The 288,358-nt window shown below is 41.7% G+C and overlaps 2 protein-coding genes and 2 long non-coding RNA genes across 4 annotated transcripts; 1 reads left to right on the forward strand and 3 right to left on the reverse strand.

Annotated features, from left to right (window-relative positions):
- Nucleotides 1–3,061: 3,061 nt before the first annotated feature.
- Nucleotides 3,062–125,843, reverse strand: Su(tpl) (Suppressor of Triplolethal). Its single transcript, XM_076375323.1, has 10 exons — nucleotides 125,702–125,843; nucleotides 78,242–78,289; nucleotides 9,694–9,818; nucleotides 8,738–8,854; nucleotides 6,544–6,780; nucleotides 6,073–6,143; nucleotides 5,786–5,995; nucleotides 4,118–5,066; nucleotides 3,597–3,774; nucleotides 3,062–3,301 (listed from the first exon to the last, which is right to left on the reverse strand). The coding sequence occupies exons 1-10, from the start codon at nucleotides 125,831–125,833 to the stop codon at nucleotides 3,077–3,079; spliced, it is 2,292 nt and encodes a 763-aa protein (XP_076231438.1). The 5' UTR covers nucleotides 125,834–125,843; the 3' UTR covers nucleotides 3,062–3,076.
- A 5,690-nt stretch (nucleotides 125,844–131,533) lies between these two features.
- Nucleotides 131,534–132,366, forward strand: LOC143177109 (uncharacterized). Its single transcript, XR_013001535.1, has 2 exons — nucleotides 131,534–131,815; nucleotides 132,115–132,366. It is a non-coding gene; the product is annotated as an uncharacterized LOC143177109 (long non-coding RNA).
- An 8,374-nt stretch (nucleotides 132,367–140,740) lies between these two features.
- LOC143177110 (uncharacterized) lies at nucleotides 140,741–141,194 on the reverse strand. Its single transcript, XR_013001536.1, has 2 exons — nucleotides 141,060–141,194; nucleotides 140,741–140,976 (listed from the first exon to the last, which is right to left on the reverse strand). It is a non-coding gene; the product is annotated as an uncharacterized LOC143177110 (long non-coding RNA).
- Nucleotides 141,195–141,701: 507 nt separating this feature from the next.
- Nucleotides 141,702–229,582, reverse strand: Unc-13 (unc-13). The gene is made up of 20 exons (XM_076374896.1): nucleotides 224,204–229,582; nucleotides 203,734–203,777; nucleotides 199,440–199,530; nucleotides 192,844–192,852; nucleotides 189,376–189,456; nucleotides 183,441–183,660; nucleotides 179,762–179,882; nucleotides 165,129–165,235; nucleotides 150,315–150,456; nucleotides 149,418–149,864; nucleotides 148,632–148,782; nucleotides 146,107–146,841; nucleotides 145,772–145,993; nucleotides 145,215–145,664; nucleotides 144,862–144,993; nucleotides 144,551–144,776; nucleotides 143,920–144,075; nucleotides 142,637–142,738; nucleotides 142,404–142,566; nucleotides 141,702–142,013 (listed from the first exon to the last, which is right to left on the reverse strand). The coding sequence occupies exons 1-20, from the start codon at nucleotides 229,580–229,582 to the stop codon at nucleotides 141,725–141,727; spliced, it is 9,267 nt and encodes a 3,088-aa protein (XP_076231011.1). The 3' UTR covers nucleotides 141,702–141,724.
- Between the last annotated feature and the right edge of the window lie 58,776 nt (nucleotides 229,583–288,358).

Consider the following 288,358-nt stretch of genomic DNA (forward strand, 5'->3'; position numbering starts at 1 on the left):
CGACATCCGTATCGCAAGAGTGTAAAATCTTATCGTTATGATCGTCTGATTAACAGAAACTCGCCCAGAAATCAACATCTCTCAAGCTCGAAGCAATATTTGCTCTTCCATCTCGATCAATGCACACCGAGTTCCTTCCTTTATCGTCCCCTCACTTCTGTTCATCCTAACACCTCAAGCACACTGTCGACCGAATGCAAATATTTATCAAATTCTCGAGGGAAAGGCGTTTGCGTGTCGTAGCACGAATTGAAAAGCCGATCGTGTGTGATCGATTGTAGAAACGAGAAGAAACGCAGTCGTGTGGAACGGCATCAATAAAAACTCTCGTAAAGCTTTCATCGAAAATCCCGCCTACGCGTCCATTTACAAAAGAGAAAGATCAGAAATCAATCGCTACAGAACGATTCAAACGATAGCGAAAACATCAACGCGATAAACTCTTCGTTATACGTTCAATGGAAAACATCGGCTCAATACAACCTAAATATCTCGTCTCATCTTTCATTCCACTAGGTTCTAACGCAGCTTTCGCGTATGCCTATTTACTTAGCCTATCCGAACAATAATGTAATAGATTTGATAATAGTGTTAACACGTTCACAGTCTGGTGGTGCGTCCGCTGAGAAGAGATACACTCCTCGATAGCGAGCGAACATAGTTCTTTTCCTAGATATTATGCATTGTCATATATGATAATAGAGTTCGTTATATAATATCTAATTATGTTAACAGAATTCGGTATGTATTATCATATATAACTGTATATTGCATATGGTAATACATAAAGAACTCTATTCGTACAAGAAAACAACAATCAGTCTCAAGAGGGAACAATAAGACGTGGAAGAATATTACGTCATTCTATAAGTACTGTCGCTCATATTTAGGTGCTAAAAAGTAGCAATCTTTTTAAGATAAATTTTCAAATGTTATCAAAAATTGGAAGGTAATCGTATAAAGTAGAGAAGAGCATTCCAGTGATTAAATAAAGTAATAAATATTAAGTGACATTACTTATGGGATGACTCAATAAAGAGAATATTAACTTGTGGAATACAGAACAAGCTTAATTAAATGGTAGTACAAAACAATGTAGCGTTCGTTACAAAATTAAAGTAAAAACCGAATTAAAAATGTGTAACAAAACGCCTCGTATAAAATATGTAGCAAAGTACCAATCTTAAACACAAAAAAACCTTCATTCCAAAGAAAAAATCATTCTCCTTGAAAACAGTAACATCAATTTCTCAGTTAAAAATAGTTAAAAGTATCCATGCTGACAGTTCAACATTAACACTAACGAAAAAACATCAACATCGATGAATTCAAAAGAGTTAGAAAGTTCTATAATCTCAATCGCACAATGACCTATACACAAGGTCGGAGGACTGTGAACGTGTCAATATTCATGTTAATAATATTCGTAAGAAGAATCATACACGAAGAAGATATTCTTGCGCGATAAGTGGCGCACCTGTACACATTGTACACTACTACGCGTTATCGCAGACAATTAATAATTACCTACGAAACCTGTCCGCCTTAATATCTCGATACTTCCATATAATTGTATTTTTTTTTTCTCTTTTATTCGTTTCTGTACGTTCGCGTTGCGAAACCGTTCTCAGAGTGTCGATGATGACGATGGCGCTGAGCATTCTTCCTTTCAATGACTAACATACGTTCGAAACACGGTAAAAAATGTGTCTAGCCTAGCGTACGATATACACAACCGGAATCACCGCGAGCGATCGCGTGAATCGACTTAAAGGGAATCGATGGGGCCCCTTAAAAACTTTAACAACAAGTCCCGCTATCGTTCGCGCATTCTTCGAAGTGTGCAGTTGAACGGAGCGCGATCGTTCGATCCGCTCGGTTCCCTTATATCACTTTTATGGCAGGTAATTACGAAGAAGAGTACTTAACAAACACGTTCGTCAGTTCGTTCGTTACGTTGCTCTCTCTTTCGCGTGATATTCGCCGTGTTTTGTGCCACATTGTTAGCAGTCGATGGCGGCCCGCGGCCGCGTCGGTGAAGAGGAAAAAAAGAACGAAGAAATAAGAAACGGATCTCCTTTCCTACGCATAAGCGCCAGACGCATAATGGTCTCTCTCTCTTGCGGAAAAATTGATCCAACTGAACTCTTTCTCGAAGAAGAAGGAAGAGGAAGAAAAATAATAAGGAAAGAAACGGAGAGAAGAAGAATATAAGAAAAGAAAATGGCGAGCACCGCGCGCGGCGGCTCGTGGACAGTCTGTGTATGCTAGTCTCCCCTCTTTTTTCCTTCCGGCGGAAAAAAGAAGCGGTAGTGTCTCCTCCGGACGTGGCACGTGATTAAGCCCTTACTACCTCTTTTTTTTGGACCCTCTTCTCGCATTCGCATTTGTTTTTTGTTTTCATTAAATTCTACGTACTCTTAAACTGGACGACACACTTGGACGTGCGCACGGTAAGTAACTTATTGTAGTAGAGTTTAATTACTGCTTTCTTTTTCTCTCATTGCCTTCCTTCTTCTCGCACAACTTTCCCCGTAAATCATCTTCCCCTCTCTATCGTCGGAGTGCAGACTCAACGCGGTAGACTCTCGGCTCGCGTTTATCTGACGCTCCGCGAATGCCCGTTTTTTTAAATCTTGTTTTCTCTTTTCGGATGGACTGTTTTCTTATTCGTTTCCCTTTTTGTTTTGTTTTTTTTTCTTTTTTTTTTTCAAACGTACCGATTGTCGTAAAGCCTTCATCAGTGGTTAACCATTGGTCAAAAGTAGACGCGCGGAGGCGTGACGCGGCGCGAGTCGAAGAAATCACAGTAGTCTCGTGCCTATGTCGAACGAGGAAATCTTCGACCCCCGCGGGCTTCGCTACTGCGTGAAGGTTTCTTCTTCCCCCATTGCGATGCGATGCGAGCAACCATCTCTCACCTTCGGCGATGGAACCCAGGAACCATGTAGGACCGTGACGATCAGCCTTGGAACAACAGCATGCCGAGAAAATGCAAATTCCGCGACAACGGAGACAGCAGCGTACCGACAATCGAGAAAAGGTGGAGGACAAGAGGCGGCCCTTTCAGTTTGTGTCAGTAGTGCAAAATGTCCATCTCCTTCATCTCGTTGCTACCATCGGCGCTGTTGCTGGACGTGGTCATCATGTTTCCGCCACAGTTCTGCGTGTCGTACTCGAGTACCAGCCGCTTGATGTGGCTCAGCTTCTCATGCAGATAGTGAAACCGGCGTTTTGTCTCTATATGTACAGGATCCCGTTTCGTTTCGTTATACTCGTGGAGAATTTGCCGCCTTATTTCCTGTGGAGAATAAAACGAACAGAGTTAATAGAATTTGAAAATAAATTATGGAACAAAGTAAAGCTAAATTTAATATTAGGCTTCATTTAATATAGAATAATATACAGTTCTCACTATTTTGAGGCTTTCGGGAGTAAGCCCTGTCTTTCTGGAAGTGTTCCCACCGATTCGCCAACATTGCAGTTAGCTTCATAAGAGGGTCAAATGATAACTTACTCTCGAAAGCCACGACAGTGAGAATTATATGTTGCCAAGTCGTGGAAGCCATAAATCTCTGATCAGAATAACATAGTACCTGATATTCTGTCCAGTTTCCAGAGGCCTCTTCTTGTTTCAATCGGTCCTGGAGCTGCGTGAATCGTCTGGATACCTTTGCAACTTGAGCATGCAGCCTTCGATATTCTTCATAGTCCGAGTTAAACTCTGCTTTGTAACGTCTTCTCTGTTCCGCGCTGCTTATTGTCGTGTAGAACCTGTAATCAATTTACCAAAATAAATATTGCATCCCAACTTTCTGTATTATAAATAAACTGTGAACCTTTATGTATTTATGCCAATTATAGAATCCACTTAATATAGAAAAAGGTAGAAATTATCGAAAGACAAATATTGTTCATAGCTCAGAACATATTCCCTGGAACCAATCAGATCCACATTATTTCCAGGAACCATTTTCTGCGTTATGAGCAGTACATTTTATAGTATTTGAAGGAGAAAACAAGTCTTTCATTAAGTTCCATTTCTCTAATTTTGTGTATAAAGATAGGAATCTTGTATAAACATCCGCAGTCTAGTAATAAAATGCAAGATACTCACGTGAGGTAGTCCGGGTACTCCGACGATTTAGGACTCTCCGGTAAGTCCAAGTTACAGGTTGACGTGGTAACAGTGTTATCTTCGTTACCAGTGTAATCAGAACTAGCCAAGTCGTTGTAAGAGTTGCTGCTAGTCCCGTTGCTTCTCTTCTTAGAGTCCCTATCCCTGTCTCCTCCTCGTCCCCTGTCGTTCCTGTCGCTCCTATCTCTCCTGTCGGCGAGTATCCCGTTCGAACTACTAGCACTGTAACTACCTGCACTACCACCGTCAGTCACCACGACACTGGGCACCGACGAACGCACCACCGTGTGATCCCCGTTGCCGCTGGCATCAGCACCGATCAAGGTCGACGATTTGCTGGCGGGATGGTGACGGTTCCCGCCGAACGAATTACTATGGCCTACACTACTATGAGAATTATGGCTGCTGATCGTGTTGATGCTGGCGTTGCTCCCGGATGGTGGGCCGGCGATCGCGACGTCGCGATGAACCGTCTGGCTGGTCTCCTCACTGTCACTGGTGGGTGTCAAGCACGGTTTGCTGCTCCCATAGCTGCCACCACCTCGTAGCACATCACTGTTCGCTGTTCTTTCCGGCCGATAATCGCCACGGCGGTCACGCTGATGCTGCCTCTGGTCCCAGCTGTCAACCACACCGCTGCCACCACCACTGCCACTAGCACTACTACCACCGGCTCCAACACTGGGAACACTGACACTACTACTGCCACCACCACTACCAGCCGTCCTTCCGTTCTTCACGCCGATCGACGAGCCAGACATCGGCTCCGACCTGTTGATGCGGGATATCCGTTGTCTCTTCGTTGGTAGGCCATCGTTACCCTGGATGTAGTTCGGAGCTGGTCGTTTGGAGCTCAGCAACGAGGGGGGTGGCGCCGTGATGGCGGGCGGGGAACCTGGGTGAGTGGAATTCGGCGACTGTCCGCTACCTGGAAAGTGTAGACACGTGTGTGAAGAACTAAATTGAGTAGTACGGACAGTTTCATTTTAATACATTTGGAACCAGGAATCATTAGTGGAGAATTCAGTGTTGTATTTTCAGTATTACAGTATTTTCTTATTATAAGATTCTTGGAGTTTCTCCTATTTCTAGGAATTATTTCCTCAGCTTATTTTGCTTTTGACTTTGGTCAGATTAAATGACTCATGAACGTATTAGATTATTTTCCTGGTACGGAGTCAAGAACGAGTGAATAGTATATACAATTTTATTTGTAGCGAATATGAGGATAATCAGTAATTTGATATAGCTTCAATGAATATAAAAAAATATCTTTACTCGCGTCCACTGTCATTCACAGGTATGATAAGGTCAAAGTGGACTATCCTGAACAAAAGCTGATTCCAAGACTGTCTCTTACTACATGCGCCACTGTGCTGTGAATCTATAATAAGGAAACACTGTGCATTATAGGCCAAAAGCATGGAATCACTTGCTTAATTCTTCTTAAACTTATACTGTATTGGAAAGTATTTTTTGACTTGAAATTAAATTAGTGCTTTCAATAATATTTCTAGAATTCTTCATTTCATCACACTGAAAAAATCCATAAATCATGTGTAGCCCCTTCGTTTTTCTTAATTTAGGAATGATTCCAAACCTTCACCAGTAGCATATATTTCAAATGCATATAACTGGTATAATTACCGCTGGATCCACCATCGCTGGAGCCAGGAGGAGTAAGGTTCTGAGGTTTCCTCCTCTTCAGCATCGCTTTCTCCTGTTCAGTGTAGTAAGGCCAGTCTTCTTGCACGTCGTTCCAGACGTACCTGTGCAATTGATACGTGTTGTCCCTCATATAAGCTACCTGCTTCAGAATCGTCGTCATGATGCTACGTTCCCGTTCTTTGATACCCTCTGAAAACGAATCACCATTAAGTAACCTAACTCAAACACTCCTTGCAGTATCACTGAGCGTCTCAGTTGTCCCTTACCTCTGTTTATGCGGTCGTACAGTTCAGGCTTTTTGTATGGCCTCAAAGCAAGGAGATGTATGAGCCTCTCCCTGTGAAAAGAAATAAGGACTCGTTAATTATCACTGTAATCAACCTTCAACATCTTTATACTTAATTAGAATTTTTAAATGAGCTCTTCAACTTCAAATGAGTCTACTCTAATGAAATTGCTACACTTCCAAGGGAATCTTCAGGAGAAGCTAAATGTTATATCCATTTTCTTTTTCGATCTTCCGTGAAACGGTAATTTCTCATGGTTAATGGCAAATTCTTTCATAATCCGCGTGGGACTGATCAAAATTACAATTCTCAGCGGTCGCCTTGTCTCGTGGTACCGTTACACGTTTCGCGCATCTTTCATTTGGCCGTTAGCAAGTTCGTGACGCGTCAAGGAGACTGTTTGTACGTCGGTACACGACATCTAGCATTATTATCGGCGTGGAAGCTTACTTCAGCGGCCTACGCATCACGTCGGAGACCTTTTTCTCCGGCTGATTCCTGGCTGCTGGCGGATTGCTGCTAACAGCTGGCTTGTAGGAGGAAGACAGTCTGGGCTGACTGCCGGAAGTTGGAATGCTCGTCGACTCCCGATGCCTCGAGTTCGATGGAGACGGTATGGGCCTTCCGGACGTTTTCACCTTCACCTTGCGACCGATATCCGGCCCGTTTGCCTTGATAACCCTCGTGCTGAAAATAATTCACAGCTCGATTAAAAAACACGTTGTAAACATTTACTTGTATCTTGAGAAAAGTAGAGGAAAGCAAATTCTGGGGCATTAATTAATGATCATCTTGCCTACATGGAAGTACTGCATTTTCTAAGGTAAGTATTCGTGGAAGGGTTGAATCTAGTTGCCTTAAGTTTAAGAGTGTTTGAAAATATTATTTTGATTTTTTAAAATGCTGATAGAGGATTGAATCCAATTATTATACTCCAAATCAATTTTTTTTAAGACCACTGAGAAACCCAATAACTGGTAATACTGACTGTTTGGGTACTTCCTCATCTTAATAGTACCTATAACCTTACTACAAAACCCAAGATCTGATTAAACGGATCAATTCACTTGAGAGCGTTGTTACACAAGTAATGAATATAGCTTCTATGGTGTAATATTCGTAAGGTAATGAAATATGTAAATAAGGTTCCAGTTTGTGAAGAGTAAATTGAGTATGAGTGTGTTATTATAGTAGTCGAATAATACTCTCTCATCATTCACTAGAATAATAAGATCTTTCTGTTAAATTTCCCCTAGACGAGTGAGTAGTTTCTCTAGCGACCATAGAATAAGTTCCTCAGCTCCTCTTCTAAATAAAGACAGATCCTTAATTACAGCACTCTTTCCAAATCTTCGTTAAGCCCACAAACTAACTCCTCCCCTTTTTCTATATCCTCATCGTACCTCCAACCCTTCCTTCAGACACCCTCGAAGATGTCTAAAATATCTAATTCTAATTTCTAAAAGTAACAGACCTAACGCCCATTTCCCAACTTCTCCTGGTATCCTTCCAAAAAACCATATCCCATGCCATGAAATAATGTTCAAAACCCCATTCAATCTCCACAAGCAAACCTTCCCCTCCCACAAGCTCATTATACTCCAACCCATCAGACACCATCAAGGGTGCTCGTCTCTGGTTCCTTCCCAATTGCGTCAGCCTGTAATCCATCGAATCATGTTTCCACGGCAAAAGTGATTAATCGATCCCCCTTTGACGCAAGAGCACCACCGAACGACGAAGCCCATTATCGCTTTTGTTGTGGTTACACGCGCTGTTACGTAACCGACGTGCTGGTGGCTAGATAATACTGTCATCCGACGACGGTTCAAGCCTGGTCGACGGCGCTCACCTAGTGCAATGCTCCCACAGAGACGCCAATAGAATTTACAGAATTATCGGCTCTTTTTTTCTCTCGCTCAGTCGCTCTCCTTCTCTGTCTTCGACCAGTGGAAATCCGCTCGTCCCCGTTATGTAATTCAAGCTCGCGTGAACCATGCCACGCTGGTAAGTCTCTGGTTCCGTGGCGCAAAAGCGAGAAGGGTTGGAGGTTCGTGACGAAGTTGCACTTGTGAGGCGCTCTTGACCTTGACCGTGACACGATGTTAAACAAATTAGTCGACCTCCCTAGTACACCCCGATCGACTTCCCCCGTATCGCTGTGTTCTACGAGTCTCTGGGTTCTACCGACAACGCTTGAGAGAAATTGGGGCGATCGTTCAGGTTCGAGGGGATAATGGATGTTTTTGGTGAACTTCAACCTTGCTGGACTTCGTACGAGAAGCTCGAAAGTGAAGAAGTGGTAGAGTAAATAGTGAGCCAGAAGAGAAATTATAAAAGAGGAAGAGTTGAAGCTGGCTAGATATTAATACTGTGGTTTATGTTTGATTTTAAGTATTTGGGAGAAATTCTTTTCTCTATTTAGCACTTGTAATTGGCTGGTATGTATACTGATAAATGGAGAGGTAATAAATAGCACAGGAGTGTCTATTTCTTTATGGAGTAGGGATGCGTCTGAATATGACACAGGAGTAGCCTCGAAATAGCACGTGTCTGAAGGAAGGGTCTCTAACGAGCAGGTTTGAAAGAAAAATGGTTCTCTCCTAGGGATCGATGAGGGCAAGCGTTCGAAAGGGTGACTTACCATTTGTTCTTGTTATTCTCCTCGGCGACGGCCATTCGATGCCTGGTTGTCTCGTACACGTCGTCGTTCGCCTGTATCCGCATTTTGCACGGCAATGCGCCAAGGCTTTCCAGGCTCCTGGACAGAGAAAAGTATGATAAAAAAATCGATAAATTGGGAATTGATCTTTAGACGATTCTGCTTCTGTGAGCTTTCAGGGGTTTCAGAACTTTAACCTATTAATTTTTAAAAACTAGATTAACCTGTTAATACTGCTAGAGATTTATAAAAAAATGTATCAAATTTTTAAATATGAAAATCTTTGAATTTTTAATTTTCTAAACCCTCAAATATTCATATATTTAAATTTCCAAATTCTCAAATATTCAAATTTTTTGAATTTTTGAATTTTTGAATTTTTGAATTTTTAAATTTTTGAATTTTTGAATTCTTGAATTTTTAAATTTCCAAATATTTAAATTTTTAGACCCTCAAACTGTCAGACTTTGAAACAATTAAATTTTCAAATTTTCAGGTATCCAAATTTTAAAAATATCCAATGTCTACAATAAATCACAATTATAACACTAGTCCTTTTTCACAAGGAACCAAAAATGAATCTACCTCCACTCGACCCTCTCCTCACAATCCCCCTCGCGAGGGTGTCCACCACAAAAAGGTGTTCAATATAACACTCTCATACTCCGTTTCAGGCAATGTTTACCGAACCAGCCTCGCTCAGAACGCGTTAAAGCGATCGTTCAGACATCCGCCGAAAAAGAAACGCAACGAGTGTAAGACCTGTTCTCCTCGAGCTTGGCTCGAGGATGCTTTCAAGTTCGCGTCTAAACTCGTTGAACGAGGGAAAAAGGAGGGCTGGAGCGTCCGCTTGCGATAACATCGGGCACGCAAGTTCTGCACGCGTCGAGAGGAGGCGTTGAAGGAGACGAACCGAAAAAAAATTGTAACACACTCACTTAGGGCCGGTCTGTTGGATGCACTCGAAGCCACCCTGAGGACCCTCGATGTCCTGGTTACCGGAAAGGCTGAACGTGAAGCCCGCCGCTCCATGGCTGGATTGCGTGGATGGAAAGGAGAGTTGCTGGAATCAGAACAGCCGTCGGTTATTCGTGCGCCTTCGGCCCGCTAATAAGGTCGCATTAAATTACGAAACAGCTTATGGTGTACCTGCCGTGTCTGTACGTGACACGGCCGCCTGGCATATACCCCGTTCTCCATGTACCCGTAGCCACGGCTACCGAGCCCTCGGGCGGGTACATGAAGACATAGACGCGTATATATCTCCGCCTGTCCATCTAATCTATCTGTCTGCCTGAGTCGCTTTAAGTAGGATATGTAAGCAGGATCTAATGCCTCTCAGGCTGACGTTTCGGTTGGGGCTTTTGCTGGTTCATTATGATTGAATCCTGACTTCGCTGGGGAGGGAGGTTCTGCTATTTTATTTGAGAAGAGATGGGAAGGGATATTGGGAAAAGTGTGGAGGACTGGGGTGTGGGGATTTAGGCGGGTTGTTGCGAATTTTGTGTGTAATTTAATGTAATGATTTCCTTGGTATTAGACTTTGTTTGTGGGGCAATGTAAATTAATAAATATGTACAGTGTCTGGGTAATGTAAGTTTCGAGAGCTAGCTTCTGACGCAACGAGTGGGCCATTGGTCTCCAATGTGTTAATATTTTTAATGGATAAAGAGCCTATTAACCCTCGTTCTTCGGTCTATTTGGACTCATCTACCGTTTTCCGAGGGTAATATCATTTCCAAGCGAGACAATAAAGAACTGGAAGACCTCATAACGAGAAAATATTTCTCTTTATACACGTTCACCTGAAAGACAACGAACTAACGCAGCCATGAATAGCCAAAACGGGCGTCATAATTGAAATCCTCCCAAACAGCATTTAACGCGCGCGCAAGAGTGACACATAACCTCAAACGAGTTCCATCCGAATTACAATACATTCAATTAACGATCCTGGGAACGCAATTACGGTGCACAGAGGACGATTAAAATTGCGCCCAAAGCCCGCCGAGCGAAATGCAGGGAAACAACGGTAATTGGAAGTAGCTATGTGTCGAATTACAGCGAGGCCCAATTTAATTTCGCGCCTTCCCCCACCCTATTCTGTTTGTCGATCCCTGGCCCGACCATAATTTTGTTGGATAACAAAGGCGAGCCTCGACTGTTATCGGGGAGCGTTAGATAATCTCGTGGGCAGCCTTGCTCTGTGTGATCGCGCGTGCGGATGCATTTATTCGCTGACCGCCCGCGAAATTGGTCCCGATAAACGCGGCGAAATTGGAGCGGGCACGAGCGTGTAAATGGGCCGTTCTTCTGGAGAATTAGCGTGTAACGCGTGTTAGGGAAGCTTCGTTGGCGGATGACGATTCGTTTCATGAAGAATTGTGGAGAGCTTATACATGTTTAGTGTGATTATTTTTGTGTGGTTTCCTGACAGGGGGCGCCACATTCGGGGGGCGTAGCTATTCTAGAGGGCGTCACGCTAGGCGATTTTTAATTCTAGGAATAGTAGGTGTATGGCGGTACCCTAAGCCTACACCTCGAGTGGTTTTAAATACGAGTTATTTTCTTTGTATAAAAAATTCTCAATAAACTGAATTCTCCACTAAGACAATCCTTTCAGGATAAATATTGTCTAAGAAGTGTGAGTATAAGGAACTATTCAAGCAGGAAAGCAAATGCTTCCTCAATTAAGGAAAGATACTGCTTTACGTGATTCAGTTTCTGCGTGATAGAAGGTTGTTCCTTCATGAAAAATTCCATACATCCCATAGTAGTCGCGCCGTGATTTCCCACGTGTCGCGAGGCAATCACGCAGTCTCATTAATTAACAATTAGCCGTTACACGGTCGATCGATCGCCGCGACGCCTTGCATGAAAACACTCCTTGACCTCCAAATCGTCGAAACATATAATAGAAAGGTAAACATCGTTGAAGCATACGATGCAAACGTCTTGTTGCATAAATGACGTAATTTTCATTTAAGATAGTGAGTCCTTGACTACTCAAAATAAAACAGAACTCTAAAAAAAGAAGAATCCTAAATTAAAAAATGATGCATTAACGCAAAAAGAAAATACAAATATTTGTATACATAAGAAACATCTATTTTCTTTCTCTAAATGCTTCCCAAAACGTAAACCACCCCAAAATTGGTCAGCAAACACCTCCCATTATTTCCGCGCGAAAAATCAATCCCAAGGAAGTGTCCCCGCTTACTTTCCAACGCCCCCGTGTTTCGTGACAACTCAGAATAATATTTTGCGTGGCGCGAAAATAACGACCGCCTCCGCGATCCTCGGCGCAAAAATAAATCTTTCAGAGCTGCGGGCTGTGATTAAGGCCCGCGAAAGCGGGTTATAAAAGCGTGGCTCGAGTGGCCGCGCGTGCAGCGAAGGTCACTGCAGTAAAATCTCGTTTGGATGCACCGAGGGATGCAGTGGGCATTACCGTGTCTGACGTTTTTGTGCACTGGACGAGGCGAAACGGCAAATGGCCCAGGATGAAACCCGTTCGCGGAAACTTTTCAACGTTCCTCTCCAGGTCGTAATGGAAATCCCTCCTGGGAGCAGAGGTGAAATACCCAGCCGCCAGACGCCGCGCCGCGTCTTCGGCGTCGCGACGGAGATTTATTTGTACTGCGACCTCAATGTAAAGGGACGTTGTTTGTGGAGGAAGTTGGATTAATGGCGCGAAGATAATATTGATATTTTGTGGAGACATAGGATTCTTTAATGGGAGTTTTTGGTACTTATTATTTGATAGGTTTGAGAGATTACTTTTGCAAATAGAAGTTTATAATAGATTTTATGTGCAGAAGTTCTCTGCGAAACACCTTGCAGAGGGGTGTAAAAATGATGAGACTGGAAAGCTTGGATCTATGTTTAATAATTTTGAGTAGAAATTGAGATTTTCAAAATTTTAGAACTCCTAAAATCTTGATCACATCCTACTTATCTGAAGAATTCAAAGATTAAATAAGATATGAGTAAGCAACTATCCCAAGTACTCAGACCTATATTTCTCGACTCTTAAATAACAACCTCTTCGACCGAAATTTTTCCCAAGATTCACGGGTAAGTCGACAAGAAACCCGGTTTCCATGCTTTCGAGAATTAACTTCAGCCAGGACAGGTAGCTTTTTCGCCGATTGAGTTTCATCGAAAGTCAGCCGACCACGACCAGATATTTCGCAACGTCGAGAGCGTGCACCTCTGCCCCCTGGTGCACACGCTCCCCCTCTTCCTTTCTCTTCGATTCCTGCGAAATCCTTTCTTTTTCCCCACGCAACGCCTCCTGACATTTCGGAACCCATCGGTGAAACGGCTGTTTTTTGGACGACGCGTCACAACCGACAATTAGATCGATCATGATGCACCATCATCGTCGTCAGCGTTGAAGATGGCGATGACCGCGTGACCTTCGCGGTAGCGAGCGCAACCGAGGGAACGATGGACACGCTTAAGGTTAATCTCCACCGACGTTCAGAGTACACGACATTTGAGCGCCGTTTACGATCGATAAAAAATTGTTGCAGTATTTTCAATGTTATTATCCTTCTATTTATTGGGGGTTTTCTAAGAGGGAAATAAAAATGTGGCTACTTGTAAGTGGTTTCGAGAATCCACTTTCCATTCTCTCCATAAGGTTCGTACAGTTGTCTTGAGTCACAAGTCTAAGTTGATTCAACACTTATATTTTCTTTGAAATACTACATTATTTTAGGTATTGTAGCAAGATGGACTTGCCTATATTCTGCTAGTATCCTTCACTGCACCTTATTGATTTTCCTTGCAGTTAGAAGGTATAAATGATGACCAATATTGAACATAGAAAATAAAAGAGCAATGGGGAATAGAAACGAAATAGTTCCAAATTGTGTCTTATTTTCTCAAGCAGGTGATAGAATGTAGACAACTGTTCCTGTAGTTAAGCGCTGACAGTTCTCCAGTAACGTCAATCGAGTATCACCTATCCCAAGTGTCAATGAGAATCATCGTCAATGCAAAGCCACCATATGAATCGTTTCATGTAGCGATCGTTCCGCGATAATCGCGGCGAAACGAACGGTTCGCGCGATAACTCGACTCGAAAATCGAAGCGGGTGGCGGTTGCGAAACGTTTATCCGCATGACGGTGCAGCGAGTTCAACTTGCACCGGGTAAAGGATATCGTCGGCCCCCCCTCGATGTTTCAACACCGCCACGGCTTTCTCGAGATACTTATTCGCTTTTTCTTTATTTTTCGCGCAGGACGAAACCGGTCCCCCGCCTCTGCCGCGATACCAGTGACGAAACGACAAATGCGCGAGTCGATCGGCGATCGAGAAATTACGACAGGCAATTCGAGGGCTATTGTTCTCCCAACAATAGTTCTCCTTAAATATTTAAAATTGTAATTTTTTAATTAGCGTATGTTTATAAAAGAAATGATTATGAAATTTAAAAATGTGGAAAAGAGGATAAAAAATTGAGAGGCACTCTGGACTCGAGTAATAGTGTTTTAAAAGTGGAACAAATCTGTTGAAAAAGTGAAATGAATAAAATAGTAAGCTAGCGGATTATACTCTTGTAAAATTACCAATCTAACGCTGAAGAATTCAAAATCAGTATATTATAAAAGGTAATGCAATAATGAAGCCGCGGTGGCTAAGGAGGCAGAGCTACGATGAATATGTGATTGACGATCGATCAGAAGGGAAGGTGTATTGAAAGAACGATGACAAGAGACAAGCGATCGTAATTATCGAGGAGGAAGGGAGACTCTTCTCTCACGGACGTTCCACGTATCGAGGACACGGTGGATCCCCTTCCCTTCTCTTGTAGTCGTTCAAACGAAAGGTTGAACCGCGCGAGAATGCGATATGAAAGTTTCGTGAAGGGAACAACAGCCGTTCGCTAAAATTTCACGCCGCGCGGGAGGACCACCGTGCCTTCTCACGCATCCCAGGATATTTTCTGCCACGATGAATTAATGCTGTTTATAAGTTCTCATACAGCTTTGTGATTATTTTTTTAAAAAAAGAAGCAGCTTTGCTTTTTTCAATTTTTACCTTTTTCTTGTTTGAAATGGTAAACTATTTTGAAGTAGGTACTCAATTTTTGGGGCAAGCTACAGAATCTAGATAGTTGCAAAAAAATTTAGACTCAAATTAGAAGCATTGAGAGCGCTATTTTTAAAAACTATTATAGTGAAAACAAAATGCAAATTTTAATTCATTCAAATGATTTAGTTTTACCTATGAAGCTGTAAGGACCTTGATATATGCACTTTTTTTGGTCCCCTTTTCTTGCAGTAATCGAGGTTCTACTCTATGAGTGCGCAACGAGCAGATAAAAGATAAGAGACTTTTTAAAGTGGTCTGAAACATCTGTTGAGTGAACCAGACGAACACAAACTAGACTAGCAAGCGTGAAAACAGATCACGTGGATTGTTCGCGCGAAATTGCGAGCTCGAATTAGGTTGAGCCAAGGTGGAGGCAAGATTCCTTGGAATTTGGAATTGAAATGACCCGTACTACATTTATCGAGGTCTAGGTCGAAAGCCAGACGTAGAGGCTAGAGTATGCTGAAGAGACACGTCATGACAATGTGAAATGTAAAACATGCTAAAGCGATAAAAAGAATAAACGAAGAATGTGTGAAAATCATAAAAGCTTTATCAGCAAGGCCAAATGGGAAAACCTTGCCAAACTCAAGGTCTACTAAATGTAAAGCATTTCTTTTTTTTTATAAAAAGAATGGTAAATATTGGAAAGTAAACCAATTATATTAACTCGTAATTTACACGAAATTGATTAAATTTGAAACGATCCAAGAATTTCAAAACTAGATGAGACAAAATCATTACGATATAACAGACATTTTGATCGAAAAAAATGAACGTCTAGAGAAAGTATGTCTCATGGATTCTTGCATTTAGAAGATGAAACCCTTTTCGTTTGCATAAATCCCTTGATGCGCGCAGATGACTGTCGCACTCGATGCAGCTGACAAAGGAGCCGCGAGCAGCCTGAAGATCCACCGACTCAAGTGGTCTGCGCTATCAGAATCTCGATAAAATCGCGATAACAGCGACAGCATTTCAAGCCCATGAAAGGAAAAATAGAAATCGCTGTAATACAAACGTAATCCTTTTCCAAGCAAATCTATGAAGGCGATGGAAAACTTTGTTCCAATCTAAAGTGATGCTCGAGACTTCACGCTAATCCTAAGTTAAGCTAACAATAAAGTTCCATTAGAAATTGTTTCAATTTTCTACAATAATATTACTCGTCAAGATATTAAGGAGATTATTACAAAATGTTTGTATAATAATTCCAAATTTCGTTAAAACAGATTTTGCAATATCTCCTGGAAAATTTTAGAAAATTGTATTCCCTGTGGTGAAAGTTAAACCCTAAAACCACGAGTTTTAAAAGTAAGATTACGTTCAGGATTTCAGCGTAAGCTGTGCGATATAAAAATAATTGTACCAAGACATTCACTCGAAACACATGAACAAACATTATGTAAAAGTATTACATATTACACCTACGCGGTGTTACTTTGTTAAGAGTGTATACATAGCACGACGCAGATGTGTTTCAACATTATGCAACACGTACAAGAAGTGTCTGCTAGGCAGACGCGTCGAAGTTGCACCACGAAATTGCATAAAATGACTGCAAAAGCATGTGAAGTACTCAGTAATCAAGTCTAATCATCGAACACCATAACAGCAATGCTTTCAAATTTCAACACTTCAATTTTCAAACCGAGAATATTTAACCCGTAAAATTAGTGTCATGTGGCAATATTCTATATTTTGAGTACCCTTAAGCTGCGTTCCCACATGCGCAACTTATGCCACCTGTATTCAAGAATTCAATATAATTTAATTTTCGAACACTTACGTAACAAAAAAGAAGAAAGTCAACTGATGCAAATTCTCTCTCTATTTCAATCTGTAATTCCATATGAAACTTTCCTCAATTACCAGCGTCACCCAATTGCAAAGCATTTCCAATCTCCTTTACTGTATTATTAAATTTTCATTATTCTACACTATGTCGTCAAAATCGTCCAATTTAACTAGTTCCAGATGGAAACGTCGTTGATAACGAGGCGTGGGAGGTTTCCTAGCGCCTTTGGTCGTTAAACCGTACGATTTTAACGATGCCGATTATGCTCTCGCGATCACGATTCGATCGTTCGTGCGCCAGGCTCGCCCACCTATTCGCGGTGCCAGCTTGAAATTATTTTGGTGCTTAAGGCCGCAACAACTGAGAGACGATCGCTCGGCCGTCGCATACGCGGAATTCCCGTCTCTTCGGTGCTGTCCGCGCGGCGTATGAACGTGGTTTCAGAAAACGCGTGGCTCGCGGACAGGCGCCCATCTGTAATCGATACCTGGAATCCAATCGGGACTCGAAATAGTACAGTGGGGCCTCCTCTGCGTGGAATCTTTTATTTTTTCTCTGATGTTTGGGTCGCCTATATCCACTACAGATTTTTTTGTATATTCTAGGCTTTTAAAAAATCTATAAGAATTCTGCTACTTCTTAGTATCTCTAGAATATCTCTAAGACTACTAAGTTGTCATTCTTAACATAAATAATACACCCTGTCGTTTATAGATTCTTTTTTTTATTTTCCACGAAGAACTTCAAGAAAGTTTTCAAACTCAACAAATCTCGTGTCATGGAATACCTATACTGGTGACAAAGGGTTAATCAATACCCTGAAAACTGAAGAAACAGAGCAGACGAAACTATGTACTCAAGCCTAACCACTAAGCCTAACTAAACTCCTTCCACCCACTCTCAATCATTCGTACTGTCTCGTCACCTCGTCAGAGAGGAGAAAGACCAAAGCAGTGCAGTGATCCGCGTCGCGACGAAAGTCGTAGGTGGCCGCGTCATCCGTTCATTTATAGAGAGGCGTCGATCGACGGGAATGTACATACATTACGAAGATTGCATCACATCGAGAAAAATCGGAGGGGGGCAGGCGAGCCTGATTTAGAGAATGACTCTTTAAAGTACTCTCTCGAGTTTCGAGGCTGCGCGGGAGCGACGCTCGAGCGAATGAATGACGATGAACCTCGCGTGGACGCAGCGACGCGTTCGCTGAGGGTCTCCTCAAATTTCTTTGACTCTCTGAAGATTGAGCGCAGAGAGACATGAAAGCGAACGCCGATCGGAGCCTTCCTTTGTTCTTGGACCAAGGGTACGCTTCCAGCGTCTCGTTAGGGCTTGATGACGCTGTTAATGACCGTGCACAGGTACATTGAGGAGAGGATTGCTAGATGAGAAGCGGTGGACGCGGGTGAAGACTGGAGGCGAGTTTTGGGGGATATTAAAGCGGTTTTGGGGACGTTGATGACAGTCTTTGTGGGTGGATTTTGCTGTCGTAGGTGTGGTTGTCTGTATTTGGGAATAGTAGAGAGTTTGTAGAAAATATATTTTGACTTTCAGGTGGGGTTAATGTTGTAAATGTGAACTAAAGAAGGGTCAGTAAAAGTGTTAAGTACGACAATTTTATTCTGAAGCAGGAGGAATAATCTCTTTTCGACGACTCTAACAAGCTAGCAGTTCCTCAACCCCAGTGCCCAGGAAAATCGCATTTAATTAGCCTAACTCTCGTACCACGATCCCGAACTTTAGAACGAAACTTCTTCCTCGAGTTCCCTGTAGTAGTATCGTAGTTTAAACTGCTTTTATTAACCATCTGAGCCGTGAATAAAATAGCTACTGCAGCTAGACCGGCAAGGATTATTATAGTGAAGCTAGAGAGTCTCTCAGAGAAGAAGAGAAGAAGTCGAGGAAAAATAAGGTTTCCTTGAAGGTTCAGTCCACGTCTGACCCGAATAACGCAATTTGGAAGCAGGACCGATGACAAGGGTCGGCTGACAATAGCCAGGATCTTCAGGGTAGCACAGTTACTCTCTTGCTCTCGAGTCAGGTGCGTGTAACTACGATAAGAGGGCGAAAGGAAGAGGCGAAAAAACGAGGGAAAAAGAGGGCTAAAGGGGAGTGGTGTTCGTGTTGCTCGAGTGACACGAGTACCGCTGGGCGCACATGGGCGAATTTATAACGTGTCAGAAACCGCGGGCTCGTAACGCGAGGGAACACGCTCGCAGTTTGCGCGTCGCTAGGTGAACACGTACGCGACCTCGCGTGAGATAAAAGCGCGGCTCTGAAGACTTACGGCCCGCCGTGGCTTCATATTTCATCGGTCTTTCGTTATTCAATTACGTCACGTGCCGCCCATGGGACCTTTGACTCGGTTCCTCTTTCGCGGCCCTCCATCGGTGGAACGGAACTTTCCTCGCGTGCTTTTACCGCGGCGAGAGGGATTAGAGGACTATGTCGGATGCTGGGCAGAAGACGGGATCAGAGATGACAGGGTCCTTGGGGTTATTAGGAGAATTGAATTATGCGGGGGAGGAACAGTTGGAGGTGGACCACTTTGGAGTGGCTACTTTAATGGCTCTGGAAACTGACAGATTGACTGGTAACTTTTACTATGGAACTAGTATTTTTTAAGCTGCTTTCGTTTTTGAGCTGGGAACTAGGAACGAAGAACTAAAGACTAAGAGCTAAGAAGTAGTAGTTTACAAATTAGGAGCAGATCCAGAACTAGGAAGTAATACCTCTGAAACTAGGAGGTAGAGAATAGCGTTATACCAATTGGAGCAAGGATTAGGAACTGAGAACTATGGTGCTATAAACTAGGTACTAGGTACTAGGTACTAGGTACTAGGTACTAGGTACTAGGTACTAGGTACTAGGTACTAGGTACTAGGTACTAGGTACTAGGTACTAGGTACTAGGTACTAGGTACTAGGTACTAGGTGCTAGGTACTAGGTGCTAGGTACTAGGTAGTAGATACTAGGTACTAGCAATTAAGTAATATAATAGAGTAGAAACTAGATACTAGGGATTAGGATTCTAGAAATAGCAACTGAGGTCCCCAGAAATTGGGCTAAACCTTACCACCAGAGCCTCCTATTCTGACCCCACGATATCCACATATCTCGAAATAAATACAAGATCTGTGCTCCCGCAATCTCACCCAACAACCGACTAAGAAAATAAAAAAGAAGAAGGAGCAAAGAAACACGAGTGGACGATCGTATGTCCCTGGCTGAGGATGAAGGCGGCATTTGGCACAAGGTCGGCAGCCTATAGGTGCACCTTCGTTTTTCGCCGATGCGATGCGCTCGCTGCACGCGCCGCGCGAAATAAAGAACGCTCTCGCGGCCGTCGACGTCGGCTGACCTCATCGCGGCCCGTATTTTCGCGCCCCCTTTCCTGCGACGCGCCGTCCTCTCGAGAAACCCCCGCCGCGAATGAAACACGCGCGTCACGTCGTCAATTAACGTTTCACGTTCGATTCGCGTTCGCGCATCCACTGTGCGTACCGCAGAAAATAAATCGCGCCAAGTGAAAGTAACGATGCGACGCGAAATGACTCGCCACCGCGTGACACGTTGGCCCATTAACCTCTCTTCGATGAAACCATCGCTGGGAAATATTTTTAATATGCGTTATGTGCTACTGCTTCGGGGGTTGCGGTTTTTTGTTAGCATTGGGGAGGGATGGGAAGGAGCTGGGTGTGATGAAAGCAACAGATATCAGGAATGTATGTGTGAGAATGATCCGAAGTAACCGATGTACTTTTTTGTTATTTTTTAAGAGAGCAGACAAACAAATTTGATCATCCATTTGTTAAAATAGGTAATACCTGAAGTAGCTTATATTGTTAAATACTTTTAACTCAGAGGTTCAGAGGTGATGCACAGATTTATAGGAATTGAAACTTGAAACAAAATTTGAATATTCGAAAATTTGAAAATTCAAAAATTCAAAAATTTGAAAATTCGAATATTTGAAAATTCGAAATTTCCTCAGTTTTAAAAAATAACGATTTCTGTAACAAAAAAACCCAAACCACGATCTCTTTTTCCAAGTTTTTCAGACTGTAAGTATCTCTGTATTTATCTCTAAATTTATTATTATATTGATTGATTCTGACAGGGTGTCCTCTGCACACGTCCTGACAGCCCGCGAGGAGGAATAAATCTGAACGGTTGCGCAACGGGAGCACAATGAACAATTATTTTAGTCACGAGCTTTCCTAGCGTCGCGTAATAATCTCGTTCGAATCGGTTCGGCTTATCGCGAGGATAGTATATCGCGGACGGGCGCGTAATCGAGCGATTACGGTAACGCGTGAAAAATGATACAATTGCGAGCGCGTGCACGCTCGCGCGGCGTGGAGAACGGCTCTCGAAAGTTCACGAATTAAATTGCATTAAGTGAAAGCGAGCGTGTTGCGACACGCGACATATAAAATTCGCAACGAGGATCGGGATTTAAGGAAGTAGCCGACTAACGCGTCTGCTTTCTCGACTAATTTATAAATATCACGTCCTCGAGGCGAACCAATCGCATTACCGTGCCTCTTCTTTCGCGTATTTTTTTTCTCTCCTCTCTTCTATTATTCCCTCCCCGAATCGATTCGCATGCTGGCCGATGCATCGCTATAACGTCGTGGCCGACGCGACGAAATCGAAACGAGTCCTGGAAATTGTGTCGACTCGAGACTCGGTTGTCCAAGATTTGCGACGAGTCGTGACTATCTATTTCAATATGTTGTCTGTCATGGTGGATCTTCAATGCTCACAATATTCCTCTGTTTAACATTTATCAATTTTTGTGCAGCATTAATATCATGCTGTTAAAAATGGCGTGAGGCAATATCTGTGAAATATTCTTATTTTGAATATCTGTATGTGCGTGCAAGACAGAAGGATTCGAAAAGGCGAAAAAGCTGCGTGGGTGGCAACTTGTTAATGCGGTCATTGAGGACATTGATTTGTAGCAACCTGGGGGAGTTTGAAGTACATGTAGCGAGGGATATTTGTATGAAGTCAATTTATCTACTGGTAACTCACTTTGTCTTGTCAGAGATATAAGCGAGAGTCCAGATTCCACAGCAACGAAGTTATTTTAAATTACGATGAAGATAAAGTAATGAGCTTCCAAAGGAGGAAATACTATATTTCAATACAAGCGAAGATAAATTGCTTTCTGAAGAAAATTTTTTGAAGATGTATTACTAACAGTTCGTTGGTAGTTTGTGTTATATGTAATCTAAAGTGCTACATTCTGTCTCTCATTGTTGATCTCATCAAGATCGGCTGAATTAGCGGAAGTCGAGGTGTTATTCTCGGTAAGGAATTCGACACGTTACAGAATCTCAAATTTCGTACACCGTCCTTGGGGATACCCCAAACACCTGCTACCATTCCTCAAGAGTAAGCGAAAATTTTACCCAATGACATTCGCGTTGCGACATTTTAACCTACATTTTAATCTCACATCTGATGAAATATGATCCCCTGCACAGCCTTAATAGTTTATTTTCACATATTATATAATCCGCGAGACTTTTACCTCTATCTAATCGAGACCATCTTGCTATAAAACTCTAGCAAATCAGAAAAAACGCACAGCCATAAGAATGAACTTCAGGCAACAATAGACAATTCATAAAAAAAATTCATTAATAGATTCCATTTTCCACACCCTCACTCGACTAAAACCTCTCCTTTTACCCTGAACCAAAAAATAAATAAATAAATAAGAAACAGCAAAAGAAATGAGATAAGAACCTCAAAATTAATCTCTCGCAGAGGATCCACCGCAAGACACGAACCCTTCCACAGATTCGAGTGTTGGCGCCGCTGTAACTATTAATTTGATGGAATTACGAAGCCCCAGCGAGGCGGTTTACACGAACGATGGTCTGTGCGAATTGATCGCGAGGCAACTACTCGCCGCGGATGATCCTGTCGTTCAGCGAATCGTGTTAGATGTAAAAGCTCGTTTCTATGGCTGCAGCGAGGGGTATCGGTGCCAGGGAGGGTTTTTCGAAAATTCAATCGCATATAGTGATATGATGTAACCGCCTGAGCAATCCACTTGCGTAACTGTGCGATCGCGGCGCGATTAATCGAAACGTATTGCCGTGAGCTGCTCTGCCTCGTGTTACGCGATTTTAAATGCCTGCGGAGAGCGTCTCTCCTCGTGCTGTCGATGATTATGCAACTGATAGTGGAAAAAAATGAGTAAGAACATCGGGACGAGGGTGCCAGTGGAAATCGACTTCGAAGTAGGATTTTTGTTCGGTTCTTCTTGTGAGATGGTTGGATTGATAAAGTTATGAAGAAGTTTAGAGAGTGTCAAAAATTCTTGTGCACTGGAGTATACCTTACTATGCGATTTCTTTTTCTTCAGAGTTACATATTTATTTTATACTCACTTTTAGGCCTACAGGGTGTAGTGACAATATAGTTAAATACTGTGCTAAAGTGGAGCCTGGTAGTGTTGGTCAATGTAAATTGAAAATGAGCAAGGAAGTATACAAATTTGGATTGCAAGACCAAAGTGTATTAAGTGAAATGGAAAAACAGTGGTCTTAGTATACTTTGGTTCTCGGGTTTAGAAATATAAAAAAGAAAGGCTGCTCGCCATGACACTATACACTTTCTAATATTGATCAAGCTAGATCATAAATGAATAGAAAGAAAATAAAGTAGAAAAATTGTGAAATGAAAATTTTTGAACGCCTATTGAGGAGTGACCCATCATACATTCGCCCCTTAGAAAGGCAACCACCCTGAGCTCCTAATACAAATTCCCTTTTTTTCAAGCTTTTACCACTAAATTACATACATCCTTCTCATTTGACATTTAATAATAATTACCAATATCAATTACAGTATCCCAATAACTACATAATAATATCCTGTAATACTAATCTGAATCACCCTGTATCACACCTCGCTCAACCCAACGAACTCTATCACCCTACGCGACTCTAATTTCAAATATCCTCTTTCCACTCGATAAACCAAGGTCTAATCTTCTTGAATTTCAAGCACTCGGCTCCGCCCAATAAGGCAAGCCTTATTCCGCTACAATTTCGAGCGCTCCAACACTTTACCATCCCAAATACCTCGACTAACACGCCTATAGACTGGACTCGTCACAGAGGCGCAATTTCGCGAGCACCATGACGTAGAGTGCAATCCGTGGCCCGTTTTCATCGGCTCCTGGTTGGAATTCCTCGTCGCGCATCGTCGACCGCTCTTCCAACGTAGAATCGCTCGGTAGGATCAAGAAGGGAGGGTTCCGCGTGTTGCAACCGCACTGCACGAGCTGTTGCGAAACACGACCGCGGGGGAACGTCGAAATTTTCTAACTACGGCTTAATAAACCGATAATCGCCGATGAATAGCGAGGAGTTTCTAATTGCTCGCGGCTGGATCTGGGGCTACCGTTGCGTAATCCGGGGCTCGAGCACACGGCCGCGGGCTGTTGCGAAATTTTCGAGATAAAAGTTAGCGCGAGCGCTGGAATGCGCCATCGTTAAGGGATTCGTTCGATTTGCCATGCCTGTGGTCCAATTTTTGTGGGAGGAGTGAAGCGGATTGTTTGGTATGCATGGTTGTTCTCTTGGATCATCGTTCAATGCTGACTTTATAGCGAGGGATCTGTTTTTCAGGTAGACTTATATGAGAGATTGTTCTATTCTGTTTCAAGTAGGTTCAAGTTGTACTAAATATAGTAGCACCATGATTAATCGACTGAACATCAGATTCAGAATTGAGACACTCAATTAGTGGCTAATATTTGTACTCTCTATCCTATCCTGACTACTCTCAGGGTCGGTCTGAAATTCATCCAAGGCTCTGCTGTACTTGTTCTGATTGTTATTAGACTGAATACTTGAGACCTGGGATACCAAAAATTATGGTCAAGTATGATTCGATTAATCGAGATCCTATGCATAGTAACAAGCTTCTATTTTTGTGAATATACGTACTGTCATTCAAGTATGATACAGCCAGGAAAGATATTTTACTGTAGCTAGTACCCAGTAATATATAGGAAAATTTGAAAAAATGCAAGATACACATCAAAATACAGGACGAAATAAGGATTCGCGACTCCTCGAGTCCCCACAGCTTCAAATGTGTTCCTCGAAAACCTTCTTCCTAAAGTTTCTCCGTGATTTCGGGAGACACAGTCGGTGCACGCTTTGTTTTTCAAGAGGCCTAGCCGCAGAGAATTAGTATTCCTCGGGTGGAAAGGACCTAGACCCAGTATCGGCCGTGGAATTGCCTAATACATCGTCGTGTGGCAAGTAATGCGGGGAATTGGGTTAGAAAGTTAGCGGCCGGCGTTCGCAATGAAAATACAGCCGTCGAAAGGGAATCAGGTGAGCCGAAGAAACGGTCGCAGGCAAATGGAACGAGAAGCGACGCGATTATTACGTGGAAAACGACGACCGATTCTTCCTCCGTTTCTCCTTTCGATACCTTCCGATGGAACGGCCACACGACGCTCGCTGGTTACGAAATCGATGCTATCGAACTGGGGAGAGTGGTCATCGGTGAACGAGTGGAATCGAACGCAAATTAGATGCACGATACTCTATCGTTGTATCGTTTCGCATAGATATAAAATAGAGGGTGGAATTTTTTATTGATAGTGAGTGAGAAAATTTTCGCTTGTGACAAAATTGAAAAGAAGAACTGTTGTATTAGAATCTTCGATGCTAGTTGTAAGGAATGTTTGACAAGTAGGATTGCCATTCCTTGATAGTAGAAAGTACTGAGAGTAGAGTTACTTGGAGAGAAAAGTGGAAGATGACTTTGTAGAAAATAATGAACAGTAAATTGCCCATTAATGAGAGGTTGCATGGACCCGTCAATATTTATAGACTTCGTTATATGGAATGAAAAAAGGTAGTTGTCCTTTTAAAAAGGTTCCATCTTCTCCCTAATACTGCAGGCCATCGATTTTAAAATAGGCCAAGACAGGATTACCCAGTGAACCGCTCTCTCAAGAGTTTGCCAATACTCTTGACTTAACGCTTGAAAAAATTTACTCAGAAAGGATTTGCTCTCAACGAAGTAACTCAGGAAATAAATTAAAGGTTCGTTAATGACAGAAAAGAGTTCCTTCAATCTAAACTGAATCTGAACTTTGAAATTTTAAAATATCAGTTTAACTTTGCAAACGAACTTACGAGTCACAGCAAAATCCATACTTTTCAATTCTGATTGAAAAAAAAAGGGAATAAAAAATTTGGCCCAGTTCAAACGATCATCATGATATGAATTTTTCTGTTTCGAAATAATGTGTGGGATAAATTCATGAATTTCTATGGACTTTCGTGGCGAGCACATGGGAACAGGTTTAATGTGGAGCAACACGAGACGCTAGAGCACGAGGTGTTTCGTCGATGGTCTCGATAATCGCGTGGCTCGCTCGGTTGCATGCGGAATGAAGTTGATTCGGGTACGTGGCACAATTTAGAAGCGGTGCGGACAGGGACGCGCACGCACTGCGACACGTGATCCACGGTGCATAATCGTTCGAGCTTGATAAAGATCTGAATGTTAATTGACCCTTATCACGGTCGCAGGGAGTCGATGTGGTTTTGTTATTTCGATACAAGGGGACTGATTTTTAGAAGCGATTTAGTTGTTTACAGGACGACCGACTCGAATTACTGGTAAACCAAAAAACAATCCATGGTAATCGCGAGAATGATGATAACGATGTTCTGTTTCGTAGTGCCATTAACATAAAACGTACAATGACAGGGAATTAAGCTTTCAAATAAGATACAACGACGAAAAATTACGTTTTTAAATTAAACGACACTTTAAAAAGGGGCATCTGAGAGGCCATACTTGCGAACATGATTCCGCGAAATGCGCGAAATTCGTTGCATCAAGGCTGTGTCAGGCAATCATGCCATGCGACACGACGCACACGATGATTTGTACTGTAATATCTCAAGCATATCGGATCATTGTTGGTAAATTTGGGTGGGCTTTTCTCTGGATTATTTGTGGGAAGGGGGACCAACAAATAATAAGGTTACAGCGTGTAAGGTCATGGCCTGTTCGCATTAATAAACACGTTTGTTTGTACGCGATAAGGCAGCTTTACATGCATCTCGCTGGATACCTCGGACAAATCGCTATACAAATATTGATTTTACTCTGCGAGGTACTCGCACATTACGCATTTCATATTTTATATGCAGCTTTCCCTGTTCTTCCTTATACTCATTTCTTCTTTTTTTATGCATTCTGAAGTTATAAGAAATTGAAAATTTTTAGTTATTAAGTAGTGTGTAGACATCGTTCGAAATATTCGAACTTTTGAATATTTGAAATTTTGAATATTTGAATATTTAAAAATTTGAATATTTAAAAATTTGAATATTTGAAATTTTGAATATTTAAAAATTTGAATATTTGAAAATTTTGAACCGTTGTTTTCTAGCATTTAAATAGTATAAAATCCGAAAATTCAGAACTCTAATAGCTTTACACCTCCGTATATATCTATATGCTTAAGTCAAAAAGTGACACAATTTTCTCATGGTAAAAATGGAAGCCTCTCACAGCACATACTTACAAAAATTTTCAGTTGCAAAAACACTCACAAAATACTATCAAGCTCAACTCGATATTTTCCCAGTATGCACTAAAATGGATTGCGGTTACTCATCAAGCCTCATCTTATTCCACAATGGCATTCCACATAGGTAGGCACACTCCCACACCCAATGCCTCCATTACTTCAACCAATCAACCCATACATTCTTTCCCACCAAAATTACCATCAATCATTCCACCATCCTAAACCACAAAACCACCAAAAAGGAGATCGTCTAAACGCAAATCTTCCTCCAGCGCGACCTACACTAAATCGGGACGCACAAAAGCGTCACCAGAACCAAATTCGTAAGGAGGAAGGCATCCAGGGACCGGAAGCGACCTTTCTCGTGCAAGAGGAACCTTGGCGCTGCGCGAAGCCCCACGCAGTTGCTGCGCGCGGTCCTATTCGCGCGTGGCGCGCGTCTGATTCACCTCGTCGTGCGCGGCCGAAAGAGAGAAGAGCGCGAGACTATAAATAATGCGTTTTCTGACTCATCGGCCGAGCGATGTGCCATCGGGCTGCTGAATGGCCTCTAAACCACCGCGGCGGCCTTTCCGCGCGAGAACGCACACGCGCCACCGCCGCAGGACGAGCCGATCGCCGATTACAGCGATCATCAAGCTTCCGCGAGTTTTTCGATCTCGGTTCCATGCGATCGCGCAGGAATCTGACCGAGATAAGGACTCAGACCAGCTGAGTTTCCCTTTCGGGATCGCTCGATCCTTGAGTCGGGATCGAGGTCGTTTTTGCGAGGGGTGAGATTCTCTCCCGTCACTGTTGACACAGATCTGGAGGAGGAAAAAGGTTACTCGGTGTTGGGACGCGAGGCTTGAGGTAGTCTGAGGTTAGGTGAATCGCTGGGATTGAGGTTAGGTTGTTAAAGAAGTTTCTGGAGCCTGTCCATGTGCAAAAAGGTGGAGATAATGACGGATTTTTATTTAAGGAGAAACTAGTCGAAATTGGGATACACACTATTTCTCTCAATTATTCAGAGTTTACTGTTATTATTAAAATAGGGTTCCAGTGAAGTCATGTCTAAGAGAAACAAAAATCCTCCTTATTGCTTCTATTTATGGCAAAAGACTAGAAGACTCGAGTCCTCCAGTAGCTCATCATAATTCAAGCTCCAGTACCCTAGAGGTTCCCTCTATATTCCATCATGCAAATCTTCTCGGTACAATGTTGCCTTCATACAAGCTCGCTAGGTCATTCATATCTCTATAGAAGCTACTTACTGCTGTATATCTTACTGTCTCGATGTAAGTTCACGACCTCGAATCAATTAAGAATTTATTATACCAAAGTATCACAGAAGCTTAAATTTGCCTTCTGAAAGACGTGGGACGTGAAGCAACTAACTTAACAGAGTACTTCCAAGAAAACATGAGTGTACCATCGATCTTCCATCAAGACAACACTGTATTCTCATTCCCAGCAGTACACCGACGCGCGTCTGTGACTTCGATATCACCGTCTCACGAGATCCTGCAGAGCCTACGCGGGTCAGGTTCGATTCGAGCCGATCTCAGTACCTGTTCCTTCCAGCGTCGATCGCGATTGCAACACGGAACGCAATTAGTCCGATGGAGAAGTATCGAATTGCGTCATCGCGCATGGCTCGGAGCTCGGGTACAAGTAATTTTGCACGGTCGCCTGGTCTACGAAGCGAGGGAACGAGAGGATGATACTTCGTGACACGACGGTGGCCGATGCGCCGCCGATTAGTGTGTCAGTAGGTTGCCGATTCCAATTGCGAGGCGGCCGAATTTGGCCATGGCTCGAGGTCGGGGCGCCGCGTGCTCGCGTCACGGCACTGCGTTTGGCGAAACACGACAACCTGGTCGTTTTCGGATGATGCCCACTGATTGGAATGAAATCGTTTCAAAGGAAATGCTTTGCTACTTCTTTCTATTCAAATTCTTTTCTATTTCAATTTCTGTTGGCTTTCGTTTATAAAACTGATTACAAATTTCTGAATTCATTCTTTACTGTCTGGGGCGAAATCTAGGAGACTCAGAGTCTCATTATTATTATAAGTCTTGTAATAATTTCTATCACTGTTTAACGTAATTGCATATTTTTTAAAAATAAATACCACGGTATTAATAAAGAAAATAGAATCAGTGGACTTTCTGAGACTTTACTTTACCAGTACAGGGTTAAAAAAACGAAGATTACATCGTTAAACACACTACTTAAGTACCAACTAGTACTTCCATAAATTTTCCCATTAGACGACTATCTAATTTGCAAATAAATCCTCCAATCACCCAGAAATCTCCAAACCAAATATCTTCCCGTTTTTTCTACGATTCAACACTTTCGAGACTCCTCATTTGGATATGCATGTCCGAGTGATCAATAGATGCATATTACACTGTTGCATTTATAAATGTAACATGGCCGCTCGCGCTTCCGCCCCGTCGTACCTAATAAATATTTCGTCGTGAAGTGAATTGTTCCTAGGAGGGGAAACGAATAGCTAACAGTCGCGGTGCGAATAAAAGGCGATTTTCTGGCGAGAAGCGATCAAGGTGTCAACGTAATTACGAGTTCGCGAAAAATGAATTGGCCCATGGTCGAGTGTGAATTACGCGGGCTTTTCGTGACACACTTTCGTACTTTTCTGTGCTTCCTCGCCGTTTCCATTTCCATTTTATCAGCGTTACGCGATAACCTCCGACGGTCTGTTTAAACGGAAAATAATTACCACGTGCCACGGCGAATGTGTAACGATAAGGGGATACATGTACAAATAAGAAGCTTGACAGTTTCTAGGCGAGCCTATGAAACAGACGTTAAACACTTCCTGCGAAATTTAAGACATGGAGTTAGCGTCGTATGGTTAGATGGTAATGACTGATTCATGCTAATGACGCCTACAGTGTAAGCTTTATTATAGTGGATACTGTTTTATTCTTAGCGGAAGAATTCTCGAGTAGAAAATATGAGAAAATACTATCCAATTTTTTTTTTAACATTAAAACCAGTAAAAGGGTTAAAAAAGACCTGTAAGATTATTTCTAACACAGATTTATTTTTTAGAAACATTCAGACTATCTTTTCTTCGTTAGAGTTAAATAGAACAAATCAAATTAATGAGGGTTCATTAATCCCCTCAATTATATACCTTTTCAAGAATCTATAATCCTAACATTTCAATGAAAGGAGACATGCGTTAGTCTCCATAATTTCAGCGTTCATAATAATATAAGTACAATTAGTGAGACATGTTCTAACAACTGAACAATTGTCAAGATATCGACTAAGTTTTAAAAAGATAGCTGTAATCTTGTTTCCACAAATGGATTCAAATTTGTTAAAACTCCATATTGTGTCTCTTATCGCCACAGTGTCTCTGGCGACCAACTGTGATAGCTTTAAAAGATCATCGACTGAAATATTAATCAGTAGACAGCGTTGAATACTACCGAGCACTGGGATCGCTCAGGAATCAGATAAGATACGAGACACTTTGACGAAAATAACTTATCGATGATATCCATCTTTGCGTTGACGCTCTGACGGATGAAAAACTGTCGAACAAAGGCGTTGAAAGGAAACAATTATATTGCACGTTTCACAATTCACAGAACTATTATACGAACAGTGACGACTGTCAGGTTTTCCTTGTTCTGTGTGTAGTGTGAACATGTAAATTATCTTGGGAAAAACCTCAATGTTAAATACCTAACATTATAGTTGATATTCAATTACAAGTAGATAGAAGTAAGACTGAAGTTTTAGTATGAAAATTTTCTACTGTTAAATAATTTAATATTAAGCTAATTTAGAAGGCCACAGAAAATAATTAACTCCATATCTTACATTTCCCACTTTCCATCATCTCAGATCTACGCAATCAGTAGCATTAAGCCGAAAATAAAATGTTTACTTCGAACACGAGATAAACACATTTATCTTGAACCACTTAATCCGTTTAGATACCCTGGAATTAATAGCGCCATTTATAATACATGAACAGCGCTAACGATGTAATTACACAGATACATAATTGCCTATTGAATCGTAAATAACTAATAATAACGATTACCTAGTGATAAATAACCAGATCAATGACTCAGGAGGTATCACCCACCATAGCTAATTCAACAACTCATTGTCCTTACAATTTTCAACAAACTCTAAGTTTATTGTTTTTTGATCGTCGAACGATCGACCATAAAATTGTCTTTAAATGGGACAATGGAAGAATCGAAACAGTGGAAGTGTGTTGAGGGTCCATCTAAAGGGAGCCTTACATAAATTGAACGAATTAATGAAATTAAAGGAGTGCCATCGGTAACGAGAAAGAGAATCGACCGACGGCGCGTACCGTCGTCGTGGGAAATAATAAGAAAAAAGATTCTCGATGACCCGGCGAAGGGTTAAAAGGATTCAACGCGTCAAGACTGCCCGAGAGCTCTTTGCAATTCAATTCGTGTCGGTTGGCCACGGTGCGCGCCTTTTATATTTCGTCGTCGGCCACACGACTGCGTGACGTAAGCCACGAGGCCTCTTCTTTCATCCCATGGATCTCGAAGGGGCGCCCCCGGAACAAAATATGTATACGTTCTCGCGCGAAAATCTAAACAAGACCCGACCTATGACCCGAGATTCGCGGGTGTCCCTGATATAAGAACGCCGTAAACATTTCCTTGATAAATTCTGCTCGTAGGATTCTGTTTGCGCGGGGAATATATTGATTACGCCAAGCTGGTGCGACAGAGAAAGGGATCGAAATTTGCGTCTAGACGTCCCAAGATGTCGCATCAGTCTCAATATAGGGGCCATCTTTATTCACTGTACTCTGCTGCAATACTTTGGTATGTTTGATACTGCTGATATTTTGATATTATTGAGTAGTATATTTTTTGGCTCATCTGCGAGGGTGGTTTTAAGCTTTCGCTTTTTGAAATATTCAAACTTTAAAGTCTATTCAAATTTCTGGATTTTCTAACTTCGAAATATTCAAACTTTTGAATTGTTTAACTTTGACATGTTCATATTCTTCAATTTTACAACTCTTAGAGCAATCACATTTCTCAACTTGTCAACTCTGAAACATTCAATTTTCAAAATTTCAGATATTCAAATTGCAGCATTTTATGTCTGTCCTCAACTCCTCAGCAAATGTTCAAATTTTCCCAAGTAAAACTAAAACACAATCATTACCTAAAACCTCCATACACCCCTCAATCTCAATTCCTCTATAATATAGTGGAAACAAGCTAAAAGCGCAAAGGTCATTTTTACCGTCCTCTGTCCAACAGAAGATTCCTCGATTTACCAACATACGGTAACGCAGCCAGGGTCAATGCTCCTCGAAACGAAACCCCATCCAACGAGTCGAAGCTCGCAGGGTACGCGAAGTCGAGGTTTTTTCAGCGTGCTGCCTCTCAGCAGCTTTGACGCCACGGGGGATGGGTACGATAACGAAACACGCGCAAGAGGAGATGAAAAAATAAAGCAAAGTTCTCTGGTACACCTGCTGCGATCGTTTGAGGGATCGCGAGAACAATGGCGGCGGCACGTTTCGTCCGAGTGAATTGGCGCCGCTTTGAATCGCGCGTCTTTGGGCGTAAAGGACAGGTTGATTCGGTCGGACGTTCCGCGACATCGAATTATTCCTATCTCCGCGTTATCGATCTGTTTGGCACCCCGTGCCGTCCTCGTGCTCGTGATTCGTGCGCAGGAGCGCGTGCCGAACTGCAAGCTGCACTTCGACTCGCGCGTGTGCGTGAACGGATCGCAGCGTGCTGCAGCAGAGTGTGTGTACTGTATGCATACGTGAAATCGTAACGAGAAGGTACGTTATCGCGGCTTAACTAAATACACTTGTTTTTGTGGAGACAGATAGCAGGATTTGTTGCTGGACTCGGAGTTTGTCTTTTTTTATTTAGACCCTTCTTTGATTTATCCACGATAATGATCGATGGGAACCTGCACTTGGTTCTACGATGCTTTATGGGATACTTGTTTATGGATTTCTGAGGCAAAAATATCAATCAATGTTTGCTGACGTTCAGCGTTGTTAAGACTCGAGTCACGTACGACGATTTGTTTCAATATTCCTAAGTTTTTAGGTTTGTTAGTATTAAAGGAAGCTCGCTAGTTTGGTTACAATGGGTAATCACAACAGGAAGTTTGACTAAGCTGGTCTTTTTCCTCGTACTAGCGTCACAATTTCTGTGCATATGTACGTGACAAAACATACAGTCGTAATTCCAGGAATCGACGCCTGATTCGCGGTGTTGCGAAAAACCGCGAAACGTCACTCAGAAGGAAACGTCTCATCTACCTCGTATTAGCGTCTGGGAGAGGAATAAAGACAATAAATGCGTAACAACGAAAACAAGTTACCATCGAACTCAAGAAATCACGGCCGAATTTAGAACTCAAGGCTGCCGACTAGCTCCCAGAATCCAGAATCATCGCAAAAAATGAGGGAACACGTTCGAATTTCACGCGAGAATCTTTCACTTTTCGAACCTGAATTTCGAGCAGCCATAGCTCGGAGCGATCCTACCCTCTCTTATTGTATCCCTTCGCTGCTAACTGCCATATTGTTCGTGGAAGCGATCTTCGTCGATCTTCAAATCAAACTCAATTGATTTTCATTCGCTGAATGCTGTCACGTACCAGGAAAAATCTAGATCTCACAGCTAGAATGTACAAAGTCATGCTTTTGGAGTTACAACATTTATCAAAGCTGTGAAACCTTCGTTTCCATTTGATAGATAACAGGTGTCAGAAATTTTAAAGAGTGATTCTACATGCTAAAATACACGTAGAATAGAATTTAAGAATGACAAATTATTTGAAGCGTTTTCATAAAAATCAATTCTTGAATTTTTCTAATTTTGGCATACAGAGTCGCTTATTAAAATTCCTGACACCTGTTATCGAACACTCTGAACCTGTATATAATTTTGTTATTCCAGATAAAAAATGTGTTATTCCATGAACTGAAAGTGAAATAATAGTGTACTGGATATCGTCGTTTCCAAACAATGAAATTAGACATTCTTTAAAAATCCTCTGACTCTGTGATCCAGAAATAGAGAACAACCTACTAAACAGTCGAACGATACGTCCGATCCGAAGCATTCGATGAAAACGATCGCCGAGAGTCGAGAACGGTTGCACTACCTGTCTCCTTCTATCCACGCACTTAGAGCGAGCAAGTAGAACAAGCCCGACAGAGACAGCCCCGTCGAATGGTCGAATAAGAAAGAGGGAGAGAGAGTTAACGTACGTTCAACGGCTTTTGAAGCAGCGAAGAGAGTTGTGTGAGTGGCGTGCTATGGATGTGGAGTCGAATCTATGTAGCCTGCGTCCTTCGTACGCCCGTGCCTGTCGCTGTTTGCCAAGCCGAGCGTAATGTTGACAAGAAAAGGAGGGAAGAGCGAGGGGAGGGGCGAGGCAGCGACGAAGAACGAGACAGAGAGAGGGAGGGAAAAGGACGGGGCGCGAGTTTTACGTACCCGCGTTCCACTTGGTTACAAAAGACCATTTTCTGTCGCTCGAACGTGAAACGACATTAAAGTTATTTAATAAGAACCAGCGGCGGCTTTTTTCTCCGCCCCGAGCTCGGTCACCGCGAGACGGCTCGATAACGCAACACACGGGGGACAAGAGCTGCACTTTCACGCGTTGCATCGTCCAGAATGAAACGACGTTAACTTCGTCCCCAGAAGAGTGCCAGCCAAAAGCGCTGCCAACTCGAGGAGCCGAGGCGCGGGATCGTGTTTGAAACCGGGCACGCGAAATTCGCGATAAACCGAGTCAACTGACGGCTTTAAATACACGATGTAAAACACATAGATACGTGTTTATCTGCTCACTTTTACCGCGAATGTTTGCGTCACGAAGTAATTGACTGCGCTTGGTTAGGCTGATCGTGAATGTTGCGGCTAGGTTAAATATTAATTTGCTTTTTTTGCGGGCTCGGTGTGTTGCAAAGGTAGACCAGAGGTTTTTCGTGTCTTCAGAGGTGGAGCATTTATTTGTGGTTATGAAAGTATGTACGTAGTTGTTGAAACTGTGCTCGTTAAATAGGCGATGTGGTGGAGGATGGGGAACAGATGGCGCTGATTTGTCAGCCATATTTTTTTCCAAGCAGAATTTTAAGCTCTCTTTTATACACGATTGTTTCCATATTATCATTGAATATATTTTCGAAAGAAATGAATCCTTCTACTTACGTAAGTTAACATTATACACCCTCACCTAAAAGTCGTCACCTACATACGTATACAGCAATCAAAGTGCTAATCTCATAATGATATTCCTCAGCTTCATATTGACCAAATCTTATGCTAAATATTGAACATATAACATCTCTGTCAATACGAGAACCAAATAAAGAAACCAAACCAAGACCCATACAACCGTATCCCCGAAGAAGGTAAATAAGACATTGTGAATCCTCTTGTAGCCGGCTCATCCCACACGAGTCTGTCCACCACGATTGCCTCGACGAAGTAATTAATCACTGAGTGATAGTGATTATTTGCTCGATCGCGCGTCTGCGGTTAGGAAAGCCAACAGAACACACAATGCTCGGGTGCAGGTGTCCCGTGTTCGCTACGTATGTCGACCCTGAACACGCTTCGTGAAACTCAACCGTCGTCGGCGTTGCGCGCGCGCTCACCTCGCTCGAAGGGGGAGCCAGAGATGAGGGGAACGAGAAAGAGAGAAAGAGACGGGAGAAAAGGAGACAGAGACACGCGGACGGTGCCAAGGTAAAGAAAGTGAATTTCCGTTTTCTCGGCGTTCCCTAGAAGGCCTCGGCGAGCCGGAAGTAATTACGATTGGATTTCTCGCGGCGAAGAGACTCCTTTGCCAGACGAACCAGAGCTTCGCGGCTGACGCTAGAGAAACGTATACATATACAGGTCACCATCCATCACAGCTAACGACTGCCGGGAAGTCGTTCCCTTCGCTATGCCTGCGCCTCCTCCTCGTCTGTATCTCCGTCTCATCTGTCTCTCCGACTGCGACCTTTCCTTTCTATGCTGGTAAAATCGAAGCGAGCGCGAGAAAGGCAGACCACGGACGAGAGAGTACACCGTGGTAAGAGGTCTCCGATCGGTATGCTCCGAGGCACACGTTTCGCGCTCGAAACGACTCCTCGAACGAGAATGCTAGCGGGAGTACACCTACGAGCCGATGGAATCCGAGGGGAAGTTCGTAGGCCAATTATATTGCCGCCATATGTTTTGGCGACAGCTTCTTGATACTTTAAGTGGTATGTTGCTTGGTTGGGGATGACTGGGACTGCTGAGGGCCGCATATGGTCGACCAGGTTCACTTTGAGGTGGGGTGTGTAAGAGAGGCGAATTTATGGCGATGATAACTGAAATGTGGGAGCTTTCGGGGAGATTATGGGTTAGGGTTATCACTTGGTAAGTAAAAGTGTGTATACAGGGTGTACTCTAGAAAGACTACAACTAGTGGCAACTTTGTACTGAATTTTAAATGGTGCAGTTTATGCCTTCACCTATTTTCCTTAAAATTAATTTGTGGATTTATAGTATTATTATACTGTTACTACGGGGAAGTATATTACAAATCGTCAAATTAATCTTGAAGATAAATATAGAATGTAGACAAAACATTCATTTCAAGTTCAATTTTTGTAACTTAAAGAGAGGCCTAGGCCTAGACCCTCAAGGAAGACAGTCTTCACAAATCCTTTTCCAATTTCCTTTTCTACATAAAAAATGATCGTGATAACATTTTGGAGACGATTATCTACCGACTCTTATCTCTCAGACTACCAGGAAGCCCAGTCACTGAGCAGCCTATCGCGATGGAAGTTTTGCGTCTCAATTACGCCATGACAACACGTTTTGCTTTCATAGAAAGGGAACGTGACGAAACCCTGTTCGCGAACCTGACGATAACTCGAAACCGAAAGCACCGATAAAGCGAGATAAGCAAACACTTTTGATCAGAGAAGGGGGAACTATGGAGAAGCAGCGGGGAGCAGACGGTGCAGTTTTCCAAAGGCAGACTTCTGCGGCCCACTAACTCGTTTCTCGCGTAGAACCCCGTAAATAGCGCGGGCTAGAGAGTTTCTCTTCGATTTCGTTGCACCGATGCACCGATGCATAGCGGCCAATGCGACTCGCGACAACTCATGCGCGACAAATTATTACGTTTGCGCATTCGTCTGTGCACACACCGATTCCCCGACGATATCGAGACCCCTCTGTATACTGTCCTCCCTCCCCAGCACCCTTCCCTTCCCCCTCTGCCCCTGACTCATCCCCCACCGCCGTTACTCCTGCACGTTCTTATTATTATCCGCGGCGCAACACCAACAACCACGATTGCGCAACGTCTTTTATTAGCAGACTCGCGCCAGGGCGGTCGCGAAATCGCCCGATCGTTTCTTCGTTTCACGCGTTCCACCCCGTTCGTCCGCAGAAACGCGGATACGATTCGCCCGTCGGTAAATTTAGCCATCTCGAGCGCGGCGCTGATGTCTAGGTCGCGATTAACTCCTCTGCATTACTCGCCTTTGATAGATCTCGAGCGCGACGCGAGATCTCTCGCTCTACGCGCCATTTGAAGAAATTCTGATGTCGTTTTTGGATCCCAGGAAGCTCTAGCACGTCTCGAGGCATATTCGAAGCGAAAGCAGTAGACAGATAAATATAGTTCGTCCGGGTAGATTTACGTTTGCGTTAAGTTATTCGATTCCATTCTGTTTGTCTTCTCAGATTCCTTCTGTCGCTTTTGGCTTGAGATACGGACTAACTTTGAAACGATTCAAACTGGGGATAATCTTGTGAATGTTCCTTGAATTGGGAAGTTTAAGTATAAGTGGATCGATGACGCCTGTGGCCACTGTTAATAGTGATTGCATAGGCAAATGCCGGAAATCCCCGTGAGTCAGTGGGTCAATAGATTTTCCGTGCGCTTCAGTGTCTCTCTGTGTTCAGAGAGACGCGGGAATTTTTTTCTACGCCGCACGGGTTCACCTTGAACGACGGCAAAAAGAAGTTGAAATCCTCGAGAGGCAGTGCTCGCAGGGCCTTGGAACCGATGCACGGTCTGCCGCTGGCTGACACGCGCGTGAGCGCGCGCGCGCTGGGAGGACGCGCCTGTGTTGGGACGAGACGCGACAAATGTATGCGCATAAGGCGAGATCCCGATCGTGGCAGATTTTTCCGCTTCGAGAGACACGCGGCGCGACTCTAGCGTCCTGTTCTATATATCGGCGTCCCGCCGGGTCTCGATCTAATTACGAGACCTCCGAACACCCCTTTAAAAGAGCCACCTTGGTCCGTGGGCGTGGGTTAGTCGACAATCCGCCAGGCAGTGTGCATTCGTCGACGTTATCCTGAATTATGTTTCAGTGATCTATAGAGGCAGATAGACGGAGCCATGCGCGCGAATCCGCGACACGCGTATATGTGGCTCCTCTGTTCTCTGTCTTCGTTCTCGGGGGCAACGTTCTGCGCGTGCGCGCTGCTCATTTCTCTGTGACGCTGCTCTGACTACGTCATTTCTCTATAATGGCCCTCCCTCTTTCATCGAAGAATCGATGACCTACCGTAAACAATTCGCACGAGAGCCTTTTCCGGAGTTTCTTATCTCTGCGCACGTGCGCGGGCTCCTTTTTCACTTTTCTCTGGGCCAATTTTCTTCCGCGATCGGGTCAGTTTCAGGCAGAGCCATTTTCCCGAGCGCTTCCTCGTCTCGGGGGCCACAATTGCACCGATGCAGGCGTCCTAGCCCTCGCTTGGTGTCGAAGCCGCGCTAGAACGCGCACCTCGGAGCCAGTCCGCGAGTGGCTGATTCTACTCGCTCTCGGTCCTCTTTATATACCCGCCAGCCTGGGTCACGTGACACCACCACCCAGGCGGTCCTCGGTGCGCGCAGAATGGTGTGCAACGGTGCACGCGGCGCCTATACTCGCCGAGCCGCACGACCGCCGAGAAGAAGCCTCGACGCAGCTAACGGCGCAGCTAACGACGTCGACTAAGCGCATCGGGAGCAGCCACGAGGCCTCCGGCGCGCGCGTGCGCCACCGCTGGATACCAGGAACCCGTGCACGGGAGCGTTATGCGGTTACAATGCGACGGCCTATATCTGCGGTTTCATGGCAAAACGATACGAGTTGTATTGCCAGAAATATTGAGTTCAGGTCTTGATGTATTGAAAATGAAATTGTGACGTACTAACTAGGTGGTCGACAACAGGTGTCGGAATTTTTGAGAGGCGATTCTACGTGTCAAAGTAGACGACAGAATGTCGTCTCAAAAAAGTCTCAAAGTCAGGTACATTAGTTGTTGTCAGATTGTCTAAAATTCACATTAAATAGTAGGTGAAAACGGACCAATGGGCTACATTGAGTAGAAAAGCGGCTAGAGGGGGTGGGGGTACTGGTTTAAGTTGAAGAGCTTGGGAAATACTGGACTGTGTCGAGTTAAAGAATTTAATGGTCTGTAGAATACCTACTTAATGGTGGAGAGCATTAGAATTTGAGGTTAAGTAGTAGTTTCGTCTGTTTAGAAAACTTCCTACTTATCAGAAGAATAGTTATTAATTACAGAAAATCACTCTCTACAATGGAACTAATATAGTAGCTTTTACATATTTAAGACCTACACTGTTTCCATTAATATTTCACAGATATGAAGCCTGTAAAAATTTTGTTAAATTATCTCATGTTGAATTTTTAACACCCAATATGTCTTCATAAAATCTCCGTAAATTATCATGAAAATTCTAGAAAATTGGGGACTAGAGGCTTGCGCATGCGTCATATTATATCGTCTCCCATATACGATGTATATTTATGGTTTCGTTTACGCCAACTCTCATTCTAGTGCACCACGCAACGTTCGGCACAATATTTTGCAAATTTAACGCGGCATCGAAACTCGAAACTGATCCGTGGAGATTTTTCAGCGAATTCCAAGGCGTGCGCGATCTAATTTTACGTATACGAATGCACGTAGAGATGCACGCTGTCACGTGACAAGCTTATCGTTAAACGTACGATTCATAGCCTGTTTGGCGTCAATATTTGTGCGAGTTCCAGAAACTGACGTAAACCCGTCTTTTATCCCCACTTTTTTTTCAACTAGCCAATGATAATACATTGAATAAACGGAGAACGTGTGACAGCAGGCACTTTGGTCTTCTTTGAAAATATCTAGTGTTTTTAAACACGGTAAAAAGTTAACAAATAATTACACAACCTGTAATTGCTCGTTATTAACTGCTAAAGTATTTACCTTTTTTTCAACTACCATTAACATGACGAGTACTAATTAAACTAGAAGAAACATTACTGTGATTGTACGTTGAAGGAAATACCTATCGGAAATCCCCGATTGAGTAATCGTGGCTAGTTCTTTTTTAGGAACGACGCAACTCGAATGGTAACATTAGAATTCTCACGTCAAGAAAAGTAACAAAGAAAGAACGACTCCCCTTTGAAGATATCTTCGTCGCGTTAGTGGGGACGAGGCGTCTATTTTCACCGCGAAGCAGTCATTTCGAAAGGATTACGAGAAACGGTAAAACAGTGAAAAAAGGAGGCGAAGGAAGAAGATGACGGGAGGAAGAAGTGGGTTCGGGTTACGCTGTAAACGACCTTAAAGGCGGGTCGAGGAGGCGCAGACCGTTGCGATAGTAACCTACATAGCGCCGGCAGGCACACTGGACTGCTTAGGCTTGTTTACAACAAGACGATAGCACAGTGAAGACGTCGAGTCGAGTTACGGTTATGAATCCACCGAGCTCTGATTCTCACATCCACGCGTGACTGATGCACTGTCTGTTTGCGCCTGACACGACTGTCATTGATACCTCTGATACTCACTGTACTTAAAGGGAGACAGTAGACAAATGAATTAAAATAAAAAAATGATTTCTAAATTTCTGGAGTTCTGAAAAGCCCGCCAGTTCTGCTAAATCAATTTACTATCCTTCTCCCCATACACGAGGAACTAATAAGCTATCGTATCTCATAACACGTTGAAAATTAAAATTCAGTATGAGGAATAAATTTGTTAGATTTCAATAATAACTACTACTTTAAAATACGCGAGACTCTTAAACAACCAAAGCAGTTTTAAAAGAAATAAATTTTTCGCCGGCGATAATGCAACGTCGAGCGTAACGTGAATTCTCGATGTAAATGTCTTGCAAACCGAATACCGCGATTAGGCGGTGCACGTGTTCGAAAGTGGAACGAAAATTGCAGCGCGTTAACAAGATTCGACTCTGCGCATATGCATTCGCAGCGATTATGCAATTAGCTCATTTTGCATACATAGGACAGGTTGTTTTCCTACTCGATCTGATATCTCGAGCGCACTCCATGTATCGCAGTTCACGCTGTTCCACGAAAGAAAACACGCTGTACTGCATGTTAAAATGCGACTACGTTGTTGCTGGTAATCCCCGCAGATTACTATGAAGGGGAAACCGGAAATCCTCAGGATGCCACGACTTCCTTTTTTCGAACGAGGAAAGAGACTTCGGCGTGCTCGCGTCGCGTCATGTCGATGCTATCGAAGCCTCTCACCGTGAAGTGAGGTTAGGTTCTTTGAAACAACTTGCACCATACGTATGTCGCGTGCTACACACATCCTGTGGTTCGTTGTACTTTTTTCAAGGTTAAACCTTCTAGTTTATTAACACGTGCACATCCTGTGCTTTATAGATTATACATCTCTTGTCCAATAGAACAGCCATGTAAAAAATATTTACTCGTTTCACGAAGCGATTACAATCGACGTATTTTGGTTACGTACGACATAATATGGAACAATGATTTTCTCGTCTACAAGAGATAATGGATAAAAGTTCACCAAACTCACCGCCTGAACTCCGTTTATCCCCTCAAGGAGTACTGACTCATCGCAATTCAATGTTACGTTGCGTCAATGATGACGAACAACACGGTAAATATTGATAAGACGCGCATATTAAGTTGCATGGTAGATCGAAGGGATATCGAGAAACAGTAGCCTGTATTATCGACCGACGACAACGTCGGCTCTTAAAGATACTTAGGATAAACAGGAACGTGTACTTTGCACGCTGTCACGCGATTTCTTCGATCGCTGCTCATACAGCAACAGCTGTGTCGCTTTGTACTGTTTTCTTCGTTCTTTATCGCGATATGACTTTTATCGCCGCGGCCCGATAAACGGGACGATTTATCTTCGCCTCGTGTGGAGCGCCTTTTAATAGATAGTTAAAGAACGCCCGTGAACTCGGCGTTTTAACGCCGCGCTAATAATAAAAATACGAGCTCGCTTAACCCTGAATATATTTACTAAATTTTCGGCGATTCCGTGGTAATTATAGTTGGAGTGGAGGAAAACCTGATATGATGTGGCTTTCGAAATAGCCAGTGAGTTAATTATTATTTCACTGTCTGGCAATTATGAAAGCGATCTAAATGGAAAATACGAAAGGAGTTGAATTTATCACTTATTTTGTAATGCAACTTGATGGAACTCGAACTAAACCATAATCTCGATTTTTTCAAATTTTTAGCTTATACTTAGTCCACTTTCATAATTATCGTTTCATAAGTATATCATCCATTGGCCAGAAAATTGAGTAGATTTAAAAACTCTACAGTATCCAAAAAATATCAAAGCAAATCTTACCTAAATCTCCAACTAAACCCTATAAATGAATACAAAGCTGCTGCTACTACGATCCAAATTAATTTTAACCCATAATCCCTATCACAAGAGAAACCTCCATAAAGCTCCAAAACAATATCCCTTCCAGCCCAATTAAAAAGAAGAGACCTTTAAGCAAAGCGTGTCCAACGAGTCATCACGATGCAGGAAAAGCGACGTTCGAGGGCGTAGCGGCCACAAAATTATCCTCCCCTGTTGTAATTCGATTACGGATTGGCGCGCGAAAATAAACTTTAATCATCTCGTCGGAGGGTAAGTGCAATATTTAGCGCGACACGGGCAACATTAAAATGCGCGTGGGCGTCTGGGCGGACGTGCCAAGAGGGAAGGGATGCCGTTGCTGGCTGCTGTGCGTGTAATCCGACAACGGGGCGCCGCGTGACGTCACGGCCCGTCAATATTACACCCTTCGTAGGAGCAGCCTCACCCTCCCAGCCCGCGTCGAGGGGCCAACCCCGTTGCAGCGTGCGCCGACGCGCGTGTCGGCTCGTCTCCCGTGACGTCAGCGCATCGTAACAGGTCCGCCGAGGGAGCCCCTCGATTCGAATGTACCCGATCGATCGGTGACGTCACCGTCGCCGACTTATTTGCAACTTTCTCCGCTTTTTCGGAAAGTGTAACTCAACAGACCTCGACGTTAATTGACAGGGCCCGCGCGATATTGAATTCATTTCTCTTCACCGACCGAACCTCGCATTTTTTCGCACGACGAGCGAGCACACGCTCACGGAGCACGTAACGAGCCTCTTGCGAAATGCCCAGACACACCGATTACCATAGGCGTCGAAACGTCGCGGTTCGGGCCCTCGTGAGCGACGACGCGTCGTCTCGCCACCTGACTATTAGGGATAATGAAAAAAAGAGGGGATGAGTGCGAGGCGTGGATCATGGAGCCACGCTTGATTTGGGTCGGGAATTAATTCGTTTGCCCACGATGGCTTTTATGGACTTATTTGCGATATTAATTTTTATGATCCTGGTTGATGTATAATAATTCGTAATTAAGGGTACTAAAAGAGGTTGGGCTGGTGGAGAGGCAGTCACTGTAATTCAGATTAAGGCTGTAATTGAGTCGTTCAGAGGATAAAGTGATTGATTCTACTTTTTCAATTTTTTCACATTTTTGTGCGAATGCACTTTTTCTATGCTTCAGTTTTTGTGTTTAAAGTAAGTGTAAATATTTCTGTTTTGTAGATGTAACTGAATCACAACGCGAGTACAGACACTTCAATAATGCATTATCACGACGCATACACTAGTATCAATGTCTCATTTGACTTTCTAATAAACCTACCTGCTCTACTACCTCTACGTTAGGAAATGTCTTCTAAAAGAACGCATTACTTCCATCCAAAAGCCTCAACCAAATGCCCACCCCGAGAACCACGACGAGACCTCGAACTCGACCACGAAGCAATCACCCAGAGAAACTGACAGTGTTTCCAGGAATCCACGAAAACGTGATCCACATTCGGCCCTAATAACCCAGGGAAAGTTTCTCTGTCAGACTATGCCACAGTTACAGGTACTCGATCAAAGTCACCGATCCTCTCCTTTCAAGATGACATACGATCAGGGATCACGGACTTTCACGGAGGTCGTCCAAGAAATTTCGTGGGCAAGCGAAGACGCGAGGCGTCTTCCGCGTGATCGTTAATTAGAGGCCTCCGTCTGACAAAGGGAGCCGTCGGTGCAGAAGAGTAGCTAGGCCTGTCAAACGATTTGCCGGTAATTTCGCGACGATACAGCTGCGAGTCATGAAGGGTAGAGCGAAGACGGAACGAAGTGTCGAGAGGGAGTAAACGAGGAGAAAGAGAGGATCCTTTGTCGACACGGTTGCGACGTGCGTTTATTTCAGTCGGGGCGTAGCTATTTCTAGAGGAACCAGATCGAATATGCTTTTTCGTTCTGGTGCGACACGAGAAACTCTCTCTTCCTCGCTCCCTCTCCTCGCGTTCAAGCATCCCTGCGAGACGGTCTCTCTCTGTCGCTCTCGGCTCGCCGCACAAAAATACAGGCGAAGAGAAAAGGTAGGAGGACGCGCGGAGATCAGCTGTGTCGACCAACGTATAAATAATTCTCGGCCCACTTCTACGGGTGCAACGCAAAGGCTCGCGCTAAGTCCGTAGTGACGACGACATACCATGACGCGTCTCGTCGACGCGGCACGCTTGGTAAAACGTGGACACGATGGGGTGGTCATTTGATGCTCCGTCAAACCGTGCTTTCTGTGTTCCAATGCTTCCTCTTTTTATCGACCTTCTCCTTTGTAGACTAATGGATACACTCTGGAGTACCTACGTTGCTGTCGAAGAGGCATGGAGATGATGCCAAATAACGATGAAGATGGCGTAGGCTTACGCGAAACCGTAATCGTGTGTTAATTACAGTCACAAGGATAACGTGGGGATTGGTAGCCTGGTCTGCTGTGATGAATGATTTTTACATTCTTCAGTTTCTGTAGAGTTTGCCTTTGGTCTGGGTAAGCTTGGGAAATTCCGTTCTTTGGATCTGGGGGAATTGCTGTGTTCGAGGAGTTGGTTTATTGCAGTGATCGAGTTTAATTAGGTATGCGACTTTGAGACGGATGGTCTTTTATGTCGCTGTGAGTCATTTAGCTGCGATGTTGGAACTTGTTGTCTAGGATGGTTTGAATGTAGTATCGTGAATTTCAAATCTTCAATGATTTGAAGTAAATTTTTGAATTACAAATTTTTAAAGTCTCTCTATATTTATTTGAATTTTTTGAATTGTAATTTTTGAAAATCTATAGTCGAGCTCTGAGTCCTAACTTGATATGGTATTCTATAATATTTGAAGCCTTCTGTTAAAATTTCTTGTCTACTATTGTCAGCTTATAGAACATGTTTACTCACTCGCTGAAAGTTCCTCTTCGAACAAATGTCACGCAACACAGAACGTATTAACCCCTTAATGCACATGTCCATAACACATACGGACACGGCTGACTGTGCATGCTCGTGTCAGCCACGTGATATCTTATATACCACCCCACTAACAACAAAAAAACGAAAAGCCTATAATTTTCCTCCACAGAAACGCTTGCCACTTCAAGGTGAAGAATATTCATCAGTCATAACCTATAATCAACTAGAATACGCAAACAGATAAACAGTTAACACCCCTGTTTTGTTAGAAAGGTAGATATCTATGGAAGCTAAGGGGAGACTTCTGAATAGACAACTGAAAATTTAAAGAACTGGAAGCCCATAATTTTGCACCAAAGAAATACTCGCCACTTTAATATAAAGAATATTTATCAAAGCGTTCCATCCACAATCGAGTATACACTGCAAGTAGATAAATAATTAACGCCACTGCGTCGCTAGAAAATCGTCTATGGAAGCGAGGGGGAGACCTCTGGATGGAATCGCGAGAAGAAAGCCCATTGGCAATGAGATTTCTCATTGCTAAATAAGGGCAGAGCCGAGGCCGCGTTGCGGGTCGAGAATTCGGAAATCAGTGGCGGTGGAATGTCGCTTGCTCGCAGGTGTCATACTGCTCGCTTTGTAAACAAGCCTGAAAACGCGAGCGATCATGCGCGGCCGAGAAACTTGGAAAACAAGGGGATCGGGCGTTCTATTAGGATGTTCGGTTAATAGCGAGGAGCACCGAGAGCAACGTGCGTTTTCTGGTTTACCGCTGCTTTACTTTCAACGACACCATTAGCGTCGTCGATTTGCATTCGCACGGCCTTTAGAAGGCACCGGATGGAGCTCTAGATAAACAGTCGGCGTAGAATTGTAAAAAAAGAAATGAGGAGCGGTACACGCTAACACAAAATGTTTACCAACGTTACGTCAATCATCGCTTATTAATTCCGTCTTTGTGCTCATATTTAAAACAATATCGGATCAATGAAGACGGAGTAACATGCACTTGAGATTATAATCGAGCTGATGCATATGCAATGACCGCTTCGCTCATTTTTTCTAATCCAATGTCATTTGCTGTTACTAATTATCGATCATTAGGCAGTCAAACAGTTTCTTTCATTCTATTTTTTATTCTATTTGTTTTAAGATTAGATTCAATGAAAAGCGGTTGTTTTTGTGGAAATTTAAGGAGAAAGAATAAATTTTGTTGGAGAAATTTGATAGTAGAGATATTGAGTATTAATGAATGGAAAATTTTGTTTCTGTTATTTTTGAATAATAAAATTGCTGTTAATATATACGTTTCCGCTTTGCGTTAAACTTGCAATCTCGCCTACAAACACGCCTTTCACGTCTAAAATTCGCGAGAAAGTTGCCTGTGATAAAAATTGCTCATTAGAAGTACGCTATAAGCTTGCAGGACGTAAACAATGGTAAAAGAAGCTCGAAGATAAAAAAAGGTGCAGTGAAACTCTCTCATCGAGTGTGTTTTACTACCAACGTGCATTCTAGCACTGCGTCTCTCACAGCAGGTAGCGCTGGGAATCCCAAGTAAAAGCAAATTGTATCGAAAAAGCGTAGATAACTTTACAGAAATTCCTCTAAAGAATGTTGACATTTATTTAATATTAGAATATTTGTAAAAATATAAAAAAATACCAAAGACTATTTCTTCTTACGAAAACCAAAGGAAATCCATGATCCCTTTTTTTGTTCACCGATCTGCCCTATTCACTCGTACCCCATAAATCAAGGCAAAAGAAGCCATTCCCTTCTCGTAAACTTTTTATCCTCAACTCCACGAATCCATCGAGTGAATCGAAGCCAGTGGATCGCGAAAATAAAAAAGGAGCGATTCCGATAAGCTTAGTCAGCGGCAAGAAGCGCAGGGGGGCCCGATAGTAACGAAGCCAAAGGAAATTCGTGTATGGGGAACAACGGTATGGCGAGCTCCATTGAGTGTAAAGAGCCAGCAAGGTAACGGTTTCCGGGCAAGGATGTGGCACAGCCTACATACCTTCGGCCGCGATGTAGGAGAAGGAGGCAGAGGAAGAGAGGAAGGGAGACGCGTAGCAGGCGGAGAAGAGAAGAGTAAAAGAAAGAGGGAGAGGACAGCCACCGACGGCGGTGGAGAAAGATACGACACGCCGCGGAGGAAAGAAAGGAATAGGGGCAAAAGAAGACGGTCGAGCTACTGGCTAACAGCGTTGCGCCAGCGAACAGATCTCAGCTTTCGTACATCTTTCGTGTAGATCAGGGAATGGGGTGGCAAGAGATTCAATTCAGGTATGTGAGGGGTAAGGCTAGGTTCATGTCAGAGAAGAGGAGAGAGTGAAGTTTTCTGGATAGAAACGGGCGAAAATGGTTGTATAGTCTGTTTTGAAGGAAAACGGGGAAATATTTGAGATAATTTATGTAGTGGATTACTTCGTCGATGGTCTATTCAGTGTAAGATGACGTTAGGAAATTCCTCAGAGAAAACCAGTAATACCAACAAACTAGTAATTTAGTATTGGTACTGGTACTCCTTGACTTTGCAACTATGTAAGAAACTCCTACCATTGCATAAGGAATGCATTCTCACATTTCTCCTGCTTCGTCACACATGTCTACTTCGAATGAACTTAAATCTCAGACCCACATAAAATAACCAATTCCTACTACTAAATTTAAATATTCCCAAATTCTGAGCTCTCGCCACTTATCAACTTAGTAGCCTCTTATCTACGCATACTTAACGCAGTCACGGTCCATTAAAAGCTTATCTATTGATTTACTTCTGTACTTTAAAACACCGATACAAGCTTCACAAAGTAGCTAAAAATGTAAAACAAAAAAGAAAGCAATAATCCACGTACAATCTACAATAAGAACTACACTTTTTTTAATTCCAACGTAAATAAAAATCTGACGAAAATCTGACCCTGTACCCTGGCCCACGTATAGATCCATAAAACACTGTGAATGAATCCCCATTAATGAATCCTCTCATCAATTTTTCTGGAAGGCAATTCCAAGTTATCCCCAGCCGAGGAATCGCGCCTCGAGTTCCGCCGCGCCCCGTGTAATTACACGCGCGAGAGAATTCGAGTGTCGGCGCGGCGGTCACGCACGAATTTTGTCTCGGAGCGGCGCGTGGTCACGCAACAACCACGAAGGAAAGAACGTGGCCGCTGCGACCGCGAGGGGAGAGGGAGAAAGAGAACGACGGCCACGGTGTGCCGGCTGACATGTTTCTTATGCGCGCGGGGTTCTGCAGTGAAAGGAAGTATAACGCGCGCGGCCGGTACATAGTTACTTAATCTCCGTTTGACAGAAACGAGGTCATTTTTATCGAGGCCCTCGCGGAGCCGACGCGGCGCGTTCCCGTAAAACGATTCTGATCGCGTCGCGAGCGCCACCATCGACGCCGTAAATTACGTCCACGCACCATGCATCTTTCTTCCTAGCGGCGAACCGGGAATTGTCGATTTGATTCGACGTTATTTATGTCGACGTCACGCGTAATTACGCGAGAAGTCCTTTCCTGGCACGCTGCGATAACTATGCTCCCCTGTGAGTGATTTTACGTGCGGAGGAACGAAAAACTGAGGAAAAGCGTACGGTTCAGGATTGGCGTGCGTTTGGCGTGTCTCTTGATGTACCTTAATGGAGAGGAAGACTGGGATGGCTGCTAGAGTCTGAATGACTCATATTTAGGTTTCTCAGAACCAGATTTTGGTCGTGGATGAAGAATGTTATGGTACAATAGACACTGCTAACAAAAGTAGAATAAATCTTAAATTCTAGGAATAAAAGTTCTTCAAAGTATCAAATGTATAACTTTCAGATATAAAAATGTTTAGGTTCACAGATTTTCGGAGTCTTCTTTTGTATTACTCCTATTTCTGGTTTCCTATTACTGCATCTCTGTATTTGAGGTCTGAGAGTTTAATTAGGGTGATTCCAACTTATGATAAGAGTTAACACTTGTGCACTATTCATTGTCTAAATCTGACTTACACTTACTTCTAATCTTCACTACTTCTTTAATAAGAATTGAGTTTCTGTAAAATATTCTCCAGTATTTATATAAAAATCTATTTCTCTATAATAATTATTTAAACAGTGTAGCAGAGTCAGAATGACTAAGGATAAATGGAAGCATTGATTCTAATATTCGTCTCGTTACAAGAAACACTCGAAGAGGTTGGAATTTGATGCACGCCATCCTCGAGAAAGAACTCTATTATAATAACGATTGCGGTAGATTCTCTCCTCTTTTTTCGCGGCCGCCATTAAATTTGCTCGTTGCTGGAGGTAAGGGCCGACGAGTGCAATACACAAGAACACTTTCGCCGACGTGCTTGCTTTTCCCTCCTGCCGATCTATAAGTGCGTGGATCCCCCTCCCCCCAGCAGCTCTTTAACCGAATAGGAGTATACCCCCACCCTCGCGATCTTTCTCCCTCTCTCCTTTCCACCGTCTCCGTTTCCCTACGAATCTCTCTGTCACCGTTCCTCCCTCTTTCCCTCCCTCTTTCCCTCCCTCTTTCCCTCCCATTCACGCTCACTCTGTCTCTCTGCTTCCGTCTCTGTCTGCTCGACGGCTCTCCTTTTCCCGTCGCTCCTCAAGAATCCGGATCTAGTCTCAAGGTTTACATAAAGGAGCTTGGACGAGAAGCCCCCCGTCTTTTCTCAGCGCGCTATGATTAGCTTCGTTCTCCTCCGAAGGATTTTCTATTATGTTTCGTTCGAAGACCCGCGCTAACGATCCTCCGGGGTTTCCCCGCGAGACCGCAGGGAGAGCTGAGGGTGGCGCTGCCCTCGAGCTCGATGGAAGACAACTCCGAGCATATGCTAAGCGATTTCGTGAAGAGGAAGCTGAATTCGGGGCCAGCTCGGCTGGGGAGTGAAATGCAAATCGAGGGGGATGATGGACTGTTGAAGATGAACACGATATGGGCTCAGGATGAAGTCTAAGCTGTGGAATATTCTTGGTATTCTAAGCTCTGTAGTGACCTTAGCGAAGTCTTCGTTTGAATCAGCAGAGAATTTAGATCGATGGCGACCATTTTGATTATCTGATTTCTGAGTAACTGTACGTACCTATTCTAGAACAGCTGTACGAATTTTTGATTTCTTGAAATTTTAGCTGATCTTATATTTAAAATTCGGTTCACGTCATATTTAAAATTCGTTTGAAGTACTGATGAAGAACGCTGCTGACGTAATAGGCTCGAAAGGACTGGGGCCACACCGGAAGTCTTCCGGTTCCCTGGATCGGTAACGAAGCTACTGAACGACTCGCTAAATGTTACGTCGTCGCTTTTTTACTGGGTGTTTCACAACGAGCCAGGTATATACGAAAGAAGCAACCAAGACGCGAACCGTTAACCGAACGAAGGAAAACGAGCTCGCCTGGCCTCTGGCATTGCAACACAATAGCCAACCACTGAATATATACGTACGTATATTTAAGTATATACGCATATATAGAGAGATTACTTTCTCCACGGTGCAATCGCGATACTGAGGGGCCATGTAAACGTTGGTATGTGCTCCAAAAGCAACTCGATTTTAATTGAGTCTGAGGAAGAAACCTGGGCAACCTGAATGTTATAACTTCGCTTCTTTTTGTGACTCACAGATGCATAAAAATGCATAAGATATTCTTGGTAAGTTTGAGGATTATTCAGATGAATAATTTTAATTTTAAATCACTTTTTTAATGCACTTTACGCAGGTCTGTCAATATTTGTCTCGATAAATAAATGTATGATAAGTAAAGTAACTTATATTGAAAAGCAGTTAATAATAATGGATATCAGGTTCGCGACAATAGCAGCAATTGGAGCAATTCGTTATCTAAGGTGTTACTGATTACTTTTAATACTTGAATAACAGAGTTCCAGTTCAATGCAAACAATTAGATAAGTGGGACACTTATCGAATAATTTCAAACAATTTAAACACTGATACCAATTGTGCAAGAAACTTTTGATTAAACTAAATTATTCTAGCTTTTTTACTGTAGGCAGTTTTACAGACAAATGAAGTTACATTTAAAGTATAATTGACACAACATTTTAGAGTATTTTCAAAAGTATACGTATAGTAGAAAGTTCTCAGCTGGACATAACCTCTTAAAACCCACAATTTTTCATTTTTCTCCGCCCTGTATCGCTAACATTGAATTAAACCGATTGTGAGCCATCGAGTGGCTCGCTTTCGCATGTTTTGTGCAAATGACGTTATTAATAACACTTTTGTACGAACAGGTCTGTCCGACATTAACAGTAGCTGGCGATTATCTACGCGGTATCAGGTTACCGTGGATGCCTTTTTCATTCCCTCGAATTATTAATTCGCGAAAAAGAAGCAATCACGACTAATGCATTTCACGGTAGATATGTGGCACACGAATGGCCATTTATCGACTGGTTCGACAGTGTTTATCGCGCGGGTCGTCGTCGAAGGCTGACCTCTTTGAAAACGAAAGGAATGTATCCAGTGGTCAAAAGCGACAGATAAAACTCCTTAATTTCGTGGTTATAAATAGCTTGATAATCAGTGTTCCCCGAAAACACTAAATCCGATGTAAACAATGGATTCACCTCGTTTTCGTTATGCATTCCGTCTTTTTAAGACGTTATTTCTCTGTCAATTCTTTCCTCTGAGTTAATGGCATAGAATTATAATTTTCGCTCTTCTTTCTTTCACGAGAAATCGAGAACGGAAGCAGCGACTCTGCAGATGCATAATGATGCAACTAAGCCACTGATTATGGTCTAATAGCAACGCGGATGAGAGATTCAAGGGATCGCTAGTGTGACACGAGTTGGCGCACGATTTCATCATCCTATGCAATTGCTCTTTGGTTTCATCGAGTCAGCTGCTTTAACTCAATCAGAACTGATCTTTGCAACGCTTCGAGGAATTGCTGTATGGATAGTGATAGTATTACCTTCACCCAGCGATCCACACATTCTCCAAATTTTGCGTCGAGTACATATAGATGAATTAGCAACGAGTCAGAAACTCAGGCTCAACTCAGAAACAGTCTATACGAAGTCATCAATGCTTTTAACCCTGTGATTATATGAAAAAGTGACCTAAAGTCTGATTTTCAACAAAAATAAGTGTATCCCTTAATTAAAGTCTACAAAATATAACTTGTATTTTCAGTAAAAAGGGATTTAACTAAAGAAATTGTTCACTTTGAAAAGGAGAATTAATTAAACTCATATCTATAAGACAGAAAGTATTAGTATTTGTTAATTAACCATGGACGAAGTCACCTAGAAACGAATTGCAATGGCTAGCTAGGTAAGTTGCGAGATCAATTCGTGGTCGTCCAACAACCGTGCGTTTACGATGGTCGGTTATTCTGGCACGTCGACGGCCAGTTCAGCGTTGCACAATTAAGCTGCTCGATGCATGATCGTTAAATCAACTGAGAACACTACAGCCCACGTTTCTTCCTCAGGGGTCCAAGCTTATTGCCTTTTGGGAGGCTGTTTTTACGGATTACTCCCTGTGGCCTCAATTGCGTTCGACTTGCCAGCTTACAGTACCTACTGTTTATGTACTCCAAACGGACGCAGACTCCAGTTTCGTTTTATCCTCTTAGCCATTATATGAAAGTCAAATTAATCTCGACTGGTTCGGAATTTTTCTTCGGAATGGGGGAAAAGCAAATGGTTGACTCTTGAGCTTCGAGTTTATCTCAATGTTTAGTACAGTGAATAATGGAGAAGTTGGGTACCACAGATCATGGCTAGTTATAAATTATTTAGCTCTTAGTGTCTATACCAGAGTAGGATCACTCAGGAACTCCAATATATCCCCAGCATCGAATTCAAGCTCGCAAATATCTTCGAATTTCTCAATCCTCACATTTTCTAATACTGGAACATAGAATTCACAAATTTTAGAAGCTTTTCTATGCACTTCTTTTCAATTTTCTAACAATTCTAATTCTTGGAAATCCCCATTGGAACACTGAGCAATCCTACCTTGGAATGACAAAGGTTAATCGAGGTCTTTCTACAATTCCCTGAAACTTGTATCGACTTCTCTAAAGTGTATGAACTAGCACTTTTCTCATGGGCTGCGAACGTGTTAATTCTCACCATTCAAATTTCCTCATAAAACCAAAGAAACCTAGTATCTTCAAGCTTCCACGATCACGTGAATCACATCAGAAGTGAGAAACCAACCAATCCTCATCACCGCTGAGAAATTCCTCATCAGGCTCCCAGATAAGGAGGCGAGCAATCCAGATAAGACTACACAGAGGTATCGATCGATTCATGTCGAATCGTGTCCGCTCGTCCCCTTGACACGGGCGCATTTTCCGCGGAAAACGCGTCGAGGAACGCCGTTTAACCCACTGACACACTATTTGCCTTCCTGTCACGTCGGATCAAACGCGTCGGATGTCGAACGACAGCGACCAAGCGTCCTCCTCGTCCATAAGCTGTCGATCGTTCATTTTCCTCCCGTTCCCCTTCGCCTAGGGCTGTTCGTCGCGAGAGACAAACCGGAAAAAGGTTATCGTTCGCTGTTTCGTTTACGATGGCAAATTCCAGACCACGCGGACAGAACGCGACGGCTCTCTTTTGTGGCAATCTGCAAGGCTGCCACGGCTTTGGGGACTTCCCTGAGACACCACGATGCAAGTACATGCTCGTGAGTCAGATAAGATAACAAGAGCTGAACGATGAAGACCGCGAGCCTTGCTTTCCGGGTGACGATCGTGTTTCGCGAGCGGCTGGAATTTGTGTAACGCGATGCTGAGTTTTCGCCATCCTCGAAACGCAACGCGATAACGCGGTACATACACTTCCTGGTTTGGGGGATCTGGTTGCGAACAGTGGCTCTCTGATGCTTTTGTAAGGAGATAGGGGAGTTTAATTTTGAATCTGAAATGGGGGCAATTTTGGGGCTGACACCTGCTGAAGGTACTTGCTGATTTCTTAGCTTCAGGACTTTTCTGTTTTGCGAATCAGAATGATGCATCAGATTGAAAAGTCAGAAGGGAGTTCTTTTTATACAGTTCTTTGAGGTAGGCAAGTTGCTATTTGACAATAGCAATCATCTTATTTTAATTAATTAATTATAATACCTAGCAGTACCTAGGTATTAATGATTAATTCATTTCTGTTCGACGAAATGCAAAATAGTTTGAACAAACAGAAGGAAGAACGATAACTTTAGGAATCAGTGAATACAAAATTCATAATCTACAGTACATTTGTTTATCTGTGTCTCTAGAAATAGGACTTAGGTAGTTTGTACGTAACAGAGTGTTCATTAGTTACAGACTCATGGCTATTCTCCACACTACCGAAGCAAAATTCTCACATCTAACTCCATTCCTCTTACCATCAAAACCCAAACAAATCATTAATACGAAAATTATTCTCAAAAGAAGTTCCCCATCTCCAGCAATTCGTTCCCATCATAACTACCAACACCACATCAACTAAAACAAATAAAAACCCTACTTTCTTTATATCTCCCTATCATTTTCCCATCAACCCAGCTCCCGAGCAATAAAACTCAGGCGACAGTAATTCAGAGGTCCCAAGACCACCCAAACAAAGCTTCGTATAGGTCTCTCAAGACGATGCGTCTCAGAAAATCCCATGCTCTAACACACCAAAGACTTCTCTCCAACACGCTTCCTCTCTCGTGTCCAGAATTTCTCCTCGCTCGGGGGACGCTGGTGCTGCAAAAATCGGGCTAATTCGATGCAGTCTCCGTCGAGGGATCACGGGAAGCACGGAGCGAACAATTCCAGCGCGATCGAGCGGCCTCGCACAATACGTGAGAAGCGGCAACGGGTCGCGGCGCGGCGAGTGAAAGTCATTCGTCGGTAATGAATTCGGAATTTCAGTAACTATGCAGGGTTTCGAGCCCGTTCGCTCGCTCGAAGTGGCGAGTAACAGGTTCGAGAGGCGAGATTCGAGGGGCCAGCCAGGTGGCAAAGGGAGGACGAGCAGAAGGAGGAAAACGTCGAGCCATCGGGGAGGAGGAAAAGAATCGAAGAAAAGGAAAGGCCCCGCGCGACAGGAAAGGGAAGAGATAGAGAGAGGGGGTGAGAGGGGGAGGGAGGGAGGGAGGGAGAGAGGATGCAGGTGACAGGGGAGAGAGAAGAGCATATGTAGGATACAGGCGCGCTCGGGCGCGTGCGAACGAGCGTCTCCGCTGCGCTCGCACGATCGCTCGCGGAATTTCCGGCCTAAATCGTTCTCGCGGCGCGCTCGTACGACCTTGCCAGGATTTCACTCGAAGACTCGGAAACAGAGATACGGGCCTGCGCGCGCAACTCGAGCCTGCGAGGAAATTCCATTTCACCATTATAGGGGAACGTTCGCACGATGGGATTGCAGTTTTCTGATCAAACGGTGATGGAATGATGAGTAGGCCAATCGATCTTTTTATGATTTAGAAAGCGCGCTTTTTTTTACTGGAATTCGTTTCAGGTTATGGGAGAAGATTACGCGGAAGATATCTGCAGGTGTATGCGGTGCAGTAGAAGTGTTTCATTTCATTTGATTTTTTGCGTATGGGCGAGGCCCATGGGAATATACTAAATGTACCTACTGAAGATTTATTCATTGAAACTATATAAGTTTTTTAAAATTCCATTCATGTTAAGTGTGTCACTTTTTCTTTTAATCCTTGAGCCTTAATTGAGTATAAACCGCTTTGCTTTGCTCACACTGGATAACTCATATAAGCCATTCATTATAAAAGTAGGTAGCTTTGTTTTATAAAACATTTGATTTAATATCCTTTTGACTTCTATTTAAAAAAAATGAGTTTTTTATTTTCAATTATTCCTTTTAAATTATTTTCTTCTAATCATTCTAACGATTTTAATAATCATTCACCAAGATCCAATTTATTTTCTCCAATACAAAAACTCTTTCTCGCGAGAACTCATTTTCCCTGATCAAGAGCTCAAGCATCGTCTCATAATTTTTCTTCGTATCACTGAATGTCCCAATAACAATGAACAGCTCAAACAGTGTCGTTGGAATACCGAAGTCGTTACTGGGATCCACACAATCACGTTTTTCGAGCTATCAAGTCCACGACCGAGGATTAGAAAGGAAGCTGTTCGAATGGTAATCGACAATTCGTCAGGCTTTTCGATAACTGTATTCGCAGGACTCGAGCACTGATATATCCGAGGTGGAATCTCGAGGCTGGCATTCCGAGGAACGTAACGCGCGGTCGTCAAACTTTCCTCGGGAAGAAGGGACCTCGACTCGCGGCGCCCCGTTGTCGTGCCGCGACTTCCGGTTTTACACTTATACTTCTTTTATTCGTTCGAGACACCGCGCTCTCGCTTGGGTATCGATCGCTTTATTCAACGCGGAAATGCGCCGTGCCTGCACAGGCAGCTCCAAGGATGCGTTTTCTTGATTTGAGATTGAAACTCGTGGGGAGAGAAATCGTTCGATTGAATTCCTTTCGGTTGGTACACTTTCCTGATGAGATAGGTGAAAATTGAAAAAAGTGAGTGAGAGAATATTGTAGCTAGCGATTCGTTTAGTAATTTGTCTTATTTTGTAAGAGGTAAAAGAGAGTTTAGGAAGCATGGAATTTAAGAAGTGTCGAACTTGTGAAATTTTTAAATAAATGGGCACTCAATTGCCACATTCGTGGAGACTTATGACTTATGATTAAGTAGGTATTTTTTTAGTTCTATAATTGTCCTGTTTTATAGAATCTTACTTCAAATCTCATTTTTTGACTTAATAACAAAACTATCAAAACACTTAAAACTAAGAACATACAAAAAAATACAGACATCCAGATGCATGCTTTTTCGTAACCCTATTACCTAGCTCGAATTGATCAAAGTACAGTAAATCCAATATTGAAATAAATTAGTTACATAATTATTACGTTACAGTCGATTTTCAACCGATCCAAGAATAGACGATGACACGCAGATTTTTCGAAGTGATTGTGAAACTGTAAAAGAGTGTCTATAAACGACAAACTAAATTCCGTTTTAGATCCTCCAACTACAACCAAGGCTTAGCAGTAGCTCGCAAATCAGAGAGCGTAGAAAGTTTGGGCTAGACGACAAGCATAAAATACAACGCTTTTAACGGCTGCGCCTTGGCACCGTGAATTATTTTGATCCCACACTTCAGAGGCTAATCGTAACACCAAAGCGACTACGCCTGCAGACTTGAGATTATCACTGGAATCGATTCATGATCGCTCATGCTCAAAATCGCTCCATTTCCTTGAGTTGCAGCCGAGCAACACCTTCTCCGCGAAAAATTTCATGCATGATTGCAGGTGTCGCTTGCACTCCTTTTCCAACATATGTTCCATAAATGTAAGAGATACAAGAATGTGTACCTACACGTTGGAAATGTAATTATGCTTGGAGAATTTAGAGTTTAGTGACAAATAGTGAAAAAAAATTTTGAGTAGAAATTGAGTTAACATAAGTCTGGAACATGAAACAGTGAATTGAATTATTTTTCAAAAATCTCTACGCGAATTCACGCTTATCCTTCTCTGATTCTATGCGAAGAATTCAGGATAAAGTAGTAAGGAGAACCAGGCAAACACCAGTTTATTTGATAAAGGCATTCCAACACTCCGCGAGACATTCGTTTATTTTTAGTGAAAGCATTCAAAGTAGTCATCGCTCAGCAATTACAAGCCTTATACGATTCACAATAATCTGCAAAACAGTGTCTACACATTAGTCATCGCACTTGTACATCCAGACAGCAAGCATTATTTGTTAATGATCGAATAAAATTAATTATATTCGTTCTGTTTGATAGAATATTAATTGGACACGAGGACGAAGAGAACGTATTCTTATGCAACTGTATTTATCCTTTCTATGCAAAAGCCTCTGTGTTATATTACAGGATATCCTGTGCATAAGTCTTGACTACTATCCTGGTTTTCTGACACTATTCCTTTGCACCTCACCAGTAACCACTTTCATCCTTAATTACATGTATTCTTCTGGTATGTGCAGAGTTACACTACAGATTCACTAGTTCGTTTATAGACAGATATATGTATATATAAGCAATGCTGTACTAAAATTAATACGTTCGTTTCCGGGTCAGGAATTAGCACCTTTATGAATCTTTACTCGAAGTGGCACACCAATCAACTGAGATGTTTCTAATGTCCTGAATATATTTAAATTTTTTACACCATTTTTAACATATTCAAAAACTAAACCTAAATGGTCCAACGCTAAACCTGTATGGTCCAGTGTGCCGTGTGGCAGCCCTAGAAAACAGTGTACCACTTCACAGTTAAATTCACCTGAAACTTCACCCGAAGCAAAAACTAAAATTCGACACGACAAAGACGCCCTATCAACAATCCATTAAAACACTCCACAGAATCATTGCAACCCACAAACCCCCCTTCAACGCGCGAACACCAAAAGCTCCACAAATCGAGCATCGAAACGTCACAAAAGAAACGAACAGAACGTGCATATCACAGGAAACCACAGCGCTACCTCCATGACACCAATATCCCAGCGATGTTGACGAGGTAGTCGCCACGGGAGCAACTAATCGGGTCGACGAAAACCACGGGAACGATTGCCTCGTCGCGATCGATCAGCTGGTCCTTCGTGCAGGGCAGAGATAAAACAGGCGGAAAGGAGGATACCGCGATGGGAAAGACGACCTGTTGGGACAGCGTCGTTCGACTGGAGGCGCGATCGATAAGCGTATTTTAAGTCCCCTTCGCGTCCCCTGTCCGCCATAATTAATGACAACGAGGCGTCCGCTGGTCGTCGAAGCGTCGTCGATTATGGAACGCTCCGTCGACGCTGGACGCTCCGCGTTTTTCAAGAACGTTGCTCGAGAGAGGCGCCTCTCGTCGAGGAAGGAAGTTTGTCCTCGATTAATTATACCGACCACTCGAATCGATGGCTCATGCCACGGGTCACCGAGCAGGCTGTCGCTCGCGATACTGTCGACGGCCCTCGTAAAGACAATTTTCTCCCTGGGGACCTCCTTACGCTCCTTTCCTTCTCTCTCGTCTTCCTCTTCGTCCAATAATAGATACCGCTACTTCTGCGCGGGGTATTTGATCATTCTAACGGCACCGTGGGCTAATGATTATCCCAAAATCTGTTTAACGGTATCGAGCTGACGTAAACCTCTTTTAAATGTCTGCTGCTTGGGCGCGATCGGAGGCACCTATTCGTTTATTCATTTCATCTCTAAGCCTAAGGTTTTCGGATCTCTTTTATGACAATGATTGACAGTTGCGATTTGATTTATGTTTTGGAAGGTAGATGATGATGGGGAATTGAAATTGTTGGAGAAAAAAGTACAGAAGTGAGACTCATGAAGCAAGAAAAGCGAATATATTTTGGGTACTGTTGAGAGTTAAAAGGAATATTTTTCTATTTCAATATAGAAGGTGTTTTCCTAGACATGTGTTCTCTATTTCCTAATCCCCTATAACAAAGTCTTACAACTATTACCTACAAGCTCCCAAATCCTTACGTAAGCGCCTCGTAACTCTCGAACTCCCCCTAATCTCAGATCCCTCAACCTCCAACCTCCATCACCTACCCATCAAACCCCGTCATCGATCACTCACTGCATCACCGACCAGCATTCCTCTAAACACCTTTAAAAATCGATGTCGACAGCTTTCGACATCCCCGTCGAGGTTCGCCGAGAAAAACGGCGTGGAAAAGATGACCGAAGGTAAATCGGCCTCGTAGGGTTGAAATATTCATGCGTTCAGGAGGGGTTCGCTGGTGGAGCAGGATGGCAAGGGTTCGCGCAGGCCTCGAGGAGAGCAGTGAAGGGGGGGCCAGAGAAGAGGGAAACGTGGAAAGAAACCCTCGGCCGAAGGAGGTGGTTCAAACCCGCAAAGAGTGGCGAAGTAGGGGGAGCAGGGGGTGTACAAGTGGCGGGGATTAAAACGGGAAGAGGGACAAACGGAGGCCTTTGGCCAGGGACGCGAAACGGGAAAAATCGAGAAAGGGAAGGGGGAGGCAAAAGGGGACGCAAAAGACACAGAGGGATGGGCGAGTGTAAATGAAAGCCAGAAGGGCTTCCAGGGGGCTGGAAAACCTATGGCTATAGAGAAAGCTCTGTCCAGGGCGTAGGGGAGGCCGAGTGGGCGGCGGAAGGGAAAAACGGGAAGAAGCGTGGGCGGCAGACAACGCGAGAGAGAAACAGCCGTGCATATTTCATGCAAAATCGTCCTCACGTTCGGTCGGAGGCTCGCGTGCAGCACGTGCTCTCCGCGCCGATAGCTCCTGTCGGCGTCGTACCGTGGAAAGCACTTGTGCGCGCCTTCAGCGAACTCCATGCCTCGAGAGACTCTACTGTAAGCAAGAGCCCCCCGCTCGGGTGCATCAGAGAAGAGCGAACTTTACGAGACTCTCCACGAGCCGCTCCTTCCCTGGATGGAGCCTGCTGCTACCTGACCTATGTTACCGGTAACGAGGACTGCTAACCAGGGAGGGGAGAAAAATTGTTTTTAAAGCGCAAAGTTCGACAACGTGCTCTAGGAGAACCGAGAAGCTACCTGCGATGGGGAGCTGCCCTTCTAGGGGGGACTCGAGGACTGGATAGTTCCTTTGTAACCGCTGGTGGATGGGAACTGGGTTAGCCAGGAATGTCAATTATTCGAGCTTCTAATCTGTTTCGTTAGTGTAGTATTTTATGTTGATGTACTTGAGTTAGTAGTTTTATCTGGGTTTCATTATGTTATGTAAATTTTGGAAGTGATTGTGATAAATGAGATTTGGGGGATTAGATAGGGTTTGGAGAAGGTGGAGATGGTGGGAGGTGCTTCATTCAAATGTGATATTGATTTCAAAGTATATTTTTTGCTATTTTTTGAAATTAGATTGAATGATAAATTCTTTATATCCTGAATTGACCAGCAATGAGTGGTAATATTATCTTCTTATACAGTACATTAAGATTTTTTTTATTGTAAGCTAAATTTGATGTCCTTGAATGTTGGCAGACTTTACTACTTCTAATTGTAAGTGCCAGTTAGAATTCTCACCATGTTCGGTTTTATATTAGCATTTTAATGTGGGTAGTATCTACTTATAGAAGAATAAGTTATATTGGGTTCTTCGTAATTTCAAATGGTTGTCTATTCAATCGAAGTTCATTTTATATAAGCACATCTGTGATTTACGATGAGCCTACGGTACACAGAATGTATTAATATTAATTCAATGTAGGTATAATAAATAGTGAGCGGACGTCACAGTAACTTCTAATTCCTGTCATCAAAAGGTCTTGTAAAGTTCAGAAATTGCTTCCAAAACTTGAGTCTCAGTAAATAGAATTCACGAGCACCTTTACTCCACTCTAATACCAAAAAAAATCTATAGCACAAGGTATCTTCGTATACCTATTCAAAAAAATGAATTAGTTAAAAAATAATGTTCCTAGGATAATTTCTCCAACAATTAATTAGGCTACCATCAAAAGCTAAAAATAACACGCTTGCGATCATCCAGGTACGTACATCGACACACATGTAACTCGATCAAAGCATCAAATATTAATCAGCTAACAGGATACTCCACCGAACCGGTTAAATCTACCGCTTTAATGAATTCCAGTGCCCCCGACAGGCACCTAGGATGTGTTACACGCAATCCGAAATAGTACACGAGTGATCGATCTCAATTTCCTCTAAAAATACCCATACCATTATCAGTTTTCCCAACGAAAACCTGTTTTTATCGACCATTAACGATTTCAATGATCGAAAGCTCCCTTCTAAATTTAACAATGCCCATTTCCATTCCACTAGTCAGCCCATAAATCTGATTTACCGCCCCGAGTTCCCCGGGATTCTTTCCTGCGCTAGCAATTAGTAGCACTAAATCCCATCACTCGAATGGTTTATTATTCATGAGCCAGTGTCGCGCATACTTAACCAAAGCTTAGAAGTAGCTCCCAAAGAACAAGCAGGGACCGTTACTCCAGTCGCCAGCTATTTATCCTTCCAAAAAGGAAGCTCGCAGAGCTCCCCTCGAGCGAGTAGCCTACACTCGCAATCGCGTTACCTGTAATCGTTATTCCGCGAGAAGACTGATCAGTCAGGGTGTAGATCGCGATCTATGGCGGTCAGTGTAGCCAGCCAGTTGGGTGTCTCGTTACCATTTGAATCCGTCGACGTCTCCGTCAGATAACGACATCCGTCGCGTGCGATCGTATCATCGGGTAATTCCTCGATTCAATCGTAACACTGGAACCTTATTTTCGGTTTCTTGAGACGATAACGCGAGGGGGATGAGCTCGTTTGAACAGAACAGCGAGGCATCGAGTCAGCGAGAGCGAGAATGAAAACGACAAGCAGGGACTCGAGTCCTACTCGAATCTGAGATGATATCGGCCAGTCGACGTGGATAATTTTCTGTGTATATATCACACGAACGAGGGGAATCCAGTTTTACAGGTTTAAGATCGTTCGATGGAACCGTTCCCTCGTTGGGACGAGTCCATGATACACCATGGGGCTAAAGATAGGACTGCCGTTCCAAATTGCCGCGAGACCCGCGACCGATACACGATTTATCGGCGTGAGACACGCTGATAACTGTGTCTAGCGTGGATTTTGTAAGGTGGGACCGCTGGCGGCAGCTCTACGATCGCGACTCCGAAGAGTGAAGACTAGACGGTCAGGTGTTATAAAATTTAACGACAAGCTGATGAGGGAATTAGTAAATATAGGACAAATGAGTCTTTTCGATTGATTATCTTCGCCTGTACAGAGAGAAGCAAATTGTTATTGGTCTTTCTGCTGTGCTATTAATTTACACGATTACTGATAAAGTTGGGAAGCGTTATTTGCTAGGGCTGCGTTTACATGATGAAATCTGGAGGTGATTACCTGGTCCTCTGTGTATCCATGATGTTAATCAATACTGAGAATTTGAGTTAATAGTATACTGTTTTATGATGACATTTCCAGGATTGGAGGATTTGAAAATTTGGAAATCTGAATATTTGAAAATTTGAAAATTTGAAATTTTGTACATTTGAATATTTGAAAACAGGAATATGAATATTTTAATATCTAAGCGTTAAAAAAGTTAAACACGCAAGAGCAGAAAAAACTACTTTTAGCAGTGACGAACGTCTGACAAAGATAATCTCCACTAATGCGTACAAATTACGAGTTCCATACAGTGTGCAAATATGATACTAAAAAAAGTAAGATTAGAATGAATGGACTTAATGTTCACACGACGCTGCGGTGTACAATAGTACATATACGGCTCATCGCCAAAGCCGACGTAAGTAAATACAAAAAAAAATCAGTGTAGACTAGAGTAAGATTACTACGTTACGGAATTATTACGAAACATACTGTCTATTACACCACTTTCTTTTCAGCTCGACATAAATATCCTATAACTGCGTAAGATGATACAATTACCCTCTCTAAAGTGAATAAATAAACAATTTCTGGTCCAGAGGACGAATCCAAATATCAGATTCCAAAAAAGCGGGTAAAATATAAGATTCCACGTCATGAATAAAACATCAGTCGAGCGTGCTCAGCTCCAGCAGAATATTTTTCCATTACTATTAATGCAGCATAATCGTAGGCTATTAATTCAACGTTATCGTGGAGTAACTTTTCAATCGAGCTATTTTCTAAGCACTGTTCCAACTCTATTATTATCTCCCTATCGATAACTAAATAACGGAGCAGAGTGAAACTGATCTCAGACTTTCAACTGCCACGTGAAATCGACTCAATCAATTAATTTCACCCGATCCCAATTTTTCTCTCTATTTATTTTTATTTCGATGATAATTGCTATTTCGTTATCGACCATTCGAGTACAATCGTTTCCTCAGAAACAAGGTACACTGGGGAAATCTTATCAATTATCAAACATCGCGACGCAAATGGAAATAGCGGCGTCGACGATGATTATCATATCGGCGAATCGACGTTGACAAGGCAACACGGGAAGATAAAATACCGAGTAGCAACAGGCTCGAATTGGCCTCAGAGGAGAAAGGTTGCAACGATCGACGAATCCATTTCATGCAAATCTGTCCGCGGTAATTCCATCGCCCACTCCTTTGCGTGACAATTTTGAACGGCCAGCTTTATTTATTATTTCGTGTGCGGCGACAGCAGCTCCGCGGAGCAGGGGCACATTTTTCTGGCGTCCATGGCCTGAGCGAGCTGGTAAGAGGGAACCAACTGGCAAAGGTCTTTAGAACCAGTTTTGCCAGACGTCTCTCGCGCGTCGCGACGACAGAATTTTATTCTGTCTGTTGACCAATTGAGACGGTGCACCGGCTCCTTTTTCTCCCTTTCGCCTCCATCTCTGCGTTAATTTAACATAACAATAAAACTGGACGCGCGGTCTCGTCGATGCCAATTTACGACCGAGGACCGCGGCAAGACGAAAGCTGATCGAGGATGGAAGGTCACCTGACTCGGATCACGATGTAGAACGAGTCTGAATTTGCGAGCAGACGATTTCAGAGAGTCCATGCACGATTCGTTACGTCATCTGGGGTCCACTTTGCTCTGGTTGGTGAGGCTTATGGAGTGAAGTTTCAAAGATAAATAGTTTTTGATTGGATGAAATCTTTTGGAAATATGTGGCCCAAAAATGATGGTAAGTTCACTTTTCTAATAGAATCGTTTCACGTTTTAGTAGGATCACGCCACCCTTTCTTCATTGAATGAGATGATTTTTCTTAGAAGTTTAAGGAGGAATATAAGAAATTAACAGTGTCCAATTTCTTCTTGTACTTTAAAGTTCATCTACTGTATTATGTGTGAACCACAGCAATTTTTCAATTCTGATAAAAATTGTTGCAATTTTACAAGCAACGTTATACGAAGAACCAACATATGAGCGAAAAGGATTCTATAAATGAATTTTATCTGAACTTTGAACCTTTAAAACGGCGATCAGTCGTTTCGAGATTCGACTGCCTTTTTGCGGTTCCTCGCTCGTAAATCATCACTTCGTCCGCGTAACTATGTCCCGACAAAAACTCATCTATTACAAGTAGTCGTTTCTCAATTTATGCATAACTATTTCTATACTCCAAGTAGAAGCTAATTGCAAAACAGGTATCAAAGATTGCTTCCTTTCTATCGTCCAGAACCTGTTCTTTTTCGTGTGTTAAACCAAAGGCGAAAGCAACGATTTAATGTACACAGAGCGAAGAAAAATTACTGGTGTACCGTATGATCGAAGCCATACAATATTATCTGCGACGGTAACTCAGGAATTATACAAGCTATCCTCGCGGAGCATGAGCTGCGGACTAGATACACGCTGTTGCTTTACATAAACGCATTAATGATTACATGTGAAAGCGTCGAGTGGAATAAGAAGGATGCTATCGCTGTACGACTTCCTCTAATCGCTTTGCATACTAGCACGCCCAAATGTTTCTGCTACGATCTTCCTCAAGATAGGAAAACCTGGTTAAGCTTCACGAATTTTTGAAAAGTGAATCGCAGAGATGGCGAAACAATGTGTACTAAAATTGGTAGTCTCGAAGTTTCACTATTCTAGAAATTATTAGGGCGCTAAGTGTAAAACAACTATCTATTACTCATATTCCACGAGAAGACCCCTCAAAGGCGTTAGGAGCAATGCATTCCAGGGACTTCTCATGAGACGCGAACAGTACTAAGCTCCGTTGACAAGATGAACCCCGAAACCAATAGATCTGTATTGTTGCCAGGGCTCATCTTGTCAGCGGAGCGCTATACATAATCATACAGAAAGAAATTTTCATACATATCTTCAAAAAGAGGTTGTTTACTTTACTATCTTCTTCCGAAATAGGAAACACGATACTAAAATTATTATTAGTCTACACTTCATAAGAAATACTAAGTCTCTCCTAAAATCTCTACTATTAGAATTACCAAAGATCCTCAGTCTCCCTTCAAACCATTTAACCCTGAAACCACTAATGCTACCACGCTATCCCCATTTCTATCTCTAACTCCATTTAGATTCCAGTTACAGAAGAAAAACTGTTCGCGTGAAAAAGGTCTGACGATTATTTTCGGTAGAGTAAAGCATGCTCGTGCGGAAGGAGCGCGTAAACGCGCAATATTATCGGTCACGTCAGCAGGCGTAACGCTACGTGAATGAACGGCGAACGAAAAAGGGAGGGAAAATTAATGGCGAGGAGCGCAACACCCGCATATCGCCTACATGCGCGCAAGGCCGCAACGATAAAGATACACCTATACAGCAGAGGCGTCCCGCATTCGGCCGATTGTGGGTCCTCGTCGGTGGGTACGCGGCTCGTTACGGCACGTTTCCATACGGTCATAAAACGAAGTGGAACGATCCTGGGATAGGGCAGTTCTCGGCCTAAATCCTGTCATACGATGTCCGACACCCTTCCAGAGGGCAGACGGACGCCGAAGGGAGAATCGAATGTGTTATCAATGGCACCCTTTCCCTCTTTTTCTCGTATCCTGTTACGCGGCTATCGTAACGTCCACTGTTTTATACATTCGTGCGAGGCCAGGCCTGCGGTTGAACGTGGAATATCGGGAATCGAATATCGTTTCGTGTCTGGCAGTGTTACTGTTTGGGATTGAAACGTTCGCTGTAGTTTACATACGCGGAATAATAATCGATGGGTTGGTTTGGAAACACTGTGGAAGTTTTTTGCTGGAGATTGAGGATCACTTTTTGGTGTTGAATGAAAATAAAGTTAGGGGGAGTAAGTTGGTTTTGATAATAATAAATTGAGTTCCTATTAAATTAATGCACATGAATTTGTAACTTTGAAGGAGTAGGTACCGTTCGAATGTTAAAAGTTTTAGTAGTCATAGTGATATTAAAAAATTTGAATTTATGTACCATTAGGAGTATTCTGTATTTCTATTTAATTCTACTATCTGTTCACTGCTTTTACAGTTCCCCATTTATCTTAGTATAAGAGAATTTCAAAGTTTCCTGTACCACTATCATGTACAGTACAATAATTACTCTAGCTGCAAGAATTTCTAACTTGAAAATTCGTGTGCATTAACGCCCTGTCTTTAATCTCCACCCTCCCTTCGCTACGTTCTGGACTTCCGATGATTTGCATAATAGCTAAAACCGAATGCGAGATGAACTTTCGTGGAAATGCTCCTCCCCTACTGTTCCAGGAGCGAGAATTTAGATGGCTTCCAGTAACTCTGATTTCTGGGACCACTCGAAGCCTCCGAGAGCTCAGGTTTCATCAGATTCGAAAGAAGATAATCGTAACTCGTATTCTGCCCTGAATACTCATCGAAATTCGCGGAATCGACTGACGTGTCCTCGTATGGTTTACGAGCTCTAATTAACCGAACGGAAGCGCGTGAATATTTCCATTTCCCGGTGCAAGATGGCCGCCGAGGCGGAGGACTTCCTCCTGGAAGGGGAAGTGCTCGCGGACGCGAATCAGCCAATTATTTCAGGGTGACCCGCTTTTCATTGTAATGCTTAGATTCGACTGCTAGAACGTAAGTGGGACACGCGTAAAAGTAACTGTTACAGCAGCGATGTTTCGTGTCGGTGGCGGCCGCCCGCTGGAATATCGCCTTAAGCGAAAGAAAACGTCTCGGCAAGTGCGTGCACGCGCGAGGAGGAAGCGACTCAGGGAAGACGACAAAAGGCTGGAGGCTTCCGGTTGCCGCTGGATACAAAGAGGCTTCTACGCGCTAATTATCATGGACGATAATGAGACCAACTTAACAATCGTTCCCATGTGGAAGGTTCATGCTTAAACGTGACGCAAGTCGACGAATTTCTTAATCGTTAGAACGAGAAGTCATTGCTCGAAGGACGAGTAATTGGATCCACGTGTGGCGATCGTTTATATCGTGACCTCGTTAAGTGTCCACTGGGCTGGGCTACTTGGTGATCAGTTAAGGGTTCGCGATCGTATTTGAAATGGTTTTTGACGTTAAATTGGCTCAATTCCTATGAAAATTAGGTATCCTAAATATTAGATACTATTATTAACCCTTTGCACTCCTATATCGAGCAAGACTCGACATTAGTTTTCTTTATAGATACTCCTATCTTGAGTCACTCGATATTTTGAAATTGTCTTAAAATAATGAGGACTTATTGGAAAGAAAATTGAATAAAACTGGAAGTGCAGAGGATTAAAGGTCGACGAACTTTAAATAAATTGAATTCCTATTAAAAAAAGCAATAAGCACTAAAACCTAGCTCTAATATTAAACAAGAGATAAGACTTGTAAAAAGCTACTTTGCAATATTTTATACTTCACTGTATTCCGTAGTACTCTTACTTTGTCCCCACGCATGTGACAAGAGATATTGTTATAGATCTACGCAGAACATACTCAACACCTACACAAGATATTGGAGAAAGGAGACTACATTCGCTACAGAAAGCAACATGCTCCAACGATACAATAAATAGCGTAAAATATTAGATAAACGTTTATGGAACATTTTACATCGATTTCCGGTGTAGTATTCTTCCCCTAATCTTGTAGACAAGAGAACAAGATGAAATCAAGTCGATAGTGTTAGATAGAAGACCTCCCACTCCGCCATCCACTTCTCGTATCTCGTCCAAGAGGTGCTCGAGCGTCGAGTCGATCGTTGAAACGCATTTTCCGATTACGTTCCTCGAGATCATGGTTTCCTGGTCGATTATTCTCTCAGCAGCGCCCCCGCGGCGCGCTCGCGAAAACCGAGAGTCGAGTGTCCCCGGACGGAGCCAATAACGCGCCGTTCCCGAACGAAATATACATACAGACAGATCAAGAAACCGAGTGAAAGGCAACAATGTGAAGGCAAGCGTGAGCACGGTCTACGTATGCTAACTACACGCGCAAAAGGCCGTCGGGCTATCACTGAAATGTACGCTCGAAGCTATCGTTCCCTATTGCCACAGACGCATCGTCGGAGCGACACGAATGGACCGAAACCTATAGGAACGCTCTCCTTTTCCCCTCTGGAATCAATTAAACCGCTACTATCAGCGTGACGCGAAGGAGTGGCTCTTTTCTCTTCTCTGCACTTCGCACAAATGAAATTACATTTGAGAAAAAAAAAAAAAAATCATCAACCTCGAAGTCGAGAAAGTGACGACGGTGATGGACACAGTAATTACACTGAAAAGAGATAAAAGGGTGGTTGAGGAATGCACTGTAACCAGTGCAAAAAGAACACAATATGGTGCACATACGAGTGCTGATTGCAGTGAGCATTATAGCTACACATGAAATCACTGGGACTGGCTTGCATGTGCGCAGGCACGTTTGTATAGGTGTTCACAGCGAGGTAGAAAACGGGCAACGTAGATCGAGCAAGACACGGGTCGGTTCTCCCTGGATACGTCAGTCGCGACAAGGACGTCTGCTAAATGAGCGAATCATACTGGAATAATTGGTCCGCGCTCTTTGTGAAACCAGTAATAAAAAGGACCGAAAAAGGGACAAAAAGGGGGAAAAATGTACGCAGAGTAGAAGGAAAAATTGTTCCAGCATAGGATGCAGTTACGACAGTTACGCTGCTTCCCTTTGTTGGTCTCGAGGTAAAACGACGAAGAGGAACACGATGTTCCCCATGTAATAGTTAACTGAGCGCGATCAGCGAAATTCGAGCTGCGCTTTTTGCCCGCGTCTTAACTCGGCCGTTCATAGAGAACACGACGAACTTCGAATCGGGTTGCTCGCTTTACTTTCCTCCTCTCTAAGTGTAATAATCGAGCGGCCGCGTGAAAGTTTGTGCGGTTAGTCGTTTACATCGTGTAAGACAGATAAAATTTCGCTTTTAAGTTTCCCCTGACGGGATCTAATACTTTCTATGCTCCCGAATTCCGACGCGTGTTACTTCGACGGATGCTTGCGCAACTTTCGACCTCGTTCAACTCTGTCTTGTCAAAGATTGATGGATTTTTTTGTTGCTAGCGATGCTGTATGGGGTCGTCGTTCCGGATAAATCACTGTGGCTCTTCGAATCAGTCTTTTAAGAGAAAGTTCCGAGTGGTCATTCACGGTTCAAGTGGTATCTTAGGTATGGGTAAGTGTTGGTTTTATTGACCGACTGTAGATGAGTTTAAATTGGGCGATCATAAAAGATGTGATCGTAAATTGAGGTGCTCGATTGTAGCTGCGTTTTCCGGGGTCGCGTGTGAAGTTGATGGCGAGGTTAGCGACTCTGTTCTGAGGTTTGAAGTCTGGAAATTGGATCAATAAAAAATTTTAAAAACTCTGAGGGTCTGAGAATTGAACAAAATTGGAAATAGGAATATTAGACCTTTTGAAAGTTTGAAAATTTAAATATATGAATATTTAAAAATTGCAACAAGCTGTTTATTTGAAAATTTCAAATTTTGAAAATTTCAAATATTTGAATATTTGGAAATCGTACTTTTTATGGAAACCAATACGAAGAAGGAAGCCCTCTAATTAAGACAAACACATAAATTCATCCGATTTTTCTTATTGCCAGATTAAATTACCATAACGTTACGTTTAGACTCCAAGGTTATTAACTGTTATAGTCGACAAGATTTACGAACAAGTTCGAAACTTAATAAAATAGTCAATAAAATGATCCGTCCATAGGGGCACAGTGTTTACACACGACGAATTCACCAGAAATATCAAATAATTCTTAATCACCAACCTCGCGAGGACAAGGACAAGAGAATCCCAAAACAAGCAACCAGCTACAGATGGAAAACAGACAATAACCACGGGAGACAGAGAAACAGGTTGTCGAGCATCCTGATCCACGAAAGACACCACACGCTGACGCTTCTGGCGACCCATCGCACAGATCCTTCGACCCAGAGCTTACAACACAAAAACAGACTACAAAACACAAACCCTGCATCTACATCACACTCCATCGTCAACAATATCAGAAGCATATACCCTACACTGTACACAGGTGGTTGGGCCCCAACGATAAACACGATAGAGCCACGTCTCCATGACTCCACAGTAGGGCAACGAACACATCCAAGCAAGAGAGAATCTAACGACCTATAAATAAGCAAAAATCACGACTGGTAATAAAATACCAAGGTGTCACGGCCGACCATGATGGCTGACCATCCATTCCACTGCGCGTTTGGTCAGCCGCGTCGTCGCCGTCTATCGGAGCCGAGGTGGACAAAATTCTGCAGGACCAAAGTGCCCGAGGCGACAAAAGATGAGGACGAGACAGAGAGAGAGAGAGAGAGAGAGAGGTAGAGAGACTAGAGAAAAAGGGAGAAGAGACGGGATTTCCGAAGAGGAAGACCGTCTCCCAGAATAGCCAGGCGATAAACCACTGTGCGGAAAGGGGAACGGTTTGCGTGAAGAGGAGAGGAGACGGAAACGGGGGAGGTACGAGAGGGAGCGTGAGAGGTGGAAAAAAAGCAGAAAGGCGGCTCGGGTGTCGTTTATTGCGGATCGAGAAAATATAGAAGCCGTTAATCCCGCGGAGGCTGCTGTTGGCCCGCGGTGACAACGGATTAAGCTCGCTGGGTGTATACACGCATCAGCCGCGCGGAGAGCTTTAACTGGAATCTCTGGCGTCAGAGGAGCACGGGATACGAGGGCGAGGCGACACTGTTCGGCTTATAGGAGGACCTACAAGTAGAAATTTCCTCGACCGTGTAACAAGAGGTCGTCGAGACGGTTTCGTTGGTTTTTGACGCTTTCTCGGCTAATTCTGCTAGAGTGGAGGACTTAGATATAAAACAGTTTCTTTCCTATGAATTCATCACTGTTCTCTATATCTCGGATAATTAGTTTTCCAATTTTTTTCACTTTCATATTTGGTGATTAACCTCGAGAAGATATTTTCTCAGTTTCTATGTTAAGAAGAGTCAAACTGTGACTTTTCTGAACGCTTATCAGAGCTTTTTGGTTCTCATTGTCAATGTTGTAATAAGGCTATGTATTTTCTGAAGAAGACATTCGTGTATTGTGTACCTTTAACCCTGCAGAGTTTGAATTATATCTTATTACCTAGAGTAATATTTTATGCAGCGTGTTAAGTTGTTTAAGGGACTAGGCATCACTCATATTCATGAAGAAAAAAGCAAACTATGAGTTATTGGTTAACAAAATATTTGAAGCTCATTTTCAGTCTCACAGGGGCGTCTGGAGGTTTGACCTCTCAGCCCTGACCCACATCCCAGGGGTCCTATGTCCCTAGTCTCCTCTCTCATTTCAAGTCCTCTTATCCCTAGTTCATAGTTTTTTCTTCTGGTCTCTATGTTCATCTACCAATCCCCTTGTAAATTCGAAAACCTTATCTTCTTTAGGGTCGCGATATCAGTAACTACATTTCATGATTTTCATTACAAAATGTCTCTAAACCCTGAATGAGTTTCCAACCTCTTGAACTAATTTCAATGAGTTCAATAAAAATATCCCTCGAATCTGTGAAACTAAATGCATTAAATCAAATCTCAAGTGACTATTAAGAAACTAGATTCTGGAACCCTTCGAACCCTTTTCGACTTCTCAATCCCTCATAGATGCAAGCACAATTATAAGAAATCTGCCAACACAATTTCTACCCATTTCGCAGAACACCCGATGCTCAATTTCTCTCTCTGAAAAAAGAAGCAGACATAGAAACAGCGGGCGCGAATAATCTCCAGGTAAAAGTCTTTCCGGTGACTATACGCATTTGATCCGACTATTTTTAGAATCGGACAACTCGACTACTTTCTAGACTGTCGACAGTTGATTTTTCAAGGATCCGAGCACTGACTCAGCCCGCTTCCAGGAACGCGTCCTTAGAATATCATTTTCCAAGCGGCTGGAGGCGAGAGCGGCCCTAAGGCGTTCGCATCTCCCAGCTGCAGAGCGCAGCTACGCGAAAAGGTCACCGAAGGCGCATCAGTCTGATCGAGCAGCTTCCAGAATCAAAGCCAGTCAAAGGTCAGGCTGAAACGCGGTCTACGTAAAACAGTCAACTCTCGTAACGCAACTAATTCGTACCACGTTATAAGAAGCTCAGAATTAGTGTAAATCAGAATAATTCGTATCATATTATACAGAAGAGAGAGGAACAAAAATACTATTGTCACATCAACTAAGCGATCTAAGGTTCAATGCACACGAGCGATACTTTGACGCACGATTTCATTGTGATCGTGTTGTTCTTTGGTGTCCCAATTACAAACAACGAAGACAGACATGACAGCAACGAGATCGTGCGTCAAAATATCGCTCGTGTGCACTGGCCTTTATAGAGACATTGAAATATAAAAGTACCGTGTTGTTATAGGAGGGTTAACTGTACGGTTAAACAGAATCGGCTACGTGAAGGAAGCCCTGATAAAGCAAGGTTCGATTCCTCTCCCCGCAACAGGTGACTCCGGAATAAAACGAAGCCTGGTGAACCAGATAATTACGTTCCATCCGACCGTCTGGGGGAATTTCTTTCTCGTTAGCGCGAGTCGAAGTCGTCGACGGTGTCGCAACCCGCCTCGGCTCAACGACTTTCGCCGTGTACCTGGTCGAAGACCACGGAAACAGAGCGACGTTCGATCGACCAGACACTGAGCCGCTGACCACGCCCGAAAAAAGGGAACACGACAGGAGACACGTACGGGGGTCGATCAACTTTCCTCTGCCCGTCACCAAAACCAGCGACGAGGAGCCATCGGCGACTTGCGTCGACGCGAGCAAGGCCACTTTTTTCGCCACTGAATAAATAATCTAACCCGCTGAGACGAGCGCGAATTTTTCGGGACGACTGGCTTAAAAATACCGTCTGGCTTGAAAACTGCTGGCTCTGTATCGAGCATAGGAATTGGAGTTAGCTCAGGGGGAGTTTGGAGGCACGAGATCAAAGAGCAATTACGAGACAACGGATATGTGTAATTATTGCAGAAGGTCGAGCTGTTTATCTTGCTGGAGGAATCAATATCCTGGGAGATCAAGGCCTGAGTGACGTATTAGGCTTGATGAATCGATTTCCTGTTTCAATTAGGATTATGGTGTACTGAATATGTATCTACGTCTTAGATAAGGCTGAGATAAGTCGTATCGGGAGTGAGAAGCAGCGAGTCTTTTGAAAAATAGCGTTCAGTGTTTAGCTGGATTTCTGCGTAGGTATGAGAAAGACTGATGCTCTGTTATGTGGATCTAAGAACTGAGACTGCTATAAATGAAAACTGACAGTAATAATCGATATGATGATAAGAATCGGTAAACAAGTTACAGGAGCTATTTCGCGAGGTCTTTAAAAAGACTTAAAATTGTTCTATTGTATCAAATTTAAGTGTCAATCAAGCCTTGACATCAGTTATAAAAAATAATTACAACACTACAATATAGTACCTAAAGAATGTACATTTTTTTTAGTCTATAAATCTCTACAACTAGTTCACAAATATTCTGCAAAGCAACTATAAAAAATTGAGTCCCTATAAACGTTTTGACCCTCACCATGTCATTTAAGGGTTCAACAATCTAGCCACTGGCAAATAACCGTCCTTCATCCGTCATTCTTTAACGAATTTTACATACTGCTATCGTCATCGAAAGGATGATGGACAACTGCGAATATCGTCAGCGCGAAACCCATTGGCTATTCAAATTAAAGATACAGGGTACATAAACAAAGTCACATGCTCGTGTGCTCGCAACAAAAGCATACGTTAAATTACTATAAACAATCGATGATACAGACTCATTGTGCCCATTATGGTACAATACTGGTTGAAATGGAGCGCCAAAACGATCTGCGATAAGCGAGCCAATAAGGGTCCGATCACGTGAACGTCACGCAAGTAGTGCGGTTTAAATTCAACACTATCTTTGATATAGTTGAAGCGTATCTTTACGAGGGAATCTTGGAACATTTTCTTCGCACAATTTTACGAGTGCTTTGTTACATCGGAGTCTACTTTTTAGTTGAAGACAGACAAATCGAGGTTGCCATAATACCCCGAGACGAAGAAAACGACCCTTAACTTTGAGGATAGAGGACTTCTAATGTTCTATGCAGAACTCTACTTATTCATGTTTTTAGTGCTAGATAACAGATCAACTACTAGTAAATGTGTTGGTAATAAAGAAGATAGTCCAAGTGCAAAATAAAAAAAATTCACCTTTTAAAATACAAATTTTATAGATTCCTGATTCAGACCTTTTTCATAATTATCGACTACTATATGAATGAGGAACCAATTTAATTACAAAGTAAATTCAAGAAGTCCCAACTGCTTTGAATAGTATTTTCCGTGTCTCTAGATGCTTTCAAGCATCTACAGCGATGCCGGAACTAGCCAAAGACCGACAGCAAGGTCCAGCAACCTCGAAATCCGATCCGTGGCGATGCAACCTTCGAAAAATCGATCACGACTGCCTCTCCATCGCGAGAGTCGCGCCAAGGACCATGGGACAGCGTTTCGCGGCGATTCGAGAAGGGACCGAGCGAGCAACGAACGAATGGTCGCGCGTGCACAACAGGCGAATCGACGAACGCCGCGCAAACGGGAGAAAATGGTGTATAACCTTGCTCGAACGACCTCGATCGCCTTCACCGTAGTAGAAACCTTCGGTGCTCGTCACGTATACGGACACGCGCAGTATCGACTACGATCCAGCGATCCTAAAGCGAAAAGATCTTGCTCTCTTATGGGTAACGCGGGGGGACCCCTCACGATCATGTTCGACATAGCCTTTCTTTCTTTTTTTCGTGACTTTGGAGAAAGAATTGCCTTCGACTTTTTCTTGGAAGTTTCTTTTCATCTTCTAGGAGTTCAAAGTAGGAAACGTAGAATTTTTTATGGATCAGTGATTAATTTCGAAGGATATTGTTTGTAATGTATATCACTCGTTTTTTTGGCCTCGAATTCCACATGATCTCACACTTTCGTATTCAATAAAAAAATAGTGAAAAAAAATCCTACCTACATGTGACCTTACTTCAATTTTCGAAAATTGTCACGCAATGAACAAGCACCCTACTGCATCACACCTCTCCATAAATATTCAACCCGATGTCACTCTTCCCAATAAACAATTCCGCGGATCAAACGACGAAAATTTCCGCGCAGACACGTTCACTCATATATCTGTCGACGCGAAATTTTGCATCGCTGCAGCTCGATGCGTTCACACGTATCGATCCGCATTGCATCACACTCCGGAAGCTCGACAGTTTACACGTCAAGTTACACGAGGGACGAGGTATCCATAACAAATCGTGAAGGCATCCCGCGACCAGTGCAACAAATAATACACCCGAATCTTCCGAGAAGTATGGCTCTGATGTGTATCTTTCTGTTATATCGTCGGCGTGCCATATGTTAAAGGACGGTTCATGGAAGAAGCGAGACTCACGTGTGGCTCAGCTGGCGACGACGAGGTCGATTTTTTATTTGCTAGCTTGCGGGGGTTGATCAGAAACGCGGAGTTTGTTGAGGCTCTGTGGCTTCTTAGAAAGATTGCACAAGAGTTGCGAAAGTTGATGCTCGGGGTCGTAGAAAAGTTTTATGTATCGTGGCGAGTGCTCTGAGTGACTTATTAGGGACTTGAAATGGCTTTTGTGGTGCTATTTATAATGGTTCTTTCGGGAGACGCGGTTTTATAGAAATCTCTTGAGGCGAAGGATTATTTGATTTTTAACATTTTCAAGGCTGGTGGAGAGTTCATGTAGAGTGGACTTGTTTGACTACTCAGGCAGACAGATTTTTACGAACGTAGTTCTAATAATAGATTCGGAAGACATGTTGTGGTATCGTAAAGTGGACTAACAGAGAATATAATAGTTTTATTGTGGGGATTATCGAAGTCCGGTAATTAAATTAGAGTACACAAGGCTTGTAAAAACAGATTGAACTGCCGAGATATGTTTTTATCACTATCACTGGATCATTAATTACGTTTTATCACTGTGCTTATATTGTTACAATAGTAATAGCATAAGAGTATTATTCTAATACCTATTTACACTCGCTTACTTCCTTATAATATTTGCTTACAAAGTAAGAAGAAACTTCTGAACTTTTACGTGAATCATGGCATTCCAATTTACGACACCACAGATTAGACGAATAAACAAGAGATAGCCTCGTTTCTAGATTCTAAGCCATTTGAGACATATTTCGAACTACGTTAAAAATAATATTGTCTTCGATATTTTTAGCCCCTACACGAGAAATGAAGTGATGTAACTCGTTACTGAGAAACACAGGTACATCGAGGCCCAATTCGTGTCATCCATATTACGACCTAATCGGTTATCGCTAGAACTCCTATAATCTTTGGCACATTATCGATTCGCTGCCACAATCGAACGCGGAGAAGTCGAAAGCCTTGTACGGCGACACGAGAGCGTGTCAACAAGAATGTATAAATAATAGAAAGTGGAGACTACTTACCCCTTCGTTTCCTAGGAACTGTATAGTAGGGTTCTGGCTGGTCTTGTTCTGCAACAGAAAATAATTTCAAATTAGATTTGCTCTTCAGGTTGTTGGATATAATGGTGATAAAATATTAACAAATATTTCTATTAGTTAAGGACAGTACATTTTGTGCTCCAATTTGGATCTCCTATCACCTCTTAAAATATCGAAGACTACATTTGTTACACCCTACATATCGCCTATTATAATGTATAAGACGTATACATTTATATTTTCCAATAAATTCACCTTTTCACACTTCGAGTCTCAATGAGTTAAGTCTCGATAAGTTTAACGAGTTCGTCACTCTCGAAAATTGCCAGCAATTGTCACAGCTCTTCTGTCGGCCTGTCGATAATCGCGCGAGTTAACGAGGAAAGCGGACGACACCGAGTTAACGAGAAGAAATCGCGGCGCTCGATGACGCGTATTTGCATAACACGCGTTGGCACTCTCTAAGCGAGCAGAAAATTCAGGTCTCATTCGGCGCCGGGGAAATGGAAACGCTCGCGCTTTCCACGCGCGTGCCTGCGCTGGGATCTTCCTCGTTACGTGCCCTATCAGCACGCCTATCGACACGTGCATATAATTTGACGATAAGGCCCTCGATAACGGGAGCGACGTCGCTTCGAGCGATGATTATGCCGCGACGCGCGGCGAATTTCATGAAATCCTCGGTCGACGAAAAAAGGGGCTGTGGCGAAAGTGAAGTCAGTGGAATGCCACTGTATTATGTACAGGGTGTTCTGAAAGTGAACGATCGAAGTCAGTTCTACTGTTAGTACGCTATTTCGTGATTCGAAATTAAGAGGATGTATTTATGAGACAAGGTTTGAGAAGAGAGCAATTTTGTTTCAAGAGAGTTTGCTTAAGAAACTGTAATGATAATAAGATGGAGATGTCTACTAGCTACAGTGTTGTTGTTTTTTTGAAATTCTTCTACTTCAGCAGGTTTTAGTGTTTTGGAAGAGAAATTTAAGTCGCTGGTGCGTAAACTAATAGATTTTTACATTCTATAAGCTTCTAATTGACTGTAAGTAGGGAGCTTGTATCGGGACAAGACCACATGCGTCTATACCAACATCTTGAAGGCTTTCTAGAGTCGATGAAACATGAAACTTCATCAAAAGGCCAAGTACTCAAAAAATACTTGAATACATAGTGCCAAAGCTTGATCGTTTAATTTCAGGACACCCTGTACATAATACAACGCAGAGTTCCGGTCTTTTAGAAATCGTGAATATTAATTAGGTGATCGATCGATCTTTTTCTTTCCAATTCCTACACAATCACTCGACAACATCAAAGTTTGGTCGCATGTCGTTTCCAATTGAATTCACCATACGTGTGAATGAAAATTCGCTGGCCTGGACAATTCATCGGGTCGAGAGCGCGTTTTCTACGCTGTGTTTCTGCGGTTCGTGAAATCAGACTGCGGCATGATCTTGTAACGTAATATATTTGCCGCGTTACATTACCACCGGTGCATGTACGATGATTTTGCGTGCAGGCGCGCACGCGTGCGAGCTAGCCTTCGCGATCGTTTGAAAAGGGAAAGTTGTTGGTAAGAGCTTCGTGTGCCTTCGATCGCGAAACACGACGAAGACGCTCGTAAAACCGAGAAGCGTTGCTATAATTGATATCCCGCTTACGATTCCACTTGATCCAGGCATTAATTGTAACTCTACTTGAAGGATGACTATGTGCCGCTGATTACCTTTACCGAGGTAATGTAGTTCTTCATTCATCCCAGTGGTTACTATAATGCGAGCTGATGGATTTGTCTCTAATCTTTCGGGGAAAAGGTGAGGCTTCTTTTCTTGCTATTTAGTCATGTACATAAAAGAAACCTATAGTCATTTGTTCTCGTAGAGTCATGTTTCAACGATAGATAGGAGTTCAACACTAAGTGCTATAATTCTTGGGGAGAAATAAAATTCTATAGATATAATAGCACCCTCTTGATGGCTAATTTTATTGTTTCCAGTAGACTAGAATTATGAAGTCGTAGCTCAAGTCTCAAACAAAGTTGGATTATACCCATACTGTTATTAAACCATATAACATTAATTCTAAATGAGAGAAAGTGGGAATAATTGGAACCCAGTTAATCAAGGTTCTATTATACACATAAGTATAGAAGTTATATTAATTTTCTAAAGCCAGGTTAACGTGAAAACTACTGATCTCAAGAATCTATAATAACACCACTTCAATCGTTGCAAAAAAGATCAGAAGGTATGCAACTATCAAGGTCCACAGATCCTCCCTTTCCAGTACCGCACTTCAAATCTCCACAGTTCATAAAAACAGCTATCAAAGCAACAAATAAAAGTTTCACCTAACTCTGCACAACTGTTTCCCGCGAGTAGCAAATATTTTCGCCCGAGGGTCAAGAAGTCATCAACGCAACAACAGTCCCAGTAGTATCCGACAGCGGTCCACGTGTAAAAGCGCAAAAAGTGTCGAGCGCAGAAGAGCATTTTCAACATCTCATCTGACGCTGCGGCGCGAATCGACCTCTTGCAATCTCGATTCCCGTCCTTCAGAACTAATACCAACGCGCCGCTATTAAATCTTACGGCTGATTCCGCCGCTCCTCCGTCGCGCGTCAAAATACATGCGCATGCATTGACGTCTGTGATCCTCGCGTTTGAGCCGCTGTCGCGATTTAACGAGGTTTAAAAGCAGCGGGACACAGGCTGGAGGAGAGCTCGTTCGAGACAGAAAAGCGAGCTGCCGACCGACACCGTCATCACAAAGGAAGAAAGGGAGGGAGAGGGGAGAATGACCAAATAAATTAATGACGCAAAAGGCGATCCGTGGTACGACCATTAAACGCTTCAACGTGAAACATTAACGCCTCGCAGACTGCCTCTGCATACATTATATACCTTGGAATTTTACGAGTTCGAGGGGAATAGCGAAACGAGATTTGAGGATGAAGATACAATGCTAAGGATTTTGGACAAAGATAGTTTATGTCCTTTAGATAATTATTACTTTGTATTTTGGAAAAATTCAATCAATTCACTAAAATTAATATAAGTAGTATTCCTGTATTAGCTAATAGAATTCATTGGTATGGAAAGAAAACGAGGCCACTATTGCAGAATCAGAATCTCCACACTATTCTAGAGCGGAAATCGTAATGGCCTCCTTTACATAAAATTCGGAGTGAAAGTGATGATAGCAGGGTTCCCAGAAAATTGAAGTTCTAGATTTTCTAGTTTCCATTGTTTCGCAAGGGAGAATCTCATTGAACAGTGGGAGGAGTAGCACATGGTTAGGTAGCAACACGAGTTGCTTTCACTGATGTCTGGATAATGATACTTTTTTGGGAAAGGACGATTACGCTCCAATAAGTCGATCCAGCAGGAGGAAGTTCGCGAGAAGGAAGCAAACCGGAAAGATTTGCTGGTTCCAATGCATTCCTTTCTTCTCGCTGTTTCATTTCGGTTACCAACATCAGATTATTAATGGAACGTAATCTCCAATTACTGTCGAATTATTTCCACTGAGTTACACAAATGAACTACGAATGTCTGATTAGTGTTTTCGCTGGATTAATCGGTTAATTATCCTAACAACCGCGCACTGTTTATTTGGTGAATCAGAAACTAGAATGGTTAGTGCACTGTTTGCAGTTTTTTATAGTAGACTATAAACCTAATGCTCTTACTGTGTCTCAGGCAGTCAAGTGAACACTTTGAACCTGGAGAAAATATTATTTTTAAAACTTGAAATATCCAGTCATGCAGTCTGCGATATTTCTGTATTAAAATAGAAGCGCTGGGTTTTCCCGCTATCACCTCGGAAAAGATAGCTCCTCCTTATCAACGTTTCCATTAAAGAACAACAATGGGGCAAGGTTGTGATTCAGTATCTCATGACTCACAAAAGGTGACTTTTTCACTGTCGAAACTCTTGCGACACAACAGTTGCGACAGCAAGGTCGAGCAGCAGGTGTGCAACAAGTACACTCGTCGAAGTTAGTTTAAACAAAAACGATTCGAAACCGTTGTAACGTGGAGCAAACCACGACGCAGTTACCTCTAATCCACTCCCTCAAGTAGAATAACCCATCAACTACAGACTCTAAACCCCCGAAACCCTCTCGAATTACCATAGCCTTCGATGCATAAGGCTCCTCTCCCCAACCTCGCCATTCTTCGGAGAGCCCTCTTCGAATGGCGCCGAACCGCCCATGCAACAATTTCCTTCGAAAGCAGACGAAACAAAAGTTCCATTAACGCAAGGACCGCGGTAAATCTCCTTCGACCACGTATTCGACTGACTGCTTTCATTCGAAAGGGAGGCAAGACGGTTTACCAGCATCCGTAAACTGAATTCGTTTCGGCAGGGTGTGTCTGAAGAGATGCAACAACAATGGCCTCCCATCGCCGGAAGTCTGTGTCGCGTGAACGCCCTCGAAGAGCTTCTCACCCTTTCGCCAGCGAGTGTATCTCATTGGAGGCTCGGTCAATAAGTCTTCTCTTCCCTTTTCTCACGAGCCTCCCTTTCGACCGCCCTCTGTTCCCTCGAAATTGAATCTTCGTCCCTGGGGCAGCGTATTAGCAATAAATTATCGTGTCTCCTCGAGGCGTCCAGCGACTTATCGACAGGGAGACCGTGCTACCGAATGCACACGGTTAATTGATCCCAATAGCAGCGTTGTATAGATTATTCGGGATCGTTGGTGATCCCAGAGAGGGATTCAGGCTCGTCGAGGAAATGGAAGGAAATTGAGTCGATCGAAGGGATGATTCGTCGAGGAGAGGGGTACACCTGTTGAATTTCGTTTTTGAAGCCTGGATTCTGACCGATTAATAAATTATTCCCTGCCACTGGGGGGACGTACGCATAATTTAACAACGGATCGATGTCGAACGGTCCACGATTTACAGCTTCCTCTGCTGATAATGGGGGAGGATGGGAAGAGGGTTGATTCCCTTAAAATGGACCCACGATGTAAAGAGGGGTGAATGAAGATTGTTGGACAGGTTTTTCGGTGATTTTTGTGGGTGTAGTGTTAGGAAGAAGATAGGGATTCTACCTGAATGGTAAATTCTAGAGATATTAGGGGATACTGTTTTGTTTCAGTCCACAATTCTGCAGTTGTGTATACTTCAATTTTTAGAAAACTATATATCTGATAAGTATATAGAGGTGGCTTGTGGCGTTTCTATGCAATTTCACCGACCCTCTTTAATCACAAAAATTGGAACTCTGACAGACTTCTCCAAGATTTCCATAAAAAACTAATTTCTACCTAGCTGAGAAACTGCTTTAATCACTTTCGAAGATGCTACATGCACCTTGTATAATTAGAAAAGAACTGTCTATGAAGAATCTACCAACGAACTCGAACAATAAACACGAGTAACCGTGTTATTCCTCATCCTCGCTCGAAGGGTTAGAAGATCGAGGATCTAGAAAATTCTGGTAGCTCTAGAAACAGAACCACCGACCGAATCGAAGAAACGAGGAGGGAAATGCAGAGGTAATTTATAGGTGACTCGTTCACACGGTTCTCTCGCGAAATCATAAAAGAAACCTGGTTCAGTGTTGGCTCGTCAGCATTCGACGTGTCCGGTTGCATAAGCAGCCACAGTTATGTTCATGCATTTTACATTGCATCCTAGCCTCGCCTCGTAACGCGTGCGTCCCCGAGCGTCGTCCACGAAATTCTAATCGATTACCCTCGCGGCCCGTGGCGCGAAAACCACGATCGATCGACCCGAGGAACGCGCGAAGCAAGCTTTTGCTATTAGAGGTGGGATTCGTCGAATTTCTCTTTGCTCAAATACTCGAAGGTATTAGGCGAATGGAGTTCATAGACTGTTCGAATGGTTGAATAGGCTCGTTACAATTAGGTAAGTAGATAAAATCTTACAATTAAGTAAAAACTGTCTTGTCTTGTTTAAACATGTATATAAATAAAGAAATGAAACTTCATGAAACTTTCAATATAAAGCCTGGAAATTCTATAAATTAAAGAGAAGAAATACACTATTATAATTTTTATAAGTACCTAACCAATGTTGTACACTGTATAAACGAGTACCTGGGAGACTACGAAATAATCCAAGTGAAATATTTAAAATGTGTTCACTTTACACATCAAAGAGCCCTCTTTTCACAATAACCTCACGATGTAGAATGAGCAACAGCATCAGGCGCGTAAGAAAAAGAAAAGTAAACGCACCAGCGGGAGCGCGAACTCGGCTCGTTAACTCCGTTTGCGAGCACGTAACGGATTTGCCCGTTTCCAGTCGGTGTCTAATTCTCGGAAAAGGAACGCGGAATTTATAATGTCGCTAAGCGGCGCTCGCGCAAGAAAGCAGCACGATAATTGAGTAATTAAACGTAGAGCTACGCGCGCACATAGAGGGCCGCGTGCTGCCTCGACAAAGGATGCACCTCGGATCTCGATGAAAGAAAAAAAAGGGGGAGCCTGTGTTAAGTGGACCATCTTGCAATGAGCCTGTAACGCTGCGTCACTCTGTCCGTTTTTTTAATTACGGAAGACGCTGAGGAAAGGGTCGCACTCGAAACAGTCGTTTGATCTCGTTGGACGTATCTTTTTTCTGTAGAGATGATGGTCGGGGGAGAGAAGTGAAAAAGTGAAAAAGGGTGCTGGTGGAAACTGATTGAAAATGACTAAAAGAACTCACAAACAATAAAAAATATCAGTTTCAAACTATCTGAGTTTTGACCGAGTTCTGAGGAGTCTTTGTCTGGAAATGTCGATTAGAACATCCTGCAAACGTAATTTCTTTTTATCATAGACCCGAAAGGGGGTGTAGAATTGTTCATAGGTAACTAGCAAATCTTGGTAAGGTAAATGACTCAGTAGCCAATCATGTCAAGGCACCTCGACACTATCTCTATTTTAATTTGATTGTAAGCTTAATTCTAATGCACCTAATGAAGAACAATAAAACACAAAAAACATTATCATAAAGTACTATATTCAGCTATTAGAATGCAATTCAAGTGTCGACACATGCACGTTTAGGTTATCCATTCCTAGATCATGGATATCTTAAACGTCTGGTTACTGAGTCATTTACCTTACATAACTAAACTTGTCTCTCCAGAGTAACATGACAATAATATTCCCATAAAATACACCCTAACATCATCTTCAAACGCTCCACCAGGATTTACTTGAGGTCCCGGTACAAAAAAAGCCACTCGAAAATCAAGAGGAAAGCGGAACAAAATTAGATCGAGAAAACGTTCCGGTAATGTCCCATTACTCTGCAACCACGCAAACACGGTAGCCATAAATATCAAGCAGCTCCAAATCGCGTGCAATCGTTCCCCTCAGAGTCAGGCAAATGAACAAAATCTGTTTCCCCGGTTCTGGGTTACCCAGTGCCCTCAACTTCCACCACGAGCCCCATTCTACGCAAATCGACTCGCGCGTGCCAGAGACGCATCATCCATCAACTTTCCCACCAACTTCTCCCCTTAATCGAACATCCATCTTCCATCGAATCTCGCCCTCTTCCCCTCCGTCCCAGCGCCGCCCACGCGCCCAGCGAACCCTCGTCCCAAGGATTTGCATGGGTTCGAGCCGAGGCAACAGAGCTCGGCTGTCCAGCGATCGCTGAGGAAAAAGCGGTTCGCCAAAAATCGCCTCTCGGCTCAATTAATCGTTCGAGGGGAGCGTGGTTGCCAGGTCGCAACAGGTAGGCAACGTCACGCCGCGTCGAGAAATTCGGCAACGCCGCCAACTGGTTCACTTTCTCTCGGCCGGCGAACTCGCAAACCGTTCTGGCTCTGTTCTTATGACGAGCGTGTTCTGCGCACGCACGCACCAATACACACACGGCTATGAAGTGTACCAGAAATATGCGAGACAATTTGGAAAATTTATATAGTTTTGACTTCTGAGATCACAGGCTGAGACTGGGTATTACGGGTTTGGAGATGGATACTTTGTTCAAGTGTAAAGATGGGGACGGCGATGATCTCTGGTGAAGGGGAGCTGATCTTTTTGGGAGACAGTAATGTTCGTTTCTCGATGAGGGAAAATGAAATGAATGAGAACACCTGCATAGTAGGTTGTCAATTGTTTTCGTTTGCGATGGAGTCTTGGAGAATAGAGAATTTAGTGAAGGTTGAACCTTCTTTGAGGTGTGTCTAAGTTGTATAATGGAGTATTAATTTTGATTGATCTGATTGTAAATACTATTTAGAGAGTCAGAACTGAGGAATGTATAGAATAATAATAGCTACATTTGTAGAGCGTTTGCTTCATATTTAGTGAAACAGAATATTAATTTGGGTGCCTATTTTTGGGACACCTTGTACATATCGCGCTCGCAAGTTCTTCCCTTCTCTAAGTATGGAGGACTTGCGTGTGCATGCACGTGTCTGTCGCCATTAAACGCCTTCATAGATCCTAGATCGTGACAGACCGATCCATAGATCCGGGAACGAGCATCGGGTCTCGAAAGGATCAAGTCATCTCGAAACGATCGAATTTGATCTGTGTTATTGAACCATACTGGCCTTAAGCCTCTCAAGCGACACTAATGGCTGTCAGCTATTATTCCGAACAAATGACTGTACTGTATGGCTACTGCGTGTCCAAAGACACTGTTATCTTTGTCGTCTCTATATTTATACGAACAGCCATTGAGTCTCGTCTAAAATAGCCTATGAAGCGATGTTCACTAACCTGCTGGCTTAACCTATCCAGTAGTCGAGGATCCCCTCTTCTTCTTTCTACATTCACTCACATCTATGCCTCTCACTCTGACCCCCTTCTAACATCAGATTACTTCCAGATAGCACAGCAGGAAAAGACAATCCGAACGCGACGTCCATGAAAATGCATCACGTAAATACTCGACCGCGGTTGACCACGACATAAAATCACGATTTTACGACAGTCAGGCCGCTGCAAGTCTGCGCATGCGCAGCATCCTAGCCCGTGCTAATTGGACGCGCATCGATTTGTCATTCGATCCTCGACATGAAACGCAGGGTTTGCATGATTGATCAACGATCGATGCTTTATGACCCACGTAATGTCACGCATGTGTTTCAGAAGTAACAAAACTTAAGGCAACCTTTTAATTGCTATCGTGAAACTGTCTAGTAAACAGATTTCAATTCAAAGAACTCGTCGAATATAAACTACAAAATTATTTGAACAATATCGAGGAAATTCTTTATTACGAGTGAAAAGCAATTACTCTTCAGACGAATTATTCAAACAGGATAACTTTCACTAGATAATGAAAGTAGGAAAATTCTATGTAATAATAATTCTTGTCAATATTTCTATAGTACATTATTTACTTCTAACCTTACAAATAGTTTTCTACTTTTTGTATAGAGTATACCTTTCCAGGTGTAAGACTTGAAATACATGTAACAATATGCGTGGAATCGATGAACACCACCAATAGACAACAGGATCCCGAGCAGTGGAGTTAGCAGCGAGAAGAAGACACACGAGCACTTTTCGTAAACAAAACACGCCATTGAGTCTTCGGCGCGACTGCAGCGCCGCCGCGTGGCGTCACTCGCGAGCCTTACACAACAGTTCGACAGGCAAACAGAGCAGTGATCCGTTGTAAATATTTATCTGTTCGATAAGGGAGAATGGTGGTCCCGTTGAGCGATTTCAACACTTACGATTTTGTTTTCATGTTAGCACGCATCGCGAGGCTTTCAGACGAAGATAATGAAGGTTGAATACTGTTTTCAAGTGAAGCCCTCTGGGACGCGGTAGTATTTGTTTTGTTTAGGGTTTCTAGTGTTAAGGGTGTGATTTAGGGATGTTATACAAGCTTGAATGGGTAATAGAATTCTGTGGGAAGAGATAAGGGAAACGTGATGTGTAAAATAAATACATACCATCTTACAGACAACAAGCTGATATAAACCAGAAACACGATATTTTTTAGAAGGAGGAAGAAATATCTGTTTAGTCTTCCAAGCTGCGAATCGTGACTTCGCAGAGGGTTGCTGTTGAAATGTTTTCTAAAGAACTCCCTGGATTACTTTTAGTTGCAATTATTTGTATAGAAAATTTTATAACGAAAATTTCTAGCATACCAATTCGATCACTCAAAGATTCCAACTACAAAGTTGTAACTTTTTTGACAAGGGTGTAATACGTATAGAAAATGTGAAGCTGTGTTTGTACTTCTCTAACATTTCCTGGAGTCAAGAAGCTAGGTACAGAGAATATAATGCCAGTAAGAGGTGGTTCGCTCTACGCGTCTCGTGATGAGACTGCGTATTTCAGAGAAATCGATAACTATTATCTGTGATGCAACGTCGCTCTTTTTGTCCCAGCCGTTATTATCGTGACTTCCTTCAACCGAACCATCTAGAAGCGTATAAATAAATCTGGGGGGATTAAGCTTCGCCTTTCCTGGGGTTCTTGCGCCATTTTTAGCTCCAATTTCATGCCATGTAATACCAACCACTAATTACAAGCAATATTTACGTCAAACTATCTCACCAATATTTACTTTTACAATTCAGTTTACCTATAATCCACCATTAATTACGAACTTACAAGGGGTTTTTACGTACAGTGTCCTTCGAAGGGATTAGGTAGTTCTACCTACTCGCGCGTGTATTTCCAGGAAAGGGGAAGCTTTCAAGGAATTCAATTTCCATCCCTAACGGAAGTCTCGAGTAAACATGTTTATTTTCGAATGCGCAGCGTCGTCACTCGTCCACTCGTCCACTCATCAGTTCCGCGTTCACTGAAAACGGCAGGGAGAGATTGTGAGCGTAGCCTTAAAGGATCCAGGACGCCGACGGTGCCGTAATCAGAACGATTAGGCGTGGCCGCGATAAGCGCACCTTGGTCTTGCGCGGTCGTTGTTTCGCTGCTGCGATAAATCGTTTCTGGGTCTAGACCACCTATAACTACGGTCACTTTCGAACACGGTTCGTAAAATGCAGGAAGAATGACGATGACAATAACTTTTCTACCGGATTAGAAAGTCGAGCTGGAGATATTTAGGGATTTCTGATTGGTTCGAAAGTGCTCGCTAAATAGTATCTTGTATCGAAACGATGACTCAGGAATTAATTAATATGAAAATTGCTACGATTTGAAAATTGCAAGAATGTAACCGAAATAGTTGAAACACAAGAGTAACACAATCTTGATCCCGGATCTTCGATTCGACTCCAATTAAGAGTCAATTCTCACAACCTTTTGCTTCTATCATTATTCAAACGATTCTCGCAGCTATAAACCACGCTGCAAGGTACATTATCATCGTGGCAGTTAACCAACAAGTCAAATCATCAACGAGTAATCAGTGGCTACACAAATGGTGCCCCGATCTGCTGAACTTCGAACATCACTGGAAAAATTGTACTCTCGTATACAACACAGTTCGAACAGTATCGATGCTTTTGATTAATGGACTTAATTGAAGAGCTTGATGTTCGTAAAATCGAATCGTTACATTTGTACGTGTCGGTTGATTTATTCATGAATTTAATAAACCAAAACGACGCGTAAAAGCCTAAGAACATTCGACATGGGTTGATAAGCTTTCACCACCGTTTATAATCCGTTCATTTTGCGCGTTAAGCTGATGAGTTTCCGATTCAATCCCTATTTCGATTACAGTTTCGCTGTTTTCCATCAGATTTATTATGCGATGGCGTGATACGCGCCTTACTGACGCACACTGTTGTATCGATGAATCCATCATAATTCTGGGGGATGAATTAACGATACGTAAATAAATTGAGAGGCATATTTGTTATCCTTCGGTGAACAATATTATCTGCATAATGAAACAGTTGACGAGGGGATGTTTCAAGCTGAACTTTCGGTGGAATAAAACTGGTAGCTTATCGGGGAAACGCGCGTTAGCATATCCTTAGAACACTTTGTTCTAGGGTCGGTTAATTATCAGGCGGTTACCTGTTTTGCATTATCGCTATCCAACGATAAGTGCCTCCACTGGAAGAGGAACTGACGATCTACCCAAGCAGGCTTTGAAAACCAAGGTAACTGTCCACGGGAGAATTCATATGTATGAAGGTAGCAGAATTCTGTATTCTGAATCCCAAAACAGAGAAAAAGCTACAATGTGACTGGATTAACCACATGCACCGGTTGCTCGGTGTATCTTTAGCTTCTGCGTTTCAACAGAATGTAAAATCTACCTTGGTAGTCGGTATCCAAAAATTTAATTAAAAGTCGACCGTGAATCCGTGCATGAATAATCTTTATTAACGCTTAATGTTCATGAATATTCTCACACATAGTTTACGTTCCTAGAAGACTATAATTTAATGCGGAATTTCTTCTAAACGTTTCCTGAATGGAGCGGTTATTAAAAGAAGGGAAATTAAATTCCTGATTTACTGTAACAAAGAACTGTGAAAGGAAAAACTCTTTCCCTGATTTCACGCATTCTATGTAATGCAGATTTTCTGCTTTCTTAACGAGCAATTTCAAGAATGTTACTATGCACAACCTTTGAATTTTAATTCAATTCAAGAGGTTACAGCCTGATCTTTCTAGATCTCGAATCTCTCTTCACACATTCCTCCGACATAAACAAAAACCGATTGCACACACGCGCAGGTCCATAAAATCAAGCTGATGAGTACAAACGACCCTGGACAGGCATATAAAGCGTAGAAAATTTTTCAAATCGTAGCACAATTACGGCGAAGCGACCCGTGAAACACAAGGTGTGTTCCCATCGAAGATACCTCGGATGATCGTCCACAGACACGACAGGGATTATGACAAACTCCGAGGACTCGCAGTGCATCGTAAAGCGGCCGTGTAAAATTCAATTAACGACCACGCACCGTGCGACTAAATGTCAAACGAACTCGTTCGACCGTGTGGAAAAAATGGCGCTCGCGGCTCGATCAATCGGCTTGAATCGATTTCCAGGTCAAACGAAACGCACGGGCGAAAGTATTGTCCCTTCTCCGTGCGCGGTGCACCGCGAGGAATATTTTATTCGCTCCAACAACATGGGTCGTTATTAGAACTGACACTCGCCGAGATGTCTGATTCGATTATGTCGGAGGAACAATATCTGGAAGACCGAATTATACGTAGACCACTCTCGATGCTTATTCAGTGGCGCCTAGACGACGTCAACAACACCATTTTTCCATGAACGAGGTTTTGAAAGGTTCTGGAAGGTAGAAAGGGTGGAAGACACTGGAGGCTCCGGTTACTCTGACATTCTTTCTTTCTCTTTGTTATTTCTATGGTGATGGTAGTTGGTTTATGGAGAAGTAGGTCTAATTTTAGTTTCAGCTGCTTTTTTCTGTTTTTTATTTTTAGTAGCCTGTTGTGTTGGCGATTAAAGGTCAATCGTATGTATATCTATATCGTTAATGGGACTTTTTTTCCTAAACTCTCTTCAGAATCTCGGTTACGTGTTAAGAATTAGATTTCACAAAATCTGTTCAAGCAAAACTCGAGTATTAAATAAAACTCGTTCAAATCTGAAAATATATTTCAATATTCTTTTATGATAATAGCTTCCAAGTACTTTCACCTATATATCTCAATCAAAAAGCTGAACTTATCCACACCCGAGTTGATTCCAAAAAATCGTCTCCCCAGCTCATTACTCACTTATAACAATAACTGTAATTTTTCTTCCTTCACTATCTCTATGATTTCATCAGCACAGTACGCTTTGCTGCATTGCAGAGAATCAATGAAAGCTAAAAAGGAAAACGAAAGCACACTGTATGCCAGAAACGTCTATCCACGACCGCCTTGATGAATTTCATTGTTCGCGACCTTTGGTGAAATCAGCAATGTTGCTCCTACAATTTGGCCACTTGAGCAGCGATTCGAGATTCTATCTAGTTGACTGCTAAAAAGTGAGGCGAAAAGTTTCGTCCCGAGGAACTCGATGAAACGATAACTTAACGACGCGTTTCCTGCGTTCAGGAAATCTCAGGAAAGAAACGCTCCAAGATTGTAGCAGAAAAGGCGGTCGTAAAATTGTTCTGGAAGGCGCCCTGCTTGCACACAAATAACGTCACTGTTGTAAATTGTCCGAGTTAGCGAGCTTGGATCGACCTACCTAGGTTACCTTATGAAACTGTTAATACGTATAATGGACTGTGTCTACTTGGCAAGTTTCCATGCCGCGCGAGCTTCGTCGCTTTCCATGCTCACTTCCGTCTTTGCCGAAGTAAAAGCAGAGGTAAACGAAAAATTGGCGAACGAAGGAAAGTGTACAATGGTCCTGTTTGAATTGCTTCTAGGGTAAGAGTTTTTAGAATCTTTAATGGTTTCTGTGATTAAGCTGAGAGGTTTGTTAAAACAAGATGAAATGGGGAAGAAAATGTGCAGAAGAATGTGAGAGACTAGAGATTGATAAATATGTAAGATAAATGTCCCCAGAGTAGACCATTTACTGGTACTTGGACAGTAACGCTAATTTTAATTAATTTTGAGCTGAAATTCTAATTAAGAAAAACAGGAATACTAGTAAAAAGCTAACAAAATAAAGTATTGGGACATTTACCTTCCTGAAAAGATAAGCCTGACCATGCTTGCACTTAGGTACAATGAGTCACCTACATAAAATTGATCACTAACTTCGACAGTGTCTACATTAAACATCTAATCGAAAAAGATTCTTAAGCCTCCTCGACACGCACGTGAAAAATGGTAAAAAAAGGCTGACCTAAACGACGCTAAAATCTCCAAACCCCCGAGATACAATATGCACCCCAAGACCATTCCCAAACCCCCCTTCGCATCGAAATTCAGTCACCCTCAAGCTCGCCACCGTTTCCAGTCCCAGGTCGAGGTATCCCCGAAAACACGGTCTAATCAAAGCATTAGACAGGCCAAGGGCTCGATCCCCGATACAATAGCGGCGCGTCCTTTTTCCCCTGATCACCTTAAAAGAAAGCAGGAATCCCGAAGGCAGGAAGGGGAGGACGGAGCGCAAAACCGGACAACGGGGATCCATTATTCTTGCGTTACCTTCTCGAGGGTAGCGGCGAAAGGAAGCGAGATAGAGCCGAGGGGAGGGTTGCTGCTCGTAGGCCATTTGGGGTGGGGGGTTAGGTACGAGGGTGTCTCATTTTTCCGAGTCGAGGATTCCGAATCACTCGGGCGCCCTCTCGTCGACTCCGTTAAACCATAAGCTGGATGAAGGGCCTCTATCAACGCACGTCCTCGCACAGAGGACGCGCGAGCGCGCTCGACGCCCCGAAGGTCTACCTGTGTGCAAACACAGCGGCCCAGTGGTGTCTGTTCGTGTGGCGAGTACCACCTGCCCTATACGGGTGTACTATGCTGCGACCCCGACGATTCACATGGGGTGGCGCACACGGCTCGGTGGTGAGCCTCTTTAGAGACGTCATGTGCAGAATGCTCTCGCCCCTTTCCCTCTCGAGCGATCTTCTATCTCGACCCCCGATCGGGAAGTCGCGTACTTGCTGGAAAGGATACGCGCTCGTAAAATCTATCGGGATGCTAAGATCAATGTTTCGAGGGCTGCAAGTGGAGGTCGTCGGTATGTATCTCTTTGGGGGAGTGAAGACTCCGGATCTCATTTGGGGGTTGCACGTTAATGAGTATACATATACAGTTGTGTTCGTGAGTTTTAGGTACTTGAGACTCTTCTGTGAGCTGAGAATTTTGTGGACTCAGTTTAACCTTAATTGTGTGGTTAGATGTAACACCTTATCTTCTCGAAGGATTCGAGTATTTGAAAATTGAGATATTTAAACATTTAGAGACATGAAAATCTAAATATTCAAGTATCTGAGTATTCAATGTATCTGTTGAATATTTAAAAATTTGAACTCTCAAAAATTAGTATCATTTGAATACTCAAAAATTTGAATATTTAAATATTTGAATATTTGAAAATTTGAATATTTGAAAATTTGAATATTTGAAAATTTGAATATTTGAAAATTTAAATATTTGAATATTTGAATATTTGAAAATTTGAATATGTAACTACCTGAAACTGTGAATACTCAAAAATTTGAATATTTAAACATATGAAATTATAACCCCATCCCAGTATACCTATCTGCTCCACCAACTATACATTTATTACACAATCTTGACAAGACTGTCAAGCCCGAGAAAAACGGTGTCAAGACCAGCAAACGCAATCTGGTGTCGCGACTCGCAACATATATCGGATTCTTTAATTGTCGCGACAGCGTGGTGGTCATTGTTCGCGTGAATGCGGGGAAATTCAATCGTTTCTTTGTGGCGGGCTGACTAACGAGAATGTTTACACTCCGGTCTTTAACCGGCCTGACGGGGAATTAATTCGCTGCATACGTTTGCATAAAGTCGCGCGCTCCTCGCTGTGGCGGCTTTGAAAAATCCGCTCGCGAAAGGACGCGCGAAGGACTCCGCGGCGCGAAGGCACGCGCATTTTTGCCACGGGGAACCAGCTCCGGAGGCAGAAACGAAGCCGCTAAAGAGTTAATTAGCACGTTTACTTCCATGCATGCTTTTTCACTCGTATTTCCCCGAGGCCTCGAGAGTGGTTTTACGACTGCTGTTTTTAGGAACGGCGTAGTAGTGACTCAATGTTGTTGCCGTGGATCGGAGGTATCATTCGCATCATTCTGGTTCCTAGATTCAACGAGATGATCTACAGGAGCCACTAGCGGACCTCACAATTTTAGAACCATCAAAATTCCTGTTTCGTTTCGCTTAATGCCTTAGATTTATGACGAGTCGCAGACTATAACTTTTTTTAATGGGATCGTATTACTATTTTTATGGAAGTTCTTCGGCAACAGGTATTCATATGCCATCGATGAGTTCTGCTGGCTAATATAATATGGTTGATCTGTTGTAAACATATTCTTCAAAGCTGTCGGAAGATTCGGTAATAGATAAATACCTACTACTCCTTTTTTATTTCTTTAATACAAATATTCAGATTTTCAAAATTTAAGTATTGAAAGGTTGAAATCTTTAAATATTCAAATATTAAAATCAATAAATACGAATATTGTTACAACTTCTGTATTTTAATTCCTAAGAGAAGTATTTACACTTACTAACCTCCTTTGTTTAACAAAGAAATCTTCGTACTCTTATCTCTTTAATCCACAAAGCGATTCCAATCTCTTGACCAACAACACGTCAATATTCTTCTAACTTCATTTTATTACCCATGTACATAAATTGTTTCATAGGCTTCCATACACGCCTTCAAAACCACAAACCACTTTTTACAAGACCATGTTCATAAACTACTATCTAAATATCGATTTACATGCACCGACCAGTATTTGGCGTTCACCTGCTCTGTAATTTTATTCGCCAGCGTGCAGAACGTTCATACAAGATCCACGAAAACATGGAAAAATGAGGAAAAAAGGAGCAAGCTAACGTACTAGTAACGATAATAAAAATCATCGTCGCGAGAAAACAGTCTTATTGGGAAAGCAATCGGTCAGCGACGAGCCAACAAGGAGAACGATAAACGGTAGCATTAATTCGCGAGATAAGCGCAATCGGAAGGCAAGCAACAAATAAACAGGAGATTGTTGCGGTCGTGCGCGCAGACGGAACGCTTTTGACGCATGCAGCAGCTGAATTGCCCCCTCTCCCTGCCTTATTATCATGGAAAGAGAGTTTATAATAACGTTATTAATGCTACACGGAACACCAGTACCCTCCACATTTTTTGTTCCAACTATTTTCATTCAGAAGTTTCGCCGCGAAATATTTCGGGCTTCGTCGCCGCTCGTGGAATGTTCACTGCGTAGAAACAGGGAGGCACGATAATGAGTGGGCTCCTTGTTGTTTTTTAATTTCCTCGATCGATGGTCGAAGTGGAAACGAGGCTGGAAACGAGGAGACGTGCAATCAGTCGGACGTAAAAGTCATAAAACTTCTTAACGATTCATCGATATCAAGTTATGTAATATTTTTTGCTCATTGTATGGCCGATGCATTTTCACAGCCTTTAAGGAACAATGGCTGGGAGAACTGTGCGAGCTGCGTGTTGCGAAATAATATATTAATTACTGGAGGAAACGCGTGTTTAATTCTTTCTAATATACATATAAGAGACTCGAATGGCTATCTTGAATTATGACGATTTAACTTGGGGGACGATGTTCGAATATATTCATAAGGTTTACCGCGCAATAAGTCATGTGAAGAACTTTATATGAACACTATGGGTCGTAATATCGAGGCCATCAGGATGCACCCCTACGTCTACGAGCCGCAAAAAATTTCGATGAAAGCGACGGGGGAGCCCTCAATACAATACTAACAGTCACTGTCGATTTAACGGCGAAAAGATGCTGGCAAGAGTGGACAAGAAAATAAAAAGTCTTGGGTCGGATATATTACAGTCTGAATGAAATCGATTTGCTGTCTGCTTCCATTGAAATACACTTTGCTTCTTGACTCAACTGGTATGGTGTCGATAGTATGGAACAGTCGCTAGAATTTTTCCTATGAAAGTTTCTCTCTGTTTTATGATTTTCTATACATATTCTCAATTTTCTGATTTTTATTGTAATACATATCTACTTGATTCACTTTGCCTTATTTCTGTATCAGAGACTTCTGTTTCACTATGTCCCAGTTTATGGAGGGAATAGTTCCTTCATGTCTGACTCTTTTCATTTTCTATACTCTGTCGTTCAAACTGCAATCAGTGCACAAACTTAAGTTTCTAAAAAATGTGACTTTTGTCACTTTGCTTCATACAAAGTAACTTAATTATCGTTTGAAAGCTTGCCACGTAAAAAGTAGAAGCTTCTTTCTAGAAAAGCCATCCTTTTCGTGCAAGTTTCAGTTTGAGGATCCCTTCCAATTCCATTATCCTCATCGTCGAAGCAATCACAGAGATTTAAAGGAAGGATTCCAGCAGCAGCCCACTGCCTGCCATTTTCGCCGCAGCTCTGGAACCGAAGCCACAGATGTCCACTCGAACGGAGAGGAATTTCATTAGACGAAATCGTTAACGCTTGTATTACGAAACAGGACATAACGGGATGGCTTACATGAAATAAGCAACGATATCGAGCATTTTGCACGTGACTACAGTTATTCGGTCGTTCTCCGCGCCAACAGGCGTCGATTCCAGCGAGGATTCCCATGGTACCTCGTCCCCGCGTCGTTTCGTTCGAAGCGTGCCCGTTTAAATAATTCGTTGGGAACTCGTGCGAACGAAACTAGTTTCGGGGTGTCTAGCCGCGTGTAATGTCTTTTATTTCTTATGCGTGACCCTCTCCCCTCGAGTACCCCCAACTTTCCAGACTCCAGGCGCGTGTCAACCGTCATAATACGCGAGCAGAATAGAAATCGAGAACTGGCACGATTACTCGCGACTAACCGAGACGACACGGCACTTTCGTCGTTCGTTCGAGTTCAACTATCGTGACGGATATGCTCGCCTTCGAGGACTCGAAGCACTCGTCTGTTATAAAGTTGCACATGTAGCTCGTTTGGTTTGTTCTTTCGAACTTGTTTTTATGCAGCTGGGGCAGTCGCAACGCGAGTAGGTGTCGAAGTACAGTATTTTGTACAGTTGAGTTCTTTGAGCCTAACTGGAAAATTGTTCGTATGTAGTTTGACGACTATGTGTTTCTGGGAATTGGAATACGGGTACTGAAATTAACGAACGAACATTGCAAGATAATAGGATTAAAAAATTGAATAGACAAATATTTTTAAATTTGAATGCGAGGAAAGTTGAATATTCGAAATTTTGAATATTCGAAAATTTGAGTATTTGAAAATTTGAATATTTAAATATTTGAATATTTGAATATTTGAAAACTTGAATATTTGGAATATTTGAATATTTGAGTATTTGGATATTTAAAATTTTGAATGTTATAACAGTTTGAATATTGAAATATTCTGAAAACTGAAACTAAAAATTTGAAATTTCAATCACTACTATCACCGCCAACTCTAGAATAAGTGCTACTAGCAATTACATTTGCACAACTTCAGTCTCTTCTCCATTGTTTCTCCCATGACTTTTTCCATTTCCCGCGCGAAATCGTGGTAACTCCTCCGAACGGTTGTTAATTGGACGGCGTTTCGCGCTGTCAATCTCTCAGGAGATGGGTCGCTCGAAGAGCATAGATAAGCAAAGATTCCATCGGCGCATTCTGCTGCTCGAGTCCACAACTCGAGTCGAATTAAACCGCTCCTCGGTTAATTCGATTTGAACTCAGCCCGATGCATTTGCGTAACTCCTGCTGGCAGTTGAGTCAGGCCCGCGGGGAGACAGCATTGATTACGCCTGAGGTTCGATTAAACCGCGAAAGTTGAAACGTTCGTCAGTTCGGTTACCCCCGTTTCTCCGGGCAATTTCTTCTGCAACCACTCCGTGGATTTTATTGCGCCAGCTTTGTCGTAGCGAGCGTATAATCTTACATAAACTTTGTCTCCTTATTTCAGACGAATGATTCGTGTTTCAATGATGGAGAGCTAGGTTCTTTGGTGATCAATCTGATATGAAGTTTAGTTGAGGCTTAATCATGGATTTGTTTAGAAAATACGATGAAGAAATTAGCAACTTTTTTAATCTGAAAATTACCTCCCTCTAGATAAAGTTATCCGCTCAGTCTTAATCAATTTACTTGAACACCTACAATACTGAGCCACTGAACTAACCATAATTTGAAAATAAAATAGAAAGATATAAATACTCACTCTACAGTATACAGATCCTGTTCAACCAAAAATTCTCAAACTCAGACCACAGAAGTTACTTCTAAATGAAACAGTACCGGACGCTTCATTATCTATTCATCCGCCCACTTCATCCCTCGCCTCAAGTATCCACTATACAGTAATGAAAACAATTCCGGGTTCAACCCCTAAGGTACGCCTACGCTCGCTACCCCAACTATCCGAAACAATCAACATCCACAGTAGGGTGTAATCGGTATCTGCCAAACTGACCAGCGCTTCAACGTAGATCTCTAAAGTCGTCCTTGAACGAAAAAACGAGAACTGAGGAATCGCCAGTGGATATTTTCCAGCTAGCCGCGAGGAATTAATCGCGAAGACACGTGAGTACGATTCGCAGGAGTAAACAAGGTCGAGCGATCTCGTGTAATTGTGTTTATCTCTGGATTCATTGTGACCGCCTACGTGAGGCTGATGTTTTCCTTGCGGCCAGGACGCGAGTGGCATTAACGCAATCCCAAACCGAAAGATAACGAGTCAGAGACGATGATGAAAAGCTGTTGTTATCGATTCGACGATTTGTGATAATTAATTTTCTTGGGGATTAGCATGGTTCTCGTGGAACGATGATATCATGATAGCAGGTATGATCAAGTGTGATCAGGTTTGGAGCAGTGTTATCACTTTGGACTTGGCGTACTTACGGGGTTCAGGTTGGTGGTTCCAGTGGTTCAGAGAAACTGAAACTGATTTTGGTGTTCTTCGGTACACTAAATATACTATTATAGGTGCTGTAGTTTTGGGTTTGTGAGTTCACTGGAATCCATATTTAGTGGATAAAAATTGAATGTAATTCTTTCTTCTTCTAACAATTTTTTAACTCTTTATTTCAGAGGAAGCTAGGTACCTACTATTTTAAATTAAGATATGGGATGAAGAACTGAAGTATGTACTCCAATAACAATTTACCATAAAATCCAATTAACCTTAACAAAAAATCAATCAAAGCATCAAAGAACACACATTCACAAACCTAATAGTAACATACTGCTCTCAAAACATCAGAATTACCACGATATAAAGCTTATTAATCCTACCTTATCCACAGATTCTCAAAGCAAAGTTCTTAGCGACCGTAGCAGCGGCCGATAAGAGAAAAGGGCGGTATGAAAGCTACGTTATACTCAGGGTATCATCAATTAGGACACAGGGGCGCGTGAGAGATGTCTTCTCACATCGAAAGCACACAATGAGACGCTTGATCAATTAGCTTCGACGTGTTCCTCCTACGCAGGGATTAGATATTGATCCCTACGCGAAGCTGGAAAACACATTAGCCCCCAGATTTCAGTATGAGTGGAACTCCCTGTTTTCTCGCAAAATTCTATTATCTCTGCTGGAGATATCGACATCGAGAGCTCGAGTAGCGTATCGAGTGAACAGCAGTAGAAGATAAACCGTGTCGACTCGATGAATTTGATTGTGATGGAAACCAGATATCTCTCCCTGTTTGAGTACCTTTTTTCATGTGTTTGTGAGCACAATGATATATAGAAGACGTGTATGACACAGGTGAGTGGAGGATATGTGATCCTTCGGACGTATTTTAGCGGTGGAGAAAAAATGAACGCACTATAGCAAAAAATACAGACTGCAATTTTGAAATGGAAATAAGATAAAAGAAGAAGCGAAAAATTGAACTTTATCATTAACTGCGTGTAACTTAATTCTTCGACTTCATCTTCATGCAGCTTTCAAATGCCCATTCGAGATCTAAGATTCCACTACGTCGCAGAACATATCAGTCATAAAGTTATCAAGCTTGAGCGCTGAAGATATCGATGTGCTCGCAGCGCCTTCTAGTAAACACTGGAATCCCTGTGTGTCATTCCCAGCGTCGACTTAGACATTATTTATTCGAATAGATAACTGTCAGCCTTATCGCCCTAGTATCGGAAAATTTCTACTTTTCTCATGACGCCAGCGATCCCGCACACTACTATGTCCGAGTGCATGGGGCTAATTGCAACTATCTCCTCGATAAACAGGACCGATAAAGGAAATTTACACGATTGAATCATTCTGACAGAAAAATTGTCCCGAGAAATCAGTGCCGCTATCACGAACGTACCTACACCTCGCCCCGATTATATCACACTTCGATTGTATTATTTATTAAAACCTCGATCAACACAGTGACGACTGGTGACGCAACAAGTGTCACTCTGAATATGAACAGATTGAATAATTTTTTTACTGATACGAGATAATTGGACGTTGTTTGTCACCGGCTGTCACCCTCTGACTCAGTCGTTTGCCAATACTAATCACCCTCAGCCACGACCGCTGGACAATTACCAATTCCAAGCTCCCTGTACGCGGCTGTCCCTCGCCATTGTCCCTGATATCCTCGCACCTGTGAACTCCAATTGCCGTGGACGGAAGATGGGCGAGTCTGACGCTCTTTCGTGGTGATGATACCGCAACTGATCGGGGGAGGATGGATGGGAGCAGAGGAGGATCGCTGGAGAAACGAGTGGGCGAGGGAGCAGAAATGTCACCTCGGCCACGGCTGGCCCGCGATTCGTCATGCCGCGGTTCGATTTCACAACCGCCGTGTTTAACATTTTAACGATTTACCTACGTACTCGCGGCACACGCGTATCTCGCGATCGGTATCGCGGAACCGAGAGCGGCTCGAGAGAGCAGAGTGAAAGGAGCGTTGCAAATTAGATGGAGGAACCGAGGCGGGGGCGGAGGGAGCATGTTCGATGAAACTTGTTCGACATCGATTCGTCCTGAGTTTTGGCTGCTAGGGGATTTTCTGGAGATTCAGATCTGATTCAGTCGGGATCTCGAGCAATGATTGAGATGCTGGCGAGTCTGCGTTTGAGAGACTTTGGGCATAGAGGCTGAGCCGAGTTTACTTGAGTTTAATAAAATTTGGTATTTCAAGTAAACCCTAAGTATTGATTTCAACGATTTTATATCATTCTTTAGTCTAAAAGTCGATAGTTTAAAATCGTAGTAGGATGGGGAAGAAACTTGAAACAGAGTTAGAACTAATTGAAGAATACCGATTTAATTTGTATAGACACTATCTCCAGCAATCTGACAAATAATAGGTAATCTAGCGTTTTATTATAGTTAAGTGATTAGAACTACTTAGATACTATCTAAATCGCTAACATATGAGTAGCCGAGATACTTCTAAACCACCTTCAAAGAGAGTTTCTGAAACAAGTAATTATCATTTTCCTACCAATTACATACCTTCTAAATGAAAACAACGCTCTCGAAATTCCATTCATATATCAGCTTAGAAACGCCTAAAAAACAGTATCTACAACACCATCGCCATAATTTCACACTTTTCAACCTATTACGAGGATAAGAAACCGTACTAGCAAAATTATAATTAGCATCCACAAAGTGGACATGCCAACAATCTTCATTTTAATATCGAGCTTCCATAAACAACTGATCAGAAAGTGTAAAAAATCAACAGACTGAGTACAGCAGTTAATGGAATCCTTCCAGGAGCCAAAACGCAAGCAATGGCAAGCAGGGGAGAACGGTGGCGAAAAGAATCCTCATCTACATTTCTAGTTTGCGCTGTCTTATCAGCCACGCTACCTACGACGTGATTACACGCGAACCATTATGTTACACAATGTATAAAGCGTCGGTCGGCGTCGCGCCTCTATCTTATCTAGGTCTCAAAGTTGACCTCATATTTCCTAACGACCAAAAAATACACGACGAGTAGTCGTTCGCTTAATCGCTTCCTGAATTGCAAGCGGATGATCTTCTTTACTCTGACCGCGCTCCGACTGATAATTCGAGCGTGATAATTTTACGCGAGGTACTCACGAGCCTGACCAGCTAGCCGAGCGAAATCGAAATTGTATATTCATAAGTGAGCTGACGTGAGATATTTAGAGAGGACTGCTCCGAGATTCGCAATTTAATCAGAAATTTGCTCTTCCAGTTGATTTCTTGCTCGATTTGTTTAGAAAGTTTTTTTCCAAATTCCAGGTTTTTTCCGCTTCTTTTTTATTCAACTTTTGGACTGTGTACTTTGGCTGGATTCTGATATTTTATTTTTTCACGAGTTTGTTATTCTTCTGTGTGTTTTTTGCTATGTGAGTGAATCACGATGCACTGACTAGGATTACTGAAGTTTCTTTGTTGTCAAAAATATAGTATTGTGTTTGAGGTTCAACTTTGTACGTTCCTTTACGTAACTTAATTAGAAATCTTTTAATTAGAAGATATTTAGCTGTACTGAAGCAAGTCTAACATTTGACAGTCTACGTGGCATCGAGTTTATCGCACCTGTTAGAAACCAACGGAATTATCAGATATCTCGCATCGATTTGCATCGCATCATGGGTTGTAGTTTCAGCTGAGCAAACCGTGTCTGTCGAAGCAGCAACTCGTCTCGCGATAAAATTATGCTTATTTCTTTAGACAGCCATTATATAAACGCCATCTTCGTTCGTTCTTCTGTAACCTCATACTTTTTTATTGTTCTATGCACTTTTATTTATAACGTTATTGATTGCAAATGGGACGAATAAATCTGCTTGTCTAGAACAATCTGGGATAATAATGCTATGAATGCATAATTTTCAAGGCGAATCACGACCCTGTGAAACCATATTGTCATATAAGATTGGCACACCTGAACATTAATATCAGAGATAATAAACACGAATAGTAAAAAATGTTAGGAAGAAATGCTGATTTTCTCATAGTATGCTCTTTTTCTAATCCCTAATGAAGTGAATAAATAGAATTTGAGATGACAGTGCAGAAAACTCTGCATTTAATATTTCAGGAAAAGGAAGGCATTGAAATACTTTGAATTCCAAAAATTTCGATTATCGACAACTCGGACAAACCTGATTTCTCGAACGATGGAATTCGAGGAGGCGTCGAATTCAGGTTCCGGCTTCAGGGACGTACCAAAGGTCGCCAAATTCTCTGTACGAATCGAATATAATTGAGCACGTAATGTTGCATAAATTACGTACTGCGCGACACCGCTATGAACACGAACTCGTCCAGCAGATGTTGCAATTCAATTAAAAGTTTCTGAACCAAGCTAATGAACCGCCAAAGCAACTCCTTTCGGCAATTAACAGAACTGCAGCTGCATTAATGAGAAAATGCGAAATTTAATACAACCCTCATGTGGCGATGATGTTGCGACTTGACCTAAAAAACAGCCTCGACTTTCGGTGCATCGCTTCTATCGTAATTAGCGCACATTAATCTGCGATTTCAAGTATGAAAGCAATAATGAAAGCTACTAAATTCAAATTGTACGTTCGTAGAGGTTATGTCACGAAGAAAATGAAACTTCTAAAGTCATTAACAGAATTAATTAGAAATCTTAATATACTTAACTTCTATTCAGAGCTCGGAATATGAGGACACACTTATAACTTTATTTGATATGCTATATAAATTACGTGCAGCTTAAATAATCAGTAAATATATAAATACTACCCCCTGTAAGGTTCTCTAATTGCCCAAAATAGAAATTCGTTTGTTTTCAATGCATCCATTGCTCCCATTGAATATATCCTTCGAAACAAATGTTTAACTACAACCCAATTATAAAAATTACAATAACCATTGTGCATCCACAGCATGCATCTCCAGCGCAATTGCAAAATGACAATATGATGCAACAGAACCATGGTTCGACAACAGACTCGACTCATTCGTCCAGAGACCTCAATGTAAGTACGAGAGGCGGGTCGATCTTCGACCTAACACGGATTCTTCGTGAAATGGCACGAGGCATCGATCGGGCACGATCATTATTCGCGCGGGCCAATGCACGTTCGCAAAGTGCATCAATGCCAGGTATTTTTGCTGATAGGACGTAGGTGCAATCACCGTTTCTCAAAGCTTCCGCGTAAAACTAACTCGACGCTGGTTTACGACGCGCCTGCTGCATTACGAGACTCGTGTATTCCCAGCCCATAAATCGCCTAGGAATTCCCGGATATTGTGACGGGTCGTTAACGATCGACGCTGCCTATCGATAATAAGGTTTATTGCCGAGTAGTGATGTCGAGGACGGCGCGATCCTTGTCAGCAGAATCGATTATTGTTTCGCGCGATTAATCACCTCGAGGCTACGAGCTTTCTTCGAATCCGCTGAGGAGATGAACTTGAAGCGACGTGATTGTGTCATTAATCAGTTTTGATTGGGTAGATGGTGAGGTCGTTTTTAGAATATGGTATTAATGGAATTTGGGAGGAGTAATAATGTGAGAGATATTTTTAAATACGTTTCTTTGTGATGTCAATTTTTCGCAGGTGGAATTATAGCGATCAAGGGACCTTGTAAAGAAATCGCTTTTGCTTTTATTGCTTTTGAAATATTGAAGTACATAGATATAGTTCACGATGGGTGTGACGCAATATCTATTAATACGTAGATGCTCAGATAAACGAACCTTTTACTTTTGCACGCAATGTTAAGCAGGAACAATTTCAATCTGATATATTTTTATCGGGTGATCTGAGTAAATTAGCAAAACTCTTTTAAAAAGAGTCAATAATTATCTTCTATATACAGAAAGGATATACCTAAATAATTCTGGGTTCCACGGCGACCTCACGAACTAAAGTTATCTAATCTGATCAGTGTTTATTGTGAACGTCGAGGGTTGCTTTCCCCTTATCGTATTCCACAAACTGTTCCATTTTAGCTGTCAGGTCTGGGATAAAGAATTGCATTTGTTCCTGAACGACTTTTCTCCTCATTATAGGTTCGTTCAATTTCAACAAAACAAACTGTGTACGTAACTGTATTTCATATTAGGCTACATTATCTTAATTGACAATTAAGAGTAACCGCCATTTGTGGAAACTCAGAAAGTGCACTTAAGGGAGCTTTGTATGCTTTCTGTTAGCTTGTGAAAAGATTTAAAGATTTGAAAATTTGAAAAGTGGAATACTTGAATATTTGAAAATTCGAATGTTTAAATATTTGAAAATTCGAATGTTTAAATATTTGAAAATTCGAATGTTTAAATATTTGAAAATTCAAATATTTAAATATTTGAAAATTCAAATGTTTAAATATTTGAAAATTCGAATGCTTAAATATTTGAAAATTCAAATGTTTAAATATTTGAAAATTTGAAAGCTTCTCAATCTACATAAGAATACACCAAATTTCTGGTTTCCTCAACTTACAAGTTACAGTAGACACATAGGATGATCAGTTTATCAGAAAACCCTGAGAGTGTTGACAGCACTCATTATAATCGCTATTAGAATTTCCCATTAAAGGGTATCCAGTTAAACTAACCATCCTATACAGTTCTAAAAAATGTAAACGCAGCATGCTTCAAGTTCACCTTCAATTATACCATCACAATATAAACCCAAATTACGTCAATAAAAGCCCACAAGCACAAGCTTCGAAAAGAGCCCCTCCCCCAAGCACCCAGCGAGGACAATAGAATTTTCGTTCTCGCCTCGGTGAACGAGTTCCCCTGTTATCGCATCAGCGGATCGCGGCGCATCGTGGAACGTAACGAACTTTCTTCCGGCGTGGAAAAATGCTAAGTGAACGGTCAGCTGCATGGACGTTGGTCTCGGTATTAGAGGCAACGACAGAAACCGTGACTTTCCTTCGACGGGGTCTCGGGCCTCGCCGCGTAAATCATCTCAGAGATTTCTTCGAGCATGTCCGACCTGTTTCCATCGAAAGCCGGAAGCGCGGATCGAGCGCGGGGAGGGGAAACATCTCTGTTCCGCGTCTGATTACGAAGAAACGAAAGAACAGATTCCAACGAGGAATACATACGTATTCGCGATTCCAGCGCGATTCAGAGGCGAGGAGCGAACAAGTTGCATCCGCTCGCGGAGACAGATTGTATAAGAGAGTGGCAATTAAGCGCTAATAGAGTCTTTCTCTGCGGACGATCGTCTAATGGCTTAATTTTACCGCGAACCGTACAATGCGCCATTTTTACGTAATCGCGCGTTTTCCGATGTGGCTGGCAAGCCACACCAGGGAAATCGCCTCGGTCTGTCGACTAACTAGTTGCTGATCGAGAGAAATTTTCGAGGATTCTTTAGTGCGTTGTTCACGCTTAAGGAATGGCGAGCGTGAAATTCCGCCTCTGACAGATACGCGGGGGTACTGACGGGTGTTTCCTTTTGAAAACTGACCACTGGGTATTAGGATTAAGTACCACTGATTGAGGTTAGAAACTGATAAGTGTCTTAGGAAATAGAGAATGGAAGAGTTACGGTGGTCTGGGTAGAAGACTCGTTATTGAAGCATCAAGATTGAGTGGTGAATATCGAGAGTATTAATTAAGTAGCGATAGTTAACCTTGGAATCTATGCATAAATCGTGCATCTCATAACCATATTAATTATGAGATTATAATCGTGGAATCTCGGGTAATCTTATGGCTTCATTCGAGGAAAGTGATGCCATGAATGCCAAGTAATGATTATGAAAAGTTGAATATTCGAAGAGTCAAATATTTGAAAATTTCCGCGCCGAGGAAATAAATACTGTGAAGAGACCCTATTACCCAGAATTAACAAAGGTTTTAATATTCGGTACACATGAAAAAGCTTTCAATAATCGTGAATATTTGTATATACTCCACCTTATTGACCGCATTTGAAAGGTAGGTACTCTGCATTGCGGTGCATATTTCTGTAATCAATATACCTACTCTATATTCCATCGAACTCAAAATTTATTAAACTAACTCTTAATTACTTTCTTACACACCCCCACCTGCCAAACGAGCAATAATTTAACTAAATAAAGTGCTCACAAAGTTCAAGCTACCGCAACAAAATATGAAAACACTCTTTACAGACAATAATCAACTACAAAATAACTTCTGTCTGAAATGGAAACGAGACATCTCGCTATTGTTACTCGGGAGTTCAAAATAAAACCTAAATTGCTGGTCACCGATTAGGGTCAAGATTGTCCGCCGCTCGCAACAACGAAATCTATACTCCTTTCACGAATGTAGGTCGCCGTGGTTGATTCCGGTAATTAAAAGTAGACCCGGTAATTCGATAATCCGGATACATACGGGGAATCAGTACACGGCTGCGCGGGACGACAGTGCCTAAGTGAATTACCAAAGGCAATGCAAAGCCGATACTAATCCGGGGTTACGCGCCAAATTTTATTACTGTTAGCCGAAGGGACGACCGAGCAGCCCTAAATGCAGCTAATGATACCGTCTCTTTAATTAGTTTTTCGAAAATTGGCTCGTCATTCAACACCCTGGTAAACAGTCTCTATAATGGAGCCATTGCAACGTGGTAGAACATAAAGTCCTTTAATTAAATACTCTTTAAGGTGCGAAAACGCTAGTGTCAAGTCACGTGAGTTTATGTTACATACTATAGTAAATCCATGTGAGCTGTGATTCTTCCTCTGTTTTAGACCTATTTTGTTATAATATAAAACAAGTTTGCTATAATATATGACGTGATTTTACGTGACGTGATAATAGTGTTCGCACCTTTATTCACATTGGATACAAATTTTGAGAAATACTGTCATTAGTCATGTGTACAGAGATCATTTGTAGATTGGTTCAGAGTCTGCAAGTCTGCTAACCCCATATGTATATGTATAAGGCTATATAGGGCATTGGAACTGCGTGCTGAAGGCAGGGTGGAAGGATGGAGATATATGGGATGTATATAGCTTCATCTCTTTTGCGACTGCTTGAGCGTAATGAGCATGAGTCCTGAAAGGATAGAGATATATGGGATTTATATAGCACTATGTCTTTTATATATCCTGAAGTGTAATGCGCATGCGTCAGGCAGGTAACGAAAAGAGACATACATCTGACGTTGCCTTCATTGGCCCCTCATTGAAAGTATATCCAATGCCTCATATAGTCTTATAGATATATGACTAATCCTATAGTACTTCTTGAGTCCTCAGATACAAAGTTGGTAGTACTAGCTGCAGTAATTCAGAGTGCAGAGACAAGTACAGTAAAGCGGAAGAAGAAGATTACCAGGAAGCTGATAGCGAAAGTAAAGATGAACTTGAGAAATAACGCGGTGCAAGGAAATGGTAGAAAATAAAATATCTTGATGGCCTGGTTGCTTGTGTTTAGAAAATGCTGGAGACTTGGAAATGGGTTAATGAATTCAAGAGGGTAAGAATAATTTAATATATTGAAGTAGGTTTTTGGAGGAACTTTGAGAAGTTATGGCTAGCCTGAAAGTGAACGTTGAGTAGCTATTTCACTATGCAAAATCAACGATCTCGCGGAATTACAGATTAGAAATTCGATCTATCGGAAGCGATAACTAATATAACTGGCTCATGAAAAGCTGGCATGAGTCTCTATACTAGAACAGGACAATCCATGAATTACTTCCTGTATTTAAAATCTTAATGACGAGCTTATATGTCTCACTGTGCTGAGTAAACGACAGTAGTATAGCTGGAATATACAGTCTCATGAATGAACTCTATTTCAACCTGAACACATAAACAACTCACAAAGCAGGGGATATTTTAAAGACCTCTACGAACTTTCTGAAAGGTACAGAATATTCGTACCTCAGAATCTATTGTTTTCTACAACATAAATCTGCATTATATCCACCATTAGTCGCAACAGTGTATCCACCAGTTTAAGCCACTCGAGTAAATTGCTCAAAAAATTCACCTAAATGCACAATTTCATGCACACTCTTCCATGCTTCCGATGAACTATAATTTCCAAGGAATTTTCAAGGAATCTCTAATTATTCAAGGCATTAGACTTTTCTTCACCAGCGTAGAAAATCGCGAAATCGTCGAAGCTAGCCAACCGCTAGTTTCTAAACGATCTTAATCAGAAAGATTATTAAAAACCACTGAGCAAGCGAACGATAACATCAGGATTACATGATTTTAAAGCTAATCGGTTAATGAGCACACATCATTTTTCATATCCGGGGCTGGGCTCTACGAGAAAACTATTGAATATGAAAAATAATTGAAGTAAGAGGTAAAAGTATTCCGCTGACATTCCTAAGGGGAAAGAGAAGCAGGAAAATTTCATGTCACAATAAATGAATATCACAGTATATCTAGAAGAAAATTTCCATTTCAAAATAAAGATTGTCATATTTTGATCCCCAATTTATAAAACACATCTTACTTTTTTCTTGAAATTTTAATTCTAGATCTATTCAAATGGAAAAACACAAAATATCACCTATAATATTAAATATGAGTAACTAATTAACTACTGAGAACATTCTAGCATGATTTACAGTTTTCCCCATCGCTGTACTTCGACGGAGGGCACGGTCAACGTCAATAGAAGACAAATGGAATTCCCCAGGGTTGTCGAACAATTTAGCCGCCGAATATCCCCTTGTTAAACGCTCCTTCCTCTTTCAACGCGCCTCGCCTAATTACCACGTCGCTGGCTTAGGTTCGCGAGCGACGGTCACGTAACTCTAGCTGGCTAGTGTTACATGAAAACGGCTCGATAATTATGCCTCGTCGCGGGAAACGAGTGGACGCGACGCGTCCGATAAAGACGCTGAACCGTGGAGGGAGAGTGTAACGACCATGGTATCGGCAGATAATGATAGCTCGATTAATAACGTCGTCTTCTAACGCGTGCCAATTAAACCTCTTAATCACTGGCACTTCAAATGATCGTGGCATCCAAGTTCGAGTTTCCTGCTTCATTATTTCGACGATATTTAATTTTCTAGGTTGATTATCGCTTGTGTTGACAAAGAAGCGGTGAAAAATATGATAGATAATTCTGAACTAAGGGACACTTCGATATCATCGATGAGGAAGAAATTTTCTTGTTAAGAAGAGACTCCATCGAAGGAATCATAGGATGGATCATTGAAAGAATTGAGTAGCAGATACATCAGGAATTGTCGAACGAGGTCTCAGCGCATACTAGCGAATAGATGGCTATCGGGTATCTCAGTTGACGTAGGCTTTTATAGACAAGCGATGCCTAAGGAGTTTAACCTGAATCTCGTCAAGTGGCTATGCCAAACAGCGATCTACTGCGCACTCAAGAATATTCTCCATCCAAGTGCAGCTTATTGCCTAGGTAATCTCTTCGAACACAGTTCCTCGCAAACAAAACTACAAAACACAGTCGCTACAAAACCCAATTGAATCAGCGGATCCGTAATTGTATAAGCAGTCTGATAACATTAATTCAGCACAGTGAAAGGCTGCTTAAACTCATGATCCGCGGAGCATGCTCAACTGAGATTCTCCGCTTCTTCTTCTTTTTTTTATTTCGAATTTCACTCTTCCACAGGCAGTTTTTTCTCCACTCGTGATCTTTAAGGTGCAGCCGAGCAAGGAGTCTCTGCACAAGTGCAACGGCCTTGAGACGAACTCTCACGGCACCCGGCGTCCTTAGAGAGAAAGGACGTCTCGGAGGCCTTCCTCGGAGAAAGCATTTGCTCGCCGAATAACTGCACGGGAGGCTCGCCGACGCAGCTATCGCCGGGTATTAATGACATTTTCCCTTCACCGATCCTTTTTAATGCGCTCCCTGATCGAGAGACATCCGCCGCCGGACCGTAACTCTCCCGTCGATCGCTGCTTTCGATCGGCCGTCCTCTACTCGCTTCCTGCAATCGATTATCCGATTTCCGTCCCGTTACCTCCTGTCGCCGCGATACTTTCGCTTATTGCCAATCCCCGCGACGATTCACGGCGAATCGTCGAATCGTTTCGACTGTTGCGCTCTGGGGCATTGTGTTCTAGGGCATTGTGCGTCCACTTGCATCCGATTTGCATTTCATTCGAGGGTCGTGTGGGAGGGATGAGCTTGGGGATTAGAGCTGGTAGAGGAGCTGGTTGAAGGTTTGGATTTTGGAGCTTTTGAGCCACGTGGTTTTGGGTGGTTGGTATGCTGGAGACTCATGACCTGTATGTGGGTCAGGGTAATTCTAGCGGTGACTTCTGATTTGTGGTGCTGTTTCTGTTAGGTTTTAGTTAAAGTTCTGATGAGATGATATGTACAGCTTATTAATGATGATATATTCTGTTGATTTTTCTCACTTCATGGTTTTAGTAATTTTGATTTAAATATACAGATTTAGTGATCCTTCCTAAATTCATGTGAGTCACATTACATGTGTGTTACATTATGATGACTTCATATATTGACAAATGTTTAAATCGATAGTTAATAAAAATATATAAAATTTTATTTAATTTTCTTACTTCAAACAAACAGAGGAACAAGAAGATGACCCTTAGTCAATTTATCAGACTACGAATGTTGCTAAACTTGTAAATATTAGACCTTATCAAAGAATTAAATTAATTGAACCCCGTTTCTTCCCTGACGACCTAAACCATAAAAAATCAATTTCCTCAATAAAGTTGAGTTATAAAACTCCCTATTCCCCCCTCGTTCTTCCATTCCTTTCCGCCACGGAAAAGCTGTTTCAAACAAGAATCGGGAAGGTGTCCTGCTCAGATCGTTCCCAAAGGCTGTATCGATTTCCATCGCACGGATATTCTCAGCGGCCCCAAGGACGCGGGGCTAATCTCCCGCTCGCTTGCTCCTGGTGCAGCTGCAGCGGCGCCTCCGCGATGAAGTTTCAATTGCGTTACGGTCCCATCAAACCTCGCCAGATGGAGGCGAACGGATGAAAAACGAGCAAGAACCGAGATAATAGGACGGAAGGAAACGCTCGGTGCCGCGTTGCCAGGGCTGCTATATCGACGTGAATCTCTCGAGTTTCGCGGAACCGACGCTTTGTTTCCTGGGGGAGACGAGGACGAAGAGAGGAGGCAAGCGATAAGAGCCTGTCGTCGCGGGTCTTCGGTGGATTTTACGTGTCGTTGGGCATCTTTCGAGCCACCTGAACGCCTACGATTATTGGCTCGGAACTGAGCAACACCGAGGAGAAAAACGATATGAAGGCAGTGGAAAATGAACTGTTGAGCGAATGGGAGCGAATCTGAAATAACGATACAAGTGGAAAGCTAGCAGCGTTGATTGAAGGCTTCATTACTGGAACCTATCTACTTAATTGGATTACACGCTGGAGCATTTTTATTTTAGGAGTTCTGTTCAATTTGGTGACGCGGTGTAAAAGATGCTTCAATTCTAGATTATAGATGAGAGAATTTTTAGCTTCAACCTAAGATTTATTTTTTTGAGAATTATTAGCAGTCGAAATTATTTCAAATAGATATTTACATAGAAAACTCCTCCAAAAATTCCATCATTTAGAAGACCATTCCCCTTGAACAGTCATTTCCAAACCACAAAATCTTTCACAATTAAATATGTACCATTTCTTTCGAACTCTATCAAAGCTACGATACTCTTTCATAAATAGAATATAGGTATAACCATCGAGGAATGCCTCGAGCTGAAATTCTTATTGCAAACACTAGGAAGAAAGCGATGTCTGGCGAATGGGAAAGATTCTTTCGAGAAATCCGACTTGCGAGCCGGGGTCACTGGAGAAGAAAAAAGCCGCGGCCCCTTTTCCCCGAGGAGAAGCTTTGCAACTGCATTCTTCGACCACGGCACTTGCACCTTTTTTATGGCGCTTTTACGCGCCGACTACGGGGAATTTATAGTCCTGAAGACTATGCAAGTGATACAATGCAACGCGCGTAAATAGTGCGCGCAGACGTCGCGATCCACGGGCAATTTAACGTGGCCCGTGTTCTACTCCCTCAAGCGCTTGTTAAATTTATCGAAACTGCGCCCCAGTGTCACCTGCTGCACAGCGGTGGCCTCCGATTGAGAAATTAGGGAAGAAGCGAAGCTATTCGAGAGAAATATTGCTGAGGATTCTTTTTTAAACTAGTAGCTACTGTTTATGATTAATAATAGCGCAGAGGCTTCGCCATTTCAATGATCTTTCAATTTCTCTGGCAAAATTGTTATCAATTGTCTTATGAGTTTTGAAAGATTCTAGTCTCTAGGTTTATATTTTAGCGAAATATTGCAGAGGATTCTTTTTTAAGCTGTTTGCTACTGCCTATAAATAATGCAACATAGAGGCTTTGCCAATTCGACAATCTTCGTATTTCTTTAGCAGAAATTCAGACATTTCCTTACGAATTTTAATAATTGTAGATTTTGCAGAAAAGTTTTAGAATGTTTTAGGTCTATAAAGAGTCGCGTTCACTGGAATAATTGAGAAAAATTATCTCACGGTTTCATACCTCCCCTTGGTGGATCCCATAAAAACTAGAATCCACGTCAAACATTTTTCCCACCTGATTTCAACGCGCTGACACGAAACAAGGAAAACGCATCAAACTGCAAACGGTTGAATAGAAATTGATGTCTGGCATCTGAGCGAAATAAAAATCACAATGCTGAAGGAAAGATCAAACGCGTGTCCTATTTGGAAGGCCCAGGAAACTCTTTTTTCAGCAGTAAATATTTCAAGCTCACGAATATTTCGCAATGATACACTGTCTTCCCTGTCACGAAGTGGAAATGTTAATTTTGTAGCCATTGTGAACATTCTAAGTAGATGACCATTTAGGAAAAGTTCATTCATCGTTCAAATTTTCCTCTGCTTTTTGCATTTCAGCAAAATTAAGTAAATTTGTATACACGAGAACAATCACGAGGAACGAACACGTGAACCGCTGTACAAATTTCGCTCTCGCAGCCTGGAGAAATCTCTGATTTCTCCCAGTCTCATCGAAATTCGTTCCCAGTGAAAACGTGGCTTGTTGTTCGCCCGAAAAAGCAATTCTCCCGACACGTTCCACGCGAATCCGTTCACGGTTGCTATTATTGCGAATGACTCGGGCTCTGATGTTTGAATTAACGAGCAGGCTTCCTTCGAAAAGGAAACAAAAATATTATTCCTCAGTGCGCAATCGATCATTTTGATGGTCCAGTTTCGCAAGCCACTACGCAATCGATTCAGAAAATATTAATATGCAAGCGTAACGAGGAAAACGAAGAGTTTCTGTTTATTCGAGTTTCTGGGTCTCGTTTTTTAAGGATATCATAACACTGACCACAAAACCACGCGCAAGTTTGCTTTCTATAGGTACATATGTAGAGGATAGAATAGTGAATTGTATCACATGTTAAACAGTGGTGAAAATTAGTTTTTTTTTTAGAGAGATAATATTATACGTGGCATTTTTTGGTGGAAGAGAGCAGATTTTTAAGTTCGAAATTGTGGAAGAGGAACGGTTCAAAAGCTACGTGAAACCGAATAAAATGTGGGTCCAGATGAGGGGAGCGAGCGCTTCGCGGTCCCTACAAAAGAGGGGCCCTTATTTCTCTGTGAATCTCAGATGCACGTGAGAGGAGCAGGTGGACGCAACACCCTACCTAAAGTATCGTTTTGGGCGTTCAGGTAGCACGAACCTGGCCAGCCAGTTTACCATGTGCAGCCGTCTTCGATACGATTTTAAAACTCTATTGGATTCTTTATTCAAAAATACAGAATGATCCAAGCATTTTATCAGAAAACGAGAAACTGAGGAATGGACGAATACTACAAATCAATATCTATAATATATCTATTTATTAAACTGAGCAATATGAATATACGTACTTCTAAAAATTTTCATAGAGTCTAAATAATTCACTCAGGAAACACCCTTCAGAGGTCTATTTCTCTTCATATTGCACCACTAGATGGCTTTGGAATTCTTTATTAAACAACTGAGTATTCACCATCCACCTACCGACTATAAAATCATGTTCATCCGTCTCTACTTTCTTTTACCCTGCCCACACATCACTCTTTCCCTTCCCCAATCCCTCTCCACCTAAAAAGTCCCTTCATCTTCGCCACATCTGCTCCAGATTCTACCTCCTTGGGACTCCTGCGCTACTTCACCACGTATACGAGTTCAAAACCATTCCACGTTTTCCTCCCATTCCCCTTTTTTCTCAGCACCTTCCTCCTCGTGACGTCTGTTTTTCCCTCGTCATCATTTCCAACCTCGTTTCTCCTACTTTCCTCTTTCGCCTGGAGCGTCTTCGTGATCGTGCCCTCCCCTTAGACGAGCGCTTATCAGCCCGATTAGATAATGCGATCCGTCGACGATTGTACATGTACAAAGTGTGAAATTTAATGACACCGCTCGGTAGTGCGCGAACCGGAAATGTAATTACGCGTGTCGGCGTCATTACAACGCGTGTGCGCACGCGTTTCTTCGTAACACGTTAAATCGACGGGCTGCCGAGCGCCGAATGCGTGCAATTTACGCCCGTCGAGATATAAATTGCTCTAGGTGAAAGCAAGCGCTGAGAATGTCAGAAGTCGGGCGTTTTGAAAAATCCTGGCTATGAGTGGGAGGTCTTGTGACTGTTTTCGAAGAGTCGATGTGTTCTTGAATCTGGACTCTAAATGAGTCCTATATTCTAAAGTCCTATACTGCAAAGAAGTCCTATACTCTACAGCAGAAGAATTTTATCGAAACATCCGACAGCAATTTTAATTGTAAATAAATTCCCTAAAATGTTAATGTTTATAATTATATGAATAAAACCTATCACTCACAGTCTAGAGGTGTCGCAGTCAAAGCGTAAAAGAAGACCTTACAAACATCAGAACGTTCCGTTTATTTTCGTTAGCTCCCTCCATCCACTCAGTCCTTCTGAAATTCTTTGTGCGCAACATAGATCAATCGCTTCCACAGATCAAGCAATAATTGTCTCGTTTCACAAGTTTACGACAGAAATTCTTGTCCATCGAATGATAGGAGGAGAATTTTAATTGGATTTTACCACTGATTAGCAACCTCTTTTCTTTTGGTTTGCGAGGTCGATTTCCATCGGCAGCCGTTCGTAACCGCAAACGAGATCGACCAAACGATTTTCCTCGACGTTAATCGTCCGTGCAGATCGACGCTGATTACCCGTAAGTTCGACTGCGTATGATCGCATACATCGTAAGAATTATCGACAGAATCGATCGATCGATCGAAAATAGGCGGAGCGTTAAAAATGAAGGAGGAAAATCGCATACGTTAAACCATCGCTTTCGACGCACAAGATTCACGTTATCCGCCCAAAATTTATGTGCAAACGAAATGAAATAACGCATGTGGAATCGAGGTTGCGATGTTGCGCAATTAAACGATATTAATATATGGAAATTCGACGGGTCACTCTTTGTAATACTGATTTATGTCGCCTTGGGCTACTAAAAGTACGAATAAACAAACTTCAGATAACGAGGATATTATAATAATAAAAAAATAGACATACGTTTTTTTATCCATTAAATTTCGTCTGTTCATCCTACTTTCACATTAAAAAATGAAGTCTATGCAGAATTGTGAGGAGCTTGTCTGAAGAAGACTCTCGCTTTTATCGTTAAAATTACAGACAGGAGGAGCCTCAGAATGCGATGGAAAGGGGCCAAATTAAAAATGGATGAAAAGCGATAGACCACTGAAAGCCCCCAAAGCTACACGATCGGGAAAACGAAGGAAAGAGGGGACGACGGGAAGCACGTGAAAACGCAGCAGACAAATTAGAGAACGTCGCCACGACGAACCCTACGAGACATCTGTTTCCTTGACTACCGACTGACCACCCCCTGCCTCGATTCTACCCACCTCGAATCCAGCCAGCGCAAGCCGCGTTTTCCGGAACGGAGAAACTTAATATAAACAGCGACGAGAAAGGCCGATTTCTATTTCGAGCGACGCGTCGAGGCGTTCCGCGAATCGAATACAGTCGTGAGATGATCGACGACGATAAGATGACAAAAGAAAGAAGACTGGTCTTTTCGAAGCTGACCATCGAAACGACGCGACGTCCGTCGACAAAACGTCGCGCTGCGAAGCTTTCCTCGCGTCTTCGCGACGAAACGTTCGCAGCAGTCGTCGAAACCAACGCTTTCTAAATGTTCCGCTCGTTAAAAATACACGAGCGTTGCTTCTCGCTCAAACGCGTATCGCTCAACGCCGATGCGAGACCAAGAAATCAAGATTGTTAATGCACGTTGGTGAAAATGCCCACCTAAGGTTTTATTGCTCCGAGGAGGTGATCGATACCTTTTTATGAGATTTCTTTGCTGATAGCTAGGCCAATGAGTTGATTGACAACCGTAGGATGATGTACTTTTTTGAATCGAGATTGAGAATTCTACTTTTTTTGTCACTGTGTGTCAAGATGTAGTACCTTCAGATAATTTGTATCATCTTGTGGGTCATTTTATGAAATTCATGTTCTTAAATAAAATAGATTATTTCTCTCACTCAGTTTTACTGTACTCTTGTCGCTAATGTATTAAACAATTGTCAACTTGAGTAATAGGGTATCTTTTACTCAGCTTGGCTATGAAGAATACATCTCAAGAAAAATCCCAAAGGAGTCAAAATCTTCTATAGCTTTCGAAGAACACAAACACGACGCCTCGAACTATCAAGCCCTAGATTCCCATATATTCCTCCTCTACAGTTTTTCTCCATAACTTTTTCTATCAATTACACTTCCCTATAATCGTCCAGAGACGCAATTTCCCGTTCCAATAGCCAGCAGGTTTTTACAGCAGTCGAGCGAACGAAACGTTGCCCCTTAATAGTCCACCATCGAGCAGCGTATATGCCACGACAGTCCAGGACGCCTTAATTCGAATCACGCTCCGAGGCAATACTTATTCTCGGTTTGTAAAATTTCCAGCCGTCGCCGCGCGGCCTGTTCCCCCGGATCGTTATTCAAGTTTCGAGGAACAGCTGTGCTACTCAAAGGGGGCCCCACGCCTCTTTTCTTACGGGGTTATGCCACGTACCCAGGCCGAGGACTGGCCTTTGGGAGAGTCGAGGAGCCCCGGAAGGCCTGCCGCCTGTGAATCTCGCTTCGCTTTTTCAACGACCTGCCCTGCATCTCGTTTAACCCTGCTTTTCCCTCTTTCTCGCTTGCACGAGGGCAAAGAATTCTTTTGGTCCTCGACATAGGACGAATCGATCGGAGGAAACTCTGTGGAACGCTTTGTTAGGAGTTGCTGGAATAATCTGGCTCTGTTGTAAGATAATGAATTGAAGAATGTCAAATAAGGAGTGCTCGAAATTGCTGTTCCTAAAATACATGTGGAACTGTGACTTCTAAAGTAGAACTAAGTTCCACACTTGGCTTCTCTTGTCTGTTACTTTTAACACACCCTGACACGTGGGGGGATTATCAGTAATCCACTAACTGCAGGAAACGATAAGCGTTTTCAAAATAGAACGTCCTTTCCTATCGGCACTAAAAGTATACATGTACTTAACAGGAAAAGGAAGACACGAACTCACGAAGAATAATTTCAAGTAGACAATCGAGACTTTCGAAGCCCTCTGAACGCCATTACACAAATATCTTCACACTTATTTTACCAAAATTTGTAAGTAGATACCTACAGGAAACTCAAATTTATCTATTCTCAAAATACGATTTACCTAGTCATAGTTACACGAATAGTGCACGAGGATTAAAGATCAAAGAAACTTCAACACTTTCTACAGCCCACAAATACTCAGAAAAACCTACTAGACTATATTTATATCGAAGAATATATTCGAATAGCATATTCCACTTATCTACCCCGGAAGCGAAGCCAACCCACGAATGGCAGCCCTACAGGCAATCGAGAAAAGCCTCGAAAGACGCGACAGTATCGCCTCGAGACGCATTCTCGTCCATTGTGTTCGTTCGCATGCAGACATTCGTGTGGAGTCTTGACATTCAAGGTCAGCGTCGTCGTTAACGCACGGCTCCCTGGCCTGAATTACTTGATGGCCGCGCAAAATTGCACCCCTCCTCCCTTGCCCCTGTATCAGTTTGCCCGTGGCGTTGCGCATTTTCCCTGTTCGCATTCGAGAACATAGGTGCGCGACATCAAGCGCGCGCTGCGGGATTATGCAACTGCACAGGAGACAGGGAGATTCGAATGCGCTCGCACGTACCGCGCGAGAGCGTTTCGACGCTTGCTCCACAAACGACGACCTTCCTTATCCCCCCTCTCGAGTTCACACCTGGGGAACCACGTTGCGTTTTATGTGAATTAGAAAGCTCGTGGAAGGTAATACGATTGTTTACAGTTTTCCTTGGGGTATTGGAAATTCTGATGTAAATAAATAATCGTTGTGTTTGGTATCAGGATTCCTCGACGTTCTACATCGATGTAGCTGAGGAAGGATTATTGGTAATTTTATTCGTTACAGACAATTGTTAGTCATTCCTGCGCGAGTTCTTTGAAGAGACAATTGTATGTATGTGGGTAACGTGGAGGTCAAAGTATTATCACAAGGTTAAATATGAGCTGGGGATTTACGGAGTGGAAAACGAGTTTCTGAAGTTTTTCTTTCCGTGGGGACTCACTGCTCGTGTTCTACTGATGTCATTACGGTGATAAATGTAATAAGTGGATATGTAAGAAATGACTGAATTTGTTTAATGAAGTTAGGTCTGGTATGTGCGTGTGAATTATAGAGAAATCATAAGTATTGAGAGTAATGAATTGAAAGAAGAACGTGGTACCGTGAAAGTATCTCATTCATGAATTATTAAAGTGCAAATCTTTAATAGTAGCTAGCTAATGCTGATTTCCTAAGAAGAATGAAGTCCAATAATTAATACAAAAACATGTGCAACTGAAAAGCTAGAAAGAAAATTCAAGTATTACATGTCCCTGTGTAACACTCATTTCCCATAACAATCATATTATACACGCATATAAGTATTACAACTATTCATCATGAATATTCCAAAAGCCAAACATTTCAATGAATTTACAACCTGCTACGCTAATCCACTTGCTTTCTCCCATTTAATGAAACTTTCATTCCACCAAAGATTCTCATAAACAGCCCCGTACCCCAACCAAAATTCATTCTCCACCTTCACCTTCGCGAACCCTGCAAAAGAGGCTCTCGCTCAGCTCGCAGAGCCGCAGAACAAACACCGTAGGCGAATGAAGTCATTTTATCAGCCGATCCTCCAATTACCGTCAAAAGCAGGCTAAACAAAGCTCACTCGACGTTAGCACGTTAGAACAATGCGCATCAACGGTGCAGCGAGCACAAAAGGCGCCATATGCGTCCCAGCCTCGCGTTGACGGATTACGTTAATAGTTGGCGGCGGCGCAACCAGCGCAAAGAAGATCGAATTTGCATCCGAAGAAGCAAATTACACGTCGCGAAAGTTAGATAATCTCTGGCGTAACGACGACTTGAGCGTCCCCCCGCCTTGCCGATGCTTTTTGCCCCCGCGCCGCGGCGGAGGCTCGCGCGGATTGATCGGTTAATTGAGGGACGATTATCGGGAGAAGAGGATTATTTTAACACGCAACCTTTGCCGACGGCACGGTCAAATTACAGCGTTCGCTCGGTCGCAAACGAAATGTTTATCCGCACGAAAGGACACGGGGCTGCGCGACGCAACGCATGGCACCGGGACCCGATTGCGCTCGCCAAGGCATAATGCAACGACTGCTTCTTCGCGTGGAACGAAACAACGCTTTGCAGCATTCCGATCGCAATTTCGCGCGGGTTCCGCGACCTGCAGCCTCTGGTCGTAAAAGGTGCCTCAACATTCGATGATTTAAGTGTGTCAGTACATGTACAGACTCTTGTAAAGAGATTTTAAACAGGGAATTATTAGGTAGATCTTCTGATGCAACTGTTTCAATATACAGTGGATTGGTGTATGAGAAATTGCTGCTTCCAGCGAGGAAATTTGAAGAATAGAATTTTCTCTTATTTGAGTGGGGGAATTATCGTAGACTGTAGAGTGTCTAATAGTACTATGTCTCAACTGCAATTGGGATAATTAATGTTTGAATAGTTTGGGGTATTTGAGATCAGTGAAAGTTCTTACTAATAAATGACATTCGAATAATAGGAAATGCGTTTGTGTAACTTTCAATTTTAAATTATAGTTTCCCGTTTGTAGCTCGATCTTAATATGGTCGAGGCATTGAACTTAACAACAGACATGTTTCTGAGAATCCGTATAAAATCATACTGTATAGCTCGATTATGTAGCATTTGCAAGGAAATTATAGTACATACGTATATGTAGTTGTACATGTTTGCTCGATTACCTTCAGTGACCCCAAATAGTAAACATAGATAAATGGATAAATATCAAGAAACAGCACCAACTTCTATATCATAATCCACAGAAGCTAAACTATTTTCATACCTACTTCAAAATTTCTTTTTAGCTTTTTCATGAAATCTCTCTAAACCTAATGTTTCCACGACACACTTTTTTACTCATTGAATATAGTGACACAATTTCATAGTGTGGTTTTAAAACAACCTGTATGAATATTTTTGGTTTCGATTGTGGTATATATAGGTTGCAAATTTGCTAAAATGCACGTTTTTCTTTAAATTACTGCTATCCCCTTACGCAGCGTCTGCAGAAGAAAAAAGATTCCGCGGATTGCAATGATTCAACACGATTTCTAGCGATCGAACAGCTGGTTTCGCTGAATTGTAAATACAGATTTCCATTCGTTACGATTTCGTTGGATGCGTTGCACTTTTCTCTGTGTAAGTGAATTTGGGTCAAGTGGACCATGATATTGAATCTGTGCGAATATAAGGAACGAATCTAAGGATTAAGTGTGACTTTTTATGTGCTTTGGTTTCGCGAAATGTACTTATCTTTTATACATTTCAGATAGCGTAACGACGTTGTTATTTTAACGTTATTTACACAATGTAGACACGATCCGGCTTGCCAACGGATTTTGTTATTAAATCTGCATTTTATGAACCTACTTTATTTACATTTCGATTATATCTTTCGCGATAAATTGTAACCCCGACTGATTTCGATGAACTAACGACGCCTGTTGTTTTTTGAAAATTCTGGAAATATACTCCCAATAGAAACGCGTATGGTTGAGAATAACTCCACGGAATTTTATTCGCGAAAACTGAATCCATTTTAGTTTTCGTAAAATATGAATATTCTCTGAAATATTTATTTGCATTTCGTGTCACGTTTATTTTACTTCAAGTAATAACTCACTGTTATATTTAGAATTCTCAACGCGTTGGAAAATAAAATATTTGACTGCTATTTTGCTGCATATTCACATAAATAATTTCTTCACAACAATAAAATAAACTTCCACTTCTTCAGTAATTAAAATAAGAATATTAGATATTTTAATGAATAAGAATATTATTTTCTCGTATCAATAAATACCTCTCCAATTTCCTGATATTTTTAACTACTGTATCTAGCGTCGTATCATTTTTCACATCCTACTCTAAAAGTTGTGTAATACCAAGAAACCACTTTCATAACATAAAGATTAGTAAACTACTACATAAAACATATATATGTATATATTCTCAATATCCCACAAACTAACTAAACTAAAAATATCATTTGCTTCTCTAAAAGACGAATCTACATTTCCACACCCCCTGGCCAAGTTTCACCTTCGCTGCACCGCTCGAAATTTCGCGAAAGCATTAAACAATCCCCATATACTCATACGACATCCACGAAAAAGTAGCCATCCAGCAGACCGTGGTGACCTAACCGCGTCCCTAGCAACAAACAGCTGTCCACTCGAGCCGCTGGGTAATTTCCAAAGAGATCCACCGTTCGTAACAATGCCATTTATTAACCCGTTCAATCCAAGACCGTCGAAGCAGACTTCTTACGTCAACGACACACGTACGTCGTGAATCGACCGTCAGTCGAGCAACCGAACCAAGCTGTCCAGTGAACCATATGGAAAGGGAAATTTCACGCTCGTGGCTTGACACGACCGTAAGGTCCCCGTCGTGAAATTTCGTGCACCGGCCGAGGCGCGGCGTCGGTTATTTTCGAAGCTTCACGAATACGAGAGAGAGTACGGCGGTGCGACGACGGGATGTAACGTTCGAAACACGCGGGGGAGTGGGAGGGACAAAAAAAATTCACGATAACCGGTGACCCATACGAAACTCGTGCAGATATTCTCACGTTTTTTTCCGTTCGACCCGAGACATTTCTTTCTCCCTTTCGCTTTGTACCCGTGAAAATAGATCGACGATACCGTATCATCTGCCGTTTATTCGACGAGACGTTTCGGGGGCAGTTGTCTTTTTGTTTAAGAGACGACGAAAAGGCCTGTCTCGCTTGTGTTACTTTTGCTGGGTTTAGGTACTTTTATTCTGAAAATTCACTTTTGCATTAAAGTGATTCAGAAGGCCCAAGAAACACGTGGTTAAGGTTTGATTTTGATATTCTTCATGATTTTGCAGAGACAAATACATGGAGTTAGCTAAAATAGATATTTCTGTCTCTCTTAAGTTGAAAGGATTATAACCTAAAGAGGCTTCAAGTTAAAATAATTTCGAGGAACTAAAGAAATGTCTCGGATACTAAATGTTTATTTAAAGTACTGTATAGAGAGGTTTAATTAACAAAATTCATTGACTATTGAGTAAACAAGCAAAGTTTTCACATAGAATAGATTCGTTTCGAAGCACAATCAGCAGAGTATTGATTAGAAAGCAACTAACCACGCGAGTTGTAAGATAGAAAAAATTCTGTTTATTCTATCGAGAGACTAAATCCATTCATAAATAAGATCTACAACGTTGCATGCACTATTCGGCTTCAATGTTAACGATACATTTTGACGAAAGGCACGCCCCTCGACGACTTTACTTTCGAATCTCGTCCAAGAGGTTAGGTTACACCGTCAGGTGGTGCAATAATCAGCGTATGAAGCGATTTTTCGATAACTTCTACATGATCATGCTCATGCCTCCTTTCAATGAAACAAGATCCGAAGGAACTTCTCTCATCGAGAGCAAACTAAAATCTACGCGTAGGATGAAATTCTATAGATGCTAGTGCCAAACATAACCTCTAAAGGAGAAACCACGAAGCCGTGTCAGTGAAGCGCAGCAGAGTTATTTTCCACGAACAGTGCAGAACCGATGCAAGGAAAAGAAACGACAGGAAAGTCGACTTAGAGAGAAAAAGCGTCGCGATCCCAAAGCAGAATGACTGGGCAGAAGATGATTCATCCATTTTCGCATCGCGCGGAACGCGACTCTCCAATTATTCAGGTTAGGTTATTTCTACGGCGGGGAGCAGGGAAAGCGGGATTTTCGAACGGGCACTGGATCGCTCTGGAAGTCGATCCATCGAGCCAACTGCCTTGTCAGTCCTCTCGTTACGTAATGTCGTTGTCAAACCATACGGACACACCGTGGCGATCGAGACGAGCGAAACAAGTCCACAAGAGGGCCAGCTACGATCATCTTTATTTGAACAGCATCGAATTTTTCCTTGAACCGTGTCTAAGGAGCAAGTAAAACGCGTGGAGCAGTGACCAGCTGCTAACGAGCCAACGTGGCCTCCCGAGCGTGTTCTAGGATCTTTCTCGCGCTGGTTACACCGTAACACACTTATCGCTGTCGCATAATAACGCGAATTTCAATCATAAGGGACAAAGACGATCCTCGCCGATGGCCGCGTTAACGAAATTCCACGCGAAATATGGCGAGCGAGTTGACGATCGAGTATCTCTTTCCTTGGCACGACATTACGACACACACGCGCGTATGCACACACATACAGGCTCACGTACACACGTATGGCCGCTCCGTGACGTGCAGAGGCGCGCACGAACACACAGGCACCCCACACGGACAGGGGCAACGCGCGCGCTCCCCAGCCAGCCACAAAACTCGCGATCTTAGCCTATACGTACGCGCAAAGGGGAGAAAAGGTGGCTGTGGCCGATTGTCGGTAGGATTCGATGCAAGATTTACTCACCCGATTCCTGAGGAAGTCCTCGATGGCACGTTGCGCCGAGTCGGTGAGCTTCACGAAGATCAGGGACTTGTTTTCGTGAAAATTACTGTGCGACGACAAACCATACTGGACACCTGCCACCAGCGCCGCCATTTCTCTGTCTCTCAGCAGCGGCTTCTCTCTCGCACACACGTCCCCCTCGTAAAAGCGCACACAGCTGACGACGTCCTTGTTCGCGAAACCCGAAGCACTTTTCTTCTCCTTCCTCTGGGCTGCTTTTTTTTTTCTTCTCGTCGGTCTGCTTCCTCAGGCCGCGATACGGAAACGTCGCATGCTACATACAGCCGCCTAAGGAGGTGCAACACTTGCGACGACGACCGATGACGATCGGTGTAATTTCACGGCGTGGAACCGAACCGAGCGTAGACGGAGAGAGAAACAGAAGGGAAGAGAGGAGAAAAAAGAAGAAGGTAGAGAGAGACGGAGAGAAAGATAGAAAGACATACAACCCCCCCCGAAACAGAGGATCCTCTCGCACTTGGGCCCCGCAGCTCTGGCACACACGCGTCTCCTTCTCGATTCCACCGACGTATTTTCCCTTTTCCTTTTTCTTCGCGTTCCTTTTGATTTGTTTCCGCCACGCTCTCCACCGTATTTTTTTTCGCCACTTCTTCACGCGGTCCCCGTCCTCCTCGTCACGCTTCGAAAGTGGTAGCACCCGCGCGTAAACCACCCTCTCGCACGTTCCTGGTCCTCGTTTCCTCTCAACCGTCACATATTAGCGCGCCGACACGTCTCATTTCAGATTTTCTCGCGATTGGGTACGTTGGGGAGAGAGCAGCGCCCGTCGTTTCGCCGTAAGGAACTACACAACTACACTTTCGAACGACCACCTGGTAGGCGGGGCTTACGGGAGAACCGTCGACCAATCCCGAGCCTCGGCGAGATAGCGTGCAACTGTCAACCCTACCGTCCTCCTGCGGACGCAGTCAACGATCGACTGGCGCTGCTCGATCGTACCGTCCGCTTTCTTGCGTACTGGTGTTGCCATCTGGTGGCACTCTGCTGGAATCTCTAACGCGGTAATCCCGTGGGAGAATGAAATGTCTAGGCTCGTCTATAGAGTACATGAATCTGCGTAGCGTGACGCATGGCTTTAAATTCGTAACTTTATTTGTGAAAAATACCGTCAAATAAATAAATGCTTATCTACTCGTCCTTTTTTTGGTTCTATTATAACTTCGCAGTCACTTCTGATGATAATTGGCTATTGCAGATTTTTACTGCAGAGTAAATTTATTTGATTTAGAGTGTTTTAAGGTAATTTTCAAACTATTGATACTTTTATTCGAAACTTACTACTCCTTTATAATTCTACTAAAATATACAAATTTTTTGTAATCTGTCTAATTCTGGTAATAATGTTTCGAAGAAACGACTGTTTGTAGGCCTGGACACAGACAAGGATACTGAATAGAGTGGACAACTAATGCCTTTTTCTGTCCCACGCTTTTGAGCCTCTGCGTGAAATAAGAGTACAGCGCTACGAGTGGTAAGAATTCAAATTATAATACGGATGCGTAATAAAATACAGTGTCTTGATAAGTTAATAACAAATTGATAAAGTATCTGCAAAAACCTCAAATTGTTGACAGAGATCACATACAATTTAAATTTCTACTTCTTTAGCTATTAAAACATTCAAAAAACACATGAGCTCCTTAATTAATTATTTTCATTAACATTTTAGGGCCAAAATTAGTGATCCGATAATTTTTCTGAAAAATGTATTAATGTTTATAAATAGTATCTTTTTTCTATTGACAAATCGCAGCCATTAGCTCGGACAAAACCGATTGCCCAGGTCTCACCGCGTGGAGGTTGCTGCGAGTGGAGACCCACAGGGAAATAGATGGAAACAAGGTTCCATCGATTTTCCTTTACAAAAATCTTAAACTAACAAGTCAAAGACATGAATGGAAGCTAGGTTCCATGCATGCCTTTAGCTTGGACCTTAAAGTAGGAAATTGTCGAGTTATCATTAGGAATGGTTTGATTGAATTGGACTCTACAGCTAATGCAACCGTGAAATAGACGAGCGATGGTGTGAGCTCTACCACCTTGAAGGCCGGTAGGTCGGAGAGGCGTACGGCACTACACGATTCAGTCAGTTGACCATTGCTCCCTGCTGCCACATAGGAGCTACCGAAGTAGACCTAATTCCGACAGGCTGGTAAAGAGAATGCGCAAAAGGCGGAAACGTGTAGTTTCCACAGTCGAGTGTGTCTTTCCACACACCCTACTGTGTCCGTGGCGTCACTCCTAGTACAGACCCCCAAGAGGAGAACACGCTCCACCGACCGACGATTCCACGGTTGGTCACATGCTTCTACCAAGAGAAGCAGCGGTGACTTCCTCACCAAAGATGAGGAACAAGTATCAAAAAAAGAAGTTAAGAAATGACAACTCGACAATTGTACAGTGAATATAAACTAGAAAGGCAAAGACATGGATGGAAGCCAAGTTCCATCCACGCCTTTTCCTTGGATCTCAAAGCAGAGAAGTGCCAAGTAATCATAGAGTAGAGATTGGGAATAGGTAAAGTCTACCGCGTAAGGCAACCATGAAATAGACAATCGGTGGTGGGAGTCCTTCCACCTTGAAGACGGGTACTAGGAGAAGGCGACTGGCACCTCACAGCACAATCAGTTGCCTGATTGAACTGTGGGGTTTCCACCTGCAAGTGTGTCATACCACACACCATTCGGTGTCCACATCGTCTCTCGCTAGTACAAACCCCCAAGGGAAGAAGAACAAGCTCCATCGACCGCCGATTCCACAGTTGGACATTTGCTTCTACTAAGAGAAGCAGATGACCTCCTCACAGAAGGTGAGGAGGAAGTAGCCGAGCAAAGAGAGTTAAGAAATGACTACTCGGCACTGTTACAATGATTTTACAATGGAAACTTAAAAGTAGGGTCTTAAAAATATTCTAAGCGATTGCGACTTATATACTAGAAGCGATGAATCCCTCGGCGGATGCGACGTCTTCGTTCTTCAATCTTCAAGTAAAGAGTAAAAACGCAACCAGCGATGAAACAAGAGAGTATGAAGGGATGAAAGATTGAGGCAGCCGCCTCAAGAGCAAGAGAAAGACCAAAGTTTGCTCAATCTCCCCTTACAAAAATCTTAAAATCTAAACATTAGAAGTCATTGGAAGAGATTAACATTAGAACTGAACATTAGAATCAGAAGTGAACACTGGGGACCATTTTACAGAACGATAGAGAATTGATAGAACGATTGAGAGCCTTCGAAGAGAATGGAAAGGTGTTTATGAATATTAGAGAAGTGTGAAAGGATTGATAGAATAATCCAAGAGCCGAATCAAGAGAGAACATATTACAGCAGAAGAGGACGAAATTGCGTTCGACTGATTTCTTGTTTTAAAATCTTCATTCAATGATTATCTAAACCCTGTAAAATTAAAAATTAAAATTGTTAACACAATCCCTCGGGGGATTCAATGTCTTCGTTAGATGAATGTATGGTATTCACCTAAATTGTAGAATACAAGAAAAATTGGAGGAGCGGAAAAATGATAATGATTAGAATTAGAAATGAGCGCTGGGTAACCTTCTAGAGAACGATAGAGGATCGATAGAACGATCTACAGCCCTCGAAGAGAATGAAATGTTTTGTAAGAACATTATAGAAACAAGAAAGGATTGACAGAACAATCCAAACATTGAATCTATAGAAAACATTTTTTAAAAGAGAATTGAACTAAACAAGGTTGACATTTGATTAAATCTTCCTAGTAAAAATTAGAAATATTAATTGTAATTACCTTCTTTTAATATCTTCATTCGATGTTTACTTACAACCTGTAAAATAAGAAATTAGAATCAGCTGTGGAATTTGAGAAGCTTTCTACAAAATATAGAGGATTGACAAAACAATCTACAACCATCGAAGAGTATGAGGAATTCCGTAGTAACATATTACAGTAAAAGAAAACAAAAATATATTTGATTAATTACCTGTTTCAAAATCTTCATTCGGTGGTTATTGCTAAACCCTGTAAAACTAAAAATTAATAATGTTAATGCCATCCCTCGGGGGATACGATATCAAATAAAAGACGAGAATAGAAATCAAATGTAGGAATTTGAAATATTAATTGGATTAATCTTCTTCTGATATCTTCATTTGATTAATAAAGTTCACAAAAGAGCACAAAAGAGCACGAAAGAGCGCGAAAGAACGCGAAAGAACGCGAAAGAACGCGAAAGAACGCGAAAGAACGCGAAAGAGCGCGAAAGAGCGCGAAAGAGCGCAAAAGAGCGCAAAAGAGCGCAAAAGAGCGCAAAAGAGCGCAAAAGAGCGCAAAAGAGCGCAAATGTGCGCAAATGTGCGCAAAGGTGCACAAAAGAGGGCAAAAGAGGGGGTATATGCAAAATAAGGCCAACAAAAAAAATAAATTTAAAATTTGTGCAAAAACTCACCGGTCAGCCAAGATGACCACTGGTCATCGGCCAGCTGCCCACTGGTCAGTGGTGTCCAGGGGTCCAGGAGGCTCCAGGGAGGTCCGAGGTCCAGGGTCCAGGGGGCCTCCAGGATCCCGAGGAGGTCCGTTCCCGCCGGAGGACCCGCGGAAACTGAGGTACTCGTGCTCCTGCAGGGGTATTTATACTGTCTCGAGGAAGATGAGAAACCAATCAGAGAAGTTCTTCGGTTAGTTAAAATTTCGAGACTGATCTAAGGAACAGTAATTTGCGAAAAATTGATATTTTCCATAAAATAGCTATCTCAGTTATAACTTCTGGTACACATATTGTTAATAACAGTCACGTGCACTGTGCGCTTGCACAAATAATTGATATTCGCAATTGTTAGTTAATGAATGCGGAAATTATTACTTTTTGATACATTATTCTGCGTTCGACATTTCTTGAAAACTTAGTATTTCATTAACTAACAATTACAAGTGCTAATAACTTGTACCAGCGACTATGTACGACTGTTATTAACAATATCTATAGCAGAAATAGTTGCTGCAATGTTTATTTAATGGAAAATATTAATTTTTCGAAAATGTTCTTCGTTCAATCAGTCACATTTCAGTAATTGGTTCTAGTTCTTCTGGCCACTCGCTCCGGAGTCTCCAGCGGACACGGGTTGTCCTATGGCGATCCTCTAGACCAGCTCTAGAAAAACTCCCTGGACTATCCTGGGTTCCCATGAACCACTCTGGCCAGTGAACAGCTTGACCGTTGGTCAGATATCCTTGCATTACTAGTTTAAATTTAAGATTTCAAGATTTTCGTGAAGTTAGATCGAAGGGACATTGATTCCATATCCTATCTATCTACCTGTGGGTCTCTGTGGGATGTGTACTATCTACCCTTTAAGTTTTTAATCAGTTTTCTTTACCATTTTTACTAAACGACGTCTGATATTCGCTTTTACACACGTATTCATCCTTAGAATTTACTATTTACGTATTTGTGGGTATTTGTTACGTATTTTTCGAATGTACTACCGAATCCGAAGCATAACTAAATATTTCAGAAGTGCTGAATATCGGAATAAATGAATGTATCTTAATACTTTTACGTACAATTCTTTATTCCACTGAATTTAGTCATATAAAATTAGGCATCTCATTTAAAATAAATATTTTCAATCTGGTACAAGCTTGAAGCTCTATAAGTTGTTCAGGGTCCAGTCTTTGATAGACTTTATCTTACATACTCGTCTGTGGCATGAACAAATAAACGCGAATAGAACGCCCCACCAATCAGCCTTTAGTTTAGAAAATTGACGTAACGTGTTGAAGTGGCAGCACTTTCTGGCATATGGGTTGCCATTGTCGAAAATTGTGCAAGTCTGGCAATTGCGTTGCTGTAATTGTATCAATACTAGTTACGAGTTATAGTGTGTTTGACTATAAATTGTCCTTCAGTGAGTTTGTTGTATAATTTGTAAAATATGCAGGGTAGCGTAACGTTCGGTCTAGCTTTTGTTCTTTACCTGACAGCAATGTATAAGGGTATTGTCAATTCAGAAAAATATCATTGTTATTCACGTTATCCACCTCAGTATTATCGGTATGTAGATGCAAAAACAGAGGTAAGTAATCATATTGAAAAAAATATTAAGAAATGTTCAACTGTAGTATCAAAACTGTAGTATCATAACGTTTTTCTGAATACGTTGCACTAAGACGGAATTAACATCTCATGCTTTATTAATTAAAGAAATGTACTTAGTAAATGTTATAACTTATTTTTAGATAAATCTGGTTCTCACTTTGATTAATGTCATTATTCATTTTTGTGATTAAAGATAATTTCTGCGTATTTAAATTTAACAGGTAACATAACCTAACTTTTGTAGTATTAATCGTCATTATTTCCTTTTTTTTTCAGGAACATATGAAGGAAGCAGGTATAAAATATTGAAGTTTCAGTTGACAAATTGTCACTTCTGGGGAGGATGTCAATAAATCTTTTTGGAAAGGAATAGTCTTAGTATAACTTAATGCAAAACTACAATGTATCATACCTATGAACAGAAATTAATAAATTCAGACAAAGTTGCATGCTTTGGCAATAATTATTAAAATGGGACATCATGAATCAAAATTTAAGTAATAAAGAGTTCACATAAATGTTTATCTACATCGGTTTTCTTCATATTCATGTGTTTATATCAGTTCCTTCTTTCAATTTTACTTTATCTTTGCACAATTTAATAATGTTACGGAAGAAGCCTAACATATTCTACTTGTAAGAAACTAGAAAAATGAAATTTAAACATTCCTCTATGAATACTTTTGATTCAAAGTTAAGAATTATAAGCTTAGTAGTTGCTGTTAATTCTAAGTTCTACAATGTTAAAGCAAAATTCTTTTCTGTTTTATTACTCTGCGATTATAAACAGTAACTCATAATTTATAAGCTGTATCGTTGTTTCTGGTCAGTTCTTTAAGATAATTTAAACGTTAAATTTAAGAAAAAACACTAGAGTCAAAAACAAAGAATCTTCTTTTCAGAAAAAATGTGAATGGTATGAAATCGAATAGGTAGGGGCAGTAAAATATCCTTAATTCAATAGGTTTTGATGATTTATTAGAGTCCCTGGATTACCTTCCCCTGAGGCAGCCCATTCCCATAAGAAAGCCATCCTTTCTCTATCTCTTAATATTTACCATCTTATATCGCGTACACTTTTGTTCCGCTGTCCATTTTAAGAGCACCCTTTGGATATGGTACATTTATGCAAATGAGGAACGAGAAAACTGTGCGAACGGACAACGGGATATGAACGAAACGTAAAATCAACAATTTTACATCGGAATACGTATCGTTTCTCTACCTCATCGAGATAATTGCATTAGCGTCAATCGATTACTTCCCTAACTTTGTGGAGACACGACGGTCACGTTCAATCTTAATATCTCTCGATTCTCGAATACACGTAAGCGAGCAATCCTCGTGCAACGTGTACTCGACGAATCAAATCGTATCGAGTCCAATCGAAAACTGCAACGACTAAGCAAGTACATCCATCGTGTCTCCTCAACCGTACAACGAACAACGACGCCTCGGATGCTAGATTTCGTTAACATTTACAAAAAAGGAGGACGAGTAACATTTTCTCCGCGTAACGAGCACCGTTTCTTTGGCAATGCTTTCGCTCTATGCGTGAATTTCGAACAGAACCGAAACGGTGTGAGATCCCCTACGCGATCGATCGATATATTTAAACGGTCGATAGGTTCGACCTGCTTCCGACTTTTGCGATTGAAACGAGGAAAGAAAGAATAGGTCGAATAGAGCGCGCAGCGTATCGTTTTTCTTTTTTAACAGACGAGTACACGGAGTCGAGTATACACGGTTACAATAGAGAAAAACATAGGAGAGTTTTCGAGTTTCGAATGGTTCCGTATGTGTACGTGTGTATGTGTAATGCGTGAGCGTTTAGAAAATGTGCCGGTTCTCGTTGCCGCGTCGCGCTTCTCGCTTGCGTTCGTCTGTCGGTTTTCCTTTTCCTTTGGAAATTAGAGATGACACCTAGCTGCGTTTTCAAACACGTCAGAACACTTGCTATATATAATTCGCTGAAACACGAGGCAACATCGGGCCGCAAATGTTCATATAACCATGATAATGTATGCATATGTACAACTTCGTCGTATATATATATATATATATATCTATATATATATGTATATGTATTTATATATATATAGTATGTGCAGTCGTATGTGCAATATATTCTGCGGTTAGACGATCGAGATGCAATAATATTTTACACGTGCGCGTACTCGAGATGCGAGAAATTGAAACGGATTACAAAAAATGGTGGCCGTGGGCAAGAAACGGACGCTTCGTGTGACGCCGCAACGAAGAAGATCCCGATGCTTTAATTACAGTGGCAACAATGACCGATGATCGTGACGGAGATGCTGAGAACGATTTGCGACAACGATTACAGGTAGGCGTGTTATTCCGTTTCTCTTTCTCCTTCTTCTCGTGAATCGAGAGCTTGTGCCTAGAGGCCTCCGGTGTCGAACGAAGAAAATAGTTGCATTCGTTACGTAATACTGGCCAATGTCCAAGTTAGAAGTTTCTAACGAAGACGTTACGACGATGAGCGTCTATGCGAAACACTGAAGTCATTGATGGACAATTTATGTGTATAGCGAGTTTCATAAGAGATAGAATATCTGGGGAGATGATAATTTTATGTGAAGGACTGAATGTTGAAAAGTTTCAAATATGGAGTCTTTCGATTACTGTAGCGTGGTAGAGATAGATTGTAAATTTATATCGATCAAGTTAAGTTCATAGAGATGGTACAATAAAAATTATGATCTTATTGTCCTAATGTCTCTTCATACTCAGATATTTCAATTCGTCATTCTCGAAAATGGAGCTTATTACTGAAAGATTTGATTGTATATTTTTTTATTGAGTTCTGTTAATGGAATTACTGATCTCTCGCATGGAACACGTAGTTATGGGACACCCTGTAGATTCTTCGAATTTCGTGATCGGTATCATGAGACTTCTACAGAATTGAGAACTGACGTATCGAATTATGTACACTCGCGTATTGTTCGTGAGGAGGCTTCTAGGTTAGCTTTGGCCGATCATCGATTATAGTTCAAATATGGCAATTACGGCGTTTTAACATCCAGTCATCGCTTAAAATTCTACCTAGTAATTCGTGATAGTAATGATATTCGAGTTTTGTCTTTCGTAGAAGACACGATGATATGATACATGGCACAATGATTCGACGACGACGAAAACCCTGATCGACTTCCTGCGTTTGCCGTTTAACTTTCGTGTGGAATCTTTTCTTTTTGTAACCCTCTTGGCTACTTTGCTTAATTAATTGCACGTCGTTCGAATATATTTTTATTCATAGTAATAACGAATAAAAAGGTATTCAAATTGACTTCTCCTTTGAATTTATCTTTAATGTGGACTATTTATTACGAATAAATTGTCAAGCTTTATTCGTAATACAGAGTTGAATGCTAAAAGTTATAACTTTCATGTTGCATTATAGTTATGACGGACAATACTTAAATTTTCAAATTTTCAAATTTTTAAATTTTCAAATTTTTAAATTTTCAAATTTTTAAATTTTCAAATTTTTAAATTTTTAAATTTTCAAACTGTCAGATTCTCAAATATTCGAATTTTCAAAGTTTCAAAGTTTCAAAATTTCAAACTTAACCGAAATAAAATTTGCTCAATTCTGTTACATAGTCACTGCTATTGCAATTAATTTCTATCATCCTCACACTTGATTCTAATTATCTTTCTTCTACACTCGCTCACAGTGTGTCACGTCGTTTCCTGCTTTTTCAATTAAACTCATCTATATACTTTTCATACACACCATAAAATAAAATTATCTTTCAAGAACTTCAATCACAAATAAGTAAGTTCAACGAAATTTCAAGAAATAATTTCCTTCATTATTAAATTCAATTACCTAGGACTAATTGCTACCTTCGAGAGCTATCTCAAAGAATTTTGAAGGTCTAAGGAAAATTCTAAGTCTTGAAATTCTACTGAATAGAATTATTTTCTCAAACCACTTCACAAATCCTACTCTTCTCTCTTACTCCTGAAACAACAATCGACTATGGTCACGTATGACGATGAAATGCGATGAAATCATGACTTGAATGTATCGATACACACGAACAAACGACGACGATTATTATCACGATCGTAACAACGATTAGCTCAGCCAGCATTGTCAGAACAATCAAGTATCACAGAGAACGAATGAGAAATTAGACACCGTTCAGTAACATGGGAAAAAATTCGATAAAATGTCTGACAATATTGGCATCGTGTGCGTCGACCGATCTAGGGAGTGATGATACTTTTGAAAGGGTAGAATGGTGAAAATCTTGCACGCGCGATCGGAACTATCGATGAAGAAGGTTCCAATAGTACAAGCGACTCACAGAATAAGCTATCCGTGCGAGTGAACGAACGAAAGTGAAACATTTATTCAATAAAGACCTGGGTTTCGGTATCATTAGGTATTATTTCCATCCTTTCATTTTTTGTGTTGAATGTGCGTGTTTGACTCGGATACAATTGCTTTTAGGTTCACCTATATGTATATGTACTCGGAGGCTGCGCAACGGGCGTGTCGTAATAACGTTATATGTATACTCTCGTTTCTCCTCGTTCGCTTGTTTGTTCGTTCGCGTGAAAAATTTTGATAACGATAGTACACTCTCCGTGGGGACGACGAAAATGTACTCTTTACTCGTTACGATATAATAATACCCTAATAAACACGCAGTCATTCGCATGTACGCACAGAATTACGCGATCCGTCTTATTCATCTCTTATTCTTTTTTTTTTCGTTTTCGTCTGCAAATGCGTCTTTTGTCACATGATTACAAATTGTACTCCTTAATATGCTTTACTTACGAAACACAAACATCCCGTCGTTTATTTTTTTTTCTTTTAATATATTCGATAGGTACATTATATACGCGTCGTACGATTCTTCAAGTATAGTATTGTCAACAGTTGTGTATATATTCGACCCTCCTATTCTTCTTCTTCAATTATTTGTTCATTGGTTTTGCTTGTTAAATGGTTCACCTGCTACACGCTCTCGCGCGACACAGCAGTCTGGAGTACGATCTCTTTTCAACAACCTCCTCCTTTCATTCTTTCTTTCCTTTCTTTTTTTTTTTGGTTCTGCGCCTGTGTCAGGCAACCGGACGCAAAAGTTCGCGGTGACATCGCGCGCTCTCGAACTAGAATTCGCTGACACTTGACCCTATTTCCATTGTACGCTGCTCTCTTTCTTTTTGTCGGCCCCTCTTCGGAGAACGATGGATCGATTCGTGCAACAAGAGGACAAGTTGCTGGATCGCAAGTGGCTACAGATTTTGTCTCCTCTTTTCGAATCATTCCCTAATTCATTGCAATGATGGACACCTTCTACCAATATCAAGCCTAGCTACAATTCTTTCTCGAATATGGACTTGTTTAACCCTTCAGGGACCAGATTTCTCTTTTCAATTCAAAGTTATCCAAAGTAATGAAACATGACTAAAAGCTGTTCCTAGCGTTAGACACTCACCTCTAAACACTCACAACATGCATCACATTAGATTAATCTAGTAACAATATCCATATGAACGTTAACATCGTTAGTGATGCTATAAATGATGCCATTAGTACCGTAATTAGATCAATATTATTTCGAGTAGAATCGAAGATAAAGTACTTGGAAACTGAAGTAGATCAGGTCCCAGCAGGGTTAAACTTTCTGATCAATTCCCTACCTTCTCTTCTCAATTGCATCGCTCTCGCGATTCTTCTTTCAGGGTTGAACGATTAAAAAAAATCTACTGTAATATTTTCCCTTGGGTACGATTTTAAGACCGTATGAAAAGTTGAAAACCGACGTGACTCGCTTGTCAGCTCGCGTGACTGTGAATTCAGGGGACCAATGCCGTCCAAAACGAATATCGCTCGTCTACGTCTCCTAATCTACATGTCCTCGGTAATCGCGACCAATTCGTGTGCCCGCGAATACACTTTTGCGTCCCCGTTTCGCGTCGGTACATCGTATCCGTAAACAGTTCCTCGTTATCATACCTGGCGGCCGTTTATAGCGACCGAGCACCGCGATTTTTACGCAACAACGTCCAACGCGACGATACACCGCCGCGGTGACTTCCGTTATCACACACCGACGAGACTCTTCGGACGTTTAACGAGTATAGAGAATAGAAATCGAAATGTCTTTTAAAAGAGAAAAATACTGTTGCTATTGGGATCGGTGTAATCACTGTACGTCGTGTCTTTTGTATGTGTGCGCGCGTGGATGAGTAAATGCGTGTGTCTGTGTGTATCTGGTACGCGTGTATCGTGTTTTGTGTATCGTGTCTTGATTTCGATGCGGATGACACTGTGCACGCGCGCATGTGACGTGTGTAAGCGTAGGTTTGAAGAGGTGTACGTGGGTATTTGTTTGTGTACGTGTGTGTACTTTAAGGGGTAATTATCACAGAATACACGAGATATTTTCATTAAGCTTACGAGATATTAATCGAAGCGGAGAGTAGGAGGAAAAATTGTCGGCCCTCCCCGTCGACGAGACGTGAAATTCTTAAGTTTATAGTCTGAGATGCGAATGTTCTCGTTTCGTCGATTGAGGTGGCCTGGGTGCCGAATTCGCCAGCCCTTTTTTCGTAATTAGTATGTACTTAGGCAGCGGAGAAAATAGACACTTTTACAAATGAATATGGTGGCGAGATCGCGGACCCGTGTTTCTTCCTTTCGAGTTTCCCCTTCTTTCTAGCTTTCCTACTTTTCTTTCTTATCCGTAGTACGTCAATGGTGTTTGGCGGTATTCCTTCTCACGAAAATGCTCTTATGCTGGAGATTGTGTTGTTACTTGCTATTGAAGCTAGGAAATGTATTTGAACACATTGTGAATTTATATTGAAGATATTAAGAGGTTAAGAGGCCAATTGGGAACTATTTTATTCTCATTTCGTCTGTTTTATGGTTCGACGTTCACATTTTGGTTGTCGGTGTCTAAGTTGGCTTCAGATGATACGATCAAACTCGGCAAATTCTGGTACATATGTATTTGGAATGCATGTCGGTGTTGGTCAGCAATAATTCTTTGCCCGACTTTCTTACTTATATTAAAGAAAACAAGTATCAATGTTAACACGAATATCTCAATAGTGTACGATGGTCTGCAGCATAACACGCATTTAATAATAAATCTACCAACATTGATCATACCATCTACAGCTGACTTAACTCCAATTATTGGGTACATTTGGAAATAACTATTTACCAAGAACAGGAATAGTCGTAGGAACTATACATAATTCACAATGTGTTAAAATGAATCTAGCACAACAATCTCTTGCTCTTCGAGCATGTCGTCAGGAATTCATCCTACCAAACGGCACAGATCTGGCCAAATGATGAATCTAAACTTTCTATCTGTATCGAGGAGTATCACCTTAAAGGTGTTCACAAACGAAAGAAGTTAAAACCTTGTGTCCCTAACGTGGCCTACTCTGTTCGATAATGAAGGCGTATAAATTAGACTCATGAGTGAATTATCACTAAAAGCGCATGATTCTCGTCACAGAGTTACGTGTAGGAGACAATTTCAAGGAAATTGCACGTGTAATATTAAAGAAAATTCTGCAAAAGTTCTGCGCCCGACCTGTGTCGCGTGTAGACGCGTCCGGATGTGGAAAGTACCTGGTCTGACTAAGATGGTTCCATTCTCCTGGGTGGCTCTCTCTCTTATTCTTTCTCTCTTTTTCTCTCTCTCTCCAGACGAAAATCCCGCGCTCGCAGCTACATCAGCGTTTAGACACTATACACAATACGTAAGTATATCTAGACGTACTACGTAGTAGAAACTTTGTTTGGATATAATCATGTAATCTCTGGAATTGTATATCTGGCCAGCCCTCGGGGGCCGGTGAATGAAATTCATTAGGTTCAAAGTCGCGTGCATCTTTGTGTTATTATTAGTTCTCCTCCTATTTCATCATCTCTCTTGTTGCAAGTTTTCTCGGGAGATCCGATCGAAGCTTCGCGCAAAGACTGCGAGCGGGTGTTCAACAAGTGTCTCCGAGGTTTTCGAACGACGTTAGACGCGAGGGCCACTTCCGGTAGCAGATCGAGAGGCCATTTAACTAGGTCCGTTCTCGATTCTCCTCTGTTTCTTTTACTTTGGGGAAGTCTGTCGCATTGAGAGCCATCGACTCGATCGTGACCCCCGAACCATGCCCACGATAAGACAGCTCTTCGAGATCTATATACAAGAGTAATATCGATGAGATATCAAGCGAATGGACAGAGAAGTATTAACGTCCTTTCTCGAAGCTCGCCTGCCCCGCCTCGTCATATAATATTTGGTTTTGCTCGCTCACACAAAAAGCAACGATCGTCGGGAAAGTGTTCAAGTTATTCGTATGATTATTTAAGTGTACCATAGAGCTACAACGATATAAAGATTAATTTCGAAAAAGTCTGGCCGTCGGTTCGTGGAAACGGCTCTCGGGGTACGATCGATGATCGATCTTCTTATGTTTCGCGCGTGAATGGAAAATCGAGAACAGACCAACCAGCGCATCTCTTTCTTTCCGACCGAGAACAAGTATCGACGTGTGCATTTGTGTATGTGTGTGAGATTTCATATCGACATGATTCACGGAGAGTGCTCGAAGCCTTCGAGCGGACCTCGTTGTCATTCACCACAGCAATCAGACTCTTACGATTCTCTTGTTAATCCTTACGATAAGAACGTACTTTACATTACAATGCCTATTTATATTACTAACGGCACGCCACGATTCACGTCGCGACGCGCCTATTGGTCGTACGCAATGCTACGTTAAACTGTTATTAGAAAAAATTTCTTCGTCAACAATGTGTTTTTTTTTTCACGTTTATCTACAAGTAAACTCGTCTTCCCGAACAAACGGCCTAAAACGTCGTCACGCACGAGGGTCTATATATTAATTATATATAGCGCTACAATCTCCTCGCCTTGCGATTCGCTTTCAGTTTTGAAACACGACCGATTCGCGTCGGGCTTCGCAGCGTACTCGCTACTCGCGGACCCCTGGTTCTCCTCTTCGTCGTCGCGTTCCGCGCTGACGCTGGCCAACGCCTCCATCGGGGACCCGTGGATGCTGAGGTGCAGTCGCGCCGCACTTGTATAGCTAATTCAACTCCCCCTCCTTACATTACGAATATTACCAAATTATATTGCGTACTGGCAGCACTGTTTTCACGTTTCGCGTCTATTAACACTCTCCGATACCTGAGCTCTCGCATTCTCCTTCCCCGCGGCACTTCGTCGAACAAGAATCCCGTGTGTTCTTCACCGATCACCGTTCTCATCTTCTTTCTATTTCTCTCAGCTTGAAACGTCTCGAGAGGGCGCGGGGGAATCGCCTTTTTATCCTTCCCTAGTTTCTATCCGATGGACGAACGCTCTGACACGGCTGGCTGATCCTCGAGACCCTTCTGGGATATGTCTCACGGTTCGTCGTTTTTCCTTCGAACATACCCTCCTCGTTTTTGTTTGTTCGTTTTATGGGACGGGGCTAAAGCTCTGTGATTTGTAAAAAAGAGAGAAGAACACGCTTCACGATTGGAAGCTGGCTGCCAAGGGAACAGGGAGAGAGATGTCGCGCGACACGTCTCTCGTTCCCTCGCTGACCGAATCGTTTTAGAACCGAAAGGATTCGGCCGATCGTTCTCATCGCCGCTGTTTCTTGTGTATGTAGCTGTGTGTGTGTATTTACTCGCGTGTGGCTCGCGGTGTTCCTCCGTTAAGAACTCCACTTCCTCGACAACGACGGCCGAACGCTTCTAGTTTCACCTGTGGACAATGCTCCTCCTTCCTTCGTCCTTCCTCCGAGCTCTTTCCAAACTCGAAGGACGCATCGCTTCGCTGTCGGCTTAACGCTGGGCCTCGGAGCTTCAGGTGGGATTCGGCTCCTGCCTGATGTCGCTCTTCAGCTTCACGAACTCCTTCGCTATCTCGTCGTTGTTCCTCTGCGACAGGATCCTCAGGATCGTCCAGCCTGTCTCGTCCATCTGTATTCGTTTGCCGAACGACAGCCACCAAGCACGCAAACCTTCTTCTACGATATCCTTGAGCTGTATCACTGCCACACCGACTAGCCTGTCTTCCCTGGCGAAGCAGTAGTCTTTCACGCAGAAGTGCAGCTCGTAGAAGTCTAGTTGCTGTTGCTCGTTGCCGATTATGCTGGAGAATTAAATTTCATGTCAATTTTTACATTATTTGCATATGTAACGCGGTTAATCATTGGTATATTTGGGTGAGGTCACCAATGGTTCATAACACTTTTTCTCGAAAATCAATTGAAATTATCAGATTTTCAAATTTTCAAACTTTTAAATTTTCAAATTTTCAAATCTTTAAATTTTCAAATTTTCAAATTTTCAAATCTTTAAATTTTCAAATTTTTAAACTTTTAAATTATCAAATATTCAAATTTTCAATGTTTTTTATGTTTCTATTTTTTTCACAATTCTTAGAAATCTGTATTTGAACTCTTTCTCAATGACCCTATCTTTCTATATAAGGGTTAAAAATTGATATCTTACAATTAGAGGAAAGATATTTTCTACTCACAAATCGAAAGTCTCGTTATACTTCGGCGACCAGTTATTGGTCTTCGATTTCGTGGACTGCTTCCTCTTCTTACCGGTTAGATTTGGACCGATTAGGTTCACTTCAACATACGGCCTGAACATTCCTGTGGTAAGCTGCCACTTCAAGTCGTTTGCAGCGAGAACTGAAATGTAAAATATAGTTGACAGAAGGTTGTCTAAGCTAGTTGTGTATTTTAAGGTAAAGAACAGTACCTTTGACGGTGACTTTCTGTTCGCCAGTACCAGGATGCGTGAAGAGATCCACCTCAATTCCGACCTCTCCCACAGATTCTTCTTCGCCGGCAGAATCTGGAACTTTATTAACAACAGTCAGATTTTTCGTCCACGATCACATTTACTCTAGATGCTAGGTGCTACGAGAGAGAAAAAGAGAGCTTCGGTCGCTTCTATTCGATGCTAAAATTCAAAGTTATAAAATGCTAAGATTCTATAATCGGTGTCTATTTCTAGAGCAGATTACATGCTCTAACGTAATGCATTTCGAGTATTTATCAGAGAAGATGAAGCTGTCGTGTCTATAGCGTTCTTTTGGAACTCGATTCCTCAATGACCTTAAGCAAAAATTTTTGAAAATTGTGCATTCCTACAATCGCTTTTCGCACTTCATCGTCTCTTTATTAAGGATAAGTCTTCCCCAAGCCTCGGATGTTGTCTTCAAAGGGTAGTGCATACGAATCCAGTGTCCGTTTTGCAGCTACACTGCACTCGAAGGTCCACTATATCTATGTAATCGTCAGATATCCCATTGAAAAGTAAAACAGCGCCGTCGTAAAATCGCCAGGTCGTAATGGTACATACTTTATTCGCGCAGAATAGTGAAACGATGAATTGGCAGTGGTTAGTCCGAACAAAGTTCATATTAATGTGTATCGTGTTATGCGTATCAAAGCCTTGAAGAACATGTTTGGAGGATGTGTACTGTGATTTGGCAAGGTTCTCCGTAGTAGCAGCAACAGCGGTAGTAGTGATAGCAGTAGCGCTACCTAATACAACTATCGATCACCGAGAAGTCTTCGGGATGCTATTCGACCCTTTCGATCCTAAGACTCAGAGGCTGAGCGCACTAGAAGCGTTAATTCCACGCGCTGGATAGTTCAAGTGAACCTATACAAGCTGCCATAGCATCGAAAAGGTCTGCGAGTTGACTGCCAGGCAAACGTTAATCCCTTTCATTAATTACACAACTTTGGCCACGAGTACCTCTGACTCAATTTGAAAAACAGTAAGCTATTACATCCTTTGCTTTTCATGGCAGACAACGTCTTAAGAAAGGTAAAAGGGAGTGTTATTCGTATCATGACAATGACAATCGTAAAGAAGGAATCAAGAACCCATCATCCATGAGAGACAGCTCGGTGAATAATGCAATAACAAACAGTCCACTACGTCCTAATCGAACGCCTAGATTCGAAAGTGACCGAAAGTCAGCCAGGAATTCCCGAGGCTTCTGCTCTAAGGGTAGTGCTCTCTGGTACCTTGTCGACTCTCTCGACGTAGAGAGGGCTTGCTCTGGCAAAGGGGTTCCTCGAGGCTTTCCATACCCTCGGCTCCGTCCCCTTCCCCGTCGCCACCTCTCTCGCTGCTCATCGAACGTTGACGCTGACGCAGCTTTGACACATTGTTCAGCGGCACTGTCGCGACAATTTCGGTTACGTCGGTTGCATTTGATCATGGAACGAGCGTACGCCGGCGAATTCCGATTTTTTTCCAACGTATCACAGTGTGCACGATAAATGTGTGTAAAACGGTAAAAAAAAAGGGTGCGTGAAAAACGGATCAATTTTTCTTTTTCACCTCGACACATTGTGCTTGTTTTTCCGAACAGAAAAAATGGAGTTTGATTTACGTGTCACACGTGACCGTTTCTGTGATCCTAGCAGTAAATAATTTTGATAGTACAGTGGTACGCATGATTTGTTGCAAAACGTGAGCCAATTTTCACTCTGAGAGAGTTTCAGGGTATGAACGAAGTTCAATTTATTTGGTCTATGGAGAAAGCTCTGACTGGATAACTCTGATTGAGATTTCGTATTACCTGTCATTGCGCAATCAAATTTAGGTTTATGAGGCTACTTAGTAAACATTTGTGTTTGAGTATTAATGTACCTTGGTTAACTTGCGACGTGACGAATGTCTTGATAAGGGTGTCCGTCGTCTGGGTGTACAAGCTCAGAGCGTATCGTAAGCTCTGCAGTTCAGGCGACTTCTCCAAGAATGTCTTCTTCAAACCGTTTCCACCTGCGTGGAAGTATTGTTTGATGGTATCCAGTGCAACCTCGAGGACCGCACATTGTTTTGGTGAAAGGTTCTTCTCTACTTCTTTCGAAATATCCTAAATAAATAGAAATTATCATTAATCATTCTATAAGAAGATAGTGATAGAAGCAAGTTAGTTTGTAATTTTGCATAGTCCTCACCATTACGCCACTTAGTGCATTCTTCACGTCAGGCTTGCCAGCCATGTGGTTCTTGAACAGCTTCGACATGTCCTCTATTTTCGCGTTGGCGGCCAGATTCTTGGCGTTGTCGGTTAGATTCTTGAACATCATCTGTAAAATTCATACGTAAATAAGCTCAAGTTAGTGGTGGATTCTTAGAGCTGTAGATAATAACAACAGACACAAAACAGCTGGATGCTGCAAGATAAAATTTATATTTTCTCCTTTGAAAAAAGAGAACTTCATTTTCCATTACCGAAGGTTAACACTCTTCTCATTATTAGAGTAGGTACACAATGAATTAAAATGATCAGTGATCAAATACTACTTACGCTCTTATCCGACATAGGTGGCAGGACAACAGTCTTCTCCAAGATCCTCATCACGATCTTCCACAATTCCTTTAGCAGTCTCTTCAGCACAGTCTTTTCGCAGGATTCAGCATACAACGATAGGCTTCCATCCAGGAGGTCCATCAGTGGTCGTAATACTTCGTCTGCTTCTACAGCGACGTTGTTCCTCTGAGCAGGTTGGTTTTGCACCTGTCCACCACCTTTGATGGCTAACAACAGATCTCCTAGTTCCTTCACCGAGGCTGTTATTCTCGGTTCTAAGCTCTTCGCGAAGAGCATCGCCAAATCGTCCAATGCTCCATTTAGTTGTTGCTGGAGTTCCTTCAATATATTCGCTGCACCTTCTTCCAGTTTCTCGCCGCCCATCGACTCGAACATCTTCTCTAATTGCACTCTGAGCTGCTGAATGTTGTTCATCAAGATACACGCCTGTGGAAGGAACGCAAACATTGCTATTTATTTTTGAAAAGTATTCTACAGCGAAGGTCTATAATTTTTTAGTTTCTTTGTACATTTAAAACGCTCGAAATACGTACGATTCTTTCCTCCTTTAAGTGACTTGGGAACTCCTTCTTCACGATATCAGCGTACGCGATCAACACCTTGACGATGGTCTTCGCGAACCGTTTCATGTACCTCTTCCAAATTTCTGGGTCGGGACACTCTAATTTAGAGACTACATCGAAGCACTGCGTTAACTGAGTGAAGACGTCGACGACGGAGACACTGAACAGCGCGTGTTCACTGCTCTTTTGGAACTGCAAGTACAGATAGATATCGCATTAGGATTCCTCCTCCTTGATTCGAGAATATCTGCCAACGATTGACCCGAACAGAAGACTCGAGTCATCCAAAATACAAAAATACTCACTCCGTCCTTCTTGTCTCTGCTGAAGGCACCATGGAGATATTCTAGCGAGACCTCGTCGTTCTCGTTCAGCCACTGCATGACAAAAGGCTCGAACCACGCCGGGTACTCTGGAACCGCGCCCTTGTATGGCGGCACATCCATCACGTACTGAGTGTACAGCCACTTGACCCTGAAGTGAAGGTTCATATAGTCCGAAGACTTGCACAGCCTGTGCTGCTCGTGCTCTTCCAGCGCGTATTTCATGTCCACAGCGAACAGAGACCACATAGTGGCCGCCGATAGTTGACCGATGTTCAGCTCCTGAGGGAACTGGTTCAGCACTGGCGCGTAGCTGTTCTTGTCCTCCTCGATCACCGAGACCATCAGGGTAATTAACTTCTGCCAGAAGTCCACCGACTCCAAACGGGGCCCGTGGTCCTCTGGGTCCCTCTTCGCCTCGCGCGGGTCCGGCTGGAACTCTCTGTTGTAGATGTCGTAGCAGTTCTCGAAGAGGAACTGGTACGTCGAGCGCAGACAGGCCCTAGCGCATTCCATGACCACGCCACTGGCCCTTGGTGGGCAGGCCAGCTCCTGGACTTTCAGACGGAAGAAGGCAATGCTCGTAAGCAGGTCGACCGTGCTCTTCAGGTCCATCAGCTTCTCGTGGCTCGACGCGGGGAAGTGATTTCTGTACAACGACAGATCGATTCGCAGAGAGTTGTGCAGCTGATCCAATAACTTCACGAACTTCTCTTTCTGGAACGGAGGAAATGGCCCATGAACGAAGGAAAATGTATTTCGCAGGGTGTATCGAGTTTCAATAAATTGCTAGCACGTTAGGTTAAGGTCAAAGGTCTGTCTCCTTCGGGAGTATACTCGTTTTCTGGGGGCAGAGATGTGCGAAAGTTATGTTATAACTGTTTTAGCGGAGAGCGTATAAAAGATTCTCTTAGTTTTGAGTGACGTGAACTTTGGCTGACGTCCGTTGAGGGACCCGAATAAGTTAGACTATTTAGCTGAGTAATTTAATAAGCACGACAGAAATATATTATTTATTAAATTATTACAAGTAGAATGAGGTCACGATCTTATTTTGAATTATCTTGTGTCTAAAGAAACTTCATTTCCGAATTATCATTAAAGGCTTTGTTGCTCCCGAGTTAGGTTCTTCTATCAATTTTTCAAGTTTCCGTTTCCCTTCGTGACTTCGTGAAAGAATTATAAGCGCTTTTTAGCGGTCGCCTTATTTTATCTCGAGGCACAACAGACGTCTGCTGATAGTTCAGTGGGATAAGCCAACAGTATTGTTTACGGTTAGCAGGACTTCATCCCTAGAGGCACTCGTAACAAAGAATGGTGTGGGTAGACGGGATCAAGAAGAAAAATGAAAATCCAAACAGAAGATACGCAATGATCCTCTGGTAAAGATTTACCGAGACTCTCAGAGAGCACAATGAAAGTGGAGTCAATGTCATCAATAAGGATGTGTATTTCCACTGTAGCGATTCCATTCATCCTTTGCGATCAATAAGATTTTCTTGTCACGGGATATTGCGCTGTACATGCCAGGGAAATCATGAATAATAGGGGAAACAAGAGTCTCGATTAAATAAGGCGAAATTATGATATGACTCCTCTGTTTTATCAAAGAATTTACATAAAGAAATCTGTAACTCTTTTCTCTTGTAGTCAGCATAGGGTTTGATCTCGAAAAGTTACATCGGTTGCAAATTTTCTATTCTACTAGAGACAGAGTCAGCTACTTCTTTTACAATTTGCAACGGAGATAAGCTTATTTGATCGTGTGTGTGTGTTCGCTCACTTCCCAAAAAGACGGCGTCATGCATAATTCAACAACGTTGAAAACAGGAATGACCTTCTTGTTCTTCGCTTTCCGACGACTTTTTCCAAAAATTTACATTATTGTATTAAAACTGCCCCAGCTCAAACGATGTAATTTGCAATTCCTGAATGTCCATCCGCACGGGCGAGCTTTCGAGTCTGCAGATCTCCTCCAAACAAAGCCGAACCATCTCGAAATAAAAATAAATGTGGTCGAGTAGAACGCGTTAAATTTTCACAGCACACAACCTTATTCAATTACTGACGTCCATATACGAGTCACGTCCGCGCGTCAAACTTCCCAGAGGATCAGAGCGCGGCGGAATCGGGGCGAAAAAAATCTTAATTAAAATCTTAATTAGACTGGAAGGTGCAGGAGCTCTCCTCGTGTTTTCAATTTCCATCCCCCAAAAAGTTTGGGCAAAAAGAGACCAGGGTGCATGGGGTGGGACAGAGAAAGGGAGAGTTTAATCGAAGGCTTCAGAATGAAATTGATAGAGCTAGAACGCCTCCTCTGTACAGTTTGCTGAGCAGACAGCCTTGAACCACTGCTCGAATAATAGATGGTTCAGGCAACTAGGAAATTGCAGAGGCATTTCTCAGTTCAAGTATTCCCGTTATTCTCTCATCCGCCCTCCCTGTGTTTCCCTTTCTCTTGCGTATGCACAGAGCTAGCCTTCAATGTCCTGCACCCCTGGACTCACCCCGAAATTGCTGGCGGCGAATCTATCACTGGCCGAAACGGCGGAACTTGTGCTCGTATGGGCATAGTACGCGTTTATGTTCGCCAGAAGGGTCGACATCACCGCTGGTACACCTGGGCAGAGGTACTTTGTTGACAGGCAGTGGAAGTGTCTGAAAACGTCAAACTGAAGTTTAGAGATCGTGGAAGCACGATGGTTTATGAATATTTGGGTTTGGAAACTACTTCGAACCCAATGAGGTCTAATATGAGAGATCTTTCATGATACTTGGATGGTGATCACTGGACTGTGGATCTTTATGCATTTGTAAGAAATTGTAGAAGGTATATATTGTATGCAGATATACACAATATAGAAGGTGAAGTATTAGGTATACTATATGAAGGGTTAGATACATTTTTAATTACCCTTTCTTTAGCTTTGTTCATGAAAATCAAAATTAAGAAATACAATCATTACAAAATCCTACACTCATTACCTACTTGCAAACGTTCCATTTAGAAAATCTCCACAAGAGTTTTCGCTGTAAAACATATTTGAAAAAAAAACTGTTTCCAAAATGGAACTACTATAGCAGCATAAGGGACACTATCGTAAATGAAAGTAGCGTCGTTGAAAATTAGGATCTCAGGCGGAGGATCTCTTAGAAACTGTGATGAATATGCCATGCCAATCAACTCCTCAACGCCGCTCGAAAGTAAACTATAATCACGTTCTATGTTCGTCGTTCCATTACATTATCTTCGCAGGGAGGGAAACTAGAACTCGTTAATAAAATTTACTCACGTCATAGCTTGGTAGATACTCTCGATACCGTATCGCATCGCGAATTCGTCGACGAGTTCTTCTGCAGGTGGATCGAAGTATACTTTCCAGGCATCGTCGCCCTTCGCCTGCGGCAGAGCCACCACGCCGTCGTTCTTCTCGCACAGGCTGTGGAAGAGGTTCTCGTGCAGGCAGGTGTACTGCACGTGATAAGGCGCGACCTTCTCCTCGCCTTTGATCTCCACGCTGATGTGCAATCTGATCGCGCCGGACACCGCGCTCTTGTCCGTCCTCTTTTCCAAGTTGTACCAGACGTCCATCTCGCCGCTGAGCGTCCTCACCTCGATGATGGTCTGCCCGAGGAAATCGTCGCTCTCGCGCGTCAACTTTTGCCTCAACTTCGACTTCAGGTCGTTGTCCTCGTCCCACACCCTCACTTTTATGCGATCGGATGAGTTGTGACACTCGCTGCGAACAAACCACCGTTTTGCTGGATTTAATTGCTTCTGGGACTGGAAACTGGTTTTAATGGAGTTAGTAGAGACGTGTACACCACTGTCTACGAGCATTTAGACTCTTGACGGAATTTCGTGGAAACCAACTTCCTTTGCTTTAGTGCTTGGAAAGTTTAAAGAGTTGGGAATTTCAGGATTTAAAAATTTTAAAACTTGACAATCTGAAATTTCGTCAACTCTGTATTCTGCAATATTATTAGAAGTACTAGGCTACGAATAAAATTGATTTTGCAAAATAGTGGAGTTCGGTAAAAGCGAAGTTTCTTTTCCATAATTTTGAATCAGTAATTAATGTACACTTCTTTCTACGCAAAGGAAGTAGCTATTTTTTGTCATACTATTTCCTGTGCAAGAGGAATGACATGTTTCCAGGTATCAAAGGATCAGTAATGGAATTACTCACAAGTAGAACTTCTCGCGCCAAACTGGATTCAATTCCCTGGGCATCGTCCTCGTGCGCTTCTTCACTTTGCCAACTTGTACCGTCACGTAAGGATCCGACGTCCCGCTTTTATCTTTTGCGATCAATCCTTGAGCGCTGATTACTGTGGACGTTATCGAGAATCGATGGTTAGAGGATTACCTCGCGTGCCTTGCCTAACGCGATACGCGCTCCAAATAATATCACGAGCTTCCTCGATTCCAGTTCCTCTCGTTTCGTCGGATTTTCGTTTTACTTACCGGCAACGTTCAATTAAAATAGAATCATGTACTTTGATGAAAATTTACCCATTGTCAGATCCGGGAAAACAAGCGAAGTATATTATCTTCAAATATCACCAGCTTTATTTAAAAAAATCGAGATATACAATTCTGTATACAAAAATCCTGGCAGTATCTCTTAAAACGAGTCAGTATTCCCTGATAATTACTTGAACTCCCTTGAGGCTCTAAAATTGCACTCACTGCTTTCACTGTATGAATATTGAACAACCCTGACCTCGTCAAGTGTCAAACATTATCGACCAACAAATTTATTTCAATGTGTGACGTAGTTTCTCGTTTCTGGGGAGCTATATTCTACGCTCGTAGTTTCGGTCGTAAGCTGAAAATCGCTCGAGGCAGCGGACGTATGCTACGGCGGAGCAGATTGTTGAGTAGAACCACTAAAAGAGTAGTAAAATAGTGAGATCGACGTACAGGGCTGACGCGCCTACTGGCATTGGAAGGGCGTGTTTAAGAAATGTGGCTTTAAAACGTGTTATGGTTCGGTCTACGAGCTCAATTCGCCCCAGAAACGTCTGGATGATCGCTCGCGAATAGGAGTTACGAGTCTTAAAACTGGGCCGCACCCTTCGAGGACCAATCAAACTTTTACTGGCCCTCCCTCGTTCGAATCGTTCGCGTGCGTAGGTAGGTCTAAGCACGTGTTGCTGAGAGCAATTAAGGGACCATTTCTGTGGAGGACCTAATAAAGCTCGGAAATTGTGGAGGATGGTAGGAATAATTATACCGAAGCATCTTCTGTAAAGTTTTTTTTCTCATTTTTTTTTCTTTTTCTGAGATAAATGCCTGTAGATTCCCTAGAGTCTAATTAGGTACTGTAACCAGTCCTAGTTTTTAAAATTTATTCATTTTTCTAAATCAAGAATCCTTGAGAAACTAGAGCTTTTATATGATATTATTCTTCTGTGTCATTTTAGTGTATGTCTAATTCGAATTTGCAATAGTAATGAGCTACTCTAAAGCAGAGTTCTAGTTACATCCAAAATAATGTAAGAACGTGAAAGTACTAAAATTGCGAGCCTGGAATTTGAAAAAAATTTCTATGTAAATTCAGAACAATGCTGTAAAATATCTTCATAATTTTATTCTGCCATGTGAAAGCAGTGTTTGCTTTTGTTCGGAGTTTCACGAGCTTGTCAAATTCCCTGGTTCCCTTTCCATTTGAGTGGGTGTATGCATTTTTCGTGAATATTACCTACAAAAGAAATTCATTTCGTTTCGCCTTTTAATTATTCGCCTCGTATTCCCGGATGGTGGACAACAGGTAATTGAATTGGCATTCGGTTTGAACAGTGTTTACCTTTAATTAACCGTAGCATGAAAAATTAGAATAATTAAATATGTTAAACGTAATAACGTCTATGAGAGTAAAATTCAACCATAAGTTGTAGAAAAACATCGAACTGGCTCTTCTATTGTTTTTTTAACATCGATTTACTCGCTAACGCAATTTTGGTCCCTTTTATTTCAATTTACACTACTTCGAGGAACTTTTCTTTAGAATATTCAACTATTTGGACGGTGAAATTGAGGTATATTGAGTAGAGACCAATTAAAAGATGGGAATCGATCGCATTCACGTACAGTTACCATTCAGATTGTGAAACGATCATACCGATATGCTCATGCACATCTAACAACGTAACAACCATCGAACTGAACACTCGGAGGTCACGTTTTTTGGCAGCCACCTCGTAAGCGTGCAAAAGCTCGGCGTGAGTCGTGTGTAGACATTTATATAAAAATTGGTGATCTAATTCGGGGCAACGACGACTCAGAATCAAGACGGAAGAAGGCAGAACATTACTATCTCACATAAACAATGCTGTAGCTTCCAAATACCATAATCACAATTTCTTCAATAGAATTCCTTTTTAAGTGTAATATCCACACTATTTCTTAACCCTAGACAGAGCTAAAAACAATATAAAGAACACTGCACTTTAAAATGCCGTTTTCAAGAAACCTCATCTCACTTCGCTCTTTTCATCGCAAATATCTAGATACACCTTAATCGTTAGTACTTAAAAAAGCTTCACAGATTGCTTGAACCATCTCAGCAAACTTTTCCAATCTACCTGTTCCGAGTCCTCGTCGTCCTGAATTAAGTCATGCCCGTAAGGGTGAACGAAAAGAAAGTATATACACGTATACGTCCATATAGGTATATATAAAACATTATCACAGGGTTGTCGACGTGAACGTGCTGCGATTCGGACAGACGGACAGACACACATGCCCATGCTACTAACTCCTTCATCTCGCACCGCCGTTTGCAGGCGGGTACGATTCGTCGATGCTTCCTGTCCTCGATGAACCTCGATCTCGTTCCTAATCTCGAGTTCAATCATCGAGTCATGGCCACAATCCACTCCATCATGTCGAGAAATAGAGAGAGAGAGAGAGAGAGAGAGAGAGAGAGAGAGAGAGAGAGAGAGAGAGAGAGAGAGAGAGAGAAAGAGAGAGAGAGAGAGAGAGAGAGAGAAAGAAAGAGAGTCTGTGCGTGTGCGTGTGTGTTTGCGTGTGTTTGTACGTGTCCCGCTCTCGCGGAGGTGTTCCTCGCAGAGGAATCATTCGATGCAATCATCACGCGCGTGTCCTGCGTGGATCGTTATAATTCGGTGTCATGTGTCGTTCGTTCGTTTGCATCGACGAGAACGAACGGACGGGTACGCAATCGCGTGGTTGAACTTGTGTCGAACGCGGACGGCGTCTAACGGAGGGTGGCCTAAGGAGTCCTTCTCTAAATCGATACTCTACGGGGTGAGAGAAAAGTACTCTAGAACTCGCTACGGGTAATCGTATGGGGGAATAGAGGGCACGGTGGAAATCGTGGAACAATGAGCAGAGGAGCAATTTCTCTGGGGGTTGAGAATCCAACGAGTGCAAATTAGGAGAGATCTGGTGGAGCAGGTCGCGCCTAAGTGCATGATGGATTTTCGAAGCAGCTGGTCCCTCTGAGTAAAGACACGAAAGCGATTCAGTGAATAATGTTGAATAGTCGATCGCTTTCCTCTAGATGAGATCTTCGATTAAAGAGAGAATTGAAATAGCTTATTTTGTATGGAATACTTATCTGGAGTAACTATGTTAAACTAGAATAATTTTGAAATAGTTTATGTAATATTCAATTGTTGAGAAATTACTTCTCTTTCGCTTGTGCCACGATCTTACCGTGCAGTGGTATGAGTATCAACAAGTTTCGAGTCAGGTGGTATTCATGAAAGCTGCAGAAATGTGTCGAGTTGAGTGTGTATTTATGAACTCTGTTTCCAGGTGATAGATTATTCGATCTCTTATCAATTGAAACCTCTAGATGCAAGTCGAGAGTTTGCATGGGCTCTCCACTCTAACTAACAATTAGCTAATTGATCAATTGGTAGCCAATAAATGGGTAACGTGAGCGTTTGAATACGCATCGGGATATCTTGATGAAGCCAGCTGTAATACTAGCAGAAATTGAGAACGACGAAGGGCTTGGATTGCTTCTGCTGGTAGATATATTAAACTTATGGCCTTAATTGGTTTTGGCACTTTGAGATGAATAATTATTTTGAAGTTATGGCGAATATCATTTACAAACTCTTTAAAAATATAAAATATTACTTTGCTAAAAAAATTAATTCGTAAATTATTAATTTTTAAATTGAAATTTATTGTGATCTCATTCCCAAAAGTGATAGGGCAGACACCTGTATTTAATGACACTTTTCTCCTGGCTTCAATGATTACGACCAGACTCCAAACTTCGTTACTGCATCTGTAGATAAATTTTCGTTACGAAAGTAACGGGGGAAGGTATAGTAGTAAACTATAGTTAGATTTCTAAAGTCTAGTACGGAAGTCTAATAGTAGAAGAAAGAAGAGATAGTTTCTATTCACTATCAAAAGACGAGGTACTAAGTCTTCACATGTTATCGAATGAAATATACAATGAGAGTCACTGATTGTGTTCAGTCTTGAATGAATAGTTATCAATTCGTCCACCTGTTCTTTTGGATTTTCTCTAATATGCCGCGATTCTGTAGTTCGACGAATATAATTCAAGAAGAAAGTAAAAAGAGTATCAGATCAGACGCAAAACTTTAATCCTGAGAATTGGCTATTGAACAACCCTTAATTTCCAGTTACAAAACCCACCGAATATTCAGCTTTTCAATTCTAAAATGATAATGTCATTCGACAGGCTTCTAAAAAAGTTCGATTTTTTCCATTTCATCAATCTTTTTGATCGATAAACATAAAATACTCAGAATCGCTGACTATTCAGCTAAAGTCAGCGAACATCTGTAAGTAGCATCCTTTAGGTTTGCCGTGTACAGACATTTGCCATTCAATATCGATTTTACGGTGTGCCCCGTGTACTCTGCCATTTTCGTTCCCTGGCATCCTCACGCGTATTATCTTATTTACATGATACCAGCTAGTCCGAAGACAAACGGAGTAACTCGGCCGAGCAAACAGAGCTCAATTTATGCGGTTCGCATGAGAACGATTCGTTAGCCTGGCCATTCAGGTCCGAATTGGTTCGCATAGGGCTGTTTTTCGTATAAACACTCGATGTCGCAATGGTCAGTAAACACTCTTCGTATTTGCATAATGTGCATCCGCGAAATTGAATAATAAGTATTTCAGAAGACGATAGCATTCGGTTTGATACACCACAAACAGAGCTGTCTGACTATTTACTCGCTTATTCCACTGGTGATCCTAAAAATTAGTCACAGGATACTTCTCGAACAGATTGCACACAAATCTCAATTTCATTTTACAAGGTCTCTCGTTGAATTGTCTTTGCGATTTCTGCGACTTTATTTAATACTTTGTTATTAGCTTTCGCTCACACGCTCCGCTGATAATCTCCAAAAATAATTTCAGGATATTTCTCAAGTCGCTTGCACATGAATCTCATTTCGTTTTGCAAGAGTTTTCTTTTCCTTCACAGTTGCCAACTTTATTCAACGCTTTACTGTTAACTCTTGCCCTATCCTCGACTTTGCTCAGACGAAAATCCGCTTTAATTCCGCCTTTGTTTCCCGCGTCGCTCTGATCCTATGTTTTTGGCGCTCCTTGAATATTCGGGATCCTACGAGGCCAGCTGCGATTCGCAGTTGGTTGGTCGGGTCGCAGCGATTTTAATTTGCGCCCACTGAGTCAAGAGATTTGATTACTGGGGCGGAAGCGGAAGTAACGCCGACTGTTACCGCGCCACCCTCTCGCCCAGATATTCACCACTCGACGCTTCCATCTGGATCCCTCCGTTCCTCGGCCATCCTGGTTCTCCTTGATTCAAGCCTACACGAAATTTCCGTCCACTTCGAACGGAGGAATTCCCGAAGAAGATACTTGCTCGCGAAGGAATTTTAACGAATGCTAAAACGTCGCTGTCGCGTGAATATAACATTTCAAACGCGGCGGGATTCATGAAGAGACGTTTTAAATACTTTTTGGTTCTTTTGTTTAATTGTGTTCGTAGTTTTGTTTCGCCAGAAGCTTTTCAAGCTTTTTGTATGTTTTGAGCGATTTCTGCGTGGCAGAGCAGGAAGAAATCGTCTTGTCTTTTTTGGACGAACAGCATGTCAGTGTTTATTCTTAATTCTATTTTCTCTATTTTCATGTGTTTGTTCTTTTCTTATTTTTTAATTTATTTCCCAGCTTCCTTTCTGTTTTTCTCTATCCTCTGTTCTGTTCTCTAACCTTATCTTCATCTCTTTTACGAATTAACAGGCTTCTTTTCCAATTGGAACCACTTGCTGCAGAGAAATAATTTATTTCCCTATCTTGTAGGAACTTGAAATTCTACTAATTATACTGGTGCTTTGAAATTGTAATAGGATTTTTAATCTAAGTTGTAGTTATATGAACATCTTCATTCTTTTTGTCTTCTCAATGCAAGTGACTTCAAATATTCAGATTTCCAGATTTTCTAAATTTTAGAAAGTTACAATTTTAAAGTTCCAATAATTCTCAGCACATAATTGTCAGTTTCTCCATAGTCAGGGAAAACATTACTTATTAGGTACTCCTTCACAGATGATTATTTCGATTAGTCGATATTTTCCATAATTTCAATATACCTCCCCATAGAATTTCCAGCTTAAATAACATTATATCCTAAACTGCAATGCATGGCACTCAAAGTGTTAAACCAAAATTAACTCATTTCCCCCACAGTATACGCGAATCATTGCTTCGTCCTAGACACGACCAGTTATTAAACTTCAGCGAGTTAACTCGTTTTCCCCAGGTAACAGCTTGAGCCGCTCATCCTTTGGCGTCCATTCATCCATCTTTACGCCCTGCCACCAGCTCGTGAAGTTTTTCCAGCGTGGCGAACCGCTCGACGTGTTTCACAGCTCGGACAACTTGATCCTAAAACTCGTCGACGATTTTTTTGGCTGCACGTCTCAGACTTCCCATCGACGGAGTTTCGGCCACGGTTGGGGACCACCGCGCAAGCGACCAGAAGGAGGAAAAACTGTTGACCCGCTTCGTGACGAGGCAGCAATTACTCTAATGATCGCCCTCCACCCAGCAGACTTCGCTTCTTTTCTTTCGCCGGCAGAAACGCTTTAATTGCCGCGATCGCCAGACCGACGTCGTCGAACCGCCCCGAGAAATGGTCGTCTCGAATACGCCCCCGTTTTGCAAGGGTTATATCCCCTTCTGGCGTCAGAAAGGCGTCAGGGGTCATCTCGAATTTTTGTTGGCGACTATCTTTGATCCTTGATACTTGGAATCCCTTTCTTCTTCTTCTTCTTACTGGTATTAATTGTCTGATTTCGGTCGTGGATGTCGAAAGCAGAGGACTAAAGAAAATAAAGTGATTGTGAAAGATTGAGTCATAACTTCAGCTGTTAATTAAGCCATTGTGCAACTACCTCCTCGAGGTAATTGCTAAATCCGTGTGTCCACGGTACACACAGGAGTGGAGATGGAAGTCTCTGTTTACTGGACCACGTTTATTTAGTCGTTCTTGCTTCCCTTAGTGAAGAATTTGCATCTTATTGGATCTTTGTGATTTTACGCTCGCAGATGATTGTTGGTCGTTGAATGGGAGGAGAGGAGTTTGGCGATTTCTTCTGTTTGTTCTAGTTGAAAACAGAATGTTAGTGATTTGAGGCTGTGTCTCCCATCTCTCTGTTGTGGGTCTCAAGGCAAAGATGGAGTCACAGTGAATCTGTAATAGGATTTCTGATACAAGCAACTTTGGGAAGAGGTTATATTGGTGTTTTCTTGAAATCCATTTCTATTCTTGCGGTTACATTTTCTTTTCTTTTTCTAGGAAGTCTTTTCTATCTAGGTAGCTTCTGACCTACATATGCCGCTTGTATTTGAAAGGGCTCCTTAATAGTAAAAGTAATCATCTTATGCGGTAGCAGAGTATTTCACTCGAACTAGTCTTCCACTTTCTTTGAGTAAAATGTGTTTCTACGTATTTGGCAAACGCTAGAGAAACATAGTTCGGAAGTCATCTTTAATCTTAAGTTTGCTCTTATTGTCCTTATCCAAACGAGCCACGAAGCTAAGGAAGTTTAATCAAGGAACTGGCTTCGTTGAAGAGGACCCATGAAATGAGTCAGACTATTCCAATATCGACCAACCTTTCGTTTATCCTTCCTAGAACCAACTAGCTAGCACTAACGATGAAAGCATTCAATTTCTCTTCTTCCATTTTTGGCGCACTGCTGCAGGTTCGTATTGTCCAGACCTCTGCAGTGGAGTCTAATAAACTCCAAAGTCCAAGTGATACGTTTCTTATTTTCACTCTATTAGAACTTATGATCTTTATTTAATTATGAAATATTTTTTAACAAAAATTTGTAATATATGTGTAACATATGTTGTGTCTTATTTTTAGAGTAATTTATGAATTCATTCACATGTAGTCAGAATAGTAGGTAGTTAACTGTAGACGCCTTTAGAAGCAGTATATTTTATACTCCTACTCACTTAATTTTTAATTTTCATAGATATCATTCTTCCAGTTCTCATGTGATTAACAAAAAATGTGAAATAACTTGAGAATTGAAATGTAAGAAATTTAATAGCACTCTAGAACATATTCACGACTGTCTGCACACAGCAATTAGTGCCATATTACCTTCGTAAACATCTAGAAACACATTTAGATCAGCAGTGAAAGGTCAAGTATAACCACACGATATCATTCTCCGAAACCACTCCAGAATCCAAAGAAGCGGATCAAGTGCTTCTCTCATAACGAAGATCTCCACCATTTCATGCTTTCCATCTTTCACGCCCGATTGATTCGTCCTCGCAACAACCACTCGCAATGTTCCCCCAAGTTTCGCTTTGGCTTTCGCGAAGAATCCACAGTAAATCGTTCGCTTTGTTTAACGTACCGTGGATCTTCGATAAATCTTCCAAGGAGGCGCAGCGTGCAGGCGCGACCCCACTCATGTCCGCCTCGGTCTTTCAAAAACCGCTCCTTTTTTCTGCCGCTGCGTTTTATTTGAGTTTACTTCGGCCCAGGACGCTAAATGGAACGGAAGCGCAGGAGAAACTTAGAAACAAGGAGAAGTTGCCTAATGCAAGGCAACTCTCTTTCCGTTCGTTTCTTTCGCCTCTCGGACTTGCCCTATTTTGTGCTTGTCTCCCTTTCACCGCTTAGTGCACCTCCCTCGGCTTCTTCTTTCCCTCGCTCCTCCGCCCGCTTTCCCTCCTTTTTGCACCCTCGACCGCGTCGAAGTCCCAGAGAGGAGCACCCAGCATCGCTCGTTTTTTCGATGCGGAAACTTTCCCCGCGAGTTCATCTGCTTAATTCGCGACATACTTTTCCGTCGTCCGATTTGCAACTCGTTTTTGCGGCGAGCTTCTTCTCTTCCCTTGTCGAGGCAACTTTTTAACGAAAATAACGCTTTTTGGTTGTATCCTGGTGGAAGGTAATTATTTCGATACTTCAGAGCGTGAAGACCGCTTGGGAACAGTTGCTGCAATTAACTGCAGCTGTTCTTGGCAAGGTTGAAATAAAAATATATTTTAAATATGAGTAAAGAATGAAATATAAAGGTGCAGGTATATCAATGTTCGCAAGCTGTTCGCGAACAGTAAGGACGTTCAATTTTCTAGAAATTGTCTGTTCGCGTATTTGTTGGCAAATTGAGTAAGGGTGACGAAAAATTTGTGAATTGTCTGCAGACATTCGCTGGTATAAACTTAGTTTAAGAGAATGCAAATATAAGTCACCGTATTATAAAATTTTTTAATTTTTGTCTTACTACGAAGCCTCTTAGTAGTCTTCTTTAATGTATGCAATGAGGTATTTCGTCTTCTAAACTCCCACATTCTTCATCTACTTTCGTGGAGGTATCGAGCGCGACCGGAAGTTCGGTGCTGGCAAATATTTGAAGCAGAAAAATTAGGGTAAACGGTGAACGCTATCATGGAAGCACGAGGGCGGAGATCAAAGTACTCGTGAAACCTGACCTTCCTCCGCGAGTTAAAATTCTGCGTGTATTTTGCATCAGTCGAGGCTCCCACTCGCTTCCGTTCCGTGGTCAAAGGGAAGGAACTTATCGTAACTTGCAATCACATCGTCAAAAGCAAATCTCAGCCTGGTACGAACTCCACGTTTACTCTCGCTTGTCTTTTTCTATTTTCTCTCATCTTCCTCTTATTTCGAGGCACGTGTGCAACAATCGTCTCCACCCTAGACCATTTCTCTTCTATTTTCCTCGTCGCGTGCTGGAAAATCGAAATCGGAAGGAAATAAGAACAACGTTCCTTCCTCGAGTCCCGTCCTTCGATGTACCTTTTAACGTCGAGGTGTCTGTGCGAAATCGAATTAGCGATACTGTCGACTGTGGAAGCCGAGAGAGGTTCAAGAATGTTCCTTTTTCATGGGCGTGTGGTTTTTGAGAAATTAATGCGTTATACCAAGTGTTACTGTTTGATTAAAGAAGTGGACTTGGATTACTCTGGCTCCTGGGTAGAAAAATACTACAGACACTATACTATAATAATACTATAAACACAAATCCAATTTTCTTTTAATTTACGAAGGAATATAAAAAGCTCGAACCTCAAAATTTAACACATCCTCAAAATCGAAATTTTCCTTCTCCTTTTCATTTCAGATACGTGACCTCATCGAGAAACTCCGACCCCAAAATCAAATTGGTAATTTTTATTAGCGAACCTCGTTTTTTCTCCGCGAATTCCATCATGGCAAAGCTAGTCCTTCCGCGCCTGATCTAAAGAGTTTTCTCTCCCATATCCCAAGCTGTAAATTCGCGAGTAAAGAATTACAGTAGAGATGTTCGCGGATTTTACTTGTCGCGAGTTCTCGCGGGAATAACGCGCGAAGGAAATCGAATTTTTCCGGAATACTCTCCATTCTACGCCGCGTCGTCAACGTCGTTGCAGTTACTGCAGCTGAGGCAGCTGCTAAAGTCTTCCGGGATCCTCGAGCGTGTACGTTTTGTTGCAGGAAACGTTATACTTGCGTCTTTCGATCGTGAATCTCCGCGACAAAAGGATTTCTCGGATATCTTCGCGAGAGAACCGTAATGGATGTGACTTTTTTGCGAGGGGGTGGTTCAGTCGATTCGGTCGCGCTGTATGAATTTATATTCAGTCACCTCTTTTCCCGTTCAGCTGTTCTATCGATCTGTAGAATGAAATATTGGGAGAAGGCAATTTTCTGTAACGGAGTAAACGTAGCTTGTCATACTATAGAAGTATTCTTTTGCATTTTGCAGTGAAACGATTTCGGTAGAGACGATGATTGAATAAATAAAAATGTTTCGATTTTCAGAATATTGCATTTTGATATGGAAATTATTAATTGAATAATAAATTGAGTGGTATTACACGTATCATAGCTAGCTAATTGGAAACAGAGAAATTCCACCGCGTTCAATAATTGAGGAAAATTTCATCATTATTTAATAATAATTTTCACAAGGAATTCGACGAATTTCTAAAATTATAATCAACCTTCATTCTCGAATACCATAGAAAATTAAAAACAATACAGAAGTATGAAGTAACTATAACAAACTCTCTTAACTTTTATGACGATAATTTCCCAACTTTAAACTGCAATAACATTACACCTTCCCATCCCAAGACTCAATTTCCACGTTCCCATTGAACCAACAATCTCCAGCACCCTATCTCAGCTTCCGCATCTGCCATGCTATTGCTTCCAGCTTAATGTGGTCCCCTTCCTTTTTTCCACAATTAAGACTCTGCTTTCTATGCTCAGCTCGCGTTTTGTATTCGTCCAGCGACAAAATTTGCCGATCAGAATTCGAGGCTACCGTCAGCAGCTCGATCGATCCTTCGTTTGCTCCGATGCGGAAAAACAGCCAATTAGGCGGGCAGGAGTGCGAATTCGTGTCGCGCAGATTTCGCGGAATCGAAGTCGAAAGAAGGCCGAGGGCGGCGGCAGCGAGCGAGAAGGTAGGGCTGCGTCGTCGACACGGATGCACACAGGTGAGCCAGTCGCAAGGACTGCACGTGTGCGCTGCACCCGTTGCACTTCCCTGTACGTTGAACTATCGATCGTTTTGGGGCGGACGCGGGCCCCTCGCGCCGAGACGATTCGCTCCTGGATTCAGACGCGACACAGTGAAACTCTCGTCCGTTCGCTGCCTGATCCTGCTCGATTGTGCCTAACGAAGGCCACGTGTCTCAATTGTTACAGACCTTTTCTGCATTCATTGGACCTCTTTGACCTCGTGACTTTTTGCTTGGCTCAATGGAACGCTTTCATGGAGAGCGATTTGAAGTCGGTCAGCCGAGGTATCTGTGTGGCAGGTTGCTCATCGTTGGGGGATTGGAACTTTGTGTCTTGTTGAAGCTGCGTAATCATGTAAATATTGGAGGGAAATATGTTTATTAGATGAGGAATGTCCAGTTTTACTTTGTTGTCTCTTAATGTCTTCTGCAGGACTGACCTATAATTTTGGATCGCTTGATATGGGTCATAGAATGTCATAAATGTTTTATGAGTGACCTGTGGAGTTTTATTTGCATGGAAGACTCTGCGTTTGCATGGTTGATTTATTATTCCATTTGAAGAAAGTGTTTTTTCGACATAGTCAACGTGATGCTGATAGCCATACGAGTTCAATCAATGCTAGCTGGAGATATAGCAATTTTTATGACACTTTACGTTTCATAGCGAAATTGAATTTCTTTGATAATCTTGAGTTCTCATTGATGTTTTAATACTAGTTGCCTGTAACCCTTTGAGAAAAGAATATATGACAAATCATTTTTGAGTAAAACCATAGGTGAATGCGTACATCCAATTTGTTACCATGAGAATTTTAACTTTTAGATGCGATCTGAAGCATCTCTGTCTTACTATCTCTGATATTTTCCAAGAACTCAGAAGCTGAGGGACAGAGAAAAATTTCATTTCCCAGGAAACGATTCCACCTGATATCGTGTTCGATCTCCTAGCTAACTTCTTGCGTCGTGACTCTTTCTCCAAAGCGGAAAGCAGATAGTAATGTCATTGTAAATAGGATCAGGTTCGGGTGATCGAATGTCCCTGGAAGAGGAGATCTTCGCAGATTTTTAACGATTGAACGTGAGACTGCAGTTGAAAGACAGAGATGGGTTTTCCTGAGTTTTCCGTGAATTCCAGTGAATTGCATTTTCCTGATCGTTTACGTATTATTCTCACATTTCACAAACAATAGAAATGTTTATTTTCCAATCATTTTTTCATTTTCGTATTGCCACAACATCGAAATTCGCTCGCGAAAGTCATATTTCATTTCACATCCCATCCTATTTCGTTCCTCTTTGTCGGTATGATCGTTTACCCGAAATCAATTTTGAGTTTCGGTGCTTCGAACTTTAATGGTTCCCTCGCAATTGATTTTCCTCGTTGCCCGTGGTTCGAGAAAATACAGCTATTTTCGACGTTTGCGCTCCATAAGCGCCCCTTTTATCCATGCAAAACGATAATCGAACCGTTCAAATACAAATCCGCGCCGATTGCGGTCGCTTTTTTTGGTTGAGTGTTTTGCAACCCAAAATGGATTTCAGTCAATAGATGTTACTCTTTTATACACTGTATACTCCTATTCTTTTATCTGTTTTATGGTAAATAACAGAAAAATGGCACTTGGTTATTTGCAGCGGATTCGTTTTTATTTGGTTGAGTACATAAGACTGGAAAATCTAGCCTTTGTTGCAGATATTCGACCAGTCAGAAAAAATTGTTAAAAATTTATATAAAACAATTTTTAGTCGCCTGTCATACGTTTCCCTCAAAAAATTAATTTATAAAAATGTTCTTTTTAAAAAAGTTCATGGTAACTATTTATTAACTATAATCCTCGTTTATTTTTGCTACAAATTTGAATTTAAAATTAAGCTGTACAAAAATACAATTATTCTAAATTAGTCATTTCTTACAAAATGTCTCACGTATCTATTTCCAAATCAGTGTTTCATAAATTAAAAAAAATTCATTATACTACTTTTATTTTTTCAATAGAATTATTCAAAATGTATTGTGATTTCATTATACACTACGCAACAATCTTGCAAAGGAGGACAAGTAACATATCCCTAGGTTAGAAACAAATGTCAGACAGCCGAAGTTGGTCGGCGAATTACACGACGACGAATATCGGTAAACGTCTCATCGATCTTCGAAGTTTACGCTGCAAATTGCTATGGGTGAAGGATAGTTTCTCAAACTTGAACGCCCGTTCAAATGCAGAGCACACAAGTCGAGGGGCATCAGGCACAATGCATCGCGGTCGATACGGTCCGCTGCTCATTGCCCCGAGTTTTCCGTCTGATCTGATCGAAAATTGTGCGCAGAAAGACAGGAAATTTTCCGAAACGTGAGTTCGTGCCTTAATTGAAAGAAAAATACCAGCTCCTTCGTCGACTGAGATACTTGGGAGTTTCAGTTGCTGTGGATGCTTGGCAGGTGTTGGTAAAAGAATCGAAAACACTATTTTAGAATTTCTTAAAATAAATTTGAGAATAAAGGGTATTTCTAGAGAGAACAAATAATATTATCTTACAATTAGTCACAAATAGGTATTCTGTTTATAGGATCGTCTGTAAAATTGGGAAAACAAAAATTCTATTTAAAAGGAGGTCAATCTTAATAAAAAAATTAGATACCTCGAAATTGGGTACCTTTCTTTGCCATTTTTAGCACAAAATTAAGTCTTCTTTAGACCTTCGTTTCAACTATAATACCTCAAATTGAATTTAATTTCATGTAAGTAAAATCTGAACTGTTCCAGAATCCTTAATATAAAAATAAAAAAAGAAAGCCCAACAAGTGCCACTCATCAACGTCATCAGCGTCCCAGGTTCCCCTGTCGCCGACCAGAGCACGGCCCGTAGTCCCGTGTACCAAAAAGCGTGTGTTAGTGTGTGTAATCACATTTTACACCGCAGAGGGACCGCGCCGTTCACGGCACGGTCGGTCACGAGGTGGAGAAACTCTTAACTGTCTAAGGTATCAGTATCGTGTCACCTGTGATGGCGATCTTGCAGGACCACTTGCTGGTACCCTCAAGGACGATCTGTTCGGCCTGCTCGAGGCTGTCTATGTGCGTGTCCGGGTCGACTGAAAACGTCGTGCTGAAAAGAAGACAATGTCCTCGTCATCGGTTCGTCCTTCGACAACCTCCCGTACCGAACTCTCGACACTGGTCGATCGTTCTCCATGTCTCGTCGCGTTCATCTCGCAGCAGCAGCTCGCTCGGCCACGCGGTACCTTACAGAGGCCACCGAAGGACGTGGTAGGACTGTCTCGAGCGGAGGTCGCCGAAACTCATTCAACGTCATCCAGCAGCGGCGGCGATTCAGCCCAGACTAGCGACGAATGGTGTGTCGGGCCAGTGGAAGGTAAACGATGAAGGATCGGGGCTAGGATTTCGGCTAAATGACTCGGCACAATCGCGAAAGCAAAGCGTTTCTCCATACATTTCGATCGGGAGTCGCTCTTTCTCTCGCTAAACGATCACGTGCTGCCACGCCAGGGGGTTGCGCAAGCGGGGGATGAGTCTGTTGGTGAACGGGTGCGCGCTTGGATCGAGGCTCGCGTTGATGGAAGGTGAATCGTGAGCTTCCAAGGGGGAGTAGAAGTGATAGAAGAGAGAATAATAGCTCGTTGTTTTGGACGAGAATGAGGACCGTGGCGGAGAAATGCGCGGCGATGGATGAGAAGTGGGTGGGGGTTCGAGAGGTTTAGGATGGTTTAGAATGGGGTCTGATGCGAACAACTGCTCGAAAGGCAACAATAACGACGGTGAAGTGAGTTTAGGCGAAGTTTAGAGGATATACAGAGTGTTCGGATAAAGATGAGGGAAACTTTAAGTAGAATGAGTCTAGACGACAAAATGAGACGAATATTAAGCATAACGAAATTGCAGTTGAGCAATTTTCTTAATTGAATTATGAGTGCTTATTGCCTGGAGTGAGATATTCAACTTTTCCCCACCTGAACAGCCTGTACATTCTTTTCGAAACGACTCGCCTTTCTAGAGTATTCAAATGCTTGGGAGATGTAGCTTCGAAGAAACAGGAATTTCTGCAAAAGTGAATCGTCCGTGGAAAATAGGACGTTCGTGCGTTGGGAACGAAAGCATCCATAACAAATGTTTGCGACAAAGTCGCGAAGCGTTCCAGCGACCTTTCGCTTCGATCTTCGTTGTCGACGACAACCGAGGCGTGGGTCGATCCACGTGCATTGTCGCAGCAGGAATTCTCTTTGAATGCAGCATCGTGCCAGCAGCTCATCTGGCAGGGTTAATCTGTGAGCTACGTCGCCTCGCATATTCTATGCGACGTTACGAATGCGATTGGATGCTAGCTTGATTGCGACTCGTCGCAATCGAATCAGCTGCGTATAATCCTGGCGCCACCTGTTAATCCCAGCGGCGATAGAATTAGCATCACTTCGTTCAGAGCTCGTTGCCTGTCAGTTCGAAATAAGAAAACTTGTTGCGCCGTGGCCGTGGCTCATCGCCAACTTTCGACTCTAACCTTGCTCTGGAATGGACGAAGTTCGCGAAAGCTGCGTCTTTTTGCGAACGGGTGGACTGAGACTAGTTGATTGATGATAGGGACACGAACGTGGCGAAAAAAACGTAGATATTGCTGTTTTTTGCGTTTTCAGAGACTCTATAGGGTGATTCAGAATTGTGGCTCCAGTGGATAGAAAATAGTGGGAGATGATGTAAGAAATATTTTTGGTTTAGTAAATTTTAGAAAGTTTGTTTTACCGAAAGTTTTACCGAAGGTATATCTAATATCTAGTATCTAATATCTAATATTGGTTCCCATAATTCTGAATCATCCTATATTGGGTCACTGAGGCAATGAAAAAACGCGAGTCTATTTAAGTTTTTTTGCGTCGTGTCACATTTAAAATACATACGCGACCTGTATCTTTATTGATTATCTCAACCCATAAAACCCAAAAATTTAATCGTATCTACTGGCTTACTCAATATTTTCCACGTAAAAAGACCAACTGGATTAATCTGTTGACTGCTACTCTAAATTCACTAAAAATTCTATCACGGTAACAGTGTTCTCAAGATGAAGAAAAACTTACTTTTATTTCATCTATGTATTTAGTCTACAGTCTTTTCTCTTTTCTAATCATTTATCGCTACAGGTTTTTGTCAGTAGCACTTACAATCATATACGTTACCATTACTCACAATGATATAAAACTCGACACCCATACGTAGGTGATGTGGCAGTCACATGTTAAAAACATCCAATGTCTCTATCATCATCAATCCTCTCAGTACCTTCTTTCTACTACCCAGAAGATGTCGTTCAGTTTTTCCACTAATCGTCAGGGATCTAGCGTAAAACGAGCGTAATTCAGTTCTTCCGTTGTCCACTTCTTGCTGCGACTGGTTAACGAGACATAAGTAAGGAACTAGTTCAAGGAATGCTTGTTACTAAGGACGTACGAGGTCCGTCCCGTGAATTACAATTTCCCTTGTGCTTCCGGACAAGTATTGCTTCCGAAAAGCTTGCCGGAAGAACTGCGACGTCACTGGAACGTAACGGGGAAACTTTACGCGTTTCGCTCGAGTGGCTGCTAACTTGGAACTACCTGCTGCGCGGGGTTGGATGAAGTCTGACGCGCTTAACGTAGCGAATAAGAACTGTGGCAGTGTCTGCTTGCACGAGTTACGTTTGTCTCCTGAATATTCCACGAGAAGGAAATATTCTATTTGAACCCTTGTCTAGGAGAATATTTCTAGACGACAGCTTTATAACATCGCAGGAGCTTCTCTTGTGTTACCGAGGACACTGAAGATGTTAGAGGCAGAAGGTGTCCAGGTAGCCGGTAATGAAATTTTGACGACCTTGCGCGCGACAAATCCAGCTATACGTTATGGCTGGCTTCGATAAACGTCGCCACAGCATCGAGGATGTTGGTTAGGCGCTGGCTCACGATAGAGCTGGGTTTAGCTTTGACAATGGCAACGGTATATACCGTCGGAGCCACAACAAGTTGCCGTGTGACCTTAATGGACTTTCGATTGAATTCCTCGGGAGCAGAGGAGAGCCACTTCGCGTGATGGACAACCGCACGACACACGATACAGCCAACTACATACGTGCTGGTCGAAGAAACACGCGCCAAGCTACCAAGGGTCCCCTTCACTGAACTGCACTTCTGACGTATTGGTTTGCGGTCAGTTCCAGGACTGACTTCAATTTGTTTTCAATCTCGTCCGACTACTGTGGTCAGAGACGATTGATCGTGGTCGAAGATGACTGTGTGTCTCTTTCTATCAATGAGGACTACGGGGGCTAGCGATGATGAGAGTTTCTTTGGTCTCTAGCGTTCTAAGATCTTCGATGAATGAAGACGCGAGAATGGCATGACGATGAGATGGTCTGGTGAAGACGATGAACGACTGGCAAAACTGTGGATACTAGATCATCTAGCACAGGTTGACGTGTAACAGTACACTTACCGGCAGGAGGGAACTCAAACTGATCTGGGACTAACGACTAAAGGGCTTCTTTAGCGCAAGCCCCGCAATTACAACGATCCAGGGTAAACGGACGATCTGTGCTCGTGTCTCCCCGATCGAGATCGTTCGATGAGATAACGTTCCCTCTTCTCCCCTGACTTGGTGTCTGGTCACGTACTGTGTCGCGGCGATTTGTACGCAGAAGTGGATGAACTTTCGTAAACGGTGTTGTTCGAAGAACGAGATATCGCTCGGGATAAATTGTCGGTGTGTACCAGTGGGTTAACGTACCATTCATTGCACGTGGCGTTGTGTGGAACGTTGTTACAAATTGAGAACAGATAACCATACAAACCCAACTCACGGATATCCCTTGGCTGGTAGCGGGGGCATGTAGAAATCTGATTCGAAATCGATTCCTCTCACTGAGAGAGATCTATCGTTTCATATAAAATTCTGCATACGAACCTTCTGTGCCTTCCATCCTACATTATCATATATGCACTGGAGGAGGGGAGATTCTTGGGGGACCGTGAAGAAAACACCTGGGGAGCGATGGTGTGAAGGATTTTCTGAAGAACGAGAAACCTGGGAGACTAGTGTTTCAGGGAATCGCTCCTTTTTGAGTTGAGATTCGATGCTTGTGGTAAATTTAGGGGGTGGTTCTGCGTGAAGAATCTCTGATGTGTCGTCTGGAATCGTGACTAAGTAGGTGCAGTACAGTCACTATACAGACACAGCCTTGCATCTTACTGCAATCTCGTTTTTCAAGAAAAGTTTTTTTAAAATATAAATTCTAACTTGCAGCCTTCATTGAAGTCATTAAACTTATTTTTTAAATATTTTTTCAAAATGTGTTTTTTACCTTATAAACACAAATATAATAATTCTATGATTCTCTGCACTTAATAATTTTTTAAAGTGACTGTACATTCCTGTTCTAATCTATTCAGTCTTACACTCCAATCACTAATAACAACTAACAGGTTTATCCTTACTTAAAAGTAAAACAGTGATCGCAATTTCATTCTCCTCGATCCTTGCCTCATTCTCTAAAATACAGAACCACCTCTTAAATTCTTTTCTATGCTTTTTTGAACATCTTGTATAAGTGAAACCATCTCTTCGAGCTGAATTTCGTTGTTTTCGCGAAAATCCACCGATTAGGGGCGATTACCGTGAAACCTCCATGGAAAACCGAGAGAGAGAAAGGGTTGGTCGATGGCAAAGGTGAACACCTTGAAACGTCCAATTAGTGTGGGTGGTTAATGGACCATGACGTATCGTTACACGTATCTGGAGACGAGCGTAAATTATGGAGGTGACGCGTGTACGACAACGATACGGTGTACGCGCGCCAGCGTGCCTGTATACACGATGCTGGATGGAGGTGCCTGAGTAATTGGCCAGGATGTATGGGTTAGGTGTGTATCAAGGGGATGACGTGTGAAAAGTATGCACCCGTTCGTCACATCGTACGTACGACCTCGTGTGTTAAATATGTAGCTATGTAGAATATTGCTGATGTGTGTACAGAGTACTCTTTGAATGCTGTGCTTCGAGTCTGGATTACTCTTGTTTTGGACATAGGTGTGTATAACGTTGTAGTGGGTGGTCAGATCGGGATCTGTGTGAGAGAATAGATGGGACGAGTGGGGAATACTTTATTTGCATGAGGCTTAGGGTGAGATCAGTTCTTTTACTGTAAATCGCGATAAATAAAAGTCTTAGTTTGGGGGTTGAATAGTGGGTGGTAATTAAGTAAATGGTGCCTCTAAGGATTTTTTAACTTTCATTTTGTACCTAACAGAAAAATTTAGAATATAGCAATATTCAAAGCACGTGTGTATCTATGTGACACTGGGTGCTTTCAACTACAAATATTCTCAAAATTCTTACTTTTATATTTTTCTAGTACTTATAAAATACTTTTGCATCTCCAACAATTCTTTTTTAAAATAATTTATTTTCAAACTTGTACCATCAGAATCGAAGCCTCATACAAAAAAATACTATACTCCACACTTTCCTCTCGTTCTCCCACAAAGCCCCATCGCTTACCAAAACCTAAGTTCTATGGAAGTAAACTTCGTGTTCTGTATGTAGATTCTAGTGTGTCAAATTGAATTTAGCTCACGAATGCGTGATTCTACGTCTACTTTGCAACAACTATACCCCTACTCCTCGGCTCGGTACTAATTACTCCCTGGCCCCATGAAACACTAGATACGATGTCTCCCCTGTTCACGCACTGTGCACGCGTGCAATAGTATTTTTCTACACACACCGGAGTCGTTTTCCCGGCCGAGGATGCCGCGAACGTTCAGATTACTTGGTCAGCGTAGCGAGACACACACCGATGCGAACAGTGCAATCTACGTACGCACGGTACCACGTAGATGAAACGTTTTCGGAGGGGCGACACAGGTAGGACAATTTTCTCCCGTGTCCGTGACCACTATTCCCTATTACACTCGTTATCAGACCAGAGGGACACAGAGAGACAGAGAGACAGAGAAACAGACAGAGAAAGTGAAGGAAACAGAGAGAAGCGAGAGTAGCAAAGGCAAAATAAAAAAAAAAGGAGGAAGAAAATGAAAAAGGCAGAGGGGAACCTGGTCAAAGTGAGCTCGGGGAAAATTGTCCGTGACCCGTGATGCCTGCTCCCTAACCGCGCAGCTCTATGCACACATATGCGAGGAACGGGTGCATTCCGACAAACGGCACAGCCAAATCGCTATAGAATATAGAATATGTATATATATATATATATATAGATATCACAGTGTGACAGTCAAGTACAACACAGCAGCAGCCGGCAGAGCGTCAGACCCGATATGATGAAATAATAATGATCACAGTTAGAAACAATGAGGAGACAAGTAGTTACAACACACGGATGCCAGGTGTGAAAAGGGGGACAGTCTGGGAGACTGGAGGCAGGATGCAGGGAGTGTGAGGGTTCCACAGAAAATGATGTAAAATAAAAAGTAACGGTACATTGAGGCACATAGGTGGTACACATATGTATCGTATATAGATAGATGTATAGAATCGAGCGCTGCACGTTTCATCGTTTCGTTGCACGTAGGGGTGCAAAACCGGTCATGGCCGGCGGGCACAACGAGCTGGCCACAAACCTGTAATGGCGATCTTCGCGGACCACTTGCTGGTACCGTCCAGAACCGACTGCTTCACCGCCGTCATGTGACCCGTATGTGCCTCCTCGTCGACCCCGAAGACTGACCTAAACTCCGACGAGACGTTCTTTCACATGAGCTGTGCCAACGGCCTAGATCTCGTCCTACCTGTTCCTCCCTTTCATGGCTACTTCTCAGCGATCGCGATTCACGCTGACGCGGCACGCTCGCGTGATTTTACGTTTTCGGATTTGGAACTCCCCTATCGCGGTTTGTCGAGAGTCGCGTTTAATCCCTTAATCCTTTCGTGGCTACTGAGATATGTACTGGGATATATATCCTGTTTATTTTTTTTATGCTACTGTATCTGGAATGGCATTGAAAGCTTCGTTAACGAGAAAATAAGAATAAAAAATACTTTAAAAAATCACTTGACCACGAAAGGGTTAACATATCGTTTTTTGAGATGCTAGAAGTGTCTGTGATTGTCACGGGCGTGAGCCTTTTGTAACTGGGGGAGTGTTTTAAACTTTCCGAGCTGCTGCTCGATTTCTGTTCTTGCTGCTAGAAGTTTTTTTTGTACAGAAGTGTGAATACTATTGCAAGGTTCATTTTTTCTATTTTTGTATTCGTAGAAGATTCTATCAGTTTAAGTTCAAGGAGAGCAAGCAATGCTGAGAATATAACTTCGCGAAAAACGGTCAAATGTGACCTGGATGTCGTTCATATCACCACTACCATCTATCGTCTCAAGATCAAAGTGTTAAGTTGAAGTTTTTCGCGCCAGCTTGGTGAATTGTTCACAACGCCCAGAGCATAAAGATAAGGGTAATGTTCTACTTTAAAAATGAAGGTGACTTTAAAGTTACCGTCACTCGTAAAGATTCTACCTTTACCGCTCAGTTTATTTCTTCAAACAATGCATTTTTATTCTATTTGAACAGTATCAAAGTTTTTGTTCAAATGCAAACTAGCATGGTGATTGCAGATAAAGAAAAGAGTAACTGTGCAATATAGATCGTCGAAACGAGTTCGAAAGTTTTAGTATCACTCACGTAGCAAAGAGCCACTTAGACTTAATTATCAGGTGACAACTTCTAGCCAGCTCTTAATTATCAGAAACCGCAGCAGCCTTCGTTTACATTGCACGCGACTCTCTGCGCGATAGTCGCCCGTGTAGAACTTCGTTTTGAACTTTCATCCGACAGGTCGAAGATCTGATGATGGGGAAATAATTACATAGGGAGTTGAACCTAGCGTTCCGAAATTTCTCCAACACCTAAATTGGAATGCAAAGCAATCTATCTCCTTTACCCCTTCCTCGTTCTCGATAATTAGAAACTCTACTCCAAAGCAGCGCTGTCCACGAATGGTCTCCTTTATGCCACGCCATCTCGTATGTGTGTACATATACTGTATTTTGCGAGGTAGATTCTAACACTGCACAAGCTGTAGTCAGTTCTTGTTACTAACACGCTGTTGTCTCCCTTATCTTTTGGGATTTTCTCATTTCCTTTCACTTTTGACTTTGACCAGACAAGAGGAATAAATTGGACTTTGTGAGTATCCTTTATTTTCTATCGAGACATAGGACATAGGGGAGAAGTTATTTTCTGATGCAGAAATAGCAGCAAGTAATAATACATGAAAATCTGAAAGTTTAAAACTTGCAAGATTATAATACTGAAGTATTTGAATATTAAAATATTCGAAAATTTGAAAACCCAGATAGAATAAGCCTACCTTATAACTTACAAAACTCTAGTTTACAATTTGCAATATCAATAAACCTCGAATTACTTTCAACGAAATAGTCGAAACCAAAGCTCCCAAACTGCAGTACAACGTTCTCATTCATAACACCAGAGAGAGTGGGAGGAGACCATTTATTCGCGAGTAAATTCCTAAAAGCGGCGTCCCAAAGTATCGCGTCGATTTAATTTACTGTTCGTCGCGTTTGAAACCAGTGAAAAGAAGGGAGTAATTTGTCCCTGAGGGACGGGGTCGAAAATTCGACCGTCGTAACTCCTCGGTTGATAAATAACACTGTTTATCGAAAAGCCGATAAACGGCGCGCGATCGGTAGCACGCGCCGTGTCCCTCTTGAGCCGAGTTCATTGACGAATATTTTCCAAGCGCTGTGGACACACGCCCTTGTAATTAACGCGACTCGGTAATCGATCAGCCCGCTAACGAGGGCGTTGATTGCTCGATGGCAGCGTACCAAAACGCTTCCCTGTCGTCATATCTTCGACCTGTTGGTTTCGTTGTCGTTTCGCGAGCGATTACTTTTCACCAGAGAAGACGAGACCCGGCCTTGTGCAAGGTACGAGGTTTTCGGTTCGTTTCGCACGCTTCGTTCCTCGTATCTTTTCCCCTTGGTTCGCAGTCGCCATTGCTTTGCCCCTTTGCTCGTTCGGCCCGCTCAAAGAGATCGCTATCCGATCGTATTGTCCCGTTGCACGGCGACCCGCTGCTGAGCGCAGTTCTTCAGTTCCGCACGGTCGACAATGATTTCGAGTCCCGTCTAACGATACTCTTTGATGTTCGAGGATGTAACGTGTGAACTCCAGGGACAGCGTAATTTTTTCCATTGTTGTAGGTACATTTCTTATTTGATTCTAGATTTTTCGGGGATATTGAACAATAGTGTGTAAAAGCTGGGAAGTATAGATAAATTGTGGGGTTATGCTTGGCGAGGCATGAAAAAGGGTTTCTTAAAATTTTCTTTTATTTTGCTGAATATACTGATCTTTCGCAAACTACTTCTTGGTAACGTGATCCTTTGTAAATTACTTTTCGCGAGTTCTGTCAACTGATTAATTAAATTGGTGTCATTATCTTGTTCTCTTACGAAGTTATAAATACAACTTTCTCAAGTTCCTCCTTCAACTGATGTCTCCCTACCTTCTTATCTCCCCACCCCCATAGGACCTTTTCTGATCTTTGACCCGTCCCTCAGAGGGCTGCTGTCCTTTCTTTCAATCCTTTATCCTTTAGTCTCTTTTTTCTCTGCAGCCCTTTTTTTTCTGTTTGGATCTTCTTTTTCTTTTCCCAGTCTCCCCTCTTATTATACCTCTTTTCACCTTATCTTCCATCCTTCTTCATTAGAAGTTTGAAGGTTGGGTGAGTGAGGGAAGGAAGAGGGTGAAGGGAGTAGGATTGAGATAAGGAGAATGTGTAAGTATAGTACAGACGAAGGAAGAAGAATATGGAGAACTAAGAGGAAGAATCTATAAAAAGATCTAAGGTATAGACATTTCCAAATGTCTTCAAAAGTTTTACGAGCAATTACGCCTTCCTACCCCTTTCTTAATCCCATTTATCAGCTTCTTATTCACTCCATTGTAATTCTAATTTTCTCTCAGCACCTACAGAAATGCAGACTGTAACAATCAGACCCTTTTTAAGAGGCCCTTTCTCCTGTAATTATTCGAGCTTAAAACGATGCGATGGGCAAAGGCGCTACAAATCAGAACATTTTATTCCCCAACCGTGATAATTCGTTCCAACGACCGCGGCAGGTGTTCCCTTAATTAATACTTGATGAAAAAGTATCGAGTGCTGGTACAGGGCAACAAACGGTGCTCTATGTTTGTGATCGATATTCAATCGATTCACCGTTATCAAGTTGGACAACCGAGCGAATTCTTGAACAAAGGGGCAATATCAATTAACCCTGATCCTCGTTAATCTCTACCCGAACCACTTAGTAGCTTTTACCGAGATTTTAGATCGTCGGTGATACTTGAAGGAGCGATACTGAGGTGTTCTCCATTCTTAAAGTGGAAACAGCGACCTATTCTGGCGCTTGAATAAAAGCCAGTTGTTATGAAAAAAGGTCCAACCTGGTCAAAACCTACTCTAATTTTTCATCTATAAATACTGTTATGTCACCGATCACATTTAACTTAAAGTCTAGTTTCAAAGATAAACTACTGCTACGAAAAAAAATATGATTAAAGTGTGAAGAAATAACTTAAAATTTCCACGACTTAAAAATAATTTTTTTTTTATCGTTAGAATCGAAAGTGCTTGGACATTTTTGCGAACAGCTAATTGCGTTAAACCACTAATTGGTGCGGACCATCATCCCATAATCAGGGAATCGCGACTAATGAGTATTGGATCGTTGTTAATAGCCTGTTGGAAGGCAGCTGCATCCACGATTAATCTCCCAGCGTGTGAAGATACGATTAGGACACCATCGTATCGATTATGCGATGTGCGAGAGAATTATCAGCATGATCAATTGCGTTATTACCATCCAGTGAGTTCATATGTAAGGAAATATTCGAACGCGCGTATATGCTCTGCTGCTTTCGGAACAGCGGCGACTTTCCCAGCTGTCGATCTCGGAAATTGCAATTCCGTTCTATGCACGCCCGTTGATTACTTAATAACTGATAATGAGTCTGATCGATGCAATGCAATTGCGCTTAAGTCTGATCGCGAGATCGCGAATTCGAAGTTATTGCAAATTGATGAAACGAAAATTTTAATTAAAGTAAAGGAAATAAAATTTTAATAAAAAAAGACGTAGAATATCTTTTATTTATTCATTCAACAGGTAGCAAACAATTTTTAAATATTCCTCACTATTGAATAAAAATCGAGTATATTTTAAGTTTAGTGTCTTTGAAATTTTTATTTGTAATAAAATAACAAGTTGAAGCAGAATAGTACGTAACTTTATAGTATGTAGTATACATCTCGTATAATAATAGGGAGAATCGATGTTGCACTGTCTAAAGTTTATTATTGACCAAGTTTCTACACGGTTAAGTAGGCTTGTTCTTTGTTGTTTCTTGCTTTTCTTTTATCAAGTACAAAATATATTGCAGCTACATAGTACGTGGTTTCTACCGAGTAAATGTATCACATTTTTTATCACGCTGGTTTTAAGAGGTACAAGGGTCGCTTGAAACTGGAAGTTATAAGCTTTTTTTATATGGTACCCTACATTTTCGCCTCGGTAGAATAATAGTTCAGATCGAGAGATAAGCGGAAAGAAGTGTGTCACTTGAGCTGTGGTTTTTAAAGTGAGACTAATTTCGTTCTCATTAAAATGATTTGGATAGAACGGAATTGTACTGATGATAAATTTATTTTTCTATCATTTTTTCTACACGATAATCCAATTTTTTGGATTTTTTTATCGCAATAAGGAAATAAAATACAAATTGTGAAGATTTTTTTTTCGTAACACAAACCTAAAGCTTTAAATAAATTGTAAAAGTAAAAGATGTAAAAGACTGATACAAATGTGCAAGGACATCCAAAAAAGCTTGGAAAAATATTTCGTTTCGATGGACGTTGTGCGTCAGAATACATCAATTTCTTTTTTTGAGTAAAAAAGTTTTAGAGATAGTGGTTGCATCGATCTCCCCCTACGTATCTTTACCACTCGTAAAACATTGTAAAAAAAATGTAGCACAAGGTGATAACTATCAGGATTTCGTTCTGTCTATGAATAATTCAGAAATATTACTAATACACAGCCTCTACAGGACTCATAAATCAGTAGTTATAAACTCGGACCTAAATCTCAGCCTAGAATATTATACATTTTGAGAAAATATCTGTAGGAACATAAATTATTGCAACGTGACCTGTAGTGTCAGGTTACAAGCAAGGAAACGCATTTTGCACTTATATAAAATGCATGACGCATTGCTGAATTTTGGATGTTATATAGAATGCATGTTCGAGGTGAACACGAAACAAACTAATCTGCAGTTAAAAAAAGATAAAATCCTTTTCTCATGGAAAATTAAAACACTTCAAAAAATTAGAGAATTAAAAATGTAATTTAATTGCATTCGTGATGCAAATAGAACACACGTAAGCTGAAGTGTTGCATTTATCTCAATTTCTGTTTGCATTCAGAGACATTCAATTCGCTGGGAATAATAATTTAACTTGCAGAGTTCAATATTCCATTCTCGAGTCTATATTTTACCTTTGAACCAATATCGACAAGGAATTATGGTAGCAGAGATCGCTTGATGGGCGTCAAATAAATGGATTCTCCTTGGATGAAGGATCCACAGAGTATTTCTTTGTCGAACCTTTTGCAGCGATGCCAAGGCAACGATGCAGATTTGTAAAGGACTGCGATCAATCAAGATTACGCTTTTACTTATAATCCTTTAAAACCGCTGCAGTATCCAGATCTTTGAGCGCTTTAAGCTCTCAAGTTTAATGGAAGAAACTGTCATTGATAGTATTCACACAGTACTTCGCGAATATGAATCCATACAGAAAATTTTCATAAAATATGCAACCAAACGCAAGTTGCATCAAACTTTCCTAAAATTTGGAAAAATTCTTACATCATGAATCGAAGTTAGTTCAGGTTTGTCTACCTCGAACTTGAAAGTGATTTTTGAAAAATATCTCTGGCTGAGTTCAGAAACTTGTTAAAACTTCTCTCAAGGAAAATTAGAATTTATAATAATGATAGTTGTGAAAGCCTGAAACAAACTCTTTATAGTGTATAGTCCACGTACAAGATTAATAGTGAGTGTACTGAAAAATTACGAATGGAAGTCAACCTGACTGGTGCAATATTGAACTCCTAACGAGGACACTGAAAAGAATTCTCTATAATCATGGGATTATAAAGTTTTACGAGTCTAAATGGGTCAGCATAATATCGAGAAATATCACAACGTCCCTCTCTCTCCCTTTGAAGCATAGCGTTAATAACAGCGAAGGGGGATATAAGCGTAAAAATGCAAATCATATTTCCGCGCATTTGTATCCGATAAAAACGCACCTGGCGACTCGTATTAATTTTAACGAGCAAACTTCAATCTTTTCTTCTCCTCGTTACATTACTTCCTCAGTTTTAAGTTTCCTCGAGACTTAGTAATCTTTTCGCCAAACTTCTATCGTTAAGAAGAATCATCGATTTCACAGTTCTTTATTATCAGAACGTCATCTCGAGAATGATTATAATTTTGAAAAACTATAAAGTCTTGCAAAACAAATTTGTCTCACTGAAAATATTCCTTTTGCCTGATTTTCTCTTAAAGGATCTTATTGTTACGTCGTCATCTCTAAAATGGCTATAATTTTCCAAACATATAAAAAATCTTGTGAAACTCACTCATTTGACTAAAAATTTTCCTTTTGCCCGATTTCCTCTTGGAGGATCTCACTGTAGGCACGCTCAACGACGAAATTGCTTCTCCTCGTTCACTTCCCCGGTCGTTGCCCCGAAGACGAAGTTACCCCAATTGTTTCACGTACCTTAAGCCGCATTCCCCGCCTCACCAAGCATAATTTCTCTCCCTTCATAATCGTAGCTCGAACAAAAGGACATTAGGCATTCTCAAGTTTCGGGGTCGAGCCGCGGCAGAGTAATATTTTTAATTCCTTTGTTTGCGCGTTCTGTGTTCTACCAATCCTGCGATGCGCACGTAAAAAGATGCAGTCCGTGACACAGAGTCATCGGAAGGGGTTGCTCCGGAGCTCTTTCATTCAACGACGCCCAGCTAACCTGAATTTCCACGTATTTCGCTGTCCCGGTAGCGGCTGAATGTCTGTACTCGCGCGAATTTTCAGCCTTGTATAGTCGACCGATATCCCTTAAGTAATATATGCAAATGTGAAAAGTTTCAAGGGTACAATTGCGCAGGTTGCATCGGTCTCGAACGCTGCCCGAGGACTCTACCGATCCATTTGTATCGCAAATTACTTTGCAGGACGTGATTTGGTGAAAGTGGTTTCAAATTGAACCGTGTAATTTGTGGTACTAGTTCTCTTGCGTTTTTATCGAGCGACTCTGGTCAGAGGGAGCCGTGGATACGAGTCTCGAAGGGTAGAGTTTTAGTGGCAAGCAATGGCGACGCAAGGATCGCCGATCCTAGGTGGATCATGGCCGATCGACGCTCTCTCTCCTGAAAAATCGTGCGTTGTCGCCGATCGACGGCGTTTCCCGCCGCGTCAGCTCTGCTGCGACAGAAAATAGAGAAAAAAGGGGGGAAGACAGGATAAGAAGGACTCACCGGATCAGCTCGAAGATCTCTGGCTTTTCTCGCTCTCTCTGCTTCATCCTCTCCTTCATGGCCGTGATTATGCTGTTCGCCTTATCCTCGGCACCGTGCTTCGAGCTCTTCTCGGCCGCTCCTGGGAAAATGAAACAAGCGTCGGATGAAAATTTGACCCTGGTAAACCTAATAGAGTTCAGCTGGCCTGTAGGTCGAGGGAGACTCGTAGAGGAGAAAATGAGAAGTTTTAGTTTTTTCAGAGGTCTAGAGGTCTACTTGTTTGGAGAAGGTCTTGAAATACATGGCGAAAGTTTGGGAGTCTTATATTCTTGTTCTTTATTTTGCACCTGTTTTTCTTTTCATGGCATTTTTGGGAGAATCTTGGGGGTTTGAAGGGAGATTGCAATCCACTTCAGCAAGTGGTTACACGAGTTTTCTTAATATTTTTTTGCAAGGCTCAAATTTAGCAAACGAGAAGCTAGGTCAATATTTTAACGAAATGACGAATTTAGAGAGGGATAAATAAAGTGAAGATAAGAATTATTCTTTGGGTGATGTAGAAAAAATTATTAGGTATAACAATTATTCTTAAGTACCTAGCTTCTTTCCGAAACATACGTACTCGTCAGAGCCCCAAGAATTATTATTCATAAATCTGTAAAATACAATCTATGTTAATATTATTTATATAGCTCGACCTAACAGCACCAAAATTTTTCCTGTAATGTTCATCGAACCTTTAATTGGCTTCATCTCCAGCCTGTGCTCCTCCCAAAATCGTCTTCCTTCTATTCCATTCTTGCTCCACATCTCGTTCACCTCTGAAAAGGGCGAAATCAGCAAGCCTTTCAAGCCTCCCAGCTTCCAGGCAGGCTCGTTTCTCGTTCGCCATTTTTCCCAGCCGTAGAAATAATATTCCCCCCGTCGCCCCTTTATCTTAAAGTCTCGGTTTTCCTTCCCATTCGCGTCTGTGGTACGCGCGGCTCGCTTTGAACGAGCCTCGGCAGGCCTCGAAGAGACCTGCGGGCTTTGAGGCTGTTTCGCGCGGCTCGCGTGCCCGGATGCGGCCTTTGCGTCTTTCGTCGGCCGGAACATTCGAGGAGCTTTAATTTTCCGGTGCAAGCCCCTCGCTGTGGCTGTTTCGCGCGGCAGCTGAGATCCTTCCGCGGAAGTGTTGCCGCAGCTTAACCAGACCGGAAATTACACGTAGCGATTCCGCGGACGGCAGACACTGGAACACGCTCCGGGCGAACGCCGACGAAAAATCGATCCCGCTTCGTGGAAAATAGACGGGCCATGGTTCTAGATGAACGAACACGAAAACGGGGGAGATTGTTGTAAAACGGAGCCGAGAAAGGAATCTCTGGCAGTCGTAAAGAAGTTGAGAATTTGGGACACGATTGGTATTTGAGTCTTCCGATTTTAAGGAGATTTAGTTCTTCATTCTTTATGGACTATTCTTTCTTAAGAATTTCAGGATTTCTTTCAGCTTCTTTCTTTCGAGATTGGATAATGTTGTTATTTCTTTGTATTCGTAGACTCTACCAGTAACTCCTGTTAATTAATTATTCTACTGGAGTTAACATGATAATTTGCTTTCTGGGTTGACAGCAGAGGAAGCAAAGTGAACAAGATAAATGCTGTATAAAGAAGTTATTTCTCAGCTATGAATACCATCGACTCTAATTAGTTACTAATTGATATGTAATACGAGCCACAGTGTGATTGAATAAGGGCTCGAGCTGTATTCCTCACAGCTTTGCTTCCAAGCGTTGATTATAACGAGTTCCATGCTCCAATGTATCTGTCATGATTTAATTACCATCTTCGAAACGAGATCTCACTGTCCTTGATGCATGACAATTGTATCTTCTTCGGGGACAAATTAGTAATCCGAACCCAATTTATTAATTTACTAATTGACTTATCGATAGAACACTTTGGAATAGCTAATTGAATAATAATTTCAAGAATTTAACAATTTTCGCATTCATTAGCAACTTTTATATAGCATTAATTATCACAAATTATTGGCTTTCGATAATTCGTATTTATCAAACACGAATGGCTGCACGTATTCTTCCGGTCGAGTAATTAATTCAACGTTGTCGACGAAAAAATTCTTCATATTCGAAATTCAATTAGGCGTTCATTGATCGATTTTCGCTGCCCTCTATGTAATTTTCCAGCGCGGAAAATATCCTGTTGCCTTTTTTGCCTGGCAGCAGAGTTATTAGCATTTCCATCGCCGAATCGAGTATTTATCGATTCAATTCTCGACGATCAAACGGGCAAATATTACGAAGCAAATCATTCACTCTGAATGTAATTTTCAACTTTCGATGACGACAGTGTTTTTTGCACGATAATGTGAAATGCGTCGATAGTCAATGTTTTCACAATGGGACTGGAATTTTACACTTGAAGCTGTTTTGTGAAATAATCAATCAATTGTTTGCGATACGTGAGATATTCAGTATATCAAGAATTGTAAAATAAATAGATATTAAGAAGCAATTATTATTCTTTGAAATTTCTAATCATTAGATACTTCTCGTCTAGAAAGTAGAATACTGAAATAGTTTGGTAGTTCCAGCGTTAAGATTATTTTTAATAAATTTTTCTCCAAAATTGATGGCACCTTGTCATAAGTTGGAGTTAATACTTTTTTATGACAGTCTATATAACTGCAGAATAAATTCAATTTTGTTCATTTCTGCGTTTCACCGTGTGTCATACTATGATATCTAGCATAATGACCGAACATTTCGCGATATTCGCAAAATTTGAGCAGGCTCTTTCCATTTCCAACGTCTGCGTTTAACGTGGCAGAGAGACGCGCTCGTTAATTACGATCCTAGAGCGCTTCTGGTAATTAAGTTCGGGGAAATGCGGTGTAATTTTATCGCGTATCAACGTCGAGGTTCGCGACGAGTTAATGCCTTTGCAGTTTGCGTCGTATGCAGATTGTACTCGCGATTTCTTCTGTTGGAAGGATATGAATTCCTGGGATTACCGTAACCTCTGATAATAATCTTAGTTAACAACACGATATAAGATCTGACCTCTTTTGGCCTCCGATTTTTGCATTAATTAGTGACGCACATGGTATCCTGGTGGTAAATTATATTATGAAGAATGCAAAAATTATGTTTGAGGCTTGGTTTTCGAATTATAAATTGTTGAAGAGATACCTGTAGTACGCGTGAAATGTGTCTGACTCGACTGATTCTACTTACTTATTCTACTGACCTCGTTGCGCCTGGCCACGAACGCCGTAGAATAAGTCCACGCGTCAGACACACTTTACTTATAGTTCAGCAATTAGTAACTGAAAAACAAGCCTCAAATTTTCTCATTCTTAATTTTCGTCATATTTTAGCAAGTAGAATTATTTCCTCAAACTTCTGATACCTGTTGTCGAACACTCTATATACTCACAATGAATAGACGAATGTGTCATGTATGTTCCTCTTTTACTAACTACACTACATAATTAATAATACAAAGTCCTTCTGAAAGTACCCCATAGATTTTCCATCACGTCATTTAAATTTCAGCCATCGTCTCGAGACGACAGTATGCAAATTTCAGACATAGTCTGCCACGAAAAAACAGGTGCAAAATGTGTTCTTTTCGCCTTGACTATACTAGATACACAGTAATTGGCAATTCAAAAGAGATGCTGAGTACTTACTTTGCAGACAATCCGCGTTGAGGAGGTCCTTGCATTTTTCGTGGCACTTGACGCCGCACTCTGTGCACCGCACCCCTTGTCGAGCGATGCCCCATAGAAGCCCCTCGCACTCGTAGCAGTAGGTGGGCGATGTGGCAGTCCAGGTAACGAACTTGTGCGGAGTTGTCGAGGAGATTGGGTAGATCATAGCCTGCAGCGTTTTCTTGTACACGTGCATCTTCTGCAGGGGTGTCAGGATTGCAGGGCGTTGTTAAATTGAGCAATCAAAGGGGGTGATAAGAGAGGATAATGGGAAAGGGTTGGAAACTCTTTGGACAGTTGCGTGGTTCGACCTCGACTCCCTGCTTTCAGATGGAATGACTGTTCTTGGAAATTTAAGAATGATGACAGAAATTTGATGTCTTTAAAAAGCGATTTCTCGTTGGAAAGTTCCTTGAGTTTCCTCCACTTTCTAAGTTGCTGAGCTAGGTTTCTTGGGTTGATTGACAGTTCAGAGAAGAAAGAAAATGAAATTGCTGAGGTTAGCAACTGCAGATCACGATTGCTCGTGGTGAAAATTCGATCAAGCGACTCAACGAGTGTAATTCGACTTAACGAGGAATCGATGTTTCAAGCGAAATAGTGTGGCGCTTACATCTTCGTGGTGGTGGGTACTACAAGGTAGTGATTCGTGAAACATCGATTCTGAAGCATCGAAGCATCGCCAAATTGTATCTACTGATTCAAATCAGTAGATTTGCTATCAAAATTGTTGATTAGACCTCTCTTTAATCTTACGTAAGTTTGCTTGAATATCTGGCAATCGACCAATCTATTAGTAGCCTTTGTTTAGAACAGATTTCTTCAAGCGAGGAGCCGAAGTCTCAACATTCCACTCGCTCCATCGAGAACACAGACGTGGCCAGTAATCAAAAGATACCAGAAGCTTCACATTTAGCCTTCCTTAATCGCAAGGATTTCAAAGGTTCCAGGGAATCCAAAAGATAGCATTCCACTGACGTCACATGTTCCATTCTTACAATACCCACTAGCATGACCTGTCAAATCATTGATCTTTTCTACTGAACTAGTCTGTACAATTATATACAGTATTCCCTTTATATGGTCCTATTTATAACATGACTCTTTTCTAATATGAATTCATGCTCACTGTATCCCACTTTGGTCTCATCAAAAATTCTGTGTGACAGTGAAACTCCTGCATTTTAAATAATTTCACACTATAGTGAATATAACGAGATTATAACAAGATAATACTGTATATTACCACCTTTTGCCACGTCTGCTTTCTAGATCACACCAAAACTTCACAATCTTCCCATTCGCCAGTAACTCACCTCTCTGGAACAGTTCCGAATGTCTCATGCAGAATCAAACGCGTCTTGCAAGACGTTCAAACACTCTCCTACGTACTGTCAATCACGCTAACGTCACTCTACCTCTCGCATACACATAATCACGCGCAGAACCATAACGTGCCGGGAGCGTTGGTGCCTGCGAGACCTAATTACATACGCAATCCTCTGTGTACACAGATTAAACAGGGGGTGAAGGGGGGTTCTGGGTGGATCTTGTATCGCGTGCGAGATTCGCAAGGATCTCCGTTCGAAGCACGATGTCTGACATCGCACGGTCTCGCGTTGCTGTCCTTTCGAACCTCCTCTAATGAGGGGGCCAACGTCACAGACGCCAAACGAAAGGGCTAATCCTTCGACTGCTTCGAATCTTTCCTCATGTTTCACAACTGTTTGCGCTGGCTGCGCTGTGGGGTTATCGCTATGCTAGGGGAACTGTTCATTCTTGAGGAAACATGGTCCTTAGGTAGTGAAAACAGTGGACTCTAAATGGGGTTGATAATTGGTGCAGACTGTGGATCTGCTAATTGTGTGTCGCGATAGAGAGAGAGTTGCGAAGGAAAATTGTAGTAGAAATAGAATTAAGGAGAGAATCTTGCTTTTTATTAGATGGGATTTAAGAGAATGCACTGGAAAGTAAACAGAAATTGACCTAAATTGTTTGGGGTGGAATTTCTACTCAGAGATGCCTTTGTCAAAAGTAGCTTTAGTAATTAGATTTATCTATGGTAGGATAACTAAAAACTTTTTCATTTTTTATCAGGCCAGTCTAGTAATCTCGATCACTTTCCTGCAAAATATTAGAATATATTTCAAATATGTCTCTACGTAAAAATTTTGAAACCTCTGAGAGTTTTCCAAAAGACTTGCAAAAAATTCTCCCCATGTCACCAGACCTTCAATAATAAACCTCTATTAAAAAAAGAAGAACGCTATAGTTTCGTTGTACAGGAAGCGAAATCGCAAAAATAGGGAAGTCGGGCAACCATAACGAAACTGTCGGATCTTGCTACTCAGGTCTCTCTGGTTTCTGAATATTTGATATGCACAGCCAGCGCGTCAGTCCTGGAGGATCCGGCGCAGCGACGGTTTAAAGAGGTTATAAGGGTCGGTCACGAGGCTCCTCGGGGTTGCAGGATACATTTTCCCATGTCTCTCGAATGCAAGACGGTTGCCCCGCAGCTCTCGAGGATCCTTCGAACCCGGTTCTTTTCACTCGATTTTTATCTTTCTGTCGTATCGACACTTCGAAAGGACTTCCCGCCGGATGATCGAAGAGGGGAATTTCATACGGGCATTTCTCCCTCGGAAAACAGTACTTTTCCTATCGATTCAACGAATATCCTTGCTTCGGTCTCGTTCGTCCTTTTTCGAAGCCATCGGGGAACTTCGAAAGGCGAACCGAGAAAGACAGAGAGAACACGTTCTCTAGATGTCGTACTATTGGGGCGCTCTGCAGGGGATGTAAAAGCATCGATCCGCTAAAAAGCACTATAAGGGTTGGGGGTCGTCCGTAGGTTCAGGATGTTCCTCATATTTTTTTCATCTACTCCTCGTTCTCTTTCCTCGTCTCGCGTGGCTGACAGCGTACGCGGGCACGCGGTCACGCGCGTTCGCAAATGCAACATTTGGCCCGTGTTCCGGGAAATGAAAGGTTATCATGGTACATGGACACATTGTTACGACGTTTGATTTACGGTGCTGTTAGCATCACCGATTCAACCCTGGTTTATGCTAAAGTAGAATTACATTTGCACGAAATGCTATTACAAGGGAGGGGTTGAAACATCCTCTCCCCTCCTGATTTGCACCTGCTTTGGCATGTCGATTATGCATATGAACGAAATTATGAATACTCAAACTACACGTATATATAACATCTAGTCTAGTACCAGAAATAAGTTGGAAATGTACACGCGATCAATTACATAATCTATATATGAGCTGTTCAGAGGATAAAATGATCTCTACTTTTTGAATTTTATACAATTTTAGTGTCAAAGCAGTCGATAGGTGCTTCATTTTGTATATCTTAAATAAGCATGAATATTTGAATGAATGAGCGACTCATATTTACATGCAACATGGTACCCTTGTGTCCACGAGATATTTTCGCTACTGTTTCTCCTCGGTATCTCTTTGACACGCGATATTGGCACGAAATAATCGATCCCGAGCGAGGACAATGGTCGATCCTGTCAGCGACGCAGCATGCACGAGGAACACCCAGGAACACGAGCAGGGGATCGGAGAATCCTAGCTCTAGCCTAATTATACTCGGTGTACATGACCACTGTAGCATCTCATATCCACGGATTCCTATACGTGACCCACATACATCCACACACCAGGACCGTACGTACGTACGGACTACTACGCTCGCGTTTAGCAATTCTCGCGACGACTCTGTACAAATACTTATGCAAATGACGTTCACCCTAGCCTCTAGAAGAAACGACTCGGATCTAGGATCGCTACGAACGTTGCTTCTCTCAGTGTCACAGAACGTGGTCAAACAGAAACAGAGGCAGATAGATAGATAGATAGAGAGAGAGAGAGAGAGATAGATAGATAGAGACAGAGCAAGAGATAGGTAGAGAATAGAGTAGAGAGAAGTAGAAGTAATACAGTTTTGAATGAAAAGAAGAGAGATGTAGAGAGATAGATAGATAGATAGATAGAAAGAGAGAGAGTGAGAGAGACAGAGGTTGGGCCACACTTACGTGAAAGAAAATAGCGCGGAAATGAGGATAAAATGCAGCACAGTTCATGTGAAAAGAAAAACAGTTATCAGAAGTTATAGTCCAGCTCCACGGAGAGCGTTCACTGGTTGCGCGAGGTTGCATGGTCGCAGCTTAAAGTTACATGGCATATGACGCTTATAAAGATGGATCTATAACTGAACTTCGATATTGAATACGATTCCCTGTGTCTCGACTGCGAGCTCAACTCGCTACGCAGGATATTGTTCGCAAGATGAGATCGCGTTTCACCATAATTCGTTACGAATTTTTTCCTGAGGTCCCCTGTCATCGAAAATTCTATCTTCCTATTTTATGCTGCCTTAGTCTCCTTTCCTATACCGAAACTACGTTTTCCTGGACCTATTTCATTTTAGATGATGTGGCTGGTTTGAACGTGGCCTGCAGATTATCCGCGTAATCGAGTTATCTAAGATGTTTAAAAAGTCTGTATGTGAGCTTGTGATCAACCATTTATGAGATTCCACTGAGAATACATATTGATCATGAAACTGAAGCGATACATCGAGTCTTGCCAAATCTCATGATTCATTCACTTGAAATCATAACTGCATTTAATATGCAGTATTACTGAAGTGTGTCTAGGTATCGTAAATGGCTGATCATAAGGGCCTGGTATGCTACTGAATTTGTGTTGGAAGATATGATGAAATTGATGGAGAACTGTTGATGTCGGACTGGATATTAGTTTTCTAAGAAATGAAGGATTTGGTTTTATGATTGAAGAGGATGATTGAAGCATTCTAGAACCTCTTGTTTGCTTCGATGCATCATCATTTGTATGACTAAAGTAGCAATGGAGTGTCTTGTTATTAGGAGAGTGTTTTATACCCCATATACAATTTTTAATTTACTTTCTGGTGTGGTCTACGTAGAAATTTGCAATTTTGCATCAAGCTAAACTTCTACAGGACTCCATTATTAAAATATCATTTGCATCATATCTTTCACAGTTAGATATTACTCGAATTACTTCTTCAAACCAACCACACTATCTTCTACAATTTTATCGCTCCAAGTTTCCATGTAATCAAGTTCCAACGATATTAGCGCAGTGCAACCATAATATCTTCTAGATATTGTAGCTGCCTCGCGGTCTCCTTGCGTTGCTTATCGTTCCTTCGCGATCTTACGACCGACTCAAGATGCTTGTTCCCACCATTTCGCGAGGCTTTGAAACGGACACGATTTTATCGAGTTCCCGCGCTATCGTGGGTATCCAAACGAAAATTGGCCATCAAGATTTCTCTAATGAAGTTCGTCGGCGGATATTAAAATTCTCGACTCGAGGAAGCGTCCTTTTAATTTCAATCTACCCTGTTCGCGTGGGAAACGCTTTTTACTGCTACTTCGGGACAGGTCTTGGCGTTCGAGGAACGAGCGACGTTCCGACAGCGTCAGGAATTGATTCTATTGATTTTGCGCTTCGTTTACGACATTCGAGTCTACCTTCCGTCCCGATAAGGGCTTCTTTGACGCGCTCCGCGATAAAAAACGATCGCCTTTTGCTGGCTGCGACTCCTCACAGTTGCCCTTTGAGAGAAGGTTAGTAGAAATCCGAGAAACGTCGGGGATCAAATTCTTTTTTCCCTCTGAGTTAAATTTATCAGCTTCCATGAAAGAAGGGCGAAAGAAGTTACGATAAAAACAGGTGTGGCAGACGTTTCTTTGGAGGACGATCGGTTTTTATGCAGAAAATCGATTGGTTATCTTTTTCGTCGCTGAGCAACGATACTCTTCTCGATTCGTTTGTCAAACGACGCGAAGGATGACGATGATGCCTGAAAGGGTGACAGTGGTTAAAGGACGAATTCTTACCAGCTCCTCGTCGTTCAACGTTGCTCTCGGAACCGCCGATGCTAGGCCTGCTGCTGCGTTCCTCTTCGTCGCCGCCATTGTCTGGGAAAAGATAGAAATTAATGCTCATCTGTTTCGGGGACAATGCCTTCCCAGTCTCTCTATTGTGTAGACAGAGATAAAGAGCAGGAAGAGAGAAACTGAAAAGAGGGGACGGTGGGTGAATCGAAAAAATAAAGATGACGATGATGAGAACGAATCGATGGAACTAAAAGAATACGAAGTGACTTTTGGCGTGGTTCCACGAGTTTCTTTGAACATAGAGATTGTACAATGACAGAATCACAAGAAAATGCATTTGCTTTTTACTGTGGTCGATGTCACTTGGCTACTTGCGAAATTATTGAGAAAAGTGATCAACTGATAAAATAAAAATCGCTGAAGTGTGACATCGAGAATTACATTTGGCATATTGAGGTATACTTTCGATGGTGTATTTTTTTCAGATGCAAAATGCGAAGTGCATTTCGACAGAGATTAGAATTTTCCAAGAATCATCTATGCCAAATATATTTAAGATATCTGCGTTATTTACAAATGCTATGTACAGACACGATGAAACGTGTTCTATTTACAATGGCTTGTAGAAAGCCGTGCTCTGAGCGTTTGATCGCAGACAGAGAGTAAGCTTCTCGATCTTCGATACATTATCAAATAACATACTAAATCCTAATCTATACTCATACTTTCGCATGGCAAAATGAAAGTTTATATCAGCAGCTACTAAAAGATTCAATCAACTATGAGACTGAATGAAAACTTTCTCAAAAGCTGAAATAAAAACGCTAAAGATACTCTTTGCATCAAACTGAATCAAAACCATCAAGATCGAAGAGCTCTGCTCAAAAACGTGTCAGTGTCCTCGCTTTAAAGACACTTATACTAAACATTCTACAGACACTGATAAAACAGAATCAGTGCTCAAAAACTGCATAGAGTAAACCACCGTCTCATAAAAAAACAAAAAAAAAAAAAAAAAAAAACAGGATAAAACTGTCGAATTTAAACAAAATAAAAAACAGAGTGATGGGAGACAGAAACAGCAGGATGAAACGCGATGAAATAAATCGACAATGGTTGGGAAGATAAGTTCAAATTGGATAAGTCAAATGAGTAGATAAAGAAAACTGGTGGAAGGGCGGGGAATACAAATTAATGACAGATTTGGTGGTGAAAGGCTGAGCGAGATAGAATTGGTGAATCTCTACGAAGAGAATCTAATCCAATTAGCTTATGGCGCCTGGTAGGCGTGGAGCGACAGGATTTGCGGCTGGCTAGATTTCAATTAAGATATTATGCACGGGGCCCCGTGCTCGATGCATGCGCTACTGTCCTGTCCCCGAGGACGGCCGCTAATTTCGAGTTTCGAGCACTAATTCCGCGCTTCGCCCCTCGCCTTTCCTATTAGCCCCCTCTACACTCTGAAGCGTGTTCGTGTGTCAAGCGTTTCCGCACGGAGCACCGTGACTCTTCGATCTTTTCTATCGCCCCCGCAAGCTTACCTTTCCGTGAAAACCAAAAATTCGGAGTAGGTGCCACAATCCTGTGACGATGACAAAAATTTGGCTTAAACCAGTGCTCTCTATTGTTGGGCTCTTCTACAAGCTATACTTCATTCAGTATAAAAAGCTGTACATGTTAACACCACCACTGGCCCATGGACCTTATGTCAACGATGTTAACCCATTCGAGACAGAGCACACACCAGGTGTGTGTAACATATGGACCAAAATACAAATTTCGGTTCCTGGGGATCGTCTTCTAGGAAATCTTTCGTCTCGAGTGGGTTAAGTGGATTAATCGCCAGTAGTGGTGAAGTAGAGCTCGAACAGCACTGGTCTAACTTAGGCGCATTTTTTATTCGCTGTCCCTTTCTCACTCCTCCGAACAGAAAGATTTCGCGGGCAAAATATAGAAAATAAAGAAAGAGAATAATATATTTAGGGAGAAAGGAAGAGCTGAAGGGGGACAGCTCGCGATACAAGTCGATATATCCGCGGTGCAGTCGAATCGTCGAGTCTAGTCGATGGTCTAACTATAACTACGGTCCTCGTATCTATCAGCTACGGTTTTCTGTCTACGCATGCTGTATACGATGCTCGTGGCGAAACAGTTTAACGTGCGGGTACACTCAGAAGATTGAAATACGAAATGAAATCGCGGGTGAGCGTGTCGGGCACCCTCCAGAGGATGGGTCTCTCTGAAAGATTGATCTCTCGAGATGTGTCGCTCGAATTAGTAGTAAAGAGAGTCTGGGACCTCTAGAGGGTTTCCAGATACGTCACGTTACCCAGCGAAGTAGATTTGCAGACCAAAGCGGCAAAGTGACCAGCGAAACGTGGCAGATTGCAGATCGGCGAAAGATAGGGGACAGCAGGAGCAACGCATTATTTTGTTTGGCAAAAAGTAGGGGAAGCATCGGGAGTCTGTCTCTGTTGGTTAATTACCGCGGTATCTCGTTATCTAGCGCGACAAGATGTCTATGATATCGCGTTCGGTGGTAATTACGTCGCGACACGCGAAACGTGCGCCAGCGACGTCGCTTTAATCCTTCAATTATAAAATCTCCGTTACGTCGCGGCGGCGAATCACGGGCGAATAATTAAGTCGATTATGCGCGCGCGAGCTCAAGCTAAGGGGGTGACTGCGTTGCTCGAGCTAGGGGCGTGCATGCGAAATCAAAGGTGCTGGAGTACTCTTGAAAACTGGTAAGGGTGGCATAGAAGTATTGAACTATACCCAAGTTGCGTTAAAGACAGAGTAGTTGTGAAGCAGTATTGATTAGGGATAATTCTCATGGTTCTGTGTAATTAGATTAGATATTAATGATCATTATTGTAGTAGAAATAATTGGAACTTTGATTACTGGGTACTGTTAAGTTACAATCAGCACTTTTGTTGAATAGGAAAAGACTAGGTGAACTTTTTATTTTGTCTGAAGTATTGAAATACTTTAGTAGTGATACACCTCTATACGACTCTTAATCAACCTTTTTTGATTAAATGGCTACAAATTATGAATTACAAACCTGCACTTAATAAATTATAAGTACTCTTAACTTTCAGAGGGTTTTTTATTGATCAATGATTATTATCACCATTACTTTTACTAGCCAATTACAAAAATACTTACACAACAACAATTACTACTCAATTCGCGAGTCTTTTACTACCAACTATTTACACTCTCTTAATTAAGCAATCAAAAGTAATTTATGAATGTTGCATTACGGCCCATGTTTATGATCTTGTTTTACCCATACTCTGTCTTTAATTCGAGCAGCCATTAGGTGCGAAAGAAAAAAGGCGCGCAAGCATATAACAGGTGGAACACAAACGAAGAGATTTCGCTGAAGCAAGCCATGCAGAATGCGAGCCATCAACAAGCGTTTTATCTTAAACTTCGTTAAGGAGGCATTTAATTAGTACCTTCAAGACCTGGAGGTCGAATTTTTGAGATTTTTTGAGAGGTTTTTTTCAGTGAGTGGTTTTGTTTTTTTTTCAGGTGTTCAGGTGGATACAACAACGGGCGCCACAGAGAACAAACAAAGAAAATGGCATTAGATGCCGGTTAGTACGTGTATCGCTTTCCTTCTCTTTTTTTAAAATGCTTCATACATTACGGATATAACAAATACAGTAAGAGATTCGAGACACGAGAGGCGGGGGACACACGTGAAAATCGATACACTTCACCGAGACGGGGATAATCCTCCAGCATCCCATTACTTCTTTTTTATCAAACCATTGATTTTTGAAGCACACTCTCAAGCAGCCCAGAAAAAAATCAACCGTTCTCCTCCTCCCTTTGACGGGGGCCAAACACCCGCCAAATATATGCGAGCGTTTGATAATGCAACCCTCTCCCAGAACATTATTCCCCGTCGGTGAGCGCGAAAACCCGGAATTACTGGAGTTCAGCGGCGCGTTCGCTCGCTTTTCGCCCCGTCGACTTCATAATGCTCGCGGAACATCTCAGCAATCGTACTCGAGAATTAACGCGAACGTCTAGAACGAAAGCAAAGCGGGCCGCTGCTCGCCTCTGAACTCAACCGTGATTCCTCGAGGCCTTCCTTGTCAGCCGCCTCTCGTTTCCGCTTCGACTCGGCGGGACAATGCACTTGTCGGATGGGGGTGGCGTTTCGGGGATGAGGGTGGTGGGGACATCAAGGAGCTGGGTTACGGTATACAACAATTAAGAGAAAAGTTGTCGACATCGAACATATACAGGGTGACAGACACGGGTCGACTTCTAAGGGGTGGCCCGACTACCGAGGGATTCGAGGAGGGGTGGCTCGCGTGACGGAGGCCCTCGTGAATATTCCGCTGGCCATCCACGCTTCCTTCCCACCGAATTATTTCATCCTCCTCTAATCTCTCGTCAAGGGAAACGTACGTAATTTCAGGGAAGCCCGTCCATATCGGTTGCGCTAGACTGCACACGGAACGTCTATGCATCGGGTCGAGCGAAAATCGATGTCTTCTCTTGGCTATGGTTTCGTTTTTGGGAGTATTCTGGGCGTGAGGGGAGGTTCTTGTTCAGTAGATTAGTAGAGACAGTTTTGAGGAGATTAATCCTTTAGTTACCAGCAGTGTCACGATCAGCTTAACTCTGGTGTAAGAGTTACCTTTTTTTTAGTTTTGTTATTTACTGAGTTCTTTATTTGGGGTAAAATATTTGGAAAAGAAACCTGAATATTAATGCTGCCCTTGAAGCGTAAGGATCTTAAGCACGAAATTGCATGGTTCGTAAAATAGGGTAGGGTGATAGCGAAATTATTTGTACCAAGGCTATTCTTTTATCGCGACCACCTCCTTGAACACTGACGACCATATAAAGATTTTTATGAGAGTCTAAAATTAGTGGTATTATCCCTCTTTTCATAGGATTTTTACAAAGTACCCATACGATAAAGAGTACTCAGTAATTGACACCTTGAGTAAAACCTAGTAACATGACTGACATGGCTGATAACTATAGACCCTAACATAGTAGTCAAAGTCTTAGGTATAGAAAGAAAATAAAGTATTCGAACAAATTTATCACCTATAGCAACAGATCGTATCAATCAACTTGTCTTAATCACTTACAAGAGGAAAATCTCAATATGCTAATTGTGGTATTTAAACATCGAAGTAACACACAAGGACGGGGACGCTGGGCGAGGAATGATAAGGACACGCCTTGTTCTAAACAGCTTCGTTGGTGTCTTTCATTGTACAGGAAAATCATATCTCTAAAGAAGGAATCTTTTAGCTTTAAAAATTTTCTTCCAAACGTCTCTACCTATACATTACTCTACAGTAATCACACAATGTCACAACTTCTTCTCGGAATCTAATGATCTTAAGCTTCAAGTACCACATTTTAAGCTCTTTTAAATTACTTTATCTCTAGCGCACCACGGGTGGTAATTTTCGTCCAGTTGATTGCAATTTTTCTCCCTTGCTTTTTCGAAAAATAGGGTACCACGAAGGGTAGGGATCCCTAACCAACGTTGTAACCAGTACTCTATTTTTAATCTCGAAAGACACGATCAGCAGTGTACTTAAGAGTTTCATTTAAGTCGTTAGACGGGCACGCGAGTTTCGAGCTTGCAAGGGCGCGCGTGACGTAAGCGAGCCACTTTTTGAAATACGGCGTCGCCTGGAATACGTAATTATTGCTACATGCTACGCGGCATGTTCAACGGGAAATTTTGCTCGAGCTTTTGCTCCGCAAGTTCGCATTCTATCTCGATTAAGCTGGTTTTTTAAACCGCTAAAAAAACCGCAATAGAAACCTGCAGAAACATTACTTTCTTCACAAGAAGCTGTGACACGATTGTAGTTTGATAGATTGTGTACCAAAATTTAGGAAATTAAGAATTAAAAGAACACTTTCCTTCCTAATTTATTTCTAGGTCGATCAATTGACTTGCTTCTTAAGAAATTCTCCCAAAACAGTCTCTACGTGCTTCAAAAGGGGAAACCATTACTTCCAAAACTTCTTTTGCTTGAAACCATAGCACTCTCTCAACACCCCAAATCGTTGAGACCTAATAGCATTATTTCATTTTACAAAAAAGCTGTAGCCAAAAACGGCTGCCTCCAAAATTGCCCCTTCTGCAATGCAGATGGCCTGCATCAGAATATTTATAAAAGAAGCATCTAAATTAACCACGGTGCTTTTTGAAACCCTCGAAAGAATGCAGAGCTGTAAAAGGTTCGTCGAAAGGGTCGGTCGTCTTTGTTCCAACTATCGAGCGTCAATTTACGTCCAGAGTTGGCGTCACTCGATTCGAATTTCAAATCGCGTCTTTTCGCTCGACCCATCGAAGACTTAAGGGCCCGACGCCACGCTTGAGCTCCGATTTTCGCAACGCGAATATGGCGATCACCATTTCTACAGGGATCCATTCATGTACGTGTCGAGTTTTGATGCTATTCGCGGAAAATTTCGCGCGACTTGCAATTCAACAGTGGATTGGCGACGCAAATATTGTCACGTATGAAACCATGTAATCCGATGACAGCTGGAACTCTGTTCGATGGTCGTGCGCAATTTCGCGGGAAATTGGCGAACGTGAATTTCGCGAGCGCGTTCTTTTTTAATAGGTCATGCTCTGGAGTTACTCTCGAGTCGCGATGACGATAGTAATCTGAGACTGCCCTTTTTTGCCAGCAGTCGCGGGATTTATCGGGCTGTAAAAACACGCGACTATCTGATTCATCGAATGGAATAACTGAAGTAGTGAATGTCGCTGGAGAAATTAATGGCGGGCTATTTTTATATTTGAACTACTTTGCCCCGAGGCGACACCGCGAAAATTGTATATAAAATTCAAGGAACGAGTGCTCGATTCGTTTGATTTTTGCGAATCGAATGGCCAGAGGGTCAAGCAGATAAAAAGAAGAGCCAGTATTCAAAACCAATCGTGACGAATGTTCAACGCTGTGTCGCCAGTCCAAATTGAATCGCGCGACGCTTCTGGTTCACCGGCCGGAAATATAATTTTCGACAGGCGAAAATCCTCGATCGCTAAATTTTGTAACGTTGAACGAGCATTCTCTGCAAAGCACTAGTGAAACGGAGTGTATAAATAGTGGGCCGTTGACGGACGATTTGCAATAAATTTTTGCTGCTAATCTCTGGTGAGACAGTCAACTACCCTTTTTATGTGAATTATAGGGAATCAGTGATTGCTGTACTGTTAAAGTCACTATCTAGTATCTCTTTCTATTGTAATAGCTTCCATATCTGTGTTTTACATTATTTTAATCCTTTACTACAGCAGATCACTTGATAGCTACATATTTGTATATCTGCTATATCTTTTTTACAATTCTACCATGCTCATTCAATGGACAACGTTTCAAAAATTATTTATTACTGTATCACGGTCATGAACCTTCTTTTTTCAACAAAAGTATGTACTCAGAATTTACTACTGCATTATTCCATATAATATTTACTATTTATTTATCGTGTAACTTATTTTTCTCAGTAAAAAGAAAACCGAGAGAGCAAACCTGATAGTCTAGAAGCTAAAAAATCTCTCTCAAGATCCAAAATTCAATTCACGCACCAAATATATTTCTTTCTACTGTCTCAGCCGCAGCAATCGATTAATTTATCGCAAAGTCGTCCGTAAGGTCCATCTGGAAGAACCTTGGGTTGCCGAAGAACGACGCAACACCGAAACGCAGTACACGCAATCAAGTTGCACCACGAGTAGAACCGTTCTTTGGTGAGCCATCCTCGAGAGACACGTTGGACGATCCCACAAAAATAGAGGATCGCCAGTTTCAGAGCGATTCGAGCGATCGTTCCCCGAAAATGGCTCGAACGGCGCAACAGCACGTATCGATCTCGCGACAGAACAGGCTCGCTTGTTCGACGTCGTCGTCTGGCGGGAATCGAGCTCGCGCAGGGAAGCAGAAGGACACGTATGGAAGAGCTCGTCGTCGCTTGTCCACGACAGGGCACGAGTAGAATGCAACAAACCAGTCGATGGAGAAACAGAGGGCTTTCAACTGGGGAACAGAGTAAGCAACTGATTCGGGAGAGGATGTCGACGCTGAGAAAAAGATTTTGCATAGAGCGACAGACTGATCTCTTCTGGCGACAGGGGCACAAATAGAATCACACATTTCGTTTGGAAGAGGAGAGATAGCACACTCCGACAGGACGGTTAAGCACAGGTCACACGAAGCTCGCTGTCGATCGTGGTCGTCGATTCTACGTCGAGGAGCAACGTTTCTCGTCTTAATCGGCAATACTTAATCGATGATCGACTATCTTGGGGAGGTTGCCGCGATGTCTGCTGAGTCGAGCTCGAAGGGGGAATATTCAATTAGACCGTGGGAAATATTGAGCGAGGTAAAACGAAGTGGAAGAAATAAAAGGCGGATGAAAGTAGAGTCGAAAAGGCTCCGAATTGAAGTCATGGCGAGAAAGGATACGGTTGGGCGAGAGTGAATGGGTAATTAGGGTCTAATTAATTCGGACTGTGGAACGTAAGCGGAAGGATATTGCCCAGAGTCAAGTTACAAATTAAACAATTTTTTACACTATTTTCCCTCGTTCAAAGTGAGCCGCGACTTTTTTATCAAAGTATGCTACGTGTATTAGTTGAGGAAAAGTGAAACTAATAGGACGTCAAGTTTTTCTTCAGCGACAAAACTTCGCGTAAAAGGGTACAGGTGTAATGTAGCGTGGGTTTCACTTTCTCAAAGTCACGCTTCGCCTTGTGGAACGATAAAAGCTGAGATCCTAATAGGAAAACTTTATTCCCCCCGTTTAGCGTAGTCGATTCCAGCACGAAAACGACTTGAACGAATCCCTTGCCTGTGTATTGTACCCCTCGTCTGACAAATATATAGAACTAGAGATTTAATGTACTTATGTCGAAATATTTGAATTTGCACAGTTTCAATTTATTTTCCACAAAAATTTTGTAACTATTATTGCTTGAAATCTAATCTTGTCAGTATCAAATAAACGGAGTACACGATGTTAAAAAGTATTTGGAGAATAACTTTGGACAGGAATTGGAATCATGTAAAAAATCGAACAACAGGTGTTATCTCGAATGGTCTTTTAAAATATCTGGGAATAAGGAACGGTCTTTTAATTCAGCCACGAATGGAAATGAGAGTGCTCAAAACGGACCCTTTATCTATGTTTCCCATAAAATGTTATTTAGAGATATCTAGGGCGGCGATCTATGAAATTGTTTCCTCGACACGTACTGCCTTTGATCAATCGATACCTAAACGCTTGGAACTCGACGTCGATTTACGACTTTGATACTAAGCTTTTCAAGAAATCGTAGCCTCTAATTTGTACAATTAATAACAGGTGATATTAAAGATATAAAAACCTATTTAAAAAATCTTTGGCTCTCCGATCAATTGACAAATTATTGTTTCTTAACTAAAAATGAAACTTCGGATTGCTCTAAAAATTAGTGCAACTTAAGGAGTTTGTTAAACGTTTTAACATTCTATTTGATTCGAGCAGCGCTGCGAAAACAACCCCTTCGACCTCAGTACCAACATCGAACTCCAAACTTTAAGCGTCTCTTCCTCGAAAAATAAAAGACTCCAGATTCCGCGGTTATTTTCCCAAAAAGTTCGAAAGGAGTTGAACGTTAAAATTTAGCGGGTGTGAACACGCAAACACTGTGTTGCCGAGGCTAATTAAAGCGCGTCGGCCAGTTAATTAACTCGACAGCGAATTTTCTCTAGCAACTGAAAAAGGAACGCGTGAAAATTTCCGACAGCGACGACCACGACCTGGGCGACGACAACGACAACGACGACGACGTCGATGACGACAGTTAGAAGGACGACGACGACGAACAATCAGGAGAACGACATCGTCGTCACGTTTGTTCATTTCCACGAACTAGGATGGTCCTTGTGGCGCACATACGCGTACATACGCATGTACGTGCACCTCTGCGTCCCTTACATGTATAACATATCGATATGCATGAACACGATTCTTTGAAGAGGATAATGGAGAATCGATTACGTACCAGCTCGGAGACCAATGGCACCGACTTTCGGCGCGGTCGAATGTCCGGCATACTGTCGATGTTGCTGTAGAAAGGATTGTCTCCAGGATGTCTGAAAGAAATTAGATTAATATCGTTAATTGAAATGCATAAATTAGTGAAGAAGAATAGTGGAAACTCAAGCAGCGAAAATTGAAAATTTCGAAATACAGTGTATGTAATAAATAAGGTCTATATAAATTGATTTTTATATGTAGGTAAATATTCTAAGTTAGTGATATTACCAATACGAATATTTATTCTTATAGATTAGGTAACTTGAGTAATCTCATAATTAAGATTGTAGAATCTTTAAGTCTTTAGGATTCACGGAAGACTTGGGTCGTGCAACCATCGCATGTCAGACGGTATCTGATCGCAATAAATCTTTTCCAACTTACGCTAGAGCCTGAATCGATATTAGATTGTAAGTAATCGAACTTTCAAATGAAATTGGGAAGTTGCTCTTTGAAGAAGTTCTCGTCGAGCTACTTAGGCGATCAGAAGTTTTAAGGTATACTAACTCAGCCTGTTATCCAATCTGACTTCATTATCATCTTGATATTCTTTCTAATTGCAAGGCACTAGTAGAGTGAATTTACTTGAAATTGAAACTGAGCATTGTCCTTGTTATAAATTTTAAACGCGTATATCTTTCGTCTTTCATCAGGTTTTTAGGGTGGAAGAAAGCGTTATAAATTAGAAATTTCGTATTCGAGGAGGCAGAGAATTCATATTTCAATGGTTTCGCCCCCAAGATTTATGGTTCCGCATGAACGGTGACCCAATTCGTCCCTAGTTCACGTTTAATTATACGAATTTGCTTCGCAGATTTGCAAACTAATGTTAGACAAGCTCTACTCTGCTAACTACGATGTAATATAATCCATCATTGTGATAACGCTTGGTGTAACTAAATTTTCTCTTTTTCAGTTTGTTTATCCAAGCGACAACACTGCGTGAACGTGATATTTTTCATACACACAGTGTACCGTTACAAGAGCATGATACTGTTACATGAGAAAAATAAGCTTCTCGTATTTCCTTCGTCACACATTGCCAAAATTATTAGTATAGTGCTAAAATGTTGGAGATGTTTCTCCGAGTGTGGAGATCAATATTGAATACAGATTTGTACAGCACACTAGGAAATTGCCTTTCTGTAAAGCTTTAGGAGTTTAGTTACGGTATATATGAAGATTAATGATCAGTAAAGTAACTGGATACACGTGTAGGTTGTAAGTTTCACAGTTTGCACCTGAACTTCCTCGCTAATTGAGATTAAGAGGTCATTGTTTCACTTCAACTATACATGCTGTAATCACAGGATTTCAACGCTTCCAATTTTTAATCATTCATTATTTGTAAAATAAATTACAGAAAATTTATTTTGGCAATTAATTGCAGTTTCACCTATGTAAAAACATCTTTCAACTTTTAAGAAGAGAGTTCAGAGAACAAGAAAGGGGGAAGAGGTCTGAGGAGAGAGAAGGGGGAAGAAAACTCAGAAGAAAATTTATAGAAGGGGGAAAAAGACTGAGGAGAAAGAACTGAGGAGAGAAGAGAGGGAAGGAGGCGGAGAAAAGGACTGAGAAGAGGCAAGGGAAAGGGAGAGACAAGGAGGCTGTGGAAACAGAATTACAAAAGAGGAGAGAGGAGAGAGGAGGGAAGAGGGCTGAGGAAAAAAGTCAGAAGAGAGGGTAGAGGGGAAGAGAGGGTGGAAAGGACTGAGAACTGAGGAGAGAGGAGGGAGGGCAACAGTCCTCCGAGGGACCAGGAGGCAACCCCTAATATGGGGGTGATAAGGGACATGGAGATCGTATGACCATAAGGAGTATCTTATGGTACTCGTTAAGGAAGCCTGGGTACTCGGGGGGATCTGTCTCTGGCGAAGCCATAGAGTGATCTGAGGCTCTGATGGTCTCTGAATTGCATTTATAGTCTTCCGAGGGAATATTATAATGACGTTCTATCAAGTGATTTGGTTGATGGAACTCGCGATATCGCGCTGCCGCGAAATACTTTTCAAAGGATCGATCTATCTCAGAAAGTAGTGATTATAGTAACAATTTTAGCTACACACATTATTAATAACAATTTCATCTATAGATTAGTGCAAGTTTTTAATAATTATTCTTCTACAATACCAAGACTCGTAATAATTCATGCAACTCTGAAGTACGTTCTGCTTCTAAATGAGCTTGAGGTTGCCATTATTCACGTTTTTCGAGTTTAACTTCTTCCTTCCTTTTTATCGCGTGATTTAAGCATGCAACAAGATTGCAATTCTGTGCATGGAACAACCTCGTGCTATTTTACATTTTCTTAACCATAAAACAACCTCGAATAGGTTTACAAAACGCTTTACAAGAATCGTGTTACTGAGTCTCTCGTACTCTAACCAGAAGAATCGATTTCACGTTTCGACATGTAATCAGCGATTGCCCGTGGTCGTAAGGCGATCGATTAAACGTGGGTAAAGAAACTATCGAATTTTACGACAAAGGAATTATACGAATGGTCAGTGGCTTTCAGTCTAATGAGCTTCGAGGAAAGAGCACTGACGATCTAGTCGATCTAACGACAGGCTGCTTAGAAGGAATCGCCCTTAGTGTAAAGACGTTTTTGCTCGCTCGTCGGACGAATTGGATTGCTATCTCGTGAACTTTGGTGTCTGGGACAGCAACGATAAACTCAATTTTTACAGATTTTTACAGACAACGAGACGTTGTTCACATGAAGAAGCTTATCGATTAAATTGGATGTAAGAGAAGGCTGGATTGGATTTGCAACAATTAAGAGGCACTTTGAACACTGACCTTCTTCTAGGCACTCTTATCTTATCGAAGATTCTGGTTTTTATGTCAATTGCTGTCGAGATCAAACCTCTCCTGAGATTTGCTTCGAAAATCAGAGAGCAATTGGGTGGTATTCTTTCTGATTTCAATTAGGACAATTCGATTCTAACTAGAGGATTGGTTTATTGGAAGCAGATTGTATGAGTGAAGTTTCTACTATTTGTAGAAGTTTTAATCAATTTCTGTTGTTTGTGTATTCTATCTACACAACTATTTTATAATTTAGTGTTTGAAGATCAGGGCACCTGAATAGAGTTGAGCAATAACACTGTAACATCTTTTAAATATGAAAATAATTATTGAGGCTTTTTAGATTAATTTAAACATTTGTTCAGCAAACGAGAACTATGGTTCCATCATAAATCCTGGTAGCGAACATTTTATTTCCGCAGGTTTTACATGATGGAGTCGTTAAGATACTATCTTTTAACATTATATTGGATTTTCCCAGATTCCCAGATCTTCGATCTTATACTTTGCATTTAAATGCATACTTTTTTTCCAGAGAACTTTAATGCTTCAATATGTAAAATAATTCTAATTTTACACAAAATTATTCTCAACTAATTTCTTTACTCATTCCATAATAATTTCCTTCAATTACTACCTCTTCCTTATAATTTCTTATTAATACCACTCATAGCCATGCAAATTAATATTATTCATAATCATGTAAATAAAGCCATCCCTCTCATATAGACTATAAAGTGTTACAGCAAGCTCAGCCATATTCGCAATCCCTTGATTTAGCGTGCATGTTTCAGCTTCACGAAAAAAGGAAAGTGTAGATGAAAGGACAGTCTGTGGCTGATTCCCCTGTATTGAACAGACAGGGAGTCGTCATTCACGAGAGCAATCCCCTTTATAACCTTCTCAGACAATGTTCGACGGTGAGAATTTGCACGTATACAGCTCCTTCTCATTTCCTCAAGGCTTCGAATTCTTTGGACAGAATTGTTAGATGAAAGCAAATTTTCTTTATTAAATCTTCTACTGCCTACATTCGAGACCAAAGAAAAAGGATGGCAAGGATCTTTTTCTTTTCGTCGACACATTTGTCGAAATGAAATTCGGGCTTCTGTTGCAAGTGGAGCAAAGAATTCAAGGCCGAGAAATCCTTTGCTTTATTCATTCTCTAGAAATTTGGAATTCGCTGGAGGAAAGAATTTCTACCAACAGATACTTATTCTTAACATTCTAGACTACAATTTGCAAGTAGTAGGTTAGTGCAGATGAAATTTCTGTTTCGAGAATTTAGAAAATTGAGATATATTTTTTCATTTCTAGTTTCTTTTTCTATCAGGATGGTTACTCAGTAACAATTAGTGTTCTTCAATTAAAATAAAAAATTCCGTAAACTACCATTTAATAAATTATTATGTTCAGATATATAATAGATAAAAGATGATGGTACTCACCCGTTTCCTCGTCCGCCAGATTCGCCACCAGCTCCGCTGCCGTTCTAACAAACAAAAAAACAAGTTTATTAAAAAACAAGCCTAGTAACAGTTCGAAGAAACCAAAGGGAGAAGGCGCGTTCGCGCGAACGATGGCGCAGGCGTACGAAAAAATATTGTACACAGTCTTTGGAAACGCGCGGCCACAGGAACCCGCGGAGAAATCGATTGCCGCTTGTGTCGCGTCTATCATCGACCTTTCCACTTGCCAAACGAGCTCCCGCAGAGACAATCAACTTATCCCGCGGTCCCGTGGCCGCGCACGCACAATGCTTTGCCCTGTACACAAATCAGTCTCTTTTCGTCGACTTAAGGGTAAGAAAAGCTCCGATGAAACCGAGAATCGAGCGCAGATCAGGGACTCGAGAGGAAGAGCAGAGGGCGGCGGTCCTCTCGCCTCGAGTCGCCTCTACAGCCTCGGGAAACGAACAAGGTCTCCTCGTGTACCAGCGTCTCTGCTACCTTTTTGCACGTCCCCCCTCGACCAGCCTTCCGTGCCTGTTGACTCTGATTAAGATCTCCTTCCTACTCGCTGCTTTCTTTCGGCCGCTGTCACCTCGCCCGTTCCTTCCACCATTGTCTCGTTTTTGCCATCGCGAACAGCGATCCATTTGCAGCCTGGATGCCCAGCGTTGCGTTAAACGCGACGAAAGTGAACCAGTAATTCCCCGTTAATGCCTTTCCACGTTTTCCACCACGCCAGCAGTCTTTCTTCACGGATACCTGTTCCTCGAATGGTTCGTTAATTAAGAGATCCAGAGCGTGGTTCGTTTCGAAGAACATCGCCTGCTAGAGGACTCTGATTATGGAACCTCGATAGGTGCCGTCTTCGAGGCGAGAGGCGAGACTTCGCATTCTCCTGGAAGAGAGACTTTTCAACGAAATTGTTCGTTTTATTCTCCCTCGACCAATACTCGCCGCGATCCCAGCTCGAAATGTTTTTACCGAGGAACTCTCCCGCAGTGGCCCCTCATCTCGCGATAATATTTACCCCGAGTCCCAGAAGGAGAGGCGTGTAAAGAATTTTACTCTCTCGTGTTCTAGGATCCCCTCCGCCCGCTCTTCCTCCCTCCTTCGTCGCGTTTGCACTCGCCTGCGCCTCCTCTCTCGTTCTCTCTCGTTCGCCCGTTGCCGCACGGAGGAATGGAAGATTGGAGATACAGTGTGATAACAGCCCGTATAAATATAATATCACGTACGATACTCGTAAATTCTGTCACGATAGAGATACGATATAAACTTATGGATAGCGTATAACAAGTAGTATAAGTTATTTAGAGTTAGAGCCGCAGGTATCTTCGTCCCTTCTCTCCTTCGCCGTCGTCGTCCCGTACCCTCTTTCCCCCGTCCTTCTGCCCTCCGCCCTTGCTTCTGCCCTAATTCTCTCACTCGTTCGCGGTAAAACAGTCTTGCGGAAAAGGGGGCTTCTTTTCACCCGGAGAAGCTTAGACAACGCTGGAGCATGACGGTTCTTCTTTTTTTTTTCCCGTATCGATGCGATCGCTTTTTTTTTCTCATTCTTTTCTGCTCGTTCGCTTTGCTAGTTTGTTCGTGTTTAGCCACCAAGTGGGCGCCCTCGAGGGCGTCTCCTAGGTGACGACGAGGGGTCGTTGCGAAAGATTCTCTATGATCGATGGAGATTAGTTTTTTCGATGGAACGGGGAGGTTGCAACTGTAAAATTGCATAGCAAAAATAGGGAAGCTTTGTAGAGGATATGATTATGAAAAATTGGTAGTATGCTTTTTAGAGTAATGGAAGTATGAATGTTAGGTATGTTCTTTTGTGGGATGTAACTATTTCTGGAAGAGAATTACTGCTAAATTAACAGGTGTCTGTGGAAATTAATTTGTCTGCTCTTCTGAATTTTTCTTATATTCTGTACTAGTTATAAATTTTCGAAATTATACATTAGTAGAATTTCCTGGTTTTCCTCTTTATAGTGGAAGATAATTTAATTCAGTATTTTAACATTTTTATAATAAATGGTGACGTGAATTAATTTCAAAGGCGAACGTCGAAAAATGAAATCCGGTCCAAACGACAGCGTCATGTTATCGAGGAAATTGAACATAGCAATTACTTCTGTTACTGATTCCTACTTTTATGGAATCATAAAAAAAAGTATGATAAAACTCCTACCATATTTCAAAATGACTAGTACAGCAGACCTGAACATAACTTAAACAACTTTTATGATCCACAAATTTTTAGAATACCGATGACGCGAGTGGCTCCATGAAAAAGTAAATACAGCTCATCTTAAACAGGTACAGAAGTGGCAGTAGGAGGCAAAGATGCAAGAGGGAAGCTAAATGCAACGTTCCAAGGAGGATGAATGAGGAAACACTCGTGAACTCGGCGTCTTACCGACCCTCGATAGACGGAGACGCACTCGAAGGCAAAGTAAATACAACTGAGTAGTTACTATACGTTATTACATCTACGTGGAGTAGCATCGCTTCGCGAGTACAATTCTGACAAGCGTTTACTTAACAACGAAAATACCGTGTACTTATAACCGCTAACAAGTTGTCCGTTTATCTATTTGTTGCTCTTGTTATTATTATTATTAGGCCTTAACAACGTTATTTTCCTTTAAATTTCGTTTAAACGCTAAGCGTCGTTCGACCAGCACCGCTAAATTAACGCTAGATCGAGAAGCCTTATGAAATCCTTTGTTACGCTCCGACTACGACGGAGATTACTAACGTAGACGCGATTCCCCACCGTATTTTGATGATATGAACGCTTAGAAATGGAAAAACGACACCGATGATATGAAACAGTGCGATAAGATGGCCGCTCGTCGAGACGCCGCGGCAGTCTTTCGCTTTCGGGGGTACGCGCGATCAAGGAACATCGATATTGACTAATTATTATTAATATCATCGTTCGGCGATACGTTGGTAGCCACTGGGAAGCTTTCGAAGCAGTGCTCGACGCCCAGAAATCCTTAAAACGAACCTATATGTATCTTTTCACTATGGCGGATCACTCTTTGGCGATTCTACTTACTCTGGAACAGAGATTCGTCTTATCCACAGTAGTCGAGCCCTACCATTGTCCCTCCCTTCTAATTTTTGTACCTGCTTCAAGGAAATTTTACGCGGAACCTTTCATGCCGCGGTGCCTCGACGAGGTGACGTTCATGATAAAGCTTCTGGGGTGTTATCGTTCATCTGCGCTTCACGAGTCTTGGGGAAGGATTTAATGAGTAGTTCTCGGATGGTGAACGACAGTGAAATGACTTGGAAACTCGTGTTATGGTGATTGTGAGGTTGCGACGCAATGATATGTGAAGAGGGATTGATATTTTGTGAATGATAGACGCCTAGACCTTCCAATCTCTTCTATGGGGAGAAAACCTTCGCCATTTTCGCAGTTCCGTGTCCTAAATCAGTGCTCTACGTGCACTCTACGATATAAATTTGTTATAGTAATATAATCTTCTCTGATCCCATCGTTTCTCATATAAATTCATTTTCTGATACACAGTGGTATCGTGAGAAATTTCTACTCTCGACTACCGTATATTTATTAATCTCTATCTATGACGTTTACAGAATTCTCTTAAACCCGATAAGTTCGTTCCTCCAATTCTCAAGACTTTTCGCTCTAAGTGTAAGACCAGTATGTTCGAGAATTTGTATGTACAATTTAATAGAATTTCTAATGTACAGTTGTTCAGCCTCGTACATAGCACTTTGAGCATTACTCGCGACCATAAACGCGGCAACCACTCGGAGAACGCGCTAATGCAATTTGCAGGTGCATCCTTGCGCCGCGTAATCGAATAAAATTTGCTGGCGCGGCGGGACAAAACAAAAGATGGTGTTAAATCGCGTTGTTAATTTCGCACAATTTTTCCACCCTACGGCGAATTCAACTGCCTTTCGTGTAGAAAGTAGTTCTTCATTTTCCAAGTGCTTCGAGATGGAAATTCTGATCCAGCCGATTATCCAGTTTTCCTCGAGTTTCAAATGCTCCGCGTTCCATATTCCTGGAATTTGAATCCTGTAGGAAATAGACCTTCTACAGCATTTTCGATTTACTCGAACATTCCATACAGAAATGTTACAATCGGAAACTGTTGTACCTGATCCATCAATTTTCATACATTTACCTACGAGTGGATATTGTCGGTAAACGGTGATTCACTTTAGTAAGTTTCATCTTTTTTCGTGGAATCTATTTGTGTCGAAACGAAAGGATTGTACGTGACTCTATAATAAATTTCTTTACTGTTTGTCTTAGTCCATAGGTCTATCTCTGATCCTATGCGTTTCTAATAAAATTATTACGCCATAGAATAAGAATTAGAATAAATTTGCGACTGTAATTCTAGACACAATTTATTAATATAATAAAGCGCAGAAAGCTGGTCCCAAGTCTACAAGGGTTATGAGCTAAGGTAGAAGAAGAATAGCCCAGAAGTGAAACTCAGAAGAGTAAAGTGAAGAAATAGAATAGGTGAACGATAGAATGTCAAGAAAATGAATCAGAAGCTATAATAGCAATTTTATAGTCACAATCAAAATGTGAAGTATTTTATTTTTTGCAAGAAGACTCTAAATTATCTACTCAGGGATTTGAATTTCAGCGATATTCGTCTAATTTCATGAGGAATTTGTCCATGACGCTGATTCATTTCGAGTAGAATGAAAACTAGAGCATCTGGGGCAATAAGGGAAGTGGGATGGTCGCGAGGATACGTCTGTTTCTCTGCGCAAAGGGCGCAGTCCACGTAACATTGCATAAAAGCCTGTTTTCGTAGCCTTCTTCGTGGACCAGCGGTTTCCAGACATTCTGGCACGATGCCTTCTCCTCGGTTTCACCGCAACCATCGTTATTCTCTGGCTCGCGACAAAGACACTATCCTTCTCTAGGAAAAAAATAAATTCGCGTTTAGAGGTGGGATTATTTAGCTTCGTACGTAATGATAACATTGCTAGAGAACAATGGGCTAGAACATACGGGATGGTGATTGTGAGAAGGCTGAAAAGATATTTATCAATGAAAGTCTCTGAAATAAAAAGCTGCTTGCGGAGATGAAGGAGCGAGTAGGTCACGTTTCAATGGATCATGATCCTCATGTTCTCCGCGATGGTAGTGGAATTCGACCTATATTTCGAGACATTTGCCCTCTGGATGATAATTTCTGGAGAAGAGACATTCATTGGGTCTCGTTACTCGTGACAGGGATGTAATTGTGAAGAATAAAAGTTTGAAGTGGATATTTCCGAGGTTGAGGAACTTTCCGCATAAATATTTTATACGGGATTTTAGAACTGTCATTGGATGGCTATTTCAGAATTTCACTGTGATTTACTTCTATTGTCTATCAGAAAAACGAAATGGCATTTTGATTTCAGTTTTACGAGCTGTTGTTTCGAGACATTGTCAATCAACGATATCTGTGTCTGCACAAGAAACGTGTCGTTAGATTGTTATTTTCTTTTAATAGAGTTTCGAAATAGTATAGAGTAAAACGATAGTTAATACAGTAGTAGATAGTTTTTAATTTATCGTAAAATTGTGTACTCTTTTAGAAGGATTTTTATATGTATATATCGATATGTTTAAAAATTGTTTTTTCGCTTTCAGTGTTAGAAAGATATACATATTGAATAGTTTAACTGAAAAATATTGTGGAGTCTATCTACTTGTCTAACTAAAATTATTTATCACACTTTTGAGCAATAATATTCACTGAATGAAACTTTTTCAAAAAGTCTACGTTAAATAATTGCAAAGTAAAGGTAAAAATACGTAAATGGAAGACTCCCTCTGTTATTGGAAAGGGAATGTTTGCCACAAAATTTACATACGGTTTACGGAAGAACTGCGAAAATTGCGAAAACTTGTACACCCACAATCGATATGCATACAAGTATCCTGATCGATTCACATTCCGATACAATTGCATTGGGCGCTCGAATTTTAATCGAAGTTTAGCGAGATGGAGGTAGAAATAGAGATACATGAAGTTGAGAAACAAAAAAAGAAATAAAAATACAGTGAATGAAATATAACTAACAGGAACAAAAAATAAATTAAGAAAAATCTGCACAAATTTTAAAGATAAAAGACTGGCTGATCCATTACTATCTATTCTACTTATTTCCCTTCTAAATTCAATCCTCCACGAAAAACCCAAATCAAAGGTCACATTCACTGCAAAAACAAGACTCATAAAAGCAACTACAACCCCAAAAAGAGAATAAAACAAAAAGCTACTGAAAACTATAAACAAAATACAACAAAATACTAAACAAATTTCTCTTCTCAACAGCAATAACAGAGTAACCCATTAATAGCAAAAAGAAGTAATCCAAACAATGCACGCGAAACAAGTTTGGGAAAGAGAACAGCAGCTCAGGGGTAAAAAATGATGGATGAGGGTCGAGGAGACGCGAGTAGCGCAGGTGATCGACGACAGCAACGTGCACGCGTGTCTCCGCGACGCTTGCAGAGACACGAGTTCTTGCGCGGACGAGACATGTCGAATTGTATGTGTGTAACGATAGTAGCATAGTGTGGCTAATTGTGCTAGACAGCCATTTATAGATCCACGCAGCGTGCAGGCTGATCCCACGTTCACTTGGTCATCCCACAGTTCATAGTTCACTGCGGTTTGTCCTGCAAACGTTGGGGGTGGCCGCGGCTGACGCGTGCACGCACGCGAGCACGCACCGAATAAAATGGGCACGGCTTAACCGCTCGTTAAATTTACACTCAATGCCGCGTCGATAAGCCATTTTATGCAGCTAACAAGATAGCAACCCCTCGCGAAGGGTGCACGCGCGAGGCGCTCGTGCTGACGCTCGACAGCAACGCGTGTATCGTGCTCTTACGAGCTTAATGACGCTGAACGCAGCTCGAATTTTAGTCGTGTATAATATTTTTATAAATTGTGAGGTAAAAAGCCTGGGATACAGCTCGACCAATGATTATCGAGATTCTACCCCTCTGCTTGGATTTCATGCACGAGAGTTTCGTGTTGGTCGAGGGTAATTAAACTGCACTCTGATTTCGGTACTAATTTTTGGCCTTGATGCACTTTGGAGGATTGTAAGTTCACTTTATCGGTGGATATAATGGACTATTTTTTGTGGTATAAAGGAATTTTTAGTGGAATTTATGGTGGGTACTTACGGTGCTAGGAATTTGGAATCAGTTGTCAGGTTTCAGTAATTTTTTCTGACTGGGAGTCAATATTTCTACTAATTCTACTTTTTAATTAGTTAGATTTGTTTATTTTTTAAGAGAATCCTTCTTTTTATTCAAGCTGATTCCAAGCTTATGGCAAGCAATGTATGTACGTATGTACGTAGTTTATTGTAAATGGATTAAGGGTAGTTAAGTAGTAAAGCTGGCGATTATTCTCGACGAATTTGAACAAATATTGTACACCACTAAAATTCTGTATCACGTCATCGACTCGTTTATCCTAAAATTTGTAATTAGTCTTACCTCTATAAAGCTTAATGCTATCCGCTACCGGATAGTTTTAGAATTCGATGAATTTTTAGCGTTACAAGCTAGAAAGAAGTTCGTTTGTAAAAAAGTTGCTGAAAAAGTGGGGGCTGTCAGCAGTTGGTGTAAGGTGTAGTGTGTTCTCCGGAAGTTGCGCCATGCTAGCGACTTGCACGAAACATTGTTAGGAGTCGCCCCACCTGTAGGAAATGAAAGTTTCCTCGGCGAGATCGAGAGACGTTTTCAACTCTTTTCCTTAACCTTTATCAGCTAACAGGGTTCAGAGTATAATTGCTTAATAAACAATTGCTTGACGTTGCATTTCGTTATTGCAGGAACTTCTTTTTTTCCTCTAAAATTCTAATAAAAAACGTAAATTGTTTACTCTTGAAGCAACCAGGAAATTATTGTACGCCAGTCTAAATATTCGACGTTTCTTGTAGAGAGATATATACATTAGCAAAGATCATATTCTAAAAGTGATTCCCCGCTCGAAAAATGTCAGAATAAAAGTTTCTGAATGTCGAAAAAGCTTTTTAGCTCGTTATAGAAAAGTCATTCTCGAAAAGCGTACGACAAATAGATTTTGATAGAAAATACACCCATGTAAAATTGAAAATTCACACTTACAAAGGGTCGAACGGTGCTTCCTTAAAAGGCTGTCTATAAACTCACAAATAGATGATTACAAATATACTGATAGAAAAGTTCTGATTCCAGATTCTCGTATAAAAGATTTTGATCATGTGGTATAAAAAGCGCGCGTAGAAAACTATCCCTGCTTCGTATGCGTCTAATTACGTATATATAATTGACATACACTACTGATTAAAAAGCTTGAGTACACATTGTCCACATTCTATAGACTGCCTTCATCTCAATAATTTTTCACGTTGCACCTGTTTTCTATAACAAAGAAGAACGGTAATTATCTGCTTAAAGGGTTACCGAAAAACTACCTCCACTAAACTGTCTGACTATGTCACTACTATATCCCTTCTAGCTTCTGTAGAATCTCGCAGGAACTCAATGCGACTTCTTCAGTTATAATTAACAATCTACAAAGCCTGAAACTGTAAAATGAGCACTAACTAAGAATTAGAACACTAATTAAGGGAATTGCGTTTAACAAAACAAGCATACATATATTGTACTTATTCAATTTAAAGCAACTTCACTACATTCGGGTTATTTTTTCCAGCTAACTTTCCCTCTCGACGAAGCGTGCACCCAAACTTTCAAACGACAGTGTATTTTCCAGCGAACACAGTCACCGAAATTTCGTTACGAATCGCCCGGACGATTTTCGCCTCGCAAAAAATCGAACTGCGACGCAACTGCGCAAAACTGTCGACCTCGTGCCCTCCCGCGAGATAATGGACCTCGGGGCTTTGATACTTCCGACTACACGATATACATTATGGCGTGCAATAATTTCGCTCGTCGGCCGCTAGATTGCATGGGAACACGTGTGGTTCTGGTGAACCATGATAAATGCTTCGAGTTAAACGCGTTTCTTATATGGTTGCGAAACGTCGACGAATATTAAAGAGGATTAGAGGATTAAGAGACTCTGAATAAACAACCAGCAGTTCGCGAGCAGCGTTTTCAATCGCGAAATCGGAATTGAATCGGTAAGTTGGGGAACAATACAAGTCCAAAAATCACATTTTAAAATAACTATTTGATCCCCTCGTCTAGTTCTGTGCACACTGAATATCTGGATCCCAGAGCTAGAGAGTATTAAATCTGCTTGTTTTCTATTTCACTTAATATACTCTGGGGCAGACTACGGGATTATTTGAAAATAGCTAATTTTGGACTTGTACTGTTTCTCGTACTATTATGTCTCCAATGTGTCCATTCTGCGGATTAAATCGTTGTTACTGCACGAGAAATCGGTGGTTTCGACAGAGATTGTCGGCTGGCCTGAATTTGATCGTTAAATAAGAAATAAGCGCGGCGCGAATGCAATAAACTGCGCGGAAAATATTTATCGACGACGACGTTGCAACAGATGTGGAAAACGCTCGCGAATTAGGCGGAAATTTAATGCACGGGCGCGAAGCTGCTCGAGGAAGTGCGGAAAGAAGATACGCGAAGTTCTTCTTCGATTTTTGCTTCCACGATAATGGGAAGGCGACAGCGAGCGCTGCTGTGAATAAAAAAGATATATCCGGCTTAGCATAGCATTTTCCGCATATTTTCACAAGTTTTTAGTTTCAACATTTTGCTGTTATATGCTATTTAGTTTCGTGAAAATTGCTGTCGTTATTCTTTTATTATCTATTTATTCGTGAATTTGTTTTCCTCTTTTTCTCATTAATTACCCCGAGCAGTTAAGAGATCAGTCCTCCGAAAGCCTTATTTTTTTACTTATTCTGCCCCCGTGGACATTTCCTCTTAAACTTATTAATTATGCCAAGCGTTAGGATGGAACTTTGCGAGAAAAATTGTAATTCTAAACTGTCGCTCAGGAAGTAATTCTGTGTCCCTGAGAAACTCGGCAACTTTTAATTGCAAAGCTTTCCCAATGCTTGTCTACGTGCATTTAGCTTCAGTCTTTTATCCGTTTCTGTCCGTCACTCACAAAGCTTCCTCCGCGCGTTTGTTGCTTTCTTAATTGAAAAATCTCTGTTGAAACCACGTATTTCCTTCTTTGTACGTTGTCACGTTCCGGAATTACTCGTTGTTTTCTTTTCGTGCTTCCAGACAATTTACTCTTTAAACTCTGACAGCCATTTGATGTGATTACGAATCACATAAATTTACTAGTTCAGCTCTACGAGTTATATTAATAAGAACATCCAATAGAGATGGAGGAGTGGAAAAGAATGAAACATCATCAGCTACGTTTAAAATAGAAATTCCTAAATATTTAAAGTGTAAAGGTTTCAAATAATCTTTTTCTTCTAAAAACTTCTCAAAATAGAAGATCCATAAAATTTCGAGAAAATGGAGCCAAACAACATCTCATGATCTCGTCTCCCAGCTTTTTGGAGCTCCACAAACTGTAGGGCGATAAAGCGAGAAGGTAAGAGTAGCTTTCATCGCAGGCGGGGCAACGTTCTCGCGCGCGTGAGGCGCTCTGATAACAGCGAACACCTACATACGTCCATTCCCCAAAAAGCAACTGGACACAACCTTAGCATCGCGGTCGATATCCGCCCGAACGAGCGGCATCGGTCTTTTTCTCACTCTTTTCTCACGTGTAGTAACCCCTGTGCTCCCTGGCCTCGGCCAACAAGCCAGAAGAGCCCGATTCGTGCGTCGTTCCCGCGCATGAGCCTGTCAGATGTCACCTACGCACCCATCCCATCCTGACGTAAAACATTTACCACACGTTTCCCGATTATCACACGAAAGCTTCTTAACACCTACGTACACGTACGTTATATACTCTGTCCAGTCGAGAAACACGGCTAAACCATTTTCGTTACATTATTAATTGACACAAAACTACCGCGAAGGCTATAGTATCGTTACAGTAATATGTGTTTTAGATCTACCTTTGTGTGTTTCTTTCCTTTTTGCGTGAACAAGAGCGTGTGTGTTTTGTGTGTATGTGTGTGCACGTGAAACGCGTTCGCGAGAGTTTGAAGGGGAAGCTCCACGTCGAAGACAGACAAACGCTCTGATTGCTTGTTAAGGATGCATGAACAACTAGCAGTCGAAACCACTAGGTTCGGCTTCATAGGCGAGGTTACGTGAATATTCGGATCCGATATCTTGCGGAAGGGGAAGCTCGACGAGGTGCAGAGAGCTACTTGTGTGGTCGAGGCGATATTTCTCGTTGCTAGTTGTTGGAGATTGCTTCTGATTCTCGTGTAGGGCTTATAGGGCTTCCTATGGATATTAAAGTAGAAACTAGAAATTAGAATTTGCAAGTTGTACATTTTTTTTAGGGTCTACAGATTTTTCTTATATTAAAGTAGAAATTAGAGATTAGAATTTCGAAGTTTTTTTATGAATTAGAATTTTAAAGTTCCTAACTTTTTTGGGGATCAACATGTCTTCTTATATACTTTTAGAAGCTCCAAATTTCTTTAAAAGCTATCACTTGTTTATAGCCACAACTGGCCATTGGAATTATATAAATTTCAATTCAAATTTAAAATTTCTATACAGGAATAGTGTTTCACGAACTTCCGCAAACTCCTGACTTCAAATAACTGTCTACACTAAACTATCGGAGCTATCGAAAAGTCAACAATACCGAGCTGCTAAGTCTCAGGTTTTCAAAGTTCACGTAGCCTCGAATTCCAGCACTACTGGCATTAAATTTTCCTCGTTTTCGACATGGAACTGTCCACTTGCTTCCACCTCAGAGATCGAGATTTTTCTAAACGCTAACGCCCCACGAGGGAAGACGTTACCACTTGTTTAACGAGTACAGCTTAACAAACGTTTCGAGCAACGTGGACGCGGTCTTTCTGTTTCATTGATCCCTGAGGAGACTCTCTTTAAGAGATCGTCGCGAAGAACCTGCACGTAACGCGATACCACCGATTTAGAGTTCAAAGATGATCCCCTTCCCGTGTAGAGCCCGAGCCCTGCACCAGGGCCATTCAGTTTTTGTAGAAACGGGAGAATCGTATCGTCGAACGACACTCGAGTATCCCAACTATACTGGCTACACAATTTTACTCTTTCAATTTGGAGAATCATCTTTCACTTGGCTGCAGTATCGGTTTGAGCATCGACGTCAGCCTAGAAGAACCAATCGAGCGTTTTAGATTGCATTTGATGCATTTGCAGCTCGAATCATTAAATTTTCTCGGTTCCATTAACGTCTGAGTTCGTTCGACGAATACGAGAATCCGATCAGCTGATGAGCAACCGCAGTCGTGGACCACGAAAGACGGCTAAAAATGTGTTAGACACAACGACACCGTGAATATACATATACAATATCCATGATCGTAATAATATACATACACAGTTAACTTAGGCGCGAGTCTGAGGGGTTTCGTTCATTCGACCCACCCCCTGTCTACTTGCTCCTTAATTCGTTTCATATAAAAGTGAGAAATGGTAAACAATTGGTCTGGGTGGCTTGTTCGCTCAACCACGTTTCGAGATATCGCGAAGGGATAGCAACTGTGTTTTCCACTTGGTAGGAATCGAATCGACTCTCTTTACTCGCTCCGCTGGAGGCGATTCATTGGCGATGTGATTGATTTATACGCGCCTACGAGTCTTGACCGAATTTCTGGCGATTTGAGGCCATCGAAACTGTGCCTGGACATTCTTGATCGAGAATTGCCGAAAATAGACTTCGTGGAATCTTTCACTCTCGCTCGTGACTGGGTTGGTTCCATTTTGTAAATTTGGATCAATTAGGTACGTCGAAAAGAGTTAGCCCAATTCTCGGGAGCAATGTAGCATTAAATGGATAAAATTTAATGAAAAGTCCAGAGACACATTAAATTACTTATCCTCGCGGAAGAAAAACCGATATTTCCTTATAAACTCTGCACGAAAAACAACTTTCAGCTTCAAAAAACAGGCCATCGATCTACTCTGTCAAATTAATCGCGTTTGAACTTATAAAAAGACAATTTTCGGTGCGCGTGTTAAGCGAGACGCTTTTTGCTTGGAATACTTCAATGAAAAGACACTTTGACTCGCGCTTATATTTTGCTCATTAATTAAACCGTCGTTAATTAAGCAGCTGTCTATTTTGAAACAGATGTGTTGGAAGATTTGCGACAAAAACAGTACACTCTTTTTGGTAAAAGAAACTTGTCCCGAAAGTCTCATACCTCAAAATTGAACTCTTTAAGCATAGTTCATACGAGACACTAACAACGTGGGAAATCTCAGCAAAAAATATAATTATCATTAGAATCATGAAAAAGTGGAACACTTAGTGCTCATTTTCAATTCACTGGAAGTAACCACTCGGCGGCTTAAGAAACTCAAATAAAAAGGATACTTATGTGTTGCTCATAATCAACAAGTCACTCTGCAGATCGTGAGAATCAAAATTTGGTTTTGTATTTTGAAGCGTCAGGAATATGGAGAATTAGTATTGTTGCAGCAGTATGAAAAAATATACCGGAAATGTATCTTCGTGGGAGGAGAGTATTCGATACGAGTGGTACGTGTCGCTGCACAGCATCTGTGTGCACGTCCGAGCGCAATCTCGTTGAATTACACGAAGGAATGAGGAAGGTTATGATCCGCGTGAAATCTCGAACCATTCGCGTTATTTTCCCAGAGTGAGCGAGTACCCGTAAAAAAAACTTTAAGAGCAGGCCACGTGGATCATTTCGTTTAACGCGTACGATTGCATCTTTTACTTTCTGCCGTCACTACCTAGCAATAAGCAGATTGGCTTCTTTTTTAATTTTTCCCACGACACCAACTGGGGAATTGGCTTCTTTTACGCTTGCCTTTCTTTTCATTGCAACCGTTCGGCTTTACGGCCACTCGTATAAGCGAGTTCGTTCCGAGTTTATGAAGAATGTAGCGCTCCCTGTTTCGATATCCTTTTAAGATGCTTTTATCGACGATGAAGTTTGGCACTGGGGTCAACTTTCTGCTTTAACCACTGTGTGCCATTTCATGGTTTCGCGTTCGCTGTTGCGGTAAAAACCGAAGAGTAATAGGTGCGATATTGTTTCGATACAAGCTTGTGGCTTAAAGTCAGTCTGAATCTTGTGAAATGTAAGGAACTTCGTACTGAGTTTGTAACCTGACACATTCAGAGTACTATAACTCATGTGTGAGTTAGGAATATTTGCACAATATCTGACAATATTTCTATAAAATTCTTGTTGACTTTTTGGCAAAAGAAATAGCATAGATTTTCCTTTCACTACTTTTCAATTGATATTGTTTATAATGTTGCAAAAATTGTATCGCTTGTCTAAATGTAGAAGTGAAGCTGAATGTAAATTAAGCTTATATCGAAACACTGTACGCCCCTTGTTTGTAACGAAACTGGTAGAAGATTGTAAAATGCATGTATTGGAAATACTTTGCGTTCTATTATTCACTGTCAATGTCCACAAGAAAATGCATTAAAGAAACATTAATGAAACTGCGTCGAAATCTATTTAACTTGAAATTGTGCAAGAAGTCGTGAACGCATTAGGGGAAAATAAATTGCAGTTCTCTAAGGAAAATATTGTGAGAAAGTCGAGTTTAATAAGAAGGTTTGCGAGTTCTACCAGAGCAATTAATCATGAAGTCAGCGTTGGGTGAAGTTTAGCGATCGTGAGAATGCTAGGATCGATGATTGAAAAAGGAAAACAACGATGCTCCTACGGTACACTTTGCAGCGTCGACGATCGACATTCTTCGCATCCTTTCTCATTCCAGTGGAAGGGTTGTTTTTGATAGCCTGTTACGCGCGAAGACGATGGCTTAATTGAAAATTTTCTGATATTGACGGTGACGTAAAGATTGTTCATCAAGTAATTTAAGAGGTTCAACACTGCTTCTTGAATGCTTTTGAGAAAAGATTGGAGCTCATTAAAGAGGTCCTTTGTAAAATTATTATGCCAATTACTTGGGGTGCGAGGTTTAAAATGAAGTTCAAAGTTCATGAAGAAATTTATATAATTACGAAAAGCCCATTAATTATCATTTCAGAAGAATATACGAGAAACTATGAAATCTGCATATGATAGGAGCACTAGAAGAAGGTGAATATGAATTATAGTGCCATCTAGATTTCGCGAGAACGAAACTGCTGACGTCACGGAAAACCCAGCCATTCATATTTATCATGGGCATGTTGGTCACCCTAATACTCTCGCTTATAGCTGGCAATCTGTCAAACATTTTCTACACGCTTTTAGTGTGGTTTTCCTAGTCCCTCTCCCAAATCTGACACGGTTTATAGCCAAATATGCCACATTTTAACGAGCATATTGCTCGGGGGTCGATCACCTATACGTCAAAAGTGCTCAGTTTTCGTCAATATCCTGGATAGAGCGAGAGTGAACTTCATTCGACTCTTGGCAATTCTTTGAATTCTAAACTCTCCTCGACTCTCGAACACTCTTATAGCTCTTCCATAATACATTTTATCAATCTTAAATATATAATACAACTCCAGAACCAGTTACCATGTCCCTTCTTCCTTCAAAACCCCAAAAGCGAAGTCCAAATTTTTCCCTCTCATGTAAAGAACACCAGTCGCCTTAAGAAAAGCCATCCCCTCGAATGTTCGTCTCGAAACGAGATCTGCGACAATGTTCCCGACTTTTAGCCGTTATTGACATCACCGATGACGCGTGCCTCGAACGGCAAAGAGGCAGCTGGCACGTATCGCCAATTACGAGAAAGAATCGATCGGCCAACCGAGCGTGATACGTGCTCCAGGGTCGACCAATTAAGTGAAACGCGTCGTTCCTGGCCAGACCCGAGCCACAGTTCCGCGATCGAGTGTCGTTAGCCTGGAACCGTTTTCCGGATTGCGAGCAGGTACAACACTACCCCATGACGGTTTCCCTAACACTAACACCGATATACGCACGATAATTAATTGCTAGCTTAAGTGGAGTATTATACGCCTGCGAAGTCTTTAGATACGGAAGCATATACTTTGGACGTGTGTATGACCCGAGTTTACATGAGCACGGGTTGTCAAATTAAGAATCTGACGAGTTAATACCTTTAGAGTTCAGTATGTGTGGCTTTTCGGGTGATTCAGTTTTGGGAATGACATCATTTCGTGAAGGCAATTGTTTCATAGTAGGTATGTTTGTTCCGTGGAGAATTAATAAATTTTCTTCATTAATATTCAGGTTTGTAGAATATCTTGAAACGAGGTTCATGCGGTTAGTGAGAAAATTAGAGAAATGATGAAGATTTTATGAGATGTTTCCTTCTTAGGTAGCTCACAAGTAGAATAATTCTGTATGTTGTCAGACGCGAGTGAATAACTCGCGATTGTGTTTAGTATTCCCTTTCAAAGTTCATTGGAATTATATATAACTATCCATATGTTAGAAATAATATTAAAAAATTCTATTTTAAGAACATCTTATCAACCTTCAAAAATAAAAAGGGTCTCGTATCTCAATTCTAAAGGTACCAATCCATAAAATTTTTAATGTTACACTCCGCGCGACTGGTTCTCACCTCTGTACGTATTGTTTCTGTGTGTATAGCAGTACCTGTATGTGTCTATATGTGTTTGTATCTACGATTGCGGCTTATCCATTCGATTATGAAACTATTGTGGGGTTTGTGTTATGCCGAACGGTTATCGGTACGCGGAACGCGATCGATCGTTTCGAGATTACGAGAAACGGTATGCACGTCTGACGATGAGTACGAGGAAAATCTTAGCACGCGAGTTGCTCTCAGCATCGTGACGACGCTACATCGCGCGTACATATCCTGGAGCCTGGTATGACACCTTGATTAGGAGGTAATGAATTCCATCGTGCTTAATCGATCCGAGGCCGTTGCGAGTTGCATGACGATGATTCAATGGAATGAAGCGAGTTGGAACAGAGTCAGTATTAAGTTTCTCGACTCGCAAGATTAGTTTGGAATTTACTGCTACTGGGAGCTATGTAAGAAGATGCAGACCAGATTTAAAAAGTGTAAAAAGATGTGTAAATGTTCCACTGAGGTAGAGAGAATATTATCATTAAAAATTGAAAGTAGCCTCTCCAATTTATAGCAATTTTCTCGTGACGCTATTCTTGGCAATCAGGTATTACTTCAGTCAATGTGTAAGACCTCCAGGATTGTACCTACGATTTACGTCAGTCATTTGACGTTACAGTGAATCTCTACCATTCTATGAGCGTATATAGTGTCACTAGTTTCGAATACTACAAGATGCAGTGACTATAATCGTTATTCTCATCGTTCTCCGTTGCTCGTGTAACTGTTTCGAGGTCTGCTTGCAGCTGTAAAGAAACAGCGAAAACGGAATTGCTAAAGGATGATTTGACGTAACCAACGTTTCGAGTAGCCGACCGCGTGAAACGTCCCGCATGAATCCGCTCGTTGCGCTCTGTCGATTTAATCGAAACGAAAGTGCGAACGCGTTGGACCGTGTCAGGCGGTTATTTTCCGTTTCCCCTCGTTTACGTTCGCGGGGAAAATTAAACGGAAGTAAGCGTTTAACGTGGTACAGCGTACCCTCCACGTAATAATACGTCACGCGATTCCGCGGGGTATCGACTTTCGCGTTTTCATGCTCGACGAAACGGAATACATTGCGTTTTAATATGCGGGGAACACGTGACCGAGACTTCACCCTTTTCGCGACGAGGACCCGCTGAAAAGCGGAACTGATTCGGAAACTGTTGCAGTTTCAGCTGCAATTTATTACTCTTTAACTCCACGAACCGTGCAATTTTTTTGGTGTATCGTTGCTTGGGCAACGACTATGTTAATTTAATGGTGGAGAAATTATTGCATGACTCTTTGTGTTTTCGGTTTTAGTAGCGATGGTCAGGAAAAAGATCGCATTTTGTTTTTTTGAGAATGATTTATGAGAATTTGTATATCTACTAAAGTACAAGGAGGCAGTAAGCACTAGTAAGGGGACTTTAGTAACTCGATTTTCTTTTTTTCCAAAATTAACTAAAGTAATATAGTTTCGTAAGACCTGCAGGAAAATCTCCACCACATAAAACAGACACACGAACTTAAAATTTTGTAGTAACCATTTAGGTACTCCTCACAATTAATTCCAAATTCAAACGTTTTATAAACCATGAAATACGTTTCTACTGCCCATAAATTTGTCTGCTTATTAATTGAAACTCATTCATCTGTTATTCGCGAGTCGAATTCATGGCATGAAAATTACATCATTGATAGCTGTTTTTATTGCTGTCGAACAATCGATAAATGTTCGAGTGCTAAATGGGCACAGAGTTTGGCGGTAGTTTCGTAAATTTGTCGTCGTCTGGCTAAATGTCATCGTGTTTCCCGCTAGCCGGAAATTCCGGTGGTCAGTGAATCCATTTACGCGTTCTTTTCCTCGTATTTCACAGTGTTTCGCGAGTGTATCTCTCGGAAGCTATTGACTTCGATGGGCACACGATGAACGAGATTCTCGGCTGTGCCTGCGCGATTTGTTTCGCTTCCTGTCATTGTCTTAGCCTTTAATCCATCGTCTTTTTTAGTCGTCGGGAGACTTTGTCAACGTTGTGCAATTTTGTGCGTGTCACATAGCACTTGAAAATATAAAATGATTAAATTCAAATTATTTTAGATTTATAGTACGCAATTTTAACCCTCAGCTGGCGTAGTGCTTCTTCAATAACAAATTTGTCCACATAGAAGCGGATAAACTGAAATCTTGTACAGTTGCTGTACATTAAATTATTCTTCATATGCAATGGAGTCGCCAGCTAAGAGTTAAATGAAAAATGAGACGCGTCACTTTCGTACTTAGGCCTACTTTCAGTAATTAGCTAATTAACACCAAATGTGCGACGGTTTTAACCGTGATACGACTTGTACTGCTCGCCAAATTTCATTTGGAAGCAAATTTCGATACGTCAATTTTGTACCATCCTTTAAACCACTACCTTTCATCGTCTGCGCGTAGCCTGCCCAACATTTCTACGTTCTCCTCTGTTCAAAAATCAGAACTATAAAGAATACCCACTGATTCGTCTCACTGGTAAAGACCTGTGAAAAACGATTATTCTTCGCTACACATTCAACAACCATTAATTGACCGAACAATAGTTCATCGTTTCGCAATGTCCAGACCGCGCAGGCACGCGGCTTTTAATAATACTACCTTAAAGCGTACCGATTATTAAAGCACCATCTAATTATTATTATATTAGCCTAGGGCCTATTAGATAAACCTCGCTCGCTGACGATGTCTTCGTCTCGCAGACGATTCGCGGTTCTCGAAATCGATCGTCCTCGATCATAATTACCGACCGACGCTTGATCGCTCCACACCTCTACACATATATTGCTTGGCCAAGCGTCAGTGACGTTGCACTTGTTGAATTGACTAGTACCATCATTTCAGGTGTTCTGAGCTCGTAATCCGTGCATCGTCGCTCTTCCGACGTGATTTCGCGTAAATTCGACAGCAAAGCTTCACTTCCGTCTCTTACTGTAATTAGTATTGACTGGGTGCACGCGCTAATTGAGACGCGATACGAACGTATGCTAATTATACGCCTCAGTTCTCAATATTTAAATTCGTAGGTTTCTTGGATCGGCGATACATTCGCGTACAGCGTACTCGATACTCGCTGGCGCAAACGAATCCGAAATTCGCGAGAACTCAATCCAAGCGACTTCGGTAGCTAGCGGAAAGGAAAGAAAATTCCCCTCCTATGCGAGGGAAATTCAAGAGTCGAGCAGTGAGAGTTCATCCTTGGGCAATTTTTAAGTTTCTGAGGATCTAGGGTGTGTGTGATTCCCGTAATCCGCTTCTACGTTTGTCCTTCCCGTCTTAAGTCTTCCTGGAGGATTAAGCGATCTCGGGGTTTTCAGACCTCTGCGAACTCACACTACTGTCCTCTTAGGTGGTAAGCAGGGTATTAAAGGCGGGACATAACCCTTAAGATCAATCCTATATGTCTATGACATTGAAAAAGTTTGCGTTTCAGCCAGAATCTATCTCACTTAGAAATGCTACGGTGAAATAGTATACTTGCAGTTTATTTAAATGGTCATCGGAAAAAGAGATGTAGAGGATTAAGAAGGCTAATACTTTTGATAATTTTTCCTTTATGGAAGAAAAAGATATCCGAGCTTCACCTACTTCACACAAACTCTTTCAATGTCCCTCTAAAAAGAAACGCCCTTGATCTTCTAGCGCCTCGTCTACAAAGGTGCCGAAACTATGAAACAGCGGAAGCCTAAATGGGACACTAATGAAAAGCGCAGTAATCGTGATCCGCAGATCAATCAGACTTACGATTTCACCCAACCCCCGAATCTCGAGTACGCCTTACAAAGGTTTTCGTGTCCTCACTTGATCATGATACTCACTGCCGTGGGTCCCTGAGTAATAGTAGTCTCCTTCGCGGCCTCCTCGACCTCCTTCAGCTTCTCCTCGGCCTTCCGTTCCTTTAAGGCCTTCAGTAGCTTCCACTTGGATCCAGGCGGGCCAGGACTCACCTGGCCCTCCTTGAGCGTAGTGTCTGAGCTACCGCAGGACGAGGAATCGATTTTGATTTTCGGCAGACTCAAAGTCGCGGTGGTTGCTGTTTCAGCGCTGCCAGCTCCGTCGCGTTCCAAGCCCTCGAGAGCGGTGCTCTCGGAATCCCAGGCGCCTGGGATGCTGACGGAGACCTCGCTGGGAGGAACGCTGACGCTCCCCTCGCGAGACAAGGGCTCCGATCCTGGGTGGATCTTTTCACCATGGCGAAGAGTCGAGCCTGCAGAGCTGCGTCTCGACTGCTGCTCGTCGACGTCCTTAGGTAGTTCCTCCTCTTCCTCTTCGTCCATCGACTGAACTGGACTGTCGGGGCCCGAGGTCTCGCCAGAGGAGCCCTCCGTAGAAGCTGGAGGTTTCTCTATCCTGGCTTTCTCTTCTTGTTCCCAAGTACGGAAGTCTGTGACTCTAGCGAACTCTGCTTCGATACTCGGCGCAGGCTTCCGCTTGGGAATCGGTTTCTCATCGCGATACCAGTCCCTCTCCTTGCCAATAGTTCCATTCATCCTAGTAGTTTTGATCTCTTCCTTCTCCTCCTTTACTGGCTCCTTAATCTTCGTACTGGCCTTCATCTTCAGTTCCTTAAGCACGAACGACATCTTCTCCTTCACCTCCTGGTCGGGTTGGTAGGGCTCAGTCTCTTCAGGTTCCTCTACCAGCACCTCCCCCATTTCCACCTCTATTTGTGATTGCCTCTCAAGTTCCTCCAGCTTCTTCAGTTCGTATCGGTACCACTCGTCCTCAGAATCGATCGAGTCCTCTGTGCTCTGCCGCCTGGACGAGACTCTCGACGTGCTTCGATAGGAATGCGTGCTACGATTGTCCTCGTCCAGTTCGCCGCGTCCTCCCCAAGGAATTTCGAGGGATTGCTGATGCCGCGGCAGGAATCGAGTAGTTGGCGGCTGACCTCTCGTGCTGGAGGCGGAAGGACTCCCCTCTGACGGGGGCGCTTCCTCTGATATGCTGGTCACTAATTCTGGCAATCTGGTGCTGCTAGATTTCTCGCTCTTCTCGCTCTTCTCAGACATGTCCTCGGGATACTCGAAGCTCGTCTCCAGAGTTGGGGCGGCTCCCTCCTCGGACTTCTTCTCATTATTGGACTCCTCGCTGGGTGGTTGCTCATCTGACACAGTCGACGATTGCCTCTGACGATACTTGCCCAGGGCTCTAGACACCGCGAACTCCATACTTGAGCCACCTATCAGAGTCACTGGAGGAAGCTTGGGAGCCTTCTCATTGGGGGCTTCGTCAGAGCTACCAGTAGATCGTTTGATATCGCCTACAGTCTGGAAGATCGATGAGCCTCCGGACCCAGAGCCAGTGCTCTTCCCTGAAGTTTCTTCTTCGAAGACACCCATCTGCTCGGAAGCATCGTAATCTTCTTTCCTTAGTTCCTTTTCTTTACCCCAACCGTCCTGGAGAGCCTGCTGTTGCAGCTGTTCTTGGTGTTGCTGGATCTGTTGCTGAAGGACCTGTTGCTGTTGTTGGAGGTTCTGCTGTTGTTGGATATAATCCTTCTGCTGTTGAGGTAACTGTTGTGGTGGTGGTTGCTGCTGTTGAGGAACTGGCTGTGAGATCTGTTTCCGCTTCGTACTAGCGGTTTTCACCTTAGCAAAGAAGGGAGGTTCTTGGTTCACGTCGGACATCACGCTGTCCTCGTCCTCTGACAAGCCACTCTGCCTGCCGCTGCTCCATTCAGTCTCAGATTGTTCAGGGTCGGACAGGGACTGCGACTGATGACTTCGTCTCTTAGCTTTCTGAAGGATCCCAGACACTGTGGAAACTAGAGTGTGTTTCTTCTTTTTCCTAGCGGTTTGACCTCTTCCGCGACCCCTGGACGCGTTGACGTCAGGTGGAATCCTCTGCTGCGGTTCCTGGGGCATGTCCAGGTCCTCCCGTCTTACTCCGCCAGGTAAAGAGTGGCTCCTGTGCCTCTTGCTGAGGTGCAGATCTGGCAGCCAGTTGCTCATGGAGCTCATGGCGTTCTTCAGTGAAGAGCCTCGTCTGATCTTCTTCGTCACCTTCGCGTTCTCCATCTCGTGGTCCTTCAGGTTCGTGGCGATGCTGATGTAACCTGACTGAGACACTATGACGCTCGAGGCGTCGTAGTATTCGCCCTGCTGATGCTGTGTCTGATCGATTCTGCCGCCTTCGTGGTCTTGCATGTACTGATGCTCTCGTTGCCATTGCCTCTGGTAGCCATCAGCGAGTTGTGCGCTTTCGGAACTAGTCAGTCTTTGGCTATATGGCTGGTACTGTTGCTGATAGGCCTGTGGATAGTTCTGGTTCGCGTAGGTGTGGTGGTACTGGTGTGTTTGATAGGCCGGCGGCTGGGGGTACCTCCTATCAGTGTAGGGACTCTGAGCGTAGCTCCCGTCGGACGTTAACGACCTGATACTAGAGGACGTCGAGTCATGGGGTATCTGGTCCTCCATTGAGTTCAGCCAGGAGTTCTCGTTCGTCTCCGTCCGCGGCAAGTTTGCGCTGGTTGGATAGTAAGATAAAGCATCGGTGATGTTCCCCGTGGGGAACATTGTGCGATACATCGCGGCTTTGTACGCTTCGTGATTCGTCAGTCCATCTGCATACGCAGTGCCTCTTAAAGGTTTCTTCAAATGCGCCATGCCACCTGACTCCGTGTACTGCACAGAACTGTAGCTATCTTGGTAGTTGTTATACTTCTCAATAGCATCTGGATAATAGCCCGTAGTGGTAGTCTTCGGACCATAGCTCCCAGAACCACTGGTATAGACGCTGGTAATCACCTGTTGTCGATTGCTGCCAGCTACAGAGTAAATAGCCGGCTGTTCCGACCTGTATATATAGTCCATCGTGCATCCAGGTGCCACTGTGTCGTAGGTATGCTGCAAGGTCTGCTGACGACCTCGTTTCTTAGGACTCTGACAGGTGGTCGCGATGGGTGCCGGTGGAGGCACGAAGTTGTAATCTTCCTTGGTTGTGGGTGTCTTCATAACAGCATATCCTGACAGGTGGTTCATGGTTGGGGTGAAGGAGTGACTGGTGACTGTGGTGGTAGCGCTTGCGAAGGCATCTCTGCCTTCAGGCGTGTCGTACAAAGGTTCCTGTGTGATGATAGTCGTCGTGGTCTCCGGAAGGGGTGGTATCGGACTGACAGACCTCACTGTCGTGGTGCTTGGAATTAGGGTCGTCCTGGCGTGGTCCACTGAGTACGATGTGAGCATCCTACTGATCGAGCTCTTCGGAGAACTCGGTGACTTATCCAAGCTGCTCCATCCGCTCATGGACGATAGGCCGGAGTCGGACTTCGCCGCGACGATGTTGGCGACACTGCCAGGTTTAGCAGTGTGCTTAGGCGACACCCGAGGCGACTTAGGCGAGTGTGGGGTTCGTGGACTTAGTCGACCTTGCTCCAGGGCTACTAGTTTTTCAGCGTTCCTTAGGAACGAGGGGCTCTGAGGTCTCTTTACATCAGGCTCCCTTTGGTCCGCTCCTGGCATCAGGAAGGTCTCCGCCGAGTCTCGAGGAGCGGGGGGAGGCGGTGAACTTGGCGAGGGACTGGGTGGTGTTCTGCTTTCTTGGAACTCTAAGTTCAGTCTCGCTGCGCTACCGAAGTAACCGTCTTGTCTGGTTCGAATACTATGCACGCTGTGCACACTGTGGACGCTGTGTACACTATGCACGCTGTGGACACTGTGGACACTACCCGCGGAGAGGGTAGGCGATGGCACTTTATCAGTGGTAGTACTATAGATAGTGGGAGAGGCGCACGTGACAGCTGCAAAGCTTTCGACCATTAAGTCTGTCAGTTCCTTATTCTCTGCGTACCCCTTGGCGAAGCTACCAACATCTATGGGCAACTGAATGACAGGCTCAGGACTCTTTTCTCGCACAGCCGAAGTGTAGGCTAGCCTGGGAGGAGTGTAAGTAGTAGGGATAGAATCCAAGTTGGTTCTAGATGCGGATGTCAGTCTTGGCGAAATTGACCTAGTTGTAAAGTCACCATCGGTAGCCAAACCACTGTCAGTGCTAACTCTAGAGATGGACCTGCCAGTGGAGCCGGGACTCTTCGAGAACGTCCAACTGTCAACGTCAGTCTCTGCGTAGATCTTCCTAAGTTGCTCGTCTATGCTACTCGCCTCTTCAGCCAGCTTTGCTTCAGCCTCCGAGTTGTATTGTGCTTTTGGGGATTCTACTAATCGCGACTGTAGTTCTATCAGGTTCTGGGAGTCCTTCTGCAGCTTGGAGGTCAGTCTATCCAGCTCGTGCAGCTTTTCCAGAGCGACCTGGTCGATAGAGCTGAGCCTTGAGAGCTGGGCGAGATCCTGCTCGCTGACGCAAGGGGTGTTCCCTCGGTAGCTCTTATAATCAGCCGCGCTGAACACCTCTCCTTCATCCTCATCTGCTTCGTCCTCCTTCTTCGCCACCGACTCTTGGATCTCCTCTTTCGTAGGCATAGGAGTCAGCTCCTCCAATTCTTTCTCCTTCGCCGCGGGTTTCTCGAACATGTTCGTCTCCGCCTCTTTCTTCCCATTGACATCCTCGTCCTCAGCCTCCTCCCAGATCATCCCCAGCTGCGACGTCGGCCTGGACGTGTCCCCGCAGATCAGGTCCTCCCTGTACGCGTTGTTCAAGCTCCTATAGAACGCCTCATCTGGAATATTACTCTCTTCCGCGAGAGTCTCCAGAGTGTCCAAGTTCCTCACGTTCCTGTGCATGTCGGTGACGACAGCAGCAGCGGTGGAGCTGTCCTGCGTGAGTCCGTGCATCCTCGCCATCTCCTGTTGAGTCAGTTTCTCCCTCAGCGCGTTGGTTTCCTCGATGGTCATCGAGGCGCCTATGCTCTTCGCGATGGCGTCCAGCTCTCCTACGGGCACCTGCTGACTGGCCAACGCGTTCTCTACCACGTTCGCGTTTTCGTGGGAGCCACCGCCTGCGTAGAACTCGATCAGCTGACTGATGACCGTTTGCTGCTCGTAGAGGAGGCCCTCCAGCTTCTCCAGCCTCTCCCATATTTTAATGTACTCTTGACTGAGGAGATCCAACGCCCTCCACGCGTACTTCAGCTCGGTCTCGAGTATGTTCAGCCTCGTGCCGAGTCTCTCCATGTAATCTCCGATTATGTAGTCGATGTTGCCGTCGGCGGTGGTGGCGCCGTACGCCGGCAGGGCTGGCGAATGAGCCCTTGGGCTGGTTGGGGCTGGCCCGCCCAGCTTCGTCGAGTCCATTTTCATGAAGTTTGCGTTTCGATAACGCTGTCTCTGGGTCACTCGTATCCCCTAAGCCTCCACGATCCGATCCGATTTAGGCTGCCGATGATCCCCGGCCCGACTCATCGCGCATATTGTGCGACAAGGACGAAAACGGAATTACGATCTTCCATGTGGCCCGAAAAGGAACATGAACGGCCCTTTGACATTTCGCGGGTAGGCCTTCGATGCCAGAAAAATCGAACGATACTTCGATGCACTGTGTTCAACGGCCACCTTCTCCATGTCGATCCGTCCTCCTTTCTTACGTCACTTCTCACACGCTTATCGAACTGTACACTATGTCTGTCCACTTCTACCGCGTATGTTACATATGGCTTGTTATATTGTCACTGTGTCCTGTCTTTCTTTCCACGTGCTCTCGTTGATCGTCTGGCTTCTTCTTCGTTCTTCTTTTCTCTATACACTATACAGCTGCGTACACAAAGTTTGATAGTTGTCGGGCGCGATCTTGATGAATCGTTCGAGATCGCGCGACACCCTGCGAATGGCACTTCGTAACCAGTCTCCTGTGTTCATGCCGCCGGTGCTATCTGGAAAACAGGAGCAAACGGATTGCGTGGCTTAGTACGAGCCGTGCTCGCACCGAGTCAACGCTGACACAGTTTCCATGGCGCTAGACTTATGCTATCGTGAGTGTGTGTTCATATTTAGGGAACAAGTGCTTCGTCAGAAAGATCCACGAGACCATTGGCTTGTATTATTGAGAATCAAATCAGTGCGTGATAGAGCACGGTTGATTCGCAGTTTTCTTGGGTTAGACTTCTTTCTTATTCAAGAGAGAATCAACAAGCGGGAATAAATGAATAGGAGAAAGAGGTAGTAGGAGGAAAAATGTGGAATATTTTATAATTTCATTAAATTGTTAATGGTAAGTTTCTACTGTGTGCTAAACATACTTTTGCATCCATCAAATTATTTATATGATAATCCACATTACTTCCGTCAAGTTAATAAGGAAAATAAACTTCAGTGGAGAATGGTAATCAGTGTAGTATCCATTCTAGAATCAGCTTATTAAGAATCCATCAGTCATGAATTTAATGTAATTAAATTTCATTTTCAAGCCCCATAAAATTTAAAATAGAAAGAAGGAAATGTATCATTTTCCTATATATACCTTGTCAGGAAGCATTCATAAAAACGCCTCTAATAATACAGCTCATATCGTACATGATACAGTTTCCCTTACTCCCACTTACATTCCAGCAAATTTACACTTTAATCAAGGTTCAAGGAATTCCTCGATATCCCAAAAAATTCGCCGGAATGTCATTCCCAAATTATTTGAAGGGAACGTTCCCATTAATTGTCGACCCCGCGACTAGTCCAATAATTGAATTTTGTACGATCCACGTGATCCAGAGGATCGATCTTACGTTTGTTAGAATGCTCGTGCGCTGCCCCATGGAAATTAAACGACCCCTCTTGTGTGTTCGGTCCACTCGTGATCGAGTAAAAGCTCCGAATCGTGTGCTGACTCGTATAGATCTGACAGGTTTTTGATCCAAATCGACAGGGCACGTATTCAGAGAAGAAAGAGGACCAAAACAACCACTCTGATCCGGAAATGAGAGTCCACGAGTCCCTCTACGGCTGACCGAATGATTTCCTGTGCTCTCATTGCTGATACGCGATTCCATAGTCTACGATTGCTTTTTTCAACTGCTTTGTTTTCTGTGAGCAGGAAGAGAAAGCTATGATTTTTACGAGAATAGCTTAATTGAAAACTGAAAGATGGATTTTGGGCTCGGTAGTTTTGAAGAATTAGTTATTTACGCTGATTTTTCGCTAAAGTCGTGAAGTCTTCGATTACTTATTTTGATGAAATGTGTTCGATGAGTTAGCAATTTGCTTGAAAATCGAAAAATTAAGAAAAGTTAGAACTTGAAAAATAGGAAATTTTTTCCAATTTTTTTCAAACTCTTCTGAGGCCATCCTTTCTTTTGAAAAGGAAAATTCTTTTATATCAGTTCCCAAGAGAAAGAAAAAAACAAAATCGCACAAACGATTCGTCTGAATATCAAAGGTGCAATAAAACGACTGCTCCGTTTTCAGAAAATACAGTATCAATCGCGACCAAATATTGCCATATAGTTCAATAACAGACTGAAATGACTCTCGCGTATAAATGGCTATTTCTTCTCAAACGTCGTGTCTTTTATTGTTCCTCCTCGACTTTACGCCCGTTCAAGCTGATGGTGCTATGCTTCGTGGCCTATATTACTTGGCATAAATACAATTTCATAAGTTTGATAAAAACGAATCGCTGGCTTACGCCGAGCCACTTTCGAGAGATCGTTTCGTCGACGATTCCTTATTCGTTTTCTCTGCCCTTGGTTACCTATTCGTCGTTTTCGTGGCGAGCGCGTCAATTTTTTCTCCTCACTTTGAAAGGAATGTCCGCGTGCTTCGGTGAGACCAATGTTCAGGAAAAGCGAGTGGAACCCTAAGTGGAGCTCCACGGATGATTTGAACCTGTGCAAGAATCAGACTTTAATCCGATTCAAACATCTCCGGGTCTTAATCCTGTTAAGCTTGGGACTGTGTAACCAATCAACGACTATGAGCGACGTCAAATAGCTTGGCTTGATTAAATAGTCGGACTTTCTTTGGGGGCTTTTCGCGGATCTCCTCGGGGAGGTCTTTTGAACCCACCGGGAGAGTTTAAGTTGCAGATTAATGGGATCTTCTTTAATTTGGTTCTGAATCGCGGGAGAGAATTGCAGTGATTGGAAGGAATTTTTCATGGAAAATACTGCTTACTAAGTGTAATACGTTTGAATTTTCTGTTAGTGATATATCTATGGCTGTGAAGTAAAACGAGGTGAGTCACATTTTTGAAGAATTTCAATTCATACCTTAATTGAAATAATCTGACAATCAGATAAATTTGGTACTTTCCTTCTGAAAACTAAGGATATAAGATAATGTAAGTTGGAAATAAAAATATGTAATTTACACCTATTTGGCTTATGACGACAGATATTATTGCATCCCAGTCTTTGAAAATGTTGCTCATAGAATTGCAGTAGGGTTTCCCAGATATCGATAGAAGTAAAGGACTGCCACAGATCTACACTTTAGAAGCTTCGAATGAACTTTTCGAATTACGTTTCGCATAGAATTTCCTCCAATCCTTCGATATTACTTAAAGGAACCAAATGTTCCTTGCATCTGCAAAGTAGGAACAAAACTAGAGGTTCTCATCAATATAACGAGGAATTAAAAGTAGAACTATTAAATCGAGGAGAATTTCCCCATCGGTGGATCGGATAGAAGAAAATGACCCGAAGGCGTTCGACGATGGTCCTCCAGTTAATTCTGACCACCTCCACTGTTAGATTGAACGTCGATGAAGCCTTTTAAGGCGCCGCGGCCTCGTTTCCGTCTTCTAGGAATTTTCCAATAGCCCCGCGACCCACGGAATTCGAGGCAGGAAAGTTCTCTCGAGAAAAATGAAAATGGAATTCGTTATCCGCGAAATTGGGTTCTTGTGTCTGGGGAATCTTCGATTAGGTTCATTAATCCGCGAAACTTTTCCAAGAAATTCGAGATCTTTCAATACAATCGACTTGATGGAAAAAAAGCTTGCTTCCAGTTAGAGATATCTCATTTGAATATTGAAGAATCACGCTTTTCCAAGCTCATTTCTAAGTACAATAATAATCTTAATACCTGTGTCGCTGCAGTGTTTGGAACAAAAAGACTGATAATGAAAATTTAACAAAGATGAAGAGAAGGAAGTAATCTTCTCTCATTTGAGAGACACAGTATTTGTTTCAAAGAATGTAGATTTAGACAAAAACTTCTCAGAGAACATTGTATCTCAAGCAGCTCACAGCACTGATTACAGGAAAGTACGGATTGCGAGATAAGACAATAGCTTCATTTAACTCTGAACGACAAAACGCATTAATCGACACTGCTGTCACGTTAGATTGATCAGCTTACGAATTCCATGGTGATTCGACTTAACTCGAGCAAATGCAAACTTGCTTCCTGTAGTCGCTTCACTTTGACAAACTTCACTTGGTAAACTAAACTTCAAAGTTCCCCAGAGCCAGTGTTCTGGAGACTGGAGTCTGCTGATCTTGAGAATTACGAGACCAGCAATCGTTAGTTCCATTCATTCCACGTGCGAATTTATTCCACTCGATGAAATATTCAATCTTATTCACTGATTATCTATGAATTATTCTTAGATTAAAAATAAATTCACTCACCTAGAAAATTGAATGCCAATATTAGAATACAATACGAAAATATAAAAATTAATCCATTATCTTTTTCATGTAGATGCAATTATAATGCTGGAAATAAGTACTTCTGCAAATAGAAATTCTCTCGCCAATTTTGTCAAGAATTCTATATTTGTGACAATTTTCTCGCGAGGATGCTGTACAAGTACAATATCAAACACCCTATACTAATCCACTTAACAAGTCTTACAATAATATTCTTTCTCCAACCCACTCGATTTCTCACAAGGAGTTCCGTCCAAGTCCATTCATCTAACCCATAGTTGCCATTTTTTTCTTTCCTATTGCGTGAACAAAGGAGAACAGCCTCTCTGAGAGGACACCTGGATTAATGTAAGCGGGTGTTGCACAACCTGAGGGCAACGAGTTAAAAAAGGTATAGGGCCTCGGGGAGTGTCTACTTTGGCCCGAAATTTTTCCTAGCCGTGTTTGCAGGAGATGTCCCTTACATCGCCCTGGGGAGAAGGCAGCAACGAGAAGCCGCGACTCTGCCGGAAGAGGAAAAGGATGCAAAAGAAAATAGGTTGACCGTATAATTACTCATGCCGCTGGCTGGTCGGCATTGTTTCGAAAGTTTTCCTTCTGGGCGCAGCCGGTGTCGCGCTTAAGCTGCTTAATGCAATCATAAATTTTAATTTTCAATTTTGCCGCAGCGAGCACACCGCATCGTGCACCACACCCGCAGCATCCACCTGTTCCTTTTTCCGTTTCTCTGAAGTGGCTCGCGACAGGCAGGAATCGATTTATTACGGGTATACGAATATCTAATTAACGAGTTCGCATTGGAAACAGAATTTGGGAATATGCTGTGGAGGAATTATTGTTTCTCTGCTTTGAGAATGTACTGGCATGTTGAGTGAATGGAGACTGAAGTGTACTGAAAGTTCTTTTGTGAGATATAATCCTTGATTCGATAGGAGACGTGAATTAATATTATTAATATTGTTAGTGGAGTAAAGGAAACAATGTTACTCTTTGCTGTTCGACGAGGAATTGCAAATAAGGTAAAATTAATGATTCTTTGTATTCATGCTAACAGCCATTACTTTTTCTTTGATTCCTTAATGTGGATTAAGTAGAAACTACTCTCTACTCTAATATATTTTTATTTCCCTTACTGTTATTTGCGTTTAAAATTAATCATTATTCTTATCCAAATATTTCACGTTTCAAAATCTCCCTCAGATTTACCACATTTAATCTTCTTCAGTATGAAAGTTGTAGACAATTTTGAATCCAGAGTTTGCTACGATAACACGACGAGATAGTGAAATCGGTGTTTCCCAATGTCAATGACCATTGGTAAACTGCAACGATATAGAATTGGTATTAATAACGACAGGTCATTCCGCAGCGTGGAATTCGACCACGAACGCGTAATCCATTGCGCGTTCACTGATTTGCGAAATAGAATTTGCGTGCCCACGATCACTGGAGGCGTTTATTTCTTCGACTCGTAATCGCGTTTTCAGGCAACGAAACGCGCAGCCTCGGTCATTTTTATGAATGTTTCTATTAGCCTCTATAAAGCGATTTGCATGGGAACCCCATTTGCTGAGTGGAACAGGATTAAATGTTTTTTAATTATCGCTGGGAAGATATGAATTTTAGAGGCAGAGATTCCTAGTGTTTTATGAGGATCTGGTGGGCGTTACTCTTTTCCGCGTTCAAAATTAATTTGAAATTACGACGCTGGTCACGGTTTAAGAGGATCATCCTTTTTCTACGATAAATGAGCCACGTCAATGCTCGTGACGCTAGTAAGCGACTGTAACTGGCTTCCCCTTTGCAACCATGTTCTGTGTACATCAGTGTAACAAATAGATACCATTAGACTTTCTTCGTGAAGTCCACGTAGATCTTCGACACATATAAATGAATTATTTGTGGATAGCGTCGTTGGTTAAAGTTATAACGTACTACACTTTTAATTTATAACTCGAGTGCTAAGTAAAAGGACCATAAATAGGTGTTACGTGATTGTCGTAAGATTTAGTAGGAAAGTTTTAATCCATGTATTCGCCAGGAGTGCTGTAAATTATTAAATTTCTCTGAGCTCATGGAACGACAATCTGGAATTAAGTTTCACTACGTCGTTTACCTATATTATTATTTGGAGAATATTCAAATAAAGTTTAACCATTATTAGGGGGATATCTAGGTAAACATAGTGTCATGAAGAGAACCTAGGAGAATAAAATGTTTATTGCTAGATTTTGGGTCAACAGTCTAAGCAACAAATACGTTAAAATGAGACGTAAAGGCCATTGTATTCCTTTTGAACATATTTCCTCGCTTATGACTTTCGGAACGATATCTCTGGCTCCTTTGTTAAGGTTGGAATTCAACGAATTGTCTCTCCATATCTCGCAATCAGTGGAGGTTGAAACTATTGAAACAAGCAAAATGGGGGTAACTATTTATTCCTTGCAAATACCGCATTTATTTGGGCAGGGCCAGGTTCATGACCCATATTTGGGTTAAAGCCATTCGGACAATCATTTCTGAAGATATTTCCATCAGATTTTTATTAAACTTTTGACCAAAACTTAGATCGATTTTACGAAACTTAATTCCCTAAAATCACATCTTTTTATACTTAGGTACACATTCTAGTGTTAAACTCTCACACCAAATTATAAAAAAAAGTGCTACTCAATATCCCGCCTAAAAAGCTTCTTTCATTTTAATTTCTACCCTCGAAAGTCCTTCTGTTCCTCATTACTCATTACCCACAACTCGATTGCAACTCGTAGAGTGCAGGTCTGCCTCCTTCAAAACAGAGCAACAGTTCGTCTGAAACGAGCATCGTCTAGGTAGAGTCGTTCGCCTGCCGAAATTAATTTTTACCGTTCGTTGATGATGTCGTTCTCAGCGAAACGCTTATCGTTCCATGGCTACAGGGAGCCAACCCCGTGCTGCCAGGCTGTTCGTAATAAACGAATCTGGCTGGCTTCCTTCGTGTTTATTGTCCAAGAAGCGTAGTAACTCCGAGAGAGGGAGATGAAATTGGATTCCGCTTGTAAGCCCCACGTACGGCCTCGACAAAACACGGAAGTCACACACGCATCGCCGTCGTGTCGCCCCTGGAATTATGTTTCTCACGCTGAGTACGAATGTCGCGGACGAGATCGAGTCTCTACCCTTGCATGATAACTCCTACTTTCCCTGACGAATGAAGGTGCACTTGTTTACGAGGATCCTGTAATGCCACTCGTGCGTCTTTGTTCACGTGACGAGAACACGAGGGTTGTAAACGAAATAGAGGTGTTGCCTAGGGTTATATATGGAAAGTAGGTTGCAAATGGAGAATAGTAGTCTGTGATTAGCTTTGGTTTTGGATATTTGAAATTTGAAACTGAAATATATTTCTAACTAGACTTGCTTCTCATGGAGCTGCACTATGTCTTGAATGATATTATGTACGTAGTACTATGGGAAGTGGTCGATACCCAGGGAAGTTATAGCATTGACTGCTTTATAAAATATTTGTATGGTCAATGTGTTCCTTGTCATCTGAACAGCATGCTAGGCTTTCACAAGAGATACTAGATAAATATTGCATATCGCTGGAGTTTTCGAAAATTTATTATAGACTATAACAGTATCTATGCAATATTCTTGTAGATAATACTATTCTACTAGTTAATAATTTTGCTAGCGTATATTCAAATTTGAAATTAGAATATAGCTACTTATAAATTTCTTTTGAATTATGGCTTTATCGAATATTACCCTGCTCCGGGATCACCCTGTATACCGAGAAAAGAAAGCCAAGAAGATGAGCTTGGAGACGAAGAGGAAGCTCCGTTGGGAAAATAATAAAGGAGAAGAAGAGTTAGAGGACCAATTTAAAAAGCCTCAAGCTGAGCAGTGGACAGGCCATTGCGTCGTGACGCGGTCGCATCTCGACACCATTTTTCTCTCCATTCCCCTCTGGCGAAAAAAAACAGCAGTGTACTGTATTTCCCTCTATTGAATACACGTCCAATGTATTGACGTTGGAGAGCTGAAAAGCTTTATTAAGAAAACCTACTAGTCATTCCTTGACACCTACTTCCTTGGATGAAATTTCTGAAGAATCCTTTATCATAGCAGCTTCTCTTACAGCGAAGTAGAAATTCTGAAAAAGGGAGACTCAAAAATGATCTAATACCAGAAAAATCGTTACTGAAAGTACAACCCAGCGCATCACTCTCTGAATACACCCGCATTATCTTTTTACCGCTAAAATGACCCTCGGAAAGGATCATACTTATGCGATGACCTGGCAGCACTTTGTCCACGACATTCTTAAAACTTCTCAAGTGTGACGTCCACGAGCAAAGTACCCAGCTTAAATATCACCCTGGAACAGGACGAAGTTCCTCCCTTTTTATCTCGAGAAACCACTTTTCACCGCGGTACATCACAGGGTGTAGCTGATGGCATGGACTTCGGTTTCCAAGCGAGTCGTTAAAGTCGCCAGATATATGGAATATATCCCAGGAAAAACAAGCATCGCTGCCACGAGGAAAATTCGCTGTGGCCAGTGCAAACGACTCTTATCGGGGCGATCTGGCCGATGTAGGTGAATAGATCGTTCCTAGAAATCCAACCATGATCGCAAGATGTCGCGTTCCGAATTTATTCAGCGTGTTCCACGGTTCAGTCTCGACAATTAGGTTACCGAAACGTACAATACTGTTCAGCAGTGGAGGGTGTAATCTCGCGAACGTGTAGAAAAATCGCCAACCCTGATGCAACCGCAGAGATCGGGAGAGTCGCGTTCTATACGAAGCAGGAAAGTTTCGAGCTCGCCCTGAGGGTAGATCTTTCGAAAAGACACTTTTGAAACTGCCACGTTTCCAGTCGGTTCCTGTCTGCAGGCGAAGAAAAGTTTCTATGGATGGCGATAAGGAAACAACGTAATGTATTTTTCCCGCTGTTTGCGTGGACCTCTTCGAAAAGTTCTCTGGATATCGGTGATACGTGGGAGTAATGGGGAGATCGTTTGATACAAAGAGAGCCGCCGTTTGTTTCGGCCGACTGCGTTATGCGGGCCGTTCCGAGGGGAAATGCAAATACGACCAATGTTGCGCCAGTGTTGCTGCAAAGTGAATTCGCGCTGTTTCTTTCGGACTGAAGCTTTATGAGGTTCTGGGGTTCAGGTTGGGGCAATAATTTAGTGGGAGCAAATATCGAGAATTGTTGAACTGCAGTAGTCACTCATTTTTCTTTGTAATTAGAGTTAGATTTATTAGAGCAGATAGAGTGATTAATTTTAATCTTTTGTGTTCTATATTCTCACTTTTAAAAATATCCCATTTTCTGAGAGTTTCTATAGATCAATACTTCAGATATTAGAAAAGAATTCTATGTTTCAGACAAAACTTAGGTAAAATATACGTATCTCTAAATGAATGTTTAAACACACATTTAAATCCATACTTGGATTAAAAATGATCGAGACAGACGATTCCTTGCAACGAAATAATTAACCCCAACCTAAGTCTGGAATATTTTCTTCTGAGCAGCCCCTTCGTGTCATGTTTAATTTTCCTCGTGCTACTGCTTGCGTTCATGAATTTCATTAACCTTTCAATAGGCAATTAAGCGCGACGCGTTGCTTGCCATTCTCCTGTCGTACTCCCTTAGCAAGCTGTGTATCGTTATAAACTCGTGCTTCTCGTTTGTGCCTTATCGGACTTCTCAAGGTGGCATGATTTTAGTCACACTTTCGTGAGAGCGCGATAGAATATATTCTAGATATCGTTACTGCCTTCAAACGAAAGCTGTTTTCAACGATTTTTCACTGTGGAATGTGTGCTCGTTACAAGCCTCTGATATTGTGTTTGCCAATGAAATGGTGCTCATCGAGATGAATATTTTCCATCGACTTTGTGGGTATTTCCTTCCATCTGCATTTTCGATCTTACATTAGGTAGGGGTGTTAGTGGTGTGTAAGGGGATAAGAAAGAAATATTTTGCCATGTCAAGAGAAAATGGAATTTTGAATACTTCTTCGAGATCTTCAAGCATCACCATCTTTAGTGATTTCTGGAACTGATGATACTCTTTCACGGTACTGTAGGTAAATGTTCTGGGTTCCAATCTTTAGTACTGATATATTCAAAAAATGAACTCCTTACATTTCTTGAATTCTATTTTTTCAACATTTTTTTCTATGCAAAATTTGCAATAGAAGATATTTATACCTATTATCATAAATTAAAATATAAATAAGTGAGCTTAAAGGAAAACTAATCAGGTTTTCTTGCTTCAAATGACAACGTGAAGGTGTTAGAACTGAAACAAAGTGGCATTCAAAACCAACCAACTGTAGCTACATTTGTGAACGCATTGGGTCGAAATTGAAATTAATAAAAGCTGACACAATGGGCTGGCTCAGGTTATGTGGGTGGTCTGACGAAATTCGCATAATTGCCGTGCATACACGCAAAATTTAATTAATCCTGTTCGCGGTATTTAGGTTAATTATAAGCGATGCATACCACGTCGCAATGTATTTGTAAATATGCTTCGCAACTTTGAGAAACTTATCAGCGAACTTTGTATTTCTCGTGAAATTACGAGTGTAAACAGATCTCCTATATCTGGATTCTCAGAATATTCAATATTTATCTGAATATCAGTTAAGATAAACGATGTGCGTGTAGATCCTGATATATTGCTATTTTCAGAAGGATTTTTATAAAGGAATGGATACATTTCATGGTTAGCAAATTCTTAAATAAAAATTCTATTTCTATTGGTGGAATAAATATTGCCTAGTCTGGGATTTTCACTAAATTTTATTAGTTATTTCAGCGAAGATCTAAATCATCATACAAATCCTCTGCTCCTTCTGTTCCAGTCCCATTGGTTTCAACCGAAATATACCGAGCTTGCACGCGATACTAATTCTCCCTTTATACATCCCATTTTGATTTCATATCGTACCTACATACAAGTTTCCCACATACCATTTCTCCAGTTCGCACGGTAGCTAGACTTTTAGTCGGTCACCAATCCAGTACAGGTTCCAAATCTGCTTTTGTCCTACTTAGGAAAGAAAAACAATTCAATCCCCGAGTTCCCTTCTCTTAAACCAATATTCGAACCAGTACCTTTCTATGCTATTCTTCTCCAAATATCTGCTATTTTACTATTCACAAAAATTAAAATAAATAAAGGTCAATGAATTTCCACCACTAGCTGCAGTTTTTATCCCGAATGGAGTCAGGATATTGCAATTTCTGAATAGCCCAAACGAGTTACCTCTCCGACGAGGCTCATCCTTCATTCGAGCTCCTCTCGAGAGGCTCTCGTCCTTTCTCTTTCCGTGGACGGTCTCTCGTTAAGGCTGAGACGGCCTCTCATTATCGGTCATCCGTCGTGTGACGTAAATAAGAGGAACGTTTCAAACAGGCTGCGCTGATTCGTCGAGTAGCTTTCGAACGGTCGATTTCTTTCCAAAGAACGAAGAACGCTCGCGGAGGCCCGACAGGAGGCATTAATTGCCGGATCGATCCGATTACTCGCTGGAAAGACGACGCGAAATTGTTGGTTATCTAGTCGAGTTCGTTTCCAATCTGTGGCTTCCATTGACCTTTCAGTTCGTTTCACCCCGAAGCACTTCCATTTTGCTCTTCATTTTCTTTTTTCCGTTATTGAGAGGTTGTTGGTCCCATTATTTTTGGATTATTTTGATATTTTGATGTCGGTGCTGCTGAGATTCTGAAACTTTTGGTTGGGAAGGGTTGAGTGACGTGAATATTTAGATTTCTGAGACCATCACTGAGTGAAGTAGAGAAAAAGTAAAAACCACTTCTGACATTAAAACTATAGATTATTCACAAATCTTTATTTCAATTCTTGTTACTATTCCTGTACTTCTATTTTGGAAGTTATACCTGTTGATTTAGAACACTTTTTATAATTAATATTATCCTACAATAACGTGGTCTAACTTTATTTAGAGTCCAAATGTAGCAATATTGAAATAGCTTTTTACAGCGTTGAATATGTCAGTATGTTGGAAGCTTCTAACATTTCGCAGACCTTATAAATTTCGAATATTCTAAAAATATTCGAGTTACGTAAAAAAAAGTTAAGATACATGTACTTATCAAGCTCTTCATCTCAAATTCCTTGCAAATTTCTTCCTTCTTCTCGTCTTTTTACCGAAAGCCTTAAGATTCTTGTAAACTTCAAGACTTTTAAAATATTGAAGCCATGCAAAAAAGTCTGAGACTCGCGAAACTTGCGTCCTACAAAATTATACACAATCTTTCAAGAGTTCTTGAATTTTTAACCTTAATAGTTTCTGATAATCAGATTCTGGTGTTGAAACAGACTGAATAACAGCTGGTGTTCGAATAATAAACTGGGTGTATTGAAAGTGTCAACTGGTTCCGTTTAGACCTGTATCAACGAACTTTGCATAGGTATACTCCATTCTCTATTCAGATTCTCTTCGTTTATGGACACGAACTTTCCGCCCTGCCCGTTAGTTTCTTTTTAGTATTTTCCTTCCCCTTTGAATGGGTGGTTATTAATGGTGGAAGTTGGGCCGGATTTTCAAGCGAGCAAGTTACTTCCCATTCCTCGGGGCTTCTTTTGCCGCTCCTCTTTGAGATTTTGTTCGACGCTGGTCCTCGGGATTTTTTATTCACAGTAGAAAATGGCGAGTCAGGTGAACGTACCTCTCACCATAATGAAGAAAGATCCCACCGTAAAAATATGATTAATATCTATTACATCTTCTTTCTAGAGTCCATACATCATATTATTAGTGTCTCGTTAGAACGAATATCAATTATTCAATTAAAACTTGAACTGTCAGAAATTCAGTCGTGTCAGATCACAAAGAGAACCACAGGAATAGAATTTCGCGAAATTAGTACAAAAGTTTCTACCTCCATTTTCGCTGGCAAGGGATCGATCCTTTTCGAGATCACTCCGAGCCAGATCCCGATGCTTCAGACTTGCCGTGAGGATTAACCTGCATAAAGCTTTGATAGAAAGTCGCTTCGTCGACGACTGCTTACTAGCCGACTCCAGCTCGCGCGTTACACGATGAAATTCACAAAGCGTACACGCTTCAGCCACGCCTTTACCCTTGCGAGACAACCCCCTTGCAAACAGTGGGATACGCGCCTTCTTTGGCAACCAGTGCACGTTATTTATGACTTCTGAAAGATGTAGACGCGATGAAGGGAATTACTGTGCGTGTGCATGGGCAATATTCCCTTTTCCTCGTGAAAGATATTCACTTTTAGGTGTATTATGAAGTGGTGCAAGGATGCAAATTGTTAATGTACTTTTTCATCCATTCGAGGGTGCCGCAAAGGGTAAATAGAATTTCCTTTTGGTATTTTAAGAATTTCGCAGAATAGTATTCATGACTTTTTCCTAGAATTTTTGTATCAGAGAAATTACAGTGAACTCTCTATAAATAACTGTGATTATATTTTATTAAAACAATTATTGCAAGAATTTAACAAGTAATAATTCCATCAGTTCAAAGTATGATACTTTGGGTAATATTTTTATCATCTAGATATTGTGAGTGATACTGAAAAAAAATTAATTTTCAGTAAAATTGATTAAGGAATGCCAAAATGTAATCTTGCAAGTTTTATCACGAATCTCAATTAGTAAAAGTTTTTAAAAGTCTGCCTTTGTGTAGTCAGCAGGTAGAATGAAATCCGATAGAAGGAATAAAGAATGATCCTGAACGAACAAGTAGAATTAGTTCGTCCTGAATAGCCAGTAGAATGAGTGCAGCGCTGATCAAACAACAGCGCTAGAACAGGTCGTGGTGTGATGAGGTAAGTGAAACGAACCTGTCTGTGATCAGCCACATGACGAGTACATTTAGAACGAATCCGAGTTAATTCGTGGGAAGTTGGAGCAATGAACTCGATTTTCAAATAGAGCGAATGAATGTAGGAACTTGGTGCGTTAATGGAATCTCATTGGGGTTTTGGTCAATCATACAATTAAGAGTAATACTCGCTGGGAATTAGGGAATTAACGAGAAATTCGGGCAACGTTTCGTTAATTCAGCAGATAGATTGGGTCCTGGTCAAATTTTACGCAGCTCAAACATTTACATGGTGAGTCCAATTTATCGTAGTGACATATGTAGAACAACAGCTATGAGTGTGTGTCCATTTATGTTAAACAGCAACGTGCTATAATCAGTTACAACTGAATAATTGTAATATTCGGAAAAGGTAAATTTATTTCGAGGTTACATTAAAACAAGTATTTTTCTCTAAAGTATTTTCGAGTGTTAGATATCGCTGTGAAGGAGATTTCCATCCTGGTATAGAAAAATTTACAAAATTCTAAAAAGTAGATTTTCACGTCTGCAATATCGATAAAGGAGCGTTTTCCTAAATAAGTGCAGAAAAAATTGCTATTTTCTCTCGGGATTGCCAGTGAAGTGTCAACACTGTAAATATAGAATCGCAAATTACCGAATCTACTCTTCTATAAAGCTTCATTCACACGACTTGTTGTTCGTTCCTACAGCGCTCGAATTTCCCCGTAGCACATATTTCCCAGGTTTTATCGATTCTGTTCCCCAAGGATCGCTTTAAACCCGTCACAAACATAAGAGCACATTTGAGAATCCCCCCAAATGGAAGTTTGCGAAAAACGCACGCTGTCAGCCGAGGGGCATGTACGAAATCTTGCATCGTCGAATTTTTTCCATGGCTAAGGGCGTTTTAAATCTGCTGCATCGAAAAAAGTGGGTTTCCCAGTGCAGCTCCCAGAGAAATGGATCCTCTGCAGAGTGGTTGCACTTGTAGCTCGAATTTCGAATACACCGCGTCTTATCTCGACATCCTGTTAACCTTTCCTCTCTGTGAATGTGAAATCTTTGAACTCCATGGAGGTAATATACTCTTAAAGTATTCAGGAGAAGTCAACGAACGCGCGAGCCGAATTTCCACTTCTCTCTTCGCACCTATTCTATTCGGATATTTCAGGACAACACGTGTACACGCTACTAGACATTGTGGCAGTTCGGCACTGCCACCACGGCCTTGTCATTTTTTCTCAATTTCCATTTCCGTTTTCTGTTCTGACTTTCTCTTCAACTTTCGCTGTTCTTAACCTTTTCTTCTAATGCTTTACAATTTCCTGCCTATTCTTTCTACATCCGATCCCAAGGATTGGCACGGGTCTGGTCATCGTCAGTTACATCTGGCGGCCAGATCCGCGCGAGGCTCAGGACAATTTTCCCCTTTTTACTTTCTCCACTTTTCTCTCTGTTCTGTCCGCTTTCCTCTTCGTTTTCCAGCCCTCTTTCCATCCTTCTTTCTTCCTGTTACTTTCTCTAGTTTGTAAGGTATAAGAAGGGATGATGTGAGGGCGCGAAAACAGTCGGAGTCAAACTGCTGTAGGTTACACTTCATCGTGCTAATAAAACCAGTTTTTAGTTAACCACATTTATGTGTCTATTGATTAACCACCTCAACATAATTAGGTTAATTATAATACACAGTCATTGTGCTGGATAGCAGTGTGGGTTGCGTGTTCAGATCGCAACAAAGATGGTAATTATAACAGACGATTTGCGGAAAACAGAAAACGCTATATGCACTAGCTAAATACGCTTCAGTCGACACGTGTTCCATTTAAAGTGTACACACCCCCGTAACATTTATCAGCTTTTAGTTTTTTGCAACTGCAGCCATCCATCCCTTTTTCCTTTCTTTGCCTTTCTGTCTTGCTCTTTTTCCTCGCGAATCTATGTGCCCGACGTGCTTCACTCGCGCTAGAGGGAACGCGTCGATTTATCTAGCGTCTATTTCAAATTCGTGGCGCATGCATTCAGCACGTTTGATAGCGAAATGTTATCTCTCGCTGACGAATCGTTTTGAATATTTATCGCTCTCCTTCCCGACAAGTGACGCATTTCAGCCGAGCTGCGCATTGTAAATGCCGTGCTTGTGAATATCAATTATCATATTTGGAGCATGATCGCAGGTTTTAATTCAACTCGAAATGGATTTCAGTGCATCACAGAACCAGTTTAGTAAGAATTAATCGGATCCGCCGCAGGTGTAAGCCTTTTAATGAAATTGATTCATTTGAGTCATTACAGTGAAAATTATGCTCTGAGCGTGAATTTGGCACTGAAAATTTCAGGGAGAGATCAAATGGCCTGGATATTATGATCATCCTCTTTTTCGTATTTTGAAAATGGTTTCAAAATGGGACACTCCGATTAAATAATCTTTGTTAATTTTTATTTCTTCAAGCAAAACAAGTTCTTCTTTTTCGTATTAATTAGGAATAATAAACTTCCTTTGTAATTCGGTATTACTCCTTAAATTTTTTTTATTTTCCATGTAAAGGTTCATGAACTCCGCATAATGGGAAGTTCAGTACTGTTAATACCACGCCGTAGGGCTGATAATAAAAAAGAGCAGTTTCGAAAGAGCGCATTAAACGATCCTTCAGCAGGATCCCAGGTCCGGTTTGAACTCGCGCCGAGGATCAATATTCGGCAGCCCTCCAAAACTGTGAGCGAGCTTCTCTTCTCCTCACCCTCCCTCACCTCCACATAAATACTTCTGCTTCCCTTTCGCGGGTTATTCCCTCCTCTCTTCTCCACGATTTGTCTTTCTCCATCCAGCTCGTGCTCTACGCTTTTCTGATCCTTCTGCCCATCCTCCTCCCCTTTATCTCCAATCCCGCCGATATCACTACACAAATCAGTCCTCGTTTCCTTTCTGTTTCGCTTCCCGACCGGCGAATCGGCAAACCGTCGGGGTTTAATTCAATTTCCTCGAAATCTTTGCTCCACGGGAACAATTATTGCGCTAAATGGTTTCGACAGGGCTACTTCCTCGATCAATTTTTACTCAACGCTTTGTCTTGTCTTGGTATCTCTTCTTTTTATCATCGTGACGCTCTTTAACACAGGGAAGCTGTAGCTTTTCGAATGTTGTAATATTCTCGTATGAAAAGAGTTGAGTGGAAAGCGAGTGCTATTGTTTGATATCTAATATGATAACCCTCGTTCGTTCGAAGTTTCCTTGCTCTGCTCTTAAAAGCAAACAACACAGGTTGTATTTCCTCCATTTTTCCAGAGAACGATTCTTCCTTGCAAGTTCAAACAGCTCCATTCGGTATTTATAATCGAAACGAAGCAATATCGTTCAAGCTTCCCCTGAAAAATTTCTGTTCTCCGTACTTTTCTCGTTTAATAGCACAGTTCAGTTTCCACTCGCAGATATTATTCAAATTCTCCAGAGAAAAGTGTACCGCCCGCCCAGTCGTAATTCTCTCGAATTTCAATCGATTCTTGCGCAGTCAGAACGCCCTCGAACTCATTTTCCCTTGACGAAAGAGACCCCCACTCTCGATACTTTATCACATAGTAGATAAACAGTTTCCTTGTTTAATGTATTGTGCCCTCCACCTGCAGCCTCTGCATCATCCATAAGCGCAATATCTCTTTGTCTTCCTGCGCGTTTTTCCAACCAATCCCATCACACACGGCGTATATCATGGCCAACCCCCGCGCCACCTTAATTCAGCCATCCCCTCGAGCTCTCGCGGAAGTTAAAGGGTGGCTGCGAGCGATGGAAGGATGGAACGCGTTCAACGAACTGGCTACAAATTCCCAGCCACCCCTCTGCCTTGTCCACTTGACCCCCGCTTCCGTCTTCTTCGATTGTATCCACGAGCATTACCTCGTGTCTGGATAAGCAACGCGCCGCTTGGAACGCCGATCTGTCGATATTCTTTTCGTTTCACCCTGTAAACGGGCTGCCAGCCCTTCCATCGAACGATACGTTCATTCATCAACGACGATCGAACTCGACGGCTGGTAAATTTTTCACTCGCGTTACATGAACCAACTGCTGCTAGGTAGCTTGAACAGGCTTGTCGTTGTTTGTTGAAGTCGCTGCAGGAAGGGAGTTGAGACGAAGGGATGAAATTTTTATAGTTGCTCTGAATTGGAGTGTCTGCTGCTGAACAAATTCCTTCGAGAGGAGATATTGAAGTATCAGAACTCCCTAGCCCTGAAGAAGCAAACTGGAACGTTTACGAAACATTGGTAGTAAGCTGATTATTCACGTGGCATTGTTCGAAAGCCATTAATATGGGACATATTGAAGTTGGGAAAAATTGATTTGAGTTTTGTTTTGGAATTGTATTTGTGGTATCTTGTGGGGATTTCTTGGTTTATTGTTGGGGAATTTTGGAGTGTTATAATTTGCAGGGGATTGTGAAAGATGGTGGTAGTAAATGTTTTGGAATATGTCGAGTGAATGCTGTTAAACTTTCTTGTATTTCGTGGGTGATATTGGTCTTGGAATTTGCTAGGAATAGTAGTTTAGGGTATTCCTTAGTTTTCGTATGTGGAAGTAGAACATTAGCCTACCATGGTATTTGTTCAACGTCCCTTCTGGTGCACAAGCAGTTAATATTTCACAGGCTCTTGTTGATCGATACACCCTGCTGTGTAACAGTTAGTTTTAGTGGCTACAAACATGTGGTCCTCTGGGAGCAAATTTCCATAGCTATTTTAGCACGATTTCCATAAATTATGGAGACAAATTGAAAAATTAAAAAAGTGTGCATTGAAATGTAACAATTCTGCATTCCATATTTAAAAATAAATCCAGTGAAGTTGAAGCTTATGTGTCCAATACCCCAAGTCCCAGAGTTTTAACTAATTTTTCAGGTTCTCTAAAGTACCTATAGTTTCTAAAGAGGCAAGAGTCGTTATTTCTTCAAGATGAATTACTACTTACCTCTTTAACGAATATGCAAATAATCCCAACATGTAATCGAAGCAAAGTGGCAATTGGGGCAAGCACCCAGTCGATTGTCATTTATTTAGCCCTTCAGTCCAAGCGACGCTCGAAAACGAGTCAACCGTTAAGTGCTTCAAGTTACCTGCTACCAGTGTCGTTCACCGCTGAACTTCGCTTATCGAGACCAATCGGAATAAACCAATTTAAGCAGAGAAACAGAACACACTTGTCCCATTTTTTCGATCTTTCTCGTTTGTTACCCGGTTCGCCTCTCATCCCCAGTTACAAATACAACAAATCGCTTGTTACTAGCAGGCAATCCGATGGCTGGCAAAACTTCAGTAGATTTTAGAAAACAGTTCCACGAGCTTGGAAATAAAACAGTATTCTCTGTGTACCATATAGGGTACGTCCTCCTAGGTGTCCCAAGAGGAAGCTCAATAACTTCAGCAGACATCCTCTATACACACCTGTGCACGTAATTGTTTTCAAATATCAAAAATGAATAAGTAAACAGAATTGGAAATTCTGAAATTGAGAATTCTTGTAATTGGACGCAAAAGCATCGCACTCCTAAAACCCCAAATGCTTCCGATGTTTCTTCAACCACTAACTCCAGCTAAACAAGACACTAAACTTGTGCCACGTACTTACAACTTCGAATCCGTGAATGTGGCGCATTTGAATATTCAGTACGAAGGACGCCCCCATTCTAATACTCGATGCATAACCGTTAAAGTTTCGTTGTTTCTCAGGGAAGGTAACAGTTTCGCTTGTTCCGCGTCGTGGCAAATCTGGAGCGTTTCTCGTGAGTCGAACGAACGAAGCGAGACAAGGTGACGTTTACATATTTATTGCACCGTCTCTCGCGACGTATAATCATTCAATTAGAGATCTGGAGTCGAATTGATTTGCATGAATACTGGAATACGTTTCGTTTTTCTGCTCGACCTCCATATTTCTTTACCCTTATCGCGAATTTGTTTTTCTCTCCTCCTTTCTAGACGCGAACGAGGGAGGGCAGCGGGAGGAAGAACAAAAAGTAAAGAAAAGAAAATGGGGGCGGAAAGCCTGGGCTTCCTTCAACTTTTTTGCTCGCTTATTTCCGGATTTCGACTCGGCGACTATTCGATAATAGGGTCGTAAGGATGCAAATGGGACGGATCAATGGATCGATGGGTGACACTTCCAGGGGGTGAACCGAGTGATGGGGGGAGGGGTCGACATCCCCCTAGGGGAAGAGAGTCAAGGATTCTCTGTGACGGGATCGGAGTCACGGGAGGGGGAATCACTGCTTCTGAAATTCTTTAAATTCTTCACGATTGCGTGGCTATCGCTGAATTACTGGTGGAACGAGCTGAAGGCGATTTTTTGAATATCTTGTATTCAGATGTTTACTAAACTTGAGCCCTAATTTCAGAAGAACTTGCTCTTACTCCGTATTTTGATCTTCTTATAATTAAAAGTTCTCATTTTCTTGAACAAGAGACCCTAAGTAATGAATAACTACTTAGTACTTAGTATGAACTTACTTGATAAGTAATTACCTTAATCTTTTAATTATTTTAAGATAAAAACTGCTATTAATAACACTAAAAGCATTAAGTCCGAATCAAGCGAACTGTGATATATAAAATGATTTTACTGATATCTCAAGAAAGATTTTTTTTATGAATAGTGCAATTGTCTAGTATATTAAACAGTTTCAGATTTTATTAAATTGTATTCCATTTGCGTATTGTTGGTAGAAGGAAAAGGATTCAATTATTTGATCTCGATATGTTCGCCATTCTTTGGGGTATTATTATGCAGGTCTCGTAATGTAACGTAAACACAATTCAAGACGCGAGGGTGGTTTCTCATTGGTCGGTGTACATCCATCCAATGAGATTTTTCCAAGAGACCACGGAGTTGGAACACTTTCCGGAAATGCCATCAATAAAGTTCACGGTATAATGACGTTGTCCTTTCGCGAAACGTAATTTGAATATAGATTTCGCGAAGGAGCTGAACAAACCAGATTCCAGACCTTGCTTTGCGAGATTTCGTGCTGAGAAACGCGAGCAGAATTAATTTTCTAGTATTTTATTCGGTCTGCAGTTTTACGGTAATGCATCGAGGATTGTTGGGTTGAACCAGTCTCGTATAATATTATTATCAAGGTATATTGGTCTTATGTAAATTTGTCATGAGACTCAAGATTTATCTTTAGCTTTATATAAAGAATTGCTTCAGACAAAAGCTGAATTTCAGAGTAATTCGAAAGAAAGTTTAAGAACTAAAATATAAAAAAAATACCGAATTGTTTACTTTACATTGGTTTCCAAAACATGTATTTTACATTTAGTTTCTACAACATGAATTGTAATTTTTTAGATAAAATATTACTGAAGTGATAAGCAGAGTGATCGTCATTGTTACCAACATTTTTCCTTTCTGAATGAATTTTTCTTCTTTGCCATTGTTTCGTATTCGGTTCGTTTCACTGTAGATCACGAAAACATGACAAATGGAACTCCGGCTCCCTACAAAGCTTTGGTCTCCATTATTTCTTACAATGTCTGGGTTTTGGCTTCGAATTAAAAAGAACTAGTGAATGATGAATGGTTGTACGTTTGTACTTCTGTACGTCACGATCACGCACATCCGGCTAACGCGGCTGCTATTGAGAACTTTCACGTTTTACAGTCTAATTACTTTGGTCTCGAAATCATGACTCACGCGATAAACGCATTTAATGGTAAAAACATCTATCGATTGCTTAACTCATTACCTGTCACGATCTTCGTAACGCAGCAATCGGTAACAGTATACAGGCAACTATGGCGTTGTATTTTGTACCATATTATTCTGAGAAGTTGTAGCGTGTTATTCCATAACTTCTAAAAATAATATAATAATGGAAATGAATAATGGTCTAATTATTCATGACTACCAGGCTACAGAACCACAAAATTTGAAGGTACGCGAAATAAATTGAAATACACGAATTTCTCAATAATTATTGTAACGACCTAATTTCAAAGAACAGTTATTATTAATTTTCAATAATAAACTGTTTAATATTCTCAGCAGCAGATGACAAAGTATTGGATGGCGAGCTGCATCGTTAAATTCAGTAAGTAATGTTGTGCAATGTTTTTCTAAATAATGGCTTATGGTATTCTGGAAGCAGCCCAACCAGTCTCTCGATTTTGGCACCAGAAACCGCTGCCACTTCCATCTGTTTCACTTTCCATCACGAACGAATGTGACAAGAGCACTTGGAGAAACTTCATTCTCACGGTTTGTCACTGCTCGTTAATATTATAAACGCAGCTGCATTTTCCAAATGGCGTGACACAATCTTGCATAAGATGATAGGTCTGTTCGCATAAAATGATAGGTCTATTCTATAACCCATCTGCGTTTCTACCTCACTTGAGCAATCTGAATTGGTTGGCAATTACCGTTAACCAAAGCTATCATTTCCAAGTCATTTTATATGGATAGACTGCTCGAAATGAAAACAGAATAGCATCGTTGAATGTTCTTTCAAGGAAACGAGTATACCACTGCCAATTTCGTGTCAAGGTTGATCGAAATTCTTTCCTTTTTCTTCTTTACTGCATGGAAAAGCAATTCGACGCCGTCATGGTGCACTGCACGTAATTTCTATGCAAAGTTTCAGCTCGTTTGAATTTAACCCTGGTCCTAGCCTTAACAGTTTCTTGGTAATTTGGATATCACGGTATTTCTAATTTCAGTGCAGCCTAATCGATATAATCTATCAAGTAGATATTCTCTTTCCTATTAGTTAATCTTCTGTTTTTGTATGTTGCTTTCTTTCTCTATTTTACAGGGATTTTCTTTCTCTTTACCTTCCATCTTTCGTAGCTTCCCTGACACGGCTGTGAAATCCAGTAGAATCGAGTAGAATATCTCTGACATGACAGCCACTGACGCAAATCGAGTCACTCACGTGCGCTATAGAATTTTTCCTCCCGAACGTTAACTAAATAGACTTGTTAGAGTTATAAATGCTTCATGTGCGTCCTTGCGTACACATATCTCAAGGGAAATAAGGGTGGCAGAAGAAACCCCGACAAAGAAAGTCCGAAGTTGAAAGGAAGACAAAGTATCCGGAAAGAAGAGAAAAACGAGCCATGAGAGAGGTAAAGAATGGGAAGGCAAAAGGACAAAAACGCAGAGGTAGAAAAATATGTGTGTGTGAACGAAGGAAAAAGAGAAATATCGTGCAAAAGATGGCTCTCTGACAAGGGTAGCATATTGTCGTTCCACACGGTGACAGAAAATCGAATCTATGCCATATTCCCCAAGGGGAGATGATACCATTACGAGTGCGTCGATCAAGCTTCGTAATTAGTCCGACTTCCCATCATTTGAGGCCAGCTTTCATGTTATTCGAGATTAAAAAACGCGATTATATTTCTATCTTCGTTTTTCCGTCGTCGAGACAACTTATTGTCTCCTGTTTGCCAACTCTGAACTCTTAGAATTGAAGGAAGGGAAACAGCAAGGACGATTATATCAACAGGCAGTCCCAATGAAATTAAATTGGACAGTGCGCGATTAATCGGACTTCCTTGGAACCGAGAATGCTATAGCGTCTCGCTATATCACGATCCAACCAGTAACAATAATACTGCTAGAATTCCTCATAACAGAGAACAATAAACGGATATGAATCCACGATGAAACGTGGAAGAAGTACAGCTTTGCGGAAGACGACTGTTTTCATTCATATCAGTGTAACAAGTTGTCTTCCAGTTGCTGCGGGTAGGAAGCGGAAGTTATTTCATTTTCAGCGAATATAGCATAATCCCCGTTATCTACACGATTGCAGGTAGAGAGATAGGGATTATTGAGTACTGCAGTTGGAAATTTATCGACACTGAAGAGTCGCCAGTTACATAGGTAAATTTCACTAAATATAACAGTAGTAGGTATTTAGTGAATAATAATAGTAATTATTTTCCATGTAACCCATTATCACTGTACGACCACAATTTTATTTATCCTTACTTCCTAAATACCTAATCGAATTACTTAGGGGATGGCCGGAGGGTCCAGGCGAATTCGTAACCAATAGGTCAATCTGCAGTTCGTTTAGTTCAAAAGGAAATGGAATCTATCGTGGCCTCTTTAGGTAGCAGGAAATGGCACTGGTCTGCCTTCAATCAGGGATGGTAAAATTAGTCTACACCTCTACTGTGTATACCCGTGCTCGCGTTGCTCACCCCTTACTCGATTGCTATCTTTGACGCTTCGTGTTCCATGAACAGCTCTGATCGAAGCAGCAACGCGGCTCCACCACTGATACAAGGAGATAATGGAGACGAAAGTTATCGATTGTGTGATTGGTCAAACTGCTGGTATAAGTACACGAAGCTTCTTCTTGTAGATTCATTCCTAGCGAAGAAGCAGAAAATATGAGAAATCACTCGACTATTGATATTAATGTACCTTTAGAATTATTATGTATACATTTTCTCGGTCTCCTTAACTTTTGCACAAAATTCTGCCCTCTTTTGAAATTAATTTCATTAGTTATTTGAGCTGTTCAAAGAGGTTAATCTAAAGCAACTATATTTCTACTTAGGTAAGTATTTGAATTTAAGTATCAAACCCTAAAATCCTAAATAAGGGAAAGGGAAGCAAAGGAGATTCTGCTTTGAAAAATGGCACCGAATATATTTGTACCTCTATTACAATAAAAAAAGACTTTATCATTAGGTTATCTTCAACAGAACCCAAACAACAGCCACCGCCTCAGAAGACAACCCCCCGCAAAACAAGCAACCATAGCAAACTCGAGGAACATGGTTCAACAATTCGACTCCCTCCTAACGAACCCCGAAATAGTCGTCACAATCAGAAACATCGAGCATTAGAATTCCGTATTATACAGAAGCAACGTCTGACCGAGCAGAGACGGGTAGCGTGGACGAGGCAAAGTAAATACAGCACTCAAGGTGCTATATGCGTCGCGAAGGGGGTGGAGTAAACGTCGAGCATTGTTTCTACGTGTCTGCAGACGCATCAGGCTGAAAATGAGCGACGAGACGGAGGTAAAAGTCGAGCCTCGGTCGTAGCCTCCAAGTACAATTTTGCCTCTGCAATTTGTCAGGCGGGAGTCTGTTAATCCAAGCTGCACTTAAAACCCCTAGTCAGGAGGGTTACGGTTGTCTGTGTCAAGCATAAATCCACGGGAAGTTTGGGGATCGAGGCTTTCGTGAAATTACCGAATACTTTACTAGGGAAGAGAGGCCGATGTAACGATGAGAAAGTTTTCGGGAGCCAGCGATCCGTGAGGACGAAACAGCTCTGATTTAGGCATTTCGAAATCCCTGAATCTGGCGAGGCCATTTCGATTCTCTCCTCCGTTCTTTGAAACAGCTGCAATTTTAATGAAAATGCCGAAATGGTGTCCTCTGTTCCCGAGGATCTGTTGTTGCTTTTGGGGCTGGTTTCGATTCAATTAATGATAGATGAGAAAGGGGGCAATGTTTGCGATAGTGGAGCAGGTAATAAATTGAGCAATAGAATTTTTTAGAGCTGTGTTTGGACTTTGGCTTACGGTAGTGAATAAATGAAGTGGATTCTGCACGGGAAACACATTAATCGCGCCTGAATGACAGGCCACAGGCGTTTTGATCTTCCCGCGCTGAAATTACTAAAATCTGTGCTACGCTATATTTTATCTGTGTCCCTTTAAAACACTATCCTTCACTTGTCTAGACTGCCTAGATCCATTTTCGTCAACAAAGGATACCACAAATTTCTATACAAAATTATTACTCTACTATCATCTACGTGGCAAGAAAAATGGAACGGACACCAACTAATTTGCAGCACAGGTGATTAATTCAGTTGCACAGTCTAGAAACTTTCGTTCACATAGAGGCAATGTGTATGGTAATATACACATAATGGTATATTATATTATATGGTATAGGTAACTCCAGTACGGTTAGGTTGTATACAATCTCGCGTTGCTTGTTCTACCAAGGTGCCAAGGAGCCATGTATAAGAGATCAGCGGACACAATGGCCGCGATTTCCACGAGATAATCTCGCGACAAGGGTTCAAGGCTATCTCCCCTGTGCGAGGGACGAATTCTGCCGGAGTTCACGCGACAGCCTATTGTAGGAGGGTCGCCTTATCGGTTAATCGGGCGACCGGAAGTGGAAGGCAACACTGGCCAAGCAGCTTCGCTAATTAGCATAACGAGGTCGTTCTTGCTCTATGCGTTTCCGGGCAGTAAAGGGCTGCCGCGGGCTCCTTTCAATGGCAGGCTTGCGACTATGCCGCGAGAAAGTGGAGGTAAACTTGGAACGCTGCTGGGCAATGCGGAATTGCGGTAATGTGTACTGTTACGTTGCATCCTGCCAGAAAACTGTCACATATTTCTTTGATCTCGTAGAGTGTCTTCTGATACATAGCTTCATCTCCATTGTTCATTTTAGAAATTGTGGAACTGAGGAGTGATGGAATTCCTTAAATACAGTACTATTGTCTCTACTGCTGTTATAATGTTGTCGCTAAATAATTAGAATTTTTCTATTCAGTAAATAAGTCTCGAATAGTTCTATTCAAACTGTGCAGTAACATATCTCTGTCACTAGATCATGAATTCCTGAACTGAGTCTTCTAAGCTCCTCTGCTCTATTTCGATCCGCTTAATCAATACGTGCGCCATGTCGATTTGATTGGCGGTCACTCAGTAGCGTCCACTGTCATTAATTCGCTAATGCCATTTAACTGTCTAATCGCAATAATTTGCTCTGGTTTCATCGATTTCCTTCTCAAGAACTATTAATTCTAAATACGAGTATCGACGGTAGATTCTATAATCCACTTAATGTACATTAGCGACGATTGCGTGCAGTCAAACCGATTCGTTAAACAGAATTCGGGGAAGGTAGAATTTCTAAGAAATCGATGGAATGATGATTGTATTTGCAGTGCACTGGATGACAAAGCACCGGTAGTACAGCTCTCGTCACGTCAACACAGGGGATGTATAGCATACAGGCGATGCATGGGCAAGCATGATCAATGAGAGCTGTGAATTGAACCTGAACCATCCACATGGCTACTTGCCCTCAACTGGAAGTTTCTCAATGGTGAACCTTGTATGTACGAGCAGGGGCATGACTTATCATTGCCAGGCATTATTAATTAACCTAACTAGACCAATGAACAGACGTACTCGTTCCTATTTGTCAAACTGCTCTTGCGTTTAATACTATAACTAAGAGAACTAAGAGCTGATGCAATGAAGGTTCATTTCTTATGCATAATTTATTACTCAAACATATTGTATTTATTTCGAGTTTAATGCGTAGATAAATGTTATTTTTCTGAATTATGTGCATTTTTAAGTGTTTGTTATTTCAATCGTTCAAATAAAAAGTGATGCTTATTCTAGGGCGTATTTTAACTTTTCAGTAGTGAATCATTTGGAAAATTATTGCACTATTATACACACATGATAGTTATGAAAGTGGTTCGTGGAAGTTTAAGAGTATTCAACAGGGAATATATGACGAAAATAAACGGGCATTTATGTAGTTTTCCACGCGTATGAATTCATTTTACCGTTGTTAATGAGAACGACGCGACAGACGGTGCTGGCGTGTCATGAAACGTTGCTTCGTGAACTAATTGCGGAGAGGAATTAAATTATGCGTTCCTTGATAGCTAGTACAGTCATTAGCGTGACAGAGGTTAAGTATTAATAATCTCGAGCATTATTTTAGAATTATGTAACGATAAATGCATTTTCAACACTTCTAACATAACTCTGGAAGAAACACAACATAAACATATTAATAGATGTTCTGCAATAATCATTTTGCTATTGTAAAGCTCCTGAGAGTAATTTTAACTGCGAATCGAGACCCTGCTATTTTAATAATATCCCAGTTATACCACAATTATTGTTTAACTGACGGTCCAATTGCAAGCGTTTATTATTGAAATGACTAATACAAACATACATAATGTTTCACGTTACACATATCTGCGGCATAAAACAGCTAACAAAGCGATATTATTGTTAAACACAGTCTCTATTATTGTTCCACCCCTATCAATATCCATTATCATTTCATTTTTCCTGATTTTCTATCGAATTTCTCCAGCCTCCAAACTTACTCAATGTTTGACTAATTAATACGAGATAAGGAGAGGATATGCGCTTCGAGGTTTAATCAAAATTCTAGTATGCAGTTAAGTGAAATTTCTGATGACTAATTTATGAAATTGCTAGAGAAGCAGAGTAGCGACTATGAGAAACGCCAAATGGTCAGTGATTTTGTGCTGTGGAATTTGGGAACAAAAGAAGATTATCATACGGTCCGTAGGTTGGGGCTAAACAGTGCACTATACACGGCTGGAACTAATTAGCTAAGGTAAATCTGCGTGAACGAACGATCACCGTAAATTCTATCGCATTTTGCGAGCGGTTAGGTCCACGAAGACTCGTGTAACCCCAGGGTCTCTTGAAAGTTGAGAATGACACCAATGGTGGTTGAAATTCTAGCAAGTTATACAGTAATACGTCGAGGATGTTACATTGTGTTCTTTAACCTGGCTAAACATTGAATTTCAAAGAAATTTCTCAAGGGAAGTAGAAAGAGCGTTAAAAAATTATGAAATTTGTTTGCTACTTAAATAGCGTTAATTGAGTTGAACTCAAGATAGAGATAGAGAGAATTTATTGTCCAGAAATTTCGTGGATCTTTAGTAAAATCTGGTATTCTTAATTAATCAGCTTTAGCTAATTTCAGAAAAAATTTCATTTTCTTATATTAACATATAAATCAAGAATAAAAATGTTATAAAATACACGATTCCAGGACTTTTCTTTTATATTAGGAAAAATTTTTTAGGTCCCCAATAAACTTTACCATAAATTCAGATTTCCGTTCCATATTATAAGAGCACATACAAAATTGCGACAATCTTTGTACTATCCGTACGAGAACAGAATATAAGAGAGTTTTTAAAGACATTGGCAAGTATTATTAGATACTTTGTAGAAAAAAGATAAAATAAGAGACGAAGGAGAACTTCCTCGACGTTTCCTCTGCAGTACGAATTGCCAGGAAACGTCGACGAAAGAAGGTTTCGTCGTATTACAGGAATTTCATAAGCTCGCGAGAATATTCATGGTAAGCGTTCGTCGAACTCTTTCAGAAAGAAGGGAAAAGGAAGTGGAATTCGATTCCATGGAGGCTGCATTGTCTGGGACGCACAGAAGAGACGAGTAAACGCGGAATATTTGAGGAAAACGGTGTGAGTGAAGCATGCTGTCACGAAGAAACAGGGAATTCGTTAATTTTTCAACCCATAGCTGCTGGCAATTTTATTTTTAATACAACAGGATCTCGATTATTCTACAGGCTATAATAAGACGAAAATTAAGAAAGACAAAATTACATTTGACACTCTTTTTTTATTGTTAGAGTTATTAATTGTTACACAAAACATCTTAATTTCACGTCAGTTGTGTCTGTCTTGGGACTTATTCTACTGCTGCAGTGCACTAAGCAGATCAGACTGAGTAGTTAGTAGAATAAGTCAAGTCAGACGCGACCGCCAGTGGAACAAGTCAAGCCAGACTCAGCGATAAGTAGAATAATTTAATTTAGACGCAGCGCTGGGTAAGTAGAGTAACATAAGTCAAGTCAGATATAGCCGTCAGTAGAATAAGTCAAGTCAGATACATTTCACACGTATTTTAGGTGTGTTCATAGCTTGAACAGTAAATTCACAATGCATACTACCAATTTCACTGCCAAATCGTGTATCCCACTTTTTTCCACTCACATTGTATTTTACTCTCCCTTGAGACCTCTACCTTTCTTGTTCCCCAAGGTGCTAAGCAACTAATTTCGTATTTCTTCAGGGTGGTGCGTGAGCAGAATTCCCATTTCAGGGAACAGTGACTATCGTCCACGGTACGCGTAACACTGTGTGTTACAGTAGCCCCGAGTGGGGATTCGAAATTCTGCGGCACAGGTTCATGTCGCAGAGCGGTGAGCGTGTTGGTACAGCGACTTTCACGCACAACGGGATGATTGAGAGGGTCAAATGCAAAGGCGTGCAGTTGACGTTCCGCTGAATATTGAGTTTGATGCTTGACACAGGCGTGTGCAAACCTTGGTGACAAAGAGATAGGTATTCGCGTCTATTTGCTGAATAGGAAATTTTATTCGAAAACGAGCATTTCCCCGTGACTTGGGACTGAATTTTTCTTAGATGTCAAACAAGTTAGATCTCCATTCTTATGATTTCTTTTATTGTTATCGATGCCACTTTGAGGGCCATGTGGATTTATAGAATCAATTCGCGATCCTTTCCTCCTTAGATTTTTCTTTGTCAGAGAATTTAGGGCAAGGGTAACGATAGAAATGATTGCTAACCATATTAGAAGCAATTATCCTCCCTTCACAGTATCGCAACTAGAATGCATTTTGCTAGCGAAATGAATATTCGATAAGCAGCGACGCTCAGAGCGTCCATTTATGCTAAAAGCGCTTGCCATTATTGAAGGATTGCAATACAATCCATGGTCTTTTGCTTCACAGCGGACTGTGAAATATTCTATTTCGTAATTCACGCAGCGAATCGATGCGCCATTTCTGCGGCGCTCCTTTTTGCAAGAGTGCAATTAAAGAACCAATTTTCTCTGTAAATATGCTCTTAGTGTATCGTGTTTCCGTCCTGAATGTCATAGATATTACCTTCTCAGTATACAAATGCAAAGCTTCACGCAGTGCTCCTATTAAATATTCAGCACTCCTTTAATGGAGAGAGGAGTTTTATTAATGAATGTGATTATCGATCTTCTGAGAAGAAGCATAATATCAATTTATATCTGGGTTAAAAGAATTCATCCATAAAATCTAAAATTGCTAATCAAGAAATAAGGTATGCAAGCAACTCTCGATTATTCTATCTCGAAGATAAAATCTCTCTTTATTATCCTTTCTTCGATTAACCTTTATTTTCCTACAAAACATTAATCCAACATGATAAGAGCTCACGATAGCTTACTGCCATACACTCTCGTACTGTTAAAGATCGCCGTCGTTCATCTTTTACAAAGGCTTCCAATAAAAGCGACCTCGAAGGTGCTCCGTAAGCACGTTTCATTTAACATGGCTTGTTAAAATTGATACGAACTGATAGAATCGTTCGCAACCAGGCCAACGATCAATTTTACACTTTCAAACTCGTCTTTTGCTCGTGGCCAGACTATACTCTCGATTTTTTACCAGACGTCTCTGCGGGGAGATCGATATCCTGCCATCACTCGAAATAGAGGCTGAGATTTCTGGGTTACGAGCGTCAACTCAACCTCACCGATTTAGCGTTTCTGTTTTCCACTCTTTGGTGAGTCACTTTGATGTATTAATCTACGCTCTCGTTCAAAGTCGTACGACTTCCATTCGCGAGATGTAAGATGTCAACAGAAATTGGGTCGTAACTTTCAATGTGGACCTCATACGCAAAGTGGTGGTGTATTCATTCATGATATGGGGCTTGTAACTGTGAGGCTGATAGAGGTACTTACACTGCTTTGGAAAGAGTAATGTTACAAAGTTTGAGACTATGTCGAGAGATAAGGAAAGACTGAATTATAGAGTGAATTAATTGAAGGATTCATAATAGGCACAAATAAATAGCTCCACCATTAAACACGTAGTCTAATCTCTAAAATTTCCTCGATTCTACGACGTTCACATAATGTTCCTCCCGTGACAGGAAGTATCCTCGTTCTTCTATTACACTCTCATTCACTTTAACTCGTAAAACGCTCGCAGGGTGAAAAAACATTGTCACAGTGAACGCTTACAAGCACTTCCAAGCACGCCAGTAGGTCAACTATACCACTCCCAATCGATACAGAGATCGTTTCGAACGAAAAGTGCATTCAAATCTATTTTCCTCCCGCAGTTTCTTTTTTCTCATTGCCGTACGAAATCGATGCGTCCTCGGCATCAGGGAAAAACGTGACCTCGTTTTTCGTCAACAGTTCTCGCACGTAGCTGGAAAATATTTTCCGCGCAGCGAAATCCCGACCAAATTCAAGCACGAGTGAGAAGTATCAAAGCTCTGGCGCCTCTGTTTCCTTTCCAACTCGGCTAAATAGATCAATTAGAAGGCAGATTTCAATCTCACGGAAGCTTTGTAGTGCGTCCGACCGACGCAACGCACGATCGCGCTCTCATGCAATTTTGCTGACCCATTTCTCGCCATTCTGTTTTTTCTTCCACCTCTGCAATGAAGTGCGCGTTTAAAGAAACATCCCGCCGAACAGGCTGGGATACGGTCAATGGACGTAGCCTCTGTGAAAGTTTCTGAGGTAAACCGCTCCCGCTGCGACCAGAACAAGGGGCGGGATTCAGATTTGCTTTGCAAAGGCGGAGTACAGCGCTCCTTTAGACGTGAAACTGGTAGCGAGAATAAATGCGCCATGCTCTTAGGCGCAGGTGATCTTTATGGTAGTATTTATGGAATAATGTTCGCTGAGGTGTAATTCTGATGTACGAGGTACTAGACGACAGGTGTCGGAAATTTCATGGGGTTGTTCTACTTGCAAAAATGAGAAGATAATCAAGAATAATAAAATTGTATTATCAGTATTACAATTTATTGAATGGCATTGGTGAAAAAGAAATTTAACGTGAATCTGATTTTCTAAGAGGATTAGACCAATAAAAAACTTAAAATATTTTTTTTTATATTATAGAATTATGTTTTTCATATGATTTTAATATCTTTGTTCCTTAAAAGAAAATTTCGAGTCAACTCCACGCTGTCATTATCTCGCTACCCCATCTGCGTCAATTTTCAAAGAAATACTTAAGTAAATCTCTAAGAAAGCCCTGACCCTTTTCACGCCGAAACAAAAGAAACACGCTACAAAACGAGGATTATCTACATAAATTACTGCGTGTAGTAAACCTCGTGATATACTTTGACCTATGTCGAAATTCACAAGTCGTCGGGTACGACATCGCTCTGGGTATTGTAAAAGCTCACCGGCGGACACATGGTGGTACAGAAGCTTTTAGCGTCTGGGAAACGCTACCCTTTTCATCCAGTTCGTTGTTGAAAAGAAGAAAAAGATATGCGAGCTGCTATGTATCGTTAGTGGACGAAAAATTGTTTGTTCGGGAAACTTTCTATAAAATGAATGAAATCGATGATGTACAATTGAATAATTAAAAGGTGTTAAAATATTGTATAATTCACGTTGCATTTTTTAAAAACAGCGCATATTGATGGTTCTTCTAATTAGTAAAAATTCAGGGGCAAAAAGTGAGCCATAATCTATTATTCATATTATTAAATTCAGCCACGAAAGTAAACAGAAAAAAAGTTCAACTAACTAGGTTTTCTCACCGTTCACAAAAAAGTCCTGTAATAAGAGTAAAAGTTGCTTCCCCGAATCAAGCGGTGGGCCCACCGAACATTGGATTAGAACTTTTTCAATCTCTAGATCGAAAATCAATGTCGCCTAAAGTGGTCGTGTTTCGAAATAACTTTCCCACCGATCGCAGACGAAGAGAAACTTTTCCTTTGTCGCGTGCCACTCTCCCTGAAACCATCCCTCTCGAACCGAATTCAAAGGAAAGTCCGATTTTGGTCCTGTCCGGAAACTTTCTCGCGCTGAGCGGAAAATGAGAGTATTTCTTTTTAAAATGCTCCTTCAACCATTCCCGTTCCCCGTCACAATGGACTCTAACGATCGGTTGTTTAGATTAAAGAAGAGCTCTCCTTTAAGTCTGATACTATCGATCGACTTTTTTCTGACTACTTTGTGGATCTAGTTGTAAAGAAACAGTATATTACGACATATTTCTAAAAAGAGAAACTTCTTGGTATTAACAGACGTTGAAATATTGGAGAAGTAAAGATTTCGAAGGAGAAGAAGTAAAATTTACGTGCAAGCATAAAATAAAAAAGAATAAGAGAGTTCTGTAGTAGAATAGTAGAACAAATTGCTCCTAGTAACTTGCAAGTAGAATAGCCACTTTAAAGCCAGCCGTTAATTCTGGCAGGTAGAAAGAACAGAGTTAGAGTGAAGGTTGAAAATTATTGAGATTTTAGGGTCTCATTTATATGACTCGGCAATTTATCGAACCGCGGAAGTGAACAAATTGATGTGCACTGATTTTTAATTACACAGATGTCGGATGATTATGGGACGATCGATGAAATTCAGAGAGGCACAAAAAATCGTTCACTGGCCTGCAAATCAGCGTGGCCAAGTTGTTGGAAAGAGTGCAGCGGAGTGTGCAGTAGATCGAGATGATTGCCTTACAGGTATAAAATGAAAGCTTGCGTTGGAATCCTGACGTGGAAGCTGAAGCCGGCGAATGTTCACGAAACAGAGGTTGTAAAGAAACTTCAGATAATACTTCGAACGTGTGCAACGCGTAGTTGCGCTCTTGCTGCACTTTGCATTCTAGTCGTTCATTATTCTATTGCAGAACACTGCTGCTGATTTGTATGCCGATTTTAATCGGTGTTCGTGTTTAGTGTCTTCTGCTTAAATTTGTGAATGGCTAGACACTATTGTTTGAGGGATGTTGATCCAACTTTAAAACATAAAAAGATATTGAAAGATATTGAAAATATTTATTTTAAATATTTGAAACATTTAGACATCTGGTATTTTTGAAATTTTGAAATTATGAAATTTCGAAATTTTAAAATTTTGAAATTTAAAAATTTGAATTTTCGATATTTTAAAAGTTTAAATATGTTTTAATTGAATATGTTATGATATCTTTATTCGTTGCAGCGTCAACTCAATAGATACAATTCAATTTTTCCAAATCCTTTTGGCAGTAGGAGGTCGTGGCCCGAAATAGCGTTCGAACGAGTCAAGCTCTAATCATAGCTCTTCCTAGATGTGCAAAGAAAGCTCAGAGATATTTCTAATACTAATATTTCACTAATGAACTTCTTGTGGAATACTATATTGTTCTAATAATCTTATCGTTGTGTAGTACCATTGGGATTGGTACCATTCATTAATTTTCTGATGGTGCATACTGTATAGACAATATCGACGTGGTCTCGAATCGACCGACATTTGCCAATTTGAGGCAGTTACACGGGTCACTGCAGCCTGTATTTCCCTGAATAATTGTTCACGATGCATCGCTCAGGTGCAGCCTACGTGCAGCAGGGATGCTATCCTGCGGTGTACGAGGTTTGTAGGCGTGCTTTGTGAAAGGATCAGCTTAGGTGAACGGGTTAGGCATACGAAACGCGTAAATAGAAGCTTTACTATGTGCAAACGGTTAACGGATACTTAGCGAGCATATTCCTCGAACGATATTATAGCCCTTCTCCAATTAATACTTGCAGATTGCATTCTATGTATACCATTTCTTACGCGGCAGTATTATTGTCAAATTACTTAAGTATTTAAGAAGCAAACTGCTTTCAATTTTCAATTCAGAATTAAGAAAATTGAGTCTCATGTGTCCCATAATCATTTTCTTTCCAAACTCTAATTGTCAAATCAGAGTTCATCACGCCAGAGTGATCAGCAAAAAGCAATTCCAATTAGTAGTCATTGTTATTTCAGTCTCTAAAATCTCGCTTCTCATGCAATGGATTTTTCAAAATATAAGAAAATTCATCTTCCGCTACCACTACTCGAAATTGAACTTTTATATTCCAGCGAGAAATTTTCTCCAAACTCGGTTTAGCAAGTTCTCCACAGCTTCAGAATTGGATTTGAACGACAACGCACACGCAATCGCTAAAAACTATAAAATCTGCGCCACTTCCGTATTCGCCCGCAAAACTTCCAGCCACTTTTCCTCGGGCCAATACACAGTTGTATTCTTTCGAAGTGAAAACGCGAAAGACCTCGTAGAGACGAGGAACACCCTGAAGGAAATATCGTCGAATAAGAGACAAAGTTATCCAAAAGTGGAGCGTCTAATGCGTCCAAGCATTAAAAACACATTAAGAGAAGCGACGATTCGATTGAGCTAGGTTACACGAATAAATTTGCTCGGCCAAGTTGGAATGAATTTATCGGGGCTGCTCTATCGATTACCCTTTCTCTCAACCACAGAGTGAAAGTTTTCACCTTTTTCTAGACGCGTGAAGCGTTCTCGTGCCAGAGATCGACTCGCGTCGAGACCCCTTCGAGGCCTGACGTAAAATAATCTCGACCAGTCGAGGCTGTGAACCCACTTCGTCGACGACAACCTTATAGAGACTAGAGAGCTTGACACGACGCCCTTAGCGCACCAGAATGTCGACTACTTTGCGCTGGGAACAAAGTTCGATGACTGTTGCGTGGTTTCAATAATGAGCTCTTTTGATGTAGACTCCGTATAATTCCATATCGAAAATTTTACCCTCTTTGGCTCGAAACTTTTGTACTTTTTGTAGAGCGAAATGTTTTATGCTGTAAAATCAGCTGGGGCTACGTTGAATTTTTCAAGTCAGGTGTTCTTGAAAGTGGAATACAGAGTGATTTCATTATAGACGAAACGAGGTAAAAAAGCACTTCGAAATTCGCACTTTGATTCGTCTGCAAAGAGGTTCTCCGTGTTCTCTGACTGAAACATATGACGGAATAATGCGATTATTCTTATCGGTGGGGTAGGAGAATGAAGCGAACTCTTCCCCTGAAATATATTGGCGCAGCTGTTACCAAACCTTGTTTTCCTTTCCAAGGACCTCTCGCGAAATAAATTTTATTCGCCTTAAATGACTTCCCTTCTACCATCTCCCTTCGTGATTTATTACTCGCAGGACGACAGTTCCGGAAGAATTACTCAGTAACCAGACCGGAAGTTCGTCGAAAATGTCACAACGATTATTTCAGGCAGAGAGACGTTATTTTACTACCTCTGCCGTCTTATCCAATTATTGAGCGCTTTATCCCAGCGTGATTTTATTCCTAGGAAAATTCACGTCTCATTAGACGATAATTAGTCAGTCAGTGTTTAATATTCGCTTCATTTTTCCTCTTTCCGCTTTTCTCATTACGCTCTGTAATACTTGGAGCTGTTTTTTTTTTAAGAATCTTTGAGTATCGTGCATTGCATCAACGTCGAGCACTGAATCTTCAGTTCTTTCCTTCTAGTATTAGTAATTATGCAATTATTACAACTCGAGGAGATCTAGGTTAATGTTCTCGATACAGTTTATTCTACTTCATTAACCTTCTTCTTGTTTTCCAACTCATTACAAATCTCCGTCACTCCGTTACCCCGAAAGTATCGTCAATTATCGATTGTATCATAGCAGGGGTACTGCATCAGCTCGACGAATCGAGGCGCAGCAGAGCGGTAGGGCAATGTATCAGCAAACACAGCATCGCGACGCATCAATTCCTCTCAGCCGCCACCGGAAGAACGTTCCTCTAGCGCTTATATCGAATTCTGCAGTGCCCGGATATCCCCGTATTATTTCTGTATTGTCGAATAGCGGAACTCGGCGTTGAAGAGGCGCAGCCTCGCCATTTCAGTCGAGTTCGCTTCAGCCTCGATCGATATCGTTCGACGAATACGTACTCGACATATATAGATCGCGCTCTCGAGTCTAGCCTCGGTCCATTACAGTGTCCCTGGTGTCTCGGCTAGCCATCGTAACCCGCTCCCTTTACCAACCTTTGTCGTTTACTTTTTACCTTCTTCCTCTATCTTCTCACCACTCGAATTTCGTTTTCGTTTTTCGTCTGACCACTGCCACTCATTCCTTACCCCTTTCGATACCTCTTTGACCACAGCTGTTTGCTTCCCCTTTGCTCGTTTTCTGATTCCTAATATTTCATTCCTCTCCTCTTCCAGGTCAATCACGATCCTGCCACTTTCTCTGCTTAATTTTCGAACAGGCGTGCTCTAGTTTACAGCTTCTCTCTTCTGCGATAATCTTCAGTGTCCTGATACAGTCGCTATCGATCCATCGATGTCTCTTTCCATCTCCTGTTTCCTCGATCCTGTTCCACCCTCCCGTTTGGTCCAGCGAGCACGACGGATGCACAAGTCGCCGCCAACTTCCGGGAACTCGCAGCAGGACGCCCATCGCAGGCTGCGGCAAGTTTCCTGGGGCCTCGTTCCAGCGGTCCAGCGCGTTACACCGTGTGCACGCGAATAGGACCAGGCTGCTGCAGAATTCAAATTGATGCGGTCCGCGGTGCTGCGTCGCGCTGCAACTGAGCGCTGCTTTTCGGGCTGATGTTTCTACTTCGTTTCCTTCGGTGCCGCGGAGCTTCTCGAGATGCTTGGCTAAATGAATTTTCGATTAAGGTCTGGGCGATCGCGTGACAGTTTCATAGGAAAGTTTTTTTCTGTGAGATATGCAGACTCGGGGGATACTATTTTTGCGAAGTGGAGAGGAACGTTTTGACACTGTATTTTGTGTGTAATTAAGAATCTGAATTTTAAGTATTGACGTGGAGTTGAACTTCGTGTAATACGCTTTTTATTGTAGCTTCTAGGAAAAATCGTTGTCTTCAAGTGACTGTGAAGTATTTTCTGAGAGAAGTTGATAGCACTTGTGGTACATACGTATCTATATGACAGGCATATTACTGCTATATTAGTTTCATAAATGCCTAATAATAATTCGTTTTGATTAGAATCTAAAAAGCTTCATGTCTACATGTATCAGTATCCCCAATCTAAGTGTCACTAATTAAGAGTTGCCCAGAGGTATTTTCCAGATAATTGACTCGTCGACAGTAGTCTTCAATTAGTGAGCCAATTCTTGTACAGTTCTAATTACAATTCACTTCTAACTGATTATTTTGAAGTATATGTTGGCAGGGCGTTTTCTTCTATATCTCTCTATTCTCCTATTTGTCCCTCTCTCGAAAACCTCGAGGACATCGATATCGAAAGGGGTGTTTCACGACGTCAGATGGTACGTACTTGCTGGGTCAAGTGTTGCACGACCCATGGAAGTATACCATCAACAGCATACGTGCAGCTGTGTTCGTGGGAGAAGAGAATGATACGAGGCGCACGTGAACGCATTCCTCGCGGGTATCCACGCTCTCGTAAACCTAATAGCTGCTGCAGCGATCCCAGTCTGCATCCGCATATGCGTCGTGTCTCTGCATAATTACAAATGCATTCGAAAGTCGTGAAATTTATGGCTATGGAATCTTGAACTCACTGCTGTTAGCGATTTTCAGGCAATAGTGATATATTCGCCTTGGGACGTAGCAAAACTGTGCGACGAATGGTTCTTAAGAAAGAATTACGTGATTTCAGTCCCCATAGAGACTGTTTGAGTTCTCGGTAGGAAGATTCTGATGATTCTTGAAACTTTGGGTAGGGTCCCCAAGGTATGGGTGTCTGGGGAAATTTTCATAGCATTACATTTCCTTTGGCAGTAAAATCAATTTAGTTTTGCGTGACTTCTAGATTACAAATATGTATTTATGATTTTCTTTTGCAAAAATATTCAAGATTTGAAGTTGGAAGGGTAATAAGATTTAAAATTATAATAAAAGTATTGAAATTCAGAAATTCCGAATATCGATATTCAAACCTCGAAGAACTCAGGTTCAATATTCTAAAGTTCAAAGTTTAGAGTTCAGTATCTTCTATCATAATTTTTTCTGCGTTCTTTTCTTGAAGCCTAAAATCATTTTACAATATTTTCAAGTACTGCAATGAATATAGTTTAAAAATAGGAGCCACAAAACGCAGTTAAAGATGAATGTACTCGTCGTTAACACGTATAGAACGAATCATCGATCGGAATTCCAATTTCGTGACAAGTTTAGAGGTACTAGCTGGCGCCGAGGAACAGCGAGACTATGAATAAATCTATGGAAATCCATTTCCCAGCCCTTATTTGACAGCCAATGGGTGGAACTCGTCGCGACAGTTCGAATCATAATAAAACTGCGATCAATGAGTTCAGTGAACCTTTATATTCGGGTACGGATTTTGCAAACAGTAAAACAAACATAAAATAAGTCAGACGTAGTACAGTAGAATCCATTATTATTGTTAATTTAATATTTTTGTTCTTTTACGAGTGAACATGGAGTGTCACTTACATTTCACATTTATACCCTGCAATTTCTTTCCCAAATGCTTCGTAATAGCAACGAAATTACGAAAAATATTTCCAAACACATGTGGCTGACTTGCCTCGACCTCATGATGCACATAACCAGAAACATTTCAACAGTCACCGCGATACTAAGGAACTTGGCAGCAGGTATTCCCGACTGAAATCGAAAATTCCTCACTCGTACTACAGATAGACTCAGCCACCCTTCCAGCAATACAAACCCTCAACATGCATCCCATTTAAATTCCACTTGAAATAAATTCAAGAGCCAATTCACGATATTAATTTGCAAGTATAAACATTAACAACCATCGAGAGATTCGTTCCATCTGTTTAATAAATCCCGAAATCTGATATAGGATCATTGCACTGAGAGCAATAAATTCTAGCACAAACACTAATAAAACCGACTAACAAGGAGCGTCCTTATCAGTGTGCAAAGATTACCCACGCAACGATAACATTTGCCATGCAAATATTAATCGTATGTATTCCGTGCAATTGCTCGCGATATAAAAGCACACGCGAATCGATCTTCCACCGTAACAATTATTCTCCTCGATCGTGAAAAGTCCAGGAACAGAGGCTTCCCGACACCATTTTCCTTGATTCGATAACTGGAACGCAGGTATTAGACGCCGCAAGAATAATCGATCGCGACGGTTTCCCAAGTTAAATTCGAGAAATTTACAGCGGCGATAGGGTATAGAACGGAGAAGGAAGGCGTAACAAACCGTAACGAAGAATAATAAGGACCGTCTTCTCGATGTGGGATCGTCCCGATTGTTTCATCCCTCGGTCGGGAGAAAAGGAGGGTGGGACGTGGAGGGGATCGATCAAGGGAGAATATAATTATGGAATTTTCTTCCTCTCATCGACGCGACCAGACCCATTAAGCTGCCCCCGTAGTCTTGCATGTTTCGAAGAAAAGAGACGGCGACGCTTTGTTCCACAGCCAGTTTCACGATAAACACTGCACCGTCAGGCTTCCCTCAGACGCAACGAAGCCTGCGAAAGTTTCTCGTCCCCTCGATAATAGGTGGCCCAGGTATTTTCATAATTCCGTATCTTTTCACTGGAGCACGCCTCGAGAAAATATTAAAGGATCGATGGCCGATCTATTAATCTCGCGACGCGAGATTGAACGTTGCGCGGGCATAATGGATACTCGTTGGTATTGTGAGGAACGACAATAGGCTGGAGATGCTTTAGATCGAGGACGAAAGTTGCGAAAGGAATTGTTTAACCCTTCGGTGGAAGACACCTCAGTGAATGATTACAGTGTAGTGGATGTACAGTGTTCTTGGAGTCATAGTATGATGAGATCAGGTTCTGTCTTGAATTTTGATAAATGAGTGTCAGAAATGTTCACTTTCTTCGTCTCTAGGTTTTTACTAGCACAAGCTCAGCGCAAACAAGAACGAAAATTATATCATCAGAAAAGTTGTATTTGACAGATTCCCTGATTTTCTTTAAAAGTGTAATATGCAATCTCAAAGGATTTAGAATCCCAGAATGCTTAAGAAATCAGTTTAACTCTGACTACACGTAGCTGAGAGATCGTCGACGATTTCGACAACCGAAAACGTGCTGATGATAATTTGAAAGGATCGTGTGTGGTACTAACGAGAATCGGATGGTAGATACGTCACGAACAAGTTGGAAGCTCCTTGGAAATCTAATTCAGATCACGGTAAGAAGTACCCGTGGCTACAACCTATCAAGCAAAAAGATCTGATCCTATTGTGGTGGTCGGTGAAAATCGAGAGACCTCGCTTTTGCAGGAAGATCGCTCTGAGCAGGACGAAAAGCTCTCTGAAAAGGACCCTGTTGAACGCCTAACCATCATGCCAATTTTTGTCGTAAAATAGACAACAATTTATTAAACAATTTTAGCGTAAGTTTTTCTACGAGCACTTGCACCTGTTTTGTCATCATCTAGGGAACAATTAATACAATTGCTGACAAAATTCTTCAATAATTGTTACAATTAAGCTTTCCAATGTCGGTAAAATATTGTCGAGTACATGTCACGCGAATTTCTATGCAATTAATGAATAATCCGTTTCGAAGCATGATGAAAGGATTAAAAATACTTGGGTGTACGATCGAAATTTCGCGTGAAGTTCATTAGTAAGTTGATTAATGGACATGCCACTAATAACTAAGTATCTATGTACATGTATATATGTATTTCAAGTTTACGATAGCTTCTTTTCCAATTTGCCGTGGAGATTGAAGCAAAAGCAAGCACAGAGATAATCGATAATCTACAGTTAGAGACAGTGCTTAAGAATGCAATGTAACTGAGCTTGAGTGAAAATTATAACCATCGAGGACAGGAATATTGCTTTATGGGTAGAGCGACGCTTCAGAAGTGTATAGTTCTCAAGCTCATGGATATTCTATGCGGGGTAAACTTTGCCAGACCTCATTCTTTTTAGTCTAAATATACTTCATTAAGTATACCATTTATTTTATTTCCATTATCGTCTTATACTGTTTAGTCACAGTAAACAGAAAGCAAAAAGTATCATTATGCATCCAGCTCAAAAAGTATACATACATGCATCTTGGAAATGTAAGCGTAATAACCAATCGCAAAGTACCTATGTTAGAAATGACGATACATAATGAGGCCATGGACTTATTTTCTAACACATGTCCTGGAAATGTTTTTCCTTGACGTTTACATGTTGGCATGTCTTTCTTAGTGACATGTACATACAACTTGTTAACCTGCTTGAAAGTAGATCAAAGTGCATAAACAGGACAAAGAGGATTAGACTAGAGAACATTGGAACGATTTGTATATGTTAAGAGGATAGAAATATCAATTGAATGTGTTTAATTATCACATCTTCGTTAATTTGAAGTTCGGAAGTTGGTTTAATGAAGTACTTAGCGAAACGTAGTTAACGTTTCAACGTTTTCTAAAGCGTGATGAAGTACTATACCCTCATTAAAGCAAATAAAAAAGTGTTCTACCTCGTTCTACGGTATTCAGGGCAGACCTGATCGATAAAGTAACTCTACGAAGAATTTTTCAACCATCACCGAATCCATTCTACTTTCCATTCTTGTTTAATTAGTGCGCTTGTTGAACCTTATTCTGGGTATATGAAATATTCACAGGAATGCCAGTTTGTCAACTTCTCTTAAAACTCTAGTGTAGATAGTAAACCAAGGTAAACGCTGTCACTCAGATGTAAGAAAGTTTGTACCTCCTACATAGAACTTTATATCAAGAGGGACTTTTGATTTCTCGGTATGAACAGCGTATATTCTAGCGTTGACCAACGTTTGCCCTTCACCTTATAAAATTAGGAGCGATATTTAATGATAGAACATACGAGAACAATTTTTAATGAAAAACTGAAAGGCAAATTTATAAATATTCTCGATGTATGCTTGATTGATGGAAAGCTATATGAAACTGACGTCAGTCTATAAAATGGAACAAAAGTCATCCATAACTCAATATTGTCCAACCACAGGGAAATTGCTTTTGTTAACGATACAATGGAAAAACTATAAAATTCAAAAGCAATGAAAAAATAGTAAAAAGTGAATTTAGTAGTCTGTTTTCGAATGTTTGTTCATTTTTTAACTGGTTTAATTAAATTCCGTCTACGCCGTAGCAGGAACGCGTTTAAAACTGATGCTTGAGTGCACGTAGGGAAAGCTTCTTTGCAGGTTCGCGGGGAAGCCCTTTAATGCTCAAAAGCAATCTACGCCTGTAAACTTGCACATACTTGCCGCAGAAGCCCAGATTAACGAACTGACCCACGGTTCTTTCTGTGGTTTGAACTTCTCCTTCAAAGTAGCGCGGGCCAAGCGAGGCTCTGAGCTTCTGGAATACATACTTCGCGACTGCTTTCGTAAGGAATTTCGTCGAGGCTTTAATTAATCACGGTGGATGCTATTCTTAAACAACGTGTATATAATAATAATTATAATAATATTTGCTATTATACCACTTTAAAAATACACTGCTCAATTAAATAGAACACTAGAGAGTACAGTAGGTATAATTATTTAATTGTAAGCTTTGCTTTAAAGCTAAGCCTGCTTCAGCTCATACTGAATTTTCTTATTAACATAAAATGTTAATCTGAGCTAGACTGTATGTTACAGAAAGGAAGATAATAAATTGTGTGATGGCAAAGAGGACAACTGAGTGAGTATAATCACATTTAAAAATTTCTAAGTAGAATTAAGTGGGTTTGTAAGTTCAAACGAATAAAAGAAGTTACGCTAATTCGTTCGAGAAGTTAAAATAGAATATGACCGACCTGTTCAGGAGACAGTGCCTTTCATACGCAAGAATCGATCTGCTGTGGCAAGGCCAAAGTGATTAAAATTGTTGGGTAAAAGTGTGGGAGAGGCTGACTTTTATGCAGCGTAATGCAGCGACTAACTGGAGGACAAAAAGGGCAGCTGCACTGCAAGAGTAATGTTTAAACTTTTAGTAGAAAGTTCGCGTAAGGTCGTTAATTTGAATGGCAAAAGACATTTGCGTTAGCCAGCGACTCGGGATTTTACCCGGGAATGTAAACGAGTCTCCTCCAGGATAATTTTGACTCGTCCTCAGCTTTATGCTTTCACATCTTTTAGGTCTTGCTTTGAGATTAAAAGGGAAAATAAATTGGACCGATAAAAACAGTCAGCGTTTCGGGATGCGAGTCGAATCGACGATTTCTAAAGATTAGACGTGAATGGAAGTTTGTTGTATGCTACTTTCACAACACATCATTTTTAAGAGAGATGATAAAGAAATCGGAATCAGTGTGTAAACTGATTTTAAAAAATATAGCAACTTTCCTGCTCTCCTTAAAATAAAAAAGAAATTTCAAAGTTGATTGAATTAGGTCTAAGCTAAAATAATGGAGAAAAAATTGAGAGCAACTCACGCACACAATAAAAGAACTAAATTGTAGAGTAAACGCATCTCCACATGCGGAAATGTGCTTCATATGAAATTCTCCCCAAAACCTGACGGAGAAGCACAAGGCCAGAATGAACCCTGGCGCGCGAACTCGTGAAAAGAGTCACAGGGGCAGTTAAAAATTTTTGAGGGTAATTACGAGGCAGCTGTTTAATGCGCGAAAATGCCGCACACACTCTGTAAATTGCTCGAACTGTGCAACTCAGCTACAGGTCGACGTTCTACTTACGAGACTGTAGCGAGCCTTCACAGAGGAGGTCTGATTTTAGTTTCTCTCTTTTTGCACCAGGAAAATCTGGTGACCGATGAAAAATCGCGCTGTTATTACGGACGTGACGAGAAAAGCTGGAGGGCACTGAGGTGCAACGAGCAGAACGATCGAGCTATGGGGATCTCTAACATCACGCATCCTTCATGGCTTTGCTGCTATCAACCTTGTAACATTGATTTCTTTTTCAGATCCTCCAACATCCTCTGCTCGCTGACCCCAACAGTTGATTCGCTTTCTCGCTCGATTTGCTCCATTGGGAGCTCAGAATTGATTTCGTTGAAGAAGCAATTAACCCCTTAATGATTGCGCCACTGATGACTACAATTTGTTATAGATACTACGATTTATATTCTCTGATGGTGGAAATAATAGTTGTAGAGTTTAAGTGAAATACGTACTAAGTGTGAAGAAAATATTGAATTTAAAAATAATAAAAGAGTATCGCTACCTTTAGTAAGTTATGAAGTATTCTATCGAAATTAAAATAGCCAATTTCTATTAAACCTGAAACACTTGAAAATGCTGTACAATGTATAGTAGCTGGCTCATGCTTCGCAACCAACGAATAATTTGTAACATTGGGTTTTCTGTAGTTACTTGTATCGAGATACGGAGCCAGTAGTCGACTACGTCTCTCAAGGGACAATAAATTGAATTCCACGACGTCGTGCAAAGGGAAGGTGTTGAAATGGGTACGTGTCTAAAGAACATTCGTGACTGGACAGTCGCTTTGTGCTACTTTGTGGGACGACAACTTCGATTTTGCGGTTTGTATGCTCGAACACTTAACTATAGTAGATTATGTCTTCTCTTAGGAACAAGATGCTATCGTGCGTCTCAAAATGAACAATATGATAGAGCGCATAAGCACCCTGTATAGAAACTAAAATATGACAAAGATGTAAAACAGCTTTAAATCACATTGTCTAAATTGCACAGAAAGGTTAATAGGGAACAAAATGAGAATAAAGGTACATTGTCGAAACGAGAAGATTCCATCTTAATCGTCGTTGTAATTCATTTACCAGTGCATTGGTTTTAATTTTCAACGCGAACGAATTCCGTGCCGAAAATTGCGCGCAAAACGGGAAATTCATCGCAGAATTAACGTTCGAATCGACATTGCCTAATAACTGACCAATCACTATCGGTTATTCGTGGTCCGCCATAGGACAATGTATTCATTATGCATCGACGCGAAATTACTACGGGCGTTACGATTTTTCGTCCATCCATTATAAGGTCGTGGATCGAAAAGCGCGCACGTGGCCGTGATTAAAATTTATGTGTTGTTCGGTGCAGCACGTGTACACTAGAACGGCCGCTGAATTCCCGAATTTAAGAGAATCAGCAGGGAATAAATTCGACGAGAAGCGTGCTCCGCCACCGATACTCTATAATTACGTTTAATTCGGCGAAGCAAGCATTCGAAATGCAATTTAAAACGACCGCATTTATGCGCTCACAGAATCATCGAATCATGACTGTTTGTTAGATTGATGGAAACATAACTGTAATGCTAATGTTCTAGCAGTATACACTTCTTAGAATCCATAATTGCTATATTTGCAGCTGTGAATGTAATTTTCTTAAATTATTAGTAAAGCATAGAAAAATATATACTAGAAATTTGAAGATACTTTGACAATATCAACAGGCACTGCAGCTGCAGTTTAAGTGCCACGGGTATTCTTCTCGACAGTAACCACTTTCGGATCGATTTAGGAAAAATGGAATGCATCGACAAGCGGAATTGCTCAATTGATCAAAGGGCACGTGTGATAGGCGAAAAATCGAGGTATGGATTCTGGTCTAGGAATCCTATCGCTCGAAGATTCCTTTCCTTTCTATAGTTTTCGCAATGGAGGATTCATTTCGATACCTTTTTCTCTTTTAGATCGTTGTCTTGAGATTCTCATTTTGGGGATGCCAAGGAACGAGTGCGAGCCAAAAGAGGATAGGGTTGTCTCTCTCCATATGACCAGAAAATCGGATTTTCCAGGTCTTTTGAAGCCTTTCCATCCTTTGTTGTTTGCAAAGTTACTGTGCTCCCACCGCGACTGTAGTTAAACAATTGCGCCGAGTGAATTATCGACAGTTAATCAGCTTAAACAGTTGCGGGCACTCAGCGGTTCCCGTCTGCTTTAAACTAGTGCGAAGTACGCTCGATAATTTCCATTCTACAAATATTTTCATGAAGTTTGTCGAAAAAATGATATTTCTGCGTCTCAGTGTCTTTCTATAAATAGATACTAACAACTAAACTTCTGAACATTATTTCACCCTCTCAAGAAATTAATATATTACAGAGCGTCTAGACGAAGCTGGAGCATTAATTTATAAATGCAGAAAATGCCGAGTTTCTGAAGAACAGCACGAAGTTTCTTTTTATTTACGAAGGCACTTCTCTCGCTACTTGCTGTCTTACATCAGACACTCATTATTCCCCTTGCGCTACCTTGCTGAAGATTATTCCGCAGGAACCAATAAATTATCTTTTTCTTTCTTCTTTTACTCTCTCGTTTCTTGGCTTCCCATTTTTTCTCGGCTCTACCTCGCTGTCTTGTAATAAACTCTTTTCAATTTTCATTTATACTTCATCTTCTTTCTTGATCCCAGAGGCTTTGTTCTGTATATTACTTAATAATGCAAAATGTGTTTTCTATTGTACCTTTTTTAATTGGAAGATACTGATTACTTCCTGATACACTTGAGAAAGATTTTACTCGATAAAATTTTTAATATTCTAGAAATCTATAGAATGTTGTTTCTTGAATAAAAAGAATTCAATTTTTTCATAAATTTCAATAACTCTAATTTCCAGTACTTAGATTAAATGATAATATTGCACAAGATCTCCTGAACCTATATTTCATGAGTCCTCTGGTACACTAATTTTATACTAATCATTTATGAAATCATTTAATTTATTCATAATACATATTATCGACACAGCAATTCTTATATCATATAACTATTACCATTAAACCACAGCAGATGGTCTTATCCACCATCAATCACTTTTGAAATAATAAAATAATCCCTGTACCCCAGTGACCACGTTAAGAATCCAGAGACATTTCGCTCAATACCTCAGAAGCTTTTACTTGGTATTCTACTTCGTCCTCGTCCAGAGTTTTACGACCGAAATTTCCTCTCATTCCTTCATATATGATCTACTCTCAGAAAGCAACGCTAGCAGCACTGATGGGTACTCGTGTTCGTGGGCACCGTCGCGGATTGTTCTGTTTGTCGACGCGAAGCCATTTCATCCCTGGGACTTTCCAGGAGAGTCACTTGAATCGGAAATTACGTACGAGTAGAGCCACGTAACCACGAGACTCGCACGTGACCAGATTGCCCGCGCCTGGAGCCAGCTCACGCTTGTCTTTCCTCGAGGAGAACAAGTAGAAAGAGCCTCTCTAGAGATGCTGCTCTTAATTATCGAATTAGCCGTCTTGACGCCCAAATTGGAACGTCCGAGCAAACGTTGCGCCAATTATCGACAGCCGTCCAGTGACTGAATAATGCATAAAGGTGACAGGTGTATCGATCGCTGCTTCCCGTCTACATTCGATCGAGTCTATATTTTCACTCGCGAACGCTATATGCGGTCTAGGGAACACTGATATTCGTTTTCACAGCGGAATAGCACGTGTGACCTTCGATGGACCCGTGAACTTTTCGGAAGCTTCGACTCGAGTATTAATAACCTTGGAATATCTGAGATGACGGGTGCACACGAGGGTGGGTGGTAATTCTGGGTGCAATTGGGAATGGCGAGTTTCTGCATACGAGAAATGTGGAGCGAAGTTTATTCCGATTGAGTAGGATTTCGATTTAGAGGAAGTCCTCGGGGAAAAGTTGACATGTGGGAGTGATTGTTTAGTAGTTTAATTTATTAAATATTATAGAAAATAATGAAAAGTATAATTTAACCGAATTTTCAAATTAATAAGTGCGGCCCTGCACTTTTCGAATTTTCTCAAATTTTTCCAATTTGTCGGAATTTTATACAACTGAATTTACTCTGAAAGTACTACCTATAAAAAATAATTAATTATTTTCCAGAGTTTATAACTCTAAGTTCAGTCTACTGATTTACCAACTATACGTCTCTTGTGAAATCTTATTTTCCCCTATGCTGAAAGAAAGAGGTCCCTTTGATTAAATGACTTAATCCTAGAATTTCATAAAATTTTTACGTCACTGTAAACCGACAAATTAGTACATTGAAACGCAGTGAACAATTTGATTGGAACACCTGCATAAGTAACAGGCAACAGATGTAGCTAATTGTGTCTAAAAATTCGCGGGAAGTCTAATGGAAATTGCTGGACAGATTTCAACATCGAGAAGATTATAAATTCCATGACGTGACGCTGATGGCTTACGTAAAATCGGTATAGAGGTGCTTCATAACGCGACAGCATTTTGTCGAGTTACATCTGCAGAATGCAGGATGGGACTGCAATTTATTAGCCCGAGACGCGTACCTATCGAAAATGGGGTTGAGAGGAGACAGCAGAAGAAGATCGATGGGTGTCTCGAATGAAATTGGTTTTTATTTTTTCCCTCGACGCAGAAACACCGATTCCATGGCATCATTCATCTTGAGACAATGGACGCAGACGCACTGTCGTGCTTGAGAACCGACGTGACTGGAGCCGAGAGCATTAATCGATTGTTTGAGAAAGGGGCAATAATGGTGTAAAGGTTGGAAAACGGAATTCGAGACGATAAAATGATCTCTTAGTAAAATTAATTAATTCAAAATGTTATTCCAGTTTTCTGTTCTTAATTAATATTAGCACAAGTTGCACGCTCTACCCTACCTTATGGAGATGTTTGTTGTCGTGAATTAATGATAGCATCAATGATGAAACATCATCTGAAATACATGGGATGGGGAATATCGATGTTTCAGGTTTCGATAAAGTTATGCTGCATGACGATACTGTAAATATTGCTTTTAATCAAGTTTGAGTTTGGTCGAAGATAAATTTCTATTGATCAGTTTAGTGACTGCTGTCTGACAGTGATTTATATGCAGTGAAATGTGTAACGTGACTGACCTCGTGCTGCAATTAACTTTCATCTCAATGCTTCAGAAATAAATCATTGCTCCTTTAGTGTCAATTTCCGTGACTACTTCATTCGTGGATTGTGATCGAATTTTGCTTAAATAATCTTCGATAGCACATGTAGAAATTCTAATAAAGAGAAGCTATAAGCACAGATATACCAAATTGAATAAAAATGTTGACATCAGTGCATTTTCATTCTATAATTCCATTTCGTCGCTTAATTGATAAATTTCATTTGGAATAGTCCAATATACTTGAATATAGAATCTTTAGTAGAACTAGAATTACAGAATCTCTACTGATGTAGAAAATGACCTAAAATTGATTCACGAATTTTCCTCATTTAGGATTTTCCAATTCAATGCAAATGGACCAATTATTAGAACAATTTTCGCGAGCATTACGCCGGAGTTCACTGCAACGTTGATCATTAATTTGAGTATAATTTAATTAAACTCGTCGAGATCTACCTTCAATACGACGAAATTGGCACTATTTGGAGCATTGTAGCGATTAATTAATATGCGTGTTAACGTATCCTACGTGTAGGAAAGTTGGCAGAAGCACCGATTCCAAAGTCACTTTCCCAACACCTCTTCCCTTTAATTGGAACTATTTTTCTTCTTTTTCTGGGTGACCTCTTGATTTTTATTTCATAAAAGTTCGTTGCAGTAAGAAGACATTGCACGTTAAACCCACTTAGAAATTTTAATTTTTCATTAATACTATTGCTGGATTTTTAAAGGCGATTAGTGCCAAATGCAATGCAAATGTCCTGCACGGCATTAACTTTTAAGCTGTCTGAAATTAAGGTCAGTTCCTCCAAATATATTACCATTACAAATTCAATTATTCAGTGACTTGTTGTCATCCTTGTCGCAAACTGGTGTTTTAAAATGCAAAGTTGTTCCAGACTCGTAAGTATTGGAAATCAGTAAATTTTTAATATAGAAGCATTCTAAAATTATTTAAAAATTTCCAGTTTTGCGCCCATTTCAATACCAAACTTCAAAGATTATCCTTTGAACAGTAACTTGGACACCAAGCCCTTATTTATTAAACCGCAGTCAGGTACGCATCGAATCTCCGCAATTCAATCAGATATCGGCATTCGCATTGGACGTACCAGCCTAATGTCATCCGATTGTGCTACACCAATCGATTTCTGTTTATCGAAATCCTCGCTGCTAAATATGGATCACACACATGCAAACGTCCTCGATTTTATCACTAAATTGACTTATTATAGTCTGCTGGCGGCGTTCAATACCGGATCCCAGCATTTTAATATCGTCCTCATAATTATCGGACTTGGACTCGTGTCAGGAAAATTAATTAACTAATTAATGCCATAATTCGTTAATAATTCTTCTAATTATTGGCAAATACTTTTTGACAATTACAAAACTTCCAAACACAGAGCAAAATGTGTAAAATTGAATTGTCCCATTCTAAAAAGGGACATTTATAGAAGATGAACGTATGTTCATACGAATGTACGTATACTACAGCTTCTAAGAACCCAGCAGCCTGGTTATAAAAGTCAAAGCATCGCAGTTTTATTTCCCCGGCAGCAGTCTGAGAGTCTAACGTGGAGAAGAAAGACAAGGTATGTACTGGCGGTGCACTCAAACATAAAGAAAATGTTGCAGCTTCGTCAGCAGAGAATGTGGACACTCCAGCGTGTACAGAAGAACCCCGTATCCCTCTGCCTTTCGTCCGTGCTTCAAAAACTTGCATCGACGTTGCACTTCTCTCTCCCCGTTTCTCGTTCTGTACCTGTCGACTTGGTCCACCCTCAACTTCTCTACTTCCATCCTGACAAGACACACATATTCTCGATAGCTTATCCGAAACTCCAATTTACATATTCGATCTCGGTCACGCGGTCGACAAAATTTACACAAAATTCACATCTCCAGCAAGCGTCGCCTGTTGACGCAGGAACATCGAGAAGAAACCCAGAAGCCACGCTTTCAACCCTCTTCAGGGGAGAAATTGCGAAGGCAGCAGGGTGAGCGACAGCCTTTCACGAGGAAGGGAAACACCTTCCGACGGTTCCCTTTTTTTCAAGCGAAAAGCGGGAAAATTCCCTGGTATCGGGTAACACCCCACTAGAGGTGTACACACGATTTATCGCGGAAGGGGTGATAGAAGGCGCGGAGGGGTTGGAATGGTATCGTCTACCCAAGCCACGGTCTCCCTCGCGTGCTGTAGATCATGGCCCTCGGAAGATTACGGTCGTATGTAATCTCCTCGACAGCTCGCACAATTTTCTAAGACGAGCCAACGCGTTCGTGCTCGTTTGACGAAACGTTGCCACGATACGGAAGGTGGGGGTGGTTCCGAGTGACGAGCATTGCGAATACGTCTGTCGTCGTTGAGAGTGCCAAATGGCATGGCAGGAAAAACGCGAGCTCCGTTCCACGGCGCTGGTGACACGAGAAGAATGCAATATTGACGGAGGAATCGATAACTCGCCACTTGTCACTCGAGTGTTCGCGCGAGATCGAATCTCTGGAGGTTTCTGGTCGGATATGGGCGTAACTCTCCTTTTATTAATCGCTTTTCATTGGCTGGGACTTAGAATTGGATTTAATTACTCTGGTTTGGGATCTTTTGCCTATATTCTACGGTTCACGAGTCTGCAATGTCGAATTCATAGTGCGATGCTAAAGTAAATTGGACCTATGATTTAATACTGTAGGTATTTGAACAGTATTCATTCAAACATTCAAATTTCGCAAGTTATAAATTGTTCATAGACTGTTTATTTCATCTAATCTGTATCTCAATACTTCACTCTCAATTCACCTTCACTAATTAAAACACTCTCAAAAAAAAGAGCTACCTTTAAGAAACCCATTACTTTATAACGAATCAATATTTATATGCTATCGAAAAATGAGCAAACTATATGCTTCGCGTCATCTGGATCAACCTCCCCCAGGAATAGTTGCCCTGTGAAAATAACGATAATCGAAATGTAAAAATGGACGAAGAAATCTCTTGACGTGGCCGTTATGCGAACTTTCTTCGCTCGTTCTATGTTAAAATAACATCCGCTGGAACGATCTCCGATATCCAAAGTTTGAATTCATCCTCGGCCTCAATAATTCACGGTAGCATTATCTGCAGCCATTCGTCGGGCCAGGAATATCACGACATCGAGCCTGGTCGAACTACCCATGTAGTTGTCCTAAAAAGTCGCGAGTATCGCCAGTAGTACGATACGCGCTTAATCCATCTTCCAACACGGTGCTCGACACGGAACGTTCCCGACAAAGTGTCCGTGTCAAGCGGAAGCTTCGCCTTCCACGAGCCGTCTGTTCTCTGATAAGACTCGGGATAAATTACGCCGACGTTCTTGAAATGGTGTATAGGTATACTCTTGTGAATGAAAATGTTATGAATGCTACTGCTGGTACACGTGGGGATGCAGTATCGCGAAAAGAAATCACTTTAGCTTCTTATGACGCGACTTTCGAGTTATATATCATTGTTAAGATCGTTGCTCGGAATTAAATTTAAGCATCTCGTTTATTTTTTATTCAGAGTCATTTTTCCTCGACAAAAATGGGACACATATAAGAAATCTTACGAAAACTGATCTCAATTTTCTAGCAAAAGACTTGAATTAAATATTCAAATAGTTTGAATATTTGAAAATTTTAAATCTTTAAAAATTTGAAGATTCCATACTGAAATCCCTAGGCCAAACTGTAACTATTAATTATCATCTTCATATTTTCAACTAATTGTCAGTTTCATGTACAGAACCACCACTCTACTTCTTCCACCATTAATTACTAGAGACTTCGTGTATGGTTTCACGTCAAAGTTCCGAGAACAAGAAAAACGCAACGTAGTGGTCACAACTCCACCGAGGAGCCATTAAACACACGTAGTGGCTTCCGTGCTGGAGATTGATCGGTGCCTTCGCGCGAAAAGGGGAGCAGACGATGAAACTACCACGTGTATGGAAAATCTTATTATCGGTCACGCGTCCAACGCATCTGGTGCTTCCGGAGAGAAGTTGTGATCGGAAGAACAGGCGGGACGATCAGGCCTGGTATTCGTTTCCGCTGGTACTGAGACAGCTGTCTCGTTATGTGCACGGAAATCTGGTCGGAACCGATGCTAATGCAATTTGCAGTCCCATAGATTTTATTTCCGTGGGCAATTTTAGTGAGATAGAACGCTGCCCTGTGGTCGATACCCAAAGGGGAGAATATTAGCGCGACAAGCGAATACTTCTGGGATCTGAATCTGGTCGCCTATTCGATTAGAGTATCGTAAATTAGAGGTTTCAGGAGTTGAAAGCTGTAATTGGTTAGTGTTTATTCCTTTACTGAGAAATTACTGGTTACTAAGCCCTAAGAGTTTTAATATAAGGAATACTTAATATATTTAGGGTTGAGCTAGAAAGTTAGGAGGTATTAGAGTACTCTAAAATATTCGTCAATGTTAAGATATTGAAAATAGTCTCTGACAGTTGTAACTTATGTTGAATTTAAAAAAATATTATGTACTAATAATTTGAATACCTATTATAGTAAATTAGAAGGGAAGACAATTTTTGTAATATGACACACACCTTTCGCTATCACCTTTCTTTCATTATCGATGCCTGTCCATTGAACAAGTCTTTTTCCAAACATTACAGTCATAATTATTCCAAGACCAGCAGAAAGAGAAACGACGAGCAAGTAGGGGGAAAGATTTGAAGGGGATGATAGTGATTACAAGCGTTTTCACCGGGATTCACTTTTTATTCAGCAAAAGTATTAAACTCGAGAGTCATGTCCCAACTGACTCTCCATCGGACAACAAGCCTCGAGCTAACCCGCACGCCGAAAACGTGCGCCCTCTTTTTCTTTTTCGCGCGTGGGTGCTGGCCAATCGGCTTGCTTTAATTCCGACCTTTGCACCCTCTATTTTCTTACACGCTAAGCTTAAAACTAAGAAAACACGCCCGACTGGTGGGGGTAAGTTCCTCGTGGAAACTTTGGTGACTCATCGGAATTTCCGCCGGGCCCACGCTTGCCGACGAAGTTGACCGCGAGGTCCACCGATGGTCGCGCACGTGCGGACCCATCGCCGTGAGGCCCTTTAGAAATTCCGGGTTTATGATGCCTGCAATGCTATTGAGGCCCGAAACAAAACTCGACGAAAACATGGATACAAAAGAGAAGTTAATAAAAATTTACTTGGCTTTCTCAAAAATAGCTTTTCCGACTTTGCCAGCGTCATAAACCTTGTCACCATCTGCACGCCAAATGTTTCATTTGTTCATGCAGACGAACGCCACAGATTGAAGTCTTACCACCCTTTTTTCACCAGTCGAGAAGATGAATTCGAATTCCAGCAGCTCAGATAGTGAAACTGATAATGGAATATTCACATTTCTCCTTTGCTCCGCGCCAATCCTCCACCCCCACCCCTTCTTCGTGGATTAATCTTCGTTTAATACCAGTGTCGACTTCATAAATCAGCGTCACGAAACTTCCTTCGTCGCGACTTTCTTTTATGCAAATGTCGGAATAGCCCCGCATGAATGACTCGCGCCAGAGGTCGTCTGGGCTCTGTCCATTCCACTGCGACGCACAGTCGATCATTCGGGCGCTTCAACTCCACCCATGGACAGATGATATCGCGCAAACACCACTGACTTCTGACACTTTGGCTTTATAGTCAGGAATATCGCGAAACGTTCGCTGATCCATAGGGATTTTGAAGGAAAAATTTCTGATAAATAGAAAAAAAGCAAATGGTTGGCAACATGACGCTTTTTGTCGAAGTGAACGCGACATTTTAAAATAAGCAGAAACATATTTCCATCTGCGCTTTTCATGGAACGTCGACAATCCCCGTATGGCGAGTATTCACTTCGTGAAAATCAATTTCATTTGGTCTGATTTAATTTGTGTGGCTCTTCGGTGAAAATGAAACGAAAGGTACGAAAGAAAGACTGTATTATGCAGCGATTATTTCTCAGTGATTTTCAGCGATTGATGAAAGAATTTCAATCGGTGAATAGCTTGGTGTATATTCAAGTGGAAGTAGTAGATGTATGTGTTATATCAGACGGAAAAGGACTTACTACTTTTCGCAGAAAATATTCGAGTTTAAATCAATTAATAAATTTTGTATACTTTAGAGACGATATATCTAGTTGAAGTTGTCTAGCTTCTAGAATATTCATGACCCTGTTTGCAAAGCTCGAGTGTCATCTTCGTCATCGTCTTTATTGTGTAATAGCGGTACTTAAGCCGTGTATGGGAACTTCAGAATGCAAGATCACTGAAGGCGATTGAACAGTCAGAAAAGATCGCGAGGAGTGGGTCAGGAGTCTTTAAAATGTATCAAAACTCACGTCGATAAAAGAAACGTTGCTGTATATGAAATACTCTAATCTCGTGGTCCATTAAATTGTACTCTCATACAGGAACCTAAAACTCCAATATCGCGATATATTACTCTTACAATTCTTTATGGTGCACTGGAATGGCCCCCTATTCTTCTTCTTTACAATAGTATTCCTAGCATCTGCTTGTATACTTTCCTTTCGTATTCATAACTAAAATATTTATCATTTGATGGTACACATTGAGATGTATCGACCTCGCCATCATCTACCTACTATACTTTAATAGATTCTACTTTCCTTTCGCAGAATCCCCTTTTACCGAAACTACAGGCTATATTTTATAAATTTTCTATAAATGAGAGTGCAAAAATATACTAAACGATATTTTCTCCGAAATTGAATTAGTAACATTAATTTATTACAAAGGAACCCTATACTTTAGATTGCCTATTTTTTCATTTTTTCCGAATAATAAGGTAAGTCCATTGTTGCTCTCAATACCTCAAATACATAGCCACAAAAATAACTAAATAAAGAATCAACGTGGAGAGAGGCAAATAGTTGCATGAAAACTCCTCGAAATCACGTCCATATCGCAAACCCTGGACCTCGTTATAAGCCTTCACAAATGCAATCTCAAAGCACTCTGCGCAGCATTTATAGAGCAGACGTACGATCCATACCTCTGTGAACCATCTGCCTGTAACAAAAGCGAGCACCATCGAAACGGGCACCAAAATATCTCTGCGTATGACGGCCTCTTCTTACGTGCTACTTTCTCGTTCGAAGAAGTTCCGATAACAGAGTATCCTTCGCTCCAGACGTAAACGTTCGAGGGTAATGCGAACGCGTGTTGGTGAAACGCTATCGTCGGCGGGATCGAAGGGTAGCCAGCCGATTATAGGAAACGAAAGAAGCAAGTAGGAAACGAGAGGGGTAAAGAAAGTAGCCAGATAGAGGGAGGGAAAGAACGATAGGCATAAAGAGACCAGAGTAGCAAGAAGCAGAGGGAGGACAATGCAATCTGCGGGGGCCCGCCGCGTTTCACGAACACATTTGCTCCGCGGACTGTGTTCTGTCCCTTTGATCTCTTGGGATACCGTGCCGCGCTATTGTCTAGAGAAAAAACAACAGGAAAACACAGAGGGACGAGAGGATGCGTGAAGGGGGCGGAGGGGGCCACCGGTGACGAATAAAGCGGGGAAAATCAAGACAAAAAGGACACCGTGGATAGACTGCGAGCCCTTTTGTCGAATCGGTCGCGGAGCCGCGGTCGCTTAATAACGGCGAAACTTCCGCTGGAGTATTGTACTTTCGGAGACTGCGGTTGAAATCGGTCTGGAAACCCTCGCGAGCCATAACCGCGAGATTAGCGACGTCTGTTTACTCTTGACGCACAGATGCAGTTGTGCAAGTCAGTGACTGGGCTTTTGTAATCCTCTCTGATGATCTAATGAGTGAATGGTTAATACGTTTGTATTCGGTCTCGTTGTGGCGGTCGCTGTTGGCTGGATTACCGTTTCACGGAAAACGCAAAACTGGGAAAATTGGATTAATAGAAATAAAACTGAATGCAACTGAAACTCGGGAATCGGAGAATGAACGTGTAATGAAATTGAGATTCGATTAAAAATTTGTATTAACAGTTACCTCCTCATTTCTATGGGTTGATTGGGAATCATGAGTTACAGGGAACGTAGAGACTGATGAAATATGATGTTTTATTGAATTAATGAAACATTTGAATGTGATATGGCGTAAGGTTACAATTTGTGTTTACAGTAGCATTGTATTCAATTTACACTGATGTGAATTGATGCACGTTTAACATTTATCAGTAAAATGTTTTAAAAAAGGATATAACTAAAATTTCTTTTTTATGGATTTCGAAACATTTACTGACGCAGTTATAAACACTACTGATTTTCTTTTGGG

This window comes from Calliopsis andreniformis, chromosome 3, assembly GCF_051401765.1.
Source record: "Calliopsis andreniformis isolate RMS-2024a chromosome 3, iyCalAndr_principal, whole genome shotgun sequence".
Lineage (NCBI taxonomy): Eukaryota > Metazoa > Arthropoda > Insecta > Hymenoptera > Andrenidae > Calliopsis > Calliopsis andreniformis.

Excerpts from the sequence above, each read along its gene's own strand:
- Unc-13 (XM_076374896.1), bottom strand. The coding sequence starts at position 229,582 with ATGAAAATGGACTCGACGAAGCTGGGCGGGCCAGCCCCAACCAGCCCA. Across the intron at positions 199,531-203,733 it reads TCTGGCGGACGAGGAAACGG|ACATCCTGGAGACAATCCTT; the intron begins GTGAGTACCATC and ends AATTTCTTTCAG. Across the intron at positions 145,665-145,771 it reads ACTTAAAGGAGGAAAGAATC|GCGTGTATCTTGATGAACAA; the intron begins GTACGTATTTCG and ends TTCCTTCCACAG.